Source organism: Lygodium microphyllum, chromosome 28, assembly GCF_053477565.2.
Source record: "Lygodium microphyllum isolate KBCC chromosome 28, Lygodium_microphyllum_v1.1.10, whole genome shotgun sequence".
Classification (NCBI taxonomy): domain Eukaryota; kingdom Viridiplantae; phylum Streptophyta; class Polypodiopsida; order Schizaeales; family Lygodiaceae; genus Lygodium; species Lygodium microphyllum.
In genome coordinates this window covers 120,620,761-120,909,118 of record NC_141162.1, presented here as the reverse complement: position 1 = coordinate 120,909,118, position 288,358 = coordinate 120,620,761, and the positions used below count along the sequence as shown (strand labels likewise).

Genomic DNA, 288,358 nt, shown 5'->3' with positions numbered 1-288,358 from the left:
TTCCATGCACTGTAGAGCCATCCTGCGAGCTTTGTCCAAACATTCCAGGTGTAGGAGACGGCGTTGCAATGAATCATCGTCCCCCAAACGCTCTTTGATAGCCACTCGCAAAGAGGGTAATTCCAGTTCAACAGGAAAAATAGCTTCTGTACTATACACCAGCTGGAAGGGTGTTTGTCCTGTTGCTGCTTTATGGGAGGTTTTGTACGCCCAGAGGGCCTCTGTAAGTCGATCGTCCCAATCACGACGGTGTGCGGCAATTGTTCTTATCAGAATCGAATAGAGGATGCAATTGGTGACTTCAACTTGGCTGTTGGCTCTGGGGTAATAAGGAGTGGACTTGCGATGGCGGATCTTATACAGCTCTGTCAACTCTTCCATGACTTTATTAATGAAATGAGTGCCTCTATCACTTACCAGCTCTAAGGGACTGCCAAAACGGGTGATGATATTCTCGTACATGAACACGGCCACGCTGTTACCATCGTCCCGCTTTAGGGCTTTAGCTTCACACCACTTTGTGACATAATCGGTACATACGAGGATGTATCTGTTCTGTTTCCTTCTGGTGGGAGGATCGATTGGGCCTACGAAGTCGATGCCCCACTTCTCAAACAGCTTCAAAGGAAGAATAGGTTGCAATGGCATGGTACTTGTTTTGGTAGGTTTTCCCATTCTCTGAAAAGCATCACATCTTTTACAGTAATCATAGGCATCCTTATGAATGGTAGGCCACCAGTATCCTGCTAGCAGAGCCTTCCTGGATGTGGCTTCTCCTACAAAGTGGCCTCCACATGGCTCGTCATGGCAAGCCTTCAGAACAATCCCAATCTCATCTCCTGCAACACATCTTCTGAGCACTTCATCTTTGCCTTTCTTGTATAGTGCGCTGCCTAGCAGGGTGTAGGGGGCTGATTCCAATAGAAGCTTCTTCCTTTCCCGACTAGAAATGCCAGGAGGGTACTGTTGGGTTGCCAACAAATTGGCAATGTCTGCATACCAGGGGGTTACAGTTTCTACTAGGAATAGGGAAGCATCAGGAGGTCTGGATCATCCTGCTCCTCGTCTGCAGTCTGTGGGATACGCGACAGATGATCAGCCAGAACATGGGAATGACCAGGCTTAGTAATCACCTCAAAGTCGAACTCCTGGAATAGAAGGAGCCATCTCATCATTCGTCCTTTCACATCTGCTTTGTTCATCAGGAAGGACAGGGCCTCGTGATCCACATAAAATTTAAAGTGGGTGGATAGGAGATAGTGGCGGAACTTTTCTAAGGCAAACACCATTGTCAAGCACTCTAGCTCTGTCACTGTATAGTTCCGTTCCCTATCAGTGACTTTTCGACTTGCGTAATAGATGGCTTGATCTAATTTGGAGGAGCCCTTCTGGCAGAGAACTACACCTAAGCCTTCAATAGATGCATCAGTGTGTACATGGAACTCTTTCGTCCAATCAGGAGGTTGCAGAATGGGTGCCTCAATCAAACATTGCTTCAGAGTATTGAAGGCTTTGTCACATTCTTCCGTCCAAGTAAACTCTGCATCTTTCCTCAGAAGCTTGTGCAAGGCGGTTGCCTTTGTTGCAAAATGGGCTATGAACCTTCTGTAGTAACCCACATGGCCTAGGAATCCCCTCAACTGTTTGAGGTTGATGGGTGCTGTCAGAGCTACGATCTTTTCGATCTTTGCAGAGTCTGTTGATATCCCTTGTGCAGAGACAATGTGGCTGATGCCAGGAGGCATATTCCACGGTGGATTCCGTGAGGTTTTACGGTGGATTCCGTAAACTTAGATGACCGGGGCTCATACGCAAAGAGGATTCTTTGTGCGAGAAGTTGATGGGGACGCCTGTCCTTTTCGGGCGTTTCATTAATTTAGTGTGTACATGGGTGATTCCATAGCGGGTGATTCCGCAAAATGCATATTAAATTAATAAACGTTTATGAGTTTAGAGTGCGCACTCGTAATAAATTAAGGTTAGGATTTATTTCTAACCAGTTGATTTATTTATGTAGCTGAAGACTGCTAGGTATTCACTTTTGTCGGTTTAATTGTGTTATTTTACTAACGATTGTGAATGCTTCAGTTGATGTGTAGAGATAGCAGCAGTGGCGGAGGAAAGCATTGGAGTCTAGCGGGTTTCCGATCTTTGGACTATATTTTGATAGGCGCCACGCCTATATTTTGATTATGTCTATAGAGACATCGATTATTTATTATTATTTTGTATGCGCTTATGCGCCTGGATATGTTATTTTTATTTGGACATTGAGATTGGGCGTGCCAAACTCTTTGGGCACCGTCCATTAGCTTTATTTTCCTATTTTTGGTAGAAAGCAAACTCAAAAGCTAAAAGCTTGTCATATTTTTGTAATTGGGCTATTTTTGAGCAAAAAGATTGGAAATATATATTAAATACATGCTTTGTGAAGCGCTCACACAAGGCATGGGGGAGATTCAACCCAATTTGTCTCTTGTCTCATGTCGTGCTTGCTTTCACATTGGTTTTTGTGCTAAAAAGTAGAGTGCTTTGTTCTTGAGGACCTTTGGGAATTCACTACGTGAGCTACCTGCGTCCGATCTGCGCACCAGTGGTATCAGAGCGGAGCAGAGATCAAGGGCTTCCAATCGCTACCAATCTCGGGCGAAGGCGGAGCTCCAGGAACAAACGGCCTCTACAGTCAATCTCGTCGCGAACCGTCGATACAGGCAGACTTCTGGCGATCAAGAACCCCTATTTCTACTGTCAGATCGCGAAGGACCGATCTCTGTCGGCGGAGGACCACTCATCAATTCTCTTCATCAAATCGTGGATAATACAGTAAGAAGCCATATCTTTTGCTTCAAAAAGCTTAGTATTGAAGTGTAAAGGCTTAAGAAATTGGAGAAGACCCACGAAATTTGTCAACGAGGTATCTGAATATGTCCGCGAAATCCGCGACGGCATAAAACGGCTGCCCACGTCCTCATATCCTGCGCCGTTTTTTCTTCAATTAAGCCCCCCCCCTTCATAGCTTAAACTATTAAGCTTAAATCCTTAAGCTCTCATCAAGTTGTACAAGTCACACAGAGCAACAAAGTCGACAAACTCCGGGTCACGCACTCCAGAAGACAAGTTTCGCAAGTCGACACTAATCAAGTACTGCAAGTCCTACAAGTCAGCTAAGTTCAGCAAGTCAACAACCCTGCAAGTCTGTTAAGTCTGCAACTCTGCAAGTCAGACTAAATCAGAACTGACTAACGCTCGAAACTCCTAGAAGACTTGTTCGTTTGCAAAAACTCAGAACTGGAAAGTTGTTCGCAGCAAGCTGTTTTACCTATCTGCAAGTTCGTTGAAGTACTTTCAGCAAACGGAGACAGAAATATTTCAGAATTTCTGAAAATTCAAGAAGAAAATACCCAAAAATACATAGCCTTGTAACCCCAAACTTGAGCTACGCTCATCCCGCTAACTGATTTTGAGTGAGAAAGGTTTGTTGAGTTTTACAGGATGACTACCCCACACATGGATGATCCTATGGCTGAAGACGACCTACCCGAGCTTACCATGGAACAAAAGCTGGATCTTATCATGCTTCAATTGGACGAAGAGCGAAGAGCTAGGCAAGCCTTGCAAGCGCAATTGACAAAGCTACAAGGAGCGTCCACTGATAAAGAAGAACCTCAAGCTGAAGATCTGATTCGCCGTACCATCGACGCCACTCTTGAAGCACAAACCATTCGCAAGGAATCCAAGATAAGTAAACGAAGTTTCAAGTTTCGCACTTTCAATGGCATAAGAGAAGGAAAGACTGTTTTATCATTCATTAGCCAGTTTGATGACTATTTCCATGAGGAAACTTATCCTGAGAAAGATAAAATCAAGTGTGTTACTAACCATCTGATAGATAGAGCATCACTTTGGTGGACTGTCGTCCGCAAGAGCATAGAATGTCCTGCTACATGGGAAGATTTCAAGAAGAAGTTCATGCAAAATTTCCTTCCACCGCAATTTCATGAGAAGGCTATCAAGCAATGGGATTTACTTCAACAACGCGACCGTGAGCCTATACCACAGTATACAGAGCGTTTTTGGAATGCACTTTTACAACTACGCATGCTTGAAGACGTACCAGAGATGACCCATAAGCGGAAGTACATGTCTGGACTTCTTGGACATTACTACGCTGAGGTGAATATGTTCAAGCCTGCTACCCTTGAAGACGCCATTTCCTTAGCTCACGACACTGAAGATAAGTTACGCGGAAGAGATCGACGACCACAGCCATTCCAAGCAAACGGTAATTATGGATCTAAACAATTCAATTCAAATTTCAGAAGGTTTAATCCAGGTCGTTTTTCATCACCATCTTTCCGCAAGAATTGGCCTAAACCACCTGCATTACCATCCACTGTCAATCCAAATCCTAAGCCTATCCAACAAGCAAATCCAAATATACCCAGACTCCCAGCCATTGCAAATAATGTGACCAAAGCCAAGCCCATCGTATGCTACAAGTGTCACCAGCCAGGCCATCTCGCAGCAAATTGTCATTCAAAGAAGCCGTCAGCACATATCAACTACCTTGGAGCTATGGATGAAGACGAGCATGAGGATATGCCGGATTTCACTGAAGAGGAAGATGATCCTACTACTACTTCCGACACTTTACCAGGTATGCCTACTTTACATTCATTGTTGACTATGAAATGTATGGTGCATGGAAAAGAAAGAACTGTATTGCATGATGATGGTAGTACGCATGACTTTATTTCAGCAAAATTGGTAAAGGAATTGAAATTGCATACTGTACCTACGCACTATCGCATAAAGGCTGCATTTTTAGGCACTAGGTACAATGGCACACAAGAAGTTCAAGATCTAGAAATTCAAATTGGTCCATATATTGAAAGAAGAAATTTATTAGTTGTCCCATTACAGTCTAGCGACATTATTCTAGGAATGCCATGGAGACACCAACATAATCCTAATATAGATTATTCCACACACACAATGAATATAAATTTTCAAGGAAAATCTATTACCTTATTTGGTATGCATGCATCTCATATGTTTCCACTGCTTTCGCATACTCAAGCAAAACGTGCACTGCGCAAAAATACTAAATCATATCTCATTTGGGTGAATGAATTGCATGCAAAGGAAAATCATATGCACCCTAGGCATAAGGAATTTCTTGCATATTTTAAGGACTGTTTCGCAGAAGACCTACCACCAGGTTTACCTCCATCACATCCAGAAGACCATAAGATTGACCTAATACCTGGCACACAACCACCTTGCAAAGCCCCATATAGGCACAATCAAATAGAGCAAAAAGAAATCCAGAGTCAAGTAGAAGAATTACTAAATAGAGGCTTAATTCGACCTAGCAGTTCTCCATTCGGTGCACCTGTGCTCTTAGTCAAGAAAAAGAATAATACTTATCGGATGTGTATTGACTACCGAGCATTAAACAAGATCACTGTAAAGAATAGGTATCCTATACCTAGAGTTGATGACCTTATGGACAAACTGCAAGGATCTTCTATATTTAGTAAAATTGACCTTAAATCTGGATATCATCAGGTGAGGTTAGATAGATCCGACATATTTAAGACTGCATTCAGGACACAGTTTGGCCATTACGAATTCTTAGTTATGCCATTCGGATTAACTAATGCACCTGCTACTTTCAGTAGAATGATGAATCGTATTTTTCTAAAATATCAATATTGTGTGATTGTTTTCTTTGATGATATTTTAGTATTCAGTCAAAGTGAAAAAGAGCATTATGAGCATTTATCATTAGTTTTTCAATTACTGAAAGAAAATCAATTGTTTGCAAATCCTGACAAGAGTGAATTCTTTAAGACAGAAATAGAATATCTAGGTCATATTGTATCAAAAGAAGGAATAAAAGATGATCCTAAGAAAATTGACGCAATATTGCATTGGCCTATTCCTAAAAATGTACATGAACTACGTTCATTCCTTGGTCTTGCTAGTTTCTATAGGAAGTTTGTACGTAATTTCTCATTACTTGCTTTACCACTGACCAAACTTCTTAAGAAAGGTATTGTTTATCAATGGACTGAAAACCAGCAGAAATCCTTTGATTTACTTAAACGTGCATTGACCAATGCCCCTGTCCTACAATTGCCTGACTTTAACAGACCATTCTTTTTAGTTGTGACTGATGCTAGCGGATCAGGAATAGGAGCCGTGCTAATGCAAGACAACCATCCAATAGCATATTCTAGTTCTAAGCTGAAACCCTCTGAGCTTAAATATTCCACCTATGACAAGGAACTCTTAGCAGTTGTTCAAGCATTGAAACAATGGAAGCATTATTTAATGGGTTCAGAATTCATGATAAAGACCGATCAGCAAAGCATTAGACATCTACTTAGCCAACCCCAAATTTCTGACCGTCATATCAAATGGGCTTCATTCATTCAAAGTTTCCATCCTATCATTCAATACCAACCTGGAAAAGAAAATGTAGTTGCCGATGCATTAAGTAGAAGACCTGCAATTCATAACATTTCTATCATATCTTTTGATTCTTTGATTGCTATGAAAGACACATATCACCAGGATATTACTTTTCATTCTGATTGGCAAAAATTAGTTCAAAATAATTTCATTCCTGTTGATTCATTGTCATATAATGATGGATTCATGTTCTTTGAAAAGAGACTGTGTGTTACTATTCCATTCCGATCTTTTGTTTTAAATGAAATTCATTGTCCCCCATATCAAGGTCATAGAGGTATCATTTCTACATTACGCATGTTAACTGAAGATTTTTATTGGCCGCATATGGATGCAGATGTGTCTAATTTTGTTTCTGAATGTCTGATTTGTCAAAGAATAAAAAGACATCATGGAAAACAGTATGGGTTATTAATGCCTTTATCTATTCCATCTAAACCTTGGGAACATATATCTATGGATTTCATTACCGGCTTACCAAATACTAAATCTAACCATGACATGATTTGGACAATTGTAGATAGATTTAGTAAGCAAGCATATTTCATTGCATGTAAGAAAACTTTAACAGCATCACAAGCAGCACAGTTATTTTTGAAAACTGTTTTTACTAACCATGGATTGCCGAAAGTGATTATTTCAGATAGAGATTCTAGATTTTGTAATAATTTCTGGATTACACTGTTTGCAAATCTAGGCACAAAGATTGATTTTTCATCTGCATTTCATCCAGAAACAAATGGACAAACAGAAGCCACAAATAGCACTATTTTAGATCTTTTACGTGCATACACTATCTCTAAACCTCAGACATGGGATACTCATTTGCATTTATTACAGTTTGCATATAACAATACACCGCACACGTCTACAAAGAAAGCACCTTTTGAAGTTATTTATGGACATAGATTATCTACACCTGTTGCATCTTTGTCTAATAGAATACAAAGTGCCGATGATATTGCTGTTATGCATAACACTATTTTTGATGAGGTCAAGGATATGATTGCTAAAGCCCAACAATCATATACCAAACAAGCCAACAAGAAAAGACAAGCCAAGAATTTCAAAGTTGATGATTATGTTTGGCTTAGAATCGAAAAGCGTAGACTGCAAAGTGTAGATAGACATCCAGTTGTCAAATTAGCCCCTAGATTCTACGGACCATTTAGAATCATTCATAAGATTAATGACAATGCATTCAAGTTAGAACTGCCATCTCATTGGAAAATTCATAATACCTTTCATATTAGTTTATTGAGACCATTTAGAGGACAATTACCTATCCACCCTGTATATGAAAACCCACCTTTACTAGAAGAAGAGACTGAAATCCTTGAACCAGAAGCCATTATAGACACTGATTACATGACCACTAGAACTGGCCGAAGGTACTCTAGATATCTCGTGAAATTTAAGAACCATCCTGTAGAAGAAGCACAATGGATGCACTCTAGAGACCTAAATGCTTTCCCCACTCTGTTAGCTCCACATTGAGCTAATAGCAATTGAGGTCAATTGCTATCCCACCCCGGGGGTATGATGCCAGGAGGCATATTCCACGGTGGATTCCGTGAGGTTTTACGGTGGATTCCGTAAACTTAGATGACCGGGGCTCATACGCAAAGAGGATTCTTTGTGCGAGAAGTTGATGGGGACGCCTGTCCTTTTCGGGCGTTTCATTAATTTAGTGTGTACATGGGTGATTCCATAGCGGGTGATTCCGCAAAATGCATATTAAATTAATAAATGTTTATGAGTTTAGAGTGCGCACTCGTAATAAATTAAGGTTAGGATTTATTTCTAACCAGTTGATTTATTTATGTAGCTGAAGACTGCTAGGTATTCACTTTTGTCGGTTTAATTGTGTTATTTTACTAACGATTGTGAATGCTTCAGTTGATGTGTAGAGATAGCAGCAGTGGCGGAGGAAAGCATTGGAGTCTAGCGGGTTTCCGATCTTTGGACTATATTTTGATAGGCGCCACGCCTATATTTTGATTATGTCTATAGAGACATCGATTATTTATTATTATTTTGTATGCGCTTATGCGCCTGGATATGTTATTTTTATTTGGACATTGAGATTGGGCGTGCCAAACTCTTTGGGCACCGTCCATTAGCTTTATTTTTCTATTTTTGGTAGAAAGCAAACTCAAAAGCTAAAAGCTTGTCATATTTTTGTAATTGGGCTATTTTTGAGCAAAAAGATTGGAAATATATATTAAATACATGCTTTGTGAAGCGCTCACACAAGGCATGGGGGAGATTCAACCCAATTTGTCTCTTGTCTCATGTCGTGCTTGCTTTCACATTGGTTTTTGTGCTAAAAAGTAGAGTGCTTTGTTCTTGAGGACCTTTGGGAATTCACTACGTGAGCTACCTGCGTCCGATCTGCGCAGCAGTGGCCCAACAGAACTCCAGAAGAGACGCCAAAGATGCATTTGTCGAGGTTGAGGGAAATCCCATACTCCCGACATCGGTCAAAGCATTGTTCCAAATGTCCCCAGTGTTCACGGATCAAACTATAGACACAGAAGTCATCCAAATATACCTCAATAAAGTCGTGCAGATGATTTTGGAATGCAGCCATCATGACTCGCTGGAAAGTAGCAGGGGCATTGCAGAGCCCAAACGGCATCACTTGATAAGCGTAGGTCCCCCATTCTGTGGTGAAGGTTGTTTTGGATTGGTCTTCTTCTGCTATCTGCACTTGGTTATATCCCCTGAATCCATCCAGAAGGGAATAAAGCTCATGTCCTGCCACTGTGTCTAACAGTTGGTCTGTGAAAGGAATCGGAAAGTGATCCTTCTTTGTCTTGGAATTCAACTTACGGAAATCCGCACATATACGAAACTTGCCATTCTTCTTGGGTACCACCACGATGGGTGAAACCCATTCACTATTTGCCACTCGATAGATGAACTCGGCTTCCAGAAGCTTCAGCAGCTCTGCTTTCACCAATGTGGAATAATTCGGATTCATTCGCCTCTGTCGTTGCCGTACTGGCTTGGCATCAGGCTCCAAGTCAATATGATGCTGACATATTGTGGGATCAATCCCCTTTAGGTCTTTGTAGGACCATGCAAACACGTCCAAATTCTCTTTCAACAAGTTGTACAAGGTTGACAACTCCTCTTCTGGGAGACTGCTACCCACTTTCAAGTGGCGTTCAGTGCCGTCTGCATCCACAAAGGTTAACTGCCTTTCACCTTCTACTTCACGGATGAAGGTCCCGTGGACTGCTTCTGGATACAAATCTGACTCCTTCAAAGGAGTGGTGTCCTCTTCTGATATCCCACTAGAACCAACTTCTTCTTTTGGTGGAGACTTAGGTTGCTCCTTGAGATGTTGGAATGGGATTAGAGCTGTTTCGGGTTTGGTTTCAAGATTAATTACCTCTTGGATTGAAAACTCATCTTCTAATGACACATCTAGGAACGTCACATAACAGGGACCCTCTGAACTCTGTTGGGTTTGTGGGACTGGTGCTTGTTGGCACGGTGCATCATCATCATCTTTTCTTGGCAAAGGCGGTTGAGGATGGCAAGAGCCACTGCTGAAAGACGGCTTGTTCTTCTTAATCCATTTCTTATAAAGATTTTGCATGTGAGAAGATCCATTTACCAGACCAAATGGTACCATCACCATTATGTCCCATAGCATGAGCTCATCTACTTCTGATGCTTCTGGAACTTCTTCTTCATATGTATCCTCTTCAAGTGGGATAGACTCTTCCATCTCGCTTTCGTAATCTTCTTCTTCCATATCATCTCCATCCTCTTCTGTCTCTGTCTCTGTCTCTGTCTCTGTCTCTGTCTCTGTCTCTGTCTTTGTCTCTGTCTCTGTCTTTGTCTCTGTTTCTGTTTCTATTTCTGGCTCTGTAGGAGCTCTGTAAGAGAAGAACATGTTCTCTGTTTCATCTTCTGCCTCTATCTCTGGCTCTGCGATGGCCATGTAACAGGGAGAGAAGTACATCCATGCTTCTATCTCACTATCAGAAGTGATTTCGGAAATCGTTCCTGGTTCAGGCAGGAAGTATTCACCCATTGATAATGGCTTTGCATCTTTTGGGAGTTGGCTTACAGTATCCACTGTTAAGGAACGTGCCACTGTTTTCTTGGGAAGGATCTGTTTGACAGCATCTTCGTCTGCTGATGTTCCATCCGTAGCCTCATTATGGGAGTCAGAAGATAATTCCAAGGAGGTGGATCCATGTCCTTTTTGAGCACCATATAACTTCAGCACCACTTTATTGGGTCCTCTACCCAAGGTCAAGGTTCCTTTGAACCAATCCGTCCTTGCTCTGGCTTCAAAAAGCCATGGTCTGCCTAGTAACAGAGGATAGGATGTATCATAAGAGTTTGGCTTCACCACCAGATAGGTTAGCCAATAATATTTTCCAGCCCACTGTAGTCTTCACATATGGGAGAATGCCCAAAGGCTTGATTCTACTCTGATCCGCCAATCTGATGAGCCATTGGGTTGGTTGCACACCTTGTAGGCCTAGATCCTTCATTGTCACATCCGTCATAATGTTCACTGATGAACCACCATCAATCAGTGCATTTGCAATAAAGCAACCTTCAATCCACACGCCAGTCTCTGGGGTACCCGGATCTAGGAAGGCGTTAGCCACATCCACTTCTTTTACAGGCTCTGAAGCTTTGTTGGACTTTGTTGTAGTTGAGGGAGCAATCCTTAAGCCACGTCTTCTTCTCAGTATACTTTTGAACCTTTTTCGGCAACTGGGAGACAACATCAATAATTGTCGGAATGTGAGGTTTGGTTTAAAGTTATCTAGATCTCTGACCAGATCGTATTCCTTAATAGGATCCACTGGCTTCTCTAACCGGTTAGGGAATGGGGCAACACCCATTTTCCTTTTCCTTTGTTCTTCCAACAGGGGCATCATGGGAATTTCTTCTGCCACTTGTGGCACTTCCTCCTCTTCTATCTCCTGGACCTCTGGTCCTGTCTCTGGAACTGTCTCTGTAACTCTCTGTGGCACTGTAGTGCTCTGTACAGCACTGTCCGGCTCTGTTCTGTTCTGTTCTTCTGGTGGAAGATTGAACTTCACTGTTCTGACAGGAGGATTGTTTTCTTTCTGGATAGGTGGTTCCTTCTTCTTTGCACGTGTGATGGCATCAACTTCTAATTCTACTAAATTGGAGGTAGGCTCTTGGGCCTTGGCCGGACTATCAGTAGCATTGTTTTTCACTGGGACTGGGCTTGGACAGTCTTTTGCAGTGTGGCCTTCTCCTTTGCATCAACTGCATAAGGGCTTGTAATCCACTGACCTTCTGGGATTTGGACAATTTGGTGAAATGTGTCCCTTTTCTCCGCATCTGTAACACTCCACTTCTGATCTCTAACCACCGCGCCAGACTGTCTTCCTCTGTAACTTTGGGATGGAAACCTTCTTGGACCGAAATTAGGACCAAACTCTCTAGGCTTGGGTCCAATATCATGTGTTGTCATTTTGGATTCCAGCAGGTTGAATCTTGCGTCTTCTTCCTTCCTTCGCCTATCATGCATCTCCTTCAGAGAGCAAATATCCTCTGTATGGTTCTTCCGCAAACAGTAGGAACAGAAAGCTCCAGGGATGGTTGGGTTTCATGTACATTCAGTGGCTAAATGACCTACTTGATGACACTTACCACACCAAGTATTTGACCGCATCACATCTCTTCCTACTCCTGCAACGTTGGATATGCTAGCGGTATTCACTTTCAGCATTTGTAGCTGCTCTGTAATCACATCCATCAACTCCTTTTTGATATTTGCAACTGAGTTGGATAAGTAATCCATCAAGCTTTCTCCTCCTAAGGTACTGGCAGTAGGGTTTTGAGGAGTCTCTGTAATCACTGCATAAATAGGTTGGGCTGGTACAGAGGGGTCTCTGTTCTGATTCTGATTCAGAGCTCCTGTTTGAAATGTTGGCTGTTGGCTCCAGTTGGTAGGGTTCCACTGTTGCTGCTGATTTGGCATTGGGAAAATTTGTTGGGACCATTGTTGTTGTGGTTGAACCATCATTTGAGGCATTGATTGTGGCCACTATGGATTTGGTGCATTGTACTGTGATACTGGGGGCATCTATTGGTAGGGGTAGGGGACTGTCCCTGGGACTGCATTTGGTGGGTACATCACTCCTCTTCCTAGATTCATCGCTAATCTAGCTTCCACTTCATCGTACAGTCTTGCACCTTCTGTTGCAGCTTGCAGTGTGGCTGGTCTTTGCAGCTCCACAAACTTACGGACTTCTGGTTGTAATCCTCTGAGAAACACCCCCTTCTGAATGCCATCATCTAAATTATGGTTAGTCCATCTCTTCAGGATGGATTCCATTCGTGAGACATAAGCTTCTACTCTTTCTCCAAAGGACTGACTTAGGTTCATAAATTCCTCTCGCATCCGCTCTTCAAAACCTTCACGCCTGAATTTAGTGAGGAAGGCCAACTTCAGGTCGTCCCATGTACCAAAAGTTCCTGCTGCTTGTCTCTCATACCACTGAAACACCGCGCCCTTGAAAGTGGCGGGGAATATTGCTTGCCAATGCTCAGGGGTTCTGGCATTGTTAACCACACATGCTACCATAAACTCTGCTACATGAAGATCGGGGTCTTCATTATACTCTCCCTTAAAAACTGGCAATGGGACTACATTTGCTGGCCTCTCATCAATATTTCCAGGACGGATCTGGCTTGGAAGTGGACCTCCAGCAGGAGGAGAAAGGGCTTGGTGTGCCATTTGGACTTCTGTAAAGAGTTTCGCAAGGGCGTCAAAGGCGGCTTCTGCTGCGAGCTCATTCTCAGCTCTGATTTTTGCTTTCTCTCTTCTCACGTACCTCTGGACTCGTTCTAACGCTTGCCTCTTTATTGCGTCATTCATCAGGGGGTTGGCTCCACTCTGTTATTAGTACTCCATAGAGGGTTAACAGAAGGCTTCAGTCTCTGGAGGACTGTCTTGCCAACATTTCTTCTACTTCTTCCTTTTCAACATCTCTGAATTCTGCTTTCATGGCACTGCACAGAGGAAGGTATTCGGTTCTGAAGGTATCAAAATGCATACGTCTGAGCATTGTGGTAGTGCCATCATCATAGTAATGCCAGCTTCTGATTGTTTCAACAGTGTAGGTTGTAAAGAACACTCTGTCTACCAACTTCCAGTGGGTTGCCAATTGAACAAACAGAAGGTTATCAGAACACCAAGCATCCCACGTATCTTGCTATTGAGCATCTACGAACAAATTCCAACTCTTTTCCTTCTTGTCTCTGTGAACCTCTATAGACCAAGACTCCTAAAGCTTCTTCACAATCTCCCACTTGATGATGTCTGGAAACTTCTCAATGAATGCCAAATCTTCCATGTATGGTCATTCTCTCTGTTTTTGCTCTTCAGTTAGTCCCCAAACAGTTTGCCACCAAGATGCAAGTTTCTGCTGTTTCAACAGGAAGAGGAAACTGTCCACTACATAGAGCATGCATCATGATGGTGATGTGTTTCCACCATTGTGGGATGAACTTCTTGTGGAAAGTGGCTTTGATTATGAGAAATTCCAACTTTTCAGTGGAAGAAGGAACTTTACAAACATCCATTGAATTCTTCTCTTCTTGGCAATGCCATTTCCTTTATTTTCAACCTCTTCTCGTGCTTGTTGATGGCAAGCTTCCCCGGCTGCGCACCAAAAACATGGAGCCCCAAGAGGAACACCAAGGAAAAGGGAATTCTCTTGCAAGAAAATCTATCTTGTAACATCAACAAGCTTGTTTATTATGTTTCATATGATCACAATGAGGAAAAGAACACCAGGCACAACAAATCTTCATGCAGCATCATGTAGATCTCCCACGGATTTGATAGAATCAACCATATTCTTCAATATCTTCACAAAATCCATCAATATAACAAAGAAAGCAAAGGAATACACCATCTTTGAATGGAAATACATCACATAGTATTCAACTTCAATGTCTTCATAGTCTTCTCTCTCAATCTCTCATATACAATCACTCTGTTTTAGTAGAATTGGCTATCTCTGACTCTCGCTCTCTCTCTCCATCAATAGTACATCATATCCTCACTAAAATACTCTCATAATCACTCTCAATAATCCTTATTAGGTCGTGGATACCCCTCCCAAGAGGTATGTCTGATATGAAGAGTCACCAGAGCCACTACAGTGTCCTTTCATAGCTCACTACTCTCACTTCACTTCAGTCTTCACTTGAGTCTTCAACAACTACTTCTTTCACTTCTTTTAGCTCTTTTGCACTTGTATTCACCTCTTTCCAAGGCTAGAAAACTTTTCCAAGCTACACTCTCATCCAACAAAACACATACAGAAGCATACAGAACAGTCTATAGAACAATACCAGAACAGCTATAGTACAGAGACAGAAGCTCTATAGAAGACCTACAGAAGGTTACAGAAGGTCATCCAAACCTCATAACTCATACTCAAACCATTCCAAACTCTCAAAAACCATTCAATAAGCTTTCACAAGATCTTAATCTACATCAATCAATACTCCATCTCTCCTTATTACAGAAGACAATCAGAACAAAATAGAAGCTATACAGAAGGTATACAGCACCAATCAGAACCTATCAGAACATCTCAGAACCTCATATCTCCACTAAAAATCATCACGAACTTCCAAAACATAATTAATGTAATCCAAAACACTCTCAAAACACTTCCAAACCAATCAATCATCTCATAAAATCAACCATTCAGCTCTCAAAAACAACAAAAATCAGCCAAAAAACAAGTCATTTCAACACTCAACATGTACACCAGAAAGTAAGGCGTATGCCGTTTGAATTAAGGGACGGGTTGTACGAGGAACTACAGAAGTTGCGGAAAGCGGGTTTGATCTTCCATGTTCAGCATACTGAATAGTGCTCACCAATAGTGATCAACTAGCGGGTAGGGAAATCTATTCATTCATGGACTGCTTTGCAGGGTATAACCAAATGGCAATCGATGAGCAAAACAAGCGAAAAACAACATTTATTACAGTTTTCGGTACCTTTGCATATCACGTGATGGCATTTGGGTTGTGTAATCCACCTGGTTCGTGGCAAAGAACAATCGACAAGACCTTTGGTGACATCTCCCCAAAGGAGCTGAAGGTATTCGTTGACTATCTGGGGGTAGCCACTATAAGGGATAGACAATTGATCATTTTGCGCAAGTATTTTGAGTGTTGCAGACAATTTTGCATACCTCTTAACCCAAGAAAGTGCGTCTTCGGAGTTCCTTATGGGCTCTTGTTAGGCCATGTGGTTAGTTCCGTAGGGATTGCGACTGATTCTGAAAAGATCAAGGTCATAGTTGCCATGAGTCTGCCACATACTCCAAAGGAAGTGCATAGCTTTCTGTCATCAGTAGGGTATTATCAGAGGTTTATCAATGCCTTGGCCAAAAGAACGTTGCCGCTGACAAGCCTATTGTCATTTAATTGTCAATTTTCATGGAGTGATGCTTGCAAAGTATCTTTTGATGATGTGAAGAAGGAGCTTGCCACCCAAAGCACCTGTTTTAAAAGCACCAAAACGGGGCAAAGTGTTCTATATATTTTCAGCAGCAACCATGTATAGTATCAGTTGTTGTTGTTTAGCTCAAATTTGGGAGGAAAAGTGGTACCATCCGATAGCTTTTACTAGTCGAAAGTTGGGCATATCAAAAATTAACTACGCCTATATGGAGAAGTTGTGCCTTGCGACGGAGTTTGCGACCAAAAAGTTCAGGCACTATATTCTTTATGAGAGGGTGGTTTTTTATACAAAGGCGGAAGGGCTTCGATTGTTGTTGAATAAGCTACAGTCGCCTGACCATCTAGGAAAGTGATTAATCACTTTGTAGGAATTTGATTATGAGATTAAGAGTAAGGCGCTAAAGCTTCAGGGCATTGTAGAGTGTCTTGTGGATTTCGGAGAGCCAAAAGAGGTCTTGACTATAAAGGAAGTGGCATGGAGACTTTGTTCAAGATTGATACAGCATCTATTCCCTCCTGGTATGCTGCTATAACACACTATCTTTCTACGGGAGAGACTGGAGCTACTTTATCAAAATCGGAGAAGAGGAAAATTAAACAACAGGCATTGAAATTTTCCTTGATTCCAGGAACATTATTTCGGTAGGGTTTTGATGACATCTATCGCTGATGTGTGATGCCTGACAAGGTTCCCTTTATTTTGGAAGAGTGCCATGACTCCGCTTGTGGAGGGCACTTTGCTGGGCGGTTGATGGCACAAAAGGCTTTTAAGAGCTGGATATTGGTGGCGGTCCATGTTCCAAGAATCCTTTGAGTATGTCAAGACATGTGATACCTGTCAAAGGCATGACAGCAGAGAGAATAGGAAACGCCCACTTACGCCTATCATGGCTATCCTTCCATTTGAGAAGTGGGGCATTGACTTTGTGGGTCCTATCACCCGTCGTCTACTACTCAGAAAAGATACATTATAGTAGCAACTGATTACTTTACAAAGTGGTCAGAAGAACGAGTGACGAGGCAGGACAATGCAAAAGAGATGGCTAGTTTCCTACTTGAGCAAATTATCTGTCGTTTTGGTCCGTCCAAAGAAATAGTATCGGACGTGGAACTCACTTTTTAAATAAAGTGATTAAAAGTATGACTGAAGCTTGGAAAATCAAGAATAACAAGACGACCCCCTCTAATCCGCAAGCAAATGGACAAGTCAAAAGTACCAATAAGCAGTTTGCAGGTATCCTATCCAACATAGTCTCCGAAAAGAAGCGGGACTGGGATACAAAATTATATGTAGCGGTTTGGGCGTATAATATGACGTTTAAACGAGCCACTATCCACACCCCATTCAAATTAGTTTACGGGGAGGAGTGTGTCTTGCCTTTAGAAATTGAGTTGCCGACCATTAGATTCACAATCAATCATTCTCTAGGTGATGAAGATGCCCTATTTGAGTGGTTTACGACTATAGACCACTTAGACAAGCTCAAATTGCAGAGTTTGTTGCACCAGGAGATAGCTAAATGTCGGATGAAATGGTTGCATGATCTGAAAGTGAAGAAATATACTTTTAAAAAGGGGCAGTTGTTTTATATTACGATGCACGTAGGGATCTATTTCCAGGATAGTTGGAACCTCAATGGGATGGCCCATAAGATAGTTCGGATAGGTAAAAATAAGTCCACATTTCTATTAGCTGATCTGCAAGGGGTGGAAATTAAGAATAAGGTTAATCTTAATAAGATTAAACCTTATTATTTCTAAGTATGCTAACACGGCAAAATGCATTGCAGGTCCATGCTGGGGCTGATTGGAGACCTGTAGGAGAGCTTAAATTGATTGATGGGGTGGCTAATCCCTTATTTGGAGCACCCATATCTCGAGCAAATATATCATCAGGGGAGGCTTATCTAGTGGAGCAAGGGATATAAAGTGATTGAGCAAGAAGATGGTACCTTTGTGTCAAAAATTAAAGTTTTCTGCCATCACTGCTTACAAATCTTGACAAGCATCCTTGTTGAGTTTAATGAAGAAGGTGCGATGGAGCCGTCAGTTCATCCTCTAAATATGTTGAGCTTTAACTATCATAATTACGAATAGGGGAGTTCTTGATGGCTGGATGTGTAAACCCATTATGGACGTATACATTACACTTTGATGGAGCGTCCAGGGGCCCTAATAGAAAAGGAAGTGTTGGAGTAGTTATTCGAGATCCCCTACATAGAGTTACAATGAAATTAGCTGCTTATCTCGAGATAGGATTTACTAATAACATGGCCGAGTATAAAGCTCTGATTATGGGATTGAATATTGCTAAGAAAGGTGGTATTAGGAGGTTGTTAATAAAAGGAATCAGATCTTAAATCAAGTCAATGGGACATACACAGTCCGGAATCCTCTCCTTCGTATGTATCATCGAACCTTGATGAATTTGAGAGCATATCTCTTTAGCTCATTCCACGTTATTGGGATCAGTTTGCGGATTCCTTAGCTAAATTTGCTTATGAAGAGGACCTCTTTTTCAACTGTGGTCCTAGTCCGGACGTCGTTATTGATAATGAGACAGGACTTGGTCACTTGTGGGGGATGTTATCAAACCACACGTTATATGGCACAGGCGATGGTTGTTATGGGTAATGCAAATAGTAGCCGAGACCCATCTACTGTTGTTATCTTGGACCCATAGGTTGATCCGCCGACATGTTATGCATACCCCTCTTGCTACATATGCAAAAGGTATGGGCCATAATTTGATGCATTTATTTTAGGGCTAAGAGCCCTATTTTTGCCCTTGGAATGGAGCGTATTTGCGTATATCTGCCTTCTTCCAAGGAGGGATCTCTATGAGCTGGTTTGTTTGTTTCATTAGGCCAAGAGGGCCAGTTGCTTTAAATAGTTAATGCCTGATTTCTTTAGGCCAAGAGGGCCAGTTGTTTTCAGGTTTTAATAATCTATCTCTTTAGGCCAAGAGGGCCCTGTCTCTATTTGGTGCAGGTACGTTTAATGATTTGTTGTTTTAGTGATAGCACCATACAGGTTGACGAAGTCGCTGGAGGGAGGCGTTGCTGCAAATGAGCTTCTTGTGGCCATTCCAATTGGTTTCGTCCCCTTTTCGAGTTTTTCCCTTAAGCAATTAGTGGTATATGTGCGGGTGAGGATTACTTTCTTCTGTTTATTGGGGACCGGCACTTGAGGCATGAAGTCCCAGGTTTAGGCTCTGTATGTCTGGGGGAGGTCTGAGTAGTCATTGCCTCCTACAAGGCATTGTCAGGCATTGAAAGTCCTGTTTTAGATGGGAGTTCTAGTGACCCTGTTCTACGGACCTGCTAGGCGACCATTCTAGGAGTTCCTGCTAGTTGTGAGGCAGTTATAGAAGCCTACTAAAATAATGATAGAAAGAGACAAAACCTTAAAGATCTGAAAGACAATATATGAATATATGGAGGTGTGTAAAAAGGGGTTTTAACCCCCTATAAAAATAGAAAAGGAAAGTCTCGCCTAATAGAAGCTCCTAATCGAGTTGTCCTTAGTTAGGTAGACAACTCAGACCACCACTTAGGGCGACCTCTTTGATAGCTCTTTTTAGTTTGATCGTGTTGCAGCAGTTGGTTAGTGACTAGTAGCGGGCCTTCTATCAGATTACATTGGGCCTACTCCTCGTGGATTTCATGCCTTGGTTTTGTCAAGGGGTAGGGTGAGAGTTGTGATGTGTTGTGTTGTGTATTTTTTGTATCAGCTTGATGCTCTTTGTGGTTGCCTTTATGTGCAGATCTCTTCATGGGATTCGACAGGCTGAGTCGCCCCATCCTATGGTCGCCAATGACAGATGATTTTTGATGCCAAGAAGTGCTTAAAAATAGCTAAAAATTACGAATATTAGGGAAAAATAGACTTCGTCGAAGGTGACGGTGGCAATCAATACGATTTTAAGCGGCAATGCCCAGAAAGTACTTAAAAGAGCCACTAGATGGCGGTTGAAGAATTTTCATAATTTCTTGGCATGACAGACGAGACCCTGGGACCTGCCCGGCAGTGCAGGACCTCAAGACGGACATGCAGGAATTTTCAGCTCACAACTCGAGTACCGGACTTGGGAGAGGGAGTGCCCAGAAGGCCAAAGGGCCAAAGTGTGGAGAAGCCAAAGAGTGTGACCCTTAGGGGGCCCTTTGGCCCCCAAAAAATCAACAAAATGAAGGGAAGAGGGGCCGCTTTTTTCACATGATGAAGGAATGGAGGAGGAATAAGGCGTAGGCAACGAAATGATGAAGGGAGGGCTCCATAGCCATAGAAGAGCCTCCACATACCCATACCAACTAAAGACAGCAGCAGACTAAAGGCTTTCCACGCTTCCTATCGTCGGCCTTTGCCTGTCAAATGATGCACTGAGCAAAGAGATAGAAAACCAGTCTTTCTCTCTCCTCCCTCTCTCTCCTACGCATAGAGGCAATTCATGTGCAAGAAATCAAGAAGAAGAGGGGCTAAAGAATGCTTGTCCGGGTGTGATCGGATTGCTTCAAGATGAAGAGGAGACTGAGGAAAGAGGTTCAAAACTGAAGAATGGTTACTGGTTGGTCAATAAAAAACCCGCAACACGCAAGACACGCGGTATGCTCCAATTTTACGAAGAAATCTGATTGTTTTTGTTGTTTCATGGTCCAAATGTTGTTCATATGCGAAGAATTTTTGTTTGAGACTTGTTTGCATCATGTTTGAGGGCTATAACTACAGAAATACAGAACCCGTACTGATTTAGAGCCGTTATTCATTCTTTAAAACCCGTAAAATGTCATTTCTAATGGAAATTAGTGGTTTTTTTCGATTGAGTTGGAAGAAAGGAATGGAAATGGGATAAAATTAGAGAAATTGTTAAGTTTCAGTCAAAATAATAAGCCAACACAAATAAATCAGAAAATACATATTTTTCATGAATAATAAATAGAAAAAATAGTTAAAAAATAAAGAAAATTGGGATTTTCACGCTAAAAAAATATGGAAAAATAAGCTTTATGTGCATGAATGTTTGGGAGGTTAAAGCATGAGGTCAAGCCTCATTTTGGACTTATCCTTTGTGTTATAGTACGTGCTTATTGGTTTTTACATACAAAAATGATACAAAACAACCATTTACACCTATGCACCGCAGCAACACCTAAACGGTGAGGGGGGGATGAAGTTTGTGCGATGATCTAATTGATGAAAAGATACAAATTCTGATTTCCCTCTTTGTGCATAGCATTTATGGATCATTTCATGATTAAATATAGGCAACTAGTAGCACGGAAGTTCCAGTGCTAGTCCCTAAAGCAGCCCAGCACGTAACGCTTAGTTAAAATTCATGAAAGGATTGTTTTTCGCACCTCACATGGTTGGTTTTTTTTAATCATAAAATGTTTGTGCACAATTGTCATACACCTTGCATTAAGCATGTCATGTGGTATCTCCTGGAATGCATTGCAATTGATTGATAAACTTTGACCAACGATGAGAGGACAGGAAACCTAAGTTGTGAGTTAGACGGGCACTTTCGTTGGGGAAAGTTTTGTGAGGCAAATCAAAATCTCCTGGAACACTGAATTATGAAAGAGTGGAGTTTGTGCAAATGTTATATGTGTTAGCGATGCATCTTGGGAACAATCCCCGAGGTGTAAGAGAGTCGCAGTAGAGCCACGGCAATCAGTCCCCAAGAGGTGCTTCCCTATGTGTGTATTACGAGGCATTATGCATATATGTTATGGGATCTCCCTCTGAGGATAAGGAAAGGCGAACGTTGGACTACATATTGGATACAAACGTAAAATCGTCATAAGCATTTAGTGCAAAGTGAGTTTTAGATGCTCCTGGCCTGCGAGGCCATATGGTGGGGTTGTCTGTCATATGCATGAGGTCCGACTAGTGCCATAGCCAGTGCGGGCCCATTTTAGGTCCCATCACAAATGCTTCAAGTACCAAAGAGCTTAAAATATACCAAAGAGTGCAAGAACCACCAAAATATCCCAAAAAAAGCATGAGGCAATACAATAGTGATGAGAATAACCAAAGAGACTACCAAGAAACACCAAATGGTACTAAAATGGTTTCAAGTGTACCAAATGTATCCAAAACGATCGAGTTCTACAAGACAATAAAGAAGCAATAAAGCACCAATTCCACCAAAGATTCAATAATCCCATAGTACCAAAAACCACCAAATATACCCTAGATTTTTTGTGTACCAAATGTAACCCCTAACCATAATGCACCAAAGAGAACCAAATGTATCAAACAGGACCAAATGTACCAAAGAGTACAAGAAACACAAAAATACATCAAAAGAGTCAAAGTTTGTACCAATAAGCTTTTTAGTAAGAAGATCAACTCAAGAGTTCCAAGGAGCACTAGATGGTACTGGAAGGGTTTTAAGAGTCCAAAACCACCAAGTGCTCCACGCTCCAAGCTCCATTGCCGCAAGCAAGACAAGAGAAGGGAAGAGAAGAGAAGAGGAGAGGAGAAGATGGAGAGCTTCTCATCCCTCGTTCCTCACCCTTACACACTCACTCCCTCACACTCTTACACTCCCTCTCTCAAGCGCAAGCTCAAGTAAGCAAGAAGAAGAAGAAGAAGAAGAAGAAGAAGAAGAAGAAGAAGAAGAAGAAGAAGAAGAAGAAGAAGAAGAGGAGGAGGAGGAGAGCCACTTTTGGCCATACACAAGAATGAGCTTCTCGTTCACTTTTCAAATTTATATACAGAACCCTAAATCTCTTTTGGGCGGTCATCCCCTTATCCCCTTTTTTACATGGCAGGCCCTTTTTCCCATTGTCTTCCTATCTTCCAAGCTTCCTTCCTACCTCCCATCTACCTTTACAAATTACACAGGTGAGAGCCCGGCACTCTTAAAATAAATCATGGTGCGGCTTGCGCCTTTTTTATAAAAGTATTGACTTGCGCTTTTTCTCGTGTGCCTTTCTCCTTGATTTAGGACTTTTCTGCACTTCTTATGTTTCCAAATCCTTATTGGCGCATCTTCATCTTCGTCTTGTATTTCACTTTTGCCTTGGCCTTGTCTTCTGCTTTAGATTTTCTGTCTTTTCCACCTTGTTCATTTGAGGGTTAACATTACCTCCCTCCTAGACGAGTGCCAACCCATGAATGCAACTCCCAACAACAACCAGCCCTATCACCCATTATGATAAAGGATAAGAATTCAGAGTTGAGTGTTAATGAAGGGCGAACGACACTTTCTTTGGAGTCTTCAATACTTGCATTTGAAAACCTCTCATATGTGATCTCTCCCTGGGGGTAGTACTATTCTACTTATTGTGCATAAGACGTAGTTTGATTAGTTTGGGAGACAGGTCAAACTCTAAGCAAGCTGAGAGTATTGTCCTACACTTGAGGGCCCAAACTGTGTATATATTGTGGCATCCCCGATTGAATGTGTAGGATATATATATTTTGTGCAGATATTATGTGAGTGCTCATGCATACTTAGATATTACATAGTTAGAAAACCATGGGTTTGGTTCCTCATAAAAACATGTGGATGAAGCAAAGTTGTCCATGTCGAGGGAAGTACACATGAAGGTGTATGAGACATCCTTTGCATTGTGACAGCACGATGTAGCATAACTGAACACATTGACACCACTGAACTTTCGATAGAGCTGGTAGCTACTGTGCTTGCTCAATGAGTACGGTGTACTTTTCATGGCCATTTGTGCGGTGCTTACCACGATCGATTGCAATGATACAAAGGCGGAGTGCAAAAAGGAAGCATGCAATTGGGTCAGGGTGATCGGTCTAACCATAGGGGAGAAAAGATCCCTAGGTATGTCTTGCCCCCCTTGATGTGCCCTGAACAATTGTGGGGGATGTGTAGAGGGCTAGGGAACTAGGGACGGAGCCAACCAACCAAGGTCACTGAGCGTACCTAATTTGAGGACCCTAGGTGTCATGATGTGATTGTGAGTGCTTTTTTTTTTCCTTTCTCTCTTCTTTCTTTTTTTTCTCTTTTCTTTTTTTCTTTTTTAAAGAATAACCTGAGTACAACCATTGCAATATGTTGAGGCTATCAGCTTTTTAGTGGGTTGGAAAATGTCAAGATTCCAAGGCTGTGGAAATGGATATTACAGCGACGATTGTGCCCTAGCCTCGTTGCTAGAGAAATAGTTTTTGAGATGGGGAGATACCTTGGAGATTTTGCAAAACCTCTTTATAACATGCAATGTTGGTACAATTGAGGTAACAATTTTCGTAAGTGCCAAGTGTAGAGTTTAACCTAGAAAGAGAGAGTGGCCCCTGATCCTGCTTTGGGTCATGCAATGTAGGCGATTGACAAGGGTGATTTTTGCTTTCGGTAATGAGGCTTCTACCGTGGCTCTTTGTGTGAGGTTGGTGGTCTTGCGCTGACTTGGGCCCTAAACACTTTCGTACAAAGACCTATGTCATCCTGCATCCACTTGATGCTTCGTGAGAGTATATGCAAATCACATGCGCCAATTATGATGAACAGATGCAATGCAAAAATATATTACTTCATCTAAATCCTATGGTGTTGACTATGATGCATCTCATCGGCACTTGTTAAAGAGTGGCCTAGGTTGCCACCCCTGGGTGTTCCCTTTTGAGCCTTCGTTTTCCTGACACCTAGGAAGTTTTTGGCTTGCGTCCGGGCGGTGTCGCTTAGGGCCTCTTTTCGATGCGTACCTCTTAAGGGTAGGCACATAGCGCTCTAGCAGAGGAGCATGTGCCATATGCTCCCTCCGACGGCGGATAGCTTCCTTGCAAGAGGCCAGTTGCACTAGGTGCTCCATGATGGTTACTGTGAGGAAACTTGCAAAAAGTAAACCAAGGGTTAGGCCCTGAGGCAAGATGAAATTATTTGCATGATAGGGATTAAACAATAGATCATCAAGTGCATAGTAGTCGTTGTAGAGGGACGGCCCCCATGATAATATTCATCTTGCTTCGACCGTGGGGCGTATTCCTACCAATAGTAGATCTTTGCTCACCCCAAATCACACGGAATAGTTGTGATGAACTGGGGCAGGACTGTCCCCAGAAGGGAAGATTGAAAGCGGAGGGAGATCCCGTAGAAAGGGATGGTGCCCCATGTACGCCCTCAAAGGTGTTGGTCAGGGCTTCCCATGGCGGTCATGAGGACTATCTGCCCTCTACCCGAAGATGGGAATGGTCACACGACTTCTAGACGTGTGGTGAGAGGAAGACCCTAGGAGCTCAGCCTGTCAAATCCAAAATTTTCTCCCTGCGCTTGACTATCATTGCTTGTGTGTGTGCTCGCTTGGGTATATTTATTCATAGTCCCAAAATACATTATTCATTTTTGTACAATTTATGAATCCATGTCGCTTCATGAGGATAAAAACAGTTGTAGAACTCAGGATTATACTGGAGTGTGACACACGCATCCAGTACTCGTGGTAGATTGCGCCTGTGATGCTCATTATCCTCTTGGGAAGTCAAAGGCTCCTTGAGCACTAGCAGCTTTTGTGCACACTCGATGGTTACATTTGATATCCACTTGTTAAGCTCGCTAGGCTGAGGATCTACCCTTCGAATAGTCCCATTTGGTTTCTTAATTTCAATCGTGAGGGGCTCGATCAGTCCAACGTTTTTGACTCGAGACTTGGTTTTTAATTTAGAATTCCTTTTTCACTTTTTTGCTCTTGATATGTCCTGGTCTTTGGCTGGTAGAGGTGGTTTAGTAGGGGTTTTGGTACCTAAGTCCATCAGTTACCTGCGTAATATCCTTGAGCATGTAGCAACGCTTTGGACTCCTTCACTGGTTCTCTCCGTTCAACATGCACTTGTACCAACTATTTCAACAAGTCCTTACTCTCATTACTAGGCTTGCCTAGTATGTCAGAATGTTCCTTATCTTTCCCTCAAGGTTTGATGAGGTCACTCTTACTAAAGGTCGTGATTATCCTCACACTTGGTAGTGTCAAGTGTATCCTCTACATAGTCGGCCTCACACTTCGTCATCCTTTTGAAAAGTCGTCCAAGGAGGGTTTCCTTTCCACAGTTAGCACTATTTGGAGGAACATGGAATAGGATATGCAAGATTTCCATTAATTTTCAATGGTTACAATGAATTTTCACTTCCCCATAAATGCTTGGGAGTGTTCTCCATAAGGACTAAGAGTTGCATTAGTCAATGTGAGCTCTAGTTGGCCTAGTAGGGTCCATGCTTCATAGGTCAAGATATTGAAATCAGCTCCTTCATCGATGAGAGCATCGACATAGTGCTCCCATTTTGCGCTAAGTGGTCTCTAGGTCAGTTTCAAGGTGTACAGGTTAAAAATTTTACCAAATCCAAATTTGGCCCAGCATGTCCTAATTGCAAGGGCTCAATGTCTGATTCTGCCGAGTTCGAGGGCTGAGTGGTCCAAGGGCCAACTTCCAAGTTGGGCCAAATATTAAGTTTGTCCGAGTGATCGATTCGGACGGGCCGAGCAGTGGTTGTCCGAGTCGAGTGGGCCAAGGGTCGAATATAGGACCGAGTGGGCCGATATTCGGAGACTCGACCTGGAATCGCCATCACTCATGCTTGGACGGGCTAAGCAAGATGCATTTTTGGCCGAACTTAATAGAATTCGTCGCGCCGAGCGATCGAGTTCTTTCTACTGGTCGAGCACCTCCAGATCCAAGCTACTCATGCAGGGGAAGGTGTGGAATTACCTCTGGTGGGAAAAGAACTCCTCAATGGCAAGATCAAAGCAGGTCCATGCAATGAAGCTCTCTAGCTCTCCTAAAACCTTGCAATGCAAAATGTGGTCCTCCTTGCCATTCATGGCGCCTTATCACCCTGCTTAGGCCTGTACTCACCTTAATCTTGCTCCCCTCACCAATATTTAACCCAAATTCTTATTTTTTGCCCTTCTTTTTCCTGTTTCAGCTTGTTATATAGCAACAGAAAACCCTACTATGTGCTTCAATGCTTTGCTCCTATCCTACCTAAATGCAAGAAAAAATCATAAGGAAAATACCTACACTACTCCAAACATGCTTTTCTTAGTCCAAAAACCAAAAACCTACTTGCTAAGGAGATCGAATGCCTCTTTAAACTCCCTTTGCTCCTATCCTACCTAAATGCAAGAAAAAATCATAAGGAAAATACCTACACTACTCCAAACATGCTTTTCTTAGTCCAAAAACCAAAAACCTACTTGCTAAGGAGGTCGAATGCCTCTTTAAACTCCCTCGCTTCCTACCTATATACCTCAAGCATCGGTTTGGGAAAAACCCTACTTCAATGCTCGATTCCAAGCGCACAAGCGCTCAAGGCTTGAATCCATTGGTCCCAGCAACGGAACCAAAATATAGAGGCGATCAACCGCCAAGACCCACGGACCGCTTATTGCTTCAAGAGTTCCAAGCTGAGCACTAATGGCTACCTCTCACATAGCCGATGCACCTGAGAGCGGATTTTTGATGCCGAGAAGTGCTTAAAAATAGCTAAAATTTACGAATATTAAGGGAAAAATATTCAACGTCGAAGGCGGTGGCTCGACCTAGGACGATTTTAAGCGTCAAAGTGCTTTAAAGGCGCCCGAGCGACACTTGTTGATTTTTGATAATTTTTCAGACTGTCGTGCGGGTTGACAGGAGTTGCCGGCCAATGCGGGATGTCAAGCCGGATGCCCATGATTTTTCAGAGCTCGATTCGAACACCGGACAGGGAAGGAGCCAAGAAACCGGTCAAGATGCGAAGAGGTGGACCAAAGTTTGGCCAAATGGGTAAGTGACCTTTGGGAGCCCAAAACTTAATGTAGCATGAAACTTTTCATGTACAAGATGAAAAAAACATGAGGAGGATGGAGGCGCCATCAGGCGGCCGAAAAAATGCGCCCCATTGTTGATCATGCAATCTTCAGCCTGCAAACAACCCCTCCCAATGATCATGGGCATTGGTTCCCCTCTGGATGCTGACTCTATCACCGTCTCTCGCCCGTCAAATGGTGGCCTCAATGGAGATCTCTGATTTCAGTATTTCTCTCTCCTCCCTCTCTCTCCCTTAAGGGGTTGTTCTTGTGTGGAAGAAGACAATGAAGAATGATGAAGGAAAGCTTGTCCGGATGAGACCGGATTGCTTCCGGGTGGATGAAGACATGAAGAGTGCTGATTTTGAAGATGCTGGACATTGAATGAGGGCTGACACGCAGTCCCATAGCAAAACCGAGATCCCAAGACACAAAGCCTAAGCGGTAATTCAATTTTTATGAAGAAAAAATGAGTTTTTATGCTATTTGGTTGATGAAATATTGTTCCCATGGGCTGATTATGCATTATATTGTTGTTTTCCATGAGTTTGATCAGCTTATGCTCAGAAAATCAGAAAACCATAAGTGTTATGACTGAAATTAATGGTATAAAACCCGTAAAACACGCGTTTAAGAGGAAAAAATGGGATTTTTTGCAAAACAAAGGGGAAACATGAGATATGACATCAACAAAACCTAGAATTTTGCTGTCAAGAAACCTAAGGGCCACAGCCCACAATTAATCTTAGTTTTTAGTCATTTTTTATTGAAGAAAATAGAGGAAAAATACCAAAAAATGGTGGAAAATGGGTTTTAAATGGGAGAAAATTAGAAAACGATAAAAGGAAAATTCTAGAAAATTACATAAGTGTTTGTGCAATGTATAATGAAGGTAGAGCATGAGTTTGGCCTCGGTTTACCATGGTTTCTATGTTTATGTCCGTGTTTATCGCTTTCTCTACAAAGAAATACACATAAAATGACTCTTACATCTATAAAATGACTCTTACATCTATCAACGATTGCAAAACATTAAACGGTAGGGTGAGAGGGGAGTTTGAGCGTCAAAGTACAATCTTAAACGTGATTTATGTGTTGCATCATGGCTATAGGATGTTGTTTTAAAATAAAGGAAAAGGCAACATGAGCGTAAGGCTCGATGTCTCTCCTCGTTTCAATACATAAAGGCTAGCATGGAAATCATGAAAAGATTGGTTTCGCACGATGCACAATGCTGATTTTCTGTTGTTTGTGCACTAAACCATTCACATTATGCGCTATGCATGGTTCATGGTATTGAAGGAAAATCTCCTGGACTGCATAGCAATTGTTTTCTTAGGACTTTGACCCACGATTGAGAGTGTGAGGTTATCCCTTGCCGTAGGATAGAGGGTCGGTTTCCTAAGGGACTGTGAAGTGAGGAAGCATGGTATATCTCCTAGAAATACGAGAAATATGAAAGAGAGGAGTTTGTGCTCGTTTGTGTTATATGTTTAGCAGCGCATCAAAGGGCCAATCCCTGAGATGTAGGAGAGCTGCAGTGGGGCTCCGACTATTAGTCGGTGGAGTGCCTCCTATGTGTGTGTGATCGTGGCATTACCAATGTATAAGGGATCTCCCTCTGAGGAGTTTAAGGGAAATATTGGACTATAAACTATAAACGCATAGATTAAGCTTTAGGACAGTTTGTCCTTTAGCATTAGATTGACGCTCTTGGTCCGCGAGGCCGTGAGGGTGTTTGTGTGTCATGAGCATGAGGTCCGGCTAGTGCTATAGCTAGTGCTGGCCCATTTCAAGTCCCATCAGTGGTGCGTCTGCCAGGAGCCGCCTGTAAGTGGTGGTTTTCGGATCTAGGGTTTCTAGGGACCAAAAGAAAGTTGGTTTATGTCCTCTGACAAGGACCGTCAAGCCGAAATCCAGAAAGAAGAATGTGCTGAGAGGGCTAGACGGCGGTTAGAGATCGTAAGCCGTTATTCTCCTCAAAGGAGTAGCCCAGTACACATAAGAAGCAGTGGTCTTAGTCACCCAACTGCTCCACATAGTTTGTTAGGTGCAAGAGGAGCGTAAGTTCTTCCTCTCCTCCACCAAGTCTACCCACTTCAAGTGGGGGTGTGAATCCGTCAGTTCAGGCTCCTATTACTAATCCAATTGTCACCATGGCACAGCCTATTGCAATTCTTGCAGGGACGCCAGATTTACCAACCTTAGGAGTTCCCTTGCCCATTTTTTATGGGTTAGCGGAAGAGGATGCAGAATTTCACATTTGTGAATTTCAGAGATTGATGTTCAATTATCGCATCCAAGACGAGGGACATCTCATGATGTTCTTCAATATGACGTTAAAAGGAAGGGCTGCGATATGGTATCACAGCATAGAGTCTGGAACCATAACCACCATTGATCAATTCTATGCAGCTTTCCGAGTGGAATATACCCCTGAAAGAGGTGGCCAATATTGGTTGCGGGTCTTGAATGTAACGCGCCAAGATCCTCACGAGAATGTGAAAGCATATGCCAAGAAGTTGAAGGAAGTATTTCGTAAGTTGCAAACTTACATTCCCATTCCACCAGCTGCCCAATTGCAATACTTTTTGCATGGGTTGGATTTTAATATCCAAGTACAATTGAGCAGCGTGGCCTTGGTAGATATAGACACTGGTATTACGCGGGCAAAGGGAGTAGAAGCACGATTACAAACGGCCTACTCCTCCTGAATGAATGTTAATGTGGGTTTAGTACCTAGCAGCAATCCATCATTGATGAATGGAAGTCAAGGGATGCCTATGACTAACCCTAATGGGAGAGGGAGCGTGGTTCAGAATGTACCTTTGCTGCCAGCTCCTCCCAGTGTGACTATGCCTATGGCAAGTCAGTTGGCTCCACCAAATGTTGGAGGCCAAGTTTCAAATTCGAATGTTGTTCCTGTGGGTCAACAGCCAATGCCAAATCAAATTGTTAGGCCAATGGAACGATGGGTCGACGATCGAGGCTACGAGTCGAGTGTATCTAATGTCCTTGGCGAAGTCAAGGACATGATGAAGCATTATACCGATATGATTTTTGAACAATATCGAAAAATAGCCATCGACATTAATTTCTTGATGAAGCAACAAAATTTGATAGGGAGTCGACGCCCTGAAGAGGGTGGACCCTCTAGATTTAGTTCTAAATGGTGCGGTGGATAGCACTTCCCCAGAAACTGTCCAAATGTGAAATGTGACATTTGTGGGAAGTCGCGCCATTTAGCTGCTACCTGTTGGAGTAAGATTAGTTCTCTCCAACAAGGGAGTAAACAACCGGGCCCAGTGAATCATAGAGCGCAAGGAAATAACTTGCAGCAGAATGATGCACCAAGACAAATATTGTAGAGGGGAAAAACAACTATAGAAGAGTTGCCACAAGGCAACGGAGTCGGCCTTATCGAGGCTGTGCGAGTCAATGATACTGAAACCTCTAACTTAAGAGCCGTGACAAAGGCCAAAAGGCTAAAGAGGTTGACAAAGATAATACAAAACCGATCGAGGTAAACCCTAAATAAGGGGATAAGGGGACGCAAGTCCAGAGTCCTAGCATAGAAGGGGGACCGCTAAGGCCGGTTGACAAGAAAGTTGACCCTAAGAAGGATGAGAAAGTGCCAAGAAAGAAGGCAAGAGCTAAGAAAGAAGCACCCAAACCGGTCCAAAGACCAAACGAGAGGATGGTTTGGCGAGAAAAGAGAGCTTTGGCTACTTATCATGACTTTGATTTAGCAAGTTCTCTTTGCGAAGTTAAACCAGATGTGAACCTCTTGCAATTGATCAAATTATCTCCAGGAGTACGCAAGGAATTTAAGAAGATCCTGCGTATCGGGTATATTGTGGAACCTCTGGGCATAGCACGAGTAGGGAAAGATTGGTTTGACCATGCTGAAAAGAACTGCCCTAGGGTTCCAGCTTATGTGGATGGAATATTAGTGGAACATGCCATTGTAGACACTGGATCCTCTGTCAATATCATGAGTTTAGAGCTGATGGAGAGGTTGGGTCTAGGCATTCAGAAAGACAGTTCCACCCTTCTGAGAATGGCTAATGATAGTCTAAGACAACCAGAAGGCTGCGTTACTAAGGTCCATGTTACAGTTGCGAGTGTAGAATGCTTCTTGGACTTTAGGGTGATAAGATTTGCAGGACGTCCTAGCTATCTGGTTTTGCTAGGTAGACCTTGGATCTTACGAACAGACTGTCAAGTTGATATACCCGCCGGTCGAGTGGTTCTAGGTAGAGGTGCTAATCGAGTAATAGTTGATGCTTATCCTGAGTCTCCTCAAAGTGAGAGAGTTCCTTTATCTTCTACTGAATTAGAAACAGCAGACGATCCATCTGGTAGTGAGACATCATCCAGCGATGAATCTAAAGAGGGGTCCACTATAGAGGATATCTATCTGATAACTCTAAATGAGCCGATAGAGCTGCAAGATAGGATAAGAGATGCAGATTTGATTGAGTTAGACCTTGGCACGCCGAATGATTCGCGGCCAATTAAATTAGGTTCCATGCTCAGTTCAGTAGAAAGGAAGGACTATATGTCCTTGATTCAAGAATTCCGCGATATCTTTGCTTGGAGTTATGATGAGCTGAGAGGTATTCCTCCCAGCCTGGCTGTTCATACTATTCCTGTAAAAAATGGCAGTCGTCCTGTGCATCAAAAGGTAAGGCGTATGCCTTTTGAATTGAGGGACAGGCTGTTTGAGGAGTTACAGAAGCTAAGGAAAGTTGGGTTAATCTTCCCTGTACAACACACAGAATGGTGTTCACCCGTTGTTATCAAGAAGAAGAAAAATAACCAAATCCGTTTATGTGTAGATTTTAGAGAGCTGAATAAGGAGACAGTTAAGGATTACTACCCGTTGCCATTTATTGACCAGATTTTGGATCAATTAGCGGGTAGGGAGATATATTCGTTCATGGATTGCTTTGCGGGATATAACCAGATGGCAATTGCAGAGGAAGACAAGTTGAAAACAACTTTTATTACTATATTTGGTACTTTTGCGTACCATGTGATGGCCTTTGGTTTATGCAATGCACCTGGTGTTGAGATATCGAGCTCCACTCATGATACGCCAGGGTGACCGTTGTGTATTTATGTCACCGACTTGTCAGTTGCAGACGCGGTTGGTACACCGCCCATGAATAATAGCTACATGATAGCTATCCTTATCTACTCTAGTTCGTGGCTCAGTTAGTATGCCACCTTAGTTACTTGAGTTTGGTTTGAGACCCATATATAGGGTTCTTCTATTTCTTTGTACTAGACTTTCTTTTTGGCTTACATAACTAAGAAGAGGAAAACTGTTTTCAGCCTCCACCCTTGTGTGTATTCCCCCATTTGTGCAAGCAAGAAAGCTTCAAGTGAGACTCCTTCCTTCTCTCCCACAATCTTGACATGGTATCAGAGCCTTGTTCGTGGTAAGGAGCTCAAGAAAGCAAGCCAAACTCGTGGTGTTCTGGTTGAGACGCCCTTCGCGGTGAAGCAAGAGGGCAGTATATGCTGCGGGAAAGGGCTTTAGCCCTTGGCGACCCTCTTTTTTTGATTTGAGGCCATTTCGGGGCCTGTTTTGGAGGCGAAAGTTTTCTGCACGCACTCAGGAAAAGGCCCAGTTTTATGCTATGCAGCCACTGTTCTACAGGTCGGTGAAAAGTTACTGTAGAAATTGCATCGTATGCTTGTGCGCAGAGACATTGGGAGTTACAGAATCATCCATGTTGCCTGTTGATGCAAAATCGTCACTAGGAAGTGACTGTGTGGTCAAATACCACTTTCCTCAGTTTTGCAGATTTGCCTTTGTGAGGCTGAAGCTGTGTTCTTTGCAGTGACAGAATTTTTTGCAGTGTTCTGTAATGGCATCTGATTCTCTCTCACAGATTGTCACTGAAAAACTTGACAAGAACAACTTCCAAGCATGGAAGTTTAGAATGACGAATTTCCTTATGGGAAAAGGATATTGGGAATTTGTTGCAGGAAATGAAGAAGAACCAGTTCTTCCTGATGTTCCCAATCAACAGCAAATGCAGGCATTTAAAGCATGGCATGAGAGAGCCAAGAAAGTTATGTACTGGCTGTCTATCAGCATTTCAGACTCTATGATTGTGCATATTCAAGATGCAAGTACGCCAAAGGAGGCATGGGATACTTTGTCAAAAATGTATAGCATAAATACGCAAGCCAGGAAAATGCAGCTCAAGCAAGAGTTGCATAATGTGCAAAGAGAAAATATGAGCATCAATGACTACCACATGAAGGTGAAGAAGATTGCAGATGCACTTGCTTCCATTGGGTCGCCAGTGGAAGATGATGATTTAGTTTCTGTGACCTTGAATGGTCTAGGAAAGGATTATGCACAGTTTCGAACATCCATTTCCGTCTGTGAAAGATTTCCTGATTTTGAGGAGTTGATTGCTCTTCTAATTTCTGAGGAGCAGAGAAATGGTGGTGCATCTTCTTCAGGAGGAACTTCAAAAGAAGCTGTCTTCTACTCAAATGCTGGAAGAGGTAGAGGCAGAGGTAGAGGAGGCCGATATGGAGGCCGTGGTAGAAATCAGAATATGCAGCAAACTCAAGAAAACCAGTCCTATGGAGGAGGACGTGGTAACTCTAGAGGCAAAGGGAGCCAAAGAGGTCATGGTGGATGGCAAAGAGGCCAAAATGCAAACAGTAATGTTGAATGCTACTACTGTGGTAAAATGGGTCATATGGCTAAAGACTGCTATAAAAAGCAGAATGACATCATGAATGGAAAACTGCAACAAGGGAATTATGCATCTTCTAGTAGACAGGGTGATGACAGAAATGAGCATTTGTTTATGGTGCAGCACATGAATAATTCTATGACAAGTGCAGAAGAAAGCAACTATGTATGGTATGTTGACTCAGGTGCATCAAACCACATGACAGGTCATGCAGAATGGATGGAGGATGCAAGGAAAATGGAAAAACCAGGATTTGTGGAGACTGGTGATGATACTGCACATCCGATTGTGCAGATTGGAAAAATTCCTTTGTCTATGCAGGATGGGAAAAAGAAATACCTGTCCGATGTATTTCATGTCCCGAATATTACCAAGAATCTGGTTTCTGTTGGTCAAATGGTTGAGCAGGGCTTGCAGGTCAAATTTAATCCTCATGGATGCTTTGTTGAGGATATGAAAAATAAAGGTCGCTTGATAGCAAAAGGAAAGAAGAAGGGCAGAATGTTTACATTGGATGCAGACATGTCTGAATTGAGTGCAGCAATGTTTGCACATGGGACCGGTGTAGTTGCAGATATTGATATCTGGCATAAACGCATTGGTCATGTTAATGTACAGCGACTTAAATCAATGCAGGCCCAAAATATTGTTGCAGGATTGCCTAAATTCAAGGTTGCAGAAATGCATAAGGTATGTGAAGCCTGTCAGTTTGGAAAACAGGCAAGGAAACCATTTCCTAGACATGTTCAAGAGAGTAAGAAGCCATTGGAATTAATCCACTCTGATGTGTGGACTACTAAAGCTGCATCTCTTGGAGGCTGTCATTATTTTGTCAGTTTTATTGATGACTATAGCAGAAAAGTTTGGGTGTATTTTATGAAAAAGAAAAGTGAAGTTTTTGGGCACTTCAAAACTCTTAAAGCTATGGTTGAAAAAGAAACAGGCCTGCAAATGAAATGCCTAAGGTCAGATGGAGGGGGAGAGTACCTCTCAAATGAGTTTGCAAGGTTCTTGCAGGAGCATGGCATAAAGCAGCAATATTCATGCAGTCATATCCCACAGCAAAATGGAATTGCAAAAAGAAAAAACAGGCATATTGGAGAGGTATCTCGTGCCATGCTCAATGAAAAAGACCTGCCAGATTTTTATTGGGCTGAAGCAATTGCTACAGCAGTCTACATAATGAACAGGACTCCCACTGCAGCAATACATGGGATGACTCCAGAGGAGAGGTATACTGGTAGGAAACCAGATATTTCTCATTTGAAAATTTTTGGTTGCATTGCCTATGTACATGTGCCAGATGAGTTGAGATCCAAGTTGGATCCAAAAGCTGAGAAGTGCATCTTTATTGATTACTCTTTGCAGCAAAAAGGGTATAGATGCTATAACCCTTCTACTCATAAGTTTACAGTGAGCAGAGATGTTGTTTTTGATGAGATGAGTAGCTGGTATAAACCAGTAACTGTGATTGATAATGTAGATGCACAAAATGGTGATGTTGCACAAAATTCTCAACAGCAGTCACAAGATATTAGTGGACCTGGAGCGTCCTCTAGCAGTGGTTCACATTCTTCGCCATGGACAGGCAGATTGAGATCAGGAGAATCTTCTCAAGGCAGTGCAAATAGTGGTATGCAGGTATCACGAAAAGGAAAAGAGAAGGTAGATCAGCCCATGTTTGATGTGAATGCAGGTCACTCTTATGTGGATGGTGAATCCAGTGGCTCAAAACAGAGCATTGATGATGAGTTGGGTATTCCTTCTATTGTTACACCTGGAGTAAGGAAGACCAGGGATGTTTTGAGAGCACCTGGGAGTGAACCTACTTTGCGTAGGTCTACGAGAGCTAGGTATCATGTGGATAGGCTGAAATATGATGGATTTACAGCCATTCACTATGCATATATGGTTAAAGTGATACAGGAACCAGAACCCACTTCTTTTGAGGAAGTCATGGGAAAAGAAAAATGGGAGAAAGCCATGGATGAAGAAATGGATGCCTTGGAAGCAAATGCTACATGGGAATTGGTACCTTTGCCTAAAGGTAAGAATATAATTGGATGTAAGTGGGTTTATAAGGTGAAGCACAATGCAGATGGTTCTGTGAATAGATACAAGGCAAGATTAGTAGTCAAGGGGTATGCACAAACATATGGCATTGACTATGAAGAAACATTCAGTCCGGTTGCAAGGATGGCAACCGTAAGAGCAGTCATTGCTATGGCTGCATCAAAGGAATGGTCTTTACATCAGATGGATGTAAAGAATGCCTTCTTGCATGGTGATTTGCAAGAAGAGGTCTATATGGAGCAGCCACCAGGTTATGTGCATGTTGTTCATCCTGAGTTTGTTTGCAGATTGAAGAAAGCCTTGTATGGCTTGAAGCAAGCACCTAGAGCATCGTCTGACAAGATAGGACAGTATCTTGTCACTATTAGCTTTCAGATTTCCAAGGCAGACTTCTCACTTTATGTGAGAAAAACAGAGAAAGGTATTATGCTACTTGTCATTTATGTTGATGATTTGATTATAACAGGTGACAGTGATGAAGATATCCTTCATGTGAAAATGCTATTGAAGTAGAATTTTGAGATGAAGGATTTGGGAGAGCTGCGTTATTTCTTGGGCATTGAGGTGATTAGATCACCAAGTGGGATACAGCTCTTGCAGAGGCAGTATGGACTGGACATGCTGTCCAAATATGGGATGACAGGCTGTAAGCCTATTTCAGTTCCTTTGGAGCAGAATGTGAAGCTGAGCATAGATGCAGGTGAGCTTCTAGAAGACCCTACTATGTACAGACGCATAGTAGAAAGTTTGATTTATATGACTATTACCAGGCCAGATTTGAGCTACGTTGTTGGATTGGTAAGTCAGTTTATGCAGGCTCCAAGGAAACCACATTTGGATGCGGCTAGACGCATACTCAGGTATGTGAAGTCCACATTGCAGAATGGACTATTTTATGAGACTAGGGTTCAGATACAGTTGCATGGATACACTGATGCTGACTGGGCTGGTAGTATTTCTGATAGACGATCTACCAGTGGATATGTGTTCTCTTTTGGGAGTGCTGCAGTCACTTGGAGCAGCAAGAAACAGCCTACAGTTGCCTTGTCGAGCACAGAGGCTGAGTACAGGGGTACAGCAATGGCTGCATGTGAGGTAGCTTGGTTGCATAAGCTACTTTATGATATGCATCAGTCTACAGATGGGCCAGTTGTCATTTATTGTGACAACATGAGTAGTATACACTTGGCAAATAATCCAGTCTATCATGCTAGAACAAAGCACATTGAGGTGCATTATCACTATGTGCGAGAGAGGGTTTTACTAGGTCTTATTGATCTAGTTTATGTCAGCACAGAGGATCAGGTAGCTGACATATTCACGAAGGCATTGGGCGCAGAGAAGCCACGCAAGTTCAGAGACCTACTTGGTGTGCAGGAATTGGGATTGAGCTCAAGGGGGAGTGTTGAGATATCGAGCTCCACTCGTGATACGCCAGGGTGACCGTTGTGTATTTATGTCACCGACTTGTCAGTTGCAGACGCGGTTGGTACACCGCCCATGAATAATAGCTACATGATAGCTATCCTTATCTACTCTAGTTCGTGGCTCAGTTAGTATGCCACCTTAGTTAGTTGAGTTTGGTTTGAGACCCATATATAGGGTTCTTCTATTTCTTTGTACTAGACTTTCTTTTTGGCTTACACAACTAAGAAGAGGAAAACTGTTTTCAGCCTCCACCCTTGTGTGTATTCCCCCATTTGTGCAAGCAAGAAAGCTTCAAGTGAGACTCCTTCCTTCTCTCCCACAATCTTGACACCTGGATCGTGGCAACGAACAGCAGATAAGACCTTTGGTGACATCTTCCCAGATGAGTTGAAAGTATTTATTGATGACTTGGGGGCAGCCACTGTAAGGGAAAGGATGTTGGTTATCTTAAGGAAATGCTTTGAGCGCTGCAGAAAATTTTATATCGCTCTTAACCCACGGAAGTGTGTCTTCGAAGTGCCTTATGGGCTATTGCTAGGCCATGTGGTTAGTTCAGTAGGAATAGCAAGATCCTAAAAAGATCAAGGTTATAGTTGCTATGAGTCCACCACACACTCCGAAAGAGGTTCATAGCTTTCTGTCACATCGATAGGGTATTATCGGAGGTTTATAAATGCCTTGGCAGAAAGGACGTTGCCATTAACGAATTTATTATCCTTTAGTTGTTCATTTGAGTGGAGCGACCCTTGTAAGGTAGCTTTCGAGGATGTGAAGCAGGAGCTAGTAAAAGCACCCATTTTAAAAGCACCTAAAAGAGGCGAGGTGTTCTATATATTTTCAGCAGCCACCATGCATAGTATCTGCTGTTTAGCCCAAATCTGGGAGGAAAAGTAGTATCATCCGATAGCTTTTTCTAATCGGAAATTGGACATTTCAGATATCAATTATACCTACATGGAGAAGTTATGTCTTGTGATGGTCTTTGGGACCAAGAAATTCAGGCACTACATCCTCTATGAAAAGGTAGTATTCTATACAAAGGTGGAAGGGCTTAGATTGCTTATGAACAAGCTGCAGCCACCTGATCGTTTGGCAAAGTGGTTAATCACTCTGCAGGAGTTCGATTATGAGATTAAGAGTAAGCCACCAAGGCTGCAGGGTATTGTGGAATGTCTTGTGGATTTCAGGGAGCCGAAAGAGACTTTGGCTGAAGGAAGTGATATTGAGGAAATGTTTAAAATTGATACAAACTTCTATTCCATCTTGGTATGCTGCTATTATACACTATCTATCAACAGGAGAGACGGGAGCTCGTTTGTCAAAGTTTGAAAAGAGGAAAATCAAACAACAAGCTTTGAAGTTTTCCTTGATCGCAGGGATACTATATCGGCAGGGTGTTGATGATATCTACCACCGATGTGTGATGCCTGACGAGGTTCCTTTCATCTTGGAGGAGTGTCATGACTCTGCATGTGGGGGGCACTTCACGGGACGGTTGATGGCGTAGAAAGCTTTAAGAGCCGGATATTGGTGGTCGTCCATCTTCCAAGATTCTTTTGAGTATGTAAAGAGATGTGATACCTGTCAAAGGCATGATAGTAGAGAGAATAGGAAACGTCCACTTACGCCTATCATGGCTATCCTTCCATTTGAGAAGTGAGGCATTGATTTTGTGGGTCCTATTACCCCGTTGTCTACTACCCAAAAGAGGTATATTATAGTGGCCACTGATTATTTTACAAAATGGTTAGAAGCGCAGGCGACGAGGTAGGACAATGCAAAAGAGACTGCAAGTTTTCTTTTAGAGCAGATTATCTGCCGTTTCGGTCCCCCGAAAGAATTAGTGTCAGACTATGGAACCCATTTTCTGAATAAGGTGATCAAAAGCCTGACAAAGGCTTGGCAAATCAAGCATAATAAAACAACCCCTTATAATCCGCAAGCAAATGGGCAGGTGGAAAGTACTAATAAACATCTTGTGGGTATCTTGTCTAAGATAGTCTTTGAGAAGAAACGAGACTGGGAGAGGAAGTTGTATGTGGCAATATGGGCGTACAATACCACGTTCAAGAGAGCTACCAACCATACTCCATTTAAATTGGTTTATGGGGAAGAGTGTGTGTTACCTCTTGAAATTGAGTTGCCAACCATACGGTTTGCAATTAACCACTCCTTGGGAGATGAGGATTCCCTTTTTGAACGTTTCACGACCATAGCCCACCTGGATGAGATGAAATTGCAGAGCTTACTACATCAGGAGGTGGCTAAACATCGGATGAAGCAGTTGCACGACCTTAGAGCAAAGAAATATACCTTTAAAATAGGGCAATTAGTCCTCTATTACGATGCGCATAGGGAGTTGTTTCCAGGGAAGCTGCAACCTAAATGGGATGGCCCCTACAAGATTGTTAGGTTAGGAAAAAATAGGTCTACGGCCCTATTAGCTGATCTATAGGGAGTAGAGTTTAAAAATAAGGTTAATCTTAATAAGATTAAACCTTATTATTTCTAAGTATGCTAATATAGAGAAATGCATTGCATGTCCATGCTAGGGATGATTTGAGACCTGCAAAAGAGCTTAAAAGCTGGTTGATGGGGCGGTTAATTCCTTATTTGGAGTACCCATATCTGGAGCAAAGATACCATCAGGGGAAACTCATCTGGTGGAGCAAAGGATACACAGTGATTGAGCAAGAAGACGAGACCTTTGTGTGGGAGATCAAAGTCTTCTGCCACCATCACTGCTTACGACTGTTGACAAGTATACCTGTTGAGTTCAATGAAGAAGGTGGGATGGAGCCGTCAGTTCATCCTCTCAACATGCTAAACTTTGATTACCATAATTATGAATAGAGAAGTTCCCTATGGCAGGCTGTGTAAACCCATTGTGGACGTATACATTATATTTTGACGGAGCGTCCAGGGGCCCTAATAAAAAAGGGAGTGTTGGAGTAGTAATCCAAGATCCCCGACGCAGAGTTACGATGAAGTTAGCTACTTATCTCAGGGTAGGGTTCACTAACAATATGGCGGAGTATAAAGCCTTGATTATGGGACTGCATATTGCCAAACAAGGTGGTATTCGTCAGTTGTTAGTAAAAGGGGATTCCCAGTTGATTCTGAATCAGCTAGTTGGGACATACACAGTGCGGAATCCCATTCTCTGTATGTATCATCGGATTGCGATGACCCTACTTGAAGAGTTTGAGAGAGTGTCTTTTCAGCTGATTCCACATTACTGGAATCAGTTTGCGGATTTTGGCAAATCTTGCTTATGAAGAAGACCTTTTCTTTAACTGTGGTCCTAGTTTGGATATTGTGATCAATGATGAAACGGGACCCGGTCGCTTGTTGGGAATGTTATCAGAGCATGCGATATATGGCAGACGATGGTTGATATGGGTGATGCAAAGAGTAGCCGAGACCAATCTACCGTTATTATCCTGGACCCATAGGTTGATTAGACAACATGTTATGTGTACGCCTCTTGCTATATATGCAGGAGGGATGGGTCATAACCTTATGCATTTAGTTTAGGGCTGTGAGCCCTGTGGCTTTCCTCCTTGGAAAGAAGCTTATTATTGTATATCTGTATTATTTCAGGAAGAGATGTGTAGGTGCTATTTGGTTTTATTTCATTAGGCCAAGAGGGCTAGTTTTGTGAGGTGTTATTACTTTATTTCAGTAGGCCAAGAGGGCCGATCCTTTTTTGTGGTGAAGTGCTTTATCTCATTAGGCCAAGAGGGCCAATTGTCTGTTTAGTGCAGGTACGATTAATAGTTTCTTGTTTTAGTTCTGTGCTAGACAGGTTCGAAGAAGAGCTTGGAAGGAGCCTTTGTTGTGCGGAAGCTTCTCGTGGCCCTATCCAGGTGATATCTCTCCTTTATGAGTACCGTGTTTTTATGCTATATGTGTTTGTGTACTTGTAGGGGTTTTTCTTTTCTTGTTGGGGACCGGCGTCCAAGGCATGAAGTCCCCGGTTTAGGTTATGTATGTTTGAGGGAGGTCTGAGTAGTCGTTGCCTCCTGTAAAGACACTATTAGACATTGAAAGACCTGTTTTAGAAGGTAGTCCTGGTGACCCTGTTCTGCTAGCCTGTTAGGCAGCCATTCTAGGAGTTCTTGTTAGTTGTGAGGCAGCTAGAGAAGCCTGCAAAAGAAAAATGATGATGATAAAAACCCTGAATATCTTAAAGACAATAAATATATCCAAAGGTGTGTAAAAAGGGGTTCTAACCCCTATCAAAGAAGAGATAAGAAACAAAAATTTATGAGCAGTTGATCATTGCCTTGCGAAGGCCGGGTAGGTTCCTGGGGATGAGTCCGACCTAGGGCCAATGCCTTGTCTTCCTTAGGGTGGCATCTTGGTGGAAAAGAAGAAATAAGGAAGATTGGAGCGAAAATAAAAGTGAGCGTCAGAAAAGGATTAAGTGTCGCCTTGCGAGGGCTTGGTAGGTTCTTGGATACCGAGACAGGTCCTGAGGCCGATGCCCTGTTCTCCTTGGGTCACTACGCTCAGCTCCCTCCTTTTTACATGCCTAAGTATGTCAATAAAATAAAAAACCTCAAGGAAGAAATGTGTTAAAAGCAAATACTTCTTGATCAGGCTATAGGAGTCCTCTCTAGTACGAGCTCCTGGTTGTGTTGTCCTTAGTTAGGTTGGTAGTTCAGACCACCACTTAGGGCAACCTCTTTGATAAGTTTTTTTAGTTTGGCCATGTTGGAGCAGTCGATTGGTGACTAGCTACGGACCTTTTATCAGATTATGCTAGGCCTACTCCTTGTGGATGTCATGCCTTGGTTCTGTCAGGGGGTAGGGTGAGCATTGTGATGTGTTTAGTATGTATCTATTTTGTATCAGCTTGATGCTTCCTTTGGTTATTTTGTGCAGATCTATTATGGGATTCGACGGGCTGAGTCACCCTATCCCGTGATCGCTAATGAGAGCAGATTTTTGATGCCAAGAAGTGCTTAAAAATAGCTAAAATTTACGAATATCAAGGGAAAAATATTCAACATAGAAGGCGACGGCTCGACCTAGGACGATTTTAAGCGTCAAAGTGCTTTAAAGGTGCCCAAGCGACACTTGTTGATTTTTGATAATTTTTCAGATTGCCATGCGGGTTGACAAGAGTTTCCAGCCAATGCAGGATGTCAAGCTCGATGCCCAGGATTTTTCAGAGCTCGATTCGGACACAGGACGGGAAAGGAGCCAAGAAACCGATCAAGATGCGAAGAGATGGACCAAAGTTTTGGCCAAATGGGTCGTGACCTTTGGGAGCCCAAAACTTAATGTAGCATGAAATTTTTCATGCACAAGATGAAAAAAACGTGAGGAGGATGGACGCGCCATCAGGCGGTCAAAAAAATACGCCCCATTGTTGATCATGCAATCTTCAGCCTGCAAACAACCCCCCCCCAATGATCATGGGCATTGATTCCCCTCTGGATGCTAACTCTATCGCCGCTTCTCGCCCGTCAAATGGTGGCCTCAATGGAGATCTCTGATTTCAGTCTTTCTCTCTCCTCCCTCTCTCTCCCTTAAGGGGTTGTTCTTGTGTGGAAGAAGACAATGAAGAATGATGAAGGAAAGCTTGTCCGGATGAGACCGGATTGCTTCCGGGTGGATGAAGACATGAAGAGTGCTGATTTTGAAGATGATGGACATTGAATGAGGACTGACACGCAGTCCCATAGTAAAACCGAGATCCCGAGACACAAAGCCTAAGCGGTAATTCAATTTTTATGAAGAAAAATGAGTTTTTATGTTATTTGGTTGATGAAATATTGTTCCCATGGGCTAATTATGCATTATGTTGTTGTTTTCCATGAGTTTGATCAATTTATGCTCAGAAAATTAGAAAACCATAAGTGTTATGACTGAAATTAATGGTATAAAACCCGTAAAACACGCATTTAAGGGGTAAAAATGGGATTTTTTGCAAAACAAAGGGGAAACATGAGATATGACATCAAAAAAACCTAGAATTTTGCTGTCAAGAAACCTAAAGGCCACAGCCCACAATTAATATTAGTTTTTAGTCATTTTTTATTGAAGAAAATAGAGGAAAAATACCAAAAAATGGTGGAAAATGGGTTTTAAATGGGAGAAAATAAATGGTGGAAAATGGGTTTTAAATGGGAGAAAATTAGAAAACGATAAAAGAAAAATTCCAAAAAACTACATAAGTGTTTGTGCAATGTATAATGAAGGTAGAGCATGAGGTTGGCCTCAGTTTACCATGGTTTCTATGTTTATGTCCGTGTTTATCGCTTTCTCTACAAAGAAATACACATAAAATGACTCTTACACCTATCAACGATTGCAAAACATTAAACGGTAGGGTGAGAGGGGAGTTTGAGCGTCAAAGTATAATCTTAAACGTGATTTATGTGTTGCATCATGGCTATAGGATGTTGTTTTAAAATAAAGGAAAAGGCAACATGAGCATAAGGCTCGGTGTCTCTCCTCGTTTCAATACATAAAGGCTAGCATGGAAATCATGAAAAGATTGGTTTCGCACGATGCACAATGCTGATTTTCTGTTGTTTGTGCACTAAACCATTCACATTATGCACTATGCATGGTTCATGGTATTGAAGGAAAATCTCCTGGACTGCATAGCAATTGTTTTCTTAGGACTTTGACCCACGATTGAGAGTATGAGGTTATCCCTTACCGTAGGATAGAGGGTCGGTTTCCTAAGGGACTGTGAAGTGAGGAAGCATGGTATATCTTCTAGAAATACGAGAAATATGAAAGAGAGGAGTTTGTGCTCGTTTGTGTTATATGTTTAGCAGCGCATCAAAGGGCCAATCCCTGAGATGTAGGAGAGCTGCAGTGGGGCTCCGACTATTAGTCAGTGGAGTGCCTCCTATGTGTGTGTGATCGTGGCATTATCAATGTATAAGGGATCTCCCTCTGAGGAGTTTAAGGAAAATGTTAGACTATAAACTATAAACGCATAGATTAAGCTTTAGGGCAGTTTGCCCTTTAGCATTAGATTGACGCTCCTGGTCCGCGAGGCCATGAGGGTGTTTGTGTGTCATGAGCATGAGGTCCGGCTAGTGCTATAGCTAGTGCCAGCCCATTTCAGGTCCCATCAGCACCATCCATCTCTATGGGTGTAGTGAGCTTACCTCCATTTTGAATCCAGTTAACTCCTCTCCCGAGTACTTCGGTAGCTCCATAATCCAAGTGCAAGCTCCATCCTCAAGCTCCACACTCCAAGCTCCATTGCCGTAAGCAAGACAAGAGAAGGGAAGAGAAGAGAAGAAGAGAGGAGAAGATGGAGAGCTTCTCCTCCCCGGTCCCTCACCCTCACACACTCACTCCCTCACACTCTCACACTCCCTCTCTCAAGCACAAGCTCAAGAAAGCAATAACAAGAAGAAGAAGAAGAAGAGGAGAGCCACTTTTGGCTATACACAAGAATGAGCTTCTCATTTACTTTTCAACTTTATATAAAAAACCCTAAATCTCTTTTAGGCGGTCATCCCCTTATCCCCTTTTTTACATGGCAGGCCCTTTTTTCCATTGTCCTCCTATCTTCCAAGCTTCCTTCCTACCGCCCATCTATCTTTACAAATTGCACGGATGAGAGCCCTGCACTCTTAAAATAAGTAATGGTACGGCTTGCGCCTTTTTTACAAAAGTATCGACTTTTGCACTTTTTCTCGTGTGTCTTTCTCCTTGATTTAGGACTTTTCTACACTTCTTATGTTTCCAAATTCTTCTTGGCGCACCTTCATCTTTTGTTTTACTTTTGCCTTGGACTTGTCTTCTGCTTTAGATTTTTCGGCATTTTCACCTTGTTCGTTTGAGGGTTAACAAAAAACAACATGCAATCTTCTGCCAAGGGAGGGTGCATGTGGCTCAAGTAGATCTTTACACCTTTTTGGTGCTTGTGCTTGAAGATAGTCAACCACTAGTCTTTACAAAGGGTATCTTCACTTAAGTCCTTTGGAAGAAGCACCCCTTCCAAACTCAAGCTATACTCTTGATGTAGCTCCTTTGTCGTATAGAAAAATTTTCTAAAATGTGGGTACTCTTCCATTTTATTTTTCCCTAGGAGATGTCAATCGATACTTGGAATTAGATATACCATGGCTCTCTTTTGAAAGTAAAACAATACTTAATATATATAAAACTTCGGATGATGTTAGAAACACCTCCTTGGCATTATTATCAGCTATTTCTCATCAGTGGGATTGATGACAATGGTAATATAGCTAATTTTCTTTATCAGAATTATTTGGTAAAGATGACCACTAGTCTGGTCAACTCTAGTTTCCACAATCTACAATCAAGTGTACAGAGAACCTTGGATTTTTAAAATCAGATATTCATAGCAATAGTTATAGTCGACCCTTCTGGTGTGTTGATCAAGGAATAGGCAATTTCAAACCCCAAAGTGTTGCAAATTGCTTTGGAAAGTCTAGTAACTTCTCACGCTGCCCACAAAACACATCTCTTTCATGTCTTTGGATATGTTTTGTGAAACCATACCCAAGCTCGAAGAATGACCCTATCGTAACATCTTTCCTACAAGATCTTATACCTTCTCATAAATCTATTTGCTTTGTGGGTTCTTTTTGTTAGAGACTAAAAGGGATTAAGTGTTTCCTTTGGCATCAATCCACCAACAACATCCTGGCTTCTTCCAACCCTTATTTGCAACTTGTATGAGTTCAATCTCTCATGCATCCTCTTGTATTTACGTTGCTACATAAATATAAGCTATGCAGATGTAGGCTAAAGCAACAATTTTATATATCTCAAGGATAAAATCAAAAGCCATTCTCCTAAGCCTCATGGCCAACTTGGTCTAAATTGGAGAGAGCTACAATCTGATTGTCATTCATATGCAGGGCTGCAAACAAGGGCAGGCAGGGTTGCAATTTTCAGCATTGGTTGACTCTCTAGTCCATAAGATTTTCTCACTTCTTGAACACAATTCTCACCCTCACCACATACGAGGATTGCAACCATGTGGTTTGAGGCCCTCCACCATTGAGATAGGGATGTCTCACTTAGTGCTGACCCATATGGGGTTCACTACACAAATGGGTTATCACCAAGTGATATGGTATTCTCTACCCTTGGGAGGCGCCTTTCTTGCTTCACAGTGACCTACTATGGGTTCAAACTATGCAAGGGTCATGACTAAGCAACATGGGGACTAAGACACCTCTGCATAGCCACCCATCTATTACTACATTGATAATACCTGCACACATGTACATTGCACAGGTGGTGGGTGCCCATCACTATCACTTCATTCTTTATTTTTCAGTGATATTTGAATAAAGGGAATGCCAATCACACATTGTGACTATTGGAGTTCCCACATCTTGTGTCCCTCTCTCTTGCTTTTACTCCTTCTAACATAGCTCTTGCTTCTACTCTCCTACTTGATTTAGTAATAATTTTGGGATTAATTTGTAGGGTATTATAGCAGCCCATTTTTCCCTTCTATGCACTTGCTTGTTCACATTATAAGTAGTGGTTCTCATGATAGTGCTATCTTTAATATTGAGAAACTAGATGGGACCCAACTATAGCTATTGGAAGACCTAGATATAGCACATTTTAGTACAAAAATTACATGTTAGACCATTCAAAAATGGAGGTGCCAAACCCAAAAATGTTGCGCCCAAGGATTGGGATGAACTGGATTAGCTATGTAAGTTCACAATCTTTTATCACTCTCTAAGTAGGTTCACTAGAATGTTCTAATTAAAAATTAGACTACATATGAGCTTTGGACATAGATTAATAATCCTTATGACAAGAAGAGTCCTACATCTCAAATGTATTAAGGCTGAAACAGTTAATGGTCCTTCATATAAAGGAACAAGCTTCTATGTCTACACACTTGAATAAGTTTCACTCCATCATCAAACCATTTAGCTTCATAGGAGATTGAGTTCAAGGATACTTACAGCCAATAGTTGATGGACCTTCGCATGAAGGAACGGACTTCTATATCTACACACTTGAATGAGTTTCACTCCATCATTAGCCATTTAGCTTCACAAGAGATTGAGTTCAAGGATACTTTGCATCTTTTATTTCTTCTTAGTACTCTATCTAAGTTGTGGGATACTTTTCATATGGCTTTCTCTGCTAAATATGGGCTGAAATTGCAAGATGTTGAGAGTGCCCTCTTGGCAAAAGAGGTAAATAGAAAGAATATGGTTGCTTCCCCTACGTCACATGCATTGACTGTGAGAGGCCAATAGGATGAAAATGTCAGTGGTAGAGACTCTAATAGGTCTCAGTTGTCTAGGACACATGGATAGCCTTGCAACAGTAAGTCCCATGGCTGCAAGTCTGGTACTCATCATTATTGTGGAAAATCAAGTCATATTCAGCCACAGTGCCATAAAATGCATGAAGATAAGCACAAAAAAAAAGATAAAGTGTAACAAAAGAATAACAATTGTAGCATTGTCCCTAGCAAGTCTCATGTCAAGATTGAGGAGATTAATGCAGTGTAGCCTAATGTATATGATGATCTTACATTGGCAGCATCTTCCTTGGATGCTTTATAGTTGATTGATGCTCTATTAGGCTATACTCAATGTTGGTTGATAGATTTAGGGGATTCATTTCATGCGACCTCTCATAGAGAGTGGTTTCACTCCTATATTAGTATGATATGTCCGTTTGGGTGATGACTTGGCATTGGAGAGAGTTGGTACTGGTGATGTCCACAACTATAGTCTGGCTCAAGTAGCATGTTCACTCTTCATGATGTACATCATGTACCAACTCTCATAAAGAGTCTTATCTCTACTGACTTCTTAGATGATGCAAGTTATGTTGTCTCTTTTGGTGATTCCTCATGAAATATTACCCATGGGAATCTTGTTATTGCATGTGTTGCTAAGTCTAGTACCCTCTATCCCTTGCTTGTATCTGGGTCAATTGATCATTTTTTTACAGTGGCTATAGTTTCACATATATCTCTTTGGCATCATTGAGCTTGGGCACATATCTTTGAAAGGAATGAAAATGCTTACCAATTTGTAATATCGATCCCCTCTAGACAATAAGTATTTTAAGTCTTATGATCATTATTTATATGATAGGTAGACATATAGTATGCATAATAAGTTTGGCATGAAGCGCATGGGTGAGCCTTTGGCTCTTTTTCATTCGAATATATGTGGTTCCATGCCCAGCTACTCGCTAGGTGGTGCAAAGTACTTTGTCACATTCATTGATGATTACTCAAATAAGGTCTGGGCTTATCCTATTAGGTAGAGATTGAATGTCGTGTCTACCTTTCAGTGTTGGCTTGCTCTTGTTGAGACCCATTCTAGGTATAGTCTGAAATGCCTAAGGTCAGATAATGAGGATGAGTATGTCTCTAAAGATTTTGAGTAGCTTTGCAACGAGCAGGGTATTATCCAACTATCCCTTACACCCCTCCACAAAATGGTATTGCCAAACATATGAATAGGATGATTCAAAAGAGAGTACAAAGTATGATTAGCTAAGTAGGCTTACCACAGCACTTTTGGGTTAAGGAAGTTACTACTACCATACACTTGATGAACCTATTCCCTACACTGCTATTGATTGCCAAATTACAAAGGAGGTATGAATTGGGAAACCTCCATTATATGCTCACTTATGTATCTTTCGATATGAGGCATTTTGCCATGCTCTTATAAGGACATGCGCAATAAGCTAGATCCTAAGTCCATGAAATGCATCTTTATTGGTCATGGGAATGCGAGTGAGATGGGCTATTGCCTATGGGATCCCCATGCTCGTAGGGTTATCTGCAGCCACCATGATGTAATTTTCCATTAGGAAAAGATCCATAAGTAGCCTGATGAGAAGGTGGTTGAGGTATGCAAGGTGATCTTTCAAGAGGAGCCTCCTACTCCCATATAGTCAACTACATAGCCTATAGCAATTGATGATCCAGTGGCCTATGATCCATGCATATTGTGTAGGGTCAGCCTATGTTATGAGATGATCTATTAGAGCTAGACATCAACCTGAGCACTTTATGCCCTCCATGGATTATATTTTTGTGACAAATGTAGGTGAGCCTCTCTCTTATGATTGATGAGGCCATGCACAAAGATGATAGTCACTCATGGGACAAGGCTATGCAATTGAATTTCAACTCCTCACAAACTAACCATACGTGGGATTTGATTCCTTTGCCTAGTGGCAGAAGGCATTGCCATGCAAGTATGTATACAAGTTGGATGCATAAGCCCACTTATAAGACCAAATTAGTAGCTAAGGATTTTGAGTAGGAACATGGTATTCACTTCGTTGAAGTCATTTCTCCATTGATTATAATGAGATCAATTGAGCTAACTTCGTTGAAGTCATTGCATAATGAGATCTATATACAATAGCCTAAGGGCTTTAAAGAGAAAGGCAGGGAAAACCGTGTGCAAGTTGAGAAAGAGTATTTATGGCCTTAAGTAGACACCTAGGGAATGATACCACAAGTTTGATGCTTTTATGCATTCATAGGGATATAGCCATAGTGCTATGGATCCATATTTAAACACAAAGAAGGCTTATGATGGTAGCCTTATTATTTTTGTACTCTATGTGGATGATATATTTATTGTCGAGAAAGCTCATGATGAGCTGGATACATTGAAAACTCAGCTCAAGGAGAGCTTTGAGATGAAGGACATGAGACAAACCTTGCATATTCTTGGGATACACATTACGCACAATTTCTCTAAGGGACTCCTTTATCTATCATCACACGAGTATATCCAAAAAGTTCTTGAGCAATTTCATATGCAGAGGATGGAAAGCCTATTGGTTATTCTCTACCTTCTTATGTGAAGTTAGTCAGATATATTGTCCATCGTCTCATGAGCAGAAGGCCAACATGGCTAAGATCCCTCGTGCATTTGCAGTGGATAGTTTGATGTATGCCATGATAGCCATTTGTCTTGACATACCATTTGTAATAGGAGTTGTGGCACCCTATATGTCTACACTTGGCGGATGGCATTGGGATGCCATCAAGGGTATCATGAGGTAATTGAAGGGCACAATAGCTATACGCATATGTTATGGTGGACAAGATACAAGAGTCATGGAATACACTAACTCTAATTATTCACAACATGCAAATAATAGGAAGGCCACCTATGGCTATATCTTCATCTTTGCTAGAGGTATTGTTTCTTGGATGTCTAGGGTGCAAAAATGCACCGCTCTCTCTCCTATCGAGAATGAGTTTATTGCATCCACTGAGGCTTGCAAGGAGACTCTCTAGTTAGGCCGTCAAACCTTGGTATTACTAATGTAGTCTCTACATTGCATTCAACTTCTATGAGTGTTATCTTCCATGCGAAGACGAAACACATTGAGCTACCATTATCACTCCATCCAAGAGATTATTGATGAGGACAAGTCTATTGATCTTGTCAAGATCTCAACTAACTAAAATCTTGCATATCTACTCATGGAAAGTCTCTCACCAAAGTGTTTTACCTTCCTTAGGAAGTTGATGGGCATTTGATAAAATGACATCTTTTCTCATCCTGTTGTACTTATGTATATTTGTAATTTGTCACTTTTTTTCTTATTCTCTCATCACTAGGAGAGCATTTTCCTTTAAGAGGAAGGTTTTTGGGGGTAAAGGTGCCTATGCCTAGCTACTTGTGTATTACTACACAGATAGTACTTGCACATCTACACACTAAAGGTGGCGGGTTTCTATCATTGCCACTTCATTCTTTACTCTTTCAATGACATTTGAATAAAGGGAAGACCGGTCACACATTGTGATTGTTGGCGTTTTCACATCTCTCTCTCTCTCTCTCTCTCTCTCTCTCTCTCTCTCTCTCTCTCTCTCTCTCTCTCTCTCTCTCTCTCTCTCTCTCTCTCTCTCTCTCTCTCTCTCTCTCTCTCTCTCTCTCTCTCTCATAGCTCTTGCTTTCACTCATGTGCTTCCACTCTCAGCTCGCTTCCTTCATCTAGCTTTTCAATAATAGGATTTTCATTGTTATCAATCATTATGAGAAAACTGACTACTAAACAACAAGCGAGTCTTGTATAACCTTTCACAAGATGTGTACAACAATATACCAAGTGGCCTTTTTCACTGACTGCTTTAACAATACATACAACCTACAACCTATTTATAAATAAACTTTATGTTTGCTTCTTGAAAAATACCTCAAAACTTATAGATTTGAAATCAATAATATATGCATCTGAGAACGGCCAACACAGTCAAGATTATGTATATCTTGAAATTATTGTTCACAACCTTCTTGTAGAGCTCAAGCAGGGCCTTAAATGACCTCATATGGCCAAAAACACAAACAGAAAGCCCTAAACAAGTGCAACTTCTGGTTTGATGGGTCATTTTGAACTCGAGACTTTAAAAATCATTCCATATATATATATATATATATAAAATGTCAGCATGGTTTGAGTTACATGGCTTTACTATGGATAGGCTATCCCCTTCCAAAACAATACTCCCTTGATACACCATCGCTTACCTTGAGTCACTCAAAGATTGGCAAGGTTATCAAGATGGATCTCGCCAAGCTAGACATTAGGAGGACATGGTTGTCACCAACATAGGAGCTAGGGAAAAAGATGGATTTCTACGAAGAGCATCTTCCCCATACTATAAATGATTGATTTATCATTCGCCTGAGATACAATGATATCCACCTCTCACATGGAATCAAATGTGTTATTGGTCAGCTATGCACCTCTTCAAACTAGGTAGAGATTGATATTGGCATTTATATATCCATACCACTAGAAGAGCACATGTGCCAGATATATCAGCTAGAGCTAGAGACAAAGGAGCACTATATTTTCTGATGCCCAACATACTACAAGATTTGAGGCCATTTACATTGTCTATTTAGAGATTGATTTGGGCCACTATCTAGAGTCATGGATTTTGTTGATCGGCGGTGGTGCCTTGGTCTCTTCCTCTTAGAGATATGACATCTTCGTGACTCACTCCTTGAGAATTTGGCAACTCCATGACATCAAGGCCCCATCCAGAGGTAGCCTACATATTCCTTCACAAGAGACACCCCGAAGGTTTCAGTAGAGCCACAATCTGAATCATCTACACATACACAGGGGGTATTGGTTGATCGAGCCATCCGGCTTGGCCATTCCAGATGTCCCAAACCTGAGGCACAAGCATTGATGACACTTTCATAGCCAGATACAGTAGATTATTTCCCAACCCTCTACATCCCCATGAGCTTGTATTGGCTAGAGCTCTTCTATTTGTTAGCTATAGTTTCACTTACTTATAGCTTTTAGTTTTCTTGTATAGTTTAATACATTTTCATTTCCTATTTTCAGACAGTTGTATCATCATATATATAATTGTAACGCATGGTCTCATAGGTCATTTTGGCATTTCTATAGATGTTAATATATCATTTCATATCTCTCTCTCTCTCTCTCTCTCTCTCTCTCTCTCTCTCTCTCTCTCTCTCTCTCTCTCTCTCTCTCTCTCTCTCTCTCTCTCTCTCTCTCTCTCTCTCTCTATATATATATATATATATATATATATATATATATATATATATGTATGTATGTATGTATGTATGTATGTATGTATGTATGTATGTATGTATGTATGTATGTATGTGTGTGTGTGTGTGTGTGCATGCGTGCATGTGTGCGTGCATGTGTGTGTGTGCGTGTGCGTGTGCGTGCACGCGCGCACGCGCGTGCGTGCGCGCGCGTGTGTGTGTGTGTGTGTGTGTACATACATATATATACATACACACACACACACGTGTGTTTGTGTAAGTGCGTGCGTGCGTGCGTTCGTGCGTGCGTGCGTGCGTGCGTGCGTGCGTGCGTGCGTGCGTGTGTGTGTGTGTGTGTGTGTGTGTGTGTGTGTGTGTGTGTGTGTGTTGCCCTTGAGTCCTCACAATAGCTTGCCTTGTAGAGGGTGTACATCATGCTAGTATGTTCTATTTGTCAACTAGAGTTCCACTTACTTACAGCTTTTGGTTTTCTTGTACGATTTATTACATTTTCATTTATTGTTGTCAAACTGTTGTATCATCATATATATGATTATAACACATGGTCTCATAGGTCATTTTGGCCTTTTTGCGTATGTTAATATATCATTTCATCACACACACACACACACACGCGCGCACACGCACACGCACATGCACACGCACACGCACACGCACACACACACACACACATTTGGCTATATGGTGGGAGGAAGAATGGAAGAAGGAACCAAGATCTCTCATGTTTGCAAACATAAGAATGAGAGGTTCTATCCACTTTACACATTACATAAATATGATTTCACGGACGGCCGGTCTCAATCCTTTTCCTCTCTCAAGTATGGTTATCTTGTCTTATTACAATACCCTTCTCAAAGGGTTGTTCATAGTAGACATGTGCTTTGCATAGACTTTTACAAAAACTAACCCACCCATGGTTCCACATTATTCTTGAGAGTTTTTATGGATAAAGGAGAATATAATAGAATGTGCACTAGAATGAGCCCAAATCTCACTTCTTTCACAAAAATAAATTATTAAGATATAAAACAAATTTTTTGGGATAACATGCCTAGGGGATTTTGCTGCCTAAGATGTTTTTAAAAAAAGTCTATCTTTTTTAAACATCTAGATGGCCTTTTTTGAATCCAAATGGTCTCTATTGACATTACAATATTTTTATTAGGATATCTTGCCTAAGGATTTTTCTCTAACTGGTCAACCTTGATTGACTCCTTTACACTTTTCTTTGACCACCATTGACCAATTTTTTCTTGTTTTATATAAAGCCTTTAGTGTTTTAGGTTAACAAGACTTATTGAAAACTTGTCTCATTTCTCAACCCTAGCCTCAACATCATCATCATTAATCATGTGCTTAGTTTTACTTGACACCTACTTACCACTTGAGGATAAAATATAGATCTAAAGCTATTTAAATTAGCCTTACTTTCCATTATTTTGTTAGAACCGTAGTTGAAATTCCTCTCTCTCCAATCTCCCCATGCATACATTAATTACCTTAATCTCATTAATCAACACTAATCCAAACTTGAAGCTTCATGAGCTCTGTAACCAAGAAAGAGGAGCAAGTTGTGGAGAAGTGAAGTATTCAAAACAATTGAATTATTGCAACCCGCACTATGTAAGGAAATTCATGATATCAAGGGACCCAACACAAGGGTTGATGTTGCTTTATCACAACATTTCATGTTTGCATCACAAACATACTATTCATAAAGTTAAGTTGGATTGGAACTAATAGGACATTTCATATAATGGATGATATCACAAATTTGTCTTATGCACTATAGTGCCTTGAATTGCTCCGTGTCCTAATAGAATGGGTTTCAGACATGGGTTTAGCATCGATAGGATACTACCATTTCCATACTCCTTTGATGCACCATCTCCCCCTCTACGTCACTAAGAGATCAATAGGATCATCAAACAAGATCTTATTCAACTGTAAATTAGGAGGGCATGGCTAACACTAGTATATGAGATGGGGACGAAGATGGCTTTCTTCCAAGACCGTTTTCTCTACACCACTGAGGATGGATTTATTATATGCCTGAGATATATGGATACTCATATATCACATGGAACTAGGTGTATTATTGCTTAGATATGCACTTCCTCACACTAGCTATAAATTAAGATTGGCAAGCATAGATCCATAGCCATACAGGAGCATATATGTCAAATCTAACAATGAGAACTTGTGATAGAGGAAAATCATATATGTCAATGCATAGCACATTATGAGGTTTATAGCACTTTCTTGTCTATTCAAGGACAAATTCGGGCTACTATCAAAGCCATGGACTACAATTGTTAGAGATTCTAAGGGCCCATGTAGAGACAATTCACAAATCTCTTCATGAGTAGCACTTGGACAACCTAAGAACAAACTCATTGTACATCCAAGGTGAGTACTATGGAGTCCCTTGGCCTTAGTTCCCATCTACCACCCGAGGGACATTGATTCATCAAGTAGTTCAACTTGGCCGTCTTAGGCAGCCTAGCGCTTGTTGACAAATATGTTGACAACACATGCACAAGAGGATACATCCAATCATTACTTGAGATAGAGTCAAGAGACCACCCAGGTTGTTCTCTACATGGGAGGAGATTGAGGCTATATTTTAGCAACTAATGATAGATTTCTTGATGTATGTGTACCCACATGGCCATTCTAGATCCACCTTATTAGTCATGACACCACCAATTAGATTCTTTTATTATCAAAATTTATTTCATCTCTCTCTCTCTCTCTCTCTCTCTCTCTCTCTCTCTCTCTCTCTCCAAATGTCATAGCTTGGTTTGAGTTACATGGCTTTAGCATGGATAGGCTACCCCCCTTCCAAACCAATACTCCCTTGGTGCACAATCTCTTACCTTGAGTCGCTCAAAGATTGGTGGGGCTATCAAGATGGATCTCACCAAGCTAGACATCAAGAGGACATGGTTGGCACTAGCATAGGAGCTAGGGATGAAGATGGCTTTCTAGAGAGAGCATCTTATCCATGCTAATAGATGGTGGATTTATCATTCGCTTGAGATACATGGACAACCACCTCTCACATGGGATCAGGTGTGCTATTTGTTCAGTTGCTGCATACCTTTTCACACCAATTAGAGATTGAGATTTGCAAAAATGGATCCATACCACTAGAAGAGCGCATATGTTAGATATGTAAGCTAGAGCCAGAGAAGAAAGAGGAGCATTATTGTATCAGTTTTTTCCATCTAAATCTTAGTCGTCAATATTTAAAGTATACCTACAAAATAAGGCCTAACTAGATAATGGATTTATCACTTTAGAAAGGAATAAGAGATGTCGAGGTTTGAGACCTCTAAATTGGCCAAGCTGGATAGCTTGATCAATCAATACCCCCCATGTATGTGTAGATGACTGTGACTATAGTTGTATTGAAACCTTCTAGGTGTCTCTCATGAAGAAATATGTAAGTTGCCTTTGAATTGGGCCTTCATGTCCTGGAGTTGCTATATTCTTGAGGAGCAAGTCAGGAAGTTGTATCTCTAAGAGGAAGAGACCAATGCATCACTATGGTCAACGAAACCCATGACTCTAGATAGTTTCCCAAATTCATCTCTAAATAGATAGTGGAAAAGGCTTAAGATCTTAGTGTGCTGGCATCGGCAAATATAGTGTTCCTTTGCCTCTGGCTCCACTTAGCATATCTAGCATATGTGCTCTTGTGGTGGTATGTATCTTTATCTTCCAATATCAATCTCTAATTGGTGTGAAGAGGTGCATAGCTGACTAATACAACATCTAATACCATGCGAGAGGTGGGTGTCCGTGTATTTGGGTTGAATGATAAATCCATCATATGTAGTATGGAGAAGTTACTCTTTGTAGAAAGCCATCTTTGTCCCTACTTGGAGTGATGGTGCATCAAGGGAGTATTGGTTTGGAAGGCGGGTAGCCTATCCATGCTAAAGCCATGTAACTCAAACCAAGTTGACATTGAGAGAGAGAGAGAGAGAGAGAGAGATGAAATGATTTTTAAAGTCTCCAAGCGTCCAAAATGACCTATGAGACTATAAGTTACAAGTGTTTGTAAAATGATACAAGTGATCAACCCTTTATGGCCAAATATATAGTTTTATCATCTTTGAGCACTATAATAAAAACCACACGAATAAGGTCTAGAATATTAACATGGAGTGATAAGGTTTCCATGGCACTCAAGCTTGTCTATAAATTCCTCTTGGTATGAAAGGATGCTAAGTTAGAATTTTGAGTGTACTTTGTACTATATTATATGGTTGTGGTCACTACACACATCCCATTTCTCATTCTATCCAATAGTCATTAATAGCTATGTCACCACTCCGCCTATATGCTAGCTAAATAACAATTGTATGCTAGTTAAGAATCAACAATAAGCTTTTTAGATAACCTCTATACCCATCAATGAAGGGAGAGTCTCCCCACACACATAATGCACGATAAGAACCCACTTTTTCACGTAACTCCACTCACTTCGAAGATCCACCAAGAAACTACCTTTAGGTAGTATTTCACCTAACAAAACCACTATGCAAAATCACTTGTTATAATGATTTATAAAGACCCCCGTCCTCGTGGATAGGTGAGTCTAAGTTTTTGCCTCTATAGTTGCTCTACTATCGTGTGTACTTTTAATATTTTGCTTCTATACTTCCTCTACTCAGTCTACTCTCACACTCACTTTCTCCCTCTCAAAATCTCAACGTCCATGTATGCACTTGGCTATAAAAGAAGCCCCTTGAAAAGGATCACCAATTAAATGTGTTGCATGTTCCATTTCACTTGTGGACTACACTACCCAACACACATGATCACTACACATGGATCTCATTTTATCTATCACTAAAGACAAGAAAAATAAGTGTGAACTCTTGATGTAGTTGGATATGGACAAAATGCGACATACCATACATTCTATCTTCTAAATTAGAGGAAACTCTTAATATGGAAACAAAACGTTGGCTACATGAAACTTGCCCTGTATATTTTTTAAAAAGGATAGCCATTCAAAATTTTAAAAGACCTCTCGCTTCCCCAAATTTTATCTTCTTTATGGAAGATGTACACAACAATAGGAAAGTACACTCCTTTCCATGGGTATGCCACCAAGGTCATTGAATGCTATGGATTGGTTATGATCACATGGGTAAGTAACATTCATTTTGTGCAAAGCTCTCTTTAATTGCTTTTGACAAAAGCAAATGAATTAACACTACTTTTTTCACCAATGATGGTTGTTTCCTATTGGAAGTCACTATATACTTTTTTGACCCCCTTACATAAACCCCAACACATCTCCCATCATTGGACAAAGCCATGTTGAATCTATGCCATCCCAAATCCCAAGAATGGCCCCTTGTAGTCGGCTTCGCCTTGATACAAATCCTAACTGGTCTAAACTTCATGTCTTGCAAATATCTGATTGACGGAACCAACCTTAGATGGTTTATATCTTCTAAATCTTTGAAGCTGCTTTTTTCAAATTGAATGAGAAGATGATGTAAAGATTTGAACATAATGTAAGACTAAAAGGAGATGGTAACAATTTAAGATTCCAAGTAATTTTGTTATTACACAAAGAGCTAAGCATCTAATATTCTAAGGGTCCTACATTGGCCATCAAGTATCTAGTCATTTAGTCTTACTGTTTGATGCCCAATGTACCAACAACATATCCAGCATCTGAATCTTAGATCATCTTAGTTAGAAATCACCAATCATGTATGAAGTGTCCTGCAATTGAAACCACCACTCCAAACAAAACAAATTTGTTATTTTCTACTCCAAAATTCACTGGAGTGAATTTACCTTTAAATGAACATGTAGCTATCAAGTGTGAGAATAGCCAAAACAATTTTATCGATTTAATTTGTAGTAAAAGATAATAGTTAAACAATGGGCTAACTCTGCAGTGTTGATGAAGGCCAGTTGTCTTCAAGTTTCATTTTGTGGAATAGATCAAGAGGCTAGCCATGAGAATAAGCAAGTATGCCTTGCCATTGGAGCAGGAGATTCAGAAGGTAATTTAATGCTCCTGCATTGAGGGAACCGTGGGATCATGTGAACTCTTTTTACCTGCCTCCTCAAAAGAACAGCCATGTAAAGTCTACTACTGGTTGTAGGTATAACATTATACAGGTCTCATTTGTTCCCAGATTGTTGCAGATATGCAGATCATTTTCAAAGACTGGGGAAGAAATGGTTGTGAGTACACAGTGCATGCCATTATTGCCTTCCACATTAGCAAGACAAAGGCTATCATAGACTGTGCACCGCTATTTTACAATCAAAAATGCCCCGACAGAAAAATTTTGTGATTTCCTGTCTGTTAAGGAGTACCATTAGCATTCAGAAAGAGCAACCTACTGTCTGCATCCTGGGGGCTATCACTGCAATAAGACAATAAATGAAAAGAAACAGAATGTAAGGTTCTGACGAGGGGGGAAAATATAGCAATAATCAGCCAAGAATAACCAGTCTAGCATTATGCATATAAGTGAGACTTCAGAGTTGAACATGTGTAGCCACATCAAAAATTTCCATCACCTCATTCTATGTACAAATGACTATCACCTTAATGAAATGATTTGCTTCAAATGTATGTTCAAACGTTCGATTGTAGTAGTCCAGATCAAGTCAGTATCTGAGCTTACTGTCACTTGATCACTGGCATATACATTTGAAGTACTTATTAGCCCACCAAACTGCATAGGTGTGTTATCTGCAGAAGGACCATCAACACCAATATGCAGTCCATTAACACAAGAATCTTAGAAGGCTATTAGTAGTCTGTTTTCTTAACCAAACCAAAACCAGCACCTGGACAAAATGAGCCTTTCAAGTTTCGATATACAGCATTACATGCACCTATAGATATTATGACATATGTAGGTATGTGCATACGTACATATGTAAGTACAGACCATATTTCTGTGATTTTGCTCCTCCTCCAAGGCTTCCAATGCCACAACGGAGCTCTCTGATCTGATTCATCATGAGTGATTGCTACAGCACTCTGCATGCCCTTTGCCACAGGAACAACTACTCTCAGCACAAGGTAGCCATCCTTTCTATGAGTACACTGTCAACTTGCATGGAATAGAATCACCTCCTCATGCAGCATCATCATCTGAACACGAGGGAAGCAGTCCACAAAGTCTGTGGTACATCTAAACTGGCCATAGATACACAACAGAAATCCAACTTCTGCTGGTTTTGCTCCCACCAGAATCCAACTTTGTGACTCGAATCAAGGAAAGCCAATGTCACTTGCCACATGCAACTAGCAAATGACACATACTCCTATGCAAACTATCACAGCAATTGTTGCTAAGTGATGCACGAAGTACACATAAATCATAAAGCAGGCACTTGCTCACTCTAGGATTCACATCACTTTGTGCATCAGGGATGGACGTTCTAAAGACAAACCAGCAATCACAATGCTTATGATAACCCCAAGTATAATGTTCCTTGACTACTACATTAATCAACTTATGTGATCGTGGAAGACCGTCAGGATAAGGTCATCTACATACAAGATTTAGCAAATGAAACCATCTTCTCTAAACAAAGAGCCTAGCTTTAAGCTGTCTCGGGCTTGAACCCTGTGAAACCAATTATTTGAATTCATGCCCTTGGAAGCTGCTTAAATCCATATGAACTAGGCTCAGAGAAATACTTTTGTGACAGCTCTCGCGTCTGTTTCTGACTTAAAAGAACCATAAAAGGTTGCAGCAATCTACATACCAGATGTAGCAAATCAAACCACCTTGTTAAACTGAAGTTTGGCATTAAGATGCATTCAAACCTTGTGAAATCGATCTTCTGATTTCAAGCTCTTGGATCCTGCTTATGTTCATGGTAAAATTTGAAGGAAAGGGGATAGCAACATGGCTTTATGAGCAAATTCATGGAGTGGATATTGAGGATAGTCAGTTGGCACCTGAAACTTGGGTGAACAGACATATGCATATGTAAGCAAGTACATTACCTTCCAGTCATGGCCTTGAAACCATGTTGCATAATGTAGTTGAGCTGCTTGATGGACTATATTAAAAGGATAACTGGTCTTAAAAATAGCAATTTGGACTTCAAAAAAAACCATTCATAACCCCGAATAGCTGACATGCAATGCAGCTTCTTCTGCTGAATCAATGAAAACCCCAAGTGATGAACAATTTCATACAACAAGCACAGCAACAACACTACTGATGACAATGCCATGGCTGGAACCTGGTCTAAAGCAGACTTCACAAAAATCATATACAACTTGTAAACTGAAATAACTGGCATATAGCTGGCTTCCAATGTAGGTCTAACCAAATTGATAGCCCAAGTACTAAACGTTTCATATGGGGTACACTTTGCAAGGCTACAATTGGTGATGCCATGGCTGGACGCACAGCCAAACACCCACAAGGTGGGACACCTCTCATATTATCTGAAAGAGCAGGCAAGTGTCATGCTGGCAGTTTTCCTACATATAGAAAGGATAGCTTGCAAGCCAAATGAATAGTGGAGCTTGCTTGCACTGGGACCCTTCCCAATGGCCCTAACCAAGGAGGAAGGCCACGACTTCTAAGAACACACCATGTGAGCATAGGAGCCCAACCCCAGTGATCCACCAAGCGAGACTTGAACTCATGATCTCACAATTATGACCCCAAGCTTCAACCACTGGCCATTACTTTTGAGACATGCCCCCCCCCCCCCCCCCCCCAAAAAAAAAAACAAAAACAAAAACCTTTTAATCAAGCTTCTGAAATTGTAGCATTAACAAGGTGAGAATCATCATGCTCAAATGACAAGCTCCACGCATGAAGTTCTCTCTTTGCAAATATTAAAGCCAACTTTCTAAGCTCAATTATTTTTGTGAAGAATGGCATAGGTCTTGCAATATGTTCCCTATTTACAAGAACCACGAGGAGAACTCCATGGTATGTGGGGTCACTCTAATCTTGCTTATCAGAACCCTCTTCTCTAGGTTAGTAGTATAAAAAAATAAAGAGACATTTGGAGGCTGTTAAGCTTTAAAAGGAGCATTTCTCATCAAACCTTAATTAGCTCATTAAAACAGCCACTAAACTAAAAATTTACCAAAGTTTTTGTGCCCCATAAGCAAAGACCCAAACTTTGGGAGAATCCACATCTATAATAGGAGGCTGCCCAGCCACTTGCTCTATCCCTTGTTTTGCAGGTTACCCCAATTCTTCCCAGCCTCCAACCATCACACATCTCATCCAACTGCTGCCATGATCCTCAGCTGGTTCCTATCAGTCTGGTGACTCCACCAACCTATGTTTCACTCTAGTTTTCTGCCGCAATCACCTCCAGCTCCTGCAGCTGCCATCCACAACTGTCCGCTTCATCCAGGTGACTTCTTGAGGCTATGTTTTGCCCCGTTTGCTGTCCTCTCCATTCAGCCTGTTGTCATGGTCATCTCTAGATGTCACCCTTCAGCCTAGCAACCCCTATAGGCTGCATTTTGCCCCAGCTTGTTGACGTCATCATCATCCCTAGCAAGTCATTTTTGCACTTCGCATTTTTTTTGTTTTGGCATTAGTATTTGAGTTCACTATGCTTTGGTTGTGGTTGTACACTATGTTTTCTATTGCAAACCCTAATGTATCTCAACATGGTATTAAAGCCGATGCTCTTCTAAAGAGTTACCTAAGGCTATTGTGGATTGCTTGGTTTGTTCTTTAAGTCCCATGCTGATTCACAATGGCTTTGGACCACTCCATCTTTGAATTCTCTAGTGCTTTCTCAAGCTACTCCTTCAATGGAGGCTTTGTTGAGGCATTATGGTCTTGCTTTGGAGGATAACACTCCATCTACCAACCCTTCTTCTAGGGACCTTTCCCCGATGCCCAACCCTTCTTCATCTCATATTCCTTCATAAGGTGCATCTCATTGGAGCACTCCACTGACGAGACTGATCATCTCTCAATCGAGGAAAGATTGATGGGTTTTACTCACGCATATGCTCACACAAGAGTGTCAATGATCCACACGTAGGACACCGGGGCACTTTTTACTGTCCATAAGAGAGGTTTTTTCCCCCAATCACTTTTTTTTTCATTTGTGTATTTACGTTACACATGTTGGTCACTTACCACACAATACACACATCTGTGTGTGAATGCACTTTAAGTCACTTTCACAACGCTAAAGTCTAAGGATTGTACTTTGTACTTTGAAGTACACATTATATTATGCAAATACATATGTTGTGACCACTCCCTCTCTCTCTATCAATGGCGTTCACTTCTTTTGGCTCCATTGCTGTACTTCGATCTTACATTTGGTATCAGAGCTGTTCAGCCAACTGTCTCTCTGCTCTCTTCACTCTCAGCTCAGCCCACGTGCTGCTCCTGCCTGTGGCCACCTGTGTTTCTGATGCGCCTTCTCCATTCTCCTCGACCTCTGCGACCTGTCATGGTTGTTCAAAACAGACCAGAAAACCATAATTTTGCAGGCGCAGTCCAGAACTGCTCCAGATCTATTCCAACCTACCACGTCAGCAGCCATGCAGCTCAAAACTGGTTCTGCTTGCTCTCAAGGTTGCCACGCCAGCATATTTTCAAATCTGCACAGCTGCTACAGGTATATTTTATAATTTTAATCAGAATTTCAAAGCCAAGCAAAGGGCTTTTGCAAGAACAGGTCAATTTTTGCTTCAGCAAGTGCTTCAGTGCACGAATTGAAGAAATTTGCAGATATATGGGTCAAAAAATTTTGGGTTTTTGTATTTTTTGCAGACATTGGCACACATAATGTGTTTTTAGTCTAAAATTGACTAAAACTGCACACATTGGACACTCAAATGTTTGGGGCTTTTGTATCTTTAGTGCTGCTCAGCACTCTTATTGCCTTGGACAGCTTGTTGTTTGCTAAAATCTGGAAAATTGCAGCACATTGAGGCAGTATTGATTAAGTGTGACACAATTTGGTGGTTCTTTCGACTAAATTTGGTCGATTACAGCTTGGCATTTGCTGTAATTTATAGGAATTTGAAGATTTTCAGGTCAGCCAGCTTTTGTAATTGCTCTTTTTGCATTTGATTAAGTGGCATTTATCATGGCAAGTCATGGATAGAATGACTTGCCATGATAGAATGATGTCTTCACTTATGTTTCGAAAGAGGATAGATTGGATGGCAACAACTATTCTCTATGGTCCTTTATGATGAAAAATCTGCTTGTTGCAAAAGGTCTTTGGGATTATGTCAATGGGGAAGAAGTATGTATTGGTGATTTGGCTCCTGCAACCCCTCCATAAGCAGGAGGTCATGGACAAAGACAAGGGTGCAGCAACCTCTCAACAAGCAGCAGGACATGGACAAAGGCAAAAAGTTGCCACACAACCACCACCCCAAAGAACAACTGCTCAAAGAACTTGGGACACTAGGGATACCCAAGCATTGTCACTTATTTCATTGGCAATTCAGTGGTTTCTAATCGTGCATGTTTGTTCTACTACTACTTCATGAGTAGCATGGCTTGCACTTGAGCACATGTTTGCTGGTAAGAATGAGGCACGCATTTCTTTTTTGAAGGAGCTTAAAAATGTGAAGATGGAAGAAGGCGATGCTATGCAAGATCACCTTAATAAAATTCAAGAAAGTTAATCAATGTAGATGAGTATTATTCTAATACTCAAATGATTTCTACTACTTTGAACTCTTTGGCACCATCTTATTTGGCCTTCCACAGTACATTAAATCTTACAATGCAAATTTCTCCACAGCCACTTACTTTTCTTCAGTTGGTTAGCTTATTGCTGAAAGAATAGCAAACAAAGAAGAAGTACTTGGTTTTTTTACAATGGTGCTTCGAAGCGCATTACATCCCGCAGGGATTTGTTTACTTCTATTGTTGCAGCTCCTGTTGACAAATTAGTACAATGTGCCAACAATGCATCTTATCCTATTAGAGGTGGTGGAGAGATTGTTTTGAGAGCCATTGATGGATCTACTCTCCATTTGCACGATGCTTTATAGGTGTCAAGGATAAAGAAGAATTTGTTGTCCATTTCTTCTTTAGCAAAATATGGAATGCAAGTCACTTTTGATGATGACAAATGCATGGTCAAGGATAAGGAATTCTTGACTTTGGTGCTCACTGGTACATTATATCATGGACTTTATGAGTTAGATGCTTACTCTATTAATCCGTCAGTTTATTTGGCATCACTCTTACTCCTGCTATGCCGCAAGCAAAGTTATGGAATACTCGTATGGGACATGTGAATTATCGCCATTTGATGTTTATGCAATGTACTCAAATGCTAGAAGGCTTACCTCCCTTGTAGGAACCTCTTGAGCACATTTGTGAGGGATACATTTTGGAAAAAATACATCGGTTTTCTTTCCCTTGTGATGTTGCTTTCAGAGCTAAGGCCAAGTTGTAGATTGTGCATTCAGATATATATGGACCCATGCAGACAAAGTCATTGGGTGGATGTTTTTACTTCGTTACCTTCATTGATGACTTTACACGTTTTTGTTGGGTTTCTTCATTGATTAAAAAGTCAAAAGTGTATGATGCATTTTTGGCTTTTACTACACTTGTGGAGAATCAATCTAGTTATAAGATTAAGACTCTCCGTTCAAACCAAGGGAAGGGATATATGTCTTCATTGTTGAATTCCTTTCTAAAGCAAAAAGGTATTGCACATTAGTTTGCTACTACATATACTCCAGAGCAAAATGGGTTTGCAGAAAGAAAGAATCAATCACTCATGGAGATGGCCAGATGTATGTTGAAAGCTAAGAAATTGCCATATGTTTTTTGGATGAAGCAATTATGTGTACTTGTCACATTTTGGATAGGTGCCCTACTAAAGCATTGAAAAATATTATGCCTTTTGAGGCTTGGAACAGCCGTAAACCTTCAGTTGGTCACTTTCATACCTTTGGATGTCTTGCATATGCTCATATTCCCAATGTGTTGAGAAAAAAGTTGGAAAATAAGGCTATTAAATGTATATCTGTGGAATACAGTAGTGAAAGAAAAATTCTCTCTTGTTGGTTATGACACATAGCATGTTGCAAAAGATTTGTTTGAAGGGCTGCTGCCCATTTCTTTTGATGGTACAGCTAGAGCTCCATTAAAAACAAAATGTTCGGCCAACTGCTCCATTTAATAATGCAAGAATTCAGCCTATGGCTGATCAAATTATTCAGCAAGATGTTGAACAATAGGTGCAATAAGAGCATATACATAATCAAGAAGTTAGGCACATACCTAGATGGTATTTGCAAACTATGCAAGATAGTCATTTGAATACTCCGCTTTTTGGTCATACTCAAAGACAAACACGTCTGCATGATTATGCTAATGCTATGGAGTTTTTTATGGTAGCAAATACACATGATGATGAGCCTAATTCTTTTAAGGATGCATAACAAAGTGTGCATTCAATGGCAGCAATGTAAGCTGAAATAATTCTATCACGAACAATCAAACATGGGATTTAGTTACATTGTGTGTTGGGAAGAAAGCCATTGATACTAATGTAGAAATCGATTAGGCACGGAGATCGAGGCAAACAGTCATTACGCGCAGTGACAGAGACAGAGAGAGTGCGAGTGAGCAGAGTCGAGAGTGAACATGTTTTTCGGTACAATGACGAGTGTACCACTTTAGGTTTTTAGATAGATATATGTATGAAAGTACAATGTGCTAAGGGTGTGTTCACACTCGTGCACATATAAAAGGCACGATGGCCCTTTATTCCCAACAACCTCCCACCTAAAGGCAATGTGCCTTAAGAGGAGAAAAAAATTAGCTAAGTCTAAGTATATACAAAGCTGAAATAAATATATCTATCCAACTCCCATCATCTGTTGGCAATGAGCAAACCGCTCTGCTGGAAGACCCTTCGTGAGAAGGTCTACACGATTATCATCTGTATGCACGTTGACAAGCTCAATGCTCTTGCTGTCAAGTACATCTCTAATGAAGTGATACTTCACCTGTATGTGCTTTGTCTTTGCATGAAAGACGAATTCCGGGCTAGCATGATAGCACTCTAACTATCACAATGGAGAACAGGTAACCCTGTGATGCCAAGCTCTCCCACCAGACATGAAAGCCATAAAGCCTCCTTGCATGCCTCAGTGGAAGCTACATACTCTACCTCTGTAGTAGACAATGCAACACACTTTTGTAGCCTGGAGATCCAAGAGACTACTCCTCCTGTGAAAGTAAACACATACCCAGAAGTGGACTTCTTGCAGTCCGCATGACCAGCATAGTCTGCATCCGTAAAGCCAACAACAGATGCCTTCTGCTTTCCAAAGCAGATGCACAACTCCTTTGTGCCTTTGAGGTATCTCATAATACCTTTCACTATATCCCAATGCTTTTTGCCAGGGGTTGCCATGTATCTGCTAACCACTCCCACTGCAAAGGCAATGTCAGGACGTGTAGCAACCATAGCATACATCAAACTGCCAACAGCTGAAGCATATGGTATCTTGGCCATTTCAGCCTTCTCATCATCAGATGTAGGGCTGTCCTCTGCACTAAGTTTCACATATGGAGGCAATGGAACCCCAATTATTTTCCCCCCCTCCATATTGAAACACTACAAAACTTTGGAGATATACTCCTGCTGAGATAGATAGAGTAAGCCTTTCGATCTACCTCTAGAGTATTCGCATGCCAAGAATGTGAATTGCATCACCAAGATCCTTCGTGTCAAAGCTGCCATGAAGACTTTGCTTCAGTGAATCCAAGGCATGAGTATCCCCTCCAACAATCAGCATGTCATCAATATACAAAACCAAGATAATCAGGCTGCCATCTGCTGCCTTCTTGGTATACAAGCAGTGATCCACTTGACTTCTATGAAAGCCTTGGGACTGCATGAATGTATCAAACTTATGATACCATTCTCTTGGTGCTTGTTTCAGCCCATACAAACTCCTTTTGAGTTTGCATACCATTTTTTCTTTCCCTTGATCAACAAACCCTTCAGGCTGCTGCATATAAATGTCTTCCTGCAAATCACCATGTATAAACGCAGTCTTTACATCCACTTGTATGAGTTCCATATCTTCAACTACAACCAAGCCCAAAATGGTTCTCAATGTAGTCATCTTGACTACAGGAGAGAAAATCTCATCAAAGTCAATTCCATGCTCCTACTTGTACCCCTTTGCAACCAATCTTGCTTTGTAGTTTGGTGAGGAACCAGAACTGACCTTCATTTTGTAAACCCATTTGCATAGAAGGGTTTTCTGCCCTTTAGGCAATTGCACCAAGTCCCAAGTGCCATTTTTTTCAAGAGATTCCATCTCTGGCAGCATGGCTTTATACCATTTCTTGCTGTCCTGTCTGTCCATTGCTATCTTGAAGCAAGACGGTTCACCACAGTCTGTCAATATGACATACTCAGCCACATTAATTGCACCAGGAACAAATCTGTCAGGTTCTCTAGTAGCCCTAGACGATCTCTTAACCCAATGGTCATTGTTTGCTGGCTGTTCCTGCAAATTTCCATTTTCAGCATGCTGTCCTGGCATTTCAGCCTGCAAATCAGCATTAACAGCTTGCTGTCCTGGCTGTTCCTGCACATGTAATGGCTCATTTTCATGGGCAATAGCTGGCTGATCATTTCCAAACCCTATGGACCTCCTCAGTCTTTTCGGGCTGTTTGTGCATGCAATCTTCCCGGTAGATAACGTCATTGCTGCGTATTATTTTCCTTTTCTCGTGATCCCACAATTTATACCCCATTTCACCCTCGTCACCATATCCTAGGAAAATGCATTTACAGGACTCTGGCTCAAGTTTGCTGTGTTTTTCTTTACGAATGTGCACAAAATCCTCGCAGCCAAACACTTTTAGATGAGCTTATGAAGGTGGCTTGCCCGCCCACGCTTCTTGGGGAACTGCCCCCCCCCCCCCCCCAAAGACCTGTTTGGTGACCGATTAATCAAGTGAACGGCTGTCATAACAGCCTCTGCCCAAAAACCATGGGGTAATGCAACATGAGATAGCATCGTACGGACCTTATCCTGTATGGTCCGATTCATACGCTCTGCAACTCCATTTTGGGGTGGATTATGAGGGGCAGTGAGCTCCCTCTTTATCCCTTTGCTGTCACAAAACGCCTGAAAGGCTTTGGACACATATTCCCCACCATTGTCAAAGCGAAGACACTTAAGTGTCTTATCTGTCTAATTTTCAGCCAATGCCAAGAATTTTTTAAACTTGTCAAGCACTCCATCCTTGCTACGAATAGGGTAAACCCATACTTTCCATGTAGCATCATCGACAAAGGTGACAAAATATTTCTTTCCCCCTAAAGATAATCCTCGCATTTGACATACATCCGAATGTACTAACTCTAGAGGGGAAGATTTCAAAGAAAGAGACTTTTTGTGAGACGTTTGTGCATGTTTGCCATAAATGCAATGATCACAATGCTCAAAATCAACATAACGAAAACAAGGCAAGTAACCCAAACAAGAAAGCACTTTCATTCCTGTTTGATTCATATGTCCCAACCGGCCATGCCACTTGGCTGCTCGGTCACGGCAACAACATGGTCACGCACACTAGATACATGAAGTGGATACAACGTATCACTCTTGCAACCTCTGGTAATAACCCTAGATCCCTTACAGATCTTCCATTTTCCATCACCAAAGGTGGTATGAAAACCATCATCATCTAGCTGCCCTGTGCTAATCAAGCTCTTCTTGAGCTGAGGTACATGCCGTACATGCTGAAGTGTAAAGACATGTTGGGGGTAAAGGCGCCTCCGCCTAGCCGCCCGTGTATTACTACACTGACACTCACCGCCACTGCACACTGCAGGTGGCGGGCGCCCATCACCGTCACTTTATTCTTTATTCTTTTAGTGAAAGGTTGAATAAAAAAAGGCCCGGTCACACATTGTGACTGTTGGAGTTCCCACAACTTCTTCCAGTTCTGACATTAAGAGTTTGATGGAAATCAAACGGTTTGATGGTCAGGATTTTGACCTTTGGAAAGACCATATGCAGGGCATATTGTTCTTAAAGGATTGTGAGGATGCTTTGTAGAAAGATAACCCGCACAAATGTCTGATGCAGATTGAGCCAAAGTCAACAAAAAGGCTATGGCTTATATAAAGATGGGTGTAATTAATGACATTTTGATTGATATTAAGGGCTTAGAACTGATTATGCAATATGGGAAAAGTTGAAAACTACTTATGAGATCACCACACCTATTAATCAAGTGCATTTAATGCGCAAGTTGGTGAATATGCGGCTGGATGAGTCCAAGCCTGCAGCTAAGCACTTAAGTGCATTTACTGGTATTTTAAATCAGCTCAAGGATGCTAATTTGGATCTTGATAATAAGTTGAGGGTAATCTTTCTGATCATGACACTATCTCATTCCTGGGAGACCTTGGTAGTTTCCCTCAGTAATAACCCCAATCTCTCAAATGATGGAGTGAGGGGTTCAATCCTGAATGAAGAAATTAGACATAAGTCTAGTGGAGAAGACAACAACTCAGCTTACAATGTTAGAGACAAGGCTGAAAAGAAAAATGCAAATGCTAGACAGAGAAGCAAAAGCAAGAGCAAAGAAAAGGAAAAGAGTGATATTACTTGCTATCAATGTGGTCGGACGAGCTACAAGAAGCCTAATTGCAAGTACTACAAGAAGGAACAAGAGAGAAAGAAGAATGCAAGAGACAAAAAGAAGAAAGAGGATAAACAGATGTATTTGAGGCAACCAAAGGCAAGGAAAAGGCCAATGTGGCCTCCAGTGTAGTCATAGAGGAGCTCTCGGATGCAGAGGTTGATGTATTATGTGCACTAGATTATGATGCCCTTGTATGTCACATGCAGGATATGCAGATTACCAAGGCTGATGTGATTGATGTACTTTTGTTAGTTGACGGTGGTGTCACTCAAACTTGGATTGTAGACTCTGGTGCCTCTTTCCATATAACTCATTGTTTGGAGTGTTTTGCTATGTTCAATGCACGTAGTTATGGAAAAGTATATATTGGTAATAACCATGCTTACAGCATTGATGGGATAGGCACTGTACACTTGTCTTTGGATAATGGGCAAGAGCTTGTGTTGAAAGATGTCAGATATGTGCCTGGCATCAAGAAGAGTTTATTATCTTTGGTTAGCTTGACTTGCATGGTTACACTACACTGTTTGATGGTGGTTTGTGGAAATTGAAAAAGGGTTCCATGTTGATTGCAAAAACCAACCAAGAAGGGCACTTTGTATTGTCTGCACTGTAAAGCTTTGAATGGCAAGTTTCTTGCAGTTGCTCAAATTGGCTCTCATTTGGAGTTGTGGCACAAGAGATTAGGCCATATGAGCCAGAAAGGACTTGATGTCCTTACCTCTTTGAAGAGGGTTGATGGAAAACTTGATTTTTGTAATGACTGTCAATTTGGAAAGCAAATGAAAATTTCCTTTTACTCTGGTGTCTCCCGTAAGTCCAATGTCTTGGACTTAGTGCATTCCGATGTATGTAGTATGCCCCTAAAATCGTTGGGTGGTGTTACATATTTTGTTTCTTTTATTGATGATTGCTCCAGGAAGATTTGGGTTTATCTATTGAAAAAGAAAAGTGAAGTGTTTGCTGTTTTTAAAACTTTTCATGCATTTGTGACCCCTCAGACAGGTAGAAAGCTTAAATGCTTGAGAACTGATAATGGGGGTGAGTTCACATCCACTGAGTTTGAGTCTTTTGTGACTTGCATGCGATGAAAAGGGAGCTTAGAGCTCCTTACATCCCTTCTTCAAATGGGGTGGCTGAAAGATACAATAAGACTTTATATGAAAGAGTGCGGTGCATGCTATCCACTGCTAATCTCCCTCATGAATTTCGAGAGAGGCACTTAAAACCGCGGTTCACATTTGCAACCACTCTCCAAATAGGTCCTTAAATAATGGCATCCCTGAGGAGGTTTGGTCTGGCAAATCAGCCTCATATGGCCATTTATGGATATTAGGCTGTGATGCTTTTGTGCATGTTCGAGATGAGCTAAGGAGTAAACTTGACCCAAAATCCACCAAAGGCATTTTCATGGGCTATGGTGATGAGGGTGAATTTGGCTATAGAGTGTGGTTACCAAAGTCTAAGAAATTTGTTTGCAACCGTAATGGTGTGTTTAATGAGGCAAAGTTGCAAAAAAGTACTTTAGCCTCTAATGAAGACATGAAAAATGTCAAATTTCAAAATTTGCAGCCACCTATTACTTCAAATGATGAGCCTCATTGATGCTGTACCACAGGCTGAAATTGATGATCAATCGGTTATTTTTGAGCCAAATGATGATGGACAGCAAATAGAAGTAGAAGGAGGTCATGGACAGCAAGATAGACTTGCTGATTATGAAAATGCGGGTGCTGGAAATGAAAATGAAGGTGTTATACAGCATTGCTGTACAGCATGAATAGCATGCTGAAAATGGCTTACAGCAGCCAATAAATGCTGAAAATAACACACCTCCTGGTGTAGACCCGATTCCTGAGAATGTAGATTGTTGGGTACACAGGTCTACATGCTTAAGAAGGCAACCACCTTGGTATGCTGTCACGGGGACGTGAAATTTTGAGATGCTTTACTCTTGCTAGTAACATTTGATTAAGTTATTAATCAAATGTGCAAGGTTGTTTAGCACATGAAATGCACATGGCAGTTATTTCATGGGAACGGGCCAAGGACCCCGAGGATGCAGTGGGTGCTAAAGGCAAAAGTTGTGTTAAGTTATGCCAACTAGGTTTTGGTGGTCAGTTGGTGTCAAATTGGACCCTAGGACAATTGTTTGGACATTAAGTGTCAGTGGTGACACTAGGGACTAGCATTAATTAATTAATTTATACTAGTCTAAGGGTCAACAGAGGTTGAAAACACTCCAAGTTGCAAATGGCCTAGCCAATTTCATTACAGATGGGCATGTTTAATTTTGGGCAGGGTCAAAAGGGCTGAAATTAATTTTCAAAATTAATTAATTCTGAAAAATCAATTTAATGGCTGAAAATGCATTAGGAAGACTGCCACTTGGCAAAACTTTCCCATGCTACTAGGGAGAAGGCTGTTGGAGGGTGGTGGAAGTGGAATTGCAGCCGTTCGGAGCTTGGTAGAGGGAGAGGAGGTGATCAGATTTGACTCTGAGAGGCGACGACGACTGATCACGCGCCGCAACAGGACGGGGCAGCAGGATTTCTCTTCCGCCTCAAGAGAGGTGACGGTAGAAGAGGAGGGCTCGCCAGCCGAGCTAGCCGAGCTGCTATTTTACCCCCCTTTTGAAGCTGTTGGTGCCATCAGATTTGTCATCAGAGCTACGAATCAAAAGATACATTTCAGCTGATTTTCTCTCTCTCTACAACATTCTCTCATCTCCTCCAGTCTATGCTCAAGCATTCTCAGTAATTCTCAGCCATTGGTAGTAGAGTACAGCCAAATTTGGTGGACAGCAGAGAGTTTACTGCTGTAAACCCTAAATTACAGCAGTAATTAGAGTTTAGCAACCACCTTGGGACCCGTGCCATCAATCAAAGGCATTGTACACTGAAATCAGCACCGGAAATTCGTGGGATTGTGAGGATTTCAGATGCCAGCCCATCTATTGTGAATTTGCGGCAGCATTTGACCAGTTGGGGTTCCATTAGAGCAAGTCCTGGGTGAAAATCAAGGGGCAATTTGCCCGAATGCTTTGCTGATTATTGGAACAACAAGGGGCTTTTGAATCAACCAAGGAGATCGTGAAATCTCGGCTTGTAATTTATCCATCAACAATTGAAATTAAAGAAATACCGAAAGGGGTGCCAGTTTTGGGGCCAACAGGATATCCACTGTCCATGTTTATGAAAGTAAGTGAGTATTTCAGTTTATGTTCATTTGCTAATTGCTGTAATTAAGTGCTTAATCAGGTTAAACCACCCTATCCGAGAAGGAAGGCTGGTTTCATGGTTCCATTGCCGGGATAATCACTCAATCTCTTGATTTGGTGAGCCCGAGGCACCTAATTGCAAGCCAAAGCTTTGTGCTAGTGCTGATTTTTGTGCTCAGCTGAGAAATTACAGCAACATGTCTTCATACAGTGAGATGGAATCAAGCAGTGATGATGCCTCTCAGTATGGACATTCTCATGGGAATGAAGGAAATGCGATGCCTAATCTTGAATAAGGGTCTCATGATGGACAACAAGCTGAAAATGTTGCTGTTGGGCAAGATACAGGGCCTTCAAGCCGTCATGAGATAGGTGACCAGCAAAGTGAAGAGGAATTTGATGACCAATTCAAGAATCGAATGAGGACAGCAGCAAATCTCTTTGCTGAATTGGCAAAGGATCCTCAGTTCACCTGATTTTTGAATGCTCCGAAGAAGAACAGCAAGGGCAAGAAAAAGAAGTCAACTTCTACACCTTCGCGACAGCAAGGTGCACCGAAGGTAGTGCCAAATCCTTCACTTGAAGCTCCTAAAGAGGCCAATGAAGCTAAACAGTTGGTACCTATGGGGCAAGAAATGCAAATGCAAGGCCATTATGGAAGTGCCAATCCAATGGATTTTGGACAGCCGGGCATGCATACTATGATGGGGCAGCTAGGATACTTTGGTGGTAGTACGATTTTTCATGCAATGGTTGGCCAAGGGCCGCATACAAGAATGCATGGCACAAATCCCTATGGTATGCAGCAGCCAATGCATGGTGTGCAAGGCCCATTGTATTCAGGTATGGCTGGAAATGTGCAAAACCCTATGTATGGTAGCATTGGCTTGATGCCTGGGACACAAAGTGGAATGTTTGGCAATGCATCTGCACCCCCGAATGCTTTGGGGCTCAAGGAATGACTGCTGGTCATCCAAATGCTTTATTTGGGCTTGGTCGTGACGTAAATACAACAAATGCACCCTTTTTGCAACAGCCAATGTATGACAACTTGACTCCCAAAGGGGAAGCAAAGGACTATGATAAGGGTGGAAAAGCAGTGAAGTTTGAGTCCTTCAGTGGTGCACAAGATAGGCTGAAAGCTTTGACCTTCATTCAGAAGTTTGATGCAGCCTATTCAGGAGGAAACTTCATCGAATCCTCTAAGATTCGAAAGGCAACCACTTTCTTGAAGGGGAATGCATTGCAGTGGTGGTCCACCCTCTTGATGCAAGGTAGAGCACCGTCAACAGGGTACAATTCAAGCAAATGTTTGCATCAAATTGGTTGACTAGTACCTTTGAGATGGACATCATGAGAGCTTGGAACAAGCTTGATGCAAAGGAATGCAAGAATTTAGAGCAATACAATAAGAAGTTTTGGGATGCATTGCTGCCCGTCACTTCTTATCGTGCCGTACCCCTTCATGAGCAAGTGAAAAAATATATATGTGGGCTACCCAAAAAAATCAGGGATTTTTGCATAAAATCCACCGTGTCTAGCATGTCTCAGCTCATAGAGACTGCTGCTACAGTCGATGCTTTACTGCGTGGAAAGGATTCGAGCTTCCAAGAGAGCGGGGAGAAGCCGAATAAAAAGTTGTTTAAGACTGAGAAAAGGGGCATATCTGAAAACCAACCTGAAAAGAGGCCAAAACAGCTAAGAAAGGGCTCGAAAATATTGGCACGACGTAGGGAATTGATGGCCGCAAATAAATGTTTTATTTGTGAACAAGAGGGTCATATTGCAAAGAATTGTCCCAATAGGCAGCAAGCTGCAAAATCAGAAAATCAGGGAGATCCTAAGGGTAAAAGGCCCAAAACATCAATGGGATTGATGCCCGATGTTGTTAGTGATCAGCCCAATGATGATGCTACTAAGTTGTGTAGAGCATGGGGCAAAATTAGAGATCAGCATACATTGATCTTCTTTGATAATGGTGCACGAGCCAACTTCATCTCTACTGACATGGCAGCCCGTCTAGGCATCAAAGAGGATGAGATGGAAGCCATGGGGGAAGTTGGAATGGCATGTAAGGGTCATGCAAAACCTGTCACACCACTCATTGGAAAGCTTCGGTTGCACATATAAGGATATGTGGACAGCGAAGAGTTTTACATTGCTCCACTTGAGGGTTGTGATGTGTTGCTTAGTATGCCATGGTGCCACCATATGCATGCAGTGATTGATTCATATGCAAAAGAGATTACTATTCAACATAAGGGAAAGACACTCACACTTGATGTAAAGTTGAAAGGGGAATCTGTCCCTGTTGTATCTACAACTGCTATTTCTAAAGTAATGAAAAATCATCTTTCAGCGTATTTAGTTTTTGCCAAGGATAAAGATGATAGTGAGAATGTTGGAAATATGTCTAAATTAGAGAAGGATCACATGTCATTTCTGAAAATGTATGCTGATTGCTTCTCTCAGTCACTTCCAGGGCAGCTACCACCTGAAAGACCCGAAGATCATGGCATAGACCTTATCCGTGGAAGTAGCCCTCCTAATAAGCCACCCTATAGAGTCAGTGCAGCCCAACAAGAGGAGATTATGAGTCAAGTAAATGAGCTGTTAGAAAAAGGGCTGATTCAGCCTAGCTCATCTCCTTTCTGTTCTCCGGTGCTTTTGGTGCAAAAAAAGAATGGTTCATGGCGTATATGCATTGACTATCGTGCTCTGAACAAGATCACGATAAAGAACCACTTTCCGATCCCTCGGATTGATGATGTTATGGATAGATTGCAAGGGGTAGCAATATTCAGCTGTATAGATTTGAAAAGTGTGTATCATCAGATACGCATTAGACTGGAGGATGTGCCTAAGACAGCTTTCAGGACATCTTTTGGGTTATATGAATTTCTTGTCATGCCTTTTGGACTTGCGAATGCTCCTGCCACTTTTAATCGGATGATGGATCGCATCTTTCAGCCACATAGAGCATTTGTGGGTACTTTCTTTGATGACATGATTGTCTATTCAAAGAATGAGACGGAGCATAGAAAGCACTTGGACATTGTTTTCAATGAGCTGTGTAAGCATAGGTTGGTTATCAACGACAAGAAGAGTGAATTCTTTTTGCATGAAATCCACTTCTTGGGACATATTGTATCTGCTGATGGTATTCGTATGGACCCTGCTAAGGTTGAAGCAATACGTTCATGGCCAACTTTGAAGAATGTTCATGAGATCCGCAGCTTCTTGGGTTTATGTTCTTACTATAGGAAGTATCTCCACGGGTTTGCTGAAATTGCATCTCCATTGCATGCTTTGCAAAAGAAAGATGTGCCATTTAGATGGATAGTAGTGGAAATTTCAGCATTTGAAAAGTTGAAGAAAAAGATGACTTCAGATCCTGTGCTTGTGTTGCCTGATCTAAGAAAGTCATTTGTTGTTCAGTGTGATGCATGTGGTAACAGCATTGGGGCTGTCCTTATGCAAGATGGCCAAGTTGTGGCTTATGAGAGCCGAATTCTCCACGATGCGGAGAGGAATTTACAGGTTTATGAGAAAGAGCTCTTGGCTGTAATTCATGCACTGTCTACGTGGAAACATTATTTGCTGGGGGTTGATTTTACAGTGCAGACAGACCATCAGACTTTGAGGTACTTTCTGACGCAAACAAAGTTTTCAAAGAAGCATATGAGATGGGCAAATTTTCTCTCTATGTTTCATTTTTAGATTGTACACATTGACGGTAAAAAGAATGTTGTGGTTTATGCATTGTCACGTAAGCCATAAATTTCAGCCGTCACTATGGTTTATCACACTGAGTTGGATGCCATGAAAGAGCAATGTGCTGCTGATTCGGACTTTGCTAATGTTTATGATCAGCTTTGCAATGGCCAAAAGGCATGAGCATTTTATGCTAAGAGATGGATTTTTGTTGATGCATGGACTATTGTGTGTCACAAAGCAGTTGAGGCCTAGAGTGATCATTGAAAGTCATGCTCCTTCATATGTAGGACACAGAGGTATTGATGCCACAGTCAAGGCAGTGGAGCATTTCTTTTATTGGCCAACTTTGAGGTATGATGTAGAACAGTATGTTAGGGCATGCATCATATGTCAGAAGGTAAAGCATGATAGGCAAAAGATGCCAGGCTTGTTGCAGCCCTTGCCTATCCAGATAGGCCTTGGCAGAGCATTGCTATGGACTTTATCTTTAAGCTTCCTAGGACACCTACAAGGAATGATGGGATATGGACTATTATTTGCAGGTCTAGCAAACAAACCCATTTCATTCCGGTGAGGATGAAGATAAAGGCTGATCATATGGCATGATTATTTATGCAACACATTCTCAAGTATCATGGTATGCCTAAGTCGATCACATCAGTGATCGAAACCCTCAGATGACCAGTCTATTTTGGAAGGAGTTGTTTAAGAATATGGGTACCACGCTGAAATTCTCATCATCCTTCCATCCGCAAATAGATGGTCAATCTGAGGAAGCAAATTCCACAGTATTGGATCTTTTGAGGTGCTATGTTTCAGACCACAAGACACAGTGGGAGCAGTATTTGCCATTGGTTGAGTTTGCATACAATAATACGGTGCATAGTTCCACTGGCAAGGCTCCATTTGAGGTGGTTGAGGGTGGCAAGAAGGTTCCATCTATTTTGCACACTAAGGATAAGATCTTTGAGGCTGACCGCTTTATGGAAAGCTTGGATGCAGCCTATGCAAAGATCAAGTATGTACTTCAGAGATCACAAGACAAGCAAAAGCAAGCAGCCGATCGCCATAGATGTGCTTTGTAGTTTGCAAAGGGCGATTATGTATTGCTGCGTTTCGAAAAGACAAGGCTGAAAAAGATGAAGGGAAGAGAGAGGTTGTATCCAAAGTTAAGCATGAGATACTATGGGCCCTTTCGAGTGTTGGAAAAGATCAGCGATGTTGCATATCGGCTGAAATTACCTCCACATTGGCGGATACACAATGTCTTTCATGTCAGTTTGTTGAGACCTTTTCGTGGTGATGTGCCAGAAGATGTATCTGTTGAAATTCAGCCAGAGGTTGACGAACTAGATGAGATCTTGGTACCCGAGCAGATTTTGGCACATAAGGAAAGGAAGGTCAGAGGTAAAGTTTCCAGAAGATATTTGGTGAAGTTTCAAAACTATTCACCAATGGATGCAAAATGGATGGAAGAGGATGACTTGGCAGACCATCCTCAGTTGTTGCAACTTTATCTCAATGCCTTTCAGTTAGGGCCGACTTTGGATCGGGCTTACTCAGGTTCAGCAAAGCGGGGGTCCGGATGCCTGATGCTCAAGGGGAAGGTAGCACTTCCACTCCACCGGTTTCGGACAGCTCTCGTATGTAGTGGATCTCAGATGTATTCAGCATGCATCCAAGGTACTGTGCTGACAGTATGTCTACCATGAGGTTACTACTCGATGTACTAGTCACTGTGAGATACATGTATATGAGTATGGTTGTCACTGTGGCTCTGAGACTACTTATGCATGAGTTTTTGGACGAGTTTGGCATGAGTTATTGCCTCAGTTTTGAGATCAATTTCTGATTAGTGTCAGCTCAGTTTTTGATCAGTTTGAGATCCCTTTATGATCACTTTGGGATCAGTTTTGCATCAGTTTCTGATCAGTTTTTTTTTTACCATCAGCTTGTGATCAGTTTCGAGTCACATTTGCAGCCGTTTGTGATCAGTTCTCATATCAGTCCATGATCAGTTTATGATCAGGTCATGCTCAATTTTTAATGGTTTACAGCTGATTCCATGGACAGCCGCATGTAAACGAATGTCATTGACAGTTTATGCTGAGAATATGCTTTACTGTGGTTTTGAAGTCAGAACGGTTGAGAAACATGAGTTATGGATGCATCCAATGGTTTCTAGCAACAGTTTTGGACTGTTTTCCAGTTTTCTATTATGTTTTGCTGGCTGGAAATTTTCAGTAAGGTTTGCGCATATGCAACGGTTCGACAATAGTGGCCAATGTTGTAATGACTGTCATACCAAATTGAAATTCCAGTACAATATACTTTTCCTTTGGCCCAATGCAGTGCAATCGAGGACGATTGCAAGGTTTTCAAGGGGGAGGTCTGTCATGGGGACATGAAATTTTGAGATGCTTTAATCTTGCTAGTAACATTTGATTAAGTTATTAATCAAATGTGCAAGGTTGTTTAGCACATGTGATGCACATGGCAATTATTTCATGGGAACGGGCCAAGGACCCCGAGGATGCGGTGGGTGCTAAAGGCAAAAGTTGTGTTAAGTTATGCCAACTAGGTTTTGGTGGTCACTTGATGTCAGGTTGGACTTGCTCGGTGGGGGTCTTTAAAGCACTTTTGGGGCTTGCCGCTTAAAATCGTACTGATTGTTGCTACTGCCTTTGACGAAGTCTATTTTTCCCTTGAAATTCAGATTTTTTGGCCGTTTTTCAGCACTTCTTAAAGTCAAAAATCAACTGTCATTTCAACTAGCCTTAAGCTCTTCTCCTATCTTCTGTCTAGATCGTCATCTAAGGTTCACAGTGGAAGCACATGGGTGGACAGAGCCATCTTTGTATCAGTTGTTTAGAGCTAAAGAAAAATTTTTAATTCTCCTCTTATCTGTTGTGTACTCTCTATCTCTTTCTCAGATTCTGTTTGATGCGTCGTGTAATTTTTACATGGTATCAGAGCCTTTTTGGGTCTTGGCCTCCCAGGCACTACCATTCGACTATCTGATGTTCTATTTGAGGTCTAGAAATTTTTGGCAGTACATCTTGGAGTCCCCCACTATGTGCATCTCCCAGACTCTCATCTAGCATACCAAGAAATTATGAAAATCCCCCAACTATCGCTCGATGGGTCTTTAAAGCACTTTTGGGACTTGTCGCTTAAAATCGTACTGATTGCAGCGGTCAAAAGAGGTTGAAAACCACTCCAAGTTGCAAATGGCCTAGCCAATTTCATTATAGATGGGCATGTTTAATTTTGGGCAGGGTCAAAAGGGCTGAAATTAATTTTCAAAATTAATTAATTCTGAAAAATCAATTTAATGGCTGAAAATGCATTAGGAAGGCTGCCACTTGGCAAAACTTTCCCATGCTACTAGGGAGAAGGCTGTTGGAGGGTGGTGGAAGTGAAATTGCAGCCGTTCGGAGCTTGGTAGAGGGAGAGGAGGTGATCAAATTTGACTATGAGAGGCGACGATGACTGATCGCGCACCGCAACAGGACAGGGGGCAGCAGGATTTCTCTTCCACCTCAAGAGAGGCGGCGGTAGAAGAGGAGGGCTCGCCAGCCAAGCTACTGTTTTACCCCCCTTTTGAAGCTGTTGGTGCCATCAGATTTGTCATCAGAGCTACGAATCAAAAGATACATTTCAGCTGATTTTCTCTCTCTCTACAGCATTCTCTCATCTCCTCCAGTCTATGCTCAAGCATTCTCAGTAATTCTCAGCCATTGGTAGCAGAGTACAGCCAAATTTGGTGGACAGCAGAGAGTTTACTGCTGTAAACCCTAAATTACAGCAGTAATTAGAGTTTAGCAACCACCTTGGGACCCGTGCCATTAGTCAAAGGCATTGTACACTGAAATCAGCACCGGAAATTCGTGGGATTGTGAGGATTTCAGATGCCAGCCCATCTATTGTGAATTTGGGGCAGCATTTAACCAGTTGGGGTTCCATTAGAGCAAGTCCTGGGTGAAAATCAAGGGACAATTTGCCCGAATGCTTTGCTGATTATTGGAATAGCAAGGGACTTTTGAATCAGCCAAGGAGATCGTGAAATCTCGGCTTGTAATTTATCCATCAACAATTGAAATTAAAGAAATACCGAAAGGGGCGCCAATTTTGGGGCCAACAGGGTGTCCACTGTCCAAGTTTATGAAGGTAAGTGAGTATTTCAGTTTATGTTCATTTGCTAATTGCTGTAATTAAGTGCTTAATCAAGTTAAACCACCCTATCCGAGAAGGAAGGCTGGTTTCATATGACCCCTCTTTGCACTACGTGATGCTTACAGATGAGGGTGAGCCTCTTACATATAAAGAGGCCAAGTTATGGAAATTCAGCAATAAGTGGGAGCTAGCTATGCAAGAAGAGATTAAATCTTTGTATGCTAACGATACTTGGGATCTTATGGTATTGCCCAAAGGAAGAAAGCCTCTTCCAAACAAATGGGTTTACAAAGTAAAAATAGTTGATGGGAAACCCAAGTACAAGGCAAGACTGGTTGCCAAAGGGCATGCACAGAAGGAAGGGATTGACTTCCAAGAGGTCTTCTCACCTGTTGTGAAGATGACCACTTTACGTGTGCTTTTGGCTCTCACTGCTGTATTGGATTTAGAGCTGTACCAAATGGATGTGAAAACAACTTTTCTACATGGTGACATTGATGAGAAGATCTACATGAAACAGCTCGAGGGCTTTGTAGTTCCTGGAAAAGAGTAGTTGGTGTGTAAACAAAAACGCAGCTTGTATGGGCTGAAGCAAGCACCACGGCAGTGGTACAAAAAGTTTGACACTTTTATGCTCTCTCATGGGTTTACACACAGCCATACAGATCATTGTTTGTACATGAAAAAGGATACAAATGGCAACCCCATCATACTTGTTTTGTATATGGATGATATGTTGCTAGCTGGGAAAAGAAAGACTAGCTTGGATGCTTTCAAAGATCAGCTAAAATCAACTTTCTCCATGAAAGATTTGGGAATGCAGAACATATATTGGGCATAAGGATTTGCAAGGATAAAACACAGAAATTGTTGTTCTTATCTCAAGAGAAGTACATTGAAAAGGTACCGGACAGATTTAACATGGCTGAAGCTAAGCCTCTTGGGGTGCCCTAACCAGCTTGTGGCTCTCTTATGTATGCTATGGTCGCTACTCGTCCAAACATTGCTCATGCAATGGGAGTTGTCAGCAGGTTATGTCAAATCCTAGCAAACCACATTGGGAGGCTGTTAAGTGTATTCTTCGATATCTAAAGGGTACACAAAGAAAGTGTATTTACTATAGGCAAGGTGCACTTAGTCTGTAGGGTTATTGTGATGTAGACATGGCAAGTGACTTGGACACTCGCAAATCCACTAGTGGGTATGTCTTTACAATTGTTGGTGGGGCCATTTCTTGGTGCTCCAAATTGCAGAACATCGTAGCACTGAGTACTACTAAAGCTGAATACATATCAGCTACTACTGAAGCTTCTAAGGAAGCTATATGGTTGAGCAGACTTGCAGAGGATCTCAGTATGTATATGAGTACTCCAGTGTTAGGATGTGATAGCCAGAGTGTTATGTATCTACCTAAGAATGCCATGTATCATTCACACACAAAGCATATAGATGTGCAATATCACTTTATCAGACAGATTCTGGAAGATGGTCTAATCACATTGACCAAGATCAAAACACAGGACAACCCTGCAGATGTTCTCACTAAAAGTCTAAGCAAGGCTCGGCATGAGCATTACATACGACTAGTGGGAGTTGGTTAGAGGTTCACTTTGGACCTTTAAGTGGGAGGTTGTTAGGATGTAAAGGTCTTTTATTCACCTCCATGTATTGTACACGTGTATTATTATGTTGTACATGCGAATGCACCCTTACGTGCCCTAAGTATAAATACATTTTATTCTTTGTATACCAAGACATTGTTGATACACCCAAATCATATCGTACTCTCTCTCTATCACTCTCACTCACTTGCACTCTTCTCCTGCTGCAAATCTTCACGCTTTCCAATAGCCACACTTACAACATGATAATGAGGCTAGCACTTCAAGAGCTGCAAATTCTCATTTTGCTACTGATGATGATGATGCCCTCTAGATTTGGGCTTGATCCTTGCTGATGTTTCCTTTTGTATGTTGCTTTATGGCTGGTTACAACCTCATAGTCATTTGCCTATGTGATGTCAGATGTCATGATCTATTATCAGCAGTTACTTTTACTTTTTACATTCGTCCTTTAAAATTTGTTTTTTGTTTGGACTCTTGAGTTTTCATGTCGCATGAATCATGTCGGTGGACAGATACTCCTTTGTAATACATCAATCTGCAAAGTTTGTCCATATGATTTGTCATTTTTCATTTTCTCGTCTTGTGTTGATTATGCGACATGCTAATAAATACAATGAAAACTGATATTTTTAAAGCTTAAAATGTGTTTCTTTATGTATTCTAGTATAGTAAAGTCTAATATGATTAGCTCGATATATATATATATATATATATATATATATATATATATATATATAATGTGTCATCCCTCCCCGGCCCTCGGGTCCCCTTCCCTCGTCCCACGTTTCTATGTTGACACCGCACAAAGACCAACATCAGATCCTCCTCCTTTGGAATTGACACCTATTGTTAAGAGGGAGTTTCTACCCTTCATTGGTATTTACAAGTTTTAGTATTGTCTTTGGCAATGGCCTCCCTTTCCTATTGTACCTACCCTTTGCATTGCATGACCATCGTCATCTTTGTAAAAGGACACTTGGGCACGTGAATAATTTTTCCACGACAGACACTATCCAAGTGGTACCTTGTTGCATATGCATTCTCATTATGTAGCATCCCTCCTTGCATATCATTGTACAAAGCACCCTTGAGCACCTTGCTCATACTAGATCTTGAATTCGTCTCCACCGGCAGTTTTATCACCTACATACCTCTTCACCCCTTCACTTCATTGCTAACACTCTAGATGGGTGGTTGGTTAGTCTTTTATTTTGTGATGTTGGATTTGAGTAACGCTTTATTTTCCCCCTATGGGCACAGTTACTCCATCCCCCCCAAAAAAAAGTTCAAAGTAGTTTAACATCACTTTTGCAAGTCCTAGTAGGCCATTGGGCAGCAGACAAGCACCCTTTGTTTGATGCCTTGACCTCTCATAGATGGCCCTTTGGACTCCCAAGATAAGATAACCTTCACCTTTGTAGTCTTGGTAGGTTCTTGGACAGCCGATGTGCCCCCATCGACCAATACCTTGGCTGCTTTGTGGTGGTACATCTTGGGGTAAACGTAGGGTGAGAAATGCTTGCAGTATCTTTTTTATTCCAATTTTGGGCCTGAGAGGGGGTGTTAAGCTAGAAAAGGAGCATTTCTCATTAAACCTTAATTAGCTCATTAAAACAGACCCAAAACTCAAAATTTAACAAAGATTCTATGTCCCATAAGCCAACACCGAAACTTTGGGAGGCTCCATATCTATAAATAGGAGACCGCCCAGCCACTTGCTCCATCCATAGTTTTGCAGGTTACCCTAGTTCTTCCCAGCCTCCATCCATCAAGCATCTCATCCAATTGCTGCTCTAGTGATCCTTAGTTGGCACCCATCAATTTGGCGACTCCATAATCTATAGTAGGTCATTTTTGTGTTTTCAGCACTTGTCTCCATCAGCCTCTACTCCTATTGGTGATTACAGCACTCTAGATCCATCTTCGATGAACAATACACACGACACCTCCCTCGGTCCACTCCTATGAGAGCCACCGACTATTGGACAATTCTAGCCTTGAGCATTCTATATGCATTCATTCATTATTCAATACTGTTCATTCATCTATTTATTCGTTATTTAGTTCTCTTAACTGTTGAATTTTTATGTTTTTGCATTAGTGTTTCAGTTAGATTGTGTTTCAGTCATAGTCATACACTGTTTTCATTTACAAACCCTAGCATATCTCCACAAAGGCATCCCGAGCAATGGGTCTCTCTCCTACTCCAATCTCCGAAATGGCTCCGTCTAGTAAGCCTAGTATCTCCATCACTCCTCCAAACATGTGACTGGGTCAGGATCTAGGTACCATCTCCTACCACACTAAGCAACCACTATAATGCTCTAACAAGAACCACCTGAATACTCTCCCCAAGAAGAAAAGTAGCCATCATGCTGATGTAATGCACAGGATGTAACAAACCTGTTGCCTTTAAAAATTTCACCCTCTGTCTGGACACAGCCATGGTAATATGCTCCAAGAATTCTTAGAACAACCACCCACATAATGACCATTTAGCCATCAGACAAAAAACTCTTCTGAAGTCCTACTATGAAACCTTAAGCTTTGGCTGACCTGCTCCTGTTTGCAGATAACATCGTATCTTTCAACATAAGGACACTGATAGTCATTAAAGGTATTGCCAGATGTATTACACGATCCTTCCTTTTCTATCAGTACCTCTCAATTCAACAGATTACCTTGATCGGTTTATTCTCACAGCAATCTGAATTCAACAGATTATCTTGATGTGTTAATTTTCCCATGCAAAGGTCTGAACATTGATAATTCAGTCTTTACATGCACATAATGATTTTTCTGCCTCTAAATGAGACATAGTCTTACACCTCCTCGTGGCCATTTTCCGCAAACTTACTATAAACATGAAATGGTCAACTCGACACAAGAAACCCAGCATATTAATTTTAAGAATCTTTCCAGCAGTATGTGGTAATTCTCCCAAGCAATAACAAAGGAATATAACAAAACCACAAAATTTTTGCCATGAGGTTAAAAGAATCACATACCTAAATTCCACCTAAGACCAGATGTAGTAGTAGCAGAAGAAGGATTTCCCAATGGTACAAGACCACAATGAGGTCCCTCAATGGCAGGGTTAACATGAATTGTATGGGTGTAGCTTCTTGGGAGAAGATAAGTCATACTTTCATCACTTAGAAGAATTATTCTTATGCTTTGAAAAGCATACAGAACATTAAAATTTGCAAACTCATGATCCAGTCTTCCTCCCAAGGCACCAAGAACAAGAACCTTCATCTGTTTGCACAAAGACTTCTGGCATTAGCACATCCACATGCAGATATCTACACATACAATGGGTAGTTCAATCACCTGTCTAATTGAAAACTGAGAGGGACAGAAATGGTAGTTTGGATGCATTTTATTCATGGCAAAGTGCTGATATCTAGACATAAACTATTGCAAGATAGTTTTTGTCACAAAAACCTCCAAAACACTCGTAGACTACAATAAAATTAAGATGAATGACAGGAACAGAACTGTACTATTGATAAAATTCAGCATGAACAAGAGGAGCTGCTTTTCTTTTTGGTGTCCTGGTTTTACCTAAAGACAAAAACCAAGAACTACCTAGGAAGGACTTGGCCAACGTCCACATTTTGGTTGTCCTTATATAAAAGTTGCTTCGCCAATTTTTTTCTTGCTGTGTGAGTTATATTGGTCTTTTTTAAACCTTATGAGGGAAGATGCTAACACTATATCTCATCCTCACATACCAACACGCAAGAAAATTCTCATAGTTACCTTACAGCAAAATTCTCTAAGACAGACTTTGAGCTTCTCTATACTAACAACCACTTAAATTATGTACTTGTTCTCTCTTCAGTATAGTCTGATGTTTCACCAATCCTGTTCGCTACAAGCCTGCTGCTTGCACAGCCATGGCCTACCCAAAAGCATTGGGTACTAGATGTCTTCCATAGTTAAAACCGCCAAAGAGCCATCAAAGTACGCATTATCCACTTTGAAAACCAGAGTGCACATGGAGCTTTCAGCCATCTTCACTTGCAAAATGAATGGTTCATGTTTTCTTATACATGATATTGACTCCAAATCAACAATCCACTAGGACAACTTTCACTATTTACCCTGCTAGCTCATAAACTGGTATGAAACATTTAGGTCAATGATGGGAACCACTGAAATAACTTGTGTTGTATGAATTATTGCTTCATGAATCCATCATTAGGATCCTTTAATAGTCAAATTCTTTTAAGTTCTCACATTGACTAATGTCTAGGCTCCCTTGTTAGAGAAGCTATTAAATGAAGCCCAGAATGTTGGCTCAAGAGACTACAACTGACTCACCATAAGACCTAATTGAAGACTAGAATGTTGGCTCAAGAGACATAATTGGCTCACCATAAGACCTAATTTCTGAGTTTTAAGACCCTTCCAAAGGTCATATGTAGGTGTCAAGCTTGGAATTGAGGTCATATGTAATTTCTGACTTACATATGGTACTATGGTCATATGTAAGTCCCATTCAAAACCAACAAATAGTAAAAAAATCTACATTGAGCTTGCAATTGAGGCCGGATAAAAGTCCATAAAATAGATGAAATTCTCTTGCAAAATAGAATGCAATTCACTTAAACAAAAGGTTTTTAATTTTTCTTTATAGAGAAAAGTTATGTGGCAATTTTGGAAGAAGAGAAAGAGCAAAGATCAGACTGAAATCATGTGATTTGTAAGCTTGGGATAGATTCACACAATCCCAAATAAGCTAGGAAAATATGCTATATGTTGGAATCATTCATCTCACCCCTATTTTTATCCAAGGAAACTTTTGCTACAACACAGAGAGACAGAACTGAATCAAGATCAACCTGGAAACACATACAGAGAGCACATTTTAAAGGCTTTCATTTATCATTTGAGACTGTCAAGGCACATCAATTTTTCCTCCCATCTCTTTTTTCTCTGTTTCTCAACAATCCCTGAGCATGTTTCACGTCTGCAATATTGCTGCCTTTGAGCTTGCATTAAATTGCAAGCTTAAACCCTGTCTGCCTACACTACCTCGTCAAAATCACAATCTTGGGCAGGAGATTTCTCCCCTAGTATTTCATCTAGCACAAGTAGACCTTCACAAGCCAATATTAACCCTGCATTGTTCTGCTCAGGCGATGGTACAAGAATGATCCTTAATGTAGGCAGACTGCTTCTCACAAAGTCTTGTATTGCATGCTGCTAAAGTTCAGTGGATTTGCATGACATAGCAAGGACCTTCCCTTGCAAAGAGAGAAAAAGGATACTGTCTTGACCCCAATGCTTACAGCCAGCTGCTGCTCAAACATTGCACAACCGATCATTGTTTCTAATATTGAGCTTGGTTCAACCAGTGTTTCTAGTAGCCAGTTTGTCTAAAAATGCAATCTTACTAAATCCTCAGCAAAGAGAGAACAAGATTTATTCCATCACCAGAGTTGTGATTTAACAGCAAGCACCACTCCCATCGACTTCAGTTAGACTTTATAACAAAGCACAACGAAACACAATACTCAAGTACTTTCAAACTCACCAGTAGTCGGGCTTTACAAGGAAGCATGATGCTTCTGCACCTTCAAACTCACCAGTACTACATACAATGCAAGACTTGAGGGCATTGCGTGTGTCTCTGAGTGCTGCTTAGCTTGACACAGAACTGCCAAGAAACTAAACTACAGAAAGGCAAAACTAAGCAATGTTGAACTTCAGCATTAGGAAATAGTTCTATCCTGTAACCATAGTACCAGGGAGTTTCAAAAACGGGGGAACCGGAAACGGCAAAAAACGGAGTTTCAAAGTTTTGGCCAGTTTTGGAAACGAGGGGAGGAGTTTTGGATTTTAGCATTAAATCCATACATTCCCTTTTTCAAAAGATCAATCCCAAAACACATTTCAGAGTTTCAGAATCGTTTCTGAAATGGAGTTTCTGAAATAAGGGTCCAAAACGCCGTTTTGGGATACTATGCCGGTAACCTTCATCTTTATCTGAGTGCTTGTTCTCATACTTTGGAGTAGTGAGAAAGCCATTACCACCACATAAATTATGTAGACATGGCCTGTGACATCCAAAGTAATTATGCAGAGCACACTTCCAGCTGTAACTTTGATCAATGTCTCTTTTGCTTTGCAAATGCATTAATTGCTTTGGGAGGCCCCTTATTGCCAGACGCCACAGTAAATAAGTGTGCATTTCACTCACATCAATCCACAAACAATGTCCACATACTATCATTGTTTCATTATTTCTTAGTAAGACCTCAATTTGTTCTGCTGCTTCTTGCCTGCCAGTAGCTGCTTATATATTCTTCATGCAGAATCCTGTAGCCATTCTCAAACAAGTACAAAGAGAGCCAACAATGCACTAGAAATTTCCTCAATCACGGTTATTGCTCTGTCAAAGTGGCCCTGCACAGCTGCAAGCAGCACATAAAAATAATGAAGGTGATACCATGTGGCTCTGTATCATATCCAGCTTGAATCCAGTTTAAGAGAGTACATTCTTTACAGGACGCCCATCAAAACACTTGCTACATCTTGGCAAGCTCACTACAGTAGAGATACATCTCCACTAATGCATTGCCTAGCAAATTTCATGATCTTCCAGCCACCCTAGCCTGTGGACTTTGACTAATGCCTCTTTGCCATTTTCACTTGCTACTATGCTGCCACAAGCTTCCAAAATGCATACAAAGGTGACTGCATCTGAACCAACTCTTCATCTCACATCCACCCAAAGCAGTTCAAAACTTCCTCACTAGAACCTACTGCTCATACCCAGTGATTAACACATTATACTATACTAGAAGCCTATCAAACACTTCTTGCAAGCATCTTGGTTCCAAGGTGAACCATGTGGCTCTCTATGAGAGTAGGCCATCTGTGCCCCAAATGGCCAACAAGCCAGGAAACAAATCTCAACTACCCTCAATCAGTCCCTACCTCAGGTCAACCATTGGATAGTAGGGGGTGACTTCAACATGGTGGAGACCTTGGTCAGAGGAGAAGACCCATGGTTCACAACAGAGTTTGGAAGATGCACAGGCTTGCTCCAGTTCTCTAGGAGAGAGAGGACAGCCAGAGGTAGGACTTTCTCCATGATCGATCAGTTTTATATGGATGACTGGGCTTGAGAGGAGGTCAGCCTAGTAGGCATTATACCTGGCACAAGTCTCTCAGACCACCACTCTCACCGGTTCAACCAGACCACTCACCAGTTCAACTAGTTCTTTTTGAGAGAGTTGAAGGACGCCACGCCAAGATCAAGATTTGAGAGCAGCTATTTCATGATGAAGGTCTAGCAAGTTGGTTGCACAGATTTTGGGATCTAGACCTTTCTCACCTAGAGGGGCACCTAGAGACTTCAGTGAGATCCTGCATAAGGTCAGCTCCTTCAGGGAGTAAGCCGTGAGGAGACATGTCTTCTAGATAGGGGCCAAAGCATCAATGGTGTGCTCCAAAGGGAGGAGGATCCTCCATATTGCAAATGTGTGGTTGAGAGGATACATATTGCCAGAGCAGAGATTGATATTATGAAGCAAGCAAGATCATAGTATAGGTTCCATGAAAGAGCTTGCTTCTAGACTTGGTTGGAAGACAAAGTTAATAGAGATTTCTTCTGCATCATAGGGCCAAAGCAATCTAGACTGAGTGTACAAAGATTCACAAGAGTCAATGGATCGATTGCACAAGGCACTCTAGAGGTGGGAAAGGTGGCTATAGAGAATTATACAACTTTGCTTAGATCTATAGAGGAGATAGATTGGAGATCACACTGTGGAGGCCAATCACTTTGCTCGGAACTACCTACAAGATCCTTGCAAAGACGATCGGTCTTATACTAGCTGCATTCATACCACGAGATGGAGACAAGGGATGATACAACCCATCCCATTGCTCACATTGGAAATGTTTCCTTGACTATGGGGGATGGTAAAACAAAATGCTTAGCTGATATGTTGCATGTACAAATATAACTAAGAACCTGGTTTCTGTTGGTCAGATATTGAAAAGGAATTGCAAGTTCAATTCACATTTGATGGTTGTTATGTAGAGGACCTTGGAAATAGTTACAGGTTGACTGCAAAAGGTAAGCATGCTGACAGATTGTTTACTCTTTGATGTAGGTCTGACTAAACTAAATATTGCTATATTTGCACAAGGTTTAGATAGTGTTATTGACATTCATATTTGGCATAAGCGGATTCGGCATGTAAATGTGCAATGTTTGAAAAATATACAATCAAAACAGATGGTGGATGGCTTTCTAAAGTTCAGAGTTAATGGGGTGCATAAAGCATATGCAGCATATCAAATTGGAAACCAAGTGAGGCATACATTTCCACATGAAAAGCATGCATATAAGAAGCCACTTGAGGTAATACATTATGATATGTGGGATCCTATGAAGACTACAACTGTAACTGGTTGCAAGTATTATATCTATTTCATTGATGATCATACTCGAAAAGTATGGCTTCATCTTATACATGAGAAAAGTGAAGTGTTCATTCACTTTAAAAGCTTTAAAGCTTTGGTTGAGAAGGAGACAAGGTTGCATATTAAATGCCTAAGGTCAAATTGAGGGAAAGAAAACTTCTTCAATTAGTTTTCTAATTTTTTACAAAAAAATAGTGGCAACAAAATGGAGGAGTTGAGCAAAAAAATAGGCATATTGCAAAGATGCCTCGAGCATCAATGTCTAAAAGACACTTGCCTCATTACTATTAAGCTAAAGCAATTACTATTGTTGTATATATTATAAACAAGACACATTATGTGCATATTCTTGATGAGTTACATAGTAAATTGGGTCCCAAAAGAAAGCCTTGGGATTGTTTTTTTGGAACTTGTTCTAGGAACACCCCATGGGTTCCAAATATCAGCTCGAATGAGAGCTGAACTTAATAAACAACTGAAAGGGTAGGGAAGATCAGCATTGGATATAGTTTACAAGTGGACCCTTTATTTTTGTCACACAAATAAACCAAAATTGTTAATATGGCAATGGAATCTAAAATCATATGGAGGATCAAGTAAAAGCTCTGATAGGAGTTCTGAAAAGTGGTGAAGTTAGGATGCAACCCTCCTACTCAAAGCAGGCCCCCTGCTTCAAGCAAGCCCTTTGCCTGACTAGTCGACAAGTCAACACAAACAAAAAACATAACACATGCACCTGACATGCAGATGAATCCAGCACCTTCACTTTTTCGCCACACTTTCCAACGCCTAACCTGTCACACTCTCATCATAGTCCATCACGTCTCTTGCCACTCGTCTGCCGCCGGAGCACGTCCAACCTACCACAACCACAATCCACCATCCACTTGCCCAAGCCAGTAACCCGCCCACCAGGCACCATCCTCCCTCCTTCACAAATAGCATTCTCTATTCCTTCATCCACCCTCATAGCCTTCATCCAATTCCTCACTCAAGCCCCATCCATCACCCCTACTTTGGCACATCCCCTCCTACAGGTGCCAGAATTGCTAGAGCAAAGCTTGGTACCAATCATCCACTTCAAAGCCAGTACAATAATCACATGGAGCTAGCATATCACACGAGATTGTAGCCAGTTTTCCACCACCACCATGAGGCTCCAATGCAACCCCCCGTACACACTCAGCCGACGCCTTTCCAGCAATTCCCTTCACTCTAGACACAGAGTTAGCACTTTAGAACAGACTAACGGCCCTTGAGGCATCTTCTCTCGCTTGAAGATTGTTTGAAGCTCACCCACCCATTCGTATACAATATCTCCATACTACAAAGCGCCCAACAATATAAAATTTATGAGCTATGAAGCACCCACAAGAAATAATTTATACACATTAAACTGCCCTCCTCAAAATATTTATACCACATAACTCTGTCTAATAATCTACTCACCACAACACAACATATTAGTTCCTTGCCATCTATCTACTAGGCATAATGTGACTTGTGTCATACATGATCCCATGCATAAAGTCACAATCGTAGAACAAATAGACAAAGAAAATCTTAAAAATAAATTTAAAAAAAATAATATTATTTTCATAGCAATTTTCATAACAGATAAGCAGTACATCAGAATACAAAAGCTAAAGATGCACTCTATCCACTTTTTGAAAAAACAATTCTCTCCTGTAGGGCCGCCTCTATTATCATGTAAATCAATATATAGTAGCTGAAAATGGAGCACAACAGCCTAGCCTCTAGGCCGTGAGTAGGATATTGTCAAGATTTAAAACACACCACTGGCCCAACTTAGCACTTTAGGGGACCCAACAGATCTTGCTAATAGATCAAGCTCAATTAACCCTACACAATGTGGAACTGCAATGCATTCTTCTCCTTTAACCCTACTTAACAGAATCTTCTGTAACAAAAGAAAACTTTAAAAGACAGAGTAATGCGAAGTTTATTTGCTAATATCTATAACTTTCTTATGCGGTGTTACTTCAAGTGAAAGCAAGCAGGAATATAAAAAACTTTGATATAGAAATATTAAGCTTTTGATGCAAGCTTTAAACACAAAAACTTCCTTGTCTTCAGTAACTTCATTCACAACCCCTTGGCAACTAGCGCAGTTATAATTATCCAATGCCTCCGTGTGATACATGTCCGCAACTAGCCTTCTTGTCATTTGGCATGGTAACTAGAGTCCAACTGTCAATATAACAGATTGCATCCAACTCTTTAACATAGGCTCTTTCGATGAGGCATGTCCTTTGGAATTGAAGGCTCTTGGATTGCCAGTACATCAGAATGCAAAAGCTAAAGATGCACTCTAATCCACCCTTTGAAAAAACAATTCTCCCCTAAGGCCTATATTGTCATGCAAATGAGTATATAGTGGCTGAAAATCGAGCACAACAGTGTAGCCTCTAGGCCACTTGTAGGATATCATGGAAATTTACAAGACATCAATGGCCCAACTTGGCACTTACATCACTAGCCCAACTTTGTACTTTGGGGAACCCAACAGATCTTGCTAATAGATCAAACCCAGTTAACCCTACACTGTGGAATTACAATGCATTCTTCTCCTATATCCCATAGTGAGCTTGTATGGCATCTTAGTATTCTGATTAATGCTTTTTGTGAAAATTTACTTGTAACTATTTCAACTGAGCAGAGTTCATTTTCTTGAAACACATAAAGTCAGAATATACAGGAGAATCTCTAAAGCCCCGCTAAACAGAACCTTCTGCAACAAAGTAAACTTCAAAACAGAACAATGCAAAATTTGTTGGTAAGTCTATTAGACTTATCATGTGGTGTTACTTTAAGCCAAAGTAAGCAGCAACATTGAAAATTTTTTAATGAACATTTGGCTGTGCAAAAACTTCCTTGTGTTTACTAAGTTCATTTGTGAATGCCCCTTGGAAAACATGCGGAGCTTATAATTTTTCAATGTCCCATGTCATATATGTTCATTTGGTACCAATGGCCCTCTTGTCATTAGGCCTGTTAATTAGAGTCCAAGTCTCAAGACAATGGATAGCATCCAACTCCTTAACATAGCCTCTTTCCAACGATGAATCTCGTCTTGGATAGACAGTACACCTAAGTACAAAAGTTAAAGATTTACTCTAATCCACTTTTGGGAAAAAAACAACTGGCCCCCACTCAGCTCTCTATTATCATGTAAATCAGCATAGAATGGCTGGAAATGGAGCACAACAGCCTAACCTCTAGACCACATGTCGGATACTGTCAATCAAAAAGACACTGCTGGTACAACTTAGGAGCAATTGTAGCACACAAGGATATTACTTGACAAGCTGCTAATAAAGAAAGCTCAGTTAGCCCATACATGAGCAATACACGATCTGGAATTATGATACATTCTTCTCCTTTACCCACATGAGCTTGCGTTGCATCTTAGCATCCCAAAATTTGAGTGCATTATGTGAAAAGTTCACTTGCAATTATTTCAAACTGACAAAATTCATTTTCTTGAAACACATAATCAGGAAGTTTGTTAGCTAATACATATTACTTTCTTGTGAGGTGTTACTTTTTACAAATGAGCTAAATAAAAAGTTGAAGTGTTGCTTGATATAGATGAGTTTAGTGCACAGGTATAACTCTCTTCATATGGTGTTATTGATGCAAATGATGCAATGAGATTTTCACAAAGTACATATGGTTAAAAGAATACCTAAAGACATTTGCAAATTTAATGTTATTGATGCAAACAATGCAACAAAATTTTCAGTAATACTTATGTTTAAAATAATACATAAAGATGTTGCGGATCTAAACAATATTGACATTGACAAACATCATCAGCTCGTAAAATTCCTCATAAACCACAATGAAAATACTTTCAAAAGATACATACATTGCATTTGTCAGCAATTGATGTCTCATATTTAATGTACGATATACACTTGTGAAGATCAGTAGTGTCCTGGTCGTATGACTCATCCAAAATTATAGTGCCCTGCCCAAGTAACCACTCTTATAAAGAAGTATAAATATAAGAATCCAATAAAAGTACTTCTTGCCAAATCTGTAACTTCTACTAGATTCATAGTACATTATATTACATCTACGAATAATGACTGAATAGACAGAGAAGTAATTGTGTGCTCAAGCAGCAGAGGCTGTCAAACAGCCACTCTCCCTCATGAAGCAGGACAAGGGAGAGTGTCAAAGAGTGTTGTCCTCCAAAAGATCCAGAGTGCAACAAATAAATCACTCCGTAGCAGCATACATGCAGACACTACCAATCTCAATGCAAAAATTCAAGGTAGACCACCTTGGCAGTAGTGTAGATGAAGACTGTCCCATGTAACAGTTCTAGAGAGGATGACCGATGACACAAGGCAGCCAAGGGGCACCAAGCTGGAAATCCTAAAAAAACAATATGGGAGGGCTGGAACGATAAATGCAGCAATTTAGCAGCCTAGTGACAACCTCTGGAGGATGGAGTGACTGTTGGAGATCAGACGCAGCAGGTAGACGCAGCTGAGAATAAAAACACAGCAGTGGGATGAGGTCAAACAGCAGGCAACAGCTCCTGTCCAAGGATGGACAGCAGGGTGGCATCCTAGAATGATGAAAGCTGATGATAAGACTGATGACAATGACGATGAGAGGAAAGAGAATGTTGGTGACTGGTTTTGGAGCAGCAGCGAGAGGTTAGAGAGCAAGCACAATAAAGTGATAATGAGGGATGAAAGTGGCAATGCATAACAAGTACCGTTCATAGAGGTTTCTAAACCAATTGTCTTATAGCCCTTTGTTTTTTGTAGCCTTTTGGCTCTATATGTTGTTTTCTACTTGTCTTTGAGTCTGCTTGGTTGGCCAAAAGGCCCTTCATAATTAATATATTCATTCAAACTTCTTCATCATGGAGAGAGAGAGAGAGAGAGAGAGAAGTTGTATTAATGTCTACAAAAGGCCAAATCAGCATATGAGACAAAATAGATACATCTGAAGTTCAAGGAACTGTCATGTTTTCCAAGTAGAATAAAGAGACTATAATCCAAAAGGAAATATCTAGCTAGGGAGCAACAAGCATATGAGACAAAATAGATACATCTGAAGTTCAAGGAACTGTCATGTTTTCCAAGTAGAATAAAGAGACTATAATCCAAAAGGAAATATCTAGCTAGGGAGCAACAAATAATTGAATATCACTTAGTCAATGGGTGATGTCATGGAGCTCTGACATGTATTGTTGGTTTGTGGTTAGTTTGATCATTTTGTCCATTGTGTCATAGGAGACAATCCTACTACAAAATCCATAGAAATGCTACTCCATTTCCTATCAGGGATTTGTACAAGATGCAATATCCCTACTTGTGCCATCCAGCTTTGTTAGGTTAACAATACAGGTACTCACACACATAAGACTCAATCATAGTGTTAATATACAGCCAACAAAAATAATGGGTGACCAAGGGCATAGTCTAGTGTATGTCAGGGTATCCAACACTTGGTGCATCATGACACTTGTATAAAAAATTTCTGTGGATATCCTTATCATTGAGCACACACACTTTTCCTTGTTTAAAAAGTAATCCACTACAAATGGAATACTTTTCCACTCTCTCTCAAGTAGCCTATCACGAGGACGTGAAATTTTAAGATGCTTTAATTTTACTGATAACATTTGATTAAGTTATTAATCAAATGTGCAAGGTTGTTTAGCACACGTAATGCACATGGTAGTTATTTCATGGTGATAGGCAAGCACCCTGAGGATGCAGTGGGTGTCAAAGGCAAAAGTTGTGATAAGTTATACCAACTAGGCTTTGGGGGTCAATTGGTGTCAATTTTGCCCCTGTGACAGTTATTCAATAAGTGTCGGTTGTGACACTAGGGACTAGCATTAACTAATTAATTAATGCTAGTCTACAAGTCATCAAAGGTTGGGAACCACTCCAAGTTGCAAATAGCCAAGCTAATTTAATTATGGATAGGCACATTTAAAAGGCTGCCACTTTTGGCAAAAAATGCCCATGCAAACTGAGAGAACATTTTTGGGGGCTGGGTCTCAGTCATTCAGTCAATTTACAACTTGGGAAAGAAAGAAAGAGAGCTGTTAGTTCATTTTTTTTATCAGAAAACAGTAATTTGCTGCAGAAGACAGCCATTTGGGGGCTTCCACAGGCAAGGAACAGGAGAAAGTCACCTTCCATAGGCTGGTAACAACATTGTTGATCAGGTGACAGCATTTTGGAGGTGGCTGGCAGTAAGTGACTGCATTAAATGATCAAGCAGCAAGTAGAATTTAGGGTTTTCTCAAGAAGAAAATCAGATCTCACTCTCATCTTGGCTTTCTCTCACCTTCTTCAACCCACTCTTAAGAAATCTCAATGTTTCTCAACCATTCTGAGCAGATCTCAGCCATATTTGGTGGACAGCAAAGAGCTCTCTGCTATAAACCCTAAATTTTTGCAGAAATTAGGATTTAGCAACCACCTTGGGACCCATGCCGATAGGAGAAGGCATCGTATACTGAAATCAGCACCTGAATTCGTGGAATTGAAAGGGATTCCAAAGGCCAAGCCATCCATTGTGAATTGGGGCAACATTTGGCCATTTGGTGGTTCCATTTGTGCAATACAGCAAGGGGCTTTTGGTTCAGCAAAGGAGAATGTGAAATCTCAACTTGTATTCAATCCAATAGCAATTAAAGTTAAATAAATACCGAAAGGGGCGCCAAATTGTGCATTTTAATTTATGTTTATTTGCTAATTGCTGTAATTAAGTGCTTAATCAAGAAATTACCACCCTTTCCAAGAAGAAATGCTAGTTTCATAGCCAGCCTTCAGGTGTCAAGATAGCCTGAGCTTCTTGAGCTACAAGATCCCTCTTGAACCAATTGCGAGATCTTTACCAATGTGCATTTTGGCAACGCCCTTTGAGAGAAAGATAGAAATCAATCAAAATTTCATAGAAGGACAAGGCATTGGCTTCAGGAATTCGACTATGAGTATCGGCAACCATTTAGTTGCACCTTTCCTATAGAAAATTTCAAAGTTAAACTCTTGTATAAGCTCTGCCCCTCTCACCTTATGGCCACAAAGATCGGATTGATCATATGTTGGGAATAAAGACTCACCGTGCTTTTTACGGTGTTTGGGTGTGAACGGGCCCTTACACTTGTACTTTATATATATTATCAAAACCTAAAGCGGTACACCTTGTCATTGTACCAAATACTTCGTGTGTCATGCTCTCACTCCTGCTTACTCTCCCTACTCCGAACTCTGCACTCAATCAAGCATGTACTCTGTCTTGATCCTTGCACATCAGCCATCAAATTGGTATCAGAGTGGGTAAGAGGCAACTTTACAATTGGTCAACTATCATAGACCAGCGTAGGTGATAGGGCTGCGACGGGGCACACGACAGCTGACACGTCGCAGCACATGACATGCAGGCCAATAGGCAACCAGACAGACACCAAGCGGCAATCACGTGTGCAAGCGTGCAAATCTAACAAGGGGTGCAGCCAGCAAGTGACAGGCACGGAGATCAAGCGGGCGACCGCCAACGCAGATCCAACGAGTGATGGAGCCACGATACGGCCTAGGCGGAGACCACGTCTTGCCAACATTTGACAGACCTGATTTTTTTACTCATTTTTTTAATTTCTTGCAATCCTTATTTCTTCTCCCGCTGACGACGTTCACGCGCACATGCACAATGTGCAATTTTGACCCAAAAATTTAGGACTTTTCTCGAATTTCGGGACTTTGATACAGGACTGGACAATCTAACTTAGAAATCGCAAAATCGGTGCACATTTGGGGCTTTTCACATTTTAGTGAAATTTCTTCGATTTCACTAAAATTTGTGCACATCAGACCCAAGAGAATCGGGGCTTTTGCAAAATTTCTTCAAATTGTGCAACAATTTCCTGGTATATGCACTTTGGTACATGCATTGATGCAATCTGGACGGATTTTCTTTTGAAATTTTGGGGCTTTTGACCAAAATTGTCAAATCTGTGTCCGTGAATGCTTTTGAAGCAGAAATTGTAGTCAAATTTTGGGGATTTCACATGTAATTGGTGCCTTGGCCTCTGAATGTGGCTATAATTTTGTGGAGTGCAACAGCAAACACCCCCTAATTCTGAAAATCCATTTGCAGATCTGAAATTTCTGCAATCTCTTGATTTTCACTGCTGGTTGGCAATTGTAGTGTACCGTAGTCACTTGTGTGACATTTGGGCTTGCATTTGGTGACCCTTGAGTCAATTTAGTGCTGCAAATTATGGCTAGAAACAATGATAGCAGCAATCTTTTGCACATCAAGAAGCTTGAGGGTGCACATAATTTTGCAATGTGGCAAAAACAGTGCTACAATGTCTTGGTGTAGAAGAAACAGGTGAAGCCCATCAAAGAAAAGGGAATAAAACCAATAGGTATGGAACAAGAAGAGTGGGATGATTTGGATGAGCTCGGACACTCTATCATTGAGCTTTCAATGTTAGACAACTTGCTCTTTAACATTGAGAATCTCAATTCAGCATATGCAATGGGGCAAAGACTTGAAGAATTGTATGCTCAAAAAAGTGTAACCAGCAAGGTTTATTGGCTAAAAAAGTTAATGGACTTCTGCATGAAGGAAGGTACAACCGTGTTTGTATATCTAAACAAGTTTGATTCCATTTTCAGTCGGCTGATTGATTTGGACTTCCATATTAATAATGAGTTCAAAGCTACCTTCTTGCTATGCACTTTACCTGAAAGTTGGAATACTTTCAGAACAACTTTGAGTAACTCAAATGCTCAGCTGTTATATTCTGATGTGGAGAGTTCTTTGTTGATGGAAGAACTCAACAGGCAAAATAATTCAGCAAACAAGTCTTCTAATGCAATGCACACTAGAGGCAAATTTTAGCAAAAGGGTAATTCTGAAAATAGAGCATGCAGCAAGTCTCGTGGCAAAAATGTGGAGTGTCATCATTGTGGCAAGAAAGGGCACTACAAACGGGACTGTTTTCAATTGAAGAAAGAGGTAAAAACAAAAACACTGAAGACAACAAGGCTGACAAAAAGGATAGTGAGCCTACAAAGAAGAGCAATGTGAAGATAGAAGAGGTAAATGTAGTCATTCATGAGAATGATAGTGATGGTTATTGCTTCTTCTTTGAGTGCACATGCATTGATTGTAGATTCTAGGATACTTGATTCAGGTGTGCCCTTTCACGTTACACCATATCATGAGTGGTTTTCTAACTACAATGGTGATGCACGTGGTGTTGTCCACTTGGGGATAACTATGTATGTAAAATTGCAGGCATGGACAATGTGAAACTAGAATTTCAGCATGGCTCCGTGTTTGTTTTGCATAATGTGAGGCATGTTCCTCAGTTCAAGAAGAGCGTTATAAGCACAAGGCTACTAGATGATGAAGGCTATCACACCACCTTTGGGAATAGCAAATGGAAAATTTGTAAGGGCTCGCACATTGTTGCCAAGGGCTCTGCTAGAAGACCCTTCGTGAGAAGGTCTGCAGGGTTATCATTTGTATGCACTTTGATAAGCTTAATGCTCTTGTTGTCAAGTACATCTCTAATGAAGTGGTACTTCACCTGTATGTGCTTTGTCTTTGCATGAAAGACAAGATTCCCTGCTAGCATGATAGCACTCTGACTATCACAATGGAGAACAGGTAACTCTAAGATGCCAAGCTCTCCCACCACCAAACGTGAGAGCCATAAAGCCTCCTCGCATGCCTCAGTGGCAGCCACATACTCTGCCTCTACAGTAGACAATGCAACACACTTTTGTAGCCTGGAGAACCAAGAGACTGCTCCTCCTGTGAAAGTAAACACATACCCAGAAGTGGAATTCTTGCAATCCGCATGACCAGCATAGTCTACATCCGTAAAGCCAACAACACATGCCTTCTGCTTTCCAAAGCAGCTGCACAACTCCTTTGTGCCTTTGAGGTATCTCATAATACCTTCTTATCATAGCATAGCATACATCAAACTGCCAATAGCTGAAGCATATGGTATCTTGGCCATTTCAGCCTTCTTATCATCAGATGTAGAGCTGTCCTCTGCACTGAGTTTCACATATGGAGACAATGGAACCCCAATTGTTTTCCCCCCCTCCATATTGAAACGCTGCAAAACTTTGGAGATATACTCCTGCTGAGATAGATAGAGTAAGCCTTTAGATCTATCTCTGAGTATTCGCATGCCAAGAATGTGATTTGCATCACCCAGATGCTTCATGTCAAAGCTGCCATGAAGACTTTGCATCAATGAATCCAAGGCATGAATATCCCTGCCAGCAATCAACATGTCATCAACATACAAAACCAAGATAATCAAGCTGCCATCTGTTGCCTTCTTGGTGTACAAGCAGTGATCCACTTGACTTCTATGAAAGCGTTGGGATTGCATGAATGTATCAAACTTATGATACCATTCTCTTGGTGCTTGTTTCAGCCCATACAAACTCTTTTTGAGTTTACATACCATTTTTTCTTTCCCTTGATCAACAAACCCTTCAGGCTGCTGCACAGTCGTTACGTGCAGTGAGAGACAGAGAGAGTGCAAGAGAGCAGAGTGGAGAGTGAGCACGTTTTAGGTACAATGACGAGTGTACCACTTTTGGTTTTTAGATAGATATATATATATATATGAAAGTACAATGTGCTAAGGGTGTGTTCACACCTGTGCACATATAAAAGGCACGATGGCCCTTTATTCCCAACATGCCGTCTTTTTTGGGTATTTGACTCACGCCTCACTTACGCCTACGCTCATATGGGTGTGTCGGTGATCAGTAGGACACTGGGACACTTTTTACTCTCGGTAGGAGAGGTTTTTTCCCCCAGACTTATAGTCTTATTGTCGTATGTGCTTATGTGCTTATGTTACACACTTATGGGCACTTAGTGTGTGTCGGGTGTGAACACCCCCTACAACCCTAAGGTTTAAGGGTTGTACTTTGTACTTTCTTGACACACTCTTTCAGCCTATTGGATTGGGTGTCGTGCTTCACTCTGTCTCTCTCTCTCACACTGTCTACTGTACTCTCAGCTGCATTTCGATCCTATCACCATCTTTACATTTGGTATCAGAGCAGTCTGCTGTCTGCTGTCTGCAGCCCCCGCCAGCTCAGCCCAGTCGCCACCAGTCTGCAGTCGACACCTGCCAGTTCAGCAGCTCGACCTGCAGCTCGTCTGCCCGCCAGCACCGCCTGATCCTGCTCGTCAGCTCCGTCAGCTCCACCTGCCTGTGGCCAAAGTGCCCTTGCGCCTGTCCGTCCGCCAGCACACAGATCCAGACGCCGCCTCCTGCCTCCAGCACGTTTGCCTGCAAACATTTGCCTCCAGCCCGCCGCCAAGTCTGCAGGGCGCCGCCAGCTGCAGACGTCACCAAACACGCCCTATCAACGTAAAACGTCCGCTCGACTGTCCCGTCCGCCTGCAACCTGACCAGCGACCTGACATTTGACCGTCAGCCCAGTCCACGTCAGCTACCCGTCGTTTGACCGTTTACCAGCGACTTGCCTAGCGTCCGCCCTGACCACGTCAGGTATTTTTTTTAACAAAAAAAATATAACTTTATTCCAGAATAAATTTCTGGCAGAGGAGGTTCATATGCTGCAGGCACCGCAAACAGGATACAAGTGTGGGCTAAATTTGATGCAAATTTCTGGGCACATTCATCAGAAATTTTGGGGCTTTTATGTATTTTGAGGACAGTTGCATATGAACTGCTGTTACAGTCACAGAAAGACTGTTTTGAACAAATTTTTGGCAAAAAAATTTGGGGATTTTGATATTACATTGTTGCTGAGCACTATTTGCACCTTGGGAAGCGTGCATTAAAGACAGTTTGTGACAAAGTACGCCCTTGCACATTAATTGCAGAACTATGCTTGCTGCAATTTCTGAAAATTTGCAGATTTCCAGTCCTTACTGCTTTGACATTGCTCATTTGTCTTTGGAAATTTGTCAATTTGTCATCATGGCAAATCAGGGAGGTGATGTATTTACGTATGTATCCAAGGAAGACAGATTGGACGGAAACAATTATTCGCTATGGTCATTCATGATGAAGAATGTATTAGTGGCCAAGAATTTATGGGATTATGTTAGTGGAGAGGAAACTCGACCGGGAGTTGTTGCTCCCGTTACTCCTCCTCCTCAAGGAGCACGTGGACAACGGGGACCTCAGCCCGCTCCACCTCAGCCACTTCCTCCAAGAACTGCAACTCAAAAAGCTTGGGATACACGTGATGCACAGGCCTTGTCGCTGATTACTTTGGCAGTTCAGCGCTCCATCATCCCTCACATTCGTTCAGCATCTTCTTCACGAGATGCATGGCTGACTTTGGAGCATATGTTTGCAGGAAAGAATGAGACTCGGATCTCTTTCTTGAAGAAAGAGTTAGAGACTTTGAAGACGAATGAGGGTGATTCTATGCAGGATCACTTGAATAAGATTCAGGACTTGAGGGAGCAGCTCATGAATGTAGATGAGTACTTTTCGGATGCACAGTTGATATCCACCACCTTGAATTCCTTACCTCCTTCATACTTGTCTTTTCATACTACATTGAACCTCACCATGAGGATTGCCGAGCACCCACTCACTTTTATTCAGCTGGTTAGTTTGCTTCTAGAGGAGGAGCAAACAAGGAAAAATAGTGGTGTGGATGCTATCGTCTCTGAGCAGGCTTTTGTGGCAAGACAGAAAGGCAAAAACAGCAAGGTGAAAAATGCTCCACAGAGTTCTGGCACTTCGGGCACATCACAGAATCAAACACAAGGGGGGACGCAAGCTAAAAAGGAAAAATGTCATTATCGTAAGAAGCCAGGCCACTATATCACTGAGTGCAGGAAGCGCATTGCCAAAGAGAAGAAGAAGGAGTCAGGAATATATGTTTCTACTACTCCTTCCACTACTAGTGAGTCCGCGTCCTTTGTTGTGACAGGGACTATTGTTTTTACACTTGCAGTTATGACATCTCTTGGGCCGATAGAGCACTTAGCTCTACAGAGGATGGTGACACTTGGTTCTTTGACAGTGGTGCTTCTAGACATATTACATCTCGCAGAGATCTGTTTGCTTCAGTTAGTGCACCTCCCGTTGGGAAATCTGTACAGCGTGCCAATAATGCATCATACCTTGTTCGTGGTATTGGGGAGATTCAGCTCACAGCCATTGATGGCTCTATTCTCCGCCTGCAGGATGCTTTGTTTGTGCCTGGAATCAAGAAGAATTTACTTTCTATTTCTTCTTTGGCACGTTGTGGTTTGCAAGTCACATTTGATGATGACCGTTGCATGGTTAGAGATAAAGAACGCATGACTTTGGTCTTGACAGGATCTTTGTGTCATGGTTTATATGAGTTGGATGCTCTTTCAGTAGATCGGTCGGCATACTTGACATCCACTCTTACTCCTGCTATGATACAGGCGGAGTTATGGCATGCTCGTTTGGGGCATGTAAACTTTGGCAGCTTGATGCTTTTGCAACGTACTCAGATGCTGGATGGCTTACCTCTCTTGGAGAGACCTCCTGAGCACTTATGCAAGGGATGTATTTTGGGGAAAATGCATCGTTTCTCATTTCCCCGTGCTGTTGCTTTCAGAGCAACAACCAGATTGCAGTTGGTGCATTCAGATGTTTGTGGGCCTATGTAAATAATGTCATTGGGCGGTTGTTATTATTTTGTGACATTCATTGATGACTTTACACGTTTTTGCTAGGTCTACTATTTGAAAAAGAAGTCACAAGTGTATGATACATTTTTGGCTTTCAGTGCACTTGTTGAAAATCAATCTGGATGCAAAATTAAGACTCTCTGTTCGGACCGAGGGGGGGAATACATGTCCTCTATGCTGAATTCTTTTTTGAAGCAGAAAGGCATAGTCCATCAGTACACTACTGCCTATACTCCACAGCAGAATGGGGTAGCAGAGAAGAAGAATCGATCACTCATGGAGATGGCCAGATGTATGCTGAAGGCAAAGAGCTTGCCTCATAGTTTCTGGATGGAAGCAGTCATGTGTGCTTGCCATATTTTGAACAGATGCCCTACCAAAGCCTTGAAGACCATCACACCTTTTCAGGCTTGGAACAGCCGTAAACCTTCTGTTGGCCACTTCCGTACATTTGGGTGTCTTGCCTATGCCCATATTCCACAGGTACTTAGAAAAAAGTTGGACAACAAGGCTGTTAAGTGCATTTTTATGGGATATAGCAATAAGAGCAAAGGCTACAGACTCTATGATCCCGTTACAAAGAAGGTATTTGTCAGCAGGGATGTTGTTTTTGATGAAAAATCAGAATTATCCTTGGCTGGTTTGGACACATATCAGGCTGCCCGTGATGTTTTTGAAGGGCTGCTGCCCATTACTTTTGGTGATTCAGCTGGAGCTTCAGAAAATGAACCTAATGTTCAGCCAGCTGCTCCTATGGAAAGTGCAGAAATTCAGCCATTGGCTGATCGGAATATTCAGCATAATGCTGAAACTGAAATTCAGCAAGAGCTTGCACACAGTCAGGAAGCTAGACAGTTACCTAGATGGTATTTGCAGACTATGCAAGATAGTCCTTTGGATGCACCCATGGCTGGTCATACTAGAAGGCAAACTCGTTCGTATGATTCAGCACATACCATGGAGTTTGTTATGGCAGCAAGTACTTTTGATAATGAAGAGCCTGAATGTTTTGAGGATGCACAACACAGTGTGCATTGGATGGCAACAATGCAAGCTAAATTAGATTCTATTATTAAGAATGAAACTTGGGATTTGGTGTCTTTGCCATTTGGAAAGAAAGCCATTGGAACGAAATGGGTCTACAAATTGAAAAGGAAAGCACATGGATCCATTGATAAATACAAGGCACGGCTTGTAGCTAAAGGCTACGCACAGAAAAAGGGCATTGACTATGAGGAGACATTTGCTCCTACTTCCCGTATGACGACCATCAGGTCTATGATTGCTTTGGCTGCACATTATGGTTGGACAGTGCATCAGCTGGATATCAAGACTGCATTTTTACATGGGGAACTTCAGGAGGAAGTTTATGTACAGCAGCCCATTGGTTTTGCAGTTGAAGGCTTAGAACATTTGGTATGCAAGCTGAAAAAGGCACTATATGGTTTGAAACAAGCTCCTAGAGCTTGGTATGCAAAAATAGATGCTTTCTTGCTTGGTCAAGGGTTTCTAAACAGCTCATCTGAGTCTACCCTTTACGTATGTAAAGAAGGGGGATCTATGCTGATTATATGTCTTTATGTTGATGACCTTTTGCTCACTGGAACACATGCTGATCAGATTTCAGCATTCAAACAAAATTTGCAGCAAACTTTTGACATGTCTGACTTGGGAGTTTTGCATTACTACTTGGGCATCCAGTTCATACATGATGCTCGAGGTATTGGGCTATCACAGTCAAGGTATATTGGGCAGCTTCTTGAGAAGTTTGGCTTACAGGATTGCAAGCCTGTTTGTACCCCCATGGAACCTGGACTGAAACTGTCATTACATGATGACAGTGATTTGTTTGATATACATACATATGCTCTTGCAGTTGGATGTCTTATCTACCTATGCAACACTAGGCCGGACATACAGTTTGCAGTTTCAGCTTTGAGCAGGTATATGCATCAGCCACGTATGTCACATTGGCAAGCTGTCAAGCGTGTTTTTCGTTACTTGCAAGGTACTCGATCTCTTGGGTTGCTTTATGCCAAGGGGGGACCACTGCAGTTACATGCTTACAGTGATTCTAATTGGGCTGGTGATTATGATACACGTCACTCCACTGGTGGCAATTGTTTCTTTCTTGGCTCTTCTTGCATTTCTTGGCTTAGCAAGAAACAATCCACTGTTGCCACATCGTCATGTGAAGCTGAATACAAGGCAGCTTTCACTACCACAGTTGAATGCATATGGCTTAGACGCTTGCTAGCTGATCTGGATGTATCTATTACGGAGCCTACTCCTTTGTTCACTGACAGTCAGAGTGCCATTGCAGTGGCACGGAACCCAGTGTTTCATGCTTACACGAAACACATTGAGATCCATTATCACTTTGTCAGAGAGAGGCTACATGCAGGTGATATCAGCCTTGTCTATTGTCCTACCATCAGTAATGTGGCAGACATTTTCACCAAAGCTCTTCCTCGTATCAAATTTGAAGCATTTCGCGATGCTTTAAATTTGATATCCTTTGGTGGCGGATGATCCTTGTACTCTTGATCACTCTTCACTCCAGGGGGGTTTGTTGGGTATTTGACTCACGCCTCACTTACGCCTACGCTCATATGGGAGTGTCGGTGATCAGTAGGACACTGGGACACTTTTTACTCTCGGTAGGAGAGGTTTTTTTCCCCAGACTTATAGTCTTATTGTCGTATGTGCTTATGTGCTTATGTTACACACTTATGGGCACTTAGTGTGTGTCGGGTGTAAACACCCCCTACAACCCTAAGGTTTAAGGGTTGTACTTTGTACTTTCTTGACACACTCTTTCAGCCTATTGGATTGGGTGTCGTGCTTCACTCTGTCTCTCTCACTCTCACACTGTCTACTGTACTCTCAGCTGCATTTCGATCCTATCACCATCTTTACAGTCTTTAAGGTATGATGATTTTGAACTGTGTGATCATTGTATTTATACTAAGCATGCTCAAACATCACGTAAAAAATCTCTTTCTCTAAAGTCTTTACGCTTAGAGTCGGTACATTCAGATGTATGTCAAATGCTAGGGTTATCTCTAGGGGGTAAGAAATATTTCATTACCTTTGTTGATGATACCACACGCAAAGTATGGGTTTATCCAATCCATCGCAAAGACGAGGCCTTGGACAAATTTAAAAAATTTCCGACACTTAATGAAAATCAAACCAATAAGACATTAAAGTGTCTTCGCTCTGACAATGGTGGGGAATATGTGTCCAAAGCCTTTCAGGTTTTTGTGACAACAAAGGGATTAAAAGGGAGCTCACCGCCCCTCGCAATCCACCCCAAAATGGTGTTACAGAGCATATGAATAGGACCATTCAAGACAAGGTCCGTACAATTTATATATATTATCAAAATCTAAAGTGGTACATCTTGTCATTGTACCAAATACTTCGTGTGTCGTGCTCTCACTCCTGTTTACTCTCCCTACTCTGAACTCTGCACTCAGTTAGACCTGTACTCTATCTTGATCCTTGCACATCAATCATCATCACATAGATATTTCAATGAGTGGTGGTCTATCCAAATAATAAACCGGGCATTGTACAAATAATGACACCATACTTTGAGCACATAGATGACCACCAATAATTCATTCTCTTGGGTGGTATAATGTGTTTGGGTATCTCTTGGGTGGTATAATGTGTTTGGGCATCAGCAAGCTTATGACTCTCGAATGCGATAGGTCAGTCATCCTAATAAAGGACAATACCTAAAGTATAGTCACTCGCATCCATATCAACCTCAAAAGGTTTATTCAGATCAATAATCTGCAACATCAGTGTAATGGTAATGAGCCATTTCAATGTTTAAAAACATTGATGAAACTCACTAGCGGACTATTATGCTTCTTCTTACTTCGGATACACTTAAACAATCATGTTAAGGGTGCAACAATATAAACATAGTTCTTTATAAATTTCCAAAAAAACCCAGTAACACCTAAAAAAGATTTTACTTGCCTTATGGTCCATAGAATAGACTAATCAAGTACTGCTCATACCTTTTCTGAATCAGTGTGAATGCCATCAATCAAGATGACATGACCAAGATATAAAGCTCTGTGCAAAAAAGTTCGCACTTGGATAGTTTGGCAAACAATTGCTCTCGCCTTAAGAGACGTAAGACGATACGCTAGTGTTTGATATGTTTCTCCAATGGCTTAGTACAAATAAGAATATTGTCAAGAAAAATAAGTATCCACTTTCTAAGATACAGACCCAATAAATCATTCATCATCTTGTAAAGTTGTGGAAGTATTGGTCGATCCAAAAGGTAAGATCTAAATTTAATAATGTCCATACCACATTCAAAAGGCAGTTTTCGAGATATCCTCCGAGGATCAAAGCTAACCGTATCTGATGGTATCCAAAGTCTGAACCTTAGATCAATTTTGGTAAAATACCATACACCGCAAAGCCAATCTATAAGGTCATCCATCCTAGGCAATGGATATTTGTTTTTGATAGTCATCTTATTGAGACCTTTGTAATCAACACAGAAATACATCATGCTATCATTCTTTCTAGCAAGGAGAACAAACAGGCCCCATAGGAATTTACTTGGCTTAATAAAACTCTTAGCTAAATAGTCTTGAAGTTGCCTAACTATCTCGTCCTCCTCTTTCGAGCTAAACGTGTAAGGTTGGCAAGAGACACATTTCTATCGGGCAACGTTTCAATTCTATGGTTTAAGGTTCCGCAAGAGGGTGGGAGTCCATCAGGTAGCTCAAACAGAAAAATGTCAACATATCCATGTAATATCGGATCCAAATACTCTTACATTTAAATTCATATTAAGATTATTATTAAAAGAAATCAAATTACATTGAGGACCAGACAATTAAACTTTTTCAACGAAACAAAATAAGTAGTAACACTTGAATCGGAAAAACATTGAGTAAACTCCAATCCTAAAATTATATGTACATTATTTTCTGTGATCCCGGAGGGTAAACAATCCTCAATCACATAAAACAACCATCAAGCTCAAAAGAAAGTATAGGATTTTTATAATCAATACAATGAGTATTTATTAGATATCTGTGGCATGCCAAGAATGACATCAATATGGTCAAGGCTCATAAGCCAAAAGTCTATGATCTAATGGTATTATTGAACTAAAAGATCCAAGCTTAGTACCATGTGATCCATCGAATGGCCCTCTACGTATCGAGCATGATAAAATCTGTCAACAAGTACTGTATGGAGCCACAATCTCAATATCAAATTAGAAAAAATGAAATTATGAGTAGAACCATTATTAAATAAAACTGTAACGTCTTGGCCATTCATACGCCCAATGACCCTTAGAAGGTCATCCGGGCCAAAAACAATGTTATTAATGGGACTATTCTTGCTATTTCTAATATTAATGAAACAATCTTCGAATAAAATTCCAAAAGACATACCTGGAGCTTCAAGAATATTTATTGAAGTCTTGAAAGTACTCCTTTTTGTTCTAGAGACACTTGCGATCACTGTGAAAGTGACTTGTCTGAATGCAGATAAAACAACTGCCTTTCGAGTAATCCTCACTGTGAGTGATCTTACAATTATCGTCCTTTTTCTTATATGACTCCAAACACGGCTTACAAGTTGCTACTAGGATAGATGACTTCTTTGACTTAAAGATTGAGGCAGCTCGATGAGAATCCCCAGTCTACTAGCTATCCCTACTTGCAGTTAAAGTATTTATCAAATTTTTTTCCATACCTGTAGACATCCTCAAATAAGTGAAGGAGATTATGGAGCACCTCATTTTGGTAGCCCACTGGCAATCGAAATAGGTATCACATGTAGAGCAACGGTTGAGGATCATCCAAAGCCTTCATTTTATGCAATAGGTCCTTAAATTCCTAGCAGTATGCATCCAAGCTCTTATTTCCCATATCAAGCTCAAATAATTTTCAAAATGTTTCAATCCGATTATCAGTCACAAAACGTTTCTGAAAAAGGAATTAAAAATCAGCCCAAGTCACCAGCTTAGGATGCAGGCCTGCCCACCAAGCGTACACATTCTCCTATAACTTGATTTGTATATTCTCGATGCATTGGGCATCATCAAACTATACAAATCAAAATATGCCATCCATTTGGCCAACCATGAATCGATGTTCGTCTCATCAAATCCATTCTTCTCCCCTTTAAAGGGATTGGATTGGAAATGAAGAGACAACGTTCTCATGGCTACAGGGCACAAATGGAAAGTGGGAAGTGCACAACCCAACTAACTACCATTGCATTTTGTTCATTTGAGCTTCGAGAGTCGACAGAAGGAACAAATCTCTCTCTGATTTGAAAAAAGAAGAGGCTTTAAAATGCTATCCATGTGTGTGTTCCGATTTAGAAGAAGCAAGATGGACATCCTCCATGTATTTAGGTTCAGTGGAAACGGATGTATTAAGGGGAGATATCTCATGAGAAGACATGATATCGTCTAGAGAAGAAGTTGAGAGAGAGAGAGAGAGAGAGAGAGAGAGAGAGATGACAATTTGGAGTTCAAGGAATGCGAGAGAGAATGGCAAAAGAAGTAGAAACAATCTATATTTAATGCGACACTGAATTCTCTCTTTTTTTTTGGGACTTAAGTAGGGGGGCAGCTTTGAAGAGAAAGCAAAAGAAAGTGTAATGAAGATCTTTTCAACCTGAAAGGTGCATTATTTTGAAATAATAATAAAGAAAAAAAAGGTAACATTTCAATATCTCTAAGAAGGAAATATTGACGTGGCTTAATAAAAATTTAGCCAAGAATTCACTATCGAGGGCCTACCCTCCATGTATCAAATGTTGGGAGAAAATTTGACCCTAGTCCACATGGTGATTGACATGGTGATAATTTTCTCTCCAACCGCTCAACTGGACAATGATTGTCACAAGCATTAGTATCTTGCAACTCACTCTCTCCCATCCGCCTGTTCGTGGTGCTGCACATACAACTAACAACTTGTCGACCTAAACTCAATCCTTGCATATAGTCGATAATCCATGTTGGCAGGCAAAGAAATAATTCCCTCTCTCCACAACTACAATCTACTACGTTCAAATCTCTCTCTCTCTCTCTCTCTCTCTCTCTCTCTCTCTCTCTCTCTCTCTCTCTCTCTCTCTCTCTCTCTCTCTCTCTCTCTCTCGCTCGCGAAGATAATTGTATTAAGAAGTAAATATTTACAAACCATCAGGTCATGATAGAGGTAACAAACATAAACTCTCTCTCACCGGAAATATTTTCATGAGGCCTACAGGCTCTCAGAACAACCATTACATGAACAATACTAGTAAATCACACAGAAGGAACAGCTGGAGTAGAGCCAACAATCACCAACCAGGGAGCAACAATATCCGGAAGCACCAAGTCAACTGACATTGTAGAAGAGATTTGCCATAACACTAATCCACGCACATGGGCCACATGCCCATGGATGCCTGATGCTGAATCAAAAATAAAGGCATTGCGAGTACGCCATATATGCCATAGGGTTGTCCATCTAAGGAAATGGAATAGGCAAGAACAATCTGAATGCAAAGAAGGCATAGAGGACATATTTCCCATAATCCACGAACGAACTGGTATGCAGTGCTGAGTTACCGAGGACCACACTCGAGAAATGAAATTCCAGATCTGTCGCGCAACAAGGCAAGAGGCAAAGAGGTGAAGCAATGTCTCATCACATGTGCAGAAAACACAACCACCTGCAGCGATCTTTCGGGCACAGAGCACTTCTCCCATTGGAAGACCCCCAATGCGCAACCTCCACATGAACACTTTACCCTAATACAGAACCTTAAACTTCCAAAGCTGGATAAATCTTTCCCGCCGCTTCTTTTTGATATCCCTAAGATGCCATAACTTATTAACTTTCCCCGTGACCCATCTCTTAGCTTCCACCATCTAATAATATATCTGATTGGCTGACCTTTTCTCAAAATCATCAGGAAGCACAAACATCCACTCATGCCATGGATCCAGTGGCTGTAACGCAGGCAAAGGAGAGAACCTCTGAAGGCTGTCATGTATGGACGACCAAATGTTACTATATCCACGAGGCACCCTAAAGTACTGACAAATACGCATGAAAGAATAAAGACGGGGCTGCCCAAGAATAACACCATCACGAATTGTCTTCAACCCCAACCTAGCCATCCAATTAAACTTGTCTCGCTGCAAATCTTTTTGTGGCCAATCCAACAACCTTGAGGAAGCCAGTACTTCTCCATGCAACGAATTTTCCTCCTTACGAATATCCAAAGGACGCCAAACTGCAAAACAAAGCATCTCCTACCAGGAAGCAATCAAATGAGAAAGGAGAAAAGACTGGGAAACCTTAATAGGCCTCGTAGAATTAAGCACATGCCACCAAGAAGCATGAATAACCGTGCTAACATGAGAGATGCCAGTCTTTTCGATGAAGAATTTAGCAATATCTGACCAAGGATGACACTGAATACATAGACTCTACAAAAGGGATAGCCTCAAAGAGGCCATATGCAAATTAACATCCAACAAAGTTGCACCCTCCATCCTTTTCGGAGTAGTCACATGTTGCCAGGAGATCCATATGTGACCCAAACGATTGCCTTTCTTTTTCCACAACATAAATCTGATAGATTGGACCAAATCCGAAAGGGACTTCTTAGTCCAAGGAAGCAATGGTAGAAAGAACAAAATCATACTGATCATAATGCATTGAGCCACTTTTAGTCTGACATGTAGAGGCCAACTCTGAGATTTCCAATACATGAACCTGTCATGAATTCGGGAGGCCATCCAATCCAGCAAGGCACGGGGAGCAACCTCCATACCAATAGGATATCCCAAGTGTCTGCTTATATTGCCCCTTGGGATCACAATTCCATTCCAACCCAAGGCCTATAGATCATTCTCCGTACAAGAGAGAAGGATAGATTTTTTTAGTATTAATGTGAAGACTTGATGCCAAAGCAAAAAGATTCCAGGCCACCATTGCCCAATTAACATTAGTGCGATCCGCCTTAAGGAACATAAAAGAATCATCTGCCAAAGATTGATCCACAAGCTGGTCACCGCAGGGAAGAGTTAAGCCAACTATCTCACCTTGAGCTGCCAACTTATCCAATAATGAGAGCATCGTGTGAGTTACCAAAGCAAACAGCAATGGGCTGAGAGGACAGCCTTGCCGAAGAGACCAAGATAAGGCAATTTCCTCCGTAATCCCTCCATTAAGAGCAATACGAGCCACAACACCCTGACTGATGGTATCAACTAGAGAAATCATACGGGACCCAAAACCCATTGTAGATATTAATTGCCGCAAAAATGACCACCTAACATGATCAAATGCCTTCCCAATATCCAATTGAAGCATAACAACCTGTCTCTCTCTCTCCAAGTGGATTGAAGTAGCAAAGAAGGCACCAACAAAGAAGGAATTTGTGAATGCAACATTGGAGGAGGAGAAAATGAGAAAACTTAAGAGTGCTCTACATCCGGGTGGTAGGATGGACAGAGGGAGACAGCCCCCTGGCAGACGCCAATAGTGGAGAATGCATGGCACGTAGGGAAAGACCTCACCAAAAGCTGACCTCTCATCCTCAAATTCGCCAACCTGGAATCCCGAGGAGTCTTCCTCTCTAAAAGGACAACACTAAAAGGGGAAAAGGTCTATCTGGAGGATGACCTCACACCCACACAGGTGGCACACCGTAAGGAATGCATGCGACAAATCTTGGAAGTACGCAAAGAGGGCAAATGGGCAGTATACCGAGACAGCTGTGTCATCATCACAGATAAACGCCAATGACGGGGCACGGTCTATGAGACCGGCCTGAGGTTTGCAATATGGAACTGCAACAAAGCTATGAAGACAGACGCAAGACTATTCCAAGAGACCTTCACCGACAAGGATATCATCCTATACACACAAACCCACCAGAGCCCAAGCACACACCTACCTAAAGTGAGGGGATACATATGGGAGACGGCATGCCGCCTTAGAGCCCGAACAAAAGGAGGGACCCGAGGGTCCGAAGGAGTCGCAGTGCTGTACAGGGAGGAGTTACACCCCATGGTGCAAGTCATGCGGAAAGATGAGGAGGCCCGGTTCATGTGGATCCGGATACACACATATTTCCCTCGAGACATCTCATGGCGGTGTGCTACTTTCCCCCAACAGACTCCCCATACACGCCACAGAAGGGGGAGTCACCATACCTACCATTGTACGAGGACATCATACACTACTCCAACTTGGGGGATGTCATGTTGGCCGAAGACTTCAATGCCCGCATAGCACAAAGACAGACTCCCTTCTTTGAGAGCAAAGACCACATATACAAAGAGATAGCACCGGAGGAGATAGGGCTCAAGCGTACATCATAAGATATAGTTGAATGCACCGAGTATGGCGACCACCTTCTACTGGCACTAGGGGACGCGCACGGATTAGCCATCGTCAACGGGCTGGACAGATGGCCGAGATCGGACGCCCTCACATGCTTCCCACATAAGCATGCAGCTAATTGCAACAAATGAGGGGCACCAGGAGCACCTACACAGAAACTGGGAGCAAGCACAGTGGATTACATACTTCCTTCATCACCTTTCCCTCGTCATTGACATCCTTGAGTAGCTGGGTAAGCTTGTATTGTTTTGTGATGTGTTGGATATATCATCTCTACACCGATCTTCTAGGTCAATGTTACTTAATCAACCACCACCCCTAAAATTAACCTTCCACTCAAAAAAAAAAAGTTCAATGTGGTTTCATCCGCCCTTGTAGGGTTTGGTAGGCCATTAGGCAATCGGCCTTTAACCAATGCCCTGTCCTCTCTTAGGTGACTACTTGGACACCCTTGGTAAGATAACCATCGCCTTTGTAGTCTTGGTAAGCCACTAGGCAGCCGATGTGCACTCTTTGGCCGATGCCCTCGCTACTTTGGGGTGGGATGCCTTAGGGTAAACATTGTTGGCCTTCTCTTTGAAGCTCAATTTTGGGCTTGAGAGAGTATGTTGAGCTAAAACACACTTTACAGCTGATTAGCATTTTTATACAATCCCAAAATATGCCTAATTAATGAAAAATGCAAATTTGTTGCGTAGTTCAAGAGAGTTTCAATGGTCCCCAAAACCCTAATTTTTTGGGGCACCCTTCAACATCTATAAATAGATGGGCTGCCCACCATTCAGCCTGATCCTTTTGTGCAGGTTTCTCACTCTACCATGCAAATTTCAGCCATCAGCTACCTACCATCTGCTGTCCAACCATCACCGACTGCAGCCCATCACAATCCATCTCTAGGTGGCCTATTTTCAGCCATCATGAAAACGCAGGATGGCTGACCCTGGAGATGATGGACAACACGCTAAACAGCAGTCTAGGACAATTTGGAGCGGTCGCCAACAGCTGAGAGCTGTCGCCTACAGCAATGGATAGGCTGAAGATGATTTGGCTGAAGATGATGTGGCTGCAGTCGATGATGGCTAGACAGCAAATGGAGGTGGGTTGCAGGATGGAAACCGGGCGCCAACAGCAGGAGAGGGTGTGTGGGCTGGTGTAACCTGCAAAACAAGGATGATTGCAGAATGGGGGCAGCTTGTCTATTTATAGATGCGGAAGGGTGCCCCAAAAATTAGGGTTTCCACTAAACTTTCTCGAACCGCTCCCTATTTTAGGGTTTCCACTGAACTCTCTCGAACTGATCTCCGTTTTAGGGTTTTACTCTAAAAGAGCATTTTTAGTGTGTTTTGGGGCTGTTTAAGAGGCTAATCAACAAGTAATGCATATTTTAGCTCAACACCTCCTCTCAGGCCCAAAACTGAGCCGAAATGTTAGGTCAGCCATTGTGATATTGATGTACCCCAAGGCGTCCCGCCCCAAAGCAGCCAAGGCGTTGGACAAAGGGTGCACGTCGACTGCCCAGTGGCCTACCAAGACTACAGAGGCGATGGTTATCTTACTAAGGGAATCCAAGTAGTCACCCCAGAGAGATCAGGGCATCGGACAAAGGGTGCACGTCGGCTGCCCAATGGCCTACCAAGCCCTACAAAGACGGATGGAACTACATTGAACTTTTGTGTGTTTTTTTTTTTTGAATAAGTGTGGGAAATTTTATGGGATGCGGCCGATTAAGAAATAATGACCCAGAAGAAGAGAGTAGGGAGGGTACACCCAACACATCACAAAACAGTACAAGCTAACCCATCCACTCAGAGTGTCGATGACAAGGAAAAGTAGGTGATGAGGTATCCAGATGATAAAGAAGGATGGTGGTGTGGTAACAACAGCCGCCGGTGGAAACAGCTTAGAATCCGCTCAAGTGGTGCTCTGCACAATGAGATGCAAAGTATGCTACATAGTGAAGAATGCTCATGCAATAGGTGCCACTTAGACAGTGTCTCTCATGGGGAAATTGTTCACTTGCCCAAGCGCCCTAGTACAAAGATGATGAAATCATGCAATGCAAAGGGTAAGGTACAACGAGGGGGAGAAGCCGATGTCGAAGACAAAGTGCTGAAGTCTGTAGAATACCAAGAAGGGTAGGAACCCCCTCTCAACCTGGATGTAGATGTCGAAGAAGAAAGAGGAGTCTAATGTCGGTCTTCGTGTGGTGTCGAGAACCATAAGGAATGAAGAGAAGGAGGAAGCATCAAGATAGCATCAAGAGAGATGCTGCACGATCCGCCTTGGGAGGGGAAGCCTCCATACAAGTAGAAGAGCAGAACTCCAAGGATGATGAAACCATGAAGGAACGGCGCACATCCCAAGTCTCGAGCCCAGGTAGAACTGGGCAAACCTGTATGTTAGCCCTACACTGAAAACAAAACCTGCAAAGGAGATTAAAGTCTGCAATCACAGAGGCCAATAGTGAGATGCTCCAAAAACAAAACTAAACTAAAATGAAAAGCTAACTGAAGGAACAAGTGCAAAGATGCAAATGTGTATGTGTGTGTGAGTAAATGCACCGGAAGACTTAAAATGTAAAGACAACCTGGGCCCGACTCTAAGAGTGCGAAAAATGAATGCTAGACTGACCTAGGGTATCCGAAAGGACCTAGAGACATGCTAGTCTAAGAAGGTGGCCACCATCGCGTACGTCCAGTACCAAAGCTCTGCCAAGGGAACGCTTGACAAGGCGGTGAGAAAGGTGAGATAGATGCATAAAGTGCAATGGGATCAGAACCTACAGAGCAATCAACCAATCCTTCAGGAGTAGAGAAGGATGGCCGCTGAGGCTGTCTGGGTGCCACATGTCCAGCAGTCGTTGTGGGGGCTGGAGGAGCAGATAGGGCAGCAGCAGAAGGCGTAGCCCCACTGGACTGTAAAGTCGCAGCGGTCTACTGAGGCTTTTTAGGTGGAAGACCTTGGGCCTTGGAGCGACACTCCTCGTCCACATGGCCTGCTCTCTGGCAATGTATGCAAAACCGATTTTTCTTAGGGAGTTGTTACCAGATAGTTCTTGATTCTTTGGTTCCATCAGAGGAAGAGGAGTCACCCTTTGATTGGCTTGCCTTCGCATCTAGCGAGTTCTTGCCACTGGTGGTTTTCCCTCCCGAAGAAGAAGCAATCAACCCCCTCTACTCTGGATAAGGCTATGATGAGGATTTCTTGTGGACTTAATCATGCAGCCTTGCGTAACGCAAGAACTGGCACTCAAACTTATAGAAGGTTAGCAATCGAGGTTGGGAGATGATGTGTTGAATGAAATTGAAGTATTTTGCGGACAACTTATTCACAAAGAATGTAACTTGATCGTCATCTGACTTTGGAGAGCCAGTAGTGGCAAACTCGGCAAGTAACCACCTATAGTTAGCCAGCTTGACTTTCAGATCATCCCCTTCCTTAAGAGAGAACTCTTGAAGCTCAAAGTCGAGATTGATGCACCGAGTACGATCACGAGCCGTATAGCGGTCCAGAAGGTGACTCCAACGCTCTGACGCGAGCGGGAAGTGTTGCAACTGAGAGTGAAACTCAAGAAGCAATCCCTCCATCAACTCAACATTGGTTGTAGCATTGCGGACTCTCCATTGACGGATGTAGTCAGATCCAACCCCTAGGGTGTGTGAAGCAGATGTGGAGTGTAATCCAAGATTTTGGAAAGATGATGAGAGATAATCAAGGTGTGATATAGAAGAGGGTGGGATGGGAGGGAAGTGAGAAGTGTGTATAATATGCTCAAATGAAACAGAAGCTGTAGATGTACCTGAATTTCATCTACTTCGTGAGCCCCCTCTATTGAAGTTCACATACGCAAAGCCATCCAGATCCTGTACCTCAAAAAAAGAAACAGGCGAGGGTTTTGATTCATGCAACACAAAAGAATTGTACAAACCTGACATTGGACCTGTGGGAGATGATGAAGATGGATTGCCAGACATTTCGAATGCCGTATGTCCTTCATGATCAGAGAGGTGGCCAGCCTCACCAACCGGTCCGAATGTGGTAGCAAAACTAGTAGGAGGGGTGTAATCATCACCGTACTTGTTACGATAGTACTCCTCAAAGTCCTCCTCTGTCATGTTAGTGAAATCTGGTGAAGGTGGAGTGTCATCCTCCTCACTGAGTCCATAATGCCGTCTCAGGGCCTCCAATGATGGAGAAGCCTGATAAGACATCATAGAAACTGGAGAAGAAGGTGTCTGGGACATTGTGATTCAGTTACGAGTCGTATTGTGTGCCTTGCACAAAGACTAGCTCTCAACAATATAAGCAAGATACTCTTTACAAGAGCACCAGCTCTAATACCATGTTAAGAAGAGTGCTAGGGTTTGCACTGAGGACACACAGAGTGTATGACCACGACAGAAACACAAAGACACAGACACAGACACAGAGGGCAAAACTCAAACCCTAAACGCAAAACTCAAAACTCAAACACAAACAGAAGAAGGGGGAGAGAGAACACAACTCTAAAGTGAATGAATGCTGTAAATGAATGTAAGAGTGTACAATGTGCTCAAGGGCAGAGCAATGTCGAAGTGTGACGTCCACCGAAGACGGATCCCAAGTCTGTGACCACCAGTCGGAGTGTAGGAGTGCTGAATAGTGAATGGCAGCAGGCTAGTCACCAAAACGCAACAGTCTAGAGGCTGGAAACTGGTGAACGCGACAATGTACCACCGATCGGGGGCTGGAAACTGTGCACAGTATGCTGTAAACAGCAGGCTGAAACAGTGTCTGAGAGTGTCAGGGCCTGCAATGCTGAAAACGCAGGCTGGCTGACCCTGGAGATGATGGACAGCACGCTGAACAGTAGTCTGGGACAGTTTGGAGCGGTCGCCAACAGCTGAGAGCTGTCGCCTACAGCAATGGACAGGCTGAAGATGATGTGGCTGCAGTCGATGATGGCTGGACAGCAGATGGAAGCGGGTTGCATGCTGGAAACTGAGCGCCAACAGCAGCAGAGGGTGTGTGGGCTGGGGTAACCTACAAAACAAGGATGATTGCTGAATGGGGGCCGCCTGTCTATTTATAGATGCGGAAGGGCGCCCCAAAAATTAGGGTTTTCACTAAACTTTCTCGAACCGCTCCCCGTTTTAGGGTTTCCACTGAACTCTCTCAAACTGCTTTCTGTTTTAGGGTTTTACTCTAAAAGAGCATTTTTAGTGTGTTTTGGGGCTGTTTAAGAGGCTAATCACCAAGTAATGCATATTTTAGCTCAACACACCCTACTATTTGGAGGTCTCCATTTGTTGTGTCATCATAGCACCTGATAAGCCTACATCTTCAACATCTAGTGCCAAGCAACACACTACTGCCATCTCTCCCACCAAGCGATTATTGCAATACCTACGTTTTTGTTGACCAAGCCATCTACATCAGCAAAGACCTCTCCTATTGTTACCTTACAGTACTTTGCCTCAACACTCTCTCATCTCCAACTAGTGGTTACTACACTTGGGATCCGTTTCCGGTGGATGTCACTCTCTCACATTGCATTGCTCTGTCCTTGGGCATTCTGTACACTCTTACATTCATTTATAGCATTCATTCACTTCAGAGTTTATTCTCTCTGTGCTTGTCTCTGTGTTTAAGTTTTGGGTTTTTGCATTTTGCATTTTGCATTTAGGGTTTGAGTTTTGCTTGTCTCTGTCTAAGTCTTTCTGTTTCGGTCTTGGTCGTACATGCTGTGTTTCCTCAGCGCAAAACCTAGCATATCTTCACAACAGGTAGCAGGAACAGCAAGACTGGCGAGCAGTGACCTGGAGGCGGAAGAAAGGGCAGATGGCAAGCAGAAAGAAGGTTGATAGTGGAAGGCTGACAGCTGTCCTAAGAGGCGATGCAACAGCAGCAGGGTCCAGCAGTCATGCAATACACCATCTAGCACCTCTTTTCATCATGGTTTAGCATTGCAGACTGCCAAACTGGTTATCTGCCATTTCTCCTGCCTTTATCTCATTGCTATATTTCTTGCTTATAGCTCACTATTGTTACAGTGCATAACTCAGTGTTTGACTGTCAAAAGTGGTAGGATGCTCCATTTATAGAGACACTTGGCATTAAGATTCAATGCAACAAGCTGGAAGGTATTGTGAGAAAATGTAAGAACAAGAATTTGTCCAAGAAACAAGATTTTCTATGATTTACGTTTCCTAATGAACAAAATAATACTTCACACACTACGAAAAATTTAGTCATATAACAATTCTACATTGTCTAGGAAGTCACTTGAATAAGTTTTACTGTAGTTGTGGATAAAGCAGCAAGAATATATCTAGAGCACATACAAGTCTAGCATAGAACTCCTTGACCTCAGGCCGAATTGAATCTAAGTCTCCTTTTATCACATCAGGTTTATATCTGCACGGAAAAGAGACTCTGTAAGTTTGTGATGGTCCTTCAAACAAAACAAATAAATATTCAACACTTATTCAAAGGGATGAATTCCTTTGTAACCTAAGCCTAGCAGTAAGATATTTTTATGAAACTTAATGAGCTTGTGATTTCAAATCAGTCTCATGTGTTTGATTAGCCAAGAAAACATTATTCACTTGAAACTAAGTAGAGCAGTGCGATGAAGCTGCTTTCTGCTCACCATCACCATCTCCCCACAGCTTGCTGTCATGCCCCTCTCCTCTTCTCTTCCTGCTGTATCCCGGCAACAGAACCATAAAAGTGGCCTTATTTCTTGGATAGGGTGGTGTTTAACCTGATTAGCCAGTAATTACAGCAAGCAATAAATTACAAAACCAAAATAATTACTTTAGCACTTAATTTTGGGAGACAGCCAACACTTGATTGGCCCTTTGAACCTGAAAGTTTTTCTAACTTTCATTAACCTTAGTCTAGGCATTAAATGTTTAATCTTTCTTTGGCCCAATGACACCACAACTCATTTCCAAAGGGTTGTTTAACACCTAGAGCCAAGATTGTCACCAAGCACCTATAAAACATAACTTGTCACCAATTTTGCCAATGTTCCTATCTACCCAACTAGGGTTCTAGGATTATCATTGTGCCCAAAATAGCTTACATTTCACACGTGCAGCTCACATGTGCACAACTTAATTATGCCAAAGCAACAAGTTAAAAATGCACATCCCAATGACATCCCTCTTTGAATCAGCCATAGCACCCAAAGGTGCCTACCAAATGAGATGGAAACTGAAACCAGCCTTTCTTCTTGGCAAGGGTGGTGATAATCTGATTTAACTCAAAATTACAACAAGCACTATTGAACCTGACTAAGCCACCCGATCCAAAGTCAGCTCTATCTGGAAAGCATCAAGGTAAAGCTACAACAACTGAGGATGGTATGTCAAGTCATCCTCCTCCATCCATTTGGCATATAGTTCTGAAACTTCACCAAATACTGTCTCGAAACCTTACACCTAATGGATTGGCACCACCAAGTTGGTAATGCATTTGCACTTGTCCCATGGGTACCAACTATATGTGCTCATCAGCAACTTTGGGTTCTCCCAATGGAGGCTTAGGCATTTCCTTCTATTCTTCTGGTTGTCCCGAAGCTCTAGAAGGTATCTTCTTCTCTTTGCCTTTGTTGTCCTTCTTTGGGGCATTCAAGAATCAAGTAAACCAAGGATTCTTTGCCAATTCAGCAAAGAGATTTGCTACTATTCTCATCCGATCTTTGAACCTATCATCAAATTCTTCACCCTCTCAGTGGTTATTAGCATCTTGAGGCATGGAAGTTTCTACATTTGGTCATTTCCCACATTTTCAGCTTACTATCCATGCTAAGAACCTTGTCCAAGATCATGCATTCATTTCCCCCTTCACCACATGAATGACCAAACTGAGATGCATCATCACTGAATGCCCCTAATTGTTGGGACAAGTCCCAAGGTTTCTACTAAACCCTAATTTATGCTGTAAATTAGTGTTTATGACAGAAATTCTCCTACTACCCACCAAATCTGGTTGAGACCTGCTCTAAATGATTGAAAAATCCTGAGAATGGCTAAGCACACGTTGGAGAAGGTGAGAGAATGCTATAGAGAGAAATTTCACACCTCCTTCACGGAGAAACCCTTAGAAATGGTTGTTGCCCTATCAAGATTGTCCCAAAAACTGTTGCTTGCTGTCGGAGAGCCAGAAACTTTTGTCACCAGCCCTTAAATGATATTGTCAATTGCTAGGGGAGTCATAAATGCTGTTGCCAACTGCTACAGGAGTCATAAATGTTGTCGCCTACTCTTGGAAGGGTATTTGCTGCAGTCTCCAACCTCTAGAAGGTCCCCACAACTAGGAAATCTAATCGGCAACCTCTTCTTCCTCTCTCTCAGAGCTTGCATTCCCAAAATGAGCCTCTAACAAACCCAAACAACCTTCTCCCCTCTTGCATGGGTAGTTTTGGCCAAGTGATAGTCTTCGTAATCCATTTTCCAACAATTTTCAGTCATTTAATAAATTTTCAAAATTAATTGATCTTGAAAATTAATTCAACACATTTGACCCTAACCAAAATTAGATATGCCCATCCACAAATTAATTGGCTAGGCCATTTACAACCCCAAGTGGTCCCAGGCCTTAATTGACACATGCCTAGTCCCTAGTTTCACCACTAACACTTATGAGCCAATTAATTGTCCTAGGACCAAACTAACACCAGCATTCACCTAGAACCTAGCTAACATAACTTGTTATAACTTTTGCCTTTAACACCTACTATTTCCTCAGGGTCCTTGGCCTTTTACCATGTAATACTAGCTTGCACATCACATGTGCATCTCAGCGTTGCACATTTGAATGTTAAATTAATCAAAAGTCAATCCAGCATAAGCAAAGAATCCAAAAATTTCACATCCCCATGACACTCTCTAATGTTACCACTGTTGAGCTAAAAATGCATTAGCTTTACTTAAACAGCCCCAAAACTTGCCTAATTAATGAAGAAACCTTGTTTATTTAAAGAAACGTGATCCTAGAGAGTTTCTGTGTCCCATAACCGCAAAACCACTTGGGAGGGCCCAAAATTCCTATAAATACGTATGCTGCCCTCCATTCAGTTTACAATCTCGTTTTTGCAGATTTCAGGTGTTTCAGCTTACTGCCCACACCCCTTTGACGAAGAATATCTCAGCCAAAGCTGTCCATTGCTGTCTACATCAGTTGGCACCTGATTTCCAGCCCTCTTCTCTCAGTTTGGAGCTGATCCCAACCGGGCAACTGTTGTTTCTGCGCAGACCTGTTGTCGTACTGCCTATCACGTCATCTACAGCCTGCGTTTGGCAGTTTTCTCTCTCCTCCAACTGTCGCCCAACTTCTGCAGGCTATCGCCAGGCTATCCAGCCTATGTTTGGCACTTTTCTCTCCTGTAAGCTATCCTGCCTGCGTTTTTACTCTCTCTCTCTCTTGCAGGCTATCTTGCCTGCGTTTATAGAGTTTCTCTCTCCTCACTCCCGTCTACATCAGATTGAGCTTCTCACTCCTGACATTTGGTGACTAGGAGCATTCGAAATAGATACCGAGGATTTTGATATATTGTATTGGGTTTTTCATCGAACACCAATACCTGATGTTATTAAGAGACAACAAGTAGAAGAATAGCTATTTGTTGAAGGATTTGGGAACTATAAGATTGAGTGGCATATAGCTGGTGACTTCAAGACACTTAAATGTATGTACAATGTATCAACCTAGGTTTCTCAGAGAGTACGAGGCTTTGATACCATATAAAAAGATACTTTGACACACAAAGCACAAATAACGATCGTACGACAAAGCACAGACTAATAAAAGAACACAGTTAGGGTTAGGGTAACTCAGACACAATGAATACAGAAAATAACTGAAGTGATATATTTACTGAATATACAATGCTCATGTAGCACACACACTATGCAATGAATGAATACTGAACCTCGAACTTCTGTATCTCAAGGATTAGGGCAGGGGTAATGAGTTGAAGAGTGTGTCGTACTTTGAACGGATCCCGAATCGTAGCAAGGCAGTCTTCGGATGTCGAACACTCATGGACTTTAGACAAAAGAAGATTGAGGAGCTCGATCGAAGGATTGCCCTTCAGGAGAAGCTACTCAATGAAGGTATGCATGAATTTCTCTCTTTAGATCTTGCACATAAATCTAATGATATTGCAAGGTTGTCGAGACCTTCCACAGGGATCGGCCCTCCTGTTGGAGAAAGAGATCCGGAGTATGTTCCATTCTTTCATCCTCTTCCGACCACTCCGGTGCAAGGTACTTTAGATTCATCTTTTGTTCCTTCGTCTTTTACCTCTTCTGCTTTGCAATATACTGGTAGAAATCGTGAGGAAGATAGAGTACAATCTGTTGACTATGGAAAAGGTTCTCTTGAGGACCAATTCTTGTCTATTAACACACGTCATGGGGATTATAAGAAAAAGCCAGGTACCCCTTCTTCTACCCTTCCTTCTTTTCAATTTACTTCTCAAAATTAGAATGAATTTGGTGCTCCTATTTCTACGTTGCATGGTACATCATCATCATCATCATCATTTCATTTTCAATCATTAAATGGTAAAAATGAACTAAATGCATCTGCATCTTTCACACCACAAATTCAAAAACCACCCATCCCACCACATTTTTCCGTTGCTTCTCCACTTCCCTTTACACCATTTACATTCCCCTATCAAACACCTCATGTTGCACATCACACTACACCGAGGGGTTATGGAAACATAGGCACCGCCTTTAGGACCTCATCTTTTCCTCCATCGGGTGGTGTTCACCTACTTCTCACACAGTTTCGGGATCATTGCAACCTGGGTATCCCCTAGTATCTCCCGAGTGTGGATTAGTTGATACCACAGCTTGCCTCTATAGCATTACCTAGTGGACCTCCTCGTCATTCTAATATGCCCCAACCAAGCTTTGGATAGGGCTTTCATGTCCCAATGCCTCCACCTCTATCGGCACCTTATGGAAGCATTCGTGTTCCAATGCCTCCGCATGATGCATCAATTGGCACTCACTAGACACTCCCAGCCTATTTCTGCCTACCCACATTTTCCCCTTCATTCTTCCTGTTAGACACATCCACTACCACCATCTTACCCTCCACCTCCATCTTATCCCACTTTCCCGACACCTCATGGTTCCGACTCATCTTCTGCGAAGCATGCAATTTCAATGATAAGACTCATTTTAGCGGATGAAACTTTACCACTTGGTCGAACTTGATAAGACATATCCTTGACTCCCATAACCTATGGGATCTTGTGCAAGGATTGGAACCCCAACCCAATCCCGCATTTGTTCCATATGAGGTTAGCCACTCATGAAAGGCTAGAAATGCCTCCACTATTGTCAAGCCAATGCACGGCTTATTGCCTGAGTTTCATTCTCAACTTCAGCATTTTGACTTAGCGTCAGAACGATGGGCACACTTGACTCACTGCTATGCGGCTCGCGATAGGACCCATGGTATAAATCTTGACCATAAGCTCCAACTCTTTAAAATCACTGACCGGGATTACTTGAAAGTCAAGTTGGCTGAGTATCGACGACCTCTTGCCGAATTCTCCACTATAGGGACTTCCAAGTCCTCTGACGATCAAGTCACATTGTTTCTGAACAAACTCCCCAGGAAATACTTTAATTTTGTGGAATGTATAATTTCAAAGTCCACCATGCCTACTTTCTATGAATTTGAGTGTCAGTTGTTGCGTTACGCACGGTTGTTCGATCAATTTCATATGAATTCTTCCTCAGAGGGGACTCTTGTTGCTCATTCTCAGAAGGGGCAACAAGGGAAGGGCAAACAAACTCAAACCTCCACTCAAAATCAAAAACAAGATCAGTCCGAGGAATGAGAAGGAAACTCCCAGTCACAACTCAAACAAGGGTGGCAGAATGTACCCAAAAAGAATAGGTATTATCAACATTGTCAAAAGGTTGGTCATTTTGACGACAAGTGTCGATCAAAGCCAAAGGCACAGCACCCAAATCTAAGTCTCAGACCCCTGCCCCTCAGTCGGGCAACCCCCAGCAGGGGAGGTAGGGTGATAGCAAGGGGCAATTTAAAGATAAGACTCATACTGCCACCGCTCAGCTATCTTAGTCAACAACGTTCTCAACTCCAAAGAGATTGTTTGACTGGTCTGCAAAGGCCCACATCGTCTCCATAGAGACATCAGATGTGAGTCTCGTCCACATCTGTGAGTTGCCTCCCGATGAGGTTACCACAGAGGCCCACTCGTCACAGCCAAGCACTTCAGCTCCTGTTTGGATTGTGAATAGTGAAGCTACACATCATATGAATCCTATAGCAGACATTTCCATTCCCGAGCCCCTGCAGCCGAGCGGATCCGCTTAGGAAACAACTTCTTGGTCAAGATTCAGGCTCAAAGTAGTGTCAATTTTTCCACTGACAAGGGTCCGGATCTGGCTTTGCTGGACAATGTATATCATGTCCCCCAACTTGGGGTGAACTTGTTATCTGTTCAGCAGCTTTGCCAGTTGGGGCGAGCAGTTTTCTCTACAACGACCACAGTCGAGATCCTTGACTCTCAGATTGGTTTAGTGACTGCTCGCGGTGAAAATGCCAACTATAGATAAAAACCAATGGCTGGGTAGATCAAAATGCAAGCTGCAGCTGTAAAAAACATAGGTACAGCAGGCAGAAAACCTAGATGAACAAGCAGTCCAACAGCTAAAAACTGCCATCCAGCTGCCAAAGTTGACGCCCAGACCAACCAGGTCAAGATAGCAGCAAGACATGGACTTTAGAGCAATTGGAACTGTGAACAGACCTGAAGCAGCAAAAGCAAAAAGATAGAGCTGAGGTAGACACAAAGAACTAAACAGAAGAACAAGGACACATGGACTCAAAGGGACAAGCTGTGGGCAACCAGCAAAACATTGTAGCCTCCCTCTCTCCGCCGGCACGAAGCAATGTGCTTGTATGAATATGTGATTAATAGTGGAGAAGAGGCAGCCAATAAATAGGCTGTGTAAATACTTTAAAACGAGCAGGTCAGACAGCATTGAATGTGTGCCTCATCATAAATGAAATGAACTCAACTTATGAGCCCGCACACTCTCAATATGTACATCATTAATAACACCTTGGACTCAGCCCATTCTTCACTCTCAATTTAATGCAACTCCTCTAATTGCCACACCATCCACCTCAAACTCTGACGCAGCCCATTCTTAACTGTCAACTTAATACAGCTACTCTAATTACCTCATCATGCACCTCAAACTCTTTATCAAAAGGGAATACCATTAAGCTACCCACAAGGGTTAAGGCCACTGCTAGCCCACATATCAATAGCCTTGACCCTGCAACACAAATTGGAAGCACTTCCATGACCACATCTCAACTTTCACAACCTAAGAAAGAGATGGCAACTCCAAAAGATTGATGCTCCTCACTAGCAAGCAAATGGGACCTTGCAAGTGCAACAAAGTCTGAAAAAGCAAGCTCTCGATTCTAAGTAATCCCAGTCATAAGAGCATAACTCACACAAAGTGAATGCCCCTACTACTGACATTGTTGTAATCAGGCTGATCTCCGATATCCATCAAGCGCCTCCCAAAGAACTCAATCCAAAATCCTACATATGACGCTAGAACCATTAAGCAATAATATAAGGCTGATCCTATGGAGGAGGCAAAGAAGTCTCAGTAACATGTGGAGTTCCTATATCCGAAAGCAACTCCTCTTGATCGCCATGACCAAGTCGGATCCAAAGTCCCTCTGACACAAGAGGAGAAGAACTAGGTGCCACCAAAAAAGCTGGCGACAAAGAGCAAGCACGTGAGGGGGCTGAAGATCAACTAGGGAGAAGGCAAACAGCAAGCATGTGAGGGGGCTGAAGATCAACTAGGGAGAAGGCAAGGTAATGTAGAAGCAAGAGATGCAAAGGGAGCCATTGGGGGAGGGAACTCTGAGAAAGAGGAAGAGTGAGAACCACTATACTATGCACCATCTAAGGGGCAATGGAACCAACCTTCCTTCCGTGGATGGGTGGTAAATCCCTGATTACAGCTTAATTACAACAGCAAACAATAAATGCAACTCTGAAAATACAAATTTACAATGGGATTCTGTCGATCCCCTTCGCAATCCAAACTCCCCTTGCTATCTAAAGTGAGCAACAAGTCTTCAATCTGTTTTGTCCCTTGATTCGAGCACTTAATTGGCTTTCACCCACTTCATAGACGATGGAAATGCCCCAAATTCAATGGCTAGCTACTCCTCCACCCTAGCTGAAATTCACCTTCACCCTTGAAAATTCCAAGTCTTGGAGCTTCCAATTTCTGATACGCTTCTCGAGGCTTCTACTAAACCCTAATTTCAGCTGTAAATTACGATTTACAACAGAGAAATTTGCAATTTCTCAACCTCCAAGGGTCCAAATGCTGAGATCTTCGAAGCAAGGCTATGAAATGGCTCGGAGATGAGAGAGAAAGCTGTAGAGAGAGATAATTCAAAGTTTTTTCGCGAAGAATGACTGAAAATTGGTCAAATGCGGTTGCTACTAAAACCAGCCTTCCTTCCGTGGATGGGTGGTAAATCCCTAATTACAACTTAATTACAGCAGCAAACAATTAATGCAAAATCTGAAAATACAATTTTACCCACTGATCTTGGACAATGCACACCCGATTGGCCCCAAAATTGGCGCCCCTTTCAGTATTTCTTTAGCTTTATTGAAAAAAAAGTTGATTTACAATGGGATTCTCCCGATCCCCTTCGAAATCCAAACCCCCCTTGCTGTCCAAAGTGACCAACAAGTCTTCAATCTAACTTGCCCTTGATTGGGGCAATCAATTGGCCTTCACCCACTTTGATGGAGATGGAAAATGCCCCAAATTCAATTATTTATTGTTCCCTAAAACTAAATAGGCTAAAAACAACTTCAGCCCTATTCAATCCAAGTCTTGGAGCTTCCAATTTCTGGCATGATTCTCGAGGCTGCTGCTAAACCCTAATTTTTGCTGCATATTAGGATTTACAGTAGATAAATCTGAAATTTCTTAGCCTCCAAGGGTCCAAATGCTGAGATCTTCAAAGCAAGGTTGTGAAATGGCTGGGAGATGAGAGGGAAAGCTGTAGAGAGAGAGAATTTAGAGTTTTGTCGTGAAGAATGACTGAAAATCAGTCAAATGCAGCTGCTGCCCTACCATAACAACTTGTAGATGCAAAGAACTGAAGGAAATCAATCATCAACAGCTGCTGCCCTGTCTCAACAGCCTGTAGATACTGTCTCCTACTGTTGATTGGTCTTCTCTTACCCTTGGCAACCTCAGAAGGTCCTCCAATGGCTGCAAATCAGACTAGCAACCTCCCCTCCCTCTCTCTTGCAACCTGAATTTATAAAAATGCCTCTCTCCGGCCTCTAAAGACGTTTTTCAGTCTTACATGGGCATTTTTCACAAGTGATAGCCTTCCCAAATGGTTTTTCCAGCTTTTTTTCATAATTAAATATTAATTTTCAGCCTTAAAATACTAAAAATTAATCTAATAACTATTTTGGTGCCCTGAAAAATAATCCAACTGGCCAATAATTAAATTGGCTACGCAACTTCCATTCTCGAGTGTCTCTACGTCATCTTTGACCATTAGATTGGTGTTAGGTACTATTAAACGCCACTTCTCTAGTGTCATCAACTGACACTTATGGCCAAATGGATGACCTAGGCCAACAACTAGCACCAAATACAACCAAGTACCTATGCGGCATAACTTATAGCAACTTTTGTCTTTAACATCCTGTGATTTTTTCGGGTCTCGGGCTCGTAAATTTATTTTAACCCCAATGGCACCTCACATGTGCATCATTTACTTAATCATGTGATTAAAAATTAATCCACATGTTAAGTAAGGTTTCAAAAATACATGTCCTCATGATAGCCCTCCCCCTTGAAATCCTTGCAATCGTCTTCGATTGCACTGCCAAATGAATGAAAAGCAAAGTACTACATTGGAATTTCCATTGGGCATCATAGTCAACACAACATTGCGCACTGCTGTTCAACCATTCCTACGCCTGACATATGCTGAAAATTACCAGCCAACATAACATAACATAAGACTCACAAAGAATCTCAAAAACATTGCCAAATTATCATGTGACATGTCCATTTCTCATGAGCTCAACTCATCTCGTAAAACTAAACCATAGCATAGCATAACCAAGCATAAACCATGGCTAAAACATCAATGGCATTATAACATATGCTATTGTCCATGGAACTAGATGTAAACCATTGAAAACTGAGCATAATCTGATCATAAACTGATCACTTGCTGATCTGAGAACTGATCACAAACTACTGCAAATGTGACCCCAAACTGGTCACAAACTCATTGCAAAAACTGGCCAGCAATCAGTGCAAAAACTAATGCACAACTGATCCAAAAAGTGACCATAAACGGCTCTCAAGCTGATCAAAAACTGAGTTGAATACCATTGAATATTAATGGTCATACGCTGAAAACCAACATTCGATAATCAGCCCTTTATGATCATTAACTGATGCTACACCAAGCATAACCAATGCCATACCAAGCATAATTGATTACACCTCGAGCATAATGGATGCAAATGTACAGTTTTAGAGCTGCAATGAAAACCATACCAATCTGTATACCAAACAAAGTGACTAGTACACTAAATAGTGATCTCCTCGCAAACATACTATTCAGCTACAGTACCCTCAATGTATGCTGAATACATCCGAGATTCACTACATACGAGAGCTGTTCATAACTGGAGGAGTGGAAGTGCTACATCCCCCTTGAGCATCAGGCAATACTCCGGACCCTTGCTTTGCTAAACCTGACATAGCCCGAACTAAAGTCAGCTCTAACTGAAAGGCATCTAGATAAAGTTACAACAACTGAGGATGGTCTGCCAAGTCATCCTCTTCCATCCATTTGGCATCCATTGGTGAATAATTCTAAAACTTCACCAAGCATCTCTTGAAAACTTTACCTTTGACCTTTCTTTCCTTGTATGCCAAAATCTGCTCAGATACCAAAATCTCATCTAGCTCCTCAACCTCAAACTGAATTTCAGTAGACATATCCTTTGGCACATCATCACGAAAAGGCCTTAACAAACTGACATGAAAGGCATTGTGCATCCGCCAATGTGGAGGTAATTTCAGCCGATATGCCACATCGCTAATCTTCTCCAACACCTAGAAGGGCCCATAGTATCTCATACTCAACATCAAATGCAATCTTTCTTTTCCTTTCATCTTTTTCAGCCTTGTCTTTTCAAAACGCAGCAATACATAATCACCCTCTACAAACTGCAAAGCACGTCTGCGGTGATCAGCTGCCCTCTTTTGCTTATCCTATGATCTTTGAAGTGCATACTTAACCTTTTGATAAGTTGCATCTATGCTTTCCACATAGCAATCAAACTCAAAGATCGTATCTTTTGTGTGCAAAATAGGGGGTACTTTCTTACCACCCTCTACTACCTCAAATGGAGCTTTGCTCGTAAAACTATGCACTGTGTTGTAAGCAAACTCAACCAAGGGCAAATACTACTCCCACTGTGTCTTGTGGTTTAGAATATAGCATCTCAAAAGATCTAACACTGTGGAATTTGCTTCCTCAGATTGACCATCTGTCTACGGATGGAAGGATGATGAGAATTTCAGCGTGGTATCCATATTCTCAAACAAGCCCTTCCAAAATAAACTGGTCATCTGGGGGTCTCGATCACTAATGATCGACTCTGGCATACCATGATACTTAAAGATGTGCTGCAAAAACAATCGTGTCATATGATCAGCTTTTATTTTCTTCCTCACCGAAATGAAATGGGCTTGTTTGCTAAACCTGCAAATGATAGTCCATATCCCATCATTCCCTGAGGTGTCTTAGGAAGCTCAAAAATAAAGTCCATTGCAATACTCTGCCAAGGCCTATTTGGAATGGGCAAGGGCTGCAACAAACCCAGTATCTTTTGCCTATCATTCTTTATCTTTTGGCATACAATGCATGTCTTAACAAACTATTCTACATCATGCCTCAAAGCTGCCCAATTAAAAAAAATGCTCCACTGCCTTGACCATGGCATCAATACCTTTGTGTCCTGCATACGCAGGAACATGACTTTCAAAGATAACTCTAGGTCTTAACTGCTTTCTGACACATAGTCATCCATGCAACATCAGAAACCCATCTCTTAGCACAAAAGTATCCATGCCTTTGGCCATTGCAAAGCTGATCATAAACATTAGCAAAGTTCAAATCAACTGTGAGAGAGGATGGCATGATCGAAGCTCAACACAAAAAACAGTAGATAGTAGAGAGTGAAGCACGACACCCAATGCAATAGACTGAAAGAGTATAAATTGAAAGTACAAGGTACAACCCTTAAACCTTAGGGTTGTAGAGGGGTGTTCACACCCGAACACGGTAAGTGCCCGTAAGTGTGTGTCATAAGCACATACGAAATAATACCATAAGTCTAGGGGAATAAACCTCTCCTATTGAGAGTAAAAAGTGCCCCAGTGTCCTGATCACACTGACACTCCGATGTGAGCGTAGGCGTAAGTCAGATGTGAGTGAAATACCCAAAAAACCCCCTTGGAGTGAAGAGTGATCAAGAGTACAAGGATCATCTGCCACCAAAGGAGATCAAATTTAAAGCAAAATGCTTCAATTTTTTCACGAGGAAGAGCTTTGGTAAAGATGTCTGCCACATTACTGGTGGTAGGACAATAGACAAGGCTGATAACACCTGCATGTAGCCTCTCTCTGACAAAGTGATAATGTATCTCAATGTGTTTCGTGCGTGCATGAAACACTAGGTTCCGTGCCGCTACAATGGCACTCTAGCTGTCAGTGAACAAAGGAGTAGGCTCCGTAACAGATACATCCAGATCAGCAAGCAAACGTCTAATCCATACGCATTTAACTATGGTAGTGAAAGCTGCCTTGTATTCAGCTTCACATGACGATGTGGAAACAGTGGACTGTTTCTTGCTAATCCAAGATATGCAAGACAAGACAAGAAAGAAACAATTGCCACTAGTGGAGTGACGTGAATCATAATCACCAACCCAATCAAAATCGCTGTAAGCATGTAACTGCAATGGTCCTCCCTTGGCATAAAGCAATCCAAGAGATCTAGTACCCTGCAAATAACAGAAGACACGCTTAACACCTTGCCAATGTGACATGCATGGCTGATGCATATATCTGCTCAAAGCTGAAACTGCAAACTGTATGTCTGGCCTAGTCTTGCATAAGTAAATAAGACATCCAACTGCTAGAGCATGTGTGTATAACAAATAAATCACTGTCATCATGTAATGACAGTTTAAGTTTAGGTTCCATTGGTGTACAAACTGGCTTGCAATCCTGTAAGCCAAACTTCTCAAGAAGTTTACCAATGTATCTTGACTGTGATAACCCAATACCTCTAGCATCATGTATGAATTGAAAGCCCAAGTAATAATGCAAAGACCCCAAGTCTGACATGTTAAAAGTTTGCTGTAAATTTTGTTTAAATGCTGAAATCTGATCAGCATGTGTCCCTGTAAGCAAGAGATCATCAACATAAAGACAAATGATCAGCATGGATCCCTCCTCTTTACATACGTGAAGGGTAGACTCAGATGAGCTGTTTATGAACCCTTGGATAAGCAAGAAAGCATCTATCTTTGCATACCAAGCTCTAGGAGCTTGTTTCAAACCATACAAAGCTTTTTTCAACTTGCAGACCAAGTGTTCCAAGCCCTCAACTGCAAAACCAATGGGCTGCTGTACATATACTTCCTCATGAAGTTCCCCATGTAAAAATGCAGTTTTAACATCCAACTAATGCACAGTCCATCCATAATGAGCAGCCAAAGCAACCATAGACCTGATGGTCGTCATACGGGAAGTAGGAACAAATGTCTCCTCATAGTCAATGCCTTTTTTCTATGCATAGCCTTTAGCTACAAGCCTTGCCTTGTATTTGTCAATGGATCCATCTGCATTCCGTTTCAGCTTGTAGACCCATTTTGTTCCAATGGCTTTCTTCCCAAATGGCAAAGACACCAAATCCCATGTTTGATTCTTAGTGATAGAATCCAATTCAGCTTTCATTGCTGCCATCCAATACACACTCTGTTGTGCATCCTCAAAACATTCAGGCTCTTCTTCATCAAGGGTGCTTGCTGCCATAACAAATTCCATGGTATGTGCAGTATCATGCATACGAGCTTGCCTTCTAGTATGACCAGCCATGGGTGCTTCCGGCTGTTCCAAGCCTCAAAATGTGTAATTTTCTTCAATGCTTTGGTGGGGCATCTATTCAAAACATGGCAAGCACACATGACGGCTTCTATCCAGAAACTGTGAGGCAAGCTCTTTGCCTTCAACATACATCTGGCCATCTCCATGAGTGACCGATTCTTTCTCTCTGCAACCCCATTCTGCTGTGGAGTATGAGCAGTAGTGTACTGATGGACAATGCCCTTCTGCTTTAAAAAGGAATTCAGCATAGAGGACATATATTCCCCCACTCGGTCCGAACGGAGAGTCTTTATTTTACAGCCAGACTGGTTTTCAACAAGTGCAATAAAAGCCAAGAAGGCATCATACACTTCTAACTTTTTGACCAAAGAGTAGACCCAGCAAAATCAAGTAAAGTCATCAATAAAAGTCACAAAATAGTAACATCCTCCCAATGACTTTGTTTGCATAGGTCCACATACATCTGAATGCACTAACTGCAACCTAACTGTTGCTCTAAAAGTAACATCATGGGGAAACGAAAAACGATGCATTTTTCCCAAAATACATCCTTCGCACAAGTGCTTAGGAGGTCTCTCCAGTAGAGGTAATCCATCTAGCATCTGCGTCGTTGTAACAGCATCAAGCGCCAAAGTTCACATGCCCCATCCTAGCATGCCATAACTCTACCTGTATCATAGCAAGAGTAAGAGTGGATGTCAAATACGCTGACTGATCAACTGAAAGAGCATCCAACTTGTATAACCCACGACATAAAGTATCTATCAAGACCAAAGTCATGCATTTTTTGTCTCTCACCATGCATCTGTCATCATCAAATGTGACCTGCAATCCACAACGTGCCAAAGAAGAGATAGAAAGCAAATTCTTCTTTATGCCTGGCACAAATAAAGCATCCTGTAGGTGGAGAATAGAGCCATCAATGGTGGCCGTGAGCACAATTTCCCCAATACCTCTAACAGGGTATGATGCATTGTTGGCACACTATACAGACTTGCCAACTGGAGCTGCATGAATAGATGCAAATAAATCTCTACGAGATGTAATATGCCTAGAAGCACCACTGTCAAAAAACCAAGTGCCTGCATCCTCAATAGAGCTGAATGCTCAATCTGCCCAAGAGGTGTCATAACTGCATGTGTAAAAACAATAGTCCCTGTCTGCAACAAAGGACGCGGACTCAGTAGCAGTGGAAGGAGCATCAGAAACACACATTCCTGACTCCTTTTTCTTCTCTTTGGCAATGCACTTTCTGCACTCGGTGATGTAGTGGCCTGGCTTCTTGCAATAATGGCATTTGCCCTTTTTGGCTTGCGTGCCCCCTTGTTTTTTGTTTGCCTGTGATGTGCCAGAAGTCCCAGAACTCTGCGGAGCATTCTTCACTTGGCTGCCTTTGCCCTTTTGTCTAGCCATAAAAGCCTGCTCAGAGGCTATAGCATCCATACCACTATTCCTCCGTGCTTGCTCCTCCTCTAGAAGCAAATTGACTAACTGAAGAAAAGTGATTGGCTGCACGGTAATCCTCATGGTGAGGTTTAAGGCCGTATGAAAAGCCAAGTACGAAGGAGGTAATGAGTTGGATATCATCTATGCATCCGAATAGTACTCATCAACATTCATATTGCTCTCGCAAGTCCTGAATTTTGTTCAAGTGATCTTGAATGGAATCACCTTCATCCATTTTCAATGTCTCTAGCTCTTTCTTTAAGAAAGAGATACGAGTCTCATCCTTGCCTGCAAACATCTTCTCCAAAGTTAGCCAAGCTTCTCGTGAAGAAGCTGCTGAACGAATATGGGGAAAGATTGACCGCTGAACTACCAATGCAATCAGCGATGCATCCTGTGTATCCCATGCTTTTTGAGCTATTGTTCTTTGGGAAAGTGGCTGAAGTGGAGCAGGTTGAGGTGCCCGTGATGCACGTCCTCCTGGAGGAGGAGTAGCTGGAGCCACAATTCCAGGTCGAGCTTCTTCTCCACTGACATAATCCCAAAGATTTTTGGCCACAAGTACATTCTTCATCATGAAGGACCAAAGTGAATAATTATTTCCATCCAATTTGTCATCCTTGGATACATAGGTGAAAACATCTCCTCCCTAATTTGCCATGATTTTTCAATTACCAAAAAATGCAAAAAACCAATGTCGAAGCAGAACTTCACTGGAAATCTGAAAATTTTCAGAAATTGCAGGAAATAACTTTTTGCAATCAGTGTACAGAGGTACACTCTGTCAAAACTGCCTGTTATGCACGCACTCCAACGTGCAATCAGTGTTCAGCAACACTGTACCAACAAAATCCCCAAAATTTCCTTGCCTCGGGTTTGTCAAAACAGTCTGCCAGTGACTATAACTGCAATGTGTATGCCAATGTTCCCAGAAAACATAAAAGCCCCAAAAAATTTTATGAATGTGCCCAGAAATTTGCATCAATCGTGTCCTTGACACATATCCTAAATTCTGTGCTTGTGCCGTGGGAACCCCCTCTTCCAGAAATTAATTCTGGTAGAAAAAATGTAAAAAATTTTAAAATTTTACCTTTGAAACAACGAATTGTCGCTGACGACAGGAGGGTGTGGGAGTGATCAATGTGGCTGACATCGCAGGCGAGCTGGCATGGCAGCGCAGGGACCAGACATTTGAGGCGTCGCAGCTGACAAAGCTGCTGACAAGCGGCGCAGAGGAGATGCAACAGACGTACAGCGGTGCAGAGGCAGAGAGCTGGCGACTGAGGCAGACGCTGGCTCACGAGCAGTGCTGACTCTGACGACAGGCGGCACAAGGGCGAACAGGAAGCGTCAAGCACCTGAGGTCCAGGCAGCAGGAGCTGGAGGAGTAGCTGACGAGGCAGGCAGGTGTGGAACGTGAGCTATCTAGCGGATGGCGCAACAGCCTGGCGGGTGTCAGTCTGGCCTGTACAACAGACTGGCGTGGCGCAGCACACGGGGCCTGGTGGGTACAAGACAAAGTGCTACAGGACATGGCGGTGGTCGAGCTGCTGCAGTCGTGTCGAATCCGACGGGGCAAAGTTGGACTGAGCGGGGAGCTCCCACGGGATGAGGAGAGCTGAGCTAAACAGAACCTCGGCTGAACAGAGCCAATGCTGCTCTGATACCAAATGTGAAAGAGGATGGCAGGATCGAAGCTCAGCACAGAAAACAGTAGACAGTAGAGAGTAAAGCACGGCACCCAATGCAATAGACGGAAAGAGTGTAAACTGAAAGTACAAGGTACAACCCTTAAACCTTAGGGTTGTAGGGGGGTGTTCACACTCGAGCACAGTAAGTGCCCGTAAGTGTGTGTCATAAGCACATACGAAATAATACCATAAGTTTGGGGGAAAAAACCTCTCCTACTGAGAGTAAAAAGTGCCCCAGTGTCCTACTGATCACCGACACTCCGATGTGAGCGTAGGCGTAAGTGAGGCGTGAGTGAAATACCCAACATCAGCAACATATTGCTCTTTCATAGCATCCAAATCAGCGTGATAAACTATATTGACAATCGATAACTGAGGTTGACGTGACAGTGCATCACTTTTCCCACTCTTTCTCTACGATGTGTTTCTCTTTCCAACCCTATTTTTCAGGTACGCCCCGATTTTCAGCTTTATTTTTAGATTTACCCTTTTTCTCAGCCTTTGCCTCTTTGGCATGTGACTTGGCATCATCATCGTGAAATCCTACATCCTTCCACGCAGCAATGTGTTGGCTGTAGTAGCATTTTCTACAAGCTAAGACATGTTGGAAATAGTGGACTTAATGCAAAAATCCTTGATTCCCTTGGCAAACCACAAATATACCTCTCCACCTGCTCATGGAGGGATACTGTGCGATAAGAAGTAACTCGCAACAATGAATTCCAAAACTTCTTATTACACTGATCCAAGTTCTTGTAGTCTTTGGAATTCAATTGATTCCAAACTATCATAATGTCTACTTTAAAGGTACTTGTCAACCCATTTGAAGCATACATTTACTTGAACTAGACCCAAGTGGTAGGTGACTTCCCTTGAATAAGAAGTGTAGACCACCATTGCAATGCATTTCCCTTCAAAAATGTGGCTGCCTTGTGTATCTTAGATACCTTTGTGAAGTTGCCTCTAGAATAGGCTGCATCAAATTGTTGAATAAAAACAAGCGCTTTCAGCCTATCTTGTGCACCACTGAAAGGCTCAAACTTCACACTTTTGCAACCTTCATCATAGTCCTTTGGCGGACCTATGGGAGTCAAGTTATCATAAATGGGCTGCTGCAAAAAGGGTGCATTGGCTGTATTTGCATAAAAACCAACACCAAATCCTTGTGCTCCAACAGTCCTTGAGGGTGCCGATACATATCCACATGGCCCGCTTTGTGCCCCAAGCATCATGCTTATGCTACCATACATGGGATTAGGCATTCCACTTGCATTACCCGAATACATTGGGTGTTGTAAGCCATGCATTGGCTGCTGCATACCATAGGGATTTGTGCCATACATTCCCGTATGCTATGCTTGTCCAATCATAGCATGAAAAATGGTACCACCACCAAAGTATCCTTGCTGTCCCATGCTTGCATGTGCATAATTGCCTTGCTGCCCATGTTCCCATGGATTGGCACTACCAAGTTGGCTATGCATTTGCACTTGCTGCCCCACAGATACAAACTGTTTGTGCTCATCACGCATTTTGTAAAGAAGGCTTAGGCATTTCCTTCGGTTCTTGTGGCTGTCCCGAAGTTGTAGAAGGTGTTCTTCTCTTTGTCTTTGTTGTCCTTCTTTGGGGCATTCAAGAATCGAGTAAACTAGGGATCCTTTGCCAATTCAGTAAAACGATTTGCTGTTGTACGCATTCGATCCTTGAAGCTATCGTCAATTTCTTCAGGCCCTTGCTGGTCATCAGCCTCTTTATGCATTCAAGTGCCAACATTTGGGTCATTTCCCACATTTTCAGAATGCTGTCCATGCTGAGAACCATGCCCAACATCAATCATTGCATTTCTCCCTTCATCAGGTGATTGACCAAGGAGTAATGCATCCTCTCCACTTGATCCCGTATCACCATGTGAAGACATGCTTGCTGTAATTCACTGCTGAGAACAATTTCAGCAATAATGCAATAGTCCCAAGTTGCAATCAGTACCATGGGCCCACCTATTCAAAGGATTTGATGGTGTCCCGTATCACCACGTGAAGACATGCTTGCTGTAATTCATTGCTGAGAACAATTTCAGCAATAATACAATAGTCCCAAGTTGCAAATGCAAATCTGAAAATACAATTTTACCCACTGATCTTGGACAATGCACACCCAATTGGCCCCAAAATTGGCGCCCCTTTCAGTATTTCTTTAGCTTTATTGAAGAAAAAGTTGATTTACAATGGGATTCTCCCGATCCCCTTCGAAATCCAAACTCCCCTTGTTGTCCAAAGTGACCAACAAGTCTTCAATCTGACTTGCCCTTGATTGGGGCAATCAATTGGCCTTCATCCACTTTGATGGAGATGGAAAATGCCCCAAATTCAATTATTTGCTGGTCCCTCTGTTAGAGAGGATCACAGCCAGGCAGGTACAGCCAGGCAGGTGCAGTCCAGTCGGACTGCTGCAGTCGGACCTGCAGCAGTCGGACTGCCACGTGGCAGTCGGACTGCCACGTGGCAGTCCGACTGCCTGCAGCCATTTTATTCCAGGCTGCGCCCCATTTTTTGAGCCCCGTTCTAGGTGATTTTTCGCCTATTTATTGCTGACGTTTTCAGCAGTCTGGCCACTATTCTCTGTCGCAGATTACAGACCGGTGCCGTGCAGATCTCTGTCTCTGTTCACAGATTTCAGACAGCAGACAGTGCAGACTGCAGCAGACTTCGAGGTGGACAGCAGGTCGCATCGTCGAGGTGGAGACACGCAGTCCAGCACACTGCGCCCGTGTATATCTTTGTATTCAGCATTCTTTATACAGCAGATCTTCAGTGTACACTGTCTCTTTCTCTCCCTTCTCTCTCTGCGTTCTCTCTCTCTCAGTCCTACGCTTCCGCACCGCTGCACTCTGACATGGTATCAGAGCAGTGTTTGAGGGCTGACTGAGCGCAGAATCAACCTGAAGAGGAGTTTCCATCGCGACACAGATTTGCGTTTTTTGCGTTTAAGGGCAGACAGGAGGGCTGCGCCTTGGAACAAGGCTGAAACGAGTGTGGGCGTACAGGAAAGGAGTACAGGTGGTGGATTTGCTGCTGTTTACTGCTGTTTGTCGCGGAGAAAGTTTGAGTTTTCAACCTAAAAGTGCAGGTTTTGCTTTTTCATCGCCTCCGGCGGGTGAAGGAGCTTCGGGACGCTAAAGAGCCTTAGCAGGCTGAGTTTACTCAGTCAGAGGGGGCTGCTTTTGCGTTTGAGAAGGCATTGCAGGTGAAGATGTCTACAGAGATGGACTTGGAGTTCCAGGCGATTATGGACCGGAAGGTGCCTGTCCTACCGGCTCTTCCTACAGATCAGAAGCTCGACGGCGACAACTACCGCATTTGGCGCGTTATGATGTTGGCCATTCTGGAGTCCTATGATTTGGCGGAGTTGGTACAGGAAGATATTGACCGGCCTTCGGTAAGAGATGAGTCCAAACTCTCTTCCGATGCTCGTGCGGAGTTGGCCAGGGCCCAGTCTCATTGGGACAAACTGAATGCCAGGATTCGATCCTTTCTCTTTCTATCATGCACTACAGCCGTGATCGCTCACATCGAGCACTTGACGGTGGCTCGTGAGATATGGCTGGAGCTTGATCAAATGTACAATCGGATGACCCTGATGAAGAGGGTTTCTTTGGAGGTACAGATGCGGACCTTGTCCGTCAATAAGTCTTCTTCGCTAAGGGAACACATTAACAAGCTAAGGCAGCTACAGATACAGGTTCAGAATGCGGGGAAGCCAATTTCCTCCGAAGACATGGCGATCACACTCTTGTCCCAGTTGCCGCCACGATTCGGTACATTTTACTCTGCCCTTATTGCTTCGGGGCGAGAGTCTACTCTTCGGTGGGAGGAGTTGGTTCCTATGGTCTTGGACCAAGAGGAACAGTTAAAGGGACAGAATGCTTCCAAGACGGAGGCGTTGACAGGTCAAGCCTCTCAGAAGAAGGGGAAGGACCAAAAGAAGAAGAAGGGGGATAACAAGTCCAAGAAGGACAAGGAGAAGGACAAGGACAAAGAATCCACATGCCATATTTGTGGAAAGACTGGCCATTGGAAGAAGGACTGCCCTGACAAAGACTCGAAGGACACCAAGAAAAAGGAAACCAAGGGTTCTGGAGCGGTGGCTGCACCCTCATCAGCTGCATTTCTACACTTAGTTGTCATTGAGGACGCTTCACCGAATGCTTCTGATGCTGCGATGGCGGCTCCCCAATCTCGAGAGTGGATTATTGATAGTGGTGCCTCAAGGCACATGACTCCTTCATCAGATGGTGTTGCCCAGCTGCGACCTTCGCGTGGGCAGGTTCTCATTGGAGACAGCTCTTCAGTTTCTATTGCAGGTCGGGGTAAGATGCAGCTTATTCCGGATGGACGAGGTGACACCCATACCTCAGAGGTTTTGCATGTACCAGGATTGGGGTACCATCTCCTTTCAGTCCATAAGATTTGCTCCCTTGGTCTTCTGGTGGAGTTTGACAGTTCTACAGTGCGAGTCCTTGATCGTGAATCGAGGAAGGTTCTATCATCTGGATATGAGGAGAACGGCATTTACAAACTGAAGTCTTCCACTGCCCTCTCTACTCTTCTTCTTACCTCACAGTCACATTCTGAATTATGGCATGCTAGGTTTGGACACCTGAACTATGACTATCTTCGGAGGGCGTCACGCGGACAGCTTGTTCGAGGGTTGCCGGATATAGTGGTGAGCCAGCAGCCATGTGTCTCCTGCATACGGGGGAAGCAGCATAGAGATGCCATTCCCCACACCGCTTCGCGGCGGTCTACTTCACCGATGGAGTTAGTATCTACGGATCTATGTGGCCCTATGAGGAATGAGTCCCTGCGTGGGAGCTCGTACTTCATGCTGATCGTGGATGACTATAGCAGGATGACATGGGCCTACTTTTTGGCACTAAAGTCAGAAGCTTTCTCGCACTTCAAGGATTGGCTTCTCTTTGAGGAGAACCGATCAGGCCGGAAGTTGAAGACCTTGCGATCCGACAAGGGAGGTGAATTTGTGTCTAATGAATTTGCTCGGTTTTGTGCAGATAGAGGAATTCACCAGGAGTTTGCCAATACCAATACTCCACAAGAAAATGGTATTCTCGAACGGAAGAACCGCAGTGTGATCGAGATGGCGCGCACCATGATGGAGCACCGACAGACCCCTCAGGTTCTGTGGGCCGAGGCTGTGGCTACTGCAGTCCACATCCTTAACCGATCTCCTACTTCGGCCGTGGAAGGGATGACTCCATTTGAGGCGTATTTTGGGTCGAAGCCAGATGTTTCTTACTTTCGGGTCTTTGGGTGTGATGCCTATGTTCACATTCCCAAGGCTCACCGTGACAAATTTGAAGCGGCTTCCCGAAAACAGGTATTTGTTGGCTACAGCTCCCAGTCCCAAGGCTACCGACTGTATGATCCCGTCAAGCGGGATGTATATACTAGCCGTGATGTGCGGTTTGTGGAGGTTCCGGCTTCTTCAACGGGTGAGGAGCATCCCGTTCTTGGAGATCCAGGGGAGAGTTTGGCTCCTTCTACAGTTCCACTGGAGCCTATGCCGTTTGATTATGATTCCGTTTCTAACACAGAGTCTACTGTTCCACCGGATCCTTCTGAGGAGTTACCACCGGTGGACATTCCAGAGTCTTCTATTGATGGAGAACGACGAGGGGAGGTTCGGCCTCCTCCTCGCTGGGCCCGTGACACACTCCGTGATTCAGGGATCGAGGGGGTTCCTGAGGAGTGGGGACCGCAGGATGGTCCGCGGCGGTCACGGAGGCACCAGGCGCATTCTTCGGAGCTTGTTTGCTCCAATTATTGTTTGATGTCCCGAGTTATGCAGGATCGAGAGCCCACCTCCGTGAAGGAGGCTTTACAGTCCGCCCCATGGAAGAAAGCTATGGAAGCTGAGTTGGAGGCTATTGAGAGGAATGGCACTTGGTCACTTGTGCCACGCCCCCCGAAGAAGAAGGTGATTGGAGTCAAGTGGGTCTTCAAGACCAAATATCTCAGTGATGGTACTTTGGATAAGCACAAGGCTCGCCTTGTTGCTAAGGGTTTTGCCCAGCGCCCAGGTATTGACTGTCATGACACCTTTGCCCCTACAGCTCGTATGGCAACCATTAGAGCTGTTCTTGCTTTGGCTGGCCATAGGAGATGGCCTGTTTATCAGCTGGATGTGAAGTCGGCCTTCCTGAATGGTGATTTGAAGGAGATCTACGTTGAGCAGCCTCCTGGCTTTGGTTCTTCAGATGGGAAAGTCTACAGGTTGAAGAAGGCCCTGTATGGTCTCAAGCAGGCCCCGCGAGCTTGGAACGAGAAGATTGATTCGTTCCTCCAATCTCAGTTGGGATATCGGCGGTCCAAGGCCGATCCGCAGCTGTATGTTCACACTTCCGGGGAAGGTTGTGTGCTGTTTGTATTATATGTTGATGATTTGATTGTCACAGGTGATGATGCACAGCAGGTCCAGGAGACAAAGTCAGCTTTACATCGGACGTTCGAGATGACGGATTTGGGGCTACTCCATTTCTTTTTAGGCCATGAGATTTATCAGTCTCAGAGGGGGATCTTTCTCTCCCAACAGAGATATGTTCAGGAGCTCTTGGTGACTTTTGAGATGGAAGATTGTCGGGCCCTCTCTACTCCTATGGATCCGAACTGGAAGGCCACTTCCCACTCAGCTTCTCCTTTGGCGGATGTTTCCCGCTATCGACAGTTGATAGGGTCTTTGATTTGGCTTCTCAACACCAGGGTTGATCTATGTTTTGCTGTTGGGCTCTTGGCAGGGTTCATGAGTGAACCTAAGACGGTGCATTGGCAGGCTACTCAGAGGATACTTCGGTATCTGAGGGGGACGTCTGATTTGGGGATTCATTACCCCGCAGGGACAGATGGGTCAGATCTTGTACTTGCAGGTTGGAGCGACTCGGATTGGGCCGGTGACGTGGACCACAGGCGGTCTACAACAGGTTACTGTTTTACTTTGGGTGTAGGTGTTATTTCATGGAGTGGCAAGAAGCAGCCCACGGTAGCCCTTTCGTCTACTGAGGCAGAGTATCGGGCCGCGTCTTCCACCACATGCGAGGTTGTGTGGCTTCGGAGACTGTTGGAGGAGCTTGGGTGCTCCCAGACTCGTCCTACATTGTTGCGATGTGACAATGAGAGTTGCATTGCCCTGGCGAGGAATCCTGTTTTTCATGCCCGGACGAAGCACATTGAGATCCAGTACCATTTCATCCGAGAAAAGCTTCTGGATGAGACCATCACTGTGGAGTATTGCAAGACGGAGGATAATCTTGCGGATTTGTTTACGAAGGCGCTTCCTCAGGCTCTACTTCGGCAACATTCCAGATCCCTCAGGCTTCTGCCCTGCCCAGGCTCTGAGAGGGGGTGTTAGAGAGGATCACAGCCAGGCAGGTACAGCCAGGCAGGTGCAGTCCAGTCGGACTGCTGCAGTCGGACCTGCAGCAGTCGGACTGCCACGTGGCAGTCCGACTGCCTGCAGCCATTTTATTCCAGGCTGCGCCCCATTTTTTGAGCCCCGTTCTAGGTGATTTTTCGCCTATTTATTGCTGACGTTTTCAGCAGTCTGGCCACTATTCTCTGTCGCAGATTACAGACCGGTGCCGTGCAGATCTCTGTCTCTGTTCACAGATTTCAGACAGCAGACAGTGCAGACTGCAGCAGACTTCGAGGTGGACAGCAGGTCGCATCGTCGAGGTGGAGACACGCAGTCCAGCACACTGCGCCCGTGTATATCTTTGTATTCAGCATTCTTTATACAGCAGATCTTCAGTGTACACTGTCTCTTTCTCTCCCTTCTCTCTCTGCGTTCTCTCTCTCTCAGTCCTACGCTTCCGCACCGCTACACTCTAACACCCTCCACTTGAATAGGCTAAAAACAGCTTCAGCCATGTTCAATCCAAGTTTTGGAGCTTCCAATTTCTGACATGATTCTCGAGGCTGCTGCTAAACCCTAATTTCTGCTGCATATTAGGATTTACATCAGAGAAATCTGAAAGTTCTTAGCCTCCAAGGGTCCAAATGCTGAGATCTTTAGAGCAAGGCTGTGAAATGGCTGGGAGATGAGAGGGAAAGCTATAGAGAGAGAAAATTTAGAGTTTTGTTGCGAAGAATGACTGAAAATTAGTCAAATGCAACTGCTGCCCTGCCACAACAACTTGTAGATGCAAAGAACTGAAGGAAATCGATCATTTACAGCTGCTGCCCTGCCTCAACAACCTATAGATGCTGTCTCCTACTATTGATCGGTCTTCTCCTGCCCTTGGCAGCCTTAGAAGGTCCTCCAATGTCTGCAAAATCAGACCAGCAACCTCCCCTCCCTCTCTCTTGCAACCTGAATTTATAGAAATGCCTCTCTCCAGCCTCTAAAGACGTTTTCTAGTCTTATATGGGCATTTTTCACAAGTGGCAGCCATCCCAAATGGTTTTTCCAACATTTTTCATAATTAAATATTAATTTTCAGCCTTAAAATACTGAAAATTAATCTAATAATTATTTTGGTGCCCTGAAAAATAATCTGATTGGCCAATAATTAAATTGGCTAGGCAACTTCCATTTCCGAGTGTCTCTGCGTCATCTTTGACCATCAGATTGGCATTAGGTACCATTAAACGTCACTTCTCTAATGTCACCAACTTACACTTATGGCCAAATGGATGACCTAGGCCAACAACTGGCACCAAATACCATCAAGTACCTGTGCGGCATAACTTATAGCAACTTTTGCCTTTGGCACCCTGTGATTTCTTCGAGTCTCATGCTCGTAAATTTACTTTAATCCCAATTGCACCTCACATGTGCATCATTTACTTAATCATGTGATTAGAAATTAATCAGCATGTTAAGTGAGGTTTCAAAAATACATGTCCTCATGACAGCTGCCCTGCCACAACAGCATTAAATGCTATCGCCTACAGCCGAGACAAACAAATCAGCTGTCACCTTGTACTTGGATACAACCGCCCAACTGTGGAGAGTCCGAATCTACAATCGCCTCCTCAAAACTCACTCGTGGCTGGCTACAATGGCTGAAAATAGGTTGGCCCTGCTTATAGCTCTCCCATATTTGCTGCAACAAGAATCATCTCGTTTTTCCTCTTCTTCATCCTTTTACCAACCTGTATGGGCAAGTTTGCCAAGTGGCAACCTTCCCAAATGGTTTTTCCAACATTATCCATCATTGAATATTGATTTCAATCTTTAATTACTGAAAATTAATCTAATAATTATTTCGGTGCCCATAAAAATAATTTGACTGGCCAATAATTAAATTGGCTAGGCATCTTCCACTCCCGAGACTCTCTATGCCATCTTTAATCATTAGATGGAAGTTAGGTCAGAGATAAACACCATATCTCTAGTATCACCAACTGAGACTTATGGCCAAATGAATGACCTAGACCAACAATTGACACCAGATTCCTCCAAGTACCTGTGCAACAAAACTTATAGCAACTTTTGCCTTTGACATCCCGTGATTGTCTCGGGTCCCAGGCTCGTAAATTTACTCTAACCTCAATAACACCTCACATGTGCAACAATTACTTAATCATATGATTAAAAATTAATACACATATTAAGTGAGGTTTCAAAAATACATGTCCTCATGACAGTCCTTCCCCTCAAAATCCTTGCAATCCTCCTCAATTGCATTGCCAAATGCATCAAAAGCAAAGTACTACACTGAAATATCCATAGGGCACCATAGTCAAAACAACATTGCGCATTGTTGTTCAACCATTCCATATGCCCAATATATGCTGAAAATTACTAGCCAACATAACATAACATAAGACTCACAAAGAATCTCAAAAACATTGCTAAATTATCATGTGACATGTCCATTTCTCATGAGCTCAACTCATCTAGCAAAACCAAATCATAGTATAGCGAAAACCAAGCATAAACCATGGCTGAAACATCAATGGCATCATAAGACATGTTGCTGTCCACAAAGCCGGCTGAATACCACTTAATATTAATGATCATACATTGAAAACCAACATTCGATAATCAGCCCCCGATGATCATTAGTTGATGCTACACCAAGCATAACCAATGTCATACCAAGCATAACTGATTACACGCCGAGCATAACGGATGCAAATGTACAGTTTCAGAGCTGCAGTGAAAACCATACAGATCTCCATACCAAACATAGTGACTAGTACATTGAATAGTGATCTCCTAGCAAACATATTGTTAAGCTACAGTATCCTAAATGTATGCTGAATACATTCAAGATCCACTACTTCTAGAGCTGTCCATTATTGAGGAGCAGAGGTGCTAGCTCCCTCACAAGCATCATGTAATACTCTAGACCTCTGCTCTGTTGAACCTGATTGAGCCCGAACTAAAGTCAACTCTAACTAGAAAGCATCAAGGTAAAGCTGCAACAACTGAGGATGGTCTGCCAAGTCATCCTCCTCCATCCATTTGGCATCCATTGGTGAATAATTCTAAAACTTCACCAAGTACCTTCTGGAACCCTTACCCCTGATCTTCCTCTCTTAGTGTGCCAAAATCTATGGCTGAAACTTCCGACTGAATTTCAATAGATACATCCTCTGGCACATCTCCATGAAAAGATCTAAGCAAGCTCACATGAAAGGCATTGTGTATCTGCCAGTGTGGAGGCAATTTCAGCCTATACCATGCATCACTAATCCTCTCCAACACTTAAAATGGCCCATAGTATCTCCTAGACAGCTTTGGATACAATCGCTCTTTGCCCTTCATCTTTTTCAGCCGTACCTTTTCAAATCACAGCAATACATAATCACCCTCTGCAAAGTGCAAAGCACGCCTATGACGATCAGTTGCTCTCTTTTGCTTATCCCATGATCTTTGAAGCACACACTTAACCTTTTGATAAGCTGCATCCATTCTTTCCACATAGCAATCAACCTCAAAGATCTTATCTTTTGTGTGCAAAATAGGGGGTACTTTCTTACCACCCTCTATCACGCACCGATGTGTCAGCTGTAGTAGCAGTTTCTATAAGCTGAGACATGTTGGAAACAGTGGACTTAATGCAAAAATCCCGAATACCCTTTGGCAAACCACAAATATACTTCTCCACCTGCTCACGAAGGGGTACTGTGCGATAACAAGTAACTGGCAACAATGCATCCCAAAACTTCTTATTATACTGATTCAAGTTCTTGCAATCTTTGGAATTCAACTAATTCCAAGCTATCATAAGGTCTACTTCAAAGGTACTTGAGGTACTTGTCAACCAATTTGAAGCAAACATTTGCTTGAACTGGACCCAAGTGGTCGGGGACTTTTCTTGAATAAAAAGTGTAGACCACCACTACAATGCATTTCCCTTCAAAAATGTGGCTGCCTTAAGTATCTTAGATGCCTCTCTAAAGTTGCCTCCAAAACAGGCTGCATAAAACTGCTAGATAAAAAACAACTACTTTCAACCTAAAAATTATTGGCCAGTCAGATTATTTTTGTGGGTACTGAAAATTTTATTAGATTATTTTTTAGTAATTAAAGGCTGAAAATTAATATTCAATTATGGATAATGTTGGACAAACCATTTAGGAGGGCTACCACTTGGCAAACTTGCCTATACAAGCTAGTAAAAGGCTGAAGAAGAGGAAAAACGAGAGGATTCTTGTTGTAGCAAATGTGGGAGAGCGGTGAGCAACCATGGCTAACTTTTTTTCAACCATTGCAACCAGCCACAAGTGAGTTTTGAGGCAGCAATTGCAAATTCGGACCCTCCACAGCTGGGCGATTGCATCCAGGTACAAGGTGACAACTGATTTGTTTATCTCGGGTGTAGACGACAGCATTTAATGCTGTTGTGGCAAGGCAGCAACTGCGTTTGACTGATTTTCAGTCATTCTTCGCAACAAAACTTTGAATTCTCTCTCTATAGCTTTCTCTCTCATCTCCCAGCCATTTCACAGCCTTGCTCCAAAGATCTCAGCATTTGGACCCTTGGAGGCTAAGAAATTGCAAATTTCTCTTCAGTAAACTCTAATTTACAGCAGAAATTAGGATTTAGCAGAAGCCTAGGGAAGCATGCCAGAAATTGGAAGCTCCAAGACTTGGATTTTTCAAGGCTGAAGGTGAATTTCAGCTAAATTCGGGTGGAGGACTAGCCAACCATTGAAATTGGGGCATTTCCATCGTCTATGAAGTGGGTGAAGGCCAATTAAGTGCCCGAATCAAGGGGCAAAACAGATTGAAGACTTGCTGGTCACTTTGGACAGGAAGGGGAGTTTGGATTGTGAAGGAGATCGGGAGAATCCCATTGTAAATCAACTTCTTCTTCAATAAAACTAAAGGGATCACCAATTTTGGGGCCAATAAGGTGTGCATTGTCCAAGATCAGTAGGTAAATTTGTATTTTCAGATTTGCATTTATTGTTTACTGCTGTAATTAAGTTGTAATCACGGATTTACCACCCATCCATGGAAGGAAGGCTTGGCTTCATGGTTCCATTGCCGGGATACCATCAAATCCTTTGAATTGGTGGGCATGTGGTACTTGATTTCAACTTGGGACTATTGCATTATTGCTGAAATTGTTCTCAACAGTAAATTACAGCAATCATGCCTTCACATGGTGATACTGGATCAAGTGGAGAGGATGCATCACTCCTTGGTCAATCACATGGTGAAGGGGGAAATGCAACGACTAATGTTGGGCATGGTTCTCAGCATGGACAGCATGCTGAAAATGTGGGAAATGACCCAAATGTTGGCACTTTAATGCATAATGAGGTTGATGACCAGCAAGGGGCTGAAGAATTTAATGATAGCTTCAAGGATCGAATGCGTACAGCAGCAAATCTTTTTGCTGAATTGGCAAAGGATCCCCAGTTTACTCGATTCTTGAATGCCCCAAAGAAGGACAGCGAAGGCAAAGAGAAGAAGACACCTTCTACAGCTTTGGGACAGCCACAAGAACCAAAGGAAATGCCTAAGCCTTCTTTAGAAGAGCCCAAAATGCCTAATGAGCACAAACAGTTGGTATCCGTGGGGCAACAAGTGCAAATGCATGGCCAACTTGGTAGTGCCAATCCATGGGAATATGGGCAGCAAGGCGATTATGCACATGCAAGCATGGGACAGCAAGGATACTTTGGTGGTGGTATCATTTTTCACGCTATGGTTGGACAGGCACCGCATATAGGAATGTATGGCACAAATCCCTATGGTATGCAACAGCCAATGCATGGCTCACAACACCCAATGTATTCGGGTAATGCAAGTGGAATGCCTAATCCCATGTATAGCAGTATAGGCATGATGCCTGGGGCACAAAGCGGGCCATATGGATATGTATCGGCACCCTAGGGACTGTTGAAGCACAAGCATTTGGTGCTGGTCATGTAGGTGCTTCAAATAGTGCTGGTTTTTACGCAAATACAGCCAATGCACCCTTTTTGCAGCAGCCCAGTTATGATAACTTGACTCCCATAGGTCCGCCGAAGAACTATGATGAAGGTGGCAAAAGCGTGAAGTTTGAGCCTTTCAGTGGTGCACAAGATAGGCTGAAAGTACTTGTTTTTATTCGGCAGTTTGATGCAGCCTATTCTGGAGGCAACTTCACAGAGGCATCTAAGCTATGCAAGGCAGCCACATTTTTGAAGGAAAATGCATTGTAGTGGTGGTCTACACTTCTTATTCAAGGGAATTCACCTACCACTTGGATCCAGTTCAAGCAAATGTTTGCTTCAAATTGGTTCATATGATAGCTTGGAATCAATTGAATTCCAAAGACTGCAAGAACTTGGATCAATATAATAAGAAGTTTTGGGATGCATTGTTGCCAATTACTTGTTATCGCACAGTACCCCTTCATGATCAAGTGGAGAAGTATATTTGTGGTTTGCCAAAGGGTATTCGGGATTTTTGCATCAAGTCCACTATTTCCAACATGTCTCAGCTTATAGAAACTGTTACTACAGCCGACACATTGCTGCGTGGTAGAGGGTGGTAAGAAAGTACCCCCTACTTTGCACACAAAAGATAAGATCTTTGAGGCTGATCGCTATGTGAAAAGCATGGATGTAGCTTATCAGAAAGTTAAGTATGTGCCTCAAAGATCATAGGATAAGCAAAAGAGAGCAGCTAATCGTCATAGGCGTGCTTTGCACTTTGCAGAGGGAAATTATATATTGCTGCGATTTGAAAAGGCATGGCTGAAAAAGATGAAGGGCAAGAGTAATTGTATCCAAAGCTGTCTATGAGATACTATGGGCCATTTCAAGTGTTGGAGAGGATCGGTGATGCATGCTATAGGCTGAAATTGCCTCCACACTGGCGAATACACAATGCCTTTCATGTGAGCTTGCCTAGACCTTTTCATGGAGATGTGCCAGAGGATGCATCTGCTGAAATTCAGCTGGAGGTTAAAGAGCTCGATGAAATACTAGTACCAAAGCAGATTTTGGCACACAAAGAGAGAAAGATCAGGAGTAAGGGTTCCAAAAGGTACTTGGTGAAGTTTCAAAATTATTCACCAATGGATGCCAAATGGATGGAGGAGGATGACTTGGCAGACCATCCTCAGTTGTTGTAGCTTTTACCTTGATGCTTTCTAGTTAGAGCCAACTTTAGTTCGGGCTCAATCAGGTTTAGCAGAGTAGAGATCCAGAGTATTACCTGATGCTTGTGAGGGAGCTAGCATATCTGCTCCTCAGTAATGGACAGCTCTAGAAGTAGTGGATCTCGAATGTAAAGCCTAGAAGGCAAGGGTCCAGGCAATGATGCCTTGTGAAGAGAGGCCCACTTTGGCTATATCTATCACTCCAGTTTTGATGAATAAGGAAACACGTATTCCTTTGTGCAAGAGGTGTGTTTTGCTTGGGAACACACCTCCCCTTGAAAAGAGCAAGGCATTGGTAGCCCGAATTTTCCATGTGGCACATGTGGCAAAAGTCTTCTTGAATTTGACACAACTCTTTGTGTGGATTCTATGTGTCGCTTGGTGCAGAAGGCGTGATCCCAAGTGGAGGCACCTTCAGACTTCTTCCTTCTAGTAGAATACTATAGCTGAACAGTATGTTTGCCCACCTAATAAGCCACCTTACAAGGTTAGTGCAGCCCAACAAGAGGAGATTATGAGCCAAGTAAATGAGCTGTTAGAGAAAGGGCTGATTCAGTCCAATTCATCTCTATTTTGCACTCCAATGCTTCTAGTGCAGAAGAAGGATGGGTCATGGCGTATGTGCATTGACTATTGTGCTTTGAACAAAATCACGATAAAGAATAGATTTCCAATCCCTAGGATCGATGATATTTTGGATAGATTACAAGGGGCAGCCATTTTTAGCCGTATAGATTTGAAAAGTGGTTACCATCAGAATCAGATTAGGCCTGAGGATTTATCCAAGACAGCCTTCTAAACATCTTTTGGTTTGTATGAGTTTCTTGTCATGCCATTTGGACTTATGAATGCTCCTGCCACGTTGAACAGAATGATGGATCCCATATTTCTGCAACATAGGGAATTTGTGGGCACTTTCTTTGATGACATGATTGTTTTTTCGAAGAATGAGGCCGAGCATCGCAAGCATTTGGCCATAGTATTCAATGAGATGCGTAGGCATCAGTTGTTGATTAATGACAAGAAACGTGAATTCTTTTTGCATGAAATTCACTTTTTGGGCCACATTGTATCGGCTGATGACATTCGTATGGATCTTGCTAAAGTTGAGGCAATTTGCTCATGTCCACATCTTCGAAATGTTCATAAGATCCGTAGCTTTATGGGTCTATGTTCGTACTATAGGAACTATGTAAGGAACTTTGCTGAATTTGCTTCTCCATTGCATGCATTGCAGAAGAAAAATGTGCCATCCAGATGGACAGCTATGGAAATTTCAGCATTTGATACATTAAAAGAAAAGATAACTTCGGATCCTGTGCTTATATTGCCCGATCTTAGAGGAAGTCATTTGTTGTGCAGTGTGATACATGTGGAAACAGCATTGGGGCTGTTTTAATGCAAGATGGCCATGTGGTTGCTTATGAGAGTCGTGTTCTCCATGGTGCAGAGAGGAATTTGCAGGTCTAGGAGAAAGAGCTCTTGGCTGTAATTCACTACTGAGAACAATTTCAGCAATAATGCAATAGTCCCAAGTTGCAATCAAGTGCCACGGGCCCACCAATTCAAAGGATTTGCTGATATCCCAGCAATGGAACCATGAAACCAAGCCTTCCTTCCGTGGATGGGTGGTAAATCCCTGATTACAACTTAATTACAGCAGCAAACAATAAATGCAAATCTGAAAATACAAATTTACCTATTGATCTTGGCCAATGCACACCCAATTGGCCCCAAAATTGAAGACCCTTTCGGTATTTCTTTAGCTGTATTGAAGAAGAAGTTGATTTACAATGGGATTCTCCTGATCCCCTTGGCAATCCAAACTCCCCTTGCTGTCCAAAGTGACCAGCAAGTCTTCAATCTGTTTTGCCCCTTGATTTGGGTACTTAATTGGCTTTCATCCACTTTATAGACGATGGAAATGCCCCAATTTCAATGGCTTTCACTTTCAGCCCTGAAAAATCCAAGTTTTGGAGCTTTCAATTTTTGGCACGCTTCCCAAGGCTGCTGTTAAACCCTAATTTTTGCTGTAAATTAGGGTTCACAGCAGAGAAATTTGCAATTTCTCAACCTCCAAGGATCCAAATGCTGAGATCTTCAGAGCAAGGCTATGAAATGGCTAGGAGATGAGAGAGAAAGCTATAGAGAGAGAGAATTCAAAGTTTTGTCGCGAAGAATGACTGAAAATCAGTCAAATGCAGTTGTTGCCCTGCCACAACAACATTATATGCTGTTGCTACCTACAGGCTGAGACATCCAAATCAGCTGTCATCTTGTACCTGGATGCAATCGCCCAGCTATGGAGGGTCCGAATCTGCAATCGCCTCCTCAAAACTCACTTGTGACTGGCTGCAATGGCTAAAAATAGGTGGCCATGGCTGCTCACAGCTCTCCTACCTTTGCTACAGCAAGAATCATCTCGTTTTTTCTCTTCTTTAACCTTTTACCAGCCCGTATGGACAAGTTTGCCAAGTGGCAACCTTTCCAAATGGTTTTTCCAACATTATCTATCATTAAATATTAATTTTCAACCTTTCATTACTGAAAACTAATCTAATAATTATTTCGATGTCCAAAAAAATAATTTGGCTGACCAATAATTAAATTGGCTAGGCATCTTCTAGTCCCGAGTCTCTCTGTGCCATCTTTGACCATTAGATCAGCATTAGGTACCATTAAACGCCACATCTCTAGTGTCCCAACTGACACTTATGGCCAAATGAATGACCTAGGTCAACAATTGACACCAAATACCACCAAATGACAAGCAACCTATAGCAAACGAAAAGACCTCGTAGAAAATTACATCACGACTCACCATCACCTCTCATGAGTTCGGGTCAAATAGATGGTAACCCTTTGTATGGTGACTGTAGCCACACTTACAAAACAAACAATCGCCATGCAATGACAAATTCGAACCACATAAACGAGGCACGCAACAGACAAACCTAATTTTGGCTAACAGATGGATTACCGGGGAGGCAAAGCCGGCCCCTTGTTGTATTATTCATTCTTCATTCTTCAAAGTTCATTGTTTATGAGTTACTCTTCACCTCTATGTTATTCCATTATCACTTTGTGTTTGTCTTTGGTGCTCAAGTATTTATTAACATGGTATCAAAGCTAGGTATCTCTAAAGAATCCTAGGCCTTGATCTGAAAGCTCAACATCTGTGACCAAGAATTTTGAAAGGAAGATAGCCTCAAAGTCATGCTCACCACATCTGTCTCGAAAACCACCTTTGTTGAGAACTAAGCAACAGTAAGTCTCTCAAATTACTCTACAAAATTTTGATGAAGAAGGAGAAACATTTTACTACTATGATCCTTATAGACCTTATGAGATTTCACAAGCCATATAAAACTTGATCCTCATGCATCAAGCCCAACAACAACTAAAAGAAGGTAACATTGATTATTTACCCTTAAATTCAATGTACAAGTATAATGTTTTTGCAAGAAGGATAAAACCTCCATATGGAGGAACAAACGTTCCTTTTGGAGAAACAAACACACAGTACAAACCTTCATACACTTCTTCTCCTTCCACTCCAGTGACAATTACACAAGCTTTGACTTTTGTTTCTGCTTCTTATGTTGCTACTTCCATGCAAAATGTTAGAGAATATCTAGCTCTGGTATCACATAAAGAAATACTCTGACACAACAAGCAAACACAATCGTACGATAAGGCACAAGCTAATAAAGAACTCATTAGGGTTTGGGTAACTCACAGACAATGAACATAGAAGATGAACAAAGAATAATGACTCAATAAATACAATGCTCAATGCAACAAACACACTATGCAAGGTGAATACTGAACCTCGAACTCTCATGTCTTTGTTGAAGGAAGGCAGTAAAGGAGATGAGTAGGAGAGTGTGTTGTACTCTACATGGATCCTAAAACACAGCAAACAGCCCCTGAGTGTGTGTGGAAGTAGAAAACACAAATCTAGAGAGTCAGGATCATGCCGAACATGACTGGAGCAGCTCAAAAGAGTGGGCACCTGGCTGAAGACTATTAGAATGATGCACGCAGCTGCTGCAAACAGAAAACACGGGCTGTAGATGTGCTCCAAGCAAGCTGACGTCAGCTGGTAGACTCTGAACGCTGGCTAAAAAGGCCTGGCTGCAGCAAATGCAAGCTGTCAAAGGCTCGCAAACTATAGGGGATGGCTGGCTGATGGTGGAAACCGGCTGGAATCTGCTGCCAACTGCAAACACAAGGCCCTAATGGCTGTAGGCTAATCACCGGATGTTAAAAGAGGGATGAAAGCAGGCGCCTAGATGATGGACAGCAACTCAAATTGAGATATCTGCTGAAAAGGGATGTGGACAATAGATAACAAGTGCCAACAATCTACAAAAACAGGATTAGCATTGAGCGGTGGGAAACCTGTCCGTTTATAGATGAGTGGTGTTATATCCTTGGACATCTGGATGGGTACTAGTAGCAATGATCACAATGGTCATGAAGTGACTCAGTGCGAATGCACTAAGGGCACTTCACGGTTAGGGCAGCCGAGTCCTATAAATAGAACTCAAGGACCTATTGTGCACATCCATTGTGTGATCACCACTGTTGGACTCTTGGACTGTTGGCCAACATGTCCATACACTGGGATGGTGTTGGCTAGTGGTATGGGACGCCACTTCTTGGAACATGGTCGTGAACTAGAGTGCTCCTAGCTCCAAGCCTCAAAGGTGAACCCGTTTGGCTCTATAGCTGGGAGATGAGTCTGACATCCAATCCCTTGTATTTGTGGATATGGCTTGTATCGTATCTCATGTGCAAGTTGGACCCTATGGGGGGTGTTTCAAGTGGATCGTCCCAAATTAGGGTTTGGCTTATGGGAAACATACACTCTCTAGGAATTGTTGGTAATAACTGAGTTTCGGGGCTATAATTAAAAGCTAACTAGAATGTAATGCATATTTAGCTCAACAACACGGTCATCTCCTACTAGTGAGACTCAAGTTTGAGTCAAAGAAGCACATTAGGAGTCTTGACATTTTGTCTGTCTATCATTTTATGTATTTTAACCGAGGTGGCATCTTGCATTTTAGTTTTAGTGATGCCTCCATCTACATTCACACTATGTAAGGCTGCAATCTGGCTTTGTAGGTTAATGCAGCCACACTAAGCTGTTTGTGCAGCCAACTAGCATTTAATGCTGGGCAGACAGTTTTGCAACCAATATCTAATGCTGATCAGCCAGTTTTGGTCGGGCTGCCTATTTAAGGCTGCCCCATACTTGGGAAGTTATTATCTCTTTCAGCCTTTGCTCGTCCAGCACACTCTCTAACATCTAGTGGACACTCTCCGTCATCCAGTGCATTGTCCATAAGCAGCCTGATGCAGTGCCCTCACTGAAGCTTCGGGTTGCATGCAGGAACTCGTCTGTCTGCTTTGAGTTAAGCATTCTATCCAGATCAGTGCAATTCATTCCTTCTCTCTTATGCGTTTATATCAATCTCTCTCTTTACTTCTCTCCCCATGTTCATGTCCTTCCATCACGCACTCACATGGTATCATCACTAAAAGAGAGGATCCAAAGGTTCTACAAAGAGGAGACCACACTCTACTTGCTGTTTAGTGCAGATTTGTCACAAAGATCATAGGTTTTTTGCATTGTTCGGGCCGTCTTTGACATGTGTGGAGCCTTTGCACCCTATGTTGCAGCAATGGCACCGATCTCTCCTCCATTCAAGCAGCCCAGGCTCCAGCATCAAAACGAAGCAGTTTGTTTGTGTGTTTTGTAGAAACTTTGAAGGATAATTGAATCAACGATTTATTTGGACTAATGATGAAGAAGATCACCACTCAAAAGACAGACATTCTGTCCCATCATCACACCGAACATTACAATTGTGAAGATGATGAGGATTGACATGAAGAAGACCCAAGATCAAATCCAACAAAGATCGGCACTCTAACAAGTCCTGAAGATTGGAATGGCCTCATTCACCTCCTCACCTTGTTTCTACTCAATGTCTATTCTTCCTACACTACTTGAGAAGAATCACTTGCACGGCACCAACTACTCCCTTTGGTCTTGCGGAGTGGAGTGCATATTGGATACCTTTGATCTATGGGCTTTTCTTACTACCTTGATACCCCATCGAGTGGAGGATCACCATACTAATTCCACTATTAACTAGGCGGCTCTTTGGGATTGGCTCAACTCTCAAGCCGATCTTTTCTCTTCATGAGCATCCAAGATACAGTTCTTGTTCATGTTCGCAAAATCCAAACCACAACATAGGTTTAGACAAAGTTTTCTCTTTATCAAATCAAGGCCTCTGGCTACTAAATCACCACACAAAAGAAGCTCCAAATGTTATCAAGTGCTAAGTCTCCTACCATGAGGGATCACATTAACAAGATGGAGGAGTTACACAATGAGCTTGCATTCCTCAGCAACACAATATCATCTGAAGATATGGCAATGATTCTTATTACTCACCTCCCATCTCCAAAGTATGATGCCTTCTATACTAGTCAAGAGACTATTCTTTAGGAGGAGCATGCCCCACTTGTTTTGGAACAAAATGTACGACTCAAGGAGACTGGAACCAATAGATCCTTATCCACAAAAGCTTTTACTGTAGGTTCAGGAGGGCAAAACAAGATGGACAAGAAGGCCAATAACAAGAAGGAGAAGCAAGTTAAGCAAAGCACTCAAAGTCATCTTCAAACTCTAATACAAATTCAAAGGGGAAGCGAAAAGAATATCCCAAGAGTCCACAATATGGGAAGAGCTCACATCCAAAGGAGAAGTGTTGGAAGAAATACCTTCATCTTCGTCCGCAAGTGAAGGATGGAGCTACATCATTAGAGCTTACCTCGATCTCTGCCCCTACTATTACTTATCAAACTCTGATACAAATTCAGAGGGGAAGCGAAAAGAATATCCCAAGAGTCCACACTATGGGAAGAGCTCACATCCAAAGGAGAAGAGTTGGAAGAAATACCCTCATCTTCGTCCGCAAGTGAAGGATGGAGCTACATCATCAGAGCTTACCTCTATCTCTACCCCTACTGTTACTTATGGGTCTGGTTTCCCTTACATCCATGAGATGGAGGAGCCGGCTTCTTCAGTTGTCTTATCTTCAAAGAGGCATTGGCTTGTCAACAGCAGTGCTTTGAAGTTTGAGTCATATGACTCCTCGAGATTGACTCCAAGATCTCCGTTCATCAGAGGTACAGTCATTGTAGGTGACATTTCTTTGGTGCCTATTTGTGGCGTTGGCACGTTGCCTTCATTCCCAAACCATCCATCGAGCACTATTACGAAAGTCCTACATGTTCCAAACTTGGGCTTCCGTCTCCTCAATCTATGGCCTTACTAAACTCCATACCCAAGATGTCTTACACCAAACTAGCCAATTTTGTTGAGGATTCTTCTACAAGAGCCATTCTTGCGGAGAGATTGGCAAGAGAGGGGGCTACACATGCTCCATTCCCCTTCCATTTTAAAGGGCCCTTCGAGGCAAATTTCGATAGCCGCACCATTCCCATTTCGCACCATCTATCCCATAGGTTCTATCTTGTCCCCCACCATTTCCTCCGGTGGTTCCCTTGTACCCCCCATCTCTTTTAGAGGGAAACAACATCAATGATGCCAATATGGATTCCCAAGTGTTTCAGAGGGGGCTTCCCAAGGTCACGAGGAGATCCTTTAGAGCTTTCTTCATTGATGGACTACATCAACAGACTCTAGCAATTTTGCTATCCCCTGATCCATTCCATCTTCTTTTGCCTTCAGCCACATCTAACATCTAAAGGGGGTGTCAGCGAACATTTGGGCCATGCACAATCATCTCCTTCCTATGAGCCTCAGCCATCAATTTGAGCCAGACAAGAACATTAGGAGCTCTAAAATTTTGTATGTCTATCATTTTATGTGTTTTGACAGAGGTGGCACCCCTACATTTCAATTTTTACACTACCTCCACCTGTGTTCCCACTATCTGAGGCTGCAATTTGGCTTTGTGGGTGACGCAGCCACCCCACACTGTTTGTGCAGCTGACCAGCATTAAATGCCGGTTGGACAGTTGCTGCCCAGCCAGCCAGTGTCAAATGCTGCATTAAATGCAGCTGCTCCAGACTGTTTGTGCAGTTTAATGCTGGTCAGACTGTTGCTGCCCAGCCGACCAGCATTAAATGCTGATCAGAGAGTTTTGCAACACCTAATAGGCAGTACCCCACACTCGGCTTGTTATTATCTCTTTCAGCCTTTGCAGGTCCAGCACACTCTCCGTCATCCAGTGGACACTCTCCATCATCCAGTGCATTCCTTGTCATCAGCCTGATCCGATGCCCTCACTGACGCTTCACACAGGGTGCAGACCGCAGGGACTGATCAGTCCGCTTTGAATTCAGCATTCTGTTCAGGTCAGTGCAGTTCTTTCCTTCTCTCTTCTACGTTTACATCGGTCTCTCTCTTACCTTCTCTCGTATTCGTGTTCTTCCACTGCGCACTCTCACACAACCAGCAACGCAATGGCAGGGCTCAAGCTCATGATGGATTAGTTGCTGAGCATTTCTCTCCAAAAGAAGGACATACTGCCACTCCTGCTGCTGCAAATGTTTGGCAAAGCCTATGCAAGCCATTCAACTAGACCACCAACAATATCATATCGATTCAGAAAGGACATGAGGATTATAAGACCCCAGCCATGAGCAAGTGCAAAATACTTTCTCACTAGAGTTCACATATGCAACATGTGGCCGACTACATAGACTTCAACTCCATGCTTCTTGGTGTTTGTCACCAGTCCACAGAGGGGGTAATAAGTCGACAATGACTAGTAGTGCTTACATGGTGAGCTGCAATAGGTAATCTCTCTTTGGCATCACGGTCTCTCTTCCTCATCAAAGATATTCTCTTTGAAAATATTTTCTCCCCTCAGCCATATGTGTTCTTCACCTGCATGTGTCCAGCCTAGCAGTGGTCGATGGAGTAACATGCACAAGTTCGTGGACTTGCACGTGGCCCAGCTCTAAAAAAGTAGGAAGTGATCTTTATGCAGGAGAACGCGGTGGCAATAGGCCACTAAACAAGCCTTGAAGGCATAAATAAAGCATCTGGCTAAACCCAAGTTTAATGAGACCCCTCAGCAATGGGCACTGAACACCAAAGTGGAAACGAACTGCTAATTTTATGCACGAAAACTGGATCATTAGCAAATAGGTAACCACATGTGAGCTGCATATTCAAGCTAAAATCCTTCTAGATTTAAGTCTACTAGAAAATCTTCAAAGCTAACCAACTCTCTGTTAAGCTGAGACACCACTTCCCTTGCGATGACAGTAGTACTACGTGAATTTGTAACAGATGTAAACTCACCGTTCCCGAACTATACAAGGATCTTCATGGGGAAAGAGTGTCGGAAGAGAGTCGTAGAGCCGGTTTGCTCCCCCGTCTGCACATATACGAAAGCATGCTGCACATAGAATCGCAGCATGAGAATTATGGATGCCACCACTGATAAACAATCTCTGGCAGTTCTGCAATGGCGGAATATTATGATCTTCAACCAAGGTACCTTTCTTCCACAAGAAGAGCGTCAGCAATGGCATGCGATAATTCAGTAGCACAAGGGCGTAATCCTCTTCAAGACTGACTGCTTCTCCTCCTCCATGATGCATCGTATCGAATCGAAGGAACTCGGAGTCATGGTGCATGCATGGAGCCATCCTCGGCGAGGTAATGGCTAGCAAGAAATTATCGTACGGTAAGGAGATTTCCCTCTCCTTCTTTGCATTCTTGGTTGCCTTGTCGCGCCGCACAGCTTTTGCGCGCGCAGATTTTCAACGAAGCATCTCACTGGATCTCCTGACAGGCCCCAGGGTACACAAAAGTATTTATTTAATAATAGTAACGCTACATAACAATTTACCCAATATACCATATGGCAACATGCCCCTAATCTTTTAATCTATGATGCCTTGGGGATCCCCCAACCAAGCAACCACAAGGTTCCCAAGCCTATGTGGTGGTGCCCGCCCGCCGCTGACAACCGATGGCATCATTAAGCGCACAGGGAAGCAACTCTGTGAAAATAAAGTAAACAGCACTCTTTGCGCACAACAAATAGTAAACTCTCCACATGGTGGCATATTTTTAAAAGCGACGTGAAGCTATGACACATGCTTAGACATTGTCGCACGCTCACTTTGTAAGCTTTAACCAATCAAAACACTTATTTAAGGGTTGGGCATCCGCAAACATTTACATACCGGAGAGGACATGACCTGTTGTTTACCTGCTAAACAGGTGAACTCCCCACCCACTTTTGGATGGGGAAGTCTCCCCTGCCCACTTTGTAAAGTGGCGAACAAGGCTGCACTTTTTGCATTTGCAACCAATCAAAAAATTTATAAGTTTGTTACTTTTTATTTTTTTACAAGCTGTGTCCATTGGGTGTGTAAAGGTATGACGCCCATGTTCGCGCCCAGTTTCAAAAAGTGCATGCCCACACTTTTGAGTGGGGGTTGGCCGTCCATCACTTGGTGTGTAACCAGCCTGAGTGTAGATCCATGTGGGTCAAACAATTCATTGTTTTTTACATTTTTATTTTCCTAAAACCTTCAAAGAATGTACCCTTCAATGTCACTTTATTGTCCCCTCATTACTAATTAAGCTTTGTGGGGAAATGCACCATTGTGAAGCAACTATGCCTCAAGATATGCAACACTGTGCAGCAGATATGCCTCAAGATATGCAACATTGTGAAGCACCTACACCCCAAGATTTATGTTTTTTTTAATAGTGAAAATTCTTAACTTTACTGCCAATAGTGCAAATCCTTACCTTTACTGCCAATGTCTTGCGCCCCCCTTCTTCAAATCCCACCAAATTCTTGTGCGTTGTAGGCCATTCGTGGTATGTAATGCTAAATCCGCCTGTAGAAATTGTTAAGATAAGGCTCTATATTCCTTTGGCAATAATGCATTTGCATAAAGGCTCTATATTCCTTTGACAATAATGCATTTGCATAAAGGCTCTATATTCCTCTGACAATAATGCATTTGCATGAACTATCCTTTGTAATTGACATGCTAAATTACTCCCAACTATTGACATTACCAATAGATAATGCGGAGACTAGCATTACCAGTCCCTCTTCTTTGGCTGTTCATCAATCATCCACCTGCCCCACCACATAGGTCTGTCTCTTTGCTTTGACATGTTGGGTTCTGGTGCTTCCACGCTGCCTTGCTAGTACAGAGTAGCAAGAATGCAGGCATATGCCTTTCTGCTTTGGATGCTGCTCTCATCCCTCATCTTCGACCACCTGAAATATGAGATTACAGGCAAGCACAGCCCTTTATACTCCTTTGCAAATCCCCAAACGACATCAACTGTGCAGGATTAGACGGGAGCCATGGCAGTTACTGTCTTTGATTGCGTCCAATACTGTCTCCTCTTTCTAATCACAGCACTGTATCAGAACCTGGATAGATAAACTACGAGTATTGTCTCCTCTTTCCAATCATAGTGCTATGGGCGCATCTTCATGTCAGCATCTGTGCAGGCCATAATCATCCTACTGGATGAGATCTCGGCCACTCCTGCTGAACAGATTTGCAACCTAGGCGTGGCGCTGCAGGTGGCGGACAGCTGCTGCTCCTTCTCTGTAAGAACCTCCTTGTTCGAAGGACTCGCCACAGCTCCTCGAGATAGCCTTCCTTCTTATTAGTGACCAGTTCTGCACCATCACTCCCACTTGATGCAACAACAGCACTAGCCATTACAGCAACCTAGGCAAACGACATCATTTGTACAGGATTAGACGGGAGCCATGGCAGTTACTGTCTTTGATTGCATCCAATATTAATACTGTCTCCTCTTTCTAATCACAGCACTGTATCAAAACCTGGATAGATAAACTACGAGTATTGTCTCCTCTTTCCAATCATAGTGCTATGCATGCATCTTCACAGCATCTCTGCAGGCCATAATCATCCTACTGGATGAGATCTCGACCACTCCTGCTGAACAGATTTGCAACCTAGGTGTGGCGCTGCAGGTGGCGGACAGCTGCTGCTTCTTCTCTGTAAGAACCTCCTTGTTCGCAGGACTCGCCACAGCTCCTCGAGATAGCCTTCCTTCGTATTAGTGACCAGTTCTGCACCATCACTCCCACTTGATGCAACAACAGCACCAGCCATTACAGCAACTCCTCCGCCTTTCTCATGCTGCTGATCAGGATGGCAACCTTTGCTTCACCGTACAAGGCGCTAGCCTTAACAGTACGTACGCTCGTTTGGTGCACTACCACCTGGCTTGATATCACATTGTAATTTTGAATTATGTATATACAAAATTTGCAATTTGGGTACATCCTTATGCATACATTATACTATACAATATACATCAAATTTCCAATGATGTGTACACCAAAGTCTTGCAAACTTCACCAGGATTTGATGATGTGGATGAGATGTGCTGACTTCTTACCTTAACAATTTAGCGTGCTTTTTTCCAATGGCATTGGCATCTTTAATGGCTAGGTATTGTCCATGTCGGAAGATAACATGCAATACATGGTGTAGGTATTGATGGAGATCGAGTACCACCTCAAGCTTCCGGTTTTGATGACCGCGTGCAAAAGTGGCAACTATGCTATGACTCCGACCTCATAGAGCTCTTTGAGCATGTCAGTGTGCTTTAAATGATTATGTGAGACTATATGATTCACGTTAACTTCATGCCTCTAAGTTTTTAAATTTAAATAAGCCAAATGAATTAACATTAATCATGATTATTCTTGAAAAAGTTACATGACATTGTGTGATTCAAGTTAAGCTTTTTTCCTCTTTCTGTTGTAATACCACCAATTATATTGTCACCGACACCACCATATTCACTAGGAATCTACTTATGTGTAGGTGGCCTAAAATATAGGCATTTCCAATCTCAATTTATCATGTTGGAGTGGATCCATGTGAGAGAAAAGGAGCCTAGATAATCAAAAGAGAATTGCACTAATTTGAGAGTGTGAATATTGAATAGTACCAAGCCATATTTTTGAATATATGTCTCTTGTGAACGTATGTACCCATAGGCAATCCCAAAACTCTAGTGCCTATCTATGGGTCTAGTCAAAATTGTAAGACTTCCGAGAGGGTGTAGTGGTAAGACAAATAACATGTAATTAGAGTAAGTCTTTGCATTTACATAATTGTATACCTAAGCTACCAAGGTGCACTAGTAAATTTAAGAAGTAAATATGCACGTGCACATGCATGTGTGCAGATGCAAAGTAATGTTAAGAAGTAATTAGGTTTCCATGTGCATGCAATATGTGAACATGCTTTATTTCAAACAAAGATCAAACGCCTATGACATAATGAACAAAAGTTAGGTTGTATGTGTGTGTGTGAACCAGCTAGGAATGCACATGCATACATAAAGAAGTAAGAAAGAATACATATCTGAGGTTTATGTGTGTGGATCCCATAACCTCAAGCAAGTAAATGCATATATGATGTAAATGTATATATGTAAAGTGAATGAACGTGTGTAAATATATGTACTATGATAAATCTACATATGCTTGCATTTTTTTCCACCTATTATTATTTGGTATATTACTACAATATTTTGTTTATATTTTTATTATATGTTGTTATGTGTGTTCTATATTATGCTTTAGTATTCTCCTTTGTTTTGAGCATCATACAATGTTATTTGATTCAATAGCATTAATGTGCAAAGCAAGTTGGTGGGGAGAAAACACACACACACACACACACACACACACACACGAATGCATGCATGCACATGCACGCACACACACATGCACATGCGCACGCGTGCACACACACACATACACAGAACTGTTAAAGATGGATTTTTACAAATGAAATAACATTTAAAAAGTATTTAGAAATCTTTACTTTGTTTGACATAAATATTTCTAAAGATAAAAATAAAAGAAATCTACTAACATAAATAATAATATATATTAAATATAAAAGAAAAATAATATGTAATATTATAAAAATTAAAAACTATTAAAAGATGATTACTTAATTAGGCATTAAAAATTCTAAAGATAAACATAAAATAAAGCTACTAACATAAATAATAATACATAGCAAAAATAAAACATAAATAATATGTGATAATATAGAAAATAAAAAATAGCAATACATTATTATGTGTTGCAATAAAAAAGCTACAAACATACACAATAGCTTATAAAAAATATAAAAGAAAAATGATATGTAGTAATATTTAAAAAGTAAAAGACATTGAAAATTCATTACTTGGTTAGATATAAAAAATTCTAAAGATAAACATAAAGCAATGCTATCAACATAAATAATAATTTATAACAAATGTAACACATAAATAATATGTAATAATTTAATTTAAAAATTAATTTAATTTAAAATTAAAACTTATAGGCTTGAACTAATGTGAATCGTACAATCTCACGTAACTTTTTAAGGTATAATCATGACTAAGCACTCCATGCCTAGATTCTTCTAATGCTTTATCTAGATGATCTTCCAGTGCTTTGCACACCAAGGTTTGAAGGATTGGTGTCAATAATAAATAATAAGGGGACTTTGTGCCCTGATGTACATTTCATACGGTAAGAAGGTTCATGGGTAGTTGAGTCACAAAGAAGCGAAATGTATATCTATGCATATGTATATACACACATACACACACATATATGAGAGGCCCTCTTTATTTCTTGAATACCAAACTTCTTCTCCTTATGCCGCATAGACTTGGGAGCCTTCTAGTTGGTTTGAGATCCCCAAGATAAAGCTCTAAATAATTTATAACATGGGGTAGTGTAGTTGGTTGGGTGGCATACTAGTTAGTGGTTTACTATCCAACTTGTGGGTTGTATTGGTTAGTCATTGGGAGGGGGGGATGCTATTTTGCCAGCTCATGAAGGATTTACCCATGATAGGCGAAGAATAAATAATTTCATACCATAGATAGTGCTTTAAAAAGTAGAGCCCAAAACAAGAGGGTAGAAAGTTAAATGTTAACTCAACTTTAAGCAAATGATATGATTGGTGGTATTACACCAAAAAGAAAGAAAGAAAAAACATAACGTGAATCACACAATGTCACATAACTTTTGAAGGGATAATCATGATTAATATTAATTATGCCTTTTTACTTATTTTAGTGTAAAACTTAGAGGCATCAACTTAACATGAATCACAATTTCACCTAACCTTTTAAGGTATAATCTTGACTAGACACTCCATGCCTAGATACTTCTCGCACCTTGCACTAGTAGTCTTTCAATGCTTCATACGGGGCTTTGAAGGACCGTTGTCAATGACAATTAGGAAACTTTGCATCCTAATGCACATCTATGTGCGTGCACACATGCATGCATGTGTATCCATATCCTCTCTATTTTTTGAATATCAAACTCCTCCTCCTTACACTACATAAGCTTGGGAGCCTTCTGGTTGATTTGAAATTCCCAAGGCAAAGTTGTAAATAATATATAAAATAGATTCGATGTTTTGCCAACCTAAAGTTCACTACCATATCAGCTTATCAAGTTTGGAACTTTTTAGCAGTAGTAAGCCTTAGGGGAACTAACTTCCCTATAGGCTTTGAAGATGTGCAATAGGTTAATAAGCACATGTGTATGCTAGTTTACAATGTTGCAATGCATATTCCGAGACTTGGTGGTAGGAAGCACGTCCGCAAGCCTCCACTACATCCTCCTCAATCAAATTAACTTAGTTAATCACATATACTAATATGTTTTGAGATGCATTGCCATGCAAAAGTAGATTAATAGTATATAGTGGGAATCAATGAGATCCCTAGAGTTTGTTGCTCATCTTTATGTTAATTGTATTTGAAAAAATGATTTATTAAATCATTCACTTTCTCTCATGGGTCTGTATTGCAAATTGTGACAATGGTTTATCACTTAGCTCACCTATATGTGTTGATAGTTGTTGATATATATATATACTCTTCTAAATTAAGCTACTCATGTGTCTCATCTATTGGTTGAAGGGATTTCTTTAACTCTCTAAACTCAATGAACTAACTCAGCAAATCTATTTAAGCTTAATATGTATATGATGGATGAAGTAAGGTATGAATAGTGGACCATTCATTTTAACCCTCGTTACATTTGTTGACTCTCATTGTTGTGGTACTAGGGTATCTACTAATCTCATCTACAATTAGATGTTTCAACTTGTTTTTTAAAGACACTTTGACTTTTAAAATTATAATCTACCTACAATAGACATCATACGTAACGTGCATTCATCCAAATGATACTTTTGTCTTGCTTGGACCAATTAAACACCCTAGAGTAACATATTGAGCTCATCTTAAGAATAGATTTGTTGTTTGAAGCATGGGTAGTTTTGATTTAAGAACTATAACCTCCATGTATCTCCTTTAGGTTGTGAGAGTTGTATTTCCTTTAAGTTTATTTTCTCTCATCATGAAAAGAGCTAACCAAGAACTCATGCATGCTTCCTCTTTAGATTTATCCTAGCTGTTGTCTAGTTCTTGTCAAGGAGAGGAACTGAGAGAGAGAAAGAAGAGAGAGAAGACTGCAGAGAAGAAGAAGAAGAGCAGAAGAGAGAGAAAGGCAGTTACGAGGAGAGAGAAAGACTAGAAATAGAGAGAGAAAGACTATAAGATAGGGAAGGAAGACATGGAAGCTTGGAGAGCAAGGTGAAGGAGAAAGAAGACTTGTATATTTATCTGATGATGAAAATTTAAGTCTCTCTCACCTTATATACCAGCCAATGTAGTATTTCCCCATTATTAAATCCCCATCTCTTACATTCCATCCCCACCCGAAGGTTTTTGCCCTCAAAAACAATTTGGGCAAGTGTGGTAACTGGGAGGGGCCGATCAGAGTACTACTCTGCGGCATTATTACAAGGATATACTGCTGAATGAAGAGGTATTATTGTGTATGATGGGCCATGGGGTATGTATGATACATGGGCCTTATTGGGGAGTTATAAACATGAGTTTTTGATCCAAATATCTGGAGTAAATGCGGCCTACAAATAGTGGACAGCATGTTGTTTACTACAGGACCCTGCTATAGTAAATCTGTCATAACTTTCTGTGGGAGGCTCCGAACGAGGTGTGCTATACATCAAAACGGAGCTCTCGAGAAGTAATTTCAGCCCATGTATGGTGTGCATTGCTATTCGTAGTGCAGAATAAAATCTACTTTAAAACAGAGTGCTGTCTGCAGTCTGTCTGGGGGAAAACAGGGCCATAGTTAGCTAGATTTCAGCCAAATCTGCTTCTAAAAGGTATGGGAACTCTTCCAAAACTGAAGTTGGCCTCCAAGAAGCTTCCTCAAGTGGTAAACCTTGCCACTTAATCAAGTATTCCATGATCGAGCGAGAGCGAAGCCTTTTTTCCCTTTGTCTTATAACTTTTTCGGGTATGTATTGAATGATGCCTTCTTCATCTATCGGCGGGAGTTCCTCAACATAGTCCATTGCTGAGCCAATGAAGGGCTTCAGCTGACTCACATGGAAGACATTATGGATCTTCGTAGATGGGAGTAATGCCAATCGATATGCCAAGTCTCCCACTCTCTTGATAATCCGGTATGGTCTATAGAACTTGTGTGCAAATTTACTGCTGGACCCATCTTTAAGGGAGGCATATCTAGACTTAGGCACTTTCAAGAGGACCAAATCCCCTTCTTGGAACTCCACATCCCGTCTTTTGTCATCAGCATAAAGCTTCATTTGATCTTGGGCTCTTTTCAAGTTAGGTTTACAGTGCTGAAGTAAGGCCTACATTCTCTCTAATTCTTCCTTGCTTTGTGGATTTATTTTATCATTGAAGATAACCACAAGAAGGGGCACCTTGTAGCCATACAAGGCCTCGAAAGGTGAAACTCCAATGCTAGCATGTGTAGAGTTATTATAGGCAAACTCAGGCAAGTGCAACCATGAGTCCCAAGCATACTGCACATCATGACAGAAATGCCTCAAGTAAGTTTCCAGCCATTTGTTAACCCTTTCTGTCTGACCATCTGTCTGTGGATGGTAAGAAGTGGAAGGGGCTAACTGAGTGCCCGTAGAGCTGAAATTGCCTGCCAAAAGTTACTCATAAACTTAGCATCTCGGTCATGCACAATGACATGCGGTAAGCCATGTAATTTGAAAACATATTCCATGAATTGGCTGGCTACTTGAGAAGCATTATACTGAGTCTTTGTGGGAATGAAATGGGCTGCCTTTGTGAGTCTGTCCACAACTACATAGATGCTGTCCCAACCTTTCTTGGTCACCGGTAGGCCAGTAATGAAGTCCATAGTGATGTGTGTCCACTTGCCTTCAGGCATAGGCAATGGCTGAAGTAAACTAGCTGGTTTTAAGGTGCTATCCTTGTTTTGCTGACAAGGCACGCAGCCCAAGACAAAGTCATTCACATCTTTCCAAAGGCCCTTCCAGTAAAAGCTTTTAGTAATTTTATCATAGGTCTTAAAGACTCCCAAATGACCAACTATAGGGGTTGAATGCATCTCCTGCATGATTTTCTGCTTGAATGGGGAGGTATGAGGGATGGCAATTCGGCCATTATACCATAAAAGCCCATTTTTCAGCTAATACGAAGAGTTTTCCACACATTGTCCTTGCTGTAATTTTTGAAATACATTGTTGAAATTAGCGTCTAATAGGTAAGCCTCCTGAAGCTCATGTATCCAATCACTGTGTAACTCCATGATAGCAGAGACTTTACATGACAACATCCTAGACAGGGAATTAGCCACTACATTGTCCTTCCCACGAGTGTGGGTGATGTCAAAGTCATAGTTCTATAAGGTGGTTATCCATCTCCTCTGCTTCAGAGTCAGATTCGACTGAGACAAGAAGTACTTGAGTACTCTATGGTTGCTTTTCACTCTAAATCGGCTGCCATACAAATAGTGATACCATTTCTTGATGGCATGAAGGATAGCCAACATTTCCTGATCATAGACATTTATAACCCTCTCATTTTCAGCTAGCTTTCGGCTCTCAAAAGCTATGACCCCATGTTCTTGCAGCAAGACTGCACCAATTCCTCTCCCACTGGCATCACACTAAATGGTGAATTCCCTAGAAAAATCAGGGCATACCAAGATAGGGGCTGAAGTAAGCAAATCTTTCAGCTGATTAAAGCTTCTATCTACCAATGCATCCCAAAAAAATGCTTCTTTCTTCAGCCTATCAGTGAGAGGGGCTGCAATAGTGGCATAGTGCCGAATGAATCTGCGGAAAAATGAGGAGAGACCCAAGAATCCTCTCAAAGAGGTAGTATTTGCAGGTGTGGGCCAATCTCTGACACACTACACTTTCTTTGGGTCAGCTCTAATGCCTGTCTCACTGACAATGTGTCCCAAGTACTCAACCTCAGTCTGCATGAACGAACACTTTGTCTCCTTAGCAAAGAGTCTATGCTATCTAAGTATATCAAATATCTGCCTCATGTGCATAAGGTGAGTTTCCTTTGAGCAACTATAAATGAGGATGTCATCGAAAAACACCAATACAAATTTAAATAAGTAAGGCTAAAGTATTTTGTTCACGAGGCTCTGAAACGTGGTTTGTGCATTAGTCAAGCCAAACGGCATGACTAAGAAGTGATAGAGCCCACGATCAGTCCTGAATGCAGTCTTTATCTCATCCCCTTCACGCATGCGTATCTGATGGTAGCCGAATCTCAAATCAATCTTTGTGAAATACTTAGCTCTCTTCAACTCATCTAACAGGTCATCCACCCTAGGAATAGGGTATCTATTCTTGATAGTGATCTTATTCATATCTCTGTAATCAATGCACATCCTGAAAGTGCAATCTTTCTTTTTGACCAGCAAGATAGGTGATGCAAAAGGGGATGAGCTAGGCTAAATGAATCCCATATCTACTAAATCTTTGACCTGCTTGGCCACTTCTTCTCTTTCACATTTGGACAACCTATAAGGGGGACCGGCTTGGAATGGGGCTCTAAATCAATGGGATGATCAACCGCTCTCTTGGGAGGTAATGCTGTAGGTAACTGAAACAAGTCACCATACTCCGCAAGTAGAGCCTTAAGGGCTGAATTATCATGCATTTTTCGGGACTGATCTGCATTTTCCTTGTTTAATTGCAGCACAAAAATATGGGAGCATTTCTTGAACTCTTTCTTGAGCTGTTTGGCTGTAATAAGCTGAAATTCACTACTGTTTTTAATTCCCTGCAGGTGAACAAGCTGTCTAGCCTTGAAAAACTACATGTACAGCAATGAAAAATCCATGGAAATGGTGCCCAAAGTTTTCAGCCAATCGCAGTCCAACACAATGTCTATCGGCCCCATATTGAGTGCAATCAAATCCACTTTCTGCTCATAATTTTCAGCAATCTTAATAGGTACAGCTGGGCATACATGAATACTAATTTCCTCACTCCCATTGGCCACTTGCACCCTCATTGGTTGCTGTAAATCAGAGACAAAACATTTCAGCCTGTCCATGACTGCTCTATTTATGAAACTGTGTGTGCTACCACTATCTACCAAGACAAATACATCTTTCCCGTGAATCTTGCCTTGAAGACAAAGAGTGTTGGGGCTCTTAGATCCTATCCAAGCATCCAGGGAGATAGTACAAACAGTGGCAGCAGCATGTGAATCATTCTTATCACCCATATTTACATCTACATGACTGTCGGGGTCAAATGGGAAGGTGTCAGCCGAGTCAAAGAATTCTTCTTGCCCACATTCCTCTTCAACCTCATCATTTTCAGCCGTGATTGCAAAGGCACTAGCATCCTCATGATCCTCATCAGATTCATCAAAGACTAACATGCTATGTACCCTTGCTTTTGCATTCCTATAAGCACATTTAGATGCATGCTCGGCTGTATACTTTTCCCCGCATTTAAAGCAAAGTCTTTTTTCTTTCCTCTCTTTGTAGAGGTCCATCGGGATAGAGCGTTGACCACCAAAAGTTGAAGCATTCTTCCCCCTGCTGTCCCCTTGTCTATTTTCAGCTCTTCCTTGGCTTGTAGTCCTGGAATTACTGTTTTGCCTAGAGGCATTAAAGGTGGGGTATGTGGGGATCTTCGGGGTGCTGAATGGCATATTTCCACCACCATAACCTGCTCCAAACTGCCCGAGTCTTACAACACTTCTTTGTTGCCCAAAATATGACTGCATAGGTCCTCTTTGCTGCCCAAATAGTGGTTGAGATGGCCCTATTTGCAGTCCATGCTGAAATGAAGTGTCTCGGCAGTACTTACGAGAGTACCTCTCAGCCAACTCAATAGCTTTGAACAAATCTGATGGGCTTTGGGCTGAAACATCAGCCGAGAGTTGGGGATCCAACCCATAAATGTACTTGTGGAGCTTTGCATCATCACTAATGGACTCAACATACATTGTGAGATTGAGGAATTGGTTTGCATAGTCACGGACCATCGTCCCACGTTGCTCTAATCCATACCATTGCCTTGCAAGCTTCTCCTTCTCAACCGGAGATACAAAGACTTGAATCATAAGGGCTTTGAATGCATCCCAAGTGTCAACAAGCTGCTGATTTTCCCTCTTTATATACCGTCACCATGTGTGGGCAAAGCCCTCTAAGTGTATCGTGGCAAAGTGTATCTTTTGATCGTCATTTCTTGGCATTATGTCAAAGTAGTCTTCAAGCTTCGAGAGCCATTCTTTTAATTCAGCCGCCTGGTGAGGACGACTAGCCATTGAACTTTGAGAAAATGATCTTGTCTCTCAACTCCCTTTCATTGTTGGAGGGCTGTCCCATATACCCAAAGTGGGGCTGATCCATTGGGCTACCAAGAAATGACCCATTGTTTGAGTGATTCCTTCCAAAAGATGGTTGAGCACGCATAGGTGGCATGGGTGTGGTTTGAGAGTTACTTCTCATCCCATTGTTTGTGGGCTCCTCATGCCTTTGTGAGGGCTCTCCCTGCTCAAAGCTGATGTTGGGAATGCCCATTCTTTCCAAAATACCTTGGGTACTTGCATAGGCTGCATTCACCTGTCCAAAACTAAATGGGGTTCTTGGCAAGGCCTGAAAGTACTCTCCAAGGTCAGCACCTAAATTCTTGGGAGTGGCAACACCTCTGCAAATGCAAGCAATTTCTCTAGCACTCTGAAATAGTCACAAGAGGGCTGAAATTGGGTTCTCCTTTTATTGCACTGTGGGATTCACTGTTTGCTTGGTATCATGTATCACTTGAGCACCCCTTAGCATGTTTGGCATCACTTCAGCATTACTGAGCACAAGAATAAGCATTCCCATGACCATATCAACAAGATAGGCTCTCATATATGCATAATCACTGCCATTACTGCATATATGACTGCATAGGTGTATCCAATGATACATACATCCATCTTCAACCCAAGTAAGGCAATGCATTCCCATACATCACTGCATACATGGTTGCATGTGTATCTAAATATACATTTGCTAAGGTACATCCATACATCCCATGCACCCAAGAGTGTGTCATGTCATAGTCATCAAAATTCCATCATGCCAAGTCAATTTCTCAATTTTCCAAGAAGTACCTGCACCTACAAACGAATTTTGGGCTCTACATTATCGGGAGGTGGGCAAAGTTCCCCTCGGGCCCGGTTGTGCACCCCTTCAGGGTCTTTGATGGCAAGGGGGGGTCACCCCTCTTTTGTCTTGCCACCTCGCCTGGCATCGGGCTTTTCCTCACCCGTAATATACATGGCAAACATTTATTAATTAAACACCTAGCATGAGATGCATTTTAGGAATGGAAATTTTGGGCTTTTCATGAAGTGCATGGAATTGGAATGGGGAATAGGATAGAGAGCTTACTGGCAGTAACTCACTGCCTACTCACCCTTATACAATGGCTTTCTTAATCAATTCTTGGCTCAGCCAATTCACAAGAAGCCAAACGGGTTATGGGTAAGCAACATATAATCTCAATGAAGCTTCAGCATCAATAAAATCCATTAAAATGCCATAAGATCAAATGAGAATGACTAAGATTAATATTCAGCATGCATACAATGTTTGGGACTCCTATTACCTACTTGGACTCATGCATTCTCTCAAACAAGTGGATAGGATTCAACAAGAGGCTTAATGGGAGAGAATGAGAGCCAAGAATCGGTTACCTTGAGTTGTTTGATGAAGAAGGCAGCCACTAATACCACTTCAGTCCTTCATGAGAGCTCCAATTTGATCCCGCACGCTCCATAGCTCCAAAATGGTTGTGCTTCATCAAGAAAGGATGAAGTCAAGCTTGGGGAAGAAGGATTCTTCCATGGGGAAAGGGCATTGCTTGCATAGACTGATCAAGGGGATGATTCCTTCCAAATGGGCACTCCATAATGCCTTCTTACTTCCAAGAAGCCTTCAAATCTTGAGAATGAGCTTCAATGTGGCTGTAGCTTGGGGATAGGATGGCTCAAGACCTTCCCATGAAGAGCTCTTGCTGAAATTAAAGCTCTACTTCCATAGCCATGGCTGCCCACAAGTGCATGTCTTCAAATCTTGCTTCTAATCTTCTTCCCATGCTTCTTGGTGGCCAAATCTTGAGCTAGGCTTGAAGAGGGGACTCCCGGGAGACCAAGAAAAGACCAAAATATTCAAGATTTTTGAGCTTGATGCCAAGCTTTCATGGTTGCCATGGACTGCACATGATCAGGGTTTCTTGAGGTGGAAGAGGAGTCTAAGAAGCTGAGAAAGAAGGCTTCAATCTTGCCTAGGGGACCTGCAATGAGCTGGAAGTGATAGCCAGGAAGGAGAGGAGGGTTGGGGTGCTATCAAACAGGCTAGGAAGCAGCCCGCATTTTGCACCGCATTTTACGGGGCTACTCCTGGAGGGTTGGAGATGGTCACCACAGCTCAACCCTGCTTGGTTTGTTGCTCTTGAGCTTCAGAATTGAAAGGGAGAGGGCTGACACTTCATGGAAGAGGGAGGGGAGCAAGATTTGGGCTTGATTTTCTCCATGGGAGCTTGCAGGATGCTTGAGAAATGAGGAGAGAGAAGGCCCTCCCTGAAAAGTAACCCTAGCTAGGCTTTCTTCTAACTCCTGTGACCACGGTTACTAAGAGTTTACCTTCAAAATGGGCCAAAAATGACCCACGAGCTGCCAAAGTCGGTCTTCCTTCCTCCAAACATGGTCCAAGCCACCATTAATGCTCCTGCATGCAGTCCTTGTGGTCCGTAAATCTTTGGAAACTCCCCTACTGCTCCATGTACCTGTGTACCTGTGACTCAAAATTCCATGTGACTAGAAAGTTGTAACTAGGTAAAATGAGGGACTAACTGGGACCAAGAACCTAGCTTTGATGCCAATTGTCAAGGAGAGGAACTGGGAGAGAGAAAGAGGAGAGAGAAGACTACAGAGAAGAAGAAGAAGAAGAAGAAGAGCAGAAGAGAGAGAAAGGCAGTTACGAGGAGAGAGAAAGACTGGAAATAGAGAGAGAAAGACTAGAAGATAGGGAAGGAAGACATGGAAGCTTGGAGAGCAAGGTGAAGGACAAAGAAGACTTGTATATTTATATGATGATGAAAATTTAAGTCTCTCTCACTTTATATACCAGCTAGTGTAGCTAGTATTTCCCCGTTATTAAATCCCCCTCTCTTACAGTTCTACACACACACACACGCATGCGCGTGTGTATGCACTTTGTTGTCTAGTGGTCATAAGGTGATGTAAAAGGTCCTTAAGTATATACCTAGTTGAATTTAGAGGGTGCAAAAGTTTTTATCTCAATGTTTTATTTTTCCTTGTTAAATTCTTACAAAATATTCATTAGGAAAAAAATAAACTCACAAATGGTCCTTTAAAAATAATATAGTTTAATATGTGGGCCTTTTGGATTGTCCAATAGGAAGGTTAGATGTTGACAACCATGAAGGGTGAATCTTCTCTCTTGAAATCTTGGGTTTTCTATTAAAAAAGGGGTAGTGGGGGATTAAAAAAAGGGAGAATGAATAGTACACAAAATTTGAGTTTCTCTCACCTCGTATTTCTCCCCTTTTTTTGGAGAATTTTCAATTTTGGTTTTTTTCCCTCTCACGAAATCAGTTTGATCCAAAAGTTGAGCAACAGACCACTTTCCCTCTCTTCTCTATACTCGTGAATTTTTGTCTCCATTGAAGCTCCCTGCTGAGAGTAATTAGGGTTTTGAGCATTCTGCTTACCTCTGCACTTTCTTCTCCACGCAGCTCCAGATTTTGTGCAAAACACAGGTGCCCATCTCTCTTTGCATTTTCTCTTGTTTGCTATTTTTTCAATAGGATTTGATGTCATTTCTTACTGTTGTTGTTGTTTTATTGCAGAGGTTGTTTGGGGCAGGAGACAGAGGTGCTCATCTCTCTCTCCTTTCTTTCCCCCCTCTCTCTATGTGTTGTTTCTCTTTTATGCTGTGTTTTCAATAGAATTTGATGTTGGTTCTAATTGTTGTTTTCTTGCAGAGTTTATTTGGAGCAAGAGGTAAAGATGTTAATCTCTCTCTCTGTTTGGTTTTTTTTTGCTGATATCCTTTCAATACAACACAATGTTAGTTCTAACCCTTGTTGTTGTTTTATTACAGAGATTATTTTGGGTGATATTGCATAAGTGCTTATCTCTCTCTTCCTCTTTCATTCTCTCTCCATGTTTCCTCTTTTCTACTGTTTTTCAAGTATACCTTCATGTAAATACTAACTCTTGCAAAATTGTCTCTTGCAGAGATTAATTTGGACAAGATTGGATAGGTGCTCATTTCTTTCTCTCTCCCGCGTACTCACACACTCTCTTTCTTCCTCTCTGCATTATCCCTTTTCTATTATCTTTACAATAGGGTTTGATGCTAGTTCTAACTTAAGGATCAATTGTTGTTGCAGCACTTAACACAAGGTAGAGCAGAGATTCTGTAGCTCAATTTACAAGTAAATCTGCCATATTTTGTGGTGCCAAAATTTATTCATTTAATTGGTGACTTTTATGTTTGATGGGATTGATGTTTTCTTATGTCCATCATTTGCAATGGGTTTTGATTATCAATGATTTAATCTTATTTTCAGCAAATCAGCTTATAGGTAAATTTGCCGTGTTTTGTATTGCTTCTATTAATGCATTTATCTAGATATTTTTTGCTAAAAGGGATTCATGCAAGTATTTTTGTTAAAAGGGATTCATGTAGGTGTTTTTTTGTACATGCAAGTATTGTACAAGGTTTAGGTGGAGCATATAATTCTTGATCAACTATTTTGATGTGGTGAGTGATTCCTTTGTGTTGGATGATATGGATCTATTGGAAGTTGATGGATAAAAAATCCTCTGCTTTATTGGTCCTATGTGTCCATTTGGATCTCCATGCCAATTGGCAATGATCCATGAAGCTCTTGTATCATATCATCCATATAACACACAATGTGTTAAGTCTTAGAATATCTCAAGTGCCAATCCAATGTGCCTATTAAGATTTGCATAGCATGTTGCTGCTATCCTTGTAACAACTACTCTATAATACCCACATTTCATACAATGTATTGAGTCAAATCAGACCCCTCTTCATTATAATACACTTTATTTTGGCAAAATTCTCTGAGTATTCTTGTGCTATTCTTTTTATTATATTTCATGTAAATGGTATGATTAAAGTGATGTCTTGAAATTAAATCTATACTTTGTGTTGATGTATATATCCACATGCATTTCGATATCGATGTTTATGTCTGTTTACAAAAGTGTAAACATCTCTTAATGCCATGTTGATTTGTATGGCATATTGGTGATTACTGGACATACTTAAAATGCTTATTATTTAGGGGTTAATGCATACTTCTTTACATCTAATGCGTAGGTTATAATGCCTGAGAGAAGAACAAGCATTCTCTTGATAGAAATACATAACAGAAAATATGAAAAAGGGAATTGGATCATTGATACGTATCATTGCTCATCTTGGGTACAAATGCGTCCAAGTATGAAGGGAGCTTTTAGGGTGAAAGCATCTGCAATCTGATGTATCAAAGCACTGGAAGGGTAAAATTTTAGCTCTTAGATAAAGGAATGTTGATTCTCACCTTGTAACAGAGGCATTTATACAACATATATTCATGCAAAAATAAATATATATTGCAGCCACTGTGCCCTTTCAACAAAACATTGCAAACAGTAAGTATTTGCAACTCATTGAGAATGAGAAATTTCATGATACCTATGCAACAACTTGTCTCGTATTTGCAGAAGTATACCCTTCGGATTGCTGTGAGTAGCAAAACATTGAGAGTTTCACTAGTTCTTTTCAGTGTTACCACCTCAAAATTGGTAGATTGCTCTTTGAGGGGCGTACAACTAAGCAACTCACAGAGGACCTTGTTTTTTTCTATGACTCCAAGTACATATTGCCAAAGGGGAGTTGAGAATATGGAACCCTTGAGTCTATGCACATATGAAATCTCAATAGCATAGAATGGCCATTGTGTAGTAGCGACATTTTACACATGTGTAGCAGAAAAATTTCAGTAGACATATTGAATTCTATGAAGCCAAGCACATGCTCAAAGAATGTACATCTAAGCTGGTTTATACCGATTCCAATTTTTGCACACATGTTCAAGGAATGTAAGGGTTTGAGATGTACCAAAAGCATGTACATCATAAAAAATACATCAAAGGATTATGTAACAAGGATTCTAGACAAAACTTGGACATAAAAAATAACTCACAGTCCTGACACAGTGGAGTGTCGAGTCACAACAAGGGACATGGCTTTCAGGTAAAAATTTTCTCTCTTAGTTGACTATTATCTTACTTTGGGATGAATCGGCTAACTTTCATTTCCAATTACAGGTACTTTATTGCACAACAAACTTTATGCCTAGTGTTTAAGTATCATAGATGGAGGATGCTCAAGGGTAAATGGTTGCGCCTTGATCAAGACATGCATGAAAGTGCAGCTGTGGATGTTACTGTCATTTGTGAGGGCCGCAAGCCCCAAGTTTTGCAAATGGAGGATGATTGGTCCTTGAGTATAATGTGCTAGGAAATTACAATGTTAATGCAAAATCCACTTGTTAGCTTCTATTTTAAACTAGATGGTAGGAAAATTCGAAGCCGAGCTAAGAATACTGTTATCAGCCGAAAGTGTGTGGCTCCACATATTTTAGAAATTGTAGAGTCTCCCTAAAAATCCTAACACCACAAGTTATAATATCTAACACCTATAAATTTTTTGATTTTTTTGGCCAATAGAATATTGTCGCTTATAAACTTGCAATATTTAAAAATTATGGTATTTATGCAAAATCATACACTTATTATACACTTTTCACATCAACACATTTACATATGGATGTAAACTTTACAAAGACGTAAGTAAATCCATAACTAGATATTGTATGCGAACAACCCTTAATGGTTTAAAACTTAAGGTTTTTAAGATAGAACTAGTTTAGTTCTTGTTTCATTTTTTCATTTCACACTTTCTATCTTCATCTCTTTATATCCACCACATCCCTCCTACCTGCGATGGATGCTCGCGCACACTTTGATGAGTGGATCCACAAGACTATCTTTGCCAACCAGGGTGACGAGATATTCCAGGTTTTCTCTAAGAACTTTAACCTTGAAAGTGTGCTCTCATCGCTGGATCCCCCCCTTCAGGTTTTGGAAGACTTTGTGAGCACCATTGCTACATGCACATACTCCATCGAGGGATCCGACATGACTTGGGTGCCTCTGGAACAACTCATGGTAATTCAGGCAGGGAAGAATCACCAAAAAATGGTGAATAGGTGTCTGGCCCATGTGGATCCTTCGCATAGAGTATGCACTATTCCCATGGGAAGTGCACCAGGTATATCACCTTTGGATCTCGTGGAGTGTGATTGCGCATTGGCAGTTTACCTCCTTGCATTGGATACACCCCTAGAGGAGGAGAGCGATGAAGATACAACTCCATAGGTTGTTTCTATCACATACACGGGAGAAGAACAGACTGAAGAGCTCATAAATGTTGAAGAGGAACATTGAGTGGTAGCAGAGCAAGGGTTGGCTCTCATGGTGCCATCTTCTTCAAAACAGTCACAAGTCGACAAACCCAACCTTGCCTCCTTGACACCCATTGAAGTAGATGGTGTACAATACTTGCTTCTATTATATGTATTGCAATACTTGGAAATGAAGGAAGAAGAGTTGTTTTCTATCCTAGTCAGGGATTTAATGGAAGACCTGATCGATTATGATTGCATGGATGTGCATCCAGCAATGGCAAAGATTGGAAGATATGATGGCACAAGTTTAGATACTATGAGTGCGATCATAGCAGCATATGAGCATATTACCTCATTGAAGAAGATTACCTTGTGCCAGATGCTGAATTTGAAGCACTACAGCATGATTTGTTCGGACCAAGGCCCCAGCTTCCTACCAAGGAGTTTGTAGATCCCTTTGCCCAAAGAGGTGCCTCCCTGACACACGAGGAAATGAAGATACAAGATGATCTGGAGAAGGTGAGATTTCTAACTATCATATATTTTTATGTAATGAAACTTGACGGTAGGGTGCGTTGGGTCTCCCGGAGTCCACCGGTGAAATATTGGCAAAAAATGATGCCTGCAGCTGCCCTGTCCGAAGTTTGGCATTTGGAGCCACTTTCTAGGCCAATCTGGGCAAAAAATGATGCCTGCACAGCAAGTGGCCCCAGACGCCAGACTTTGGACAGGGCAGCTGCTGTAGGCATCATTTTTTACAGAAAATGGCCCCAGACACCAGACTTTGGACAGGGCAGCTACTGCAAGCATCATTTTTTGCCTAAAAAGTGGCCCCAGATGCCGCAGCAGCTACTGCAGGTATCATTTTTTGCCAAGATTTCACCGGTGGACTCTGGGGGACCCGACGCATCCTACCATCATGTTTCATTGCTTTTTTATAACTCTAGGCTAGTCACTAAATATATTGTTTGATTTGACTTTGTCATTCATGACATATTGTATATAGATGAGTTTGTATCAAGGCAAGGAGGAGCTCGACATGCGGATCAACGCAAGGATTTAGCTCTGAAGGAGTATATTGGTAACCTTGTTGCAGATTTGGTGGTCTTCCATAAGAAGTGCTCACTAGGAGGGCAAGAAATAATCATGAAAATTTGAGCTTTTACCAAGTTTGGACCTTTTCGAGCGATATCTGTGACATTTAGCTTGGAGAAGGTGGTGCTAATCAAGCGATCAAAGCTTCTTTACTTGTTTGACCAAACGCGTGGTAGATCAATGTGTGTACTTGCTACATTAGGCGACCTCGCTAAAGTGTTAGATCTGCTTCTCCTGGAGAAAGAGCTGAAGGTGGAGCGCATCATTTTTGAAGCAAAGAAGGAACTTATATTTTCATCAAAAGCTGGCCCCTCCTCTCCACCGATGAAAAAGCCAAGGAACAATTGAGAGTTCTTGTTGGCTATCGGCTTTTTGTATCTACCATAACTAACAGCCATCACATGTATTTTTCTTGATGAATATAAGATACTTTACTTTGTCCCTACAAATAAATATTTATTAAATAAATGTGTGGTTCGTATAAGTGTAACGATAATGTGTGGTATGTGAATGATGCATTCGCATACGTTAACATAATTTAACGTGTAGTACTGCACTTGCGATTGTGTAAGTGTGATGATAATGTGTGGTACGTGAATGACACATCCGTATATATTAACATAATTCAACGCGTAGTATTGCACTTGCGATTGTGCATAAGCAATAACATAACTTGTATCCATACGTATTACTACTTTTGATGCGTTTGTACGTTAAATAAAAATTAAGAGTCGTGCGTTTCAAGAAACAAAACAAAATAACTTTACTCAATTATTTGAATTCAGTACACATCGCATGAGATATTATATATACATAAATAAATTCCAATGTGACAGAGTATACAAATTTTTTTGTCCTTTCAAGATGTTATGGCGCTGTAACACTCATTACAAACCTTGCATCATTAATCTAGTAAACTATGACGGAGTCCCCTTGTCGTGTTGAAGCTGAATGATAAAGTTCATGTCTTTATTTGTGATTGTGACACGCTTTGCATGGATGGCCACAAGCTGTGTATCATCGAACAAGGCGATGAGAAACCCCTATGTATGTGTTTGTAGGGCCTCCATAGATGCGGCAGTCCACCTTCCTGCTGGTGGGCCATCCCGCACTCGTGCCCAAAATCTTTCCATCCCTTTCAACTCCAAGTCTTGCATGACTTCTCAAACAACCTTATGAAAATAACTTTTCGGGATGAGAAGCTCGTATCCGCGTTGGATTCTCCTTATCTCTCGAAGGGCGACAGTGCCTGGTTTCCATCTCCTCTTCTTCTGTGGTGGTCCTTGTGCTCTATGGGGAGCACCTGTTGCTGCACTAGAGGAGGCTCCTGTGCTCTAGGTGGCGGGCCTTGGCGTGATGTCTTCCCGGGGCCAAAACGGCGACATGCTTGCTTAGTGCATGACATGCAAGCTCAAGGAGGGCAAGACAGAGAAGAGACAGAGGTTGAGGATGTGAAAATGGAGGAAGCAAAGAAATCAAGATGTGAAAAGGAGAATAAGAATGTACTTTTAACCCATTTAAATCCCAAAACCGGGTTAATGCAGCTTCATATGTACTGTCCATTGTGTGATCGTAAATCCATAATCTTTTATCGGAATGTGACGAAACTTCACACGCACACTCATTAGGTGGCCAAGAGCCCAACTTAATTTTTTTTGAAAAAAAAGTATTTGCAAATCCCTGGTCCGAAGTCTGGTGTCTGGAGCCACTTTCTTGTTTCCAGAAAGACGGGTATCTTCTATCAATTTTAGCTTTGTAATCATTACTTGATTTGAGGGTGATAGGAAAGTGGCTCTAGATGCCAGACTTCAGACCAGGGGTCTATAGGCACTTTTTTTTCAAAAAAAAAAAATGGGCTCTTGGCCACCTAACGAGTACACGTGTGAAGTTTCATCGCATTCCGATACAGTTTAGTATTTTAAAAATTATCCCACACCAAAATTATGGATGGATTGATAATTGAGAAATCAACATCGCGACTACTGGTCCTTAGAAACTTCGCACCACATAGACTATACAGAGGCATTAGGAGTAAAGTCTACAACAAGAAATGGCAATTTTTGCATGTTATTCCTATTGAAATTGACAGTGCTAACAAAAATTGTAAGTAAGAATTGAAAATACAGCAAAGATGCACAGTCAAAGTTGAGAGCGAAGGAAAAGTGTAAAATTTTAATTCATATTTTAAGGGCGCATATAATAGTTTTACACTGGGACATAGTCATATGTCCAATGCACGAGGATAACACTATGCCAAAAAAGATAACATTGCAATCTGTGTTCATTCCATTGGAATGAATGCATCTTTCACTGATTGAAGATTTCTTACAAGTTGGAAGTTCTTGGGAGTTACAGTGATGCGCTTCGCATGCATTGCACAATGTTGAGATTAGTCATCAAGTCAACTAAAAAGGCCTGTGCAACACACTGTAGAGCATGAAGATATTCTTTTGTGAAGCGATCACGTCTATCCTGACCTTGTGCCAAAAACCACCTCCTGCTTTCTGTGCGGTAGAGGTCTTGCACAATCTCGCGAACAAGTCTCGAGAAGCTTGCCTTTGGAATGATGAGATCAAAAGAGCGTTGATACCTTCTAATTCATCACCATGTTTTCGTAGAAACTATGCACAGCATTGATAAATTCTTGCTTATCTTCATTTTTAAACGCCATCTTGCGAAGTAAGGGAGTCAATTTGTTAAGACTTATCCAAACTTTAGCTTTGGCTAATCTTGTTTTTCCTCCATTACTTCGATCAGGAACTGCAAAATGTAACCTTTTCCACCCATCGTAGTCCTGCAGCCTACGAACCATGACGTTCCCTTTCTCATTGATGGGTATTGAGAGAAACCTCCTAGCCTTTGCCCCTCCAAAGCAAGGCTTTTTTGGTAAGTTACCAGATTTTCCTGATCTCTTCTCATCTTTTTCAATCATCACTTGATGCTTGTGTAGCCCAATTTCTGATAGCACTCGCTTCACATTCCTACACGTTGCAATGGCTTCTTTTTTTGGTTGCATCCTATAAGCAAAGCAAATGTATTCATATACAAGTTTCTCCATGATTCTGACAAAAGCATGCAATGAATAAATGTGAATACGATCCAAGGGAATGTTGAAGATGGGCTTCCAAGTGGGATCTTCTCTATTGCGCTCGGTGCAGGACTTGTCACCTTTTGCCAGTTCTTCTTTCTGTCCTTTCCTTCCACCCTCTCTATTAAGTAATATAGGCATGGATTCTTTGTATTTGCACCATTGGAGATTCCACACATGCATTTAAAAGTTTTCAAGTCTCCTGCAAGATGCCATTCAACCAAGTATTGACCATACCCTTCAACCGAGAGCATCTCACCATGTTCCTGACGATCGATGATGCTTGGAATGCTTGTGTGCATAAAGAAGAGCTGCAACACCTCAAATGTTTCCTTAGGAACTTCAAATGCAGTGAGCCACCACACGTGGCACTTATATTAAACACTAAAGTTCCCTGGGTTGTTCTTGTCGAATTGTAAAGCTCTATTCATTAGAGTTACACTAACTCTTTCAAGCTTTACTCCTTCGACGACCTCACTTTCATCTAATTTTATAACAAACTGCAATTTACCATTATATTCCTCAACGGACATATTGTAGTACATTACCATTGCCGATTGTACCTTGTTCAAATCTAAATAGTAATTGTTGAGTTCGATGAACTTCACCTCATATGCATTTTTGGTCCCAACCTTTAGTGTTTCCACACATTGAACATGCATGGGATCTCCTATCAACTCCAAAACCTTTGTATTAAGTTGCTGTCGGGCCTCTATTAACTTTGAAGGTTGAGGAAGAGGCATGATTCTATTTCTCTTCAGCACATGACCAAACCCAACCTTCACACCTTTGAATATCTTTGAGTAAGTCGTTATGCTAATGCCGACCTTGTCACAAATAGATTGTGCATCCACAACTGAGAACTCATTTAACACATCTTTTAATGTGCACTCAATCACCTTTTCCTTCACAACCTTAAACTTACGATTGCTCAAAGCGTTTTCCAATGTACTTGCCTTCAGCAATCTACTTATACATGATCCAATCTCACCCTCACCTAGGTTCTCTTTCTGAGCTACCTTACATGCTTTGATATGTCACTTCCACTAGCCACTATTCACAATTAACTCATTGATTAGCTTCTTCTTTCATTTGCGCTCTTGTGTTAGCTTGCTGTTGATATTTCTCAAGTCATCCAATGGTGCCTTTGCCTCCTTATATGAGATACCAATGTCATGGATAGTGTCTTGCATTGAAATAATTTGATTGTTTTGTTGAATTATAGTGTCATTCAATTGTACCACTTGTCCTACGAGCTGTTGTATATGAAGTTGATGTGCAACGATCACATCATGGTAACTTTTTATGGTTGCTTGGCAAGTTGTAAATACTTTGAACGCCTGATCATTGAGACGCCTAATATAACCAAGTAACCCATTTTCACCCTTGCACACATACTTCAACAAATTTGTGATTCCTGAGAAAGTTGGAGGTCTATTTTTTAAGGGGTCAATTGGGTAGATTCCCCCATCAATCCACAAATCCACATGTTTTAATCTCATTTGCCTGTAACTTTGCAAAACCTGAGGGTTGACATTGGTACGTTGGGTTCTTTTGAATAATGGGGCATATTCAATCTCTATCTCAATATGCAGCTTATTCTTTCTGTATTCATTTTACTATTAATAGAAATAGGGATCCTACTTGGTTGTCACAAGAGGTAGAGTGGAGATGCACAAAGAGGCACACAAAGGTGCCAAGGGAAAGGAGGGTGTAAGTAATTCACTCTGTTAATGAAGGTTGCATAAACACAGATAAGATGTCACAATAGAGCCATGAGAGAGTATAGATATGGGGGGAAATAGCTCAGAGGGTAGGGATGTCCAAGACTTTTCGTATTTTAGATATTTCTATTTTGCATCCAAAAACATCTCCAAAAAACATGAAATTTGACCAGTTGATTTGTTTTTTGACTAAAAGCTAGGATATAAAAAATCCCCAAAATATCTTAAAAGGAACTTTCGAAATTTCATTTTCCTTGTTCTCGATTAAAAAATCAATTACCTCGTATCTACTAAGCATTTTGCATTGAAAATGAAGCACCACACTCCCATAAGTAACTCCTTTTTTAATATAAAATTTGGTTGAAAAAGACTTCTTGAATGATGAGAGAGAAGGAATCTGAGTATATCTTTGTAGATAATATAAAAAAGGCCAAACGAGATTGAAAAAGTGGAGAGAGAGGAGGATTATTTTACTATTCTTCTCTCCTCTTTTCCTTGTTTTAAGGAGGAGAGAGGGGGGGGCTAAAAGGCTCATTTGTGAGTTCATTTTTTTCCTAATGTACAAAGTTATCAACTTTTCGCCTTATTAATTCATAGTTTATTGTGACAATATGCCCTCACGATTTAGTATTTCTAGTGTCTTTGTAGGTGGGGCCGAGATAACAACCGAGTCCTATGATGACACCTACAAAACACATTAGAAGGCAAGGTTCTCACCTTCTTGTCTTGTATGGATGTAGGTAACAAGTGAACCCTTCATCTACTCAGGCCTGAAAAGATTACTCCTAGGGACTACTTTTGACAATATCAACTTTATTTTCTTCCCTCTATATTGTACTTTTTAAGAAATATTGGATATGCGTACATTCTCTAAAGTCGAAATGTGCTCTTTTAGTTTAAAATTATTTTTAATTATTTTTGGGTTTTTTGCTTTAAAATTTTAGATTTTAAGTTTCTTATGAGTTAGTTTAACTTATTAATTTTTCAATAATTCTATACGTTTCAAGTTTTTAAAGGAAACACACACACACACACACAAATCCTAAGGTACTTGAAGCATTATTTACATCATTATCTCATGAGTAATAGTTTAGGTAATATAGATTTTAATGTAAAATAGCTTAACTAAACTATTCATTGTTTTTAATACTTATTTTTGAAGATATGTTAATGTTAATATTTATGTAATCTATTTATTCTTTGTAATCTATCATCACCATTATTGTTATTATTATATTAAATCTCTCTCTACATTTTCATAAAATAGATAATATAAAATAATATTTTATTAGTAGTATTATTATTTATTATTACATAATATTATGTATATTCTGTGTGTCTATATGTATATAACCATCATGTATATTGTATTCTCTTTCTCTCATTAAAACCATCATTTTACATATGTTTATCATTAAAAAAATTAAAAACACATATGTTTACCTTCTAATTCTCACTCTAAAATTACATTGGTGATTGTATTTGAAATACAATTATTACTCTTTTGCCTTTGCATCCCTTTGTTTACTTCATCTTTGCATGTACATGCTTTCTATCCCTCTTTTAATATTGAATTGAATGTGATTTTTAAAATTATTTTTCATTACTTTGTAAAATTTTTATTCTTTTTTAATATCATTATTGAATTGAATTGACTTTATTAGTTTATTTATTACTAATTTTATTGTGTAGTTCTTACATGCATTCTCATCTCTCTTTTAATATTAAATAGATGTGTTTTTTAAACTTGTTTTTATTACTTGGTAAAATTTTGTCTCTTTAATTTAACCTTATTATTGAATTGAACAAATTGTCTTCATTAATTTAGTTATTATGAATTTTATTGTGTAGTTATTACAATAATCGTTAGTTTTGATAAGAATGGATATTAGTGTTTTACTTTCATCTCTCTCTCTTTCTCTCACAAAAGGAACCACAAACCACACCGGAACTGGACGTAAGAGTGGTTGGACTAGACGAGAAAAGCTCCCCAATTGAAGATGCTACAGCTCTTGCCACCAAAATTGGAGCTACAAATGTACCCATCATTGGGGCTTGGCGAGTCGAGAAGGCTGACACAAAAACAAAAGTCCTCATCTTGAAGTTTGGAGACCTGGAAAAGAAGAGAGCCTTCCTCTCTAAGAGGATCGCTCTCAAAGGAGAAAAGATCTACCTAGATGAAGACCTCACCCCAGCCCAGTTAGCCCACAGGAGGGAAAATATGCCACGTGTTCTAGAGGCACGGAAAGCAGGTAAATGGGCTGTATACAGAGATGGAAGAGTCATCATCACAAAGAAAAGGACGGCATGATGGTGCGCGGCCTATGAGACCCTGAAGTTCACACTGTGGAATTGCAATGGCTCCCTTAAGACAGATGTAGGTTATTTTGAGGATACTTTCAAAGGTATAGACATTGCTATGTATACTGAGACACATCAATGTAAAGACAGCCATTTACCTGATGCATATGGATATAGATGGGAAAGTGTATATCACCCTCAGCCTAGACGGCCTGGAGGGACGAGGGGATCAGGAGGTGTGGCAATTCTATTTAGAGAAGAGCTCTGAGATACAGTCCAAGTGGTACATAGAGATGTAGAGGCAAGATACATGTGGATCAGGTTACGTACAAGCAGAACTCGAGACATGTATATTGCCATATGCTAGTTTCCCCCTGCATACTCTAAGTTTGCCCCTAAAGAGGCATCCCCGTATACACCACTGTATGAGGACATAATGGAATACATGAGAATTGGGGATGTTCTACTAGCAGGAGACTTTAATGCACGCACAAGAAACAACCAATCTGCTTTCTTTGACACTAGTGATGAGATGTTCAGAGATATTGCATTAGATGAAGTGGGATTAGTTAGATCAGCCCAAGATAGAGAGATAACAGAATATGGAACACACCTACTGGCACTGGGAAGTGCACATGGTTTGGCCATCCTTAACGGGCTACCACAGTGACCAAGATCTAATGGCTTCACATGTTGGAATAACAAGAAAGGGTCAAGCACAGTGGACTATTTGATTGGATCACCCAACTTGCTACCTGACATAAAAAGTTTTGAAATCTCAAACAGACCAATTGGATTAGTAGCAGACCATGCTATTCTAGCTTTCACAATGCAATATGGGCATATACACGAAGCACAGTCACACATACCAAAATTACCACGCTATGATTTTGTGGAAGCGACCTCACACATATACAGCATTACTGTGCGAGATGCATTGAGGGAGCTAGACACACAGGCCTCTTTGGATGAGTTTACAGGACAGTTGGCCGAGATAATACACACTTCAGCAGCATACGCTTTCCCACACACTACACCGTCAGATAAACCTCCACGAGGTAATGCTCCACAGAATGACTGGTATGATGATGAGTGCAGAGAGACACGAGCACGTTTTTAGCGAGAGCTGGCACTTGGCATATGCACACATAAGCATGCTCGAACACTCTTCAGACGGTTGGTACGCAAAAAGAAGCGGGAATACCTGAGTAGACTAGAAACAGAAATGTATTCCATGTTCTTGGGGCAGGACAGCAAGAGAGCATGGAAAAAGATGCATGAGAACCAGCCACCCCTACAAATTACTAGACCGGATGATTGGCATGGATATGCTTGCACACTCTATGATATCCCTGGACAAGAGCCTATGCCACTCCCCTCAACCTCAAGACCAGCAAATTGCAGATTTTTCATAGAAAAAAAAGTGAGGAATGCCATATGGAAACTGAAAAATGGAAGAGCCCAAGACCATGAGGGTTTAGTGGGTGAACACTTCACACATGCCTGTGATATTCTGGCACCAACACTGGCTCACATATTTAATAGGGCAGTTTGTGAGGGATTTCCAACCTGTTGGTCAGACCATATTATTGTGCCGCTCTTTAAGAGTGGAGACCTCGCGCTACCTAGTAACTACCGAACTATCATGATTGGACACATGCTGGCCAAGATATATGGCTCTATCATGGAACAAGCGTTGAGTGAATGGGCCGAGATGCATGGCTTGAGGTCAAAAGGCCAGGCTGGCTTCAGGAGGGGATATACAACTCTAGACCATATCTTTACGTTGAGGGCAATCATTGAAGAAGGCAAGGCATTCAAGAAAAAGATCTATTGCTGTTTTGTGGACTTTCGCAAGGCCTTTGACACAGTGCCACGTGCTAGACTCATGAAAAGAATGCAAAACATTGATGTGCCCGTAGAGATACAGTGGAGTATCTATGCCCTGTATGAGACAGTGACAGGCAGAGTACGAACACCTGAGGGCATCTCAGATACAGTCAATAGCACCATTGGGGTGAAACAAGGCTGTCCACTTTCACCGACACTTTTTGGGCTGTATATAGATGAAATTTCAGAATATGTGGATAGGATGGGTGGGGCCAGAGCCAGCCTAGCTGGAGTGCTGATACCATTGCTGCTTTATGCCGATGATATTGTACTTATATCTGACTCACCTGAGGGACTAAATAGACACTTGGATGCATTATCAACTTTTTGCAGAGATAGAGATCTTAAGGTGAACCTTGGGAAAACTAAAGTTATGGTATTTAACACTTCAGCTGCTTGGGTGACAAGAGCTGAGCACCAGTTTACTTTTGACGAAGAGCCAGTGGAGATGGTTAGGCAGTATGTTTATTTGGGGGTCACATTGAAGGGACCACAATTCTCTTGGAGAGAGACATTAGAGGCTCGTTTGGCAAAAGCATATGCAACCTTAGGTGCATTGGAGAGGCAATGTGCTCACATACAATTTCATGAGCCCCGCACCAAACTGTGGCTTTTTGACACCTTGGTTACACCCATACTCCTATATGGGACAGCTATTTGGGGTCCGAGTCTGTTTCACACGAGGAGACAGCCTTTGGGAGACCAGGATGGACCAGAGAAGGAATACTATGATGGATGGGAGCATATGGAAAGACCACTGGTCATGATGATCTCACGCATGATACGAGCGAAGAGCTCGACCCCACATGAGATTATCAGAGCTGAGTTTGGGGCATCACCCTTGGTGGCTGAGGCCTTGGTTCAGGCAGCGACTTTCATACATAGACTATGGGAGCTCCCCCAAGATAGATACCCACGGCTAGCCCTGGCCTCTTCTAGACAACTAGCAGCAGACGGTGACATACGCTGTTGGTATGCTCAGATGCGTACATGGATGCGTCTACATGGTCTACAGATTGACAGACTACCCCCCTTTGACTATAGCCTGGATTGCCCTACACTTGACCTAAGCCGATCATAGCTAAACCATGTGATCAGAGCAGACATACTGAAGTTAGATACGGAGAAGACCTGGATCCAACCCCCCTCGCCCCATGGCACGAGGATGGCACACTACCAGACCCACTTCCTCCAGGTATCTGAGGATGGTTTCATCACCCGACCCAATTACATGGACACACAGTTGCCTCATGGACTACGCACAGTTATTGGTCAAATCCGCACCTCATCCCACCACCTGAGGATTGAGATAGGCAGATGGGAGGGTAAACAGACAGAAGAACGCATATGCCCACTATGCAACAGAGAGCCAGAGACAGAGGAACACTACATTTGTCGATGCACTGTATATTATGACATATGAGGTAGATACCACTGTCTGTTTCGAGAGGGTTTTGGACCCCTGAGACGAATCATGCAGTTTGAGGATCAGAGATGCTTGGGATTTTTCCTCTTGGAGCTCCAAAGGCGCAGAGCAACAATTCTACAGAGTAGGAGGCCCCCATAGCTCGGCTCACATAGACAGAGAGCAGTCATTGACTTTTTCACTGATACACGACAGAGTATGGCAGATATCACTACTACTGCCACACAGCCTACAGGAGTACATCATCATTCGACCTCATCTTCTGTAGGTGTCCCTTTGGATAGAGCAGTGGCACTTAGCCGGTCTAGGCGCCCACGTCCACCCAGACGAAGGCCTAGACATCCACACCACAGACAAATTAAAGCCATCATTGAGCGCCACAGGAGACAGATGCCGAGACGCCTTAGCCATGCAGAGACACACCTCCCTAGAGAACAGACATATCATTGATGGAGAGTTTTCCTTTCTCTACTCTCACTTTCAGATCATTGACATGTTTCCCTTTTATAGGACACTATTTCATTTCCTTTTCAGTCTTATAGGCATGCTTTTCATCTTTTTTCTCGTTCCAGATGAGAAACACACCATCGTTGTATGTACTGCTTTGGTCTCATAGGCCACATTGGCCTTTTAGAGACATTAATACACACACACACACACACACACACTCTCTCTCTCTCTCTCCCCCCCCTTGATATGATCATTAAATTTATTATTTTAAACATTTGTGAATAATTTTTTTTGCTAAATTTTACTTTTTAAATGTCACTTTTATAATCAACTTATATATATTCTATTGTTCTCACTCTCATATATATATATATATATATATATATATATATATATATATATATATATATATATATATATATATATATATATATATATATATATATATAATGTGTTTCGATTATTAGATTTGATCTTTTGTATAATAATTGTTACTTTCCTTGTGTTCTCTCTTTCTCTTTCTCTCACACATTCTGTCTCTTATGTGTTTTGGTTATTTATCTTCTATTGTTAATAATTATTCTTTTCCTATTGTTCTCTCTCTCATATGTATTTTGATTATTTATCTTCTATTTTTGTATTTAAAATTTTTTATAGTTTACTTACATATACTTTATTTTTCTCACTCTTCATGTTTGACTTTCTCTCTCCCCCTCATTTTTTGATTATATATATTCTATTTTTTGTTTAATTATTATTTTTAAAAATTTATATCTCTTCCTCATGTGTTTTAATTAGTTTATTTTATATTTTTTGTATGATAATGTGTGTGTGTGTGTTTTGATTATTTGTCTTCTATTTTTGTATAGCAATTGTTCTTTTCCTCTCTCTTTCTCTCTCTCTCTCTCTAATGTGATTTAATTATTTATATTTATATTTTTATTATTTTCTTATGTTTACTATCTATTTTTAATTTATTTTTTAAATAATTTATCATTTTATAAAGTTAGTTTTTAAAAGGTTAGTTTTATAGTTTCCATATATATTCTCACTCTCTTATTTTTATTTCTCTCTCTCATGTCTTTTGATTATTTATTTTCTATTTTTTGCATAATAATAGTTATTTTTATATTATTCTCTTTATTTCTTTCATGTGTTTTGATTATTTAACTTTCGTTTTTTGTATAATAATTATTCTTATTCTATTGTTCTCTCTCTCTCTCTTTCTCTCTCTCATACATTTAATAACATTTGAAGCAAGCATAAGAGTTAAGAGTTGATAGGAACTTAGCCAAAACCCATGGATTATGTAAATTGAGAGCTTTAAGCCTATTTATCTAGGATGATATATCTATATACATATATACATACAAATATACATGTATATATTTTTTAAATTTGTTTTATTTTGTATTTGCTTGGTAGTATAGCTTTGGCTAGAGAGCAAGGCCTAATCCAAGTCTAATTGCATTATACCATATGGGGGATATACATAAGAGTCTAGAGTATTGATTTGATGGTGGAGTAGGTTCACCAAGAATCACCTCTACTTACCACTACATTAGGAGAAGTACCGAGTTAGGAGGAGATGGTGGAGTAGGCTAGAAGCTTTGCCATCAATAGCACGTACTACCCACTATGGTAATTCTTCCTTACATAGCATATGATAGGAAATGAGGATATAGAGCGTTTCACCACTCAATGTTCACATTAGGTATGCTTCTATATTCTCTACCCATGCACTTAATCACACAAATTCATCAACTAGAATCAATGATGCAAATATCTAACAAACTTTACTCTTGTGAGGGGAGACCTAGTGCTTCTTATCTATTGGCAAGAAAAAGGGGTCATGACTAGCTAACATAATCAATGAAAGTAAGAAAAAGGGATTATGATTGGGCAATAGCAATCAATGAAGTTAGGGTCATGCAACGTAAAACAAATAGAAGTTAATGCTAGTACCACCTTAAGTTAGTTAAGGTGCAAATTGAGTAGGCATCCTAGAAATTTCGAATTTTTTAAATCAAGTTTGCTAAAAAAGCTAGAAATTGAGTAGATAGATATGCCAAATGAAAATAGATACGTACAAATATGCCAAAATGCCAAAAATGGATCAAGGCCATAAAAGAGTACCAACTATAGGGTAGCTTGCTCACAATCCATAGCAACAAATTGGTGATCCATACAAATTAATGGTCCATGTCCATGGCTTGTAAACCATAACTCCAAATTGAGTGAAACTAACACCAATAAGGAGAGTGAGTGAGGAACTACAAGTGATTCGAGTTTGCAAATTGTTGATCCATAGTGCAAATTGATGATACACAATTGTAAATTGCTGATATGCATTGAATGACTGTCATATCTTACTACACACATATCACTTGCATACTTCACTCAAGGGAAAAGGAGAGCATCTAGCCATGGAGCTCTGGCAATTGCAGATGTCTTTACTTGCCTTCCTTAGGATCAGCACATGATTGGTGAACATAAACAATGATTAACAATTTTGAGTGCATGAGGCAAGAGTTAAGTGAACTATACTAAGATAATGAATTTAAAAATCATAAAAAAGTTGGTATATTCTAGGCTGTGAGCCTTGGAGTTGTCGAAATCAATGGGGCTTCATAGGCTAAATGCCTTTATGAGCTTAGTCCCACTACAATATTCATTCAAGGGCATGAACTAGTGAGACACATGCACTTAAGTAAAAGCTTGGGGTGGTCTTTGGGGGATGGGCTTGTTGTATTTATTTCATAATGTAACTATGAAGTCATAGGTTTTACTATTAAATTGAATAGTTTGTGGTGGATAGAGAATATAGAAGCAATATTATGAAGATTTTAAGTGAACTTAGTTTGTAGTCATATATGTGAGTTATGTATTATGTTGAGGAACTTAAAAGGTGTGTTTGTGATGAAGAATGTATCGAACATGATACACACAATTTTTTTCTTTTTGATGTTACTCTTCAGTTATTTATATGCATGATATATTGGAAAGTTCTTTGATGACTGTTAAGTGTAGTGAGTGTAATGTAACATGATGTGGAATTGTATTAAGTATTAGTGAATAAGGCTTTGTCCTTTCAAAAAATAATACTATTTACAATGTGCAGGATATCCATGCAAATTATCATAGCCTTTAGTTGTTGTGTTTTTTTCAAGGATTAGCATTTGTTCAAGTAACCTAACATCCTATATATTTTCCACTATAGCTTCTATGTTCACATTAAAGTGCTCATGAAGGGCCTGTTATGTGTCCACATCTTTCTTCATCATCTTAAACTGGTCTTTGTTTGTGTTGTTGTACTCTTCTTTTCAAGTTCATGGTGCATGCTTTGTATGTTTTTAGTCTATATTTTTTGTTATCATTGCTCTTGCTCCAATTTCTATCTCTTCAATCTCATGAAAACTTTTATTTGTCAGCCAATTTCATAGGGTTGGTTCATTGTGTGTATATAATTGTAGTTTTTTAATCCACAAATTGCATGATGTTCATCTCATTGATAATGCATTGTTACAAACATTCTTAGATCTCTTGTTTTTTGTTAGATGTCAATGTCTGATTGCTTGTAAGAATTGCAAAAAGGGTGGATCATGTGCATGCTTGACTGATGGTGCAAGGTGTAATGTTTTCCATATTCCCACTAGTATACCAATGTAATGTGAAATTGTTGGCATATTTACTTCAATGGTTGCAAATTGATGGGAGTTGTAACTTTTGTGAGGTCACTAAACAATATCATGAGTTTGTTCATGAATGGGTCCAGCAAGGTTCGTTGGCATATACTCACTATTTGGCAAACTATTGTGAATGAGATTTTTTGGATGATCATATTCATTAGTTGGTGTGTCCAATTTGATGTATTTATTTGTGGGTACTCAATGTTATACATCTCAAGGTCTTTCCCAATTGCTTCAAGGCCACAAAGTTGGTATACAATGTAGTATGGGTGTGGTGTGTTCTCATCACTTATTAGCTTGTTCATTTATCTAATACATAATCCTTCTCGTGTATTCTGGTAGCAATGAAATGACACATGCCTTGTGCTCTTTATTCGAGTAACAAGTGACACATTTGTTAATAATGATGTCCATTTTTTTTTTTGCAAGCAAGGATAAGGATAGTCATGTAAGAGCTATTGTAGCTTCCATTGGTTCTACAAGCTCATATGTCTTGTGGGAAAGTTTGGATAGATGATGGAAGGAGACTATCCCAAATCAATGATGGAAAGAGCTATTATAGCTTCCATAGGTTCGACAAGCTCATCTTTCTTATGGGACAGTTTGGATTGATGATGAAAAGAGACTATCCTGCACATAGAGCATATCATTAGTATACCAATAATCTTTGCACATTAGTTGGCCCAAGCGGATTCCATCGTGTATGCATAATATTAGCTTGTTGTACATGGTTTTAGTAATGTTTTTCTTAGAGCAATTGCTTTTCTTTTTCCTGAAGTTCTTTGTGATGCCATAATAGTTGACACTTGTGTAGAGCTCATTTTTTCATTGGATTGTGTTGACATAAGTGAGGGTAGTTTTAGTCATTACATGAGCATTGGGAAGTTGTGATGTTCATAACTATTTTGTTCATTATATGCCATAATTTTGGCATAAAATGAGCCCACATTGTTGCCCTATTCATTGCATGTTCGGATGTTTAAAAAAAAGAGACAAATATACTTTGGATAAATTTCCTATGGGTTTAAGATTCATTCTTTAGAATAATGTCAAAACATTTAAAAAATATCTAAATTTTGTATAAATTAGTTTGTGAGAAAACCCACAAGTACCTCAGTTATGCATGAACAAGTAATTGTGACAAGTGGCATACATTGTGATATTTGGTTTTGCTTACTTACTTTGTGTTGCCTTTGATGAATATTACCTTGCAAAACATAATAACAATAAATGCAAGAGTTGGAAGGTTTTCAACAAATCTAGTATTTTCACAAATAGTGTTGTATTGTAAATTTATGGTAGCATAGCAATAAACTAAAACACGCAACCATGCTATTTATATAGCATGACAAAGAGCTCGCATATGTCTCTTTGCTTTTTCATAATTATAGAGAAAGGTGCCATTCCCCCATATGCATTTAAATAAGTATATGTGCCACTCTATACTATTCTATTTTGCAAAACATTTTCAAGAACAAGTTATAGTTTTGAGTTTTGAAAAGATAAAATAACCTTATGTAAAGTTTAAACATGAATGCATTGAGAACATCCTTTAATATTGAGCATAGTCAAGTTAAGCATGGCATTAAGCCAACTTGCTTTAGTCAACACCATGCTATTATAGATAAGGCATATGTTAGAAACAAGTATTAGGGTAAAAATATCACATGCCTAAGCCAAATGCTTGTTATTGTTAAGTGTTTTCTTAATGGTGCTATTAAGCACAATGTCTTACAAATGTATAAGGAATTTCTTAAGAAAGTTAGGAGCTTCATAAAATCTAGATTGGAAAAATGATTTTGAGGTTGAGGTGGGAGGTGGATGTTTTTAGACACCGATGTTACCATCGTCCATGGCTATGGATTGTCAACAATGATGTGCCAACCAATATCATTGCCATTGTCCATAGTAGATGTCAATGCATATATCATTATCAATATAGTACAGTGTATCTTTAAAAATGTTAAAAAAATATTTTCCTTCTTATTATTGTTTAAAATGTGCCATCTCCTTGCTTTTGCTCCAAAACATATCTCTAAACACTTGCTTTTACCCATAGGCAATTTATTTAAAGCCTAGATCTCAACCAAATGAAAGAAAAAACATGTTTAGAACTTTCTACACTCTTTTGCATCATCAAGAGATAATGTGACCATATAGCCTAGTTAAGCAAGTAGGTGAATGTACACTCCTATAGCCTCAAGGCCTTTTCATGCTGATGGAACACCAAACCAATTAGTCTTCAAGGCATGCAACCTTTTAGAGCAAAATGTTACAAACTACCATCCCTAGCTTGTATATGTGAGCTCTTCTACCATGTGGAAATACAAAAGTTCCCTAACACTTATTCTAACATAAGTCATGTTCTAGATCAACGTGGGAAATGTATACCTTTACATCTTATGTGACTAGCTTTAAAACCTCTTGGACCACACAAAATGATCCCAACCACCATCAACATACCCAACATCAAATTCAAGAAATGGAGAGGTAAAAAATTTAGGCCAATTTTGTTGTCCACATGTATAATATTTACTATCTCGAATTTTACACGATGTGTCTGTCCCTTGACCAAGTTGTTCATGAAGTGCCCACATCCAAATGAGAAGGCTAGACTTGAACTTAGCCAGGGAATTCATATATATATATATATATATATATATGAAAGTACAAATGCTAAGGGTGTGCTCACACCCGAGCACATTAAAAAGGCACGAGGGCCTTTATTCCCAACAACCTCCCACCTAAAGGCAATGTGCCTTAAGAGGAGAAAAGAATCAGCCAAGTCTAGGTATGTACAAAGCTGAAATGCATATATCTATCCAACTCCCATCATCTGTGGCAATGAGTAAACCGCTTTGCTGGAAGGCCCTTCGTGAGAAGGTCTATAAGGTTATCATCTGTATATGCTTTGACAAGCTCAATGCTCTTGCTGTCAAGTACATCTCTAATGAAGTGGTACTTCACCTGTATGTGCTTCGTCTTTGCATGAAAGACGGGATTCTGTGCTAGCATGATAGCACTCTGACTATCACAATGGAGAACATGTAACTATGTAATGCCAAGCTCTCCCACCATATGTGAAAGCTATAAAGCCTCCTTGCATGCCTCAGTGGCAGCCACATACTCTGCCTCTGTGGTAGACAATGCAACACACTTTTGTAGCTTGGAGATCCAAGAGACTGCTCCTCTTGTGAAGGTAAATACATACTTAGAAGTGGACTTTCTACAATCCGCATGACTAGCATAGTCTACATCCATAAAGCCAACAACAAATGTCTTTTGCTTTCCAAAGCAGATGCACAACTCCTTTGTGCCTTTGAGGTATCTCACAATACCTTTCATTACTTCCCAATGCTTTTTACTAGGGTTTGCCATGTATCTGCTAACCGCTCCCACTGCAAAGGCAATGTCAAGACGTGTAGCAACCATAGTATACATCAAACTGCTAACAGCTGAAGCATATGGTATCTTGGCCATTTCAGTCGTCTCATCATCAGATGTAGGGTTGTCCTCTGCACTAAGTTTCACATATGTGAGCCAATGGAACCCTAATTGTTTTTCGCCCTCCATATTGAAAAGCTGCAAAACCTTGGAGATATGCTCTTGCTCAGATAGATAGAGCAATCCTTTTGACCTATCTCTAAGTATGCACATGCCAAGAATGTGATTTGCATCACCAAGATCCTTCATGTCAAAGCTACCATGAAGACTTTGCTTCAGTGAGTCCAAGGCATGAGTATCTCTGCTAGCAATCAGTATGTCATCAACATAGAGAACCAAGATAATCAGGCTGCCATCTGCTACTGCTTAGTGTACAAGTAGTGATCCACTTAACTTCTATGGAAACCTTGAGATTGCATAAATGTATCAAACTTATGATACCATTCTCTTGGCGCTTGTTTCAACCCATACAAACTCCTTTTGAGTTTACATACCATTTTCTCTTTCCCTTTTTCCACAAACCCTTTAGGTTGCTGTATATATATGTCTTCATGTAGATCACCATGTAAGAATGCAATCTTTACATCCATCTATATGAAGTCCATATTTTCAGCTGCAATCAAGCCCAAAATGGTTCTCAATGTAGTCATTTTGACTACGGGAGAGAAGATTTCATCAAAGTCAATTCCATGTTCCTGCTTGTACCCCTTCGCAACCAATCTTGCTTTGTACTTTGGTGAGGAACTAGAAGTGACCTTCATCTTGTAAACCGATTTGCATGGAAGTGTTTTCTGCCCTTTAGGCAATTGCACCAAGTCCCAAGTGTCATTTTTCTTAAGAGATTCCATTTCTGACAACATGGCTTTATACCATTTCTTGTTGTCCTGTCTATCCATTGCTTCCTTGAAGCAAGACGGTTTACCACAGTCTGTCAACATGACATAATCAACCACATTGTTTGCACTAGGAATGAATCTATCAGGTTGTCTAGTAAACCTAGAAGATCTCCTAACCCAATGATCACTATTTGCTGGCTGTTGAGCATTTTCAACTTGTTGTCCTGGCATTTCAGCCTACAAATTAGCATTAACAACTTGCTATCTTAGCTGTTTTGGCACATTTAGTGGCTCATTATCATGGGAAATAGCTGGCTAATCATTTTCAGCATTATTTTTTACAGTATGCATGCGATCTTCCTGGAAGATAACATCAATACTGCGTACTACTTTCCTTTTCTCGAGATCCCATAACCTATACCCCATTTCACGCTCGTCACCATATCCTAGGAAAATGCATTTACAGGACTTTGACTCAAGTTTGCTGCATTTTTCTTTATGAATGTGCACAAAATCCTGGCAGCTAAACACTTTCAGGTGAGGATATGAAGGTGGCTTTCTCAACCATGCTTCTTGGGGAACTCCCCCCTCCGCTCCCCCCCCCCCCCCCCCCCCTCCCACCCCACCAAAGACCTGTTTGGTGACTGATTAATTAAGTGTACAACTTTCATAACAGCCTTTGCCCAAAAACCATGGGGTAATGCGGCATGAGACAGCATTGTACAGACCTTATCCTGTATGGTCCGATTCATATGCTCTGCAACTCCATTTTGGGGTTGATTATGAGGGGCAGTAAGCTCCCTCTTGATCCCTTTGCTGTCACAAAATGCCTGAAAGGCCTTGGACACATATTTTCCACCATTGTCAGAGCAAAGACACTTAAGTGTCTTATCTGTTTGATTTTCAGCCAATGCCAAGAAATTTTTAAACTTATCAAGCATTTCATCCTTGCTACGAATAGGATAAACCCATACCTTTTGTGTAGCATCATCGACAAAAGGTGACAAAATATTTCTTTCCCCCTAAAGATAATCTTGGCATCTGACATACATCTGAATGTACTAACTCTAAAGGAGAAGATTTCAATGAAAGAGACTTTTTATGAGATGTCTGTGCATGTTTACCATAAACACAATGATCACAATGCTCAAAATCGGCATAAAGAAGACAAGGCAAGTAACCCAAATGAGAAAGCTCATTCATTCTAGTTTGACTCATGTGTCCCAATTGGCCATGCCACAAAGAAACACTTGGCTGCTCGGTCACGACAACAACATGATCACTCACACTAGATACATGGAGAGGATACAAGGTATCACTTTTACAACCTCTAGTAATCACTCTAGATCCCTTACAGATCTTCCATTCCCCATCACCAAAGGTGGTATGAAATCCATCATCATCTAGCTGCCTTATGCTAATCAAACTCTTCTTAAGCTGAGGTACATGGCATACGTGCTGAAGTGTGAAGATAGAGCCATGCTGAAACTACAACTACACACTACCAATACTGGCAATGTCACATGCATAGTTGTCCCCAAGATGGACAACACCATATCGACCCCCTGTATAGGCAGAGAACCACTCACGATGAGGGGTGACATGAAAGAAAGCACTTGAATCGAGAATCCAGGTATGCATGTCATCATCTGTATCTGCAAGTAAAGCATGTGCACCAAAGTGTGAAGAGATCAAGAGTATGTCATTTTCACTGTCACTGTCATGAGTGACTGCATTCATCTCTTCAATTTTGACACTACTCTAATTAGGTTGACCCTCTTTCTTTTCTTCCATGCTATCATCTGTCTTCTTGCCCTTTCCTTTCTCTTTCTTCCATTTGTAGCAGTCACGTTTAAAGTGACCCTTCTTGCCACAATGATGGCATTCAACATCCTTACCAAGCGATTTACTACGTCCCTTGCTATCAAATTTGCCTTTCTACTGTGATCTACCCCTAGTATGCAAAACATTGGAAGATTTACTAGATGCATTGTTTTGCCGATTCATTTCTTCCATGAGTAGAGCACTCTCTACATCAGCATACAAAAGAATCGCATTAGAATTGCTCATAACAGTCATGAATGTATCCCAACTCTTTGGAGGAGTGCAGAGCAAGAACGTAGCCTTAAATTCTTCATCAATCAAGAATTTCAAGGCAATCGACTGGCTGAAAATGGAGTTAAACTCACTCAAGTGAGTAGACATTGTTGTACCCTCTTTCATACACAAATCCATAAGCTTTTTTAGCCAATACACTTTGCTTACGGCACTCTTCTGTGCATACAGTTATTCTAGTCGAGTCCAAATAGCATATGCAGAATCCAAACCTTCAATGTTAAACAACAAGGCATCAGAAATTGATAGCTCAATGGTTGAGCATGCAAGTTCACTCATCCCAATCATCTTGTTCCATATTTGCGGGTTTTGCCCCTTTTGTCTTAATCAGCTTTGCCTGCTTCTTTTGCAACAGGATATTGTAGCACTGTTTTTGCCAAATTGCAAAGTTATGTGCTCCTTCAAGATTCTTTATGTGCATGAGATTATTGCTGTCAGTGCTGCCAACCATGATTTTTAGCCCAAAAGTGACAAAAAAATTCAACAAATGCAAGCCCAAACTATCACACAAGTGACCAAGGTACAAACAAGTACCAACTAGCAATAAATGACCATGTAGAAGCAAAAAATTTAGATTTGTAAGTAAATTTTCAAAAGCATCAAACCATGTGCTATAGCATTCCACAACTGATTACAGTTGTTTTAAGGGGCAAATACATCACATTACATGAGAAGTCCCAAATTTTAGCTACAATTTCTATTGTACATGTATCTATGAGCATAACATTTGACACGCATGGTCAAAAGTCCCAAAATTTTTGTGCTCAAAGCATCAACCACACATCTACAATGTCTCTGTCATCCATAGAATAGGCTAATTTTGCCAAAATAGAGCAATTTCAGCAAAACCTCCAAATTTTTCAAGTACTAGATGTCCAAATTGCATGGAATTAAACCCAAATGTACATAAAATGACCAAATGGCACAAAAGTTTTGCCCAAATAGCAAAAGCCCCAAATTGCACGGGTTTCAATGTGCATCAATGTCGAGAAATTGAGTAAATTTCAACCCAATTTTGCATGTACATGAAAAGCCCCAAGGCAAAATGTCACAAATTCTTGCAATTTCTGAGACCAATTGTCTTGTCATGCATCACAATCCCCAAATCCAAGAAAAGCCCCAAATTTTTTGGCTTTATTTTGCATAGATCTGAGATCTGTGCCTCTAGTGTGTGAACTCTGGACAAAAGAAAGGAATTAAAAGAGATTTGGTAGAAAATAAAATTTCTGATTTGGAAAAAAAAAAGATGGGGAGCCCCGTTGACCTGCCGTCACGACTGATGGCCCATTCGCCACGTGCACCTATTGCTCGCCTCGTCAACCGTCACACCTTGCCCACTGGCGTCACCTACTTCATGCCCGTTCGCCACAAACTCCAGCCATCATGTCTGCACACCATGAACACTGGTTCCTTGGTCTAGTCACTGCCCGCCACTGGCCTTCAAACATGATGGTGCTTCCCTAGTCACTCGCTGGACCTGCTCGTTGCAGCTATCACTTGGTTTCGTTGGCGCCTAGTAAGCTGGACCTCGCTGCCAGTCTCCACACATGCTAGTTTGTTTTGAGCACAACCTGAGCTACACAGGCCTTTTGCTTGACGACCTATTCAATGGTTGCTTGCACGACCTGTCGGTCTTGTACCATAAGCTTTGATACTAGTTTGTAGTGACTAGGAGGCATGAAGATCAAGACAGTCAATGTTCATTAGCAGTAGCGACACAGAGAGTGAGAGAGAGCAGAGTAGAGAGTGTACACGATTTATGGGTACAATGACAAGTGTACCACTTTAGGCTTTTTAGATAGATATATATATATATATGAAAGTACAAGTGCTAAGGGTGTGTTCACACCCGAGCACATTAAAAGGCACGAGGGCCTTTATTCCCAACAACCTTTACATATTTGACACTACTTTGAAGTCATTTAATTTTTTGGTTGACATAATCTACTCTTGAATTGGAATGGTCTTCATCATCTCATGTTTGCTAGGCCCACCAACAGTAGCATGACAACTTCTTCCTTAGAAATGAGAATGATAATCTGAGAAGTGAGAACCAAGCATTAAGAGAGGCCATAAGAAATGTTGTGTGTCAAAGTGTGAAGGATATGCCAATTATGCTAAGACCAATTTTGATGAGCAAGAACTAAAGATTGAAAATGCAAGACTTAGAATGGACGTATGCCTCCTTCACAAGAAGTGTTTGGATTGTGGGAAGTTGGCTTATATCAACAGAGCTCATAGATGTTCTATGTTTGCAAATTGCCATTGTCTTTTTAAAAAAAATCTCATGTACTTTCCCTTCATCTAAGAGTATGATGCTTAAATGGTAGTTTTATTTGTCAGGTGTATTTTGAACCAGGCTATCAATATAGAATAGAAAAATACCAATTTAATTGTGCACGAGTAGAAGTTATGGAACTATTTGGGCTATCATTATACAAGATAAGAATGTCAATTTACTTGTGCATGCATAGAATTTATGGAACTTACTTGATAGTATCTCACCTTGAATTTCTATGAAGGTAACAACAAATGTACACTTTATGTGGCAGGTGTTTTACTTTCCAATTGTGATCAATTCTGTAGGTTTCTCCATTATCAGAGGCCATATGGAATGTTGTGTGCCACAAGTGTGAAGGATGTGCCAATTATGGTGAGACCAACTTTGATTAGCAGCTACTTAAGATTTGAACATGTAAGACTAAGAGAAGGAGGTATGTCTCCTTCACAAGAAGTGTCCAGACTAAGGGAAGTTGGCTTTGATAGCAACAAAGCTCATAGATGCTCTATGTTTGCAAATTGCCAATGTCTTTTCAAAAATGATCTCTTGCACTCTCCCTCCATCTAAAAGTATGGTGTCTAAATGCAAGTTTTTGTTTGTTGGGTATATTTTGAGCTGGGCTACCATTACACAAGAGAAAAATGCCAACTTACTTGTGCGAAATGGAACATACTTGATAATATCTTGAATTTCTACGAAGATAACAACTATATATCACAATCTAACAGTCAATAGTTTTTTCTAGGTGGGTTATCTCAACAATTGAGCTTGTAGGAATATGTATGGTCATAGCTGATGATGTACACTTTATGTGGTAGGTGTTTATGACTTTGAGATTGTGATCAATTGTATAGGTTTCTTGGTTGTTTGCAACTCTAGCTAAAAAAAAAGGGGTTATCTTCTTTTGGTACTACAATAAGTCCTACATCCTCAACTAATCTTGCTCTTTAGACTCCATCCACAATAGCAAATGAGATCACAACAACCGTAGGGTCTTCAGGTAGCAAATATTGCACTAAGGCCTTTAGGCCTTACAGATGCTAAGAAGCCCATGGTTTTTGTGAAGCTTATTATGCCACCTATGGAAGAGTTAGCTCAAGTTGCTCAAGTAGGTCAGCCTTTATGGATGCAAGATCCACATACATGGATGTCAAAGAATACATGAAGCATTGGTGAATGGTCTTATTGCACCCTAGATAAGGTGGAAGCTATGAGAGAAACAAAGCTTGTGGTTATGAATGCTATCACTTTAGTAGAGACCCTTATGGATGTGGTAGGTCATTGGGATTTGCAAGTTTTACATGCATTTAACCTATGGCATAGATTATGCATCCTGTTATGTTGCATAAAGTTGTATGGAAATTGTCTAAAAATTCTTGATCTCACTTCCTCCATCTTAGCCTTGGAAGTTATGAGTAGTAAGCATTATATGCAGAGTAGCCTCTTAGAATTTCACAAGGAAACTATGGGTAACAAGTACAGATCTTTTAACATGGTACCCCCAAGAGTAAGGAGACTATGGTTAGCACATCAAGACCATAAGATCATGGTGAGACCAAGACATCATCCTGCTTATAATTGCTATAACAGATTAATAACATCTAGATATTTGTCAAAAATGTTGCAATTTGTTGAGATTAATGAAGTGCACACAAGTATTAAATAAGTGTTTGGTAACTATATATAGAGTTTCAAACTATGGCATGGGTAATTAATCATTATGCATGTGGAGTTTGAAGCTGACAAGATAAGGCTTGCATAACAAAATGTTAGGCAAGAAGAAGAAGAAGAAAATGAAGACAAAAGAAAAGAACCTTCATTCACTTTGTCTTCTTCTCCTTTGCCTTCTTTTCTTTCATCTTCTTTTTTAGTGCATAGTTTATTTTAACTTACAAGTTTGAAAATATTTTTTCCATGTCAAAAAACTTTTTTTCTAAGTTTAAAAAATGTGAAAATTAGTAACCAAAAAGTAATCTATAACTACATGTGTAACCACTAGCCAAAACGAAAAGATGTTGCAAAAATAAGGGGAACTTTGCAAAAGAAAAATCACCCATGATTAAACCATAGTTTTGTTGTTTTACCCTTAGATGGCACCCAAAAGAGCTCTAGCTCAAAAGACTCAAGATTAAGATTCTCCTAAGGGGATACAGCCATACAATCTATATGTGGAGGAGGCAACAAAAGAAGCCCATATTGATTCTAATATTCTCTAGCAAACCAAAGACCAAATCATTAGAGGCATATTTCTAGACTTAGAAGGGAATCTAGTGTTAACATATATCCCAATGAGAAATGTTTGGAGACTACTTGCTTTGGAACCCACCACCAATATAAGCTTGTGGGTGGAGGCACTCTGGGATCCAATGGTATTTCAAACTATCACCATGGGGAGTTGACCTAGTCTAGGGTGTGTATGAGTTCCTAATCAACCTCAATAAGAACAATTACATTGAATTCATTGATAAAAAAGGAAGGGTAAATTCAATAGAGATAAATGTAGCATTCATAAGGAAAGCCCTTCACCTAGATCATTCATAGGGCAAGTTAGTCAAGTTCCAACATAGCTACGAGGAGAAAAAGGGGACATTCCAAAATTATGAGCCAACCAAGAAATTCATCTAGAATGATCTCAAGAATCCACAAAGTAGGTTGGCATTGTAGCTTCACAAGCAACATCTGAAGATGACATTTTCTCATCATTTCACTATCTAGAGAAGAATATGCCAACAAATACCCTATAGCTCTCCATAGATCACATGGATCTTCTATTGATATGGGGAAGCCATTCTTGGAAGTGTTGAAATAGATAGCCAAATAAAATATAACATAGGGAAAGACATAAGTAAAAAGGTTGAAATATTGATTTCTAGGAGAGATATTGGCCCCCACACATTTGGCATAGTTTGTAATTGGGGTGGAAGATCAAGTCCCACGATGACAAAGATCAACAGTGGAGCCTCAAAGGAAAAGTCCAAGAAACCCGCCCATGGTAAAAGAATTGACTTGAAAGTATCATAGGAGGAGATCTCGATCCCCTAAACAAGAGCATATGCCTAATGAATGTGAGGAGAGCTTAAGCTCATTGAAGGAGGAAAAGGGACCAATGCTAGTACTATCCAAGCATAATAGGCCAAAAATAAGAGTGAAAAGAAAAAAAGTTGTACATTATGATGAAGAGGAGGATGTAAAAGACTCGTAAAAGACAAGGTGTTGTTGATCCAATGAAAACCAACTTTGGGGTGGAAGAAAATCTACCACAAAGGAAACTAACACAAGAAAGAAAGAAGATCTACCACAAAGACAAACAACAATAGAAGTGGAATCCAAGAGAGAAAGACTCCAAGAAGTCTAAGAACAAGAAGTGGAACAAGAAGGAACGCAAAGTATCCTCGTCCAAGAGATTAAGGAGAGGCGAGAAATTGAATAGTATAGGCCAAATGCAAAGCACATGGCATAAGAGGTTGGAAAAGAGGATGAGCCTAGACAAACAGAGGAATAAGAAGAAAAGGCCCTATTAGCTAAGAAGAAAGACAAAGGGAAGGGAAAGCTTTGAGAATGACCACGAGAATGTAGATTTTGATGAAATGTAAGGTCTCAGATTCTCCCCAAAATAGCTCAATAAGGCTGAGGAAAAACTAGACAAATTATATGAAGATCTCCAAGAACAAGTGCTTAGAGAATAAGAGGATCTTAAAAAAATCAAAAGAACAAGCTAGCATGATTAGGGAGCACAAGCTTCTTAACTACCCCTAATATAGAAGGAATTATTATTAGATGAAGAAATGTTGCACAAGGATTTATCAAAATCCATGCAAGATTAGACATGGACACCCTAATGGATTACTCCACAGGATGGATGGGTTGAAAACACTTCTTTTAGTGAGAATAACTTCATAGCCTTCTTCTCTTGTGAGATAAGATAAAAAGAGAGCTAGACCTCTCCTCAAATGTCACTCATGAGAGTCACATGCTTATTTGGTGTGTTAGATATGCCCATTATCCCACTAATGATCCATGGTCGTCTAAGTTGCAAGGTCCCCATTATAAGGGAAAGCCATGTGAGAGCCCAAATATTAGTTGGTCCCTGACTTGTATTTTAGATGAGGTTTATGTGATTGGGTGGCAAAAAGATGACCTTTATAGATCTAGCCTTTGGGGGTTAGATAGAGTATTTATGCTCATAGCAACTAAAGGCACAATGCACGAGGGTCTAGGGGTAGCATGCTCAACTCAATAGTAAAGGAAGTCTTCTTTGGAATATTCCTTGGTTGACTAGGGAATATTCATAATATGGTCAGATAGGTCTACCAGACTACCTTCTTAGGATATAAAAGAAAGACCCCTCCCAAGCTATCATAAATATATCTTTCACCTAGCCAAAGTTCTTCTAGCTAGCCTTGAGCTCTTCTCCTATCGTCTGTCTAGATCACCATCTAAGATTCATAGTGGGAGTGCATAGGTGGACATAGCCATCTTTATATTAGTTTATTTGGAATTAGAGAATTTTATGTTCTTCTCATATTTACTGTGTATTCTCTACTCATTGCTTAGATTATATCCATTACACCATGTTATGATATGTGTGAAATGAAGGTTACCACTTCAAGAGAAATTTACACAAAAACTAACAAGAAATGCTCGATAACAAGAAATACTTAAAATCATAGCTTGCCATTCCTTAGTTCAAGATGTCTTACAACCAAGAATTACAAGAGATGTTGAAGCCATGGAAGCTTGAGAATTAATTGATGATGGCTGCTACAAGGAACTCACCCCTTACAATGGTGGGGAAGAAAACACCTTCAAGCTCCAAGAAGTGGAGATGTGCAAAAAGATTAAAAGATGATTTACATTGGCATCCTCTTGCCTTTTGTACTCCAGTCCAAACTAGGCTAATTTCCTAATTAAAGCAACATGAAAATTGCTTTATTACAATCCATCCCTGCCCAAAAGTTTTGTCCTCAAAACTTTGAAGAGTGAAAGGACAAATGAATGGTAAGTGGTAAGAAGTGAGAGGCCAATGTTGAATATCCTTGTTGAAGTTGTCCATTGAAGAAGATAATCTTTCATTGAGAAGAATCTCCAAAATAAGCTCAAAATAGTGGAAATCTGGAATGCTGTCTTGAACAGGGTAGTGATAGTAAATGACCCATAACTTTGGACCGAAATGTCGGATTGTCACATTTGAGAGATAGAAATGAAGTATATAGCTCATAAGGTATCCATCAATATCATAAAAATCCAATTTTGATGTCGATAGGTCAATTATTTTCATGATAGAAAATTAATACAGCAAGCTGTCCACTATGCAATTAACTAATTATCTTCTTGAAGAAGCCATGGAAACTGATCCAAATATGAAGCATGTTGCCGAGATGATTCTTCCATAGGCAATCCCTTCCACTTGATAAGATATTCCATAACAATAAGGTTCCTTAGAACCTTCTCTCTTTCTTACCAACAATTCTTTTGGGCTCATAGATGATTAAACCATCTTCATCAAGAGGAGGTAGTTCTTCAATAACTTGTATGTTAGGCCCAATGTATTTCTTAAGTTGAGACACATGAAAAACATTATGAATGCATGTGGTAGGAGGTAAATCGAGTTGGTAAGAAAGATCCCCAACTTTCTTTATGATTTGATATGGACTATAATAGCGATGAGCAAGCTTATTATGTCCACCCTTGAGAGAAGCATAACGAGACTTAGGTACTTTCAGAAATACCCATTCTTCTTCTTTAAAATCCACATGCCTTCTTTTATCATCCGTATATGATTTCATTGTCTCTTGTGCCTTTTTTATATTTTCTTTGCATTGCTTCATTAAGGCTTCCATCTTTTCCAACTCTTCTCAAGCAAGAGGATTCACTTCATCACGAAACAATGCTGAAGGTACTTGGACTTTATATCCATATAATGTCTCAAATGGTGACATACCAATACTCATGTGATGAGTATTATTGTAATAGAGCTCTGTAAGATGAATCCAATGATCCCATGCATTTTGTGTATCATAGAAAAAGTGTCCGAGGTAGTTTTCTAACCATTTATTAACCCTTTCAGTTTGACCATCTGTTTATGGATGATATACAGTACTCGGAGTTAGTTTTGTACGCATGGAAGTAAAAAGACTTTTCTAGAAATTTCCCATGAACTTGGAATCTCTATCAAAAACAATTTTCATACGTATTCCATGAAGTCTGAAAATATCTCGATTTTGTAAGACGATGAACCACAACAAAAATGCTATTCCAACCTTGCTTAGTGGTAGGAAGTCATGTAATGAAATCCATGTTGATATCGGTCCATTTACCATGTGGAATAGGCAAAGGCTGAAGTAGACCACTAGGCAATAGATTTGAGTCTTTATTCTATTGGCATGGTAAGCACTGCATCACATATTCCTTGACATCTTTCCAAAGTCCCTTCCAATAGAAACATTTATGGATCTTGTCAAAGGTTTTAAACAATCCAATATGTCCTGCCAAAGGAGAAGAATGCATCTCTTGTAAGATTCGAGATCTAAATGATGACCGAGGGGTCAAATATACTCTTCCTTTAAACAAAAGAAGTCCATTTTGCCATTTGAAATTGGGAAATTTAGATCCATCTTCTTGTTGTCATTTCTTCATAATATTGGTAGTGTGCTCATCTAAAAGATATTCTTCTTGAATGTCCTGGATCCACCAATCCTTATGTATGGTAGATATGCTAGAAACAGAACATGCCCACATCCTGTATAAAGCATCCGCCACTACATTATCCTTGCTTGCCATATAAGAAATCTCCAAATCATATCCTTGAAGTGTAGCTAACCATCCTCATTGTTTGGGAGAAAGATTTGGGTGGGAGAGGAAATATTTCAGCACACGATGGTTGCTCTTTACCCTAAAATGGCTACCATAAATGTAGTGGTACCACTTCTTGATCACATGAAGAATGGCTAACATTTCTTACTCATAGACATGGAGCTCTCTTTCTTTATCATCCAACTTCTTGCTTTCATAAGCAATAACACCATGGTCTTGGCATAAAACATCCCCAATACCTCTGCCACTAGCCTCAGCAAATATAGTGAACTCCTTCGAAAAGTATGGACACACGAAAATAGGTGCTGAAATAAGTAGACTTTTTAGCTCATTGAAACTCTTAGTGGCTGTAGCATCCCAAAAGAAAGCTTCCTTTTTCAATCTATCAGTAAAAGGAGCTGCTACATGGGCATAATTCTTGACGAACCTCCTATATAGAAGGAACATAATCCAAGAAATCCTTGTAGTGAAGTAGAATGTTGTGGTATGGGCCAATCCTTGATGCGCTGAACTTTCTTTGGATCAACCATAATCCCTTTCTCACCAACTAAGTATTCTACTTCATGAACCATAAAAGTACACTTACTTTCCTTTGCAAAAGCTTGTGTCTTAAGGTAAGAAGGACTTCTCTAACATGATTAAGATGTTCATCTCTACTCTTGCTATAGATGAGAATGCCATCAAAGAATACCAAGACCGATTTATTAAAAAATGGCTGCAAAATCTTGTTCATAAGAGCTTGGAAAGTTGTAGGTGCATTTGAAAGTCCAAATGGCATAACTAGAAAGTGTTAGAGGCCTCTTTCTATTCTAAAAACTGTCTTGTACTCATCCCCTGCTTTCATCCTGATTTGGTGATATCCTGACCTTAAGTCAATCTTAGTGAAAATTCTTGCATCTTTGAGTTCATCCAACAAATTATCAATGCGGGGAATTGGGTGCTTGTTCTTTATGGTGCTCTTGTTTAAGTCTCTATAGTCAATACACATCTTGAATGACCCATCTTTCTTTTTGACAAGTAGTACGTGTCAAGAATCGCGTGGTGGAGGGGGTTGCTCAAGATGCTGCACCGAACACACACAGACTGCGCAAGGAGAAGCTCACTCAAGAGACAAGAAGAGAGGTGGAGGCCAAAACGTTTTCTTGCTGATTTCTTCTTCTTCTTCCACACACTTTACAATGTTCACAAAGTATAGATAAGATACAACATAAAAGGAAAGTGGCCTACTAAGTCAAACAATGCATAACCGACTACACTAGTCGACTGGTGCTATAACTATGCCAACTGTAAATAGGTGTAACGGCCTGAATATAATAAGTAATGAGTCTGTGGCCATGTGAGATTCATAATAACCACCGACGTGCTAAGTGTAGACGTGTGGACCCATCTAACCAGGCGGTCCATCATCAATGTCCCCATGTGTTGAGCTTGTCATCTCAACACTCCCCCTCAAGCTCAACTGCATCTCTGCAACTCCAAGTAAGCTTCGAAACTTTTGAAGCTTCTCTGTACCCAATGCCTTCGTGAAGATGTCAGCTATCTGATCCTGTGTGCTGACATACACCAAGTCAATCTCACCTGCTAGTACCTTCTCTCTCACAAAGTGGTAGTGTACCTCAATATGTTTTGTGCTGGCATGGAACACAGGATTCCTAGCCAACTGTATACTGCTCATGTTGTCACAATAAATGACAACTGGACCTTCCACCTGGACATCCAAATCGGCCAATAGCTTTTGCAGCCATACTACATCACATGCTGCAACAGCAGCACCTCTATACTCAGCCTCTGTACTCGATAAAGCAACTGTAGATTGCTTTTTGCTACTCCATGCAACTGCTGCACTACCAAGAGAGAACATGTATCCGCTGGTAGATCTTCTATCAGACATACTACCAGCCCAATCTGCATCTGTGTATCCAAATACCTGTACATCTGTACCTGCCTCATAGAAAAGTCCATAATGTAATGTGGACTTGACATATCTCAATATGCGTCTGACTGCATCCAAATGTGGCTTTCTAGGTACTTGCATAAAATGACTCACAAGACCAATAGCGTAGCTCAATTCTGGCCTTGTAATGGTCATGTAGATCAAACTCCCCACTATCCTCCTGAACATAGTAGGTTCTTCTATCTCATCCCCAACATCAGCACTCAGCTTTACATTCTGCTCCAACGGGACTGAAAGTGGTTTGCATGCAGTCATACCATACTTGGACAACATATCCAAGCCATACTGTCTTTGGGACAGCCATATACCATCATCACATCTGATCACCTCAATGCCAAGGAAGTACCTTAGCTCACCTAAATCCTTCATCTCAAACTTCATCTTGAAACAGCCCTTGACTTCAGTAATCCCACTATCACTATCACCTGTAATAATCAAGTCATCCACATAGATGACTATGATGACCAAACCTACTTCTCCCTTTCTCACATAAAGTGAGTGATCAGCATCAGAAACATAAAAGCCAATATTGACAAGATACTCTCTAATCTTGTCAGACCATGCTCTAGGTGCTTGCTTGAGCCCATAGAGTGCCTTCTTCAACCTGCACACATACGTGGAATGCTCTAAATCTTCATAACCTGCTGGTTCATCCATATACACTTCTTCTTGCAAATCACCATGCAAGAAGGCATTCTTTACATCCATTTGCTGCAACCTCCAACCTTTGGCTACTGCCAAAGCAATCACACATCTGACAGTTGCCATCCTAGCAACTCGACTGAAGGTTTCATCATAATCTATGCCATATGTCTGGGCATAGCCTTTTGCAACCAGCCTAGCTTTGTACCTGCTAATAGAACCATCTGCATTGTGCTTAATCTTATAAACCCACTTACATCCAATAGCTTTCTTTCCCTTCGGCAATGATACTAGATCCCAAGTCTTATTGGCCTCTAATGCAACGATCTCCTCATCCATTGCTGCATCCCAATGAGCATGACCAACAGCCTCCTCAAAACATGTGGGCTCAACATCCTCAACTAGTTTCACCATATAAGCATAATGGTGAGCTGCATAACCTTCAAAACCAAATCTTTTAACAGGGTATCTCACCCTGCTAGACCTGCGTACCACTGGATCACTCAATGGAGTCTTTGTATTAACGCGTGCTCTCTGCACACCTGGAGTCCTCACTGAAGGAATGCCAAGCTCATCATCCAAGCTCTCTGAGCCACTGGAGTCTCCATCAAGAACTACATCAATGCCTTCTGACACTTTATTCTTTCCTTTGTCTTTACCTGTAGTGCTACTAGATGCACTCGAAGATGTAGAGGTACTCCTTAGTCTCCTAGACCAAGGACTACCAGATGATGTCTCTGGTCCGCTAAGAGTTCGTGATTCTTGCTTTCCAGCCTGCACATGAGTGTCATGATCATCATCATCATCCAATGCATCACCACTAGATGCATACCAACTGCTCATTTCATTAAATATGACATCCCTGCTCACTCTGAACTTACATGTGACAGGGTTGTAACAGCGATACCCTTTCTGCTCTAAAGAGTATCCAATAAAGACACACTTTTCAGCCTTTGGATCCAGTTTCTTCCGCAACTCATCTGGCACATGAACATACGCAAAGCAGCCAAATACTTTCAAGTGTGAAACATCAGGCTTCTTACCTGTAAAACATTCTTCGGGGGTCATACCATGAACTGCAGCTGTGGGAGTTCTGTTCATAATATAAACAGCAGTATGAACAGCCTCAGACCAAAAATGCTTAGGCATATTCTTTTCAGCCATCAAGGAGCGTGCAACTTCTGCAATATGCCTGTTTTTCCTTTCTGCAACCCCATTTTGCTGTGGGGTATACCTGCATGTGAACTGTCTCTTTATCCCATGAGACCTCAGAAAATCACTGAACTCATTGGAGAGGTACTCTCCCCCTCCATCTGACCTCAAGCACTTTACTTTCAAGCCTGTTTCTCTTTCAACTGCAGCCTTGAAAGTTCTAAAGTGCTCAAAAGCTTCACTCTTTTCCTTCATGAAATATACCCACAGCTTTCTAGAACAATCATCAATGAATGTGACGAAGTATGAACTACCTCCAAGAGATACATTTTGTGTAGGCCCCCAAATGTCTGTATGCACAACATCAAGGATATTTCTGCTTACATCTCTGTCATGTGAAAAGGCTTGTCTTGCCTGCTTACCAAACTGACATGCTTCACATACCTTCTGAAATTCTGCAACTTTAAATGTAGGCAAACATGTAACCAACCCTTTGGACTGCATTAATTTCAGCCTTTGTACATTTGCATGTCCAATGCGTTTGTGCCAAATTTCAATGTCTGCAACAACACCTTTTCCTTTGGCATACATAGCAGCATTCATAGTAGGAATTCCAGCATCTAGAGTGATCATACGTCCAACTCTACTTCCCTTTGTTACCAACCTGCACTTGTCATTGAAGTCTTCTACAAAGCAGCCCTTTGCATTAAATCTGACTTGCAGCCCTTGCTCTACCATTTGACCGACTGACACCAAGTTCTTTGTAGTAGATGGCACATGTAATACATCTGAAAGACTCTTTGTCTTACCATCATGCAAGGACAAGGGAACTTTTCCAATGTGTGAAATTGGGTGGCATGAGTCATCACCCGTCTGCACATAACCTGCATTCTGCAAATTCTGCATCTCTCCAAACCATTCTGCATGGCTGGTCATACGATTGGACGCACCCGAATCAACATACCAAACATCTTCATGTGTTCCCTTTCCTGTAACAGCATTCAGCATATGCTGCATAACGAACAAATGTTCATTTTTGTCTTCATTCTGTCGTGAAGACGATGCATAGTTTCCTTGCTGCAACTTACCACTGCGGATATCATCTTTCTTAGCATAACATTGGGCTGCAATATGACCTGTTTTGCCACAGTAGTGGCACACAATACCAGAGTTGTTAGAACCTCCGTTCTGCCATCCACCTCTTCCTCTAAAGCTCCCCCTGCCTCTAAAGTTACCACGACCTCCTGAAACCTGCATATCGCCAAATTGTTGATTGAATCTGTTTTACTGGTTGTCACTACCACGTCCTGTACCACGGCCTCTTGAAGAGAACCTGCCACATCCCCTTCCAGAACTGGAGTAGAAAGCTTGGACCTGTTCACCACTTCTTTCAGATGTCTCACTCTGCATGTTGATCTCTTCAGTGATCATAAGGGAGACCAATTCATCGAAATGGAAATGGCTTTCTGACATATACGGAAGTTACAAAAGACTTCCAAGCCTTTTCATTGTTAAGTCTACCCAAGGTAGACGACATCAAATCATCATCATCGGGCATTGCATCAATCGTTGCCAATGCATCTGCAATGCTTCTTACCTTCAGTGCATACTCATTGATAGACATCTTCCCTTTCTTTAATGTATTCAACTCTTGCTTGAGTTGAATCTTTCGTGCCTTTGTATTTACAGAAAACATACTTTCAAGTATGGTCCAAGCTGCATATGAATTCTCTGCATTTCTAATGTGTCCCAGCATATTATTGTCAATTACTGCAGACAACCAATACATGACCTTTTTATCCTTTGCATTCCATTCTTTCCGTGCCTTTGTCTCTTCTGCAGTTGGAGGATCGCTCATCTCCGGCTCCTTTTCTTCACCTGAAACGAACTCGTAGAGGCCTTTTCCAATAAGGAAGTTCGTGACATGGAACTTCCATGAAGGGTAGTTGTTCTTGTCGAGCTTCTCAATGATGGGGCTTCCACTGTTCTCTGCCATTATCAAAAAATTAATACCAACAGCAAGCAAATCTTCTGCAACCCTGGACCTGTAGTGCACAACAATTCACCAGACAGCCTTTTTCACTGTCTGCTCAACAATACATGCAATCTGCAACCTGTTTGTAGATAAACCTTGTGTTTACTCACTGGTAAACACCTTTGAACTTACAGATCTGAAATCTGTAACGTGCGCACCCACTTTCGGTCAATATAGTCGAAGTCACAGCGTACCTTGAAACTGCTGTCCGCAACCTTGCGGCTCTAAAACGGGCCCTGAAACGGCCTCAGATGCCCAAAATAACTGTGGAAAAGCCCTAAAGGGATAATCTGCACAATACATAGTGCTCTTCGCGCACACCAAATCTCACTGCAATCTAAGATTTTTTGCTCTGCCCTGCTTCCGGTGCCTCCATAGGCACTATCCAAGAGAAAGAGTTGAAGGATGGGAGAGCTTCTTACCCGTGGCTTGCTTGCTCAAACCTTGCTTCTTCTCCTTTGCTTCAACCTTCGAAATCAGCCTCTCTCAATGGCGCGGCTCTGATACCATGTCAAGAATCGCGTGGTGGAGGGGGTTGCTCAAGATGCTGCACCGAACACACACAGACTACGCAAGGAGAAGCTCACTCAAGAGACAAGAAGAGAGATGGAGGCCAAAACGTTTTCTTGCTGATTTATTCTTCTTCTTCCACACACTTTACAATGTTCACAAAGTATAGATAAGATACAACATAAAAGGAAAGTGGCCTACTAAGTCAAACAATGCATAACCGACTACACTAGTCGACTGGTGCTATAACTATGCCAGCTGTAAATAGGTGTAACGACCTGAATATAATAAGTAATGAGTCAGTGGCCATGTGAGATTCATAATGACCACCGACGTGCTAAGTGTAGACGTGTGGACCCATCTAACTAGGCGGTCCATCATCAATGTCCGCATGTGTTGAGCTTGTCATCTCAACAGTACGGGAGAAGAAAAAGGTGACTGTTGACTAGGCTAAATAAACCCCATTTCCAGCAAGTCTTTAACATGTTTTTCTACTTCTTCTCTCTCATGCTTGGATAACATGTAAGGAGGTTTGTTGATGGGTTTAGTGTCATGCATTAGATCAATAGGATGATCTACTTCTCGCTGAGGAGGCAATGATGTAGGTGGTGGAAATATGTCCTTAAACTCTTCCAAAAGTATACATAGACATGGATCTTGCTCCTTAGGTAAAGTAGATTACTGATTTTCAATAGCCTTTGATAGAAGAAGTGTGAAAATGCAAGACATAACATTAATTTCCTTCTTCATCTTCTTCTTGCTAATTATTTCCACTTACTTTCTCTCCATGCCATTAAGTCTTACTTGCTGCCCATTCCCCAAGTAAACTCTATGAACATCTGATTTAGATCCAAAGAAAAATTTCCAAGCTATTTAAGCCAATCAAAGCCAATGATGATGTCAATAGGACCCATATCTAGGACAATCAAGTCCGTCATAATAGTGCAAGCTTGTGATAATTCAGTAGGAGTCTACCGGCATATCTCTTTTCTCAACTCTTGGGCACCATTAGCTACTTGTACCTTCAGTGGAGCGTCTATTTCTTGAGGTAGTAACTTTAGCTCATATAATGATTTGGCATTGACAAAACTATGTGTGCTGCCTGTATCAATGAGAATATGGGCAACCTTTGAATTTATAGTACCCTTAAGCCGGTGTACTTTCACCTTTACAACCCATCCATGTATCCTGAGATATGGAACATAACATGGGCTGACAAGAAACCATAGAAGGATCATCAATCTCTAATCCACCAGGATCAAATGGACCACCTAGATCATAAGGAAAATTACTAACCAGCTCTAACTCCTCTTGTGTGTCCTGATCATCATGCTCATGCATCTCATCACAAGTAGGAACTGCCTCTACTTGCAAAAGATGCCCTTGTTGTGTCTCCTCTTCATCAGAGTGCTCAATATTCAACATATTAGACTTTGCCATATATCCCTTACACTTCTGCTTATGCTCAGGAGACCATTTGTGCCCACATTTATAACATAGACCCTTGGATTTATCATTAGGAAGTGCCTTGTTACTGTTGTTATTGGGATATTGCCTAATTGCACCTTCAGCCCTTTTGAAATCTCATTTTGGATCAGCATTATATCTAAAATTATTGTCCTGTTTAGAAGCATATGCTATAGGATAGGTTGGAACCTTGCTGAAATTATTTTGAAATCTGTTTTTAGCTCTAAATCCTTCTCTTTGTTGGCTTAACTGCTGTCCCAATCTCATAGGCTGATTTGATTGATAATTCATTCCTGTTTTGGGCTGAAATGAAGTCAAATCTCTTCTATACTTTTGGATGTACCTCTCAGCATATTGAATGGCTGCATGAACATTTGTAGGCTTGGCTGCCCCTACTTCACAACTGAAAGGTTTGGATCAAGACCAAAAATATATTTGTTTGATTTGGCTAAATAAAAAATGCCTTCCACATACATGGAAATGTTTAAGAATTGGCTAGAATACTCCCTCACGGTAGAACCCCTTTGCCTAAGATCATACCATTTCCTTTTAAGCCTTTCCTTCTCCATTGGTGACATGAACACTTGACTCATGGTGGCTGATTTGAAGTCCTCGCAAGTGTGAAAATTCTCTCCAATCTTGGTCATGTATGTCCACCACGTATGTGCATATCCCTCTAGGTATAGGGTTGCATAACAAATCTTTGCTTGATCATTGTGTGGGTAGAAAGTAAAATACATTTCCAATTTGTTGAGTCATTCTTCAAGTTCAGTTGGTGAAGGGTTATCTCCTTTGAAATTGGATAACTTGATCTTGTCCTTGTATTCCTTATCATAATGATAGTGTTGCCCATTATGGTTGGTATATCCAAAAGAAAATGGGTTTTTATCCTCACGAAGTGACATGGATTTATAAACGTGTATATAAATAAATAATGTGTTTTGTGACTGTGTTTAGATAATACCAAAAAGGCAAAGCCAGCACACACACAAGCAATGATAATCAAGCACATGTGATATACATTGAAGTCAACACCATGGGATTCAGATAAGTCATGTCTCTTTGAGTTTCACCTGTTCATTATGGTTGAAGCATAGGACTTGCATGTACTCTCACGAGTTGCCAAGTGAATGCATGATGACACATGTCTCTGTACGAAAGCTTTTAATGCCCAAGTCATCACAAGACCACTAACCCCACAAAGAACCATTATGGAGAAAGCGATAGAAATACCAAGAACAAAGAGCCATGACGGCCCCATGGGAAGAGAAAATCACCCTTTGCAGAAAGCACACATTGCATTTAAGCATGGCCCAAAGCATAGTCATCGGCTATTGTCTCTTTCTCAGTCAAACTCTACATTGGGGTAGGAGCCACGCTCTTAGCAATGACAAATGTTTCTCCATCAACCAGGATTCAATTCACTAGATGCTATGTTCCTTGTCCATGCATGGCTCATTCCAGTTGCTACCTCAATTGTACCGATGTCTCACATGTTACAAAGAGGTTTACAAAATCTCAAGTATATCTCTCCATCTAAAAATTGTTTCTCTAGCATCGAGGCTAGTAACATAATCATCTTTGTAATATCCATTTTTCACAGCCTTTGGATCTCGACAGTTCTCAATCCAAATGAAAGGTTAATAGCCTCAATATATTGCATTGGTTGTATTCATTTCATCCCAAAAAAAAGAGGAAAAAAAAGGAAAAAACAAAGAAATAAAAAAGAAAAGAAAAGAAAAGAAAAAGCACTCATGATTACAACACAGCACCTAGGGGTCCTCAAATTAGGTATGTCCAGTGACCTTGGTCGTTTGGCTCCGTCCCTAGTCCCTTAGCCGTTTACACATCTCCCACAATTGTTCAGGGCACATCAACGGCAAGACATACCTAGGGAGCTTGTCTAGACCTGTTACCTTGACCCATTTGCACGATTCTTTTTAGCACTCCATCTCAGTACCATTGCAATTAATAGTGGTGAGAAAGGCACTAAAGACCATGGAAAGTATACCGTACTCTTCAAACAATACACATAGCCATTGACTACCAAAAGCTTAGGTGTCAATGAGCTTAATTATGCTACATCGTGTTGTCAAAATCACAAATGATGTCTTAAGAATCCTTCGTGTGTACTTCTCCTCAACATCGAAATTTTTTTCCACCCCATTGAACCCTTGCTTCATCCACACACTATGAGAAACCAGACCAATAGTCTTCTAACTACATAATATCTAAGTATGCACGTGCACTCACATAATGTATGCATGATAATCTATACACAGTTTGGATCCTCAAGTGCAGGACATTACTCTCGGCTCGCCTAGAGTTCCTCGTTCGACTTATCTCCCAAACTAATCAAACTACATCTTGTGCATGATAAGAAGACTAGCACTATCCCTAAGGAAAGACCACATATGAGAGGTTTTTCAATTATAGGTATTGAAGACTCCAAAGAAAGTATCGTCAACTCTTCATCAACACTCAATGATGAAATTTTATCTTTTATCATCCTGCAACCCACCAAAGAATTGTTGCCCGCAGAAGAATCCCCAGAACATCAACACTTGTGCCAACCCATGAGTGTAACTCCCAACAAAAACCAGCCCTATCACCAACTTCAACAACCTTATCACGAACCAATTAGGCCAACAAAGTGCCCCCAACGACCTTCATCCACACTACCTCCAAAACTCCTCCACAACAAACCACAACAACCCCTTCCACCCACGTCTTTGGTGCATACAAAACCTGCTACCTACTACGACAGTGTGAGTGCCATGGGATTGGCACTCGTCTAGGAGGGGGGTAATGTTAACCCTCAGACAAACAAGGTGGAAATTTTGAAAAATCTAAAGTAGAAGACAAGGCCAATGCAAAAGTGAAATGGAATACAAAGGTGCGCCAAGAAGAATCTGGAAACACAAGAAGTGCAAAAAATTCCTAAATCAAGGAGAGAGGCGCACAAGAAAAAGCACAAGTCAATACTTTTGTGAAAGAGCGTAAGGCACACCACGATTTATTTTGTACAAGAGCATCGGCTCTCACCCGTGCAAATTGTAAAGGTAGATGGCTGGGAGGAAGGAAGCTAGGAAGATAGGAGGGCAATAAGAAAAAGGGCCGAGGCCATGGCCGGCCATGTAAAAAAGGGGATAAGGGGATGACCGTCCAAAAGGGATTTAGGGTTTTGTATATAAAGTTGAAATGTGAATGAGAAGCTCATTCTTGTGTGTGGCCAAAATTAGCTCTTCTATTCTTCTTCTTCTTCTTCTTCTTACTTGCTTGCTTGAGCTTGTGCTTGAGAGAGAGATTGTGAGAATGTGAGGGAGTGAGTGTGTGAGGGTGAGGGACTGTGGTGGAGAAACTCTCCATCTTCTCCTCTCTTCTCCTCTCATCTTCTCTTCTCTTGTCTTTCTCACAGCAATGAAGTTTAGAGCGTGGAGCTTGAGGATTGAGCTCGCTTGAAGCTTGCACTTGGATCGTGGAGCTACTAGAGTGCTCAGGAGAGGAGGAAACTCGATTGGGCATGGAGGTAAGCTCACTACACTCATAGAGAGAGATAGTGCATCAGCTATGTGAGAGGTAGCCATTAGTACTTGACTTGAAACACTTGAAATAATAAGCGGTCCGTGGGTCTTGGCACGATCCGGTGACTCCAAGAGCCATGTTACCCCTGTGCAAGTTAGACAAATGCGTTATGCGTGTTGTGAGCGAGCCGCGATGCAGGAGGGATATCAAGGGTGTAACGGCTGGTGATGCGATGTCACATAATGGCATGTCATCTTGACATGTCTTGTGAGTTGGCTTTTGCTGCGTGCTCAAGATGTAACATGGTGCTGCATGCCTGCGGATCGTGTCTCTTGTGTGGGTTTTTTACATAGACCTGTGGGACCAGGTATGCACCGTCACACTTACCAACACCGCCAAGACCCACCCATAGACTGCTTATTATTTCAAGCATTTCAAGCTGAGCACTAATCGCTACCTCTCACATAGCCGATGCATTATCTCTCTCTACAAGTGTAGTGAGCTTACCTCCATGCCCGATTGAGTTGCCTCCTCTCCTGAGCACTCTAGTAGCTCCACGATCCAAGTGCAAGCTTCAAGCGAGCTCATTACCGTGAGCAAGACAATAGAAGATAAGAGAAGAGAAGAAGAGAGGAGAAGATGGAGAGCTACTCTACCATAGTCCCTCACCCTCACACACACTTCCTCACACTCTCACAATCCCTCTCTCAAGCACAAGCTCAAGCAAGAAAGAAAAAGAAGAAGAAGAAGAGGAGAGCTACTTTTGGCCACACACAAGAATGAGCTTCTCATTCACTTTTCAACTTTATATATAAAACCCTAAATCCCTTTTGGACGGCCATCCCCTTATCCCCTTTTTTACATGGATGGCCATGGCCTCGGATGTGGCCTAGGCCCTTTTTCCCATTGTCCTCCTATCTTCTTGGCTTCCTTCCTACTACCCATCTACCTTTATAATTTGCACGGGTGGAGCTCGATGCTCTTAAAATAAATCATGGTGCACCTTGCGCTCTTTTACAAAAGTATTGACTTGTGCTTTTTCTTGTGCGTCTCTCTCCTTGATTTAGGACTTTTTTGCACTTCTTGTGTTTCCGGATTTTTCTTGGCGTGCCTTCATCGTCCGTTTCACTTTTGCCTTGGCCTTGTCTTCTACTTTAGATTTTCTAGATTTTCCACCTTGTTTAATAGAAGGGGAGCTCCACTAGCTCTCCTAACACCCAATGATTCAAAGCCAGCTATCCCTAGGATGGACATCAATCCCACATGGATACCTAGACCGATTGAACCCATCATGACCCATCCATTGAGCGACACTCCTATACATTATGTAGAGGAGTTGGATGAGGACAAAGCATACGTAAACCCTTATATCTTTTATGCGAAGAGGACAATACCATCTTGATGGATTTTAGATCTGTACGAGTGATGGCATTGGGAAAGGGAAGAGGTAGAGGTCTAGGAGGACAGAATCAAGAACCCATCACATGGTGGACTTGCGATCACCCAGGACACATATCATCTAGATGCCCTAAAAGGGAGCCAACCAATCGAGAGAAGGCCAACCTGAGATGCCATGAGTGTGGAATCACATACTTGTACGTCAAGTGCCCTAGGAAGAAACTTCCACTAGTTTGGCTATTGTGCCATCTGTGCCAATTCCACTAAATGTCATGACTTGAGCATAGGAAAAGTAGACCGGTATTTCATTACTCGGGGGACCTAGCAACCTTGACGCAGCTTTAATAGGAAAGAAAAGCTATAGAAGAAGGAAAAAGAGGACCAAGACAAAGATAACACTTAAGATAGATAGTGCCACCATGTTACCAAAGGGGAAGCACATCATGGATGTAGAAGTAGAGATGTCTACTTCTAAGACAACAAAAAAGGGAAGTTCCAAGGTTGAAAAAATCCCGATCTGAGGCACCAATTAGAAGTGGTTGATAAGGTTAAAGAGTAGGTGAGCGAAGCCCAAGTGCACCTAAAGGATGCGGAACCCATTATCGAAGATGAGATTGATGAACTCTCTAGTGTGAGCATACGGAACTTGCCTACTCAATTTAAATCAAGAGACACATCCGCACCCCACATAACAGCACATAGACAGAGCCTAGACACTACAAGTGGGCAGACTGCCCAAGATCATTGGCTAAAGAGTGTAGAGCCTAACGAAAAGCAAACAGTTGGTAACTTTCTCATGACTTGATATCGGCCCTTGTGACCCTATCTTTGGGAGAGCTACTCATGTAAAACCCGACAATATGGCAAGAGTTAAAGTAGTGGGTAGAATGACATGACGAGCTTGGAGTGATTGACTTGCCTGATCACGATGCACTAATGCACATACCAAGCTTAACCTTGAACTCAGTGCCTAAGTCTTTGCATGTAAACGCCTTTTGAGAAGGCACAAAGATGCACAGCATCTTACCTGATGCATTAGGAGATTCTACAAGGAAGGGAATTGTAGATATGGGAGCTGGAGTCAGTGTGCTAAGCCATGAAGTCCTACATGCTTAGAGTAACCCACCTGTGCAGAACGCAAGGTTTAATATCATGTTGGCTAACAAAATGAAGATCAAACCATTTGGAGTGCTAAAAGACTGGCCCTTGAAGATAGCAGGAGTCCAGTTCTCAATGAACTTCATAGTCATGAAGGGAGTGGACTACGACATCCTACTAGGCTAGCCTTGGATTCAAAACACACGAGTGATAGAAGATTGGGTTGATGGTATTATATTGTTAAGTAATAGATTAGAGGCCATGAGAGTTGAGATGGATACTTGAAAGACCATTTCGGTCAACCTAGATGCCATCTCCACTATGTTGAAAGGAGACTCACAAGTTAGCAATTCCTATGGGCCACTAACAAAGTATATCCCTTGCCTCGAGGAGGAGTGAGATTAGATGCATGTGCTAGCCACCATCAATATGCCATTCTTAGATGAAGAGGAGGATGATAAGTAGGCTACTAGGGTAGTCGGTTAGTCCCACAAAGTGCCACCATCTCAATTGCTGCCAAAGAGTAGGGTCACACCATAAGTACCACTTTGCATGATGGTTAGGAGCTCCAGTAATTGGCCAACACCAGCACACCCACCATATGAGCCTCCGATTCTAAACATGCCTATAAATGTAATAGTAGCCACCATCACTAAGATTGAGGAAGAGGATAAGGGAAGTGGCACTTGCATACCTGCACATATCGATCATTGGTCATATGACATTTTCCCTTGATGCACTCATTTTGATGAGGGATCTGACTATAACATCCTTATGCACGACCGTTAGACCCTCATTGGCAGCCCTAAATACAACCTACTAATGCCAAACTCAACCCATTTTGGGGATAGTCATACCTATTGCTAGGAAAATGCAAAATTGAAGTCTCTATCAAGACTAAAAGCCTACCCATGATCTTCTATGTGATGTCTAATATCAAGGCCATTGGTAAGGAATCATTGCTAGGATGCACATTCAAGAAACAAGCACACCTCAATGTTGACTATGACTCACAGCACATTCACCTCGCCATTGGAAATATTCAGATAATGATGGCTTTTAGCAAGAGCAATGCGGCTCCATCACAGCCTATAGTGCTATCGGTAGAGGGACCAAGTGCAAGGTCAAAGGAGGGGGGTCATAACTTGCCCCACCCTACCAAGACAAATCGACTGCCATCTAAAAGGGCCACATCCAAGAACGCTAAGAAATAGCTCAAATGGGTATCCAAATGCCAAAAATCACAGCTGCTTGGAACCCAAACCATGTGAACTTGTAACCATGCAACATCATGCCCTAGGCCTTGGAGACAAAGCTAGCAATACAAAAACAGATGAATGGTCAAGCTGCGATGGGTGCACAAAGACCTATTGCATATGATCAAGGCTACTATGAAGGCAACAACTGGATTTGGTTGCCCAAGACTACGATCGGCATACATGACCCTCAATCCAAGCCCTCTATCCCATCTCCACAAAATAGCCTCAGTTCAGCCCTACCTTTATGTTCTAGTGAGTTTTATGGCTTTTTATACAATAAAAATGTGAAAAATAAACCCTAAACCTATGCAATATGCACAACCTAAACGGGTGAGGGGGTTGGAGTGTATGAAAAGTGTGTAAATGTTGAATGAAATGATAAAAAGTTTGCTGGTTTTTTTTATGCATACCATATAGATTGGACGATGTTTAAAGATTAAGAATCTAGTAGCACGAGGGTTTCTCGGTGCTAGGTTCATGCAATGCTGCATACGAGTGATAGCCAAAATCATTGAAAGGAATGTTTTGCACATGTGCACCAATGCTAATTTTCTTAATTGTTTGAGCACGTGGACATTCACAATTTGCATGAAGCATGAAATTTAAAATGTATCAGACAATACCTCCTGAATGCATAGCAATTGCTTTTTAGAGGAACATGACCAACGTTGAGTGAGTAAGGTTATCCAAGCTGTAGGCTAGGCGTTGGGTCTAAGGGAAAGAAAGTGAGGAAGCATTGTATATCTCCTGGAAATACGTGAATCATAAAAGAGAGAAGTTTATGTTCGTATGTTATATATGTTTAGCGACGCATCGAGGGGCCAATCCCCAAGGTGTAGGAGAGTCGCATTGAGGTAGCGGCATTCAGCCGTTGGAGGACCTCCTATGTAGGCTATTATTTGCTACAATCAATATCTATGCATATTTGTGGCCTACATATCATGTGAAAATCTAACAGGGAAGGAATACAATACCAAAATCCTTCAAGGGCTAAAATGAGTAGGGAGACTTGCTAGGAGATAGAGTTTTGAATAGACATAACTATAAAGTAGACTACAATTGGGGACATTGAAATTGGTGGTCATCAAGAAAACCATTGCCTCTGTAGCATCCTCTCCAACACCTCTTCTACCACCATATTCTCCCTCTCTATCACTACCAATACCCTCTCCCCTAAACTCACCAACAGCTTCTCTTTTTCTCTTATGCTGCTCTGCCACCATTTCTATCATTTTTCCCTACTTTAACATCTCCTTATTACCACTTATGATCCCTACCATCTGTGCCACCTCCTCCTTCTGCACCACAACCTCTATTTCTATTACCACCTAGCTAGTAGAAGGAGGCACCACTACTAAAGAAGCCACTGGTAAAGAGATGATACAAGGCAAGGGATAGCAAGCTCAAAATTGCACTAATGGACTTCTATGCCACCTCCTCCTTCTGCACTAAAAGGAGGTGCCACTACCAAAGAAGCCACCTATAACAAGTTGACACAAGGCAAGGGATAGCGAGCTCCAAATTGCACTAATGGACTTTAGTAACACACGAGCATACTATACTAATACACTCACCCTAGTGCACATGTGCACTAGCGCACCCCATCCTTAACCATCTTAGAGCACTCGTCCTTGCATACCCTACACTCATATCACTATATATTGAGCACACCACTTCACCGTAGTGCACATAATGGCCACAAAAGTGCCCTTACTTTGCACTATCCTAGTGCATATTCTTGTGCACTATCCACCTAGCTTCATAGTGCACTCCTAGTATAAACAGACATCCCTACACCATAGTGCATTATGCACCATTGTACCTTATATATCCCCTACATATCATCATGCACATGCATATTAATACACTATCCTTCACTTAGTCCATTGTGCACACCCTTGGGTATGCACCATTGCACTCTAATCCATATCCCTATACTCCAAAATCCACATGTGCACTTGACCACTCCACAACACTCATTTCATTGCACACTAGTGCATGTGCACTAATACACCCCTATTGCACTATACTAGCATACTAGCACACTTCACTGGCACCCTAGTACATTGCACTAGTGCACCACCTCCACATTCCATCCCATGTGCTTTGCTTGCATACATTACCCAGTGCACACTCGATGTGCACTTGAACATTTAAGCTGCACTTGACAACTCCCAACACTTATTTCATTGCACACTAGTGCATGTGCACTAGTACAACCCCTATTGCACTATACTAGCACACTTCACTAGCACCCTAGTACATTGCACACGTGCACATGCTTTCTGCACTATTGCACCACCTCCACATTCCATCTTCTGTGCTTTGTTTGCATACATAACCCAATGCACACTCGATGTGCACTTGAACATGTAACCACCATATCTCACACCCACATCAGTACACCACGACCCTTAGTGCACTATCCTCACATATGTGTACATGTGTACACGTGTACTAGTGCACCACAATCCTCGTGCACTTAGCCCAGTGCACACTCCTATACCCTTACATGTTGACCCTTTCATACCACCCCTTCATGTACATATAGGCATCCTTGTCTCACACATCCAATGATATCCAAACTAGAGTACATAGACTAGTACACATGCACATGTGCATGTGCACTAGTGCGCCCTTGCGTACCAACTTGAAAATAGTGATTAGGTTATAGAAACTCTCGTGCATAAAACACCTAGTGTGACCTAACCCACACATTAGTGCACCACATATAGTGCATGGCACTTACACCCACACATCTAGTGCACTATAGACTCAACACATGTACACAATCTAGTGCATTCATGTACATGTACTAGCGCACCTTCCTAATGCACCCACCAAACACATGACTCACACATAGACACTCTCATGTAGACTATTACACCTCCCTCTACCCCTATTTAGCTATAACACTAGGGCATATAGTTATGCACATCATACACATGTGCACGTACATAAACATGTGCATGCAGCTAATGTGCACAAATTGCACATATAAACTAAACATGAAGGAACACAATTGAACAAGAGGGTGAAACTTTGAATATCAAACATAAATTGAAATGTTGAATCACAATAATCAAGAGAGCCCAAAAGAGAATCTCCCATTGGAATCAACCAAATCATTGAAACCAAAAATAAAATGGCACTAACTTGTGTGCTTATTGTGCAAAAGGTGCTATTAAGTGATATGATATGAACTCACAAATTGTTTGAAAAGAGATAATGATTGTTTTTACGCCATGTACTTGAATGCACTTGAGCTTAAGAAAAAGAACAAAAAAGTTTTGGATGAAACCTTAAAAACTAGATAGGGTGAGAACAATATGAATTAAGTAACAAAAAAATAGACTAAGAAAACCTAAGACCCACATCAATTAGAGAGAACCCAACAACTTAGAGTGGTTGCATGCACTTGAGATGAAAACTAAAGCTTTCGACCCCCACAACAAGCAGAGACCTAGTGATCAATATTTGGTCTCTTTGTTTCTCAATTTCCTTGATTTCTCACTCCTTGCTTAGGCATCAATTGGTTTTTTTCTTGGGGTGATTAAATTGTCCTCACGTGGTTCCTTTTTTGGATTTATCTATTTATGTGTCTTGTGTTCCTTTTAAAAGCAACTAGTTTTTTTTTCCAATTAGTGCAAGTGTATACATGTGCAACGTGCATAACTAGGCCTTCCCCCCCCCCCCCCCCCCCCCAATTATCATGACTCAATGTAATGCGATTATTTTTGCAATGGTGGTGCTCGAAACAGGTTGTTTACTTTCCAATCCAATCATGACATGTACATCGAGCATTAAATCACAATTCTTACATTCACACATTGCATAATCTAGGAACTCTCTTTTATGATTCAACCACGTACAAGTGTTTTTGCATGTTAATTAGAGCAATAAGGTTGGGGGTAAAGGTGCCTCCACCTAGCCGCCCGTATATTACTACACTGACAATACCCGCCACTGCACACTGCAGGTGGTGGGCACCCATCACAGTCACTTATTCTTTATTCTTTTAGTGATAGTTTGAATAAAGGAAGGCCCGGCCACACATTGTGGTTGTTGGAGTTCCCACTTTGAGTTTCACTCTCTCTCTTACTCTTGCTCTCCACCCGCCATAGCTCTCACCGCCAAGCTTCTTCCTCCTGGGTTCCACTTCCCTTTCAACTAGTATCAAAGCAAAGGCATTGGAGCTTGCGTGACATTCGCTTCAGCCCAAATTTGAAGAGCTTCAACCTGAGCTTCAATGATAGCCATGGCACCTTCATTTGCAGGTATGTTTTGATCTCTCGCCTCCTCCTCGAGCTTCCGGACCTTCATTAGCATCTTCCAGGCTACATTAGAGCCCCCTCGAGATTGCCAAGTACCCCCGAACATTGTTGAAGACCCCCCATCCCCCAAGAACAGCCAGCGTAAAATGCTTAGGGGGCAGGGCTGACCTGCTCCTGGCATTTCTCGTCTCTTCCCTGGCTTCCCGACACTCTTGGCAACCTTCTTGATCATTGTTGGACTCCTCGGCACTAGTGCTTGGCTTCCGATGATCAATTCGAGTGCTTTGTATACACAGTCCCAAGACTGTCAAAACAAGGTAGCACTTCACATTTACTGTTTGATGCTTCTTAGCATTGCCCGTTTGATGCCTATTGATGCCCAATGATGCTCGAATGTTATGAGATGCTATGTCTATGCTTTGGGACTGATTTGGAGCAAATTTGGGCACCGTTTGAGCTTCATTTAACAGTAAATATGCTACTATAATACAGTGGGCTGAAGCTCATTTACTTGGTGTATGCATTGGTTCTTGGATACGGGGTGCTTACTGGAGGTTTGAATGATCATACCGATGTATTTGGAGATTCTCAAATGCTTCTTTTTGGTTCTGGAATGCTTTTGAGCTTGGATTAGGCTCCGTCTTGGTTGTCATTTAGTGGCATTTGGCTTCAACCGGCATGCTTTTGGACCGGTTTATGCCTATTGTCACTGCTTGACATTTAAGCTTCTTGCATTTATGCTTTGGTCAGATATGGATGCCACTTGGTTTGCCCATGCTTGACAGTTACTTGGATCTTCGTCTTCAAATATATTTGAGCATTTTGGACCTACTGGGCATTACATTTGGTTGTCAGTTACATGCTCTTTGAATGTTTTCAAGCTTATGCTTTATGGGTCTGTGATAGCTTGGGATTTATGCTCCGGATGTACCCTATTGGGATTTGGCATGTCTGATGCTATGTATTCAATGTATTAGAGTGTTGCTTGCTCTCTTTGCATCTAACTTTACTTCAAGTGGGAGCCTCTTGGTATATTTGAATGTACACAGAGTCTTACTTACACCACTTGAGCTTGAGCTTGTGGGACAGCTACATGCATTTGCTCTCTTGCGAGCTTTATGTCTACAGTTAGTCTGTAGTGGGCTGATTTGATATGCCTATTGGGGCAGGCACCTATCTCTATCACAGGTTCATCAGTTTTGTATGCATCTTGGATGGTTATGCATTGAGCTTCTTGCTCTATCAGTTGTGCTTGTGCTTAGTCTCTTCTCTTACCCCGAGACCCATTACATGCATGACTTCTAGCCCTATGAGATATCTCTTGCCTGACAGATTATTGGTTTGACAGTTCTTGATGCCTTCTTACCCCTTGACACTCATTGTTGGATGTATCTTGCTACCTGGCAATTGTAGTGACATATGTATCAGTGATTGCTTCATTTTGGGATAGTTTTACATACTGCTGTCATTTATTATACCAAGTTGAAATCTGTAGATTTCGAGCACTTCTATGAGGGTAATGCTTACTATTTGATGTTATCTTGGTCATATTTGGTGGACAGGTGCTTCTCTTGGTGATATCCACTCTTTCAGGTAGTTTTAGCAATGGTTTTAGTGCATTTTCTGCTAATTACAGCAACCTGCAATTTTGCTTTTTTGCTTTGATTTGGGACAATATGGCTGGTCATTTGAAAGATACAACTCGCTTTAACATTGCCAAATTAGATGGTACCAACTATGGGTATTGGAAGTCCCAAATATGGTAGGTTTTGGTGCAGAAGTTGCAGATTAAACCCTTGTGTTTCAAGGGTGTTAAACCTAAGGATATGGATGATGATGTTTGGATGGAAGTTGATGAGCTATGCAAGTCTACCATTATCTTGTCACTCTCAGAAGAGATCCATCATAATGTTATTGAAGATGAGAATCAAAGTGCATGGGATTTATGGGAGAAGATTCATGAGTTGTATGCACAGCAAAGTCCTACGTCACAGATATTTTGGCTGAAGCAGTTAATGGACCTTCTCATGAAGGAGGGGACCTCCCTATCATCTCATTTCAGTCAGTTTCATGCTATCATGAAGAGTCTGTTGTCACATGGTATTGAGTTCAAAGACAACTTGCACCCGTTGTTTCTGCTTGGCACCTTGCCTGAATCATGGGTGTCTTCCATACTGCCATATGCATGAACAAGCTTGATGGGCTGAAAATCAAAGATGTTGAGAGTGCTTTATTGACTAAGGAAATCAACAAGAGAAACAATGATGCTTCCCACTCTTCACATGCATTGACCATTAGAGGTGGTAGACATGGCAAGCATGATAATGATCATAAGAGTAGGAACTCTCAAAATTCCAGGTCCAAGTCACATGGTTGCAGTAAGTCTCGTGGATGGAAGTCTGATCTTACCTGTCATTATTGTGGGAAAGCAGAACATATTAGGCCGCCGCAGTGCCATAAGATGCATGATGATAAGTGCAACAAAAAGGAAAAAGAACAAGTGTAAGAAAATCCTTCTGAGCGCAGTATTGTACTTGCAAAATCCAGTGTGAAGATAGAAGACGTTAATGTCATGCAGGCCACTGATTCAGATGACGATTACATACTTGCAGCTTCTTCATGCGATGCCTTACATGTTTCCGAGATACATTCTATGTATGCGCAGTGCTGGCTCTTGGATTCGGATGCATCATTTCATGTGACACCCTATAGAGATTGGTTTCATACCTATCATACCATCTCTAGTTTTGTGCGTCTTGGTGATGACAAGTCTCTTAACATTGTGGATATTGGAAATGCTAGGCTGCAATTTCCTTCTGGCAGTTTTTTTATTTTGCATGATGTACGTCATGTACCTGCGTTGACTCACAGCCTTATGTCAGTAGACAGCTTGATGAAACAGGGTATTTTGTGTCTTTTGGAGACTCTACATGGAAGATTACACATGGCAAGCTTGTGCTTGCAAGAGGTGCCAAGTCTGGCAGCCTCTATCCCTTACTTGTATCTAGAGCTACATTGGATCATGTTTTGTATGTGGGTTCTATCTCCCATGTATCCCTTTGACATGCTCGTTTGGGGCATATGTCCCTGAAAGGAATGAAAATGCTCCGTGCTTTGCAGTATCTTCTACCTTTTGACTCTTTACATTTTGATTCTTGTGATCATTGTTTGTATGGCAAGGCAAACTAGAAATACGCATAAAAAGTCTAATAAGAAACGCATGGGTGAGCCCTTGGCTCTTGTGCACTCAGATGTATGTGAGCCCATGCCCTGTCAGTCACTCGGTGGGGCAAAGTACTTTGTTACTTTCATAGATGATTACTCACATAAGGTTTGGGCTTATCCCATAAAGAGAAAATCCGATGTCTTAGACACATTTCAGCATTGGCTTGCATTGGCAGAGAACCAGTCTTGGAAAAGGCTAAAATGCCTAAGGTCATATAATGGGGGTGAGTATGTATCACGTGCTTTTGAGCAGTTTTGTGATGAGCGGGGTATTAAGCGTCAGTTGACCACCCCTTACACCCCTCCCCAGAATGGTATGGCTGAACACATGAATAGGACCATTCAGGAAAGGTTAGTAGCATGCTTAGCCAGGCTATCTTACCGTAGTACTTTTGGGCTGAGGCAGTTACTACTATAGTGCATCTCATTAACAGATCGCCTAGTAGTGGCATTGACTTTCAGGTTGCAGAGGAGGTATGGGCAGGCAATCCCCCCTCTTATGATCATTTGCGTGTCTTTGGATGTGAGGCATTCTGCCATGTGCCCAAGGACAAATGCAATAAGCTGGATCCTAAAAGTGTCAAATGCATTTTCATTGGCTATGGAGATGCAAGAGAGATGGGTTACCTAGGCGTGAAAAGGGATTCGTAGCCATGATGTCATATTTCATGAGGACAAAATGCATATGCAGCCTGAGAAAGTGGTTGAGGTACGCAGAGTTATCTTTCAGGAGGAGCCACCTACTCCCATTCAGCCCGCTCCATGGCTAGCGAGACAGCGTGCAGCATCACCTGATGCTCATGGCCTAGATGTTAGACATGCTGATGTTAGACAGGATGTCGGTCAGGCAGTAGAGCTTGGGTTGAGGCATTCTACTAGAGATAGACGACCTCCTGACCGTTTTGCTCCCTCTATGGATTATGTACTGGTTACAGATGCAGAAAAGCCTCTCACTTATGATGAGGCTATGCATAGGGGTGATTGTCACTCTTGGGAGAGGGCTATGCAGTTTGAGCTTGACTCATTGCATAAGAATCAAACTTGGGATTTGGTTTCCTTGCCTCAAGGTAAGAAGCCTTTGCCATGCAAGTAGGTGTACAAGCTAAAAAGTACCCCTGGAAACACCAAGCCGGCATACAAGGCTCGATTGGTTGCTAAGGATTTTAAGTAGGAGCATGGTGTTGACTTTGACAAAGTCTTTTCTCTTGTGGTCAAGATGGCCACCCTACGCTTAGTCTTGGTCTTGGTTGCACAGCTTGACCTGGACTTGTACCAGATGGATGTCAAGATGGCTTTTTTATATGGAGACTTGCATGATGAGATTTACATGGAGCAGCCTAAGGGCTTTGCAGACCCTGGCAGGGAGCACCTAGTGTGCAAGCTAAAGAAGAGTCTATATGGCTTGAAGCAGGCACCTATGGAATGGTACCATAAGTTTGATACATTCATGCAATCACAAGGCTACAGTCGCAGTGCTATGGATCTGTGCTTGCACACGAAGAAAGCATGTGATGGTTATTTATTGATTTTGGTACTCTATGTGGATGACATGCTTTTAGCAGGGACAACTCATGAGGAGTTAGATGTTCTGTTAAACGATGTGGATCTAGGACATGACACAAGCTATGGTGGATCAAAGATGTAAACCAAGTTCATAATGACATGGATAAGTAGAGACAAACTATTACACAAGTGAATTAGGTTCCAAGATAGATTAGCTTGGACTCATAAACACAATCTTGTGTAGAATCGACAATGACAGACACTTAACTGAAAGTACAAAGCATCATGATATTGTGTTCATTTCATAGTCAAGTACAATGCTTTATAGGCTTTGAGTTGTTCCACTCTCCTCACTGTGCATATGGGATTCAGGACAGCTCCTCTTGGAGCATACATCATTTGTCTATTTCTCAACACCCCCCTCAAATGATGAGTCCCTACACTTGCTGGCTTTTGCCCCCCTACATGATAACATGGCCCGGAAGACTAGCTCATAGGTAGCCTAGTCAAGTTAAAGCTTGAGACTTTACATCTTGGCAAGGGTTTTACAAATTAAATCCGCTAAGGAAAAGAAAGATCCACTATGGGAAAAACATATGAAAGATACAATGAAAGTTCTTCAAAACAAACTGTCAGAGTTGTTGATGATAGCAGAAGCATATTCTTCTTCTTCTTCTTCTTCCATGAATTGGTTCTGGTGATGATCACTTTGCAATTGTTGGGCTCTTTTCTTGTGGAAACATTCACTGGCTACATGGCCAGTCTTACCACAATAGTGACATGTAATCTGATCCTTGTTGTTGTTGTTGATGAATCCTCGACCTCTTCCTTTAGGTCCAGCAGCTCCTTTGGTGTACAAAAGATTGTCCCTAGATGATGAGACATTGTCTTTTGCATTCTTGTTTTTTACTTTGCCTTCTTCATCGAGTAGTGAGTGCTCAATATCTTTAAGTGTGAGGCTTGGAACATTACTCAAAGTGGACACAAGATTTTCATATGGATCCTTGTTCACACTTGCAAGCAGTATGGCTATTGCTTCATCTTCCTCAATATTCTTTTTAAGAGATGCAAGCTGAGTTTTTAAACTCTTAAACTTATTAATGTGTATGGTCATAGAAGCATTGTCTTTAATATCTAGTTTATAAAACTGCATGAGAAGTTTTACATTTGAATTCTTTGCTTGAGTATCAAACATTTTATCAAGTTCTTCCCAGGCAGTTTTAGCATTTCTAATGCCAAATATATGATGTAACACATCATCAATTAATCCCCAGGCAATGATGCCTAGTGCCTTATTATTCATCTTCTTCCATTCTTTGGATTTGAACTGGTCTTCTTCAACAAACCCGTCTTCATCATCTTCCTTCTTGTTATCTGCATCATCTTCAAACAGGTCCCATAAGTCCTTTCGCATCAGGTGATACATGGTCTTTTCCTTCCAAGCATGGAAGCCTTCTCCATTGAACTTTGCTATTTGCTCAAGCTTTGCCATGTTGAGCAGCTCCAATTAATTGAGAAAAGACCAGCAAGGGGGATTTGTGAAGTGTCACAAGGAGGTTAGTGTCAACTGACACTAGTTGAGTATCAATAGATACTATTCTTGAGCTTAGTATTGAATGTCGGTGCTTGATCTTCTTCTTGCTTGTTGATTTGAAGTGTTAATCTTGCTAGAAACTGAGTTCAGACTCAGATAAGAGTGGCACTGTGTGCCCTAAGTTGAAGGGAATGAGAAATTGAAAAAAAAATGAGCTTGCACGTTGATGGCTATGGCTTCCTGGATTAGGGTTTTGACCCAGGCCTGGTTTTTTTCAGATATCTAGAGCTAGAGTTGATCATTTTGAAAACTTTTTTTATGGAAATGTAGCTTACTCCATGCTCTACAAGAGCCCCATGAAAATCATCAAGATCAAGTACATCAATATGCGCGCAGATCAGGGAATCGTAAATAGGCGTAGTTATTGCGACGACATCGAATTTCAGCAATGCCAGGCTTGTAAGTGCCCAATGTCAAGCTTAGATGTGATAGGAAGAAGCTCCTTGAGTAGAAGAACAATCCTCCTAAAGAAAGCACACTGAAATATTGCCTGTTTTAAGAGATATGAGAGCTCAAAGTGAGGTATGTCCTACAGACCACAAACTGGGGCTATGGCAGCAACTGACAATAGTGACAATGCTGAGGTCTAGATAGCCAAATCTCATGGATTGATGTGATTCAGGGAAGCTTTGTGAGGTGGGGAACACCTCTCCAGAAGGAAACTCAGAGAGATTTGGTATGTGGAGTGAGATACAGGAGCTTCAAGATGACAGGGTGCTGCTGGCTATGGCTCCCACAAGGTCCAACTGAGATTTGAAGTTGAAACTGAAGATATGAGCTGAATGTGAGCTAGTTAGAGATCACCAGAGATGAAGGGAGACTAGAGTTTCAGAGTGTGAGCTGTGGCATGCCCAACTGGGCTCTCATACCATGTTAAACGATGTGGATCTAGGACATGACACAAGCTATGGTGGATCAAAGATGTAAACCAAGTTCATAATGACATGTACAAGTAGAGACAAACTATTACACAAGTGAAATAGGTTCCAAGATAGATTAGCTTGGACTCATAAACACAATCTTGTGTAGAATCGACAATGACAGACACTTAACTGAAAGTACAAAGCATCATGATATTGTGTTCATCTCATAGTCAAGTACAATGCTTTATAGGCTTTGAGTTGTTCCACTCTCCTCACTGTGCATATGGGATTCAGGATAGCTCCTCTTGGAGCATACATCATTTGTCTATTTCTCAACATTAAGGCTCAGCTTAAAAAGAGCTTTGAGATGAAAGATCCTTGGTATGCACATTACGCGCGATAGATCTCAGGGGCTACTCTATCTATCACAGAGAGAGTACATTCATAAAGTCCTTGAGCACTTCTGCATGCAGGATGTTAAGACTATTGGCTGTCCATTACCTTCTCATGTGAAGGTTTCACATACCGATTGTCCACAGACAGATGAGCAGATGGTTGAGATGGACAAGATTCCCATGCATCAGCCATGGGCAGTCTTACGTATACCATGATAGCCACCTGTCCAGATATAGCTTTTGCAGTTGGGGTTGTGGCACATTATATGGCTACACCTCGCAAGAAACATTGGGATGTCATGAAGGGTATCATGAGGTACCTGAAAGGCACAATAGATCTGTGCCTTTGCTATGGCAACTAGGATATAGGAGTCGTGGGGTACACTAACTCTGATTATGCAGGACATGCAAATAGTAGGAAGTCCACTTCTGGCTATGTGTTCACTTATGCTAGAGGGGCTATCTCTTGGATGTCCAAGGGGCAAAAGTGTATGAATCTTTCTACTACAGAGGTTGAGTATATTGCAGCCGCAGAAGCTTGCAAGGAGGCTATCTGGTTAGGCCGTTTGATTGTAGACCTTGGTATGACAGATGCTATGCCTACACTGCATTCGGATTCTATGAGTGCCATTCAGTTGGCCAAGAATCACGTCTTCCATGCGAAGACGAAACATATTGCGGTGAGGTATTACTTCATTCGCGAGGTCATTGAGGATAGGTCTGTTGATCTTATCAAGATTTCGACTTAGCAAAATCGTGCAGACTTGCTCAGAAGAGCCTTACTACCGAGCACTTTGCCTTCCTCAGGAGATTGATAGGCATTGGATGAGATGACGTCTTTTTCCTCATCCTGTTGTACATGTGTATATGTTGTACTGCCTTTTCTTTTTTCTCTCTCACTGGGGTATATTTGTCTTTAAGTGGGAGGTTGTTGGGGGTAAAGACACATCCGCCTAGCCACCTGTGTATTACTACACTGACAGTACCCGCCACTGCACACTATAGGTGGACTACAGGTGGTGGGCACCCGTCACAGTCACTTATTCTTTATTCTTTTAGTGACAATTTGAATAAAGGAAGGCCCGGCCACACATTGTGGTTGTTAGAGTTCCCACTTGAGTTTCACTCCCTCTCTTGCTCTTGCTCTCTATCCGCCATAGCTCTCACCGCCAAACTTCTTCCTCCTGGATTCCACTTCCCTTTCAAATAACCCAATCTTCTTAGCTTTTAGGTTGGCTACACAAATTTTCTTTTGCATGGTATGCGAGGAGCCTTTAGCACTCCCTTTTGGAAAGCAAAGATCAAGGGAGTGGGTTTTTGACTATTGCACCTTGTCAATATGAAGTCATTATGGATATAGTTCACACCTAGTTGCTCCAATTGTGGTTTCAAAGACCTTGCACCTATTGAGATTAGCCTTCCCTTGGAGGTAGGGTTTATGGTCTAGAATCTTGTTGTTGCAATACTGAATCCCTAAATCTCAATCTATGCACTACCTCATTGTGTGGTTGCCTCTCAACTACCTAGGACCTCTTTCTCAATCACGAAAGTGTTGTGCTTTGTGGTGGAAACTCTTCTTGTGTCAAGGAAGGATCATACATTTCTCCTTTTCCACATTGGTTGAGTGATTTGAGGTCGGTTTCCTTCTTGTTGAGAATAGCAAATGATGCTTGCCCATAAGTGGATTGGTATGAGGGATATGACAAAGATGTATGCCCTAGAAGCTCTAAGAAGAGATATCCAAAATCCCATAAGCACGGTGAGGAATAATGGTACTACCCAAAAGCTATATAAGCATGTACTTGACACTCATTTCAAGGGAATGGTACAATCAATTTGAGTCACTCAAGATTGTGCTTATGAGTCCAAGCTAATCTATCTTGGAACCTAATTCACTTGAGTTACAATTCCTCATTCTAATAATGTACCGTGTGTTTGACTTACATCCACCATAGCTGATCTAGCTCTAGATCCGTGTTTCGTGATATGGTATCAAAGCCATGGCGGGCTAGTTCTAGCATCACTAGTGAGTCATACTCTAGCATAAATGGATAGTAGGAGTTGAACCCACCTTAAGGCCCTCTGCCATATCCATACCTTAAGCCCATCCTTCTCTACTTAGCATCTCGCTATCTTTTCAGGTCTTGTCATTACTGATTGGTAAGGTTGAAGGATTGATTACTCTCTTCCTTAACTTACTTCGCCTCATCTTCTATCTTCTTCTTGCGGCCTTGCTCAATCTTTGTCTTGTATCTCAAATCTACAAGTGCAATCACTTCCATCTTGAACTCAACAACTGATGTGACCAGCATCAATGTCGCATTTGCTTCCTCCCAAGGTAAAGCTAAACACTGAAAAAGAGAGAGATAGATAGAGAGAGAGCGCCATATCCAAGCATGATCAGTGAGACTCTTGCTTCTGTCTTGAACCATGGCGCTACTTCTACTTCTTCTTTTTCCTCTTCAACCCCCTGTTCAAAGAATCGGTCGCCCCTGGCTCTCCCTGCCTCTACACAGGGCACCCTGTAGTACGAACTCCTAGAGCTCATCCCCGATGTAGGCCTCTCTGACATCAAGCAGGCCTACTGGTAGATGGCCAGGAAGTACCACCTCGATGTCTGCTCCCAGCCCGAGGAGGAATCCACCAGACGGTTCATCGAAACCCAGGAGGCCTACGAGACCCTTTCTAACCCCTAGCACAGGGCCATGTATGACCGTGTTGTCCCCATGGGCATGGCCAACATCTTTGCTATTGCTGCTGGAGGAAGGGTTCCATGGAAGGCTACAAAGAGGGAATTTCACCCATCTGATTGAGTGTGCTATCGTCACCTCTGGAAAAGAAGAAAACTGATGCAGGCTACATCTAGGCAAGCAGCAAATGAGCAAAGCTGCACAGTTCAGCAAACTCAAGTAAAAGCAAGTAGTAGGTTTGAACCCAAAGGAGTAGATGATAGATCAGGCACCGCTTGCCAGAGCCTCAAAGGGAAGCCTCACATTTGACATTAATAGATTTGTTGCGAACCACAGTAGCAAAGAAGCGACGTCTACAATTCGTCATGTGTTCTTTAAACCTTATCCTAAGGTTCACAAAATCAAAAAGGATTTAACAAGGCCTACTGTTCTACTCATAATCTTGATCTGAAAAGTAAGTTTATGCTTCACTGATTAAAATCCTTATAAATGCTATCCAAATGCTATCCAGAGAAATATGTATCCATCTCAAGTTCATTAAGTAAAAGAAATGTGTTAAGAAGACTATAACAAAAAGCATGTACCACACATCAACAAAAGGGACAAAGAGCATAACCAAGGTAAAGAGTATGAAGACAAAAAGAGAAGGAGTCCAAGAAGATTAAAGACACCCAGAAGATCGAGAAAAGCAAAGGATGCCAAAGAAGCATGAAAAAGATAAAGAACTTTCTGTTTGCTGACAACAAAGAATTTCCCATAGTGGATCTTGTTTCCCATAGTAGATGTAAAACCCCTACCAAGATGTAAAGTTTCAAGCCTTAACTTGACTAGGCTGCCAAAGAGCTAGTCTTCCGGGCCATGTCATCATGTAGGGGAGCAAAAGCTAGCAAGGGTAGAGACTCATCATTTGAGGGGGGGTGTTGAGAATAGCAAATGATGATTTCCCATAAGTGGATTGGTATGAGGGATATGACAAAGATGTATGCTCTAGAAGCTCTAAGAAGAGATATCCAAAATCCCATAAGCATAATGAGTTATAATGGTACTACCCAAAAGCTATATAAGCATGTACTTGACACTCATTTCAAGGGAATGGTACAATCAATTTGAGTCATTCAAGATTGTGTTTATGAGTCCAAGCTAATCTATCTTGGAACCTAGTTCACTTGAGTTACAATTCCTCATTCTGATAATGTATCATGTGTTTGACTTATGTCCACCATAGTTGATCTAGCTCTAGATCTGTGTTTCGTGATACTTCTTGACCAGTAGTTCTTATTGGTGTTTTGTTGGTCCTTGGCTGCTTTGAATGTTACACCTATTTTGTCAATCTTGGGGACATCTAAGTGATGATTTTGTTAGCAACTCAAGGCAAGGGTTACCATAATCCTAATATGCCAATTTTCTACCCTCTTGGGAATTTTTTTTAAACCATCCAATTGTTATTTAATGCTCCTTAGTGGTTAAATAGTTGAAGTGTTTCAAAGGCTACATTGTGATAGACTCTTTAGCTATTTGAGAACTTAACTATGGAGATTCAGTGTTTAGCCCAAGGGTAGTTCCATTGTTCAGCTTCCTTAGAATGATGGCAAGATTCTTCTCCCATGGAATTGAAGTGGTGCAAGTTACTAGTTCATGGTGTTAGGCATCACAAGGCACCACCAATTCCTAGCATCAATACCATGGTTCAACCTAGGGTAAGAATGTAGGGCCCTTAATGCTCTTATGTGACTAATTGAGGTTTAAGGTAAGAATGTACTAAATGTGAATACAAAGTATCCTAGTGCATGGAAGTGCCATAGAGTGACTATGTGATGTACCATGTGGGCCTATTGCTGCATAGACATGTCATGTGTGCAAGTGCAAAATCCTAATGTGACATTCCCCACAAATGACTAGGTCCTGTCTCATTATCAAGACCAATATCCGGACTAGGACCACAGCTGAAGAAGAGGTCCTCTTCATAAGCAAAATCGGCTAGTGAATCCAAAACTGATTCCAAGAATGTGGAATCAGCTGAAGAGATACGCTCTCAAATTCATCAAATAGGGTTATAGCAGTTCAATGATACATATGAAGGATAGGATTCCGGACTGTTTATGTCTCATTGAGTTGATTTAAGATCAGTTGGGAATCCCCTTTTACTAACAAGTACCGAATACCACCTTTCTTGGCAATATTCAGTCCCATAATCAAGGCTTTATACTTCGCCATGTTGTTATTGAATCCTACCCCGAGATAAGCAACTAATTTCATTGTCACTCTATGTCGGGGATCTTGGATAACTACTCCAACACTTCCTTTTTTATTAGGGCCCCTGGACTCTCCATCAAAGTATAATGTGTACATCTAAAATGGGTTTATATAGCCTTCCATCCTCTACTCGTAGTTATGATAATCAAAGTTCAGCATGTTCAAAGGATAAACTTTAGGCTCCATCCCACCCTCATCATTAAAGACTACAAGGGCAAAAAGGCCCTTACCTAAAGGCCAAGGTGTGGAGTTTAAGAATAAGGTTAATCTTAATAATATTAAGCCTTATTATTTCTAATAGCGATGCCTTGCAGGTCTATGCGCGATTGATCAGACATTTGCAAGGAAACATCAATAGAGGTTGATGGGTTGACTAATCCCTTATTTGGAGTACCCATACTTAGAGCAACGATATCATCAGGGAAAGCTCATCTGGTGGAGTAAAGGCTATAAAGTGACTAAGAAAGATGAGGGGACGTTCGTTTGGGAGATTAAGGTCTTTTGTCATCAATGTTTGCAGATTTTGATGAGCGTTCAAGATCTGCTAATAATGCTATGGATTTATTCTTCCTGATCCTGACAATCCTGTAAGGACGGTCCCACTTGGGCTCTAGCTTTCTTGGAAATAATTCTCTATGTGCATCATAGTACAACACTAGTTGTCCCTTCTTAAAAGTGTATTTCTTTGCTTTTAGGTCATGGATCTGCTTCATCCGATGCTTGGTCACCTCTTGATGTAGCAAGCTCTTCGATTTAATCTCATCGAGGTGTGCCAGAGTTGTAAAGCACTCTAAGAGAGCATCCCCGTCACCCAAAGAATGATTAATCGTGAATCTTATCATTGGCAACTCAATCTCTAGAGGTAGGATGCACTCCTCTCCATATACTAACTTGAATGGGGTGTGACCAGTAGCTCATTTGAACGTCGTATTGTATGCCCACACTGCACTTCGAATCAAGCATTGAAGTAAGGTTTTCCCTAAACCGATGCTTGAGGTAGATAGGTAGGAAGCGAGGGAGTTTGAAGAGGTATTCAATCTCCTAAGCAAGTAGGTTTTTGGTTTTTTGGATTTGGAAAAGTAGGTTGAAGTAGTGTAGGTGTTTTCTTTGTGATTTGGATGCATTAGGGTAGGAAAAAAGAAAGAAAAGAAAGGAAAATAGGCAATGGGGTTTCTACTATCATAACAGGGCAAGAGGGTTTGATTTCTTTTCCAATTTGTATTTTGGAGTTTATTTTGCTATTCAAGGTATATAAAATCCATCATTAGAGTCTATTCTTATGTTCTAGAAGTTTGTGCCACCCCTTATAATCAAAATCGTTAGAAACGAGTGATTTTCGTCATCGCTAAAAACCTCATCCACCCGCAAGAATCGGACATTGTTACCAGAGTTCGATTCCTAGAATCCAACTCGGACAGTTTGATTTTTAGAATCAGAGGTCCAATTTTTGAACTCAAACCAACCCATCCTATTCGATCTATCTGATTTTGAAAATCGGACATCCCAGAATCGGACACACAACCCGTCTAATCGGACACTCGACCCACCCGATTGTGACGCCTGAATCACATAATCGAACTAGAAACCTTGTTCAATCAGACATACCCGCTCCAATTTTCAAAATCAGGCCATTCCAAAATCGGACACTTGTCAAATCGGACGTCTGATTCCCAAAATAGGACGCACGAAGATTGGACCAACCGTTCGATTGGATACCCAATCGTCCAATCAGACAACTTTCCCCAACCAAACCACCCGTCCAATTGGACATTCCATTTGTCTAGTCGGATGCGCACAACAATCGGATCACTCTATAGTTGGTACCAACCATAGGAATCGGACCCAACTACCAATTGGACCACCCTTCGAAATCGAACCAACCTAGTTGGACCATTCGACTCTGGGAGTCGGACCACCCACCAGAATTGGACAATCTGATTCTAGGAATCATACCAACAAACCAGAATAAGAAGTATAGACCCATAAACCATATAGAGCCAAAAGCACATTACAGATCTATCACTGGGTTGAAATCTAGAGCAAGTGGTTTAAAACTTGGCTACAAATGGTCCTTCAAATCACGTATGGTGTTTAGCATGACGGCCCTACGAGCCGGGGGGATTGCCTCCCCCCCCCTCGGGACCCCCACAGAGGGGGCTCTACCCCCTCTGCACCTCCCCCAAGTAGGTTAGAGAGAAAATGTGCACCGTGACAAGTCCTCCAAATTAGATCCTAGTGTAGTAAGGGCTCTACAAGCACAAGCATAGATTCTCACTTGCAAAATACAACCAAAAGCCCATACCCGAAAATGGGCCAATCTAGCTAACAAGGGCAAAAAGACCATACCACAAAAACATGTATAGATTGTGTCCGGACTGCATCTAGTCAAAATAGAATGCAACAACATCAAGCTACTGCGAGGATGGCTAGACATGACAGTCCTAATGATAGATGCACCTTGAACAACACTACATAGATGACCCAAGATATCAACAGAGAATCCAAATCTAGCTGCGTAGTTGGGGACTCAAGGACATGTATCAGAAGGCTTGAATTTACAAGCCAAGGCCTAGAAGATGAAGGCATAGTACCATCTGCTTATCTTAGGGTCAAACTCACCACAAAAAGAGAGCATAGTGTCGATGCTCTCATTGATGAAGGAGTTGATTTTAATATCTTGACCTATGAAGCATGGACCCTCCTAGACTCATACCGACTAATGTAACTCTTAGTCCTTACGAGGGACACCCACAAGCACTTATAGGGAAGTGCAAAATCCTTGTAACTATTGAAACCAAAAGCTTACCTATCCTATTCCATGTTCCTCCAAATAGTGCTCATTGTGGAAAGGAAACCCTCCTAGGAAGACCCTTCAAAATGGCGATGAAGTGTGAGGCTGATTATGTAGCACATAGGATATACTTGGCATTACCGGGTGTAAGGATAATCACAACCTTTAGCAAGAGTGACCTCATCAAGCCTCGAGGGAAAGGCAAGGCTAGTAACAAGGGCAAGGACTTGTTGAAAGAGTTGATAGAAGCACATGTTGAACAGAGAGAACCAGTGAGTAAGGCCATGCTTGAAACAAGAAGGTCATGAGATAATGCCAAGGATAGGCTTTGGACTTAGAAATACCGTAGAAGACCACAAAAAAAGCCCAAGCCTTATAGACGAAGACATCGATGGAGAACCTGCACAATGCCGCGATGGATATCCAAAGCGTTGCTATGTCCACAAGGGTATTATGCAGGTAACCGATGGATTTGGGTCCCAAAACCCCCTGCTAAACTTCCTCTATCAACTAAAGGCCAGATTGCATCAAAAGCAAAGAAGCACACGAGGAAATCTAAACAAAAATCCAAGTCTCGAGGTAAGAAACCAAACATGACTATTCGAAAGGTAGATCCTTAGCCTAGCGTGCTTAATAAGTGGACATCAGATGTAACCGTTGAGTGTGCACAAAGACCATTAGTGCCCAAGGAGCCTTTGACTTTCCAAGAGGATAATGAGCATCACAAGCACAATGCTACTCATGATAAGGCTGATTGCTCAACAAAGAAAATGACAAAATCGCCTAATAGCTACAAGCAAATCTTCAGGCCAATGCCAAGTCCACCTAGGAGTCCCAAATCTCCTACACACTCTTTTCCTAAACAGACACAAGAAGCACAACAACAGTTGTCTAGTGTAGCTGCTCAATCCTAATCTCTACCTCCATTTGAGCTTCCAAATGTCCAAGATGTGGGACATGACACCACCCTTAGTTCTCAGCCTAGGGATATGCCTATGCAATCCACCGTGACTAGCTCAATTAATGCTCTATCTACACAAGTGAATGTTTAAAGGGCAACAAAAGACATGACCACTTGTGATTTGCTTAAGGACTTGACACCGCAATCTACCAATAGTGGCTAGTCCACTGAACTAGCTGCTACTACTTGCAATCAAGAATCACAGCAGTCACAGCCTTTGGTCGTGACAATGCCCCTTGTGGAACGTGTCCTTAGCAATTCACATGTGGAAAAGGTGTCGCAACCGACATCCTTGACACCTCTAGCACTTCCAAAGCACCTTAAAGCCTAGGCTTGAGGAGAAATCTCTTGAATATTTGACCAAGGAGATGGCGCGTCTGACCAATGAACTAGAGATGAAGTGCCTAATGAAGCTTGATCACAAGCTGACAGCCATCACACATGTGTACGTCCATGTGGACATCAGAAGGCTTACACCAAAGCATACAAAGCTCATAGCCGAACCCTTGACCTAGGACAAGCAACAACATGTTTGCTCCCTCTATGTAGATGTCACTGAAGAAGTCATAAAGGACATCCCAAAGGCCATAGCTAGAGAATTGCGCATGATACCCTCACTCTGTACTGCTCAATGTGAGACAAACAAGGAAAATCTCGAAGCAATCAAACGAAAAGGGAAAGGACAAGGCAATTTTGTGCAAAAATGGTACTCCAACCAAAATTTGGCAGTCAAAATTGGTACTCCAACCAAATTTTGGCAGTCAAAATTGGCCATCGACTAATGACACTCGCTGAGCAAAGGAAAGCCCTTTGGACATCAATATATGATCCCATGTACATTGCCCCGACTTCATTAAGAGTGTTGGCAATGGTCCATGAGGTCCAGCTTTTTGCCATTGTCCAAAAACATCCCTTATATGATAAACTGCTTCTAGAAGAAGATCTACATGTGGCTAGCAGGCTAGGATTAGGGACCGTGGTACTTGACATTAGCGCATATGTCTTTTGTGTCACTCAAGACCCTGCAATCCTAGATCTCTATGCTTCCCATCAATATAACCCTGACTTCTTCAGCTAGTTTTGTCCAAGCTTACATGACAAGAATCCTAAATTGTCTCCTGGTTCTACACTAGAGTCGCCCAAACCTCCTGAGCAAGAGAAAAATAGCTCTAAGCACAACACCTGCATTGATAAGAAGCAATGGAGGCATGTTCCAATGGGTAAGGACAAGATTCTAGAGAAAATGCCCAACCAAGAGCAACTGCCAAAGCAATCGGATGAGGAGCTAAACAGAGGGGAATTAGCTGAAGAGCTAGACTCTCCAAAAAGAGAGGCAGTTGTACCCTCACAACCTAGTGAGACTGTTCAGTAGGCCGCAACTATGTCCCATGAGGACGCACTAGAAATTGAGAATGTTGAGGCCCGACCAAGCACATCAATAGCTGACCTAGTTGAGGGTCCCGAATCTTCAAGGGATAAACCTCAATTGCCCAAGAAAAAGAGGAGGAAACAACGAAAACAACAACAGTTGCAAGTGGTTGTAGATGCCAAGAAGATTGAGACCAAGGGTGTTGAAGAGCTGAGGAAGAAAGCATCTAGTCCACCGACAAATGAACCCATTGCCATCTCTCCTAATAGCGGTGAAACCTCAGACACATCCATGTGTTTCAATAAGTCAAAGCAACCATTATCATCAACGGTTGCTTGCAACACTCAATCCACTGACAACAAAACTTGCATTGACCAATGAAGAGTGGATACAACATTGTCACAACAGGTTGACAAAACTATACCATTCACATCCGAGGAGAATCATGACACAATAATAGCAAAACCTCAAGAGAAACATGAAAATCCCGAGGACATAAGCAACCCTAGCATTGACCAATCTTGCTCATCTAGGCATGAGTCCCCAAATGTGCTAAAGCCTAGGGAAACTCCTAGAACCTTGCATGAGATAGCAACCGAGCAAGCCTTCATAGAACATAGAAGTATCATAGAGTGCTTGACGAAGTTGGATGCTAAACTCAAATTATTCTCACGTGTCTACATCCTTGCAAACATGGGCACATTCCCTAGGGAGTAGCTTGAGGAATACTTGCCATATCCACTATCCTGGGAAGAGCGAGAATATCTTAACAAGCACTATGACAAGCTCCTATATGAATGCATGCAACTCATCTCTAATAAGGAAGCCGATGAACTACGCTTAACTGTGACATTCAATGAAGTGCTTTGCCAACCGAATCTCTTTGAGATAGAGCAGCTAAAGCAACAATCAAAGAGTCGAAGTCAATTTGAAAAGCATTGGTTTGAAAAGTATGCTACAATGGCCGAACTTGGAGCCCAAATTATGACAGTCTTAGAGGAGCAATTGCCCAAATGGCGGTCTCAAAGAGACCCAACCTATGTGGCGCCAACTTCCTTTTTAGTACTGATTGTTGTTGGGGGTATAAACTTAGACAAAACTAGCCAAGAAAACTCTTTGATTGATAAATTTTTCACTGAGGAGGAGCTACATGTTACAAGCAGACTCAGAGAAGGTACCATGCTACTCGATGTTGCAAAATATATGTTGTTATTGAGTAGGTTGCCACAAGTACTGGATGTGTGTGCCACACTCCAGTACAATCCTAAGTTCTACAATTGGTTTTTATCCTCATGAAGTGACATGGATTCATAAATGTGTACATAAATAAACAATGAGTTTTGTGACTGCGTATTGATAATACAAAAAAAAAAGCAAGTTAGTACACACACAAGCAATGATAATCAAGCGCAAGTGATATGCATCGAATTCAACACCATGGGATTCAAATAAGTGATGTCTCTTTGAGTTGCAAGTGTTCATTATAGTTAAAGCATATGCCTTGCATGTACTCTCACGATTTGTCAAGTGGATACAGGATGACACAGGTCTCTGCACGAAAGCATTCAATGTCCAAGTTACCACAAGACCACCAACCCGACAAAGAGCCATTACAAAAAAAGTAATAGAAATACCAAGAACAAAGAGCCATGATAGAAGCCCCACTGTTGGAAGAGAAAATCACCCTTGCAGAAAGCCCACATTGCATTTGAACATGGCCCAAAGCATAGTCATTGGCTACTCTCTCTTTCTTGGCCAAACTCTACATTTGGCTCACTACAGTTGCTACCTCAATTGTACCGATATCTCACATGTTACAAAGAGGTTTGCAAAATCTCAAGTTTATCTCTCCATCTCAACAACTGTTCCTCTAGCATTGAGGCTAATATTCATTTTTCATAGCCTTTGGATCTTGACATTTCTCAGTCCAAATGAAAGGCTAATAGCCTCAATGTATTGCATTGGTTCTATTCATTTTATCCCCAAAAAAAGAAGAAGAAGAGAAAACAAAAAGAAAAGAAAAGAAAAAAGCACCCATGATCACGACATAGCACCTAGGGGTCCTCAAATTAGGTATGTCCAATGACCTTGGTCGGTTGGCTCCGTCCCTAATCCCCTAGCCCTTTTACACATCCCCCACAATTGTTCAGGGCACATCAAGGGCAGGACATACCTAGGGAGCTCGTCTTGCCTATATCACCCTGAACCATTTGCACAATTATTTTTCACACTCCATCTCAGTGCCATTACAATCAATAGTGGTAAGCAAGGCATGAGTACCATGTAAAGTACATTGTACTCTTCAACCATTACACGTAGCCACCAGCTACCAAAGCTAAGGCATCAATGAGCTCAATTATACTACATCGTGTTGTCAAAATCACAAATGTTATCTTAAGAAGCCTTCAAGTGTACTTCTCCTCAACATCAAAATTTTTTCCCACCCCATCGAACCCTTGCTTCATCCACCCATTGCTTCGAGGAACCAAACCAGCAGTCTTCTAACTACATAATATCTAAGTATGCATATGCACTCACATAATATCTGCACCACAATATATACACAGTTTGGGTCCTCAAGTGTAGGAAAATACTCTCAACTTGCTTAGAGTTCGTCGACCTGTCCCCCAAGATAATTAAACTAAGTCTTGTGCACGATAAGAAGACTAACACTGCCCCAGGGAGAGACCACATAGGAGAGGTTTTCAATTGCATGTATTGCAGACTCCAACGAAAGTACCATCAGCTCTTCATCAGCACTCAACTCTGAACTCTTGTATTTTCTCATCATGCAAGCCCACCAAAGAATCATCATGTGCTGAATCCCCACAAACCAACACCTATGCCAGTCATCGGTGCAATTCCCAACAACGAACAATCCTATCCCCAACTCCAGCAAGCCTACCACCAACCACCCAGACCACCAACGTGCCCCCAATGGCCTTCATCCGTACCACCACCAAAACTCCAAGGCAACCACAGATGTCCCTTCCACCCATGTCTTTGATGCATACCAAAGCCAGCTACCTATGACGGTGAGTGCCATGGGGTTGGCACTTGTTTAGGAGGGGGTAATGTTAACCCTCATTTGAACAAGGTGGAAAATTTAGAAAAACTAAAGCAAAAGGCAAGGCCAAGGCAAAAATGAAATGGAAGACGAAGACGCACCAAGAAAAATATGGAAACATAAGAAGTGTAGAAAAATCCTAAATCAAGGAGAAAGGTGCACAAGAAAAAGTGCAAGTCAATACTTTTGTAAAAGAGTGCAAGGTGCATCATGATTTATTGTAAGAGCACCCGGGCTCTCACCCATGCAAATTGTAAAGGTAGAAGGGTGGTAGGAAGGAAGCTAGGAAGATATAAGGACAATGGGAAAAAGGGAGGCTACGACCGGCCATGGATAAAAGGGGATAAGGGGATGACCGCCCAAAAGGGAATTAGGATTTTGTATATAAAGTTGTAAAGTGAATGAGAAGCTCATTCTTGTGTGTGTGGCCAAAAGTAGCTCTCCTATTCTTCTGCTTCTTCTTGCTTACTTGAGCTTGTGTTTGAGAGAGGGAGTGTGAGAGTGTGAGGGAGTGAGTGTGTGAGGGTGAGGGACCGTGATGGAGAAGCTCTCCATCTTCTCCTCTCTTCTTCTCTTCTCATCTCTTCTCTTCTCTTGCTTACAGCGATGGAGCTTGGAGCTTGAGGATGGAGCTTACTTGAAGCTTGCACTTGGATCGTGGAGCTACCAAAGTGCTCAAGAGAGGAGGCAACTCGATCGAGCGTGGAGTTAAGCTCACTACACTCGTAGACATGGATGGCGCATCGGCTATGTGAGAGGTAGCCATTAGTGCTTGGCTTAAAACGCTTGAAACAATAAGCGGTCCGTGGGTCTTGGCCGTTGATTGCCTCTACAAATGAGCACAAAGTTATGTTTTTGGAAAAGACAACAACCATCCAAATATTTGGTTATGGTCCCGACTTCTCTACCTCTAGGACTGGATACTTCCTTGCATGCTCATCTTATGTTTTAGCATTAAAAAAAATAGATATCAAATCCATAGGTGGATACAAGAGAAGAAAGTTTTTACGTTATAGAGGAAAAATGCCTAAGGAGGATGACAATGTAAAGGCTCTTAAAAGCTAGCGATGTATATAATATTTTGAAAATAGTATCGGTATTTTAGATTCCACCGCATTTATTATGTTCTCCATATTTGAAGTTGTCTTCGAAAAAACCAATTAAATAACTCCTGAAGGGCATTGGTTTTTGTTGCTCCTCCTCCATGTCTAGTGCTCCGAAAGAAACACATATGTGCTTGGAAGTGAGATTTCTCTATACCTTGGCTACTGTAAGTTGCTAGGGGCTCTTACTCTTCCACAAAATAAGGCTCATGAATAAGAAGAATATGTTGTGACAACCCAACAAGCAATAATCAATTTAAATCATTAAACCTTGTTTTCAAAGCAAAAAGGCTCAAATTTATGTTTATCTTACCAAGTAGAAAGTAATATCATTTTCTCCCCAAGCTTCCTTAATTGCTTGAATAAGATTCACAATTGAACGTTTGTACTCTTTCGAATAGTTAGATGTTATCTTTTGTTCCCTGAGAATTTTTAAAAATATTTCAAGGTGTCTCCAAACCTCCATTCGTAGGAATGCAATTCGTGGTGTGCTAGCCACATTTGTTGTGATTGCACACAACTCTCTTCAACACTCCCACAATGCGTTCATTTGTTTACTAATATGATTTCTTAGAAATCATCTAGCTTTTGCACCCCCCCCCCCCCCCCCCCCCCATAAAGACATTTGCTAAGACCTCTCTAGTTTTCCCTGAGGCTATTGGATCCTTTCTCAGGTGAACTTGACTTCCATGAAAACCCATTTTTGACAGTAAAGCCTCACATTTATCAATGCAATCATCTGACAAAGATTTTGGTTTTATTGAATATGCATAGTCAAGATGCAATCTAAGCAACAACTTATCAATTATTCTAATCTCTGCATGTAATGTACAAATATGAACATTCCTTAGAGAGATTGAGAGAATAGGATCCCATAAGCCATCCACGTTTTTGAACTTGCTCAAATCTATAGGGGCTCTTCTTGCTGGTTGCAAAGTACTCCATTCTTTGGATCCCAAACTCTCCATGCAATAAATACAATGATATTTTGCATTGGCCCCATTACTTACTCCAAGCATACATTTAATAGTTTTTAAGTCAACATTCATATGCCATTCAACATTAAAACTACCAACACCATCGACTATCAACATTTCACCTTTACTTTGAGACTTTATAATATCAAGAATACCTATATGAGAGAATAACCATTTCAAGATTTCATGACTTTCAGTTGGTACTTGGGCCATGCCAATCCACCAAATGCTCCATCTCGGATTGTATCTTAAACTATTGTTCTTGCCCCCTACCAGTACTGTAATCCAATGCCCAATTCATGATACAAATGCTGACTTTTTCTATGTTTTGTCCCTTTTCAATATGTGCTTCATCCTATTTTAGTGCAAACTTCAAAATACCACCACATTCTTAAACAATAAATTTATACATATGGACCATTGCAATATGGACTTTTTTAAGATCAATCCAAATATTATTAAACGTGTTGTATCAAAAAAAGGCATTTGTTTTATGTTTTTCATAGGGCAAAGATCCTTCTATATGGATATACTCCCCAAAAACATCTAGAATCTTACGATTCATAGTTGTTCTAGCAATTGAAAGTGCAAGAGGCCGAGGCAACCCAAATGCACTTATTCTATGACATTTAAGATTTATAAACCACAATTTAGAGAGAGCACAATAACCTCTACGACTAATACCCATACTATCACATGTCTCCACTATTTTATTTGGTTTAATTGTTCCTTTTAAATATTTCACTAACTCTTTCAGAGTTTGGCTTCTCAAGTCTACATTTTCAGGTGATTTAAGAATCCTTATAATGTTCTTCTTTGTCATGGTTTCTTTAATAAGCTTAATCCTCTCATCATTCTCTCGAATATTAATACGTGAAATATTAGAGACACATCTCTTTGCAAGATTTAGTCTCCTTTTCTTCACCCGACTACACAAGTCCATTATATTTTTAATTGGTCTTTTTCTCTGTCTAAATCCTATTGGAGTTTCTTTCAAGCGCAGTAATTTTTCTTGCAATGATTGATTAGAGTTTTCTAGATTATCAACCTTGTCTGTTAGCTCATAAATAGTTAATTGTCCCAATGTTAATGCTTCCTTCATTTCATGCATTTGTTCTCTAAATGTAAAAGATGTAGAATGTAACCTCATGCAATAGCCAAGCATCCCATCACAACCATCTCCAACATACCTTATGAAGTTGTGAATATTGTAAAAAGGAGGATGTTTACCTGTAGAAGGGTGCAGAGGATAAATATTTCCATCCATCCATAAGTCTACATACTTCTTTCCTTGTAATCGCAACTTGTTAATTTCATCCTTGTCCAACAATGCTGGATAATGTATACTCCTCCAAGATGAATAGACAAGATCTAATTGAATAGTAAGTTTATACTTGGGTGGTGGGGCTGCGCTTGTATTGCTAGAAGAATTATTGGTAAACATTTTGGTAGGGAACCCTAAACGGGGCAACAATATCACAGAGAAGGAAATAGAACCACAGTAAAGAGGTGTGTAGAAAATGAACGTCGAGGAACAAACAAGCGGCATTTTTTGGGTGAATTTTCAAAAATACAAGATTTTGTGATTTCCAAGAGAATAAGCCTGAAAAGGTGACACTTAACGTCCATTAAAGATTGAAGATATTTAATACACGACCTCTTAAATGAATTGTACATTCTCTCATTAATCACGTTCAGGCAGCCAAATTTGGAGGGGTTTTTAATTCTAAACCTCCTCTAATTAGCAACTTAATCATTTTCTTACAAGTGCCGTTTTAAAATATCTTTGGCCCTAGTGAACTCATAGATTTACCTCTTTGTTGTAGTTTATTTGTAAAGGCTCATGATGCTTCTCAAGCATGCTCCACCTCGATAGCTTCGATCACTCCAATCTTGCTTTGCAAAGAAGAAGAAGAAGAAGAAAAAGAAAGAAGAGGCAAAGAGCTTTACATACTAGTACATTATCCCCCCCCCCCCCCCCCCTCTCTCTCTCTCTCTCTCTCTCTCTCCACAAGTAAGGAAGACATATGCAAGAAGCAAGAAGAGAGCTCTCAAAGATTGCACACCACAAGAATGAGCTTAAGAGAGCTCTCAAAGTTTGCACACCACAAGAATGAGCTTATCCATTCATTTTTAAGGTTTTATACATGGGCTTGATTTTTGGATACCCTACCCTGCCTTTGGCTTAAAGCTGTACTTCTCTTGTTTTATGTATGCTTTCTAATTTTATTTAATCTTCTCAATTTTAGTGAGCCAAAGCTTCATGCTATTGATTTCTTGCTTTGAAATATATATGATTTGTGCAGGAGTGAGCCCAACTCCTTTTTTTTTTTAAATGTACAACATAATATTCTTCAAAATTTGCAAGTGTCCAAAATTTACCTTTGTGTCAGCTTCCATACCTTGCATTTTTTTTTTCCAACATTTTGATTTTTAAAATTCTTTTGCTTCCCTTTTTGAGAAGAGGAGAGGTTAACACATTGTACATCTAGAATATTCTTCAATATTTTAAACTTCAAAATATAGTTTTTTTGGATAATCACTATTATTAGCAATTTCTTGGTAGTTATTGAAATTAATTAACAATTAGTGGCCAAGTAGAGAAGGTGTGATTGGTGATGTTAATAAACATTGAGGGGTAAAAATGCTTGTTGCACTAAAGATTTAAAGCTTGTTAAAAAATACATTCTACATTTGGAAATAATAAGGATTTTAGATATCACCAAAAACAAATATGCATTGAGCTCTCAAGTACCAATAGAATAAGAGAGAACGAGGATTTAAAAAGGACACTTTGGATGATTTGTATATTTTAATATCTATGTGCCACATTTGTAATACTCAAAGGAAGCAACAAAATATGGAAGTGCCAACAAGGTTGTGGCATAGTAGATCGAATGTGAGTTGAGTTCTAAGGGTGTGTTCGCTCAATCCCAATGTCTTGCATCTCTTGAAGCACATTCAAAATTTATTTGCAAAAATAATTTAAAAAATAAACTTTGCAAGTATAATATGCTTTGTATAAGGAAGAAATGACTAACCTTTTATACTTAATCAAAACTTAAGTTGCAAACTCTAAGAATAATGTGTTTTTGCCTTTGAAGGTATAACCAATGAGATCCTTTCAGGTTAAGGATCCATGAGAGGAGGATAGTGAAGTATGTAAAGTTCCCAACCTCTTAAGCAAACAAACCATTACTTCCATTGACTTTGGGCTTAGTAGATTGTGAATGGCCAATTAAGCGATACTTCTTTCTAAATGTCAAACGTATCCAATTTAATGAGATTATTGTGATATACAAACTCATAGATAAAATTTTTAGCTTGTAATGATGTTGAAATTGGTTTATGATTGCCCCAACTTATGGACTTTAAATACGGTTAAGTCTATTATATGCATCTACGATGTCTTAAATGCCATTAAATTGGCACCTTGCCAAATGGATAATTAGAATCTCACAAGAGGAACCAACTAGACAATAATTTGTTGTCATTTTTTAAAAGGTTTGAATATATGTATACAAGTGAGCATTTGAATTCTTGATGAGGAGATATTGGATGGCTTTTAGCCATCCTTTTCAAGAGAGGATTCATGTAAAGTAAGTTGTGTAGAATTTCCTTTATTAAACTAGTGTTCCTTATGTGCTTCATGCGCAAGGAATGCTAGACTGTTCGTGACAACTTTGTGAAGCATTTTTGCAAGCGGAGTGAAGACGCTACACTATTGCATGACAACTTCACGTCCTTTGGTTTTGAATATGTATCAAAACATTGTAAATCATATATTCTATTGGGTTTGAATATGTTACCTTTGTTATCTCGATGATCCATGAACCAATTCCATTGCAGCCCATTGAAATTTATATGAATAACTCATCACTGGGTAATGTGGTTGATTTTTTCCTCAAGTGCAACCCATGTGTTTGTTAATCTCATTATGTGGTTTTGCTTGTTAATGGATATTTCAATATGGTAAAATGAATGTGTTATAAAAAATGCATGAATATTTACAGGAAAATAAAATAACAATTCAATCTTTAAAAATGGTAAAATGAATCTGTTATAAAAAAATAATTTTTTTTAAACAAGAAAGTAAGATTGTAATTTAATCTATTTTTGTGGATTTTCAAATATTGTTTATTTGCTACATGATTGTAGCTTATCATACGTAGGCCTGTATATTACAGTGGTTGCTCATGTTTGGTAGTTAAATGGCAGGGACTAGTGTGATTTGTGCTTAGTGCAATAGATCATGAAAAGAAGATACTATTTCTATGAAGATCGCTTATGGTGCACAAGGGATATTTATTGGGCACTCGAGTAGCATTTAATTATTTTATTTTGGATGTACGCTACTTAGCATGATGATTGTATACGCACAAGCGTTGGTGATTATTTGTGGGCTAATTTGTAAAGGCCTAGAATTTTTATTATTTTATTGATGTATATCTTAATTAGATTAGGATTGATATTTTAGATCTTACCTTTAGGGGGGGAAAACCACTTTGGAGAAAATAATTGGTAAACATGAGCCTTGCAAGGAAGAGAATTGTGTGACTTACTTTTGGGATGTCTTGTATTTAGGCACCAAGAGAATAAAATTCAATAAATATATGCATGGGGGATGTGCTCACCAATGCATAGGGGGGTGATTGTACCCAATTGGTCTTTCATGCACTCTTCTTCCTTTTATATTGACAATTAGTTGTTTAATGAATTTTCTTCAATTTTTAATGAAGCTATGGTGAGTTATTGCACCAAAGTGATAAAATGATTGTTTCCTTTTTGCTCATATCAATTTTGCCGAGTCAATATTAAAGGTTATTGTAACTGCTTGATAAAAAGAGCTTGTGCTTTTTACAGATGCAAGTTTGACTTGCCCAAGCTAAGTTTTACTAAAATTAAAAGGTGTTAAAGTATAAATAGTCATATATAGGTTCAAAAAGGTCAACAAGTGATATGATTCTAGCTTGAAAACTTTAGTCCACATTGTAAGTAATCCATTACCTTTTGTGTTTAAAAGGTTGAAAGATAGAAGAATATTACACACACGCACACACACACGTTCTTCTCTTTCAACGTATGTGTTTTGAGATTTGAGCTTACTAATCTCTACTTCCTCCATAACACATCAAATGGAGACTTATTATAGGGCCAAGAGTAGGGTTCAATGTCAATAACATGGTTTATAATGAATTTGTTTTCTATTCAACTTTCCCCTACACACTAGCAAAAGCTTATAATTTTGATTGGATCTATGCTTGTATTTCTTAGACCACATCTTGTATTTAGATTATGAAGACTTTTACCTTCACTTCTTTTTGGGTAATCATTATAGATCATAATGCAAAGAGTCTAGATCATGTCCAAATGGTGAGTGATAGAGATTATGCATATAAGCATATAACTATGTTTTCCACATTTATTTGATGCATTTGTAGTTTATTCTTTAAGAATACTAGGTTGCCAAAGTAGCACAATCCTAAGTTGGATTTGGTATGTTTGATTTACTATGACATACCACTACTATCAAAGAACAACTAAGAGAATAAGTAATGGCCAATACTCAATTGGAAATAGGAAATAAGAAACAAGTGCTCAGTAATGCTCTCCGATGGTGAAACCTTGCTACTTGAAAGTTTCTCTTTCTTAGATCCAAAAATAGAGTCCAAGCCTTAGGAAAGAAAGTAAAATATAGTTCACTTTAGTTATAGCAAAGAGAGGTGGTGGAGAACCTTTAAAATTGTGGAGATAGTAGACAATGTACTCATGCCAAGTCTAAGAGCTTGAGTTAAAAAGGGAGCTCTTTTAACTAATCATTTACTTAATTCTAAATTTTTGTCTTGACTTTGTTTTCACTTTTGAGATTATGCTTTACGAGAGTTTGAATGTGCTGTCTTACATAAATTTCTTCTATACACTTTTAGCAATTATGTAGCACATTGCTCGTATGTTTGGAAAAGGGACTGTTGCAAGTGAAGCAATGTTGACATACTCATTAGCTTGTAGGGGGATCATCACAATAACCTCAATCACTTGCAATGAAATATTACTCAGAAAGTGAGTAAGCCACTATGTGGCAACCACACAATGACTTGCATATGTAAGGACCACTTATATGTGTTAAAAATCCAGAGAAGAGAATAAAAACTTGGGAAATGTTCTTTGTGGTATAGGACTCTCAAAAGTCCATGTCACTAAAGAGAGTTCATAGCAACCAAAAAATAAAAAAAGGAATGGTAAGTGGGACTTGTGGAAAAAGGGAATCTTTCCAAGGATTGTGTTGTCCACAAACTAGGTTATAATGGCTTTTAAGATATATCCAAATGGGTCAAGTATAGCTACTACTCAACATTCCCAACAACAAACTTATAGGCAACATCATGATGTACTTGTGGAGAGCCATAATGAGACACAAATATTATTGGGCAAGTATTGCTTAAATACATTTTCATAATAGGAATTTTCACCAAACTTGCTGTCCATCTCTACCAATAGTGAAAAACTTGGCATCCATATTTCTCAATACTCTAGAGCTTGTATACTTTACAACATCTAGAACAAGGGTAAAAGACACCTTTGTATGTCACAAGGATAACTTTAGGGCATGATCCTATTAGTTTGACTGATTTCCTCTCACGATAAAAGTGTGTACCTGCAATTGTGGAGATGCCATCAAACCATATTGAATTCTAGAAGTATTAATTGTTTAGGACACTTGCTTTAATTATGTTCAATGGCTATGCGAAGCAACTATCATTTTATAACAAGTAAAAGATGCTTGTCTTTCAACATCCTATCTTTCTTCATATTGTTGATTCTAAAAGACCACATTTACATCAATTTGCGAGGTGATAGGACTCTTTATGACTCTCTCCAAAACATCCTAGTACTTGGTGCAATGTTACTTGTTTTTGCCCACCTCCTAGAGTTGAATGGGGCACAATTGTATTTGACACAATATTCTTATAGCCACTACAATGTTATCATCATATCTTAACAAGTGCAAAAATAATGTTCATTCTAGCCATGAGCTCATAGGGCTCCTTCTCGTAATTAGCAACATTTATATGTATTGCATTTTTGTGTAGATTTGATTGAATGATGGGAATGGTTGAGTATCAAAAGAAGATACATGGTCTATATCACATCATATGTAGGGTAGGCATTCAATACTTGTGACAAAGTTATAATTTTATGTTTTTAAAATGCATCAATCAAGGATGGGTATCTTTGCACCTCTAAGGGTAAGGCACTACTGAGCAGCTCAATCTAGGATTTTGATCATAGATTTCCCATGCAGTCATCCTATCGATCAAGCTGTCACTTGTTGGTGACAAACTTATAAGTATTAAAGCTTCAAAAGAGAATGCATGTAATGCAACATAGGGAATAGGTTGGACAATCTCAACTTGGGCCCTTGCACTAAGATGGGCTAACCAAGTCACTTTAAGTCGTAGTCATTGCACGGCTATAAACTAGATTCACTCCCACCTTGGTAGCGATGTCCACATCCTAGGCATACTATGGTTATTAGGCATTTACTTGGAGACGTTTGTGCAATGATACTCCTCAAATGGATGGTCTTAGTTGTCACTAATGAAATGACTAATTGACTATGCACACCAGATCATGAATGCTGAAGTTTAGCCCCAAACTAAGGTAGATCCTGATTGGCATGGGTTTTTGTGGGGGCAGCACTTGGCATGGAACTTGTAATACCTTGCCATGGGGTGGTGCTTGGAATACATCTTTGTAGCACCTTTGTCAAAGGTGAAGGTCTATGATGTGATCTTATCTTATCTAATCTTAATTATACAACGAGAGGTGAGTGTGACAGTGTTGACATGTGTTTGTTCTATCTTGCAAAGAGAGATCTTAGTTTTGAGAATGTCGAGGAGCAGGAGCAGTAGCCTGTAGGTGTTGGGATATTGTGCACTCCCATGAGTGTTGGGATATTACCCAGTGCCACGAGGAGCATATGGGACCATTAGCACAAGGGGTGAAGGACAAGCAAGCAAAGTGCAATGATAGAGTGCTATTTGGACAGAAACTCATTTGGCTTTGGCCCTTTCAACTTTTTCAAAGGGCGAGAAGGGGCTAAACCATTTTTAATTGGAAAAGCGAGACAGCAGGCAGTCGTCAGGCCCTCCGTCATTGGTTCCTCGCTCGTTCTTCCCCCTTTACCACCTCCCCGCCCTCGGCCCTCTCCTCCTTCTCCTTCTCCCTGTCCCCGTCCCTGACCCTCTCCCTCTGTCTCGTTCGTTCGTTCGTTCGTTCGTTTGCTCCATTTCTGATCACCAGGACTCGCACGACCTCTGACGAGTCTCTTCTGGCTGCGCATGCCGGGCCAGTGAGGCGTTTCTTCTCAATCCTTGCCACCTTCTTCTACCGTTGGTAGCCTGCGCGCGTCCCCGCTCGCACCATCAGGTTCCTGCTTCGTCTAATCTTTACCTTTGCATCAAGAAAAGCTTGCGCTTGAGAAGAGTAGCTTGTTTCTGCTACTAATGTTACTCGATTTACAACGAAAGGAACGCGTAAGCATGCGTGATGCAAATTGTTGCATCTATCTGGTTGACGCATTATGCTCTATGGATAGGATTGGATGCCGCATACTGAGGTCCATTGGACACATTGTCTTGTTATTTGTGCGAAAGGAACGCGTAATCATGCGTGATGCAAATTTTTGCATCTATCTGGTTGACGCATTATGCTCTGTGGATAGGATTGGATGCCGCATACTGAGGTCCATTGGACACATTGTCTTGTCATTTGTGCGAGGCATCTCAGTGTAATAGACAAAACCAGAGAAAATGTATAATGAGCACTTGTAAGTCCGATTACAGTACGAGTGCTTGCAGATTTTGAGGTTGTTAGGTGTAGACATCCCATTGATCGTACCATAATCATAGATTTGATCATAACAGACCAAACAGTTCGTAGCTGCACCGTTTGTCTCAAAAGTGTAGCCTGTGTTTATCCAAACGCTGTAGTGAAAGCCAGAATTTCAAAAGCATATTCTCGATGCCAGTAGCTAGCATAGACGAATTCTGCTGGACGTAAGTATGGTGTAGTAGTTGAATGAAACTAAACCTCGTCTCATGTGTTTGCTTGACATGCTTCATGTCTCTCTGCAGTGATGGAGCTTTCTGCAATCTCACAACCGAGCTGCTCTTCTACTGCTGCCATGGGGCCTGGCCTGGCAAATGAAACAGGGCCCTTGGTGCGATCCTCTATTTTGCCTACATTTGATGGATTGAGAGGATTGAAGGGTTCTTCTGTCTTGATGTCAGAAGGTCGCAGTTTGAACAGGAACTGCAGTCCCTTACTTGTGAAAGCTGTGGCCTCTGTAAGTCCTTTTCACACTAGGATTGTTTTGAAATTGGGATTGTTTGTTTTTGTGAAATAGCTTAGGAGTTTTAGGAGATAACATTGCAATTGCTGTATGGGGCTTTAAACGGTACTCATTGTATTTCAGCAATCGGTCTTTAACAGCTATGAATATGGAGACCGTAGTGGAGGGATTTGTTGCAAAATTTTGCCTCGTGTTGATCTGCTTGTTTTTCCTAGTAACTATATTGGATTGCCTTGATAATTAATAGATTACATATTTCCAACATTTCTGATTCTGCTTGTTGGGAGTTGAAATAGGCCTTACTTGGTGATGTTTCATGTGGCAGATTTTATCTGTGGTGATTTGTGATCATTTTCCCTTTGTGCCTAAAATTGGTAGACTTTCACTCTTGGTCATCATCAAGTTGTAGAAACCATATTCTACAGAGGCAAGGTCATCTGCACTAAGGTTCCACATAGCTAAGTAACTCGTAGCACATCTAGCTTGCTAGCCGAGTATACAATTGAGAAACCTAATCTGGTAGCACATCTAGCTTGCAAGTTGAGTACACAATCTAGAAACATAGACAACGTACACTTGTAGTTGAGAAAAGTGGGTACAAGTGTTAGATGCATTGGATCGAAAGTGGGTGCAGCCAAAATGGAGTTGGTGATTGTCTTGTTGAAAGTGTCACAAATCCCTTATTTACTCTTAGTCCAAAATAACTTTGAAGAAGTTACAAACAAATGAAATAATTGAAAGATATGGTTGGGAGAGGTAGATGAGATTCAAGTCAATGGCCCAACCCCCTTTGGGAATGCTGTATGGATTATTGAGGTATTCTATATGAGCTATATATTCATAAGGCCTCTTGCTGAAGTCTTGGCCTTGGTTGCTGTTTCAATGAGCCATCCAGCTTGTGTGACCTGCTGCCTTGCTGTTAGAGCTGCTTGGCAATGGCTGCAAAACACTATCGACTTGCCATCATTTTTGTGACTCATTTGTTGGCATAGCCTTTATTTGACAATGCCTATGCATTGTCCCAGATGCCCAAACTATAAGAGTGCTTTCACATGCAGCTGACGCTGCGTCCTCTCCAAATAATACTTGTTTTCATGTGAAACATTTTTATGAAAAGGTAATCTAGCTTTGCCTCTAAATCAATCACCTCAATGATGTAATTGAAGCACCACTTCCTCGAATGCCATTTCTTTTACTCTTTTACCCTCAATTAATGATGCGTTCAGTTCACAAACTTGCATGGTAAGAAATATGCGCACTCAAATTTTTGTGAATACAATTGATCATATCATATGTTCATTTCAAAACACCTATAAATTCATCCTTTAGCAGGAACATACATTACATGAGTATTGCATAGATGAAAGGTTAAAGCTACACATTAAGATTCAAAGCTAGTGTAACTTGTCATGTATAAGTTGGTACTTGAATCATAGAGGTAGAAGGAGATGAAGTGGAAGGAGGAGAGTACTAGAAGTACTTTTGAGGGGGAGAGTACCAGAAGTAGATGAACATTGAAGAGGAATGCTGGAGAGTGTGAGTACAAGTACTAGATGAGCTGTTCATTTATGGAGAGCTTAGTTACAAAGAGAGCTCAAACTTTGAAAAGAAGAGTGAAAACAGGGGAAAAAGGGTAGAACATGGTCTAAAATTTTAAGTGGCTAAAAAGTGCTCACTTGTTTTGAACTGCAACAGTCATTCTTTTTGATTGCTAGTGTTAATATGTTACACTCTGTTGTCTCCCATTTCATAGTTCTGTCTTGCAATCATTTGGATATAATTTCATGATCAGAAAGGTAAATTTTTCATCAAAGAGTTTCATGAAAAGTTTTTGATTTTAGTTATATACATTGTGGTGTATGAGGTTTATGCGCATGCTTGTTTCAGCATGGTTTTGTAAGGGTTTCTTAAACTTTTTGTGTGGGGTAGTAGTTATTTTTCTTGTTTAACACTTCAATGTTTTTACAGCCAGTCAGGCCACCTACTACTCTTCCTCCTAAGCGCAGTAAAGTAGAGATAATCAAGGAGCAGAGCAATTATTTGCGGTATCCTCTACAAGATGAATTAGAAACTCCAGCTCCTAATGTAAATGAAACAGCAGCACAATTGATTAAGTTCCATGGAAGTTACCAGCAGGACAACAGAGAGGAAAGACGTCCAGGGGGCAAGTCGTATCAATTTATGCTGAGAACAAAACAACCTTCTGGAAAGGTCTCTAACAAGCTGTACTTAGTAATGGACGATCTTGCCGACCAGTTTGGTATTGGAACTTTGCGCTTGACCACACGGCAGACTTTCCAACTGCATGGGGTCACAAAGCAAGACCTGAAGACTGTAATGGGGACAATTATAAGAAACATGGGTTCGACATTGGGAGCATGTGGGGATTTGAATCGTAATGTGTTGGCACCCCCAGCTCCTTTCATCAGAAAGGATTATCTGTTTGCTCAAGAAACTGCTGATAAGATCGCCGCTCTTTTAGCTCCCCAAGCTGGATCTTATTATGACCTCTGGGTCGATGGAGAGAAGATAATGTCAGCTGATCCACCGGATGTGATTGAGGCTCGTAATGATAATTCTCATGGCACAAATTTTGAGGGTTCGCCTGAGCCAATATATGGGACTCAATTTCTTCCGAGGAAGTTCAAGATTGCTGTGACTGTACCTAAAGATAACTCCGTGGATATTTTGACAAATGATGTTGGGCTAGTTGTCATAAGTGACATTCACGGTGAACCCAAAGGTTTTGACATCTTTGTAAGTAATTATTTGCTTTTGAATTCTGGTTTTGTAGTTATAACTTGTCATTGTGCTAGCAGGCTTATGCATAGTGAAAAGAATAGTCTGGTCTCCTATGAAGGAAATAATCCTCAGAAACTGAAATATCATGTGATTTTGATTAAATGCAATATTTACCACGAATATTGTAATAGCTACAAGTTTTCTGATTATGCTCTTTGTATAGAGGGACTGTCAGCCTTTACATGAATTAGTCTACAGTGGCTTTGCTCACATGCTTTTCACTTCTGCAGCAAGCCTGTGTGTTAATATGTGTAATGTTCTGTTATAAGTTTCGGCCGTGCATGTTATGGCAGGGAGGTGAGATTGGCAAGCTAGAGTTTGATATGATTTAAGCATGACAATATCTAGTTTGTAGCTCTTGCTTTTACTTGGTATTTTTTCTTTATAAGGACGAGGACATCAGTTTGAGGAGGCATTCAGGAGCAGATATTGGAGTGCAAGCAGCTTGAGGTATGAGTTGAGAGGAGCCAGAGAGCTTCGTGAGTCACTTGTGCACGGATGAGGATGCGATGATGCTTTACCTCGTGGTTCTGTGGGGATGGTCAAATCTAGATCATCATGGTTGGGCATATGTGATTCTGTTCCTCTTCCAATGGTTAGTGGTAGGGTAGGTTATGTTATATTGGTTTTTCTGCTGTTGTAGCTCTTTTAACGCCGCAAAGTCAACTCTGGACTTATTAGTGCTATAGAATGACTCTGAGAAAGATGATGGGCTGCAGGAAATTTCTTGGTGAGTTTATTTCAAGATTTTCCTGTTACAATTAAGTGTGGTTGAGAAAGAGAGAACAGGGAGCTTCTGCTGCATGCAGATATACTTCTTTCTCATTGGTGCTGTTTTTGCCCAAGATTGTCTGGGCTGCAGGCTACTGAAGTCTGGTTCCCTCTTTGTGTCAATAATAAAAAGTGTGTGCACAGCTGAAGAACTTTAGAGACACGAGAAAGCAGGCACTACTGAAGTCTGGCTGCCTCTTTGTGTCAATAATAAAAAGTGTGCGCACAGCTGAAGAATGTTAGAGACACAAGAAAGCAGGCACAAGAGGGCTGGGAAAGCCACCATAAGACCGGACACTGTAGCATTGATCCTCCTTATGATCTCTCCGTGCAGGAGGCTTTTTTTCTCTCTTGTAATGCTTTGTCATGGTTTTCAACTGTAATGCATTCAGTCTCTATTCAAGTGAGGATGGCTGTCGAGATTGTGTATGAGACCTAGACTGTGTTTTGTCAGCTGGACACATGCTCGGAGGTGTGTGTGTGTTTGGAATGCCATGTTCAGACTTATGCAACTTTTTAAAGGTTGCACATACATGAACTATGGAAGATTTGTTCCTGTCTACTTTGTTTGCTTTATCTAGTACTTGTATGTCTTTTTATGTGCATAGTGGTTTCACACATCCAAGCATAGTGACATGGGACTGGTTTTGGGAATGGGAATGGGGACGGGGACTAGAATTGCCATTTTTTGTCAATGTCAGAGGGGGCTGTAACAAGGGGACGGGATTGGGACGGTTTTAGGATAGGTTGGAATTGGGATAGGAAGCTAGAAAATGGCCATTCCATGTCACTATGCATCAAGGAAGGTTTGTCCTCCAAGTTTATGACGCAAATGGGAATTTTTGGTTGTGAAATGCCGCATGCTAGAAATGCAACCAATGGGAACCATTCATACTTAGCAAGTACAATTACATGTGAAATAGTCTCATGTAACCCTTCTATAATTTGCAAATTGACGTGCATGACATTCCTAACTTTCTTCAATAAGTAACTGCCTTTGCTTCAATTTAAATCCCTCCTTAATGGATAGGCATGTGTAAGATCTTGTAGTTGCCCAAAAGCCTCATCTATGCCATATAGATTCCATTCAAAGATGACATTTAATGGTGAGAGCTCTCAAATCTTATATGGCTTCTACACTTTGCCCAAAAGCCTCATTTGTAGCATATACAGTGTATCCCCAAGTAGATGTATCTTTGGACCATCGGGTGGAATTGTTAAACACTATAGCCTTGGCCTTCCCAAGGCTCACAACGAGATTTCTCTCCTTGCAAAATGCATGAAGTGCATCTAGATGGCTTTGCAACCCCTTTGGGGTGTCTGAGGTAAGCACAACATCATCACCATATAATAGTAGAGGTATCAATTCTCCCCCAAGGCTAGGTCCATCTTTTCTTAATCTATCAATGTACTTTGATATCCCATCAATGTATAGTTCGAAGAGAGTGGGCGAAAGGGGGCAGCCTTGCTTCTTTCCAATAGTGTTTATGATCTCCTCCAACATCCCTCTTGGAGCTTGGACTTGTCAAGTGACTTGACTATACAATGTTAGGACACCTTACCGCACCTCAGCAAGGACCCCTGCTCTTGTAGTCTTTGCATGAGCTTGGCTTGTGGCATTGTTTTAAAGGCTTTGCATTTATAGATAGATAGATAGGGAGGGAGCCATAGTCGGTCAGTCAGCTAGATAGATAGAGTGAGTGAGTGTGTTTTTTGTGAATATATTGAAGAATGAAGGAACTAACTGATTGAACAAAAGGGACACACACACACACACACACACACACACACACACACACACACACACACAGAGAGAGAGAGAGAGAGAGAGAGAGAGAGAGAGTATAGTGAAGAATGAAGGGTCAATGGAAAGCCCTTGCATGTATGGGCTGAAGTTGCAGCAATGAGGGCCTCAGATTGCAAGTAGGAGAGAGATTTGATTGAGTAGAGAGGGGAGAGAAGATGACGGTTGGAGAGAAAAAATTGCAGAACACATGATGGAGTTGATGACCAAGATATGAGGAGAGGCAGAAAGGAGGCTGAAAAGCATGATGCTAATCAAAGTGTGGAGGCCCCCTGTATTGAAGAAGAAGATTGAAACCGGCTAATGAGTATTAATGTTGGTCAGCAGACCATTGCCAATGCTGGTGCCCAAATAGGCCGATTGCACTAAAAGCTGCCAGCTGTAGAAATGATTTTTGCCTTGCCCAAGAGACATTTGCCCAACCTATAAATGTGCTGCCTAGCTTGCAATGGGCACAAAATGTTGAAGAGATATGAGAGCTCCACTTGGTGTGCATGGGATGTTATTGCTAATGCATCAAAAGGATGGAGGGAGAGAGTATGTGCAAGAGCTCCAAGGACCAAATGTCCTCTCTAGATTCTAGTGAAGAATTATAACCAAGAGACAGACAGAGAGAAAGACTGCGCCAACACATCATGATATCCATCTCTAATAAGTTCTCTAGATACTCCCAATATCATATATCTTGCGCATGAATTTGGCTCTCAAGATTGTATCAAAAGCTTCATGGAAATTCACAAAGAAACAATAGATTTGTTTCCATGGGCTCTACCCTCCTCAATAATGGCTCTAAGAGTGGAGACATGATCTAACATCCAAAAGTTTCTTTTTTCAATCAATCTTGTTCTTGTGCCTTTGAGGCCCTTCTAACTCTTGCTCAAGGATGGAGGCATATAAGACATGAATGTAAGATATTTTGCCACCATATCTCTTGCTTGTATGATGTGCTTATCTATCAAGTTGTCATGATCCTTTGCCTCACCTATGTGAAGTATGTGAGTGGCCTTTTAAACCATGCTCTCTGTGAAGAAGGTAATTGTTTGTGGGTAGAGTGCTGGTGGATCAAGGAGAGGAGGCTGACTTAAAGAACGGGCATGCTCTCATACCACGCCAAGATAAGTGCGAGTGTAGAGAGAAAGTAGGGTTTGCGGGGAGTAACACAGAGTGTGTATGGCAAACATTGAGAGAGAAGAGAAACTCAGAAACACAAGAAGAACATGGCGAGGATGCACTAAATCATGCTACGAGAAGAAAAGCTGATACAGCGGAGCCGAAGCTCAAAAGATAACTTTACTGTCCTGTTTGAACCAGGAAGCAACACCTGTGGGAAATCTGCATAGTGAAGGGAGCGAAACATAATCCTTCGGGCAGTGGGCTATGGAAGTAGTCTCTGGAAGGTGAAGAGCAACTGTCAAGGGAGTAGACCATAGTCCTTTGATGCCATTCGAGATGTGGAAGACAATTATCAGCTGTCGAGGGAGTGAACTGTAGTCCTCTGATCCTGGGGAGTGACATGGGTAGAAAAATGCAAATCCCAGACTGTCGGAGCTGTCAAATGCAAGGAGAGTAGCCTAGATGTTGATGCCATGTGGATAATGATGATGTCAGATGATGGAGGATGAGTCGGGCTGCAAAAACGCAAGTCTCAGCAGCCTTTGTAAGAGACGAGTGATGCTAGATGATGGAGGAGATGCTCGGCTCAAAAACGCAAGTCCCAGCATCCCTTGTGATAGAGGAGTGACGCCAAGTGATGGAGGAGGAGCCAAGTTGCAAAAAGCAGGACCCAGCAACCCTTGTGATAGATGAGTGACACGAGGTGATGGAGGAGAAGCCAGGCTCGCAAAACACAGGTCCCAATAGTCCCTGTGATAGATGAGTGATGAAATGATTGACACTTGGTGATGTAGACTGTTGCCAAAGGCTAGGATGCTGATGCCAAGCTGAAGATGATGATGCTAGGCAAGAAGAAGATCTCCACACTAAAAAACGCAGGTGAAGGTATAGCTTGATGTAAAAGGGTGCTAACGCCAAGCAGATGATGGTGATGTCGGGTGGAGGATGCTCCAAACGCAAAGCCTAATGCTGGAATAGGGTGTGTGAATTAGAAGAGGAAGGGTGAAGGTAGCCGTGAGCCATGAACTGCAATGTCTTGTTGAAGGGGTGTGAGGGCAGTGGAAGGGGCTAGTGAGAGAAGGGAAGTTGAAATCAGGCTTTCTTCTGTGGATGGGTGGTATTTCCTTGATTACAACTTAGTTATAGTAGTGATTTGTTACAAAATTGAGAAATGCAAAATAACTTACAATCTTGGACAATGGTGAGAAGTGGTGGTGGTGACTGAAGAAGGTGGTCAAGAATGATTGAAGACAGAGAGAGGTGGTAATGAACGAAGTGACTACCTATTTATAGGCATAAGCTGTCTAGGATAGTGGTGCGCCCACAAAAAAAGCGGCCAAAATGTGGATACCAGGCTTTTTTGGGGCTGTCAGTGTGAAACCCTAAATGAAGCGTGTGAATTGAAGAAGTGGTTTCTCGACAAAGGAGGCTGACTTACTATTGTGTAAAGACTTGTTGCAAATTGTGTTGGGACATATATTAGGCATGGTTAGGTAGTGCTTCTTGAAAAGTCTCCAAGCCTCTATAGAATGTTGGCTTGCAAACAATTGGTCTAAGTGACTCTCCAACTAGGCTAGGAAAGCTCTCTTCTTCCGCCGTGTGTGGGTAGTGAATTCGTGGTGGGTGGTGGAGCTCCCAAATGAAGAAGACTATCATCTAAGCTGGATGGAACTCCATGGTGCGTGCACACACTCACAGTGTGTATGTGCGTGTGCGTGTGGTATTAACGTCTACAAGAGGTCATATTGGCCTATATTGTGGGATCTTGGATATGGGGAGTAAGCATGGGAGGCTAGGGCCCAATGCATAATCTATCGTACTAGCACCATGTCAATGAGAGTAGCAGGTAAATGCACAACAAGGTATATTTGGTAATGCCATGGAGTATAACTAATCCATGTATTGTACCCATCTCAATGAGGAATCTTCCACTCTATGGATTCACCCACATCATGTGAAGCACATTGTCCCCAACTTTGCTAAATCCTACTCTTGTAAGATCTCCTTTGATGTATCAAAAAAGGATAGTCGGTGGCATGATGTCTTGGCTTAAAAGTTCCCCAACAAAATTACTTCACTCTCTCTCGATCCCAAATGTCCTCGTCCAAAAACTTTGTATGGTGATTGCCCTTTAGGAGGGGTATAACCAAATGTTATACGAGGGAAGTAGCTCATGGTGATATACAAGGTGCACTTCTCACCTCACGCCGGCACCCACATATACTTGGCTTGCTCATCTTGATAGGCCATTTAGATCACTAGATGTAGTTCCTCTCTAAACAAGATTGCTACACCACCTGAGCCACCACTGACATGGGTGGTAAGTGTCTCTGGAGTCCCATCGTTTATAGTGGCTGTTGTTTGTATAAATTGCATGAGCTAGCATGCTATGCAGACCTTTTTGAATAGAAGATAGCGTCTTTGCCTTGGAAAGTCTTCAAAATGTAACCAATCAAGTTGTAGTGAGCTATTGCAATTCCATAATCTAGTTTCAAATAATCTTGTAGGTCTTGCACCATGATTTGGTGCGTTTCTCCAAAATCATCACCCTTTTTCCTTATAAAAAGCTAGCTTACCTTCCTCTCTAATTGCCTTAATTTTGGGCATACCTCTCCTTGTGTGGGCAAGCTAAGTAGGTGTAAGGCCGTCTCTCAAAAACACACCTATTTCTTTCAATGTCCTATGTTGTGTTAAGACGACTCTTCTAGCCTCCATTGTGGGGAAACTTCCAATTTCACTCTGCTTATTTGGTCTTTTACCTACTCTCAAGGCTGATGTGTGTAAACCTTCCTTGATACCCATCTTCCCATATAAATCCTTGGTGCGCTTCTCCATCTTTTCATGTACTTTCAGCCCAACCTTTGCCGTTCTTCTAGTGTCATTAATGATGGTGGTGGTGGGAGTAGGATTTGAGTTGCTTTTTGCCCTTCTTTACTACATGTATCCATTGTGTTGCTTCCTCCTCCTTTTGTGTCTTCATAAGTACCTGCACTCAAGAAGTGGCCTCATTCGTGGTTGCCTTTCCTCACTACATGTATCCATTTTGTTGCTTCCTCCATCTTCTTTTGTGTCTTCATAAGTACCTCCACTTAGGAAGTGGCCTCATTTGTGGTTGCTGCCTCCTGTAAATGGTGTACCTCTTCTTTGATTCTCATAAGCTCATTGATGACACCTGGCTATATTTTTCTCCTTCCAAGGTAGGGTTGGTTTGTACCACTTCCAAGTTGTTTTTTAGAATGTTTGTCTTTCATCTTGAGTCGCGACTCTTGCATGGACTGAGGCGCACTTGGTTTCCAGATTCTTTATTCTCTCTATAAGCTCCTGATTCACCATGTTAAGTGCATTGTTTGCTTTTTTCTTTGCCTTGTCTATGTAGTTGCCTCTTTGGATTATTTTAATGGACCAGATATAGTGGCCAGGGCTCTTTGGATTATTTGAAGTAACCGCAATCAGAAAAATTTTGCGTTGACGAGTAATTCTGCTCATCAGTCATTTTGTGATAATCCTGGATGACTACTTTGAAGTGACCGTGTCATGTTTTGACAAGGAGTTCTACTTGTTAGTCATGTTACGTCTCTTGGATGACTAATACAAACTAGAGCAAAGGGATGAGTACTTTGTGGTCTTGTTTTTCTGATGCTTTTATTTGCTGCATCTTCACTAAAAGTTTGTGTCAATATTATGCAGGTTGGTGGTGGTATGGGAAGAACCCATCGTATGGAGCACACATTTCCGAGACTGGCAGAACCTTTGGGATATGTACCCAAAGAGGACATTCTTTATCTTGTGAAGGCCGTAGTTGCTACTCAAAGGGACTATGGAAGGCGTGATGATAGGCGAATGTCACGCATGAAATATCTCGTAGAGGACTGGGGAATTGATCGTTTTAGATCTGTGGTGGAGCAGTATTATGGCAAGAAGATTGAACCCTTTCAAGAACTTCCTGCCTGGGAGTTCAAAAGCTTCTTGGATTGGCACGAACAAGTCAGTTTTGATTCTATAGTTGAATTCTTGTGTAAAGAAGCAGGCTCTTTTGTGGTTCAACAAATTCTAGTTTTATAATGGAATTTTCCTCTCTTTCCTTCTCATCGCTGTTCTATACTACAGGGAGATGGCAGACATTTTTTGGGGGTTCATGTTGACAATGGACGTGTGAAGGGTGCTGCAAAGAAAGTTTTGAGAGAAGTTATTGAGAAATATGGGCTTAGTATCCGTCTTACTCCGAATCAAAATTTAATACTCTGTGATATTCGAGCTTCATGGAAACCTGATATTGTGAAGATGCTTAGGGAAGGAGAATTGAGGGTAATTTCTCTTTTCATTTCACTTACATTGTAAGCTAATGAAAAAATAAGAAATATCATGTAACAGTATTTCATTCAACACCAGACAGATTGCATGGCATCATTGCCTGTGAAATGTGCCTCTTCTTATCTAGATTTTACAGTAGAAAATACCTCAAACAGTATACATGAGACCAGATGTGGACTAAATACACAATATTTCATTGCCATATTTTGCTGATTATAGCTCATCATTGCACCTTTTTGATGTACAGAGACCCATCTGGGCTCCATGAAATTGTTCCTAACTGTGTTCATGTTGAATAGCTACATGTAGATTTGTTTGTTGTTGAGAAATTTTTTTGGGGAAGTGCTGAGTAGAGATGCTAACAGCTTTAAAAAAATACATTTTGAAAACTGAGCATTGAGATTGTTCAGGGTGCTAGCTAGCAAGAAACTGTGCTGTAAAATGCAATATCACAGCTGCAAATATCTCACAACCTGAGATGTGTTCAGAAAAGCACAAATGGAGCTGGGAGCTGGCTGGTAGGAGAAATTAAAGAAAGATTTACAAGGTGTAATTATGTTGGTTTCTGAGCAGTCAAGTTGAATGGGATTGGCCAAGAATTACCAGCTATGAGGATTGACCTTAGGTTTTCCTTTAAATGGAGCAAATTGTGGAGAAGTAGTTGCACTATAAGAAGGTCGACCTTTAAGTTGAAAAGAGTTCCTTTTCTCTCCTTGGTGTCAACAGGATTAGATAAGGCTATGAAATCCAACTCAAATATGGATGTGCCAAATGATCTTTGGGCAGTTCCACATGCATGCTTGGACAGGTAGTGTTGTTAGCATCTTCGGATTTGGGAAGACTCCCACTGAATCCTAGTCTTGATGGTGTCCACAATGATCCTTGTTTAAGGAATTGTTTGGTGAGTTTATTTTCTCAGATCACCATGATGTGGCTAGCAGCCAGAAGCAATGGGCATAGGCTGCATGCAGCTGAACACTGAAGCATAATTGATTGCAAGGGCTCACAGGAAAGTGGCCACTCTTGGACATGGAGATGAGAGAATCAGCTCTTAATCAGGAGACTATGGATTAAGTACATGGTTCATAAAAAAAGGGACACATTTATGTGTAATTGTTTGAGTGACTAGTACATTGATAGATATGACTGGTTCATGAGTTGATTAATTGTCTATGTAGTACTGGATCGAATGATTGATTGATTGTTAGGTTATTAAATAGTTTTTATGGATGGTAGTTGCAATGCATGTGCCAAAACATACATGCATGCATGCGTGCACTCATATATGGACAAATGCATGCAATGTGCTATTTTTATTACTTTATGTTACTGTGTGGGAAACCCCAAATGGATAAAACCCCACCCCAAAGGAGGAAGGGGAAAATAAAAAACAAATTTAGGTTAGTTTAGAGACCAGGGGTTACATGTAAAAGGGAGGTAACCTTGTTCAACCCTTTTCTTGGAGTGACCATGGTGTTATATTGTTCAGGGGAGATCTACAATATTCTGCTTTGATGTATGTGCATAGAGCCACTTTGCAGTATATGCAAGGTAATGTAGATACAGTCCACTTTGAAGAATGTAGGTAAAGCCCACTTCGCAGAAAATGTGAGGCAAATGAGCTTGCTTTTATGAAGACTATCTTGTGGTGACAGAGGATTAGGCTCCCATACTTCAGGCTAAGCCAAACTAATTAAATAGTCCACAAAACATCTGGCTTACCATAATAGCTGCAATGCTTAAAGCGTTTGGTATCAAAAGACCCAAGGAACTAGAGCGTGCCAGAAACAAACAAAACCAAGAAATGTTACCTTTATTTAGCGTTATAAGATTGAAAATGCTCACACCAATTGGATTAAAGTAGTTTATTTGTTACTTTTTTTTGTCTTTCAGTAACCTTTGCTGATGGCCGAGGTATCACCAGTGTCCTAGGATCACTTGTTGGTTGACATGATATCTTTTTTTGGATCCATTGTGGCTGATAATCATGTATCATGAGGCAGTTGACGGATTTGAGAATTGAGACTGACACCTGTAGATACATGTTCTAGCTGCTTCATTTGCTGTTCTGCGACTGATTCTTTAGAGACCTTGTTGGTTGAGATCAATTGACATCTTGCTCCAAGTCAATACATGGCTGATCAGCATCTATCATAAGGACAACAAAAGGATTTGAGGCTCTGATCACATGCCATTATGCACACTGCATGCACACTGTGTCAGCTGTGAACATGTTGTCTTCAATCATGGGACTTCTCTTAATATGATTTGAGCTCTTTGAGCTGTACATGTTTTTGTCAATTATGCATGCTCTGTATTGTTTGAGCCTCCGATAGATGTTTACACTCAAGTATGTGATGTCTATTTTTCCAGCATACAAAGTGGGTGGATCCTTTGAATTTGACCTCCATGGCATGTCCTGCATTACCTCTTTGCCCCCTAGCGATCACGGAGGCAGAAAGAGGAATCCCAGATGTTCTGCAGCGGATACGCCACATCTTTCAGAAGGTAATATTTTACTGAGAGTTCTGCTGCTTTTGGTGTACATATTTTGTATTTGTTTTGGAGGGCTTGCTTAGTTGTGTTCTGTTTGATGTTGGTTGTGTGTGCTTTGCGTTTGAGCAAAAGCTATGTTTTCACTGTTTAGTAGTACAAAAGCATTGACAGTAAACCTTTCCTTGTTGGAATATTTAAATGTTTATTCATGTATGCTTGTTTGCCTTGTGCGACTGCCTCTTTGATAGGTGTGTTACTGTAAGTCACAAACTGATTGGTTTCTGGGATGGCTTGAGAGATTTGACAAGCCTTTCAAACCTCTATAGCAATGTATTTGCTGTAAAGTAGCAGGTATGGTTGAATCACAGGAATGTTACCAGCATGCTATGTATGAATTGCTTATTTTGAAGTTGCATACACCTTGTGGCTTGTGTAGGATCAGATTATTTGGGTTTTCAGTTGTGCAATGGGATGATGGTACAATATTCCTTGTTTGGAGTCCAACCAATCGCCCCTCCCCCGCCTGCTCTCTCTCCTTGCTTCCCCCTTTCTCTGTCTTTCTTCTTCCCTTTCCTTTCTGCTGAAGAAGAAGACCAACTTGCAAATTTTTTTCTAAAATGTATGCATGGATGCCTTCACATTCCCCTAGGTCAATCCATTCAGCACTATCATTTTTGCCACTACTTAAATGAATCAAGTGTCATATGAGAAGGGAGGTCTCAAAGCAATAATGAAGCAAAGATTGAGGTGTTGGTACTGTTTGTAATATTGTAATACAAATAATTCTCAGTGTACATGTCTGGGCAGGCTGTCCCCCTGTATTGGTCCACCTTCCTTTCTTTTTAAACCAAAGAAAGAAAATGCCATTGAAGTCACATCAGTGAAAAGCATCACAAGGTAGAATAGAGTTCAAATATCCCAGTCAATGTCAAAGGGATGACATTTCTACTCAATGCTCATGTCATAAAACTGTGGCCATAAAACTGTTGTGATAAAATCCTAAATCCTGTCTTTTCTCTCTCCATAAAACTGTGGCCATGTTTTCACACTTTCTCACTGATGTGAGGACACAAATCCCATGTGCCTGGGAAGGGTAGTAATGCAGCACAAGTCAGAAAGACAAGGACAATGACAAATTCAAGAGTAGTGAAGAGGTCAATGCTTATGAGGAGACCCTTAGCTGTAGAAAAACATGTATTTCAAATGCACATTGCTGGGCCAGTTGTTGTAAGTGCTCATGGGGGGGCCATAAAGGTCAAGTGGTTGAAGATCGGTTTGGACAAGAATTGACATTGGATTTGGAAACAGCAAGGACAGAGATGGGGAACATTTCTTACTGGTCATCATCGGACTTTGTGCCAAGAGGCATATTTCATGCCTAGATACTGACAGAAGGTGGAATAAGTGCAAGATGCAGATTATATGGTGCTAGCGGTGTTGTGGAGCTTGCAATGGAGGGAGACTACCGATGATTAAGATTATGCAGATGGTGGTTGTAATAGTTTTCACATCGATTATGATGTCTTTTTGGGACATTCAAGTGGAGTTTTCATCACTCCCATGCCTATGGGTCTTTAATTGCTTTTCAGGGGATGGGTGTAGCCTGAAGCCTGAATCGGGGACTTTAGAGATGGCTAAGGATCTCGAGTTTTTCAGCTTGTGTGTGCCTTGGCTATCATCATGCTGGATTTGTATGCTGGATATAGGGGCCGTGAGGCATCCTTCTTGTGAGGATGCTTTGGTGATTGCTGCTGAAGTGGTTGTTGTGACTTGGAGCGATTGTCAAATATTTAAGCAGCTTAGTGTAGGTTGGTGGATTTGAACATGTGCAGCAGCCTGAGGATATCTGCAGCTGTGGTAATGTTGGGGTGGGGGGTGTTTTCTCCAGTGCTAGTTGTTGCTCATGTTTTGACGTTTTTTGCCAACAAATATGTATCCAAGTGCCCATTGGCATTTGCTTGAGATTTTCTGTTGGTCAAGGTTATTTGAACTTGAGAAACATTGATTTCTAAATTAGATTTGAAGAGCAGTGGGAAGTAACTTGTAAGGTTTGACTCACATGAATACCATACCAATCAATCATGACTAATGAATGAATCATGAGCCATCGTCAAGCTACACCATCATCCATTAAACATTCGAGTGATAGGTAACTACTTACAAACTAAAAAGTGCACAGGCTTACATATAAGCTATAGCACATGTAAGAGTTCTGAATTAAAGGCCAAAAGTGTGTTTTAAGACATCTCCCAATAAACAAACAGGCCTGGGAAAAATGTCTCTGTAAAGAAACGTTTTGAAATCTTTCATATGTTCCCTACCTGTAGGAAATGCTTTTATATGCATCAGTTGGTGGGCTGGGAGCAAAGTGGCACAGTTGTGGTGTGAGTTGCAAGGCAGTCTTGTTTACTGGGCAAGTGGCAGAATAATTGACTGGGCAGTAGTAGCCAAGGGGTGCAAGGCATGAAGTACTACTAACTAGGCTTTGAATTGACTAGGTAAGGTAGCAATATGCAGATAGGACCTGCTGGGCTTTATACAGTGGGCTATTCTCTCACGTGATAGTGTACCTGTTGACTGACCGACTGAGCCTGGAGGTTGGGCCTGCCAGGATTCCCCCACTTGTTATTGTGGAAACAACAGTAACAGATGGGGGCTATATATTGCAGCGTTTGAGGGCCATTTCTACCTCTCTCTTGCTACTAATGTGAGTTGAGCATTCAGGAAGTACTCAACAGAAGTCCGGCAAAAAATGCTCTTCTTAGGGGCAGGTCGCAGAAGTAACCGGTGACCAGATTCAGGAGGTTACACAACAGAAGTCCTGCCAAAAATGAGTGACACAGCAGAAGTTGTGCAAAAAATGAGGGACTACTAGCAACAAGTCGCAAAAGTAACTGGTCACCATGCCCTTAGTAAATCACCAGATTAAAAAGATCTGAATAATATTTGGAAAACTAAAGTAGTTTGCGAGGTTTATTTTGTTGGACTTATTTTAAGATCCACCTTGTCTTGGTCAAATTTAGCAATGTGCTAGAACAGTTGACGGGTTCGTGACCATGGTAAATGGTTCATCTGGATCTTAGAGCACAGTAGCAGTGTTAGAAGACACTACTAGAGAAGTGTTTGCAAGGTCTATGCTCTTGGACTTGCTTAGAAGTAACATGAAGTTGTTAGGATCCACTTTTTGTTTTTGTTCAAAGTTGGTAACCTGCTAGAGCAAATTTAGGGTTGCTGCCCCTGCAAATGGAACCTCTGGATCTCAGACCAGACTGAAAGAATTGGAAATCATTTGGTCTACATGAATATGGTCTGAAACGTGTGAAGAGGTAAACACAAGTAGCAAGCCTATAAAAGAGCATCACATTCGATTGGGGTTTCCAATTCATCACATAAGGTGTAGATATTTCCACCTAAAACAGTAACACACTACACACCCACATTTGAAGCCCTAAAAGGATTGTGTGGATTTATGATTGATATTTCAAACTTTCAAAAGTTAAGTCTGAGTGCTACAAAGAATGCACTTGGGGATTATTCTAGGTTAGGCTTTAGGGAGATAAAGTTAAACACAGGCTATGGGGAGATATTATGGCCAATCTGTAATTCATTCAGGCTGTCACAGAATGGTTTCTGAGGGTCTTACTTGTTTATGCTACCCCGAGTCACTCTGGCTTGATTATTTGATTGTTGGCTGATGTTGGTTGTCCCACATTTTTCCTACCAAGGATGGTGAGAAGTAATATTCATTCACTTTGTAGGAGTCTGGGGAGAGTGAGTAGACTCACCATTCAGCCATTAATAGACTTCTTCTGACCTCTTATTCTGGGGAGAGTGAGCTGACTCACCATTCAACTGTTACAGACTTCTTCTTACCCCTTATCAAGTTCCAATGCCTCAAAACAAAATAGCCTTTGAGGGTTATAATGAGCTTTGGAGACCTGGTGCACCAGGCATCTCGTCCACGAGCCCTTTGACAACTACTGTCAAACTATGGTAGGATCCAGATCATTATTACTTGCTATAGGAGTTTGAGACTTCATCATCTGGACCTGGACACACCTCTCTATGTTACAGCACCGATGACACACAATATGGTGACGCCCATCTGATACCAGGTAAGGAACTGCCCCCCTTTCTCCTCTCTTTGCTATTGTGAGCTGGCACACCAGCCAGCTATTACAGGCTTCTTCTGATCTCCTCTTATCAAGTACCTCTACCCCAACTCAAGCCTTTTTAGGGGCATAATGAGCTTTGAGGATCTAGCATACCAGATGCCTCGTTCATGAGGCCTTTGACCACAACCGAGATATTATGGTAGGTTCCAGATTATTATTACTTGCTATAGGAGCTGGACACTTCATCATCTGGACCTAGACACATTGCTCTCTATGTGACAGCACCCGATGATGATATCTATCTGATACCAGAGTAGGCCTGGCAGCTGCCCCCCTTATCTGCCCCTCTCTTACGTTGACTCTTGGATAGTTATAGGCATTTTATTCTATTTACATTTCGTGTCCATGGTGAATATATGGGTCATTGATAAGATGTAGAGAATTTCTTGGGTCTCACAGGTAATTTTGGCCTTTCGACAACATTAACCTCCCTTCCCTGCTCTAAACTGCTCAAGCTCACCACACTTCCCTCGTAAAGTTGGTTAATTTTGCTATGATTTTTTCAGTGGAGTAGATTATAGAACGTGAATAGATAATTTGAATGCTACACGCCTTGGTCATGTGCAATATAGTGTGGAAGGAATATATGATGTTTCAATTATTGGAGGCCCATGTGGCACCAGAACAATACTGGGAAGCACACCTTGACAACCCACCTGGCACCAGAAAAACTCTGGGAAGCACACCTGACAAGAAGATAATGTTCTTACTCTGGGAGCTTCTGTCTGAAAAATCCCAGAATTCAATTTTACGTGCCTTTTAGTGCATGAGTGATATGAAGTAATGAATGGAAACTGGATGAGCACTTAGTTCATACAAGTGACCGCATCTATTCTGCATGATGATGTAAGTAATCATTTCCAGGTCCCATAGTTATAAGCGTCTGTTAAGGATGGTTAAACATCTCCTATTTCAACTCGTGATTTTTCTAATAGAAACACCAGATTCCATGTGTGCAAGGTGAATGCTTGTGTATTCTTTACATAAATTCCCATCTTGTTTTTCCAACTATAACATTAACACTGTTTTGCCAGGTAGGATTAAAACAATCAGAGTCAGTGGTGATAAGAATGACGGGATGTCCCAATGGTTGTGCTAGGCCATATATGGCAGAGCTGGGTTTTGTTGGTGATGCACCAAATGGGTATCAGGTACATGGCAAGGATTGATACATTTCTTTCAACTTTGTTTATAATTGCCTTTTAATGATAGGGGTGCACAGTGTTCATTGTTTCAGTCAATCCTTATTGAAGAGACTTGTGACTTGATCATAAAGATCTCTTCTTTGTTTCTCCACTTTTAACTTATGTCTGCCTTCTGCAGATTTGGCTTGGGGGCACACCAAATCAAACCCGGTTGGCCCAAGTATTTATGGACAAAGTGAAAATTCAGGACTTTGAAAAAGTCTTGACTCCCCTCTTCCACTCTTGGAAGACTGGTCGACTTGAACAAGAGTCTTTTGGGGATTACACGATTAGAGTGGTATTGTTTTCTGATCAAATCAGTGTATTTTCTCCAAATAGTTACATTGAAAACTCTCTTGTTTCAACACTGTTCAATCATGCGAAATTTACTGTCAACTTTTGTTGCTGCCATTGCAGGGTTTTGATTATTTACGGGAATCTGTAAATACCTGGTCAGAGACCCCAAAAAGCCCAAGGAATCGCAAGATCTCATTAGTTGAAGATCTGTACAATTCCATGGCGGTGATTGCAGAAGGCCAAGGTTTGACTCCAAGAGAGCTGATCTCTGAAGTTCTGCAGAAGTATGCGGATAGTCATCTTTCAGATAGAACGACCAATGGTGCGGGAAGTAGTCAATGAAATTCCTTTGCTTAATTGTTGGTAAGAGTTCCCTGATGATGACCTTGAAACCTGACTCGTTTCTTATGTTTTTTTTTTGTAATGTCTCATTTGTACACGTTCCAGTTCATCTAAATTTTCCTGCCTACTGCAGGGCATGGTGTGGAGGAACAACCGAAGAAAAGTAGAGGAAGTTTTGTGAGTTCTTTCCTCCGTTGTTGCAGCTTACAAGCTAATTTTCCTCCATCTTTGCTGTGTTTGTATCCGCAGTCCCATTGTGAAAGAACATGCAAACCGGAAGGCAATTTTGGTTCAGCTTTCTTGGACATTTAGATTAACTTTCAAAAGGGGAGAAACTTCAGACCATCCTTCCATGCCTGTAAAAGTACTCTTTTTCATGTTAAAAAAAAAAAGAGCTTTAAATTTAGTTCCGGAGGATACCAGTTAAAGGGAGAGGACAGAAGTGAGGACGTAAGTATCACAGAAGCATGTGTTTGTGATCTCAGTTTGTGCGCACCATGCAAGAAATGGTTTGTAGTCTCTCCCAGAAGGTTTTAGGAAGCCTTGTATTTCATTATTTTGAGGTTATGGAGGGTTTTGAAAGATGAGTCCTATGATGTGGCATGGAAAAAATATGATTCCTCTTGATCAAATGATACAGAAATAGTAATTTTTGTGATCAAAGTGGCACGAATGATGGTTTTTGATTTGTCTGTTACTCTTGATCAGAGATATGGAATTAGTTTGTGACCCTATTGATGATATTTTAAACATCATGCAAAAGCTGTCATTTATGTTCCGGCTCGTGGGGATAAAACTATGAAGATGCGGAGCAGAGAGTAGTTTTAGGAGTCGTTTCATCTTCTTTCTTTTTAGTATCAGCGACCAGTATGTGCCTAAAAAACTCTAAACAAACCCATTTTGCATATATGTTTTGCACACCATAGTGAGTTTATAAAGACATTCTGACGGGATATGTAAGGTTCATAAGTTGAAAGAGTGGAGATTGACGCTGAGGATGCTGGGGTGACTCTGGCGTTAGAGAGGGCTTGTCACCAAGTGAAAATGCACATCTTGAGGATGCTGGGCATATGATAGATCGAGGGTTTTGTAGTTCGTTCAAGTTCTTGAGCAAGCAAGGAGCTGTATCACTTATAATCAGTTGGCTTTCGTGGAAATTCAAACTCATCCAGCATATGTCTTTCTCCATTTTGGGGTGGGTTTCGAGCAACTTAAAGAGGATAAGTACCATCTACATCTAACGACATTGTGCACTAGACCTATTGAATAATTAAATGGCCTATTGCATTCTGCAATTGTGAGAACTGTAGCACACCAGAATTATCACCACCAACCACTTGGAGTGTTTGAACCCAAGCCTAATATGAAGTATTAATAATGGGAAGTTCAAGCTCATGATTTGTTCTTGGGGTCATGCATAATATTAGAGTGTTTTAAAGAACATAGTAGGAATATTCCGATCTATTGCAACTCGTCTATTTTGTAACTTCACACACTTTTCCTTGGATCTTGGTATTCACCTCATAAATACATCCTTGGTGTATGTGAAATATAATCCGTGTGGTAGATGAATGCTTAGGGTTGAACTTCATACCATCATTTCTTGGGTGGTTGCACATGGAGATGGTGTTATAGCACAAGTATCTTGCAAGTAATACATTGAACCCAATTTTATGTTAGCAATATCAATGCTACACACTAGGATGTTAGAATTCACCAAATGCATATTGTACTCTAGCATGTGAAAAATTACTGAATTTCACCTAGCCAATATTCTTTTTTCTTTTGTGGCACCAAAAAATGCCTTACAATGTGATGGAGTGAACCATGTTAAACTTTGAGAAAATCTTATTGTGATTTTCACTAGGAATTATGCTCCAAGAACTTCATAGAATGTGAACTTTATGCAATTTAGTTCATACTTCCATGCAATGTGATTTTTTTGGGGGTGCATAGTTTTATGGGAAAGAACAAGCAATCATTGTCAAGGCATAGTTTAACGAACAACATGGTGCATCAATGGAATCTATGGAGTGGTTAAAAAGAAATGAATCGTTGGGTGGAGGGTAGTAGAGGAAGTGGATAATGTTTGAACAAAATATAACTAATGCATGAGGATAAGTCCCCTTGTTAGCATGGAACACGTTGTGCTTGTAAATCCTTTATGGAAACAAGAATAAAATACAGGAATAGGTATTGATCTCGCCAAAGTAGTGGAAAAATAAGTGTTTTTTCTTAGGTTGAATAAAATCATATAGTCAAACATAGGCTGAAACTACCATGTTAGCTATGCAAATTGTATTGCCAAAAATCTTGACACGAAGGATGTAGTGTCTCTTTTTTTTTGTCCTTTGTTTGACGTAGTACTAAGCAAGCTATTTAAGATTTGCTTGTGATTCTATTGGGTACAAACTTTGGGAAAAAACATGGGCCAACTTACAAAGGTGCATACAACACAAAATATGTCAACATGCAACCACAAGTCGGAGGCCACCTTAATTAAAGTTTGCAAGCTTTTCTTTATAAGAGGTAATGGTTAGACATATAGGTTATAATGCAATTAGGCCATGATGAAGTACCACTAGGAAATATTTGGCTCACTAAATGGCCTCTTAAGGCCTCTTTTCCACAAATTCTAGAAAGATGCAAGAAATAATCTCAACTATTAGTATTAATCTTCATTGAAGACCGTCTTGAGAGAGGTGTTTTTATAGTTTGAGAGGTCTTTGTATTGCTTTACTCAATAGGCCCATGGTTATCCTATCTTTGTTGTACCCATAATTTGTGATGTGGGAGGAACATGGGCTAGGGGGGTTAAGAGGTGGAGCGGATTGACTAAGGTATGCCTAATATGAGGACTTTGAGATGTAGTGCTCAAGGTATGTACCTATCCACATGTAGAGCTTTTGCTCTCTTTGATTACCTTTATTTTTTCTCTTTTTCTCATTCTTTTG

General features: G+C 41.3%; 2 protein-coding genes, 1 long non-coding RNA gene and 1 pseudogene across 7 annotated transcripts; 3 read left to right on the top strand and 1 right to left on the bottom strand.

Annotated features, from left to right (window-relative positions):
- Positions 1–59,369: 59,369 nt before the first annotated feature.
- On the bottom strand, positions 59,370–165,421 carry LOC148011926 (thiamine pyrophosphokinase 1-like). Of its 2 annotated transcripts, XM_087670947.1 has the most exons (8): positions 165,346–165,421; positions 164,078–164,367; positions 163,879–163,975; positions 122,815–122,887; positions 96,268–96,369; positions 86,936–87,185; positions 60,109–60,256; positions 59,370–59,924 (listed from the first exon to the last, which is right to left on the bottom strand). In XM_087670947.1, the coding sequence occupies exons 2-8, from the start codon at positions 164,226–164,228 to the stop codon at positions 59,864–59,866; spliced, it is 882 nt and encodes a 293-aa protein (XP_087527073.1). In that variant the 5' UTR covers positions 164,229–164,367; positions 165,346–165,421; the 3' UTR covers positions 59,370–59,863. The 2 variants fall into 2 exon arrangements, with proteins under 2 accessions (XP_087527073.1, XP_087527074.1); XM_087670948.1 differs by lacking the exons at positions 59,370–59,924; positions 60,109–60,256 and adding an exon at positions 61,808–62,234 and having other exon boundaries at positions 165,346–165,419.
- Positions 165,422–165,595: 174 nt separating this feature from the next.
- Positions 165,596–181,084, top strand: LOC148011925 (uncharacterized). 4 transcript variants are annotated; one of them, XR_015689406.1, is made up of 3 exons: positions 165,596–165,848; positions 167,091–167,194; positions 174,763–181,084. It is a non-coding gene; the product is annotated as an uncharacterized LOC148011925 (long non-coding RNA). The 4 variants fall into 4 exon arrangements; XR_015689405.1 differs by having other exon boundaries at positions 165,623–166,787; XR_015689408.1 differs by lacking the exon at positions 174,763–181,084 and adding an exon at positions 167,427–174,752 and having other exon boundaries at positions 165,624–166,787.
- A 10,637-nt stretch (positions 181,085–191,721) lies between these two features.
- Positions 191,722–208,228, top strand: LOC148011924 (uncharacterized; annotated as a pseudogene).
- Positions 208,229–264,913: 56,685 nt separating this feature from the next.
- Positions 264,914–285,982, top strand: SIR (sulfite reductase). The gene is made up of 10 exons (XM_087670937.1): positions 264,914–265,184; positions 265,892–266,103; positions 268,078–268,866; positions 276,287–276,583; positions 276,707–276,904; positions 279,284–279,418; positions 284,616–284,732; positions 284,905–285,063; positions 285,183–285,425; positions 285,538–285,982. The coding sequence occupies exons 2-9, from the start codon at positions 265,894–265,896 to the stop codon at positions 285,402–285,404; spliced, it is 2,127 nt and encodes a 708-aa protein (XP_087527063.1). The 5' UTR covers positions 264,914–265,184; positions 265,892–265,893; the 3' UTR covers positions 285,405–285,425; positions 285,538–285,982.
- The last annotated feature ends 2,376 nt before the right edge of the window (positions 285,983–288,358 follow it).

Bases quoted from the DNA above. Each gene is read 5' to 3' on its own strand.
- LOC148011926 (XM_087670947.1), bottom strand. From the start codon at position 164,228: ATGGCTCCATGCATGCACCATGACTCCGAGTTCCTTCGATTCGATACG. The intron at 163,976-164,077 runs GTACCTTGGTTG...TTCTATGTGCAG, and splicing joins GCTCTTCTTGTGGAAGAAAG to CATGCTTTCGTATATGTGCA. The intron at 96,370-122,814 runs GTATGTGCTCTA...TTACTTGGGCAG, and splicing joins AGGAGTTCTATGCTAGACTT to GGCACTATAATTTTGGATGA.
- SIR (XM_087670937.1), top strand. From the start codon at position 265,894: ATGGAGCTTTCTGCAATCTCACAACCGAGCTGCTCTTCTACTGCTGCC. The intron at 279,419-284,615 runs GTAATATTTTAC...CTGTTTTGCCAG, and splicing joins TACGCCACATCTTTCAGAAG to GTAGGATTAAAACAATCAGA. The intron at 284,733-284,904 runs GTACATGGCAAG...TGCCTTCTGCAG, and splicing joins ATGCACCAAATGGGTATCAG to ATTTGGCTTGGGGGCACACC.